At 42.0% G+C, this 288,358-nt stretch overlaps 1 protein-coding gene and 4 long non-coding RNA genes across 11 annotated transcripts in view; 1 reads left to right on the forward strand and 4 right to left on the reverse strand.

Moving 5' to 3' along the window:
- Window positions 1–497, reverse strand: part of LOC147580760 (uncharacterized) — a 12,907-nt gene extending 12,410 nt beyond the window's left edge. Inside the window, exon 1 of the long non-coding RNA XR_015250771.1 lies at window positions 348–497. This is a non-coding gene — a long non-coding RNA (uncharacterized LOC147580760). The remainder of the gene's footprint in view (window positions 1–347) is intronic.
- Window positions 498–14,336: 13,839 nt separating this feature from the next.
- Window positions 14,337–164,509, reverse strand: HIVEP1 (HIVEP zinc finger 1). Of its 7 annotated transcripts, none has more exons than XM_086706283.1 (9): window positions 164,358–164,509; window positions 157,298–157,440; window positions 86,208–86,261; window positions 48,870–54,823; window positions 45,446–45,579; window positions 44,555–44,730; window positions 39,845–39,946; window positions 17,389–17,900; window positions 14,337–16,135 (listed from the first exon to the last, which is right to left on the reverse strand). In XM_086706283.1, the coding sequence occupies exons 2-9, from the start codon at window positions 157,335–157,337 to the stop codon at window positions 14,957–14,959; spliced, it is 8,151 nt and encodes a 2,716-aa protein (XP_086562409.1). In that variant the 5' UTR covers window positions 157,338–157,440; window positions 164,358–164,509; the 3' UTR covers window positions 14,337–14,956. The 7 variants fall into 7 exon arrangements, with proteins under 7 accessions (XP_086562409.1, XP_086562403.1, XP_086562405.1 ...); XM_086706277.1 differs by having other exon boundaries at window positions 14,337–16,195; XM_086706279.1 differs by lacking the exon at window positions 164,358–164,509 and adding an exon at window positions 161,117–161,248 and having other exon boundaries at window positions 14,337–16,195.
- LOC147580761 (uncharacterized) lies at window positions 26,129–31,620 on the reverse strand. Its single transcript, XR_015251063.1, has 2 exons — window positions 27,526–31,620; window positions 26,129–27,279 (listed from the first exon to the last, which is right to left on the reverse strand). It is a non-coding gene; the product is annotated as an uncharacterized LOC147580761 (long non-coding RNA).
- On the forward strand, window positions 71,815–87,878 carry LOC147580762 (uncharacterized). Its single transcript, XR_015251062.1, has 3 exons — window positions 71,815–72,030; window positions 84,922–85,086; window positions 87,753–87,878. It is a non-coding gene; the product is annotated as an uncharacterized LOC147580762 (long non-coding RNA).
- Window positions 164,510–204,482: 39,973 nt separating the features above from the next.
- On the reverse strand, window positions 204,483–224,228 carry LOC147580763 (uncharacterized). Its single transcript, XR_015250772.1, has 3 exons — window positions 224,162–224,228; window positions 205,430–205,568; window positions 204,483–205,110 (listed from the first exon to the last, which is right to left on the reverse strand). It is a non-coding gene; the product is annotated as an uncharacterized LOC147580763 (long non-coding RNA).
- Window positions 224,229–288,358: the final 64,130 nt, after the last annotated feature.

The following is a 288,358-nucleotide window of genomic DNA, read 5'->3' on the forward strand; positions in this document are numbered from 1 at the left end:
TCAGATGCTTAACCAACTGAGACACCCAGGCGCCCCTATTGAGCTTTCTGTTTTGTCTTTAATCTTAATTTTTATTCTATTACATAACTTGTACAAAAATATTTTTTCCTTGGAAGTATTAAAACATTACTTGTACGTGACCACTGTTCTGAGAAAAAGCTAACATCCTTTCTAAATTTCTATTTAAATTTTGGTTTTGTTCACTTGTGTTGCAAGAATACATTTCCTCTTTCTAAAGCATTAAAACATTGCTTGTTAGCAACGCTGTTAAGGGAGGCACTCATTCATCACCATGGTGGGACAAGAATAACAGTAACATTAAAAGCAGCAACAAGAGTAATGCTGACCTGGCTGCCCCATCCTTTCCAGACTTACTCCTCCAGAGGATGTGAAAGAAAGGTGTGTTACCTACGTGGTGGGGACAGCATTGGTCCACATTTTTAAGTCAAGTGGAGCCCGTCTCTTAAAAGGTTATGAGATTGAGGAACCGGTCTTTTAACTCCCTTCTCTGGCTCTGACCATTATGAGGTTATGAAGAACTGAACTGTCTTGCAGAATGTCCCCAAGGCTTGGACTGAAAGGGAGAGGGGACATGCAGGGGGTAAATGTGATGGGAGCAAGACCTCAGCAAGCCTGTTTGCTTGTGGACCTAAGCCATCGGCTCCGTTATAGCCTTCATCCATCATAAAACTGACATTTTTGTCCCTGTCTACATATTAATCTGTTCTTGACTTGCTGGGCCCATAAAACCCGATGAATGCCCACCCCCCAATGCCTTTGCCATGATCCCCAGCTCTTCGGCTATGAGTTGTATCTTTCCATGACTTTTCCTGTGCTTCTACGTAAAGACATATGACTCCAGGGGTGCCTGGGTGGCTCAGTGGGTTAAGTGTCTGACTTCAGCTCAGGTCATGATCTCATGGTTTATGAGTTCAAGCCCCACGTCACGCTCTGTGCAGACAGCTCAGAGCCTGGAGGCTGCTTCAGATTCTGTGTCTCCCCCTCTCTCTGCCTCTCCCTCTCTCTCTCTCTCAAAAATAAACAGACAATTTTTTTTTTTTTTAAAGACATGTGACTCCAAACAGCTGTACTCCGTTTGGTTATATCTTTTTATATTTTACATATAAACTGTACCTATTATATGAGTTTTCCTGCTACTGGTTACTTTTATCTCAAGCTAGGCCCTGGAGATCTATCCCTCTGTTTAATACTTTCCTTTTTAATCATGCTTAGCATTTCAGAGAAGGAATATGCCCTGGTTTATTCAGCATTATTCCATCGAAGGAGAGTTAGGTTTTTTATAATTTTTCAACATAGAAAAAAACCCCAAAACAATCACACATTATTTTGGTTCCCGTTTGTCTATGTGTTTCTGTCTGTGTTCCTGCATATTGAGCATTGGTACAGAGAAGGAGGGACACAGACTGCATTTTGGGTTTTGGTGAAAACTGCTAAATTGTTCTTCTCAATGGCTGCATCAACTCAGACCTCGCCAGCCATGTCTAAAAACAGCTATGGCCTGTCTCCATAGCCCTAGCCACACTCGATGCCATTAGGCTTTTAATATCTACGTACCTAGGGGGAAAAAAATCTCATTTTAATTTTCCTTTTCTCATTTTTGTTGAAGGTGGACATTTGTAATATATGCGTTGGCCATTTGTATTTTTTCTGTGAGTTTCTTAGTCTTACCTTTTGAACATTTTCCTACTAGGTCTTTTGACTTTTTTTCCTTACTGGCTTATAAAATATTTTAAATATGTTTTCAGTGAGTATCTTTTGTGAGATATCTAAGGCAAATCCGTTCCCCAGCTGAGTTGTCTTTCTTAACATTTTAATGTTTTTATGTTGAACCAAAGTTTGGCATTTTGATGAACTTGAATTTTTAGTTCTTGCTTCTTACCTAAAAAAAAGGCTTTTTCTACCTCAGTGTCATAAAGATAATACCTTATATTTTTTCCTAGTAAATTTACAATTTTCCTTTTTATAGTAATACTTTGAAATGCCATCTTAAGCATTTGAAGTCCCCAAAACATAAACTCAAAGAATTAAATTCTTTCAAACACTGTTTATAAAATAATCAAATTCTTTAAAAACATTCCAAGCATAACTTTTATAACCTAATCCTCTCAGGTACTCTGAATACTGCGCTGGGAGGCAAAAACAAAAACAAATAACCCTGAGTATAAAAATTCTCCTTATCATTTAGCCAGCTCATTAGAGGTCAAGAGTGAAGATCAGAGCATAAAGCAATGTTTGACTGTCAGCCCATTGTCTTCTGGTTTCTTTCCAACTTAGTAAAACCAACTAAAGTAAAACCAACAGGTATAATTGTAATATAAGAATGAGGCAACCTTGATTGAATACTTATTATAGGCTAGGCAGGTTCATTACTAAATAGCCTAATGAGATGTCATTAGATCTTCCTGCCAATTTCTGAGTTTTGGATTATTTTTATCCCCATTTTTAGATCAGGAACTTGAAGTACAGGGAGGGTCAATGACCTATTCGGGAAAGCTTGTAAGCAGAGGAGGAAGGAAGTAATCTCAGGAACTGTCCTGTGCGCCTGCGCCTGCGTTGGTAGCCAGTGGCCACTTTGTATCTTTCCTTTATTTTTTTTAAGTTTATTTATTTTGAGAGAGACAGAGAGAGGGAGAATCTCAAGCAGGCTCTACACTGTCAGCCCAGAGCCCGATGCAGGGCTGGGCTTGAACTCACGGAACTGTGAGATCATGATGTGAGCCGAAATCAAGAGCTGGACACTCTAATGACTGGGCCTCCCGCGTGCCGCCACCCCCCCCCCCCCCCGACTTTTTATCTCCCTAAAAGGATGTAGAGTATTTACCCTCTTGGGACATCATTTTCCTCATCGATTAAATGAGAAGATTGGAGGAGCTTTTTATATCTAAATTCAGTGATTCTTAAAAGCACACCCAAGACTCAAAATAATAAAGTGACCTAGAATCAAACCAGATCAACTATTTCCAATCACCGCTTCAACTGTGTAATTTGGATGTCCTCCTGTCCAATTGGGTGTGACCTTGAAGTTGCCAGGCAGTGAGAGCAGCCCCAGTTCGGGCACAACAACTCGGAGATGCTGAGAGGCACCAGCCTAATTCTGCTGGGTGGGGCTTCTCTCAGCAACCTGAGGTTTAGTGGTTCTCTAACACCGATCTCTGGGCAGACCTGGGCTCTGTGGAGATTCCAGCTGTGATCTTTCCTGAAGAAAACTCTCTGTGCCTCACTTCCTGCTAGATTCCACCAAGAAAAAAGGCAAGCACGGAACAGCCTCAGAAATCTGTACCTTTCCTTGAGTGGTGTACTTTTCATTTGCAAATATCACACAGCTCTTTTTGCCAGCCAGCCGACAGCCCATCTTCCTGGGGATGAACAAGAACAACTTCACTTTTTCAAACTTGGAGACAGAAGAGTTCCCGTAAGCTGTCAGCAATAACCTGTTCGGCTTATTCATTTTCCTTCTGCCTTGTCGGTTTTCCTGCAAAGCAACAACATTAGAAAACATTGTAAACATGGGACGGCATTTACGAAGGGGCGCGGGTGGGTTTTGGCGGAGTCGCAAAGATCTGACCGTGGTCTTGCGCAGGGAAGGTGCTTGTAAGTATTTGCTGGATGACTGTTGGCATCTGCCCTGTTGCAAAGCATCCCAACTCACTTAAAAACTCGAGTCATCAGTGCTAACATTTATTCAGATGTTTCTATGCACCAGGAATTGTTAATTTCTGCGTACTTGCTATATTTTTAACTGAGATATAACTGACAAATAACATTGTGTACGTTTAAGGTGTGCGCTGGGTTAACTTGATACGTTTGCATATTGTGATGCGATTGCCGTTTTAGCATGAGCTGACACTTCTATCACGTCATGTGATCAGCGTTTCTTTTTTGTGGTGAGAACAATTAAGATTTAGTCTCTTAGCAACTTTGGAGTTTATAATACAGGATTGCTGACTGTAATCACTATACTGTGCATTAGGTCTCCAGGACTTACCCATCAACTAGTCGCAAGTTCATACCCTTAAACAACATCTGCCCAACCGTCCATTCTACTGTGGCTCCATTCTACTGTTTTTTCCAGTTCTGCTTTTTTAGATTCCACATGTAAGTGAGATAATACAGTATTTGTCTTTCTCTGTCTGACTTATCTCAGCATAAGGCCCTCAAGGTCTATCCATGTGGTCATAAATGGTAGGGTTTCCTTCTTTCTCATGGCTGGACCGTACTCCACTATATATATCTATATTTATATATAATGATAAAACAATAATGGTTATTATTATATATAAAGATCACATTTTCTTCATCCATTCCTCCTTTGATGGACACTTAAGTTGTTGCCATAAATCTTGGCTGTTGAGAATAATGGTGCAGTAAGAGGCATGGGAGCACTTACCGTTGCCCTAAGTGACAGATGAGAAAATTGAGGAACAGAAAATAATTTGATAATTAGCCGGGAAATTGTGGAGTTGGGATGTGAATTTAAGCATTCTGTTCTTAAGATTACTCGTTTCCATACGCAAGATGTTACATGCCTCTACCCGTAGTACCGAAAAGAACTAAGACTGAAGCTTCTGTTTTGATTTGACAAACAGGTAAACTCTAGAACATATAACACCTACGCTAATAATAATCTATGGGCCTGGAGACACTCTTTGCACATTCACTCTTTCTTGTTCATATTCCATACGGTCATACATTTGTGGGACGATTTACAGCAGTTAGGAATGCAATCATTGGCCACTGGAATAAGTCCTGAGCAGAGACTGAACTGAAGTTCAATCACACTCCAGCCAACAGATCTAAGTGGCCCCTAACACCGGGCTAAATTTTAATGAAATGTGCAGGTTTTACACATCAGTTACACCATATTACAAGTCATTTACAAACACACTCAGAATGTATGCCATATGCTGACGAGGAAGTTATTGAAGTAGCAAGAGTAAAAACAGCAATGAAAGCTTTAAGTGCTTGTAAGGGACAATAACGAAAGTATGTTGTGAAATATTGGCTCTAGTTCAGCTGAAACGCTAAGGAACATAGGACTCTCCCTATAGAAGAAACTTTAAATGTTTTGACGCCTCAACCTGTTTTGTCTTCCAAATCCCTCTTTTTTTTGAAGGATTTAGAAAAACGACAACAAAGAGTTCACAGGAATTTGTTTAGTTACAAAACAAAACAAACACAACATTTTCTAGGATAGGCCCCTGGGGTCCCTGTGTCAGTTCTGATCTTTATCTCTATTTAAAGAACCTTCGTGGGCATTGACCTGAAGGCATTCAGGGTTGCTTAAGCATCAAAGAGGATTGATGTACCATGTACTAAACATTTTACAACTATTTCCAACAGAGGCTGAAACAAAGAAAAATATCTTTTATCGAGCATTTAACTTCGCGGTCATTCACCAAAGGAAGTCATTAGTGATTTGGGTCTGAAATTAATTTTTAAAAAGGTGAGTTTTAAAAGTTATTTTTTCTCCCATAGATTACTTCCTGAGGTTCAGTTTCTTACAGTCAACATTATGAGTTCAAAAAGTTGCAGCCCCTTGTAGACTATGAAATGGTGCAAGTTATTTTATCAGAATAGTTAACATACTTTCGATGAAGGCTGGATCTTTCAATAATTATTATAATGGTACATGGTACATTGGTTGGTTATGAATAAGCAGACTCTGCCTGAAAGCTTAAACTACTTTTGGTGGGCTACTTCTAGGGAATACGAGTGTGGAAGTAACAGAAAAGGTCTCAAGGTATAATGTATAAAGATATTCCAAAATAACAAAAATCAAAGCTATCAAAGGATGCGATTGCTGAATCAAAACCAGTCTTAACATTTGACCCCACGGGGCCAAACTAAGCCTTGCTATTAGCAAAGAAAACTAAGCATGCCTGGCTAATTGACTGATCTCAAAGCTGGCTTTTCTTTCCATGATTGACCTCCAGGAATGTAAACTCCTGTTGTCTTTCACCTAACATGGTTTCCTTAGACCCCATTTGGCAACATTCATAGGTAAATAACCGAACGTAAGGTCTTTCAAGTAACTGGAAATGACTGAATGAAAGGTGTCCTGTCTCCAGCAAAACCAACCACATAACAAATGTCTATTGGTCTTTATAACGTTATAAAACGTACAAATACGTGGACTTTATGAAATTATTCACTTCTATGACTCAGACACCGAAAGTACAAACTGGCAAGTCGGCAAGGGTTAGTTCTATAGAGTGACCTCCACTGGTGTACTCTGAGATATGGAATCACTTGATGAGGAGCTCAATTATTTCTTTTTCACTTTTACTGCTTCTGTAAAAGGAATTTATTAATGTCTTCATTTCCTTCTGAATTCCTATCTTTGCTTTCTTGACATTATATTTAAATGGCACAATTTAAGATATTTTTTAAAAGTACAATTTGATGCTCCCTTTTGCCCGAGAAATACATTTAAATAATTTTCTCCTCTATCAAAAATCATAGAAAATTGCTCTATTTCTTCTTAAAAATATTTCCAAAAGGATCAAATTCAGAGACTTTATGATATAATGTTACACTGTGTTCAAACCATGTTTGTGTCCAAAACAATGTGGATCTATGTTCAACTTTCCCTTTTCGCTTGACTTTAACTACCATAAGATAGGTAACAAAGACATCTTTCTGAATGATGATTAATAATTGACACCTCATATACTTTGGAAATTTGCATGTTTTATGCTTGATTAGAATTGTCACTTTACATGCTATTTTATCTCCTGTTTAAATATTTCTTCACTAATATTTCTATGGCTCCTGTTATCTCAATGATGAGAAAAGGCATATAGAAAGGTTATAAAATCTAATATCTATACAAATACGCATGGCGCTGGACCTATTCATTTCATTTGGAAATTTACATGGGATGTTTTATGAATACTAAGTAGACTTTCACCTAGAAATGAATACAATACAACACAATTACTGTGTAAATCATTACTGAAAAGCAGCACGGTGGGGGGGGGGGGCGGCGGACACGGAGCTAGTTTTCAATCCTAGTTTCACTCACTACTTTGTAACCCTTAGATATATTCTCAACCATAAAATGGGATTAGCATCATATCATATTGCAATTATCAAAATTAGAAATACCGCATTATATATAACATGACTTGTTCAGAAAATACTCTGTTGCACCCGTGGGTGATCTCAAAACATATCTGCATGGATACCTTACTAGTTTAAGTCAGAAAATTGACCTAATTCTGAAAATGAACGTATCATAACTTTTCAAGCCAGGAAATTTTCACATGTGATTTGGAGTTTCATAACAACAACCTAAGTCAGCTACTTCTTTTCAGAATGGGGGATGGCCTGGGTGGTGGGGAAATAAAATGTAAAGCTTTCCATCATTATCCCAACAAGCAGCCTCACCTCTACCAGAATCCAGAGCCTCAAAAGAATAACTCTTCATTGTGCCGAACTAAACCCTTCATTTCCAACGGAACCTCAGGCATTAGGGAACGAGGCAGCCCTAACTTCTCCGAGCACAAAAGCATAGTGATGAGACTTTTGTTATAGGGGCACCTGGGTGGCTCAGTTGGTTAAGCAGCCGACTTCGGCTCAGGTCACGATCTCACAGTTCGTGAGTTCAAGTGCCCTATTGGGTGCCGAGCCTGCTTCCAATTCTCTGTCTCCCCCTCTCTCTCTGCTCCTGCTCTGCTTGGGCTCTCTTTCTCTCTCTCTCTCTCTCTCTCTCTCTCTCTCTCAAATAAATGAACATTAAAAAAATAAAATAAAACTTTTGTTATATGTTGTGGGGACTTTTTATTTTAAAAAGGGCCCCGACTACAAAATAAGCAAAATTTGATCCGTGACTTTGAGAGAAACACCTGCCTGGCCCTTCTTCCTGGTGTTAGAATGTGGCTGGGTCACCGATCCTCGTTTCTGGGGCTCTTCTTTGCTGCACCTGCACATTGCCAGAGCAGAGAGGTCCTAAGCACCCAAGCTCGCAGAAGTGGTATTCTTTTAGAACTTGGCCTCAGCATGCAGAGGCAGGGAGAAGAGTCAAGCATGCCCTCCCCTGGCTTGTCCTGATAGATCTTAATGGATTGGTGTGAGTAATACTGGAATTTTTAATATCCTGGTCTTCCCTGAAGATATATTCCTCTATGTCTGGTTATTATGCAAATGTGAGTTTTCCTTTGTGAGCCATGAATTCCCGCCAGCTGCTTGCTGGGAGGCTAATCCTGTTTTACGTAAAAGTTAATGGAGACAAGGCATTTCCCTCACAATGGCCCACTCTCCTTTATTCATACGCCCCAAACTCACTCTCTCATTCTCTCTCTCTCTCTCTTCTCCTGGAAAGACGTTACGGCTATTCTTTATTTATTATTATTATTTTTCATTATGATGCCTACTTATTCTTGCTGCTGCTGTGACCTTCCTGAAGGCTGAAGTGCTTTCTTGGCTGCATGACGGACCATCCAGGCTGTCCCGCCTCTGGCCCTCTCACAAAGGCCCTTCTCTAGGCTTGGTTTCCAGAGCTTGATGGCCTCAAAACGTGCGCGTTTCTTTCTGTATTGTTCGGGCTTGGGATCCAAGCTTGGGATCCAGAAGTCACAGTTACAAAAAAGACTTCCATGATGTTCTCTGTTCGTGAGGGAAGAGAGCGTGGCTATTTTTTTAATATGGCTCTAACTAATGTATTTCTAATATCCCAAGACGATGTTGTTTTTTTTGGGGGGGGCAGGGGGGTTTAAGAATGGCACACACTGAACTTTATATAAGTGAATCTGCTAAATTTTTATTTTTATATTTTTTAAATGTTTATTTATTTTTGAGAGAGAGAGAGAGAGAGAGAGAGAGAGAGAGAGAGAGTGAGTGGGGGAGGGGGGAGACAGGGGGACAGAGGATCCCAAGCAGGCTCTGTGGTGACAGCCGAGAGCCCAAAGTCGATCTCAAACCTGTGAACCCTGAGATCATGACCTGAGCCGAAGTCAGAGGCCACCCAGGCACCCCCAAACCGCCACATTTAAAAAAAATTTGTTTTAATGTTTATTTTTGACAGAGAAAGAGAGAGAGAGAGAGAGAGAGAGAGAGACAGAGCATGAGCAGGGGAGGAGCAGAGAGAGAGGGAGACACAGAATCCGAAGCGGGCTCCAGGTTCTGAGCTGTCAGCACAAGCCCGACGCGGGGCTCGAACTCACAGACCGCGAGATCATGACCTGAGCCAAAGTCGGACACCCAACTGACTAAGCCACTCGGCGCCCCCCAAACTGCCACCTTTTTAAATGCAGTTTCATTTTTTCCTGTTAAATTTTGTCTTACATCCAGCCCCTCACTCCAGTTGGCCCAATCTTCTTGGACATTGATCCTCATCTATCTGAATTGTCAACAAATGTCTTCTGTAATTTTATTGAGTCTTCCAATTAAAAAGAACTGTGGTCAGCTTGGTAACGGGTACTGTGTGTCTACCTTCCTGCTCCCGGCGTTACTTCCTTTCCCTCTCACTTTTCTGTCCTGTTATTGCCAGTTCCTGAGCTGAATTATTAGCACATTAAAGAAAGGACTCTGACCCACCGGGTGCCCTTTCCACTTGAAGAGCCCACACACTTCTTTTTAATCTTTTAAGTTGATTTATTTTGAGAGAGAGCTGAGGAGGGACAGAGAGAGAGAAGAGAGAGAATCTCAGAAAGAATCCCGATGTGGGGCTTGAACTCATGAACTGGGAGATTATGACTTGAGCCCAGACCAAGAGCTGGACGCTTAACCCACTGAGCCACCCAGGTGCCCCGAGCCCACACACTTTTAATCATCTTCAATTCTGTCCCTTGTTCTTCACAATATTACCACGGCGTTGCTGGGTTCTTGCTAGACCACTGAAACACTGTCGGCTCCCTTCGTCTTGATTCTTCACGCTTCCTGCACCATTGCTTACGTGCAATGCTGTTGTCACGCAAACTTTTTAAATACCACTCCTGCACCAGCATGATGAAGATGCAAAACAATGAGAGACGCAGCCTTCTTGTCTATAAAATGGGAGAATAATACTTGCCTTGGTTAAAATGAGGTTACATTTTTTTAATGCTTATTTATTTTTGAGACAGAGAGACAGTATGTGAGTGGGGGAGGGGCAGAGACAGAGGGAGACACAGAATCGGAAGCAGGCTCCAGGCTCTGAGCTGTCAGCCCACAGCGGGGCTGGAACTCAGGAACCGAGAGATCATGACCTGAGCCGAGGTTGGCTTAACTGACCGAGCCACCCCGGTGCCCCTAAATGAGATTATAAACAGGACATAGTAGGGATAAATCTTAACCACATCCTCTCTGTCGGTGATGTCCTTCCCTTCTATTGTTTCGGCTTAGTGAAGTCCCTTCGAGGCCACGCTGGAATGTCACATGCTCCATAAAGTGCTCCCTGATCAATTTAACCAGGAGCTCTTCCTTATTTGTACTAATGCTCTTGGTTATACATATGCCCTTATCAGTGGACGCCTGAAACCACAGAGTAGTACTGACCTCTATTTACGATGTTTTTTTTCCAATACATTCATGCCTGTGAAAAAGTGTAACTTATCAATGAGGCACATTAGAAGATCAACAGGAACTAATGATAAAATAGAACCATTGTAGTATACCAAAATGGAGATCAGGTGCGTGGTCGCTTTCTCTCAAAAGATCTTCCTGTACCATACGCACCCCCTTGGGATGATGAGAGGGGATGGAGGGAGGTGAAAGACACAGGCACCACTACTGACCTGCTGGGGATGGGCCAGAGGGAGACCACCTGCTTCTGGGCCGAGGTAGGCTGCGGTAACCGAACCCGTGAACCCGCGGAAGGTGAAGCTCCTTCGCCTCTTGAGATCCTCTGTGCCTTGTGCTTGTTCTACTAGGACGTAAGCTCCTACAGAATAGATGCTATTTAGTTTGCGTTTAATTCCGATCTCCAAAGTGCCCTCTACATTCTCGGTGCTAAATATTTGTGGAAAGCCCGAGCGAAGCCTCTTTTCCACTTAGGTTGGTTCCCAGACACAATTTTATTTATTTTAAAGTTTATTTATTTTGAGAGAGAGAGAGAGAGTGCAGGAGAGTGAGCAGGCAGCAGGAGAGAGAGAATCCCAAGCAGGCTCCGAGCTGTCAGCAGACCAGGCACGATCTTAACTCACAGAGTCATCTCAGCTATTTTTATTGTACTGCGTAGCATTATCTCTAGAGCCCCAAATCCCATCCCTTCTTCAAAATACAGCAGTCCCTAACATAGACAAATCGCTAATTACTGCATATAAAAACTTTCTTAACTCTCAAAATGTTTACAGTCTGTGGTTTCTAAGATACGCGTGGTCTAGTATTATTCTCTAGTTTATATGGCCTAAGTCTTAAGCAAGCATGCTCCTTTGGGGTAGAAAGCGTGCTTTCTAATTTCTTTTGTATCTTGCATAGTATTGGAGTTTGTTGGTACTTACTACAAGTGCTGGGTTTTGGATGCCTAAATCTGCTTCGGACCCGAGCCTGGTTCAGAGGAGAGGCAACACCAAGGAGTGGGTTATATCTCTGCTTTAACTCTTATGTCTACAGTGCCTGCACACTGTATGTATTCAAGGTTCTGGATGAACCCGATATACGTAAAAGCCTCATGACTTTCAGATTACATAATTTGTAGAAAAAAAAATGTTTTACCAGTTTTGCTTTAAATTTCTTTTTGTGATGACGGCAGAGAGTCAGGGTCATTAAAAGATAAATATATAAATAATAACCTTCATTGACGGTTAAAGAGATAACTCCAAGTCATGGGAAATCAGTTCGGCAGAAGATTCTTGTCTTAGATTTAATATCCCGTGTTTAGAATGGATAGGTAGTTTTGAGACAAAACTACTTTAATAAAAGTCACCTTTTGGTGTGGCTGAAACTTGATCTCAAAGTGTAAGCTTAAAAACAGAAAAGTAAAGAAGCTCATTGATGTTATATTTTGACCTGAGCACACATCAAGAAATATCAACAGTCTTCCAACAAAAATAATGAACATCATCATAATCCTTGTTAAGCCCTATCATTTAAAATTCAGATTAGAGATTAAAAGTATTATTTATACTGTTTCTGTGAAGTGAAATGAAAGTCACAGCTGTATTATTAAAAAAAATGAGAAATAAAACCTCTACATGAAATATTATCAGTTAATTATCATTCTGAAAACATTAAGTATCATTATAGCCTAAAGTTGAGGGAATGAAAACAAGTTACTTGAATGTCACTGACGTCCATTAACTCAACATTTTCATAAAATGGATCTAGCAACTTTTGAAAACTAGAAAGATGAACTTTTTTTTTTAGAAGTTTTATTAGGTGAGATTTATTTATTTTCTTTAATCTCTACCCCCACCATGGGGTTCGAACTCATGACCCTGAGATCAGGAGTCACATGCCGTACCAACTGAGCCAGCCAGGCACCCCAGACCTTTGGCTCTTTAGCTACAACACTTCTGAGAGTGACATTGCTGTGGGTTTATAAAAGAAGATACTGAAATTGACTCACATTATGCTTTTCATAAACGCATAACTGTTTTGCTAATAACATCATCGGGATTCGCTATGGTCATTGTGCTCTCGGTCTCTAGTGACCTGTCTCTTTCATGACAGTACAAGAGAATAAAAGTCACGTGTAGTCTCACTAGCTGTCTGGATTGCATCATTTGAAAGTCACGCATGTTTAAGAATAACAATGCTCCTTAGGAAAAGATGACTTTGCAGAAAGTGTTCAACATTATTTCCTTGTATTTTGTTTACATAACTATTTCAAAATATAATGGCTCACACTTAGGTTATAATGGCTCAGACTTAGGTAATGTTTCTTACTTAGCTGTATATTTCAAATGCCAGCAAAATATTTGCAAGCCACATTAGAGTACTCAAGTCACTAATATTAAAGATATGTGTATAATGTAATGAATCTTAAAAAGTCAAGCCTGCAAAAGAAGCTTAAGATACATGGCAGCATTAGATAAAATTCTCAAGGGGGCATCCAATTATATCACAACATTTGGTATTTGGTTAAATGTAGGAAAATTAAGAAAATTCTCCCTCTACAAACTAAAAAGAAAAACCCAATCCTGAAATTTTGAGCATTACTTTTGAATTTAGAGAAGTTATACATACCTAAAATGTGATTACACAATAAAAATGTTACACTGCTTTAAAATCTTTGGCCAAGTACAACAAAAAGTGTAATAGAAAGCATGACATGAAGTTAAGACAGTAATTTTGAGGTATTTGATGGATAATGGACTTCATTTTCAACAACCGTATTGATAGATGGATATAATAGAAGTTTCTAGGATTCTTTTCAAATCTATCTTGAAATATAAAGTTTGTTTTTTTATATTTTTGAGAGAATTTTGGTACTTAATCTGTCGGTAAGAGTAAATAAAAATTTAAGCATGCGTCCAAAGCATCACAGACCCATCAGAGCCTGCTGCGGCCAGACTGCCTTCTAGAGATAATTTAGGTTTAGGGCATGCAGACCGAGATGGCAGGTGCCTTTCCCAAAGTCACAGGAAGCGGGGGCTCACCAATAGCAGGTCTCCAAACTCCTTAGAATACTTCCCCCAAGGAGTCTGTGGTCTCAACGGCTTCAGAGCCCTGGTATCCCCACAAAGGAAGCCGCCTTTAAAAAATGTGAATGCATTGCCTTCACGATGTGCGACATACTCAATTCCAACGTTAAAACACGTTCTCACAGATCCAGCATCTGTAACGCCTAGGTCATGATGCCAATCGCTGCCAAGGTAACTGAATTTTTTTCTGAATGAGTAAGGGCAGTTAAGCCTCCCAGGACAGGAAAGCATCATTTCTAAAGAGAATCACGTAAATAATTCAAAGTCTGAATTTGGTTCTTCTGTAAATCTTGGGCCCTCTGTGGTTCGGTACTGGTCAGAGAGCTCTCGGAGCGTAAAAGAGCAGGACTTATTATGAGGGAAAGAAAGAGTCTGCGACTACTGGACAGACCTGGGGGTGGAACACGGGCCTCAGCCAAGTTCTCAGGACAACTGTTTTTGTAACTTATTTTCTGCTTACCAGAAATGGTCCCACCTGCACTGAGGAGGTTTGCCCATTCCAGGCTCTGTGCCATATGCATTTACAAAAAGAGTTCTAAGTAGCGAACCTTCTAGGAGTTCATGGCTATGAAGTTACTCCTCACAGTTGGGTGGGTTTCACGGAGTTTCGCACGGCAGTAACACCAGTAAAGCCCCCGTTTCTCAAAACTAAGGGTGAGCTGAGCGTAGACAGAATGTGACCTACGGCTATTTTCGGAACACAGATTACTGATCGCCAAATATATAAAGAAGGCACAAGTGAAGCAAAGGTAAAGTCAGTAAACAATATTTTACTGAAACATTTCATGACACAGAAAATCTGTCTAAAGTGTAAAGTTACTGTCTTACACAGGAAGGACAGACCCATTTTCAAAGACTAATATGAATACAATAAATATGGAGTTTACATACTAATTTATACACAGAAACTCTGCCCCACAGCCATAAAAATTTAATTTAACAGTGCAACATATAATTTAATCATTTGATTTATTTGACAGGGTTTTTTTTTTCTTTCTAAACACAAATAACTACCTGGTTTTCATATACATATATAATATATATTTTATGTATATAGATATTCAACAATCTGTACAGCTTCTAAACATAAACTCCTAAAAGGCACAAGTGTCTATACAACATGTACAAAAATGGCTGGAGCGGACACAAAACAACAATTATTGGTCAAAAGTTCATGATTGCACAAAGATTAGTCATGAGTTTATGTCAGAAAAATGTGCTTTAAGGAAAGGAGGGTTTTCAAAGAAACCTTTAAGTGTTATATAAAAAAAAACAAAAACAAAAAAAAACAAAAAAACACAAAAAAACCCCAAACCAACCCCACCAAAAGCCCAGACCAAACCAACCCCCCCCCCCCAAGTCGAGGCCCACTAGGTGGCGATCACGAGCCTGTCCTCGTCGTCGTCACTACTCACGTCACTGAACTGCGCGGTGGCCTGCCTTCGGGGTGGCCCTGCGGGCCCGGGCACCTGCCCCTCGGGGGAGCGAGTCCGCAGGCCGCAAGGCTCCAGGGAAGCTTCGGGACGCACCTGCAGCAGAGGCTCGGCCGAGGCGGCTGGTTTGCCCTGCAGGGGGGCGAGCTCGTGCGTGGGCTTCACATGATTCACAGCGGCGGCCTTGCCCGCGTCGGCTTTCCTTGAGCCGTCGGGCCGGCCGGGGTCTCTCGCGGGGGCAGACGCATCTAGAACGTGTGTTGCATTTTCCCGCCGGACTTGGGGGGACCCCTGAGGAGACGAGGCCCCGCCGCCCTGATCTGCGCCGGCTCCCGAAGTCGGCCTGGGGGGCGCCTCCCGCGCCCTGGGTTGGGAAGGGGGCGTCTCGGGAACCCCCGGCGGGTCGGCGGGCACTTGACCCACAGAGGGGATTAAAGTGGGCAAGGCAATGTTCAGGATCTGGAGGCCTGGAATGTGCGCCTGAGGGGTGGGGCTGCTCTGCGGGGAGGGGTTTGCGGTGAGAACCTGCAGGCCCACGGCACTGAGCGCCAGCCCCGGCGGGTGCACCTGCGGGGCCACGTTGGTGTTGGCCAGGCCCAGGATGTTGACGGTCTCCACGCCCAGTGACGGCAGCGGCTGCAAGGCCTGCGCGCTGAGGTTCTGAAGGCCTGGCATGCGGATTTGGCCAATGGGTATACACGGCACCACGCCGCTCAATTCGGCCACTCCCGCGGGGCTGGGAGCGCCGGAAACTTCTGCGACCGAATCCCCGGGCGGGCCCACAGTTCTGTGAATCACATTGACGGCGGGGATCGTGAGCTGCATTGGCCCCGCCTGGATGGGCACGAACGTGGAGTACGTGAGGCCCGCGGGGACCACGTGGATTCCCCCGACTGGAACCATGTTGTAAGGTGTCCTGGACTGCTGTTGAGAATGCAGAGGGAGGTGGCTGAACAGATGAGTCTGGGGAGAGGGCAGGCCCGGAGGCGGCTGGAGGGTCACTTGCTGCTTCTGCTCTTGGGCGTCAGGCTGAGGCGAGGCCCCTGAGAGAGCCCCCACTGCTGTGTGCGGGCCGCGCTCAGCCGCAGGAGGGGGTCGGCGCACGCAAGCGGTGCCCTGAAAGACAACAGACAAAACCCCTTTCCAGCGAAACTGCCAGCGTAAAATCTCCTCTTCCTAACGAGGAGAAAGCATGTATATTCACATAAAAATGACAGGCCTGCTAAAAAATGATGTCTTCATTATAAAAAAGAAATTCCCAACTAAAAAATCTATTATGTCTTTAATCTCTAGGGCAAGGAACAGCAACGCATTTCATGGAATACTTTGCAGTTTTGCAAATTTCCTCCTTCCCTTTCCCTTTCCCTTCCTCCCCTACCCTCTTTTCCTACCTTCGCCTCTTCCCTCTCTCCCTCCCTTGCTTCCTATGTTTGTGAAAGGTCTACTGAAGATCAGATTTCCAGGCACTGGCAGGTACGTAAGTGATCTGGGACAGAGAAGCTGAGAACACAGGTGACCAGTCTGGAAGTAATTTAAATATCAAGTATAATTTAAATATTAATGCAATTATGTTAAATTATATCAATTTAGAATAGCCTATAGAAATCTGAGCTTTCACAGACTTTTTCGTTTTCTCCAGTGTTACCTAGCAAACCAAGATCTGCCACATTTAGAAATAAACCCTATGGCCATCGTCAATACATACAAGACATAAGAGAAGGTAAGAGACGTTAAGAGGTCAGTGGGATGCATATATTCGGCATAGAATTAAACACTCCTCATGAGCCACCAGGGGTAAAAAGCACCTGGAGGGTGGCTTTCTGCAGGCCCGTGTCTGGCCCCGAGCTGGTTCTCCGGCAGGAAGCTTTCCCAAGCTGGTCACAGCAATTTCATCATTCAAGCAAAGTGAACTTCTTGATACATTTTTGGGGGCCACATTACCTTTGCCACAGACACTGGTCGCTGTCATGTCGACAGGGGCAAAGTGCAAAATGTTTGGATAATTTAGCACAGATCCATCACATCAATCGATGCCACTGGAAAAACAATTCAGGGCAAGCGAGGGGGATAAATAGGTCCCAAAAGTCAGGTTCCCAATTGGAACATACATATTTTTAAAAAGGAGTGTAGTTTTAGAGAACCATTTGGTTCTTTCACAGATTTATGTGAAGTCACATGTGACCTCTGATTAAAATACCTAGCAAGAATCCAGGGGGCATAAATAAAGTCCTTTGCCTTTAAATACAACCAAAACTTGCTCTTGAACCCACTGACTTAGCCATAAATTAAAAAAAAAAACAACTTAAGTACATTATTTTCTTGAGCCATGAGGATCCCCCTGTGGGGAAACCCTACAACAAGACATTTACCTGGGTTAAAGTAGTGTTCTTTCCGGCCACAGAACTTCCCAGAATTTCTTCTGATTCAGGGTAGTCTACAGACATCTGGTGACACGGGGACCTGGGCGCAGCCTCAGGTGACCTGGAAGAGTCGACGGGAGTAGCCGTTTCTTCTCCGTCTTTTGCGGCGCGTGGCCCGGTCTTCACTGGAGACTCCGTCTTCCGGCTGTGGTCTGACTGCACCGTGCTAAGTACGGTCATCTTGGTGGGCAAGGCTCTGGGTAGAACGTCCATCGGGTCCGTGTGCGCCCCAGAAAAGCAGTCGGCGATCCTGACGTCCTCCTCTGCGCTCCCAGGATCCTGGAGGCCACCTCTGGACGGAAGATGCTGCGGGCTGGCCGTAACGGAGGGAGCCGCTGACAAGACAGATTCGGCCTGACTGTCTTCATCGTCATCTTCATTTTCGTTATCGTCCTCATCCGGGCCATCCGACTCTTCAAGGTCATACCCAGACCGCTCGAAACCGAATCTTTGCTTCTCATCTAATAAAAACAACCGAGGGGCGATGTTATAGCATGTTTCGCATGTGGACAGGTGCAGCCTTTTATTTTCTTTTAGTTTTTGTAAGCTTGGCAATGCTGTGAGGACCATAACAGAGAAGGGCCCTACTCACAGAAAGTCTCCAGTTTAGCCGAGGAGGGGTGGCAGGGGGAAGAATAAGTCAGTTGGGCCAGGAATCGGACAAGCGGGGCGCTGACAGAGAGTGGCATGGCCAGTACACTTGTCAGGGACGCAGAATGCGAAATGGGCCTCGGGAGGTTAGGCAGGTGAGGATAATATACCAAGAAAATCAGAAATAAAGGCCTCAACTATTTTTTTTTTAATTTTTTTAACGTTTATTTATTTTTTTGAGTGACAGAGAGAGACAGAGCGCGAGCAGGGAAGGTGCAGAGAGAGAGACACACACACAATCGGAAGCAGGCTCCAGGCTCTGAGCTGTCAGCACAGAGCCCGTAAAGGACTCAACCGTTAAAGAAGACGGGAAGATATAAAAAATTTGACAGAGTTCAACACAACTCTTCCTGAGCTCTAGCTACTTCTCTGCCTCTCTTTTGAACAAACTGAAACAAAAAGCAAAACAAACTGATGGCATTTGGATTTGTGAGCCCAATAATTTTATTTGATAATTCTATGAAATGTGTGAACTGATATTTGGATAGTATTTTAGAGAGGTTTCCATTGTGCTCTGGGTAGTAATACTCTCTAGGACTTAAGACTTCTACCTTTTTCTTTTCTTTTCGCTAAGAGAGGTGCTAAATTTTCCTGTCATTTTTTCCCTATGGTAATCCAACTCGCTCCTCACAGGAAGAGGAACCATAACTAATAAGAGTCATTAGTATCAGCCTCATAACGTCACACGGGACCGTGTTTAACAAAGAAGATTCAGGAAGGTCCAGGGAATAGTTTCTTAATTCTCGTAAGATCATGTGGAAACTGGATTTAAATTTTTATCTGTTCAGAATCCCACAAAATTAGAGGTTCTTTCCCTTAGAAAGCTAATAAACTTTTAAAAAGTTAAATGGTGGATGAATGAAACACCTCTACCCCAAATCTCTGGCGCTGAGCTATAATAAAGAAGGTATCAGAATGTATTCAGCTTAGCTGCGAACCGTTCTGTCATTTACGCGTACTTTGAACATTCTGCATTTATGTATACTTTCTGAGCAGGAAAAATAATAGGGAAATAAGCAACACGTTTGCTTCCTGCATATCCCAAATGGTCTGCGTATTAATTGATTTTACTATTCCTTCTATATTACCAAGTTCTTAGAGAAAAGTCTCAAAGGATCGACACCAAACCATTGGAGGCTGATTATTTCAAGAGGATGGAATGGACTAGAACTTTTCTGCTGTTGATCTCAAGCACGTTACTTTTACAATTAAAACATTCAAGAACAAAACACATTCATTTAGGTTACCTTAACACATGATTTCATATGCTTTTTGCTTTGAGGGTTCTGCTGGTTTTGCTATGAAATAATGCTAACATCCTGAATCCCACCAGGCGCCCGTGCTACAGATGGAATGGGTGATTTCTGGGTAAATGGCCTGCCCCCTGCCTCACAGATAGCTCTCCTGACCCCTATCAGATGGTTGAAATTCTAAAATTGGAGTCACTCCCAATTTGTTTTGAATTTGCTCCAACAGTGCCGAGTCAGACATATTTTGAGAGACTGAGGGGAAAGTGGGCAAGAAAATCCAAAGACATGAGATGACCAAGGAACAGGTTACCAGACAGGGGGGCTGACTTCACCAGAGGCGAGCCCGGCTCCAAAGTCCAACTAGGGTGAGATGTGCTTTCACTTAAAAATTATTACTCTATCTTAAACAAACAAACAAACAAACAAACAAACAAACAAACAAACAGGCCTGTCTTCATATTGATGACTTTTTCAATATTCCCTATAAAGCTGAGGTCCCCGTCAATCAAACACTCCTAACTGTAAACAGAGACGGTGTCTGTGGGAAGAGAGCAGACATAAGCCAGCATCATCTGGGGTGTGTGCGATGGGACACTGGCCGGGAGGTTGCTGTTCAACAGATGACAGGCTGGTCAGAGCCAAGTATGGGCTGCCCGCGTTGTGTGAATCCTCTGAAGCTACTCTTTCCTGCAGGCTCTATGCCAGGAACCCCATTCAAGTCCTCACAGGAAAGAGTGTGAAGTATCCCCTGTTGTCCAGATCTGGGGGACAGGCGCCGTAGCCAGAGAGAAGGAACAAGACATTCCACCTGGATCCACTTCCTCTCGCTCCTTTAGGGAAAAACACTGTGGAGGGAAGGGCACAAGCACTGCTGCTCTTAGGAACCTAGTGAAAACTTACTGCAGTGGGGAGAGGGGGTGAACAGGAGAAAAAACACAGCTCTACTCCTTGAGGAAGGACAAGATTACCAGCTGAGTCCCCCACAACAGCTGAGGGAGTGGTGGGAGAACACAAGCGCCATGGCCCAGAAACCTAAAAGCATGGCGCATGTGGGAGTCTGAGGCTGAATCGGAACCCGAGGGCATCCTGTCCTCCTCCTCACCCCTAAATGCCAAGCTAAGACCTTTACGTAATGGGTAACAGCCGAAAACTTTTGGGAGAGGGATAGGAGACGAACGGGAATGTGTAGACTGACACTCACTGAGACACCTAAAACTGGGACTGAAATGGGCATTGCCCTCCTCATCAACCCCTCCTCCCCCAAAGACAAGTTAAGTCTCTAGACGAATCTGAAGCCTCTGATGCTGGAAGCCTGCCGTATATATAATGTATCACGCACCTGCAGCCCCACTTCTAACTCCAAAAACTCTTGATGCCCACACTAAAGGCCCGGCAGGAGAGGCACACCTGTCAAGAGGCAGGAAGCCTATTTACGTAGTCTCCACTGTCTTACACAAGATGTCTGGCTCTCATAACAAAAATTACGAGACATACAAAAAGGCAGGAAAAGAAAACGTATGCAGAAGAGAAAAAGCAATCAGAACCAGTCGGATAGGACACAGATGTCAGAAGCATCAGAGAATTCAAAATAATTGATGGGTTAAAGGCTTGTGGGCCACCCACAGGGTCCAGTGGGAATTTCAGCTGAGGGCTGGACACAGGTGACGGAGAAGGCAGTGAGATGCTACAAACGAAAAACAAAGTAACAATGACAACAAGAGAATGGCCAAACCCAGAGTTCTATGCTCAACGGAAACAGTGTTCAAAGACGAAGGAGAAATGCAGACTTTCTTAGAAAAATACAAACGGAGGGGATTCACTGCCAGTAGGACTTACCTGACAGTAAATGTTCAAGGAAACTCTTTGGGCAGAGAGGATACGGGCTCAGAAGGGAATGTGGATCGACACAAAAAGCCGAGGAGTATCAGAAGCAGAATAAGGATTCTTTCTGTAAAGTTCTAATTGCTTGCTCTAAAAGACAACTGAACATCTGCGGCAGACATAATGGAGCGGGTGTTTACGGCACCGGTAAACGTAGACAGTATGAACACAACAGCACAAGTAACGGAAAGGAGGTACTGTGAATACAAAGTCTCTAAGCTGCATGTGAAGTAATGCAGCATTATGTGAAGGAAGACAACTAAATTTTCTAAAGAGGGGTAAATAACAAAGTCAAGGAGGAGATAAAACAGAGTCATAAAAAAAATGCGCAATTAAGTCATAAAAAGAAAAAAAATTAAATAAAAAAAACACACCCAGGTGGCAAGGTGGTAGGTTTTATTCTGCTACATGAAAAATAACATTAAAAGGAATTCAAGTCTAACACCTTAATTAAAAGAGAGAAATTGCTAGACTGGATTAAGCAAGCAAGTGCCAAGTATATATACTATATACCAAAAAACCCATTTTAAACAGAAAGACATAAACAGATTGAAAATAAAGTTTGGAGAAAAGTATACCTTACAACATTGACGAAATCACAGCTGGAAAAACTGTAGCAGTACCAGGCAAAGTAGATTTCAGAACAAAGAATACTATCAAGAATGAACAGGAACATTACATCATGATAAAAGACATATAATCCTAAATGTATATCAACTAATAAACCAGAGCCTCAAAATAAATGGGGCTAAAACTGAAAAAAGTAATAAACTGATCCATAATTAGAGTTGAAGATTTTAACATCCCACTCTTAGTAAGTGACGGAACAAGCGTACAGAAAATGAGTGACAACACAGAAGGAAGACCTGAAAATCACTACCAATTAACTAGTCCCAGCTGACAGTTATAGAACATTCCAAGCAATAACACACTCTGCTTTCCTTGTAAGTATACATGGAATGTTCACCAATCCCTGCCATATTCAGAGCTACGAAGCAAACCTCAACACATTTAAGTTAATAAAAGTCACAGAGTAAGTATTCAGATGAAAACAGAATCAAACTAGAAATCAATAATTGGAAGATACCTGAACATCTTCCAATATTCCAGACTTACGAAACATATTCCTAAATAATCTGTGGGTCAAAGAGCAAGTCTCAAAGAAAGGTTAGAAATACTTTGAGGTAGATGAATTTATATTTTTAAAATGTTTATTTATTTTTGAGAGAGAGAGAGAGAAAGAGCATGGGGGAGGGGTAGAGAGCGAGGGAGACAGAGGATCTGAAGCGGGCTCTGTGCTGAGAGCAGAAAGATGGATGTGGGGCTTGAACTCATGAACTATGAGATCATGACCTAACTGACTGAACCATCCAGGCGCTCCTGAGCTAGATGAATATTAAAATATAACACTCAAATTGTGGCATGCAGCTAAAGAAGTGGTGATTGAGAAACTTACTGTATCAAACACTTCTGTTAGAAGAGAGGTCTCAAATAAATAATCTAAGCTCTCCCCTTTAAAATTTTTTTTTTTTCAACGTTTATTTATTTTTGGGACAGAGAGAGACAGAGCATGAACGGGGGAGGGACAGAGAGAGAGGGAGACACAGAATCGGAAACAGGCTCCAGGCTCTGAGCCATCAGCCCAGAGCCCGACGCGGGGCTCGAACTCCCGGACTGCGAGATCGTGACCTGGCTGAAGTCGGACGCTTAACCGACTGCGCCACCCAGGCGCCCCTAAGCTCTCCCCTTTAGAAATGAAAAAGAGAAAACCAAAACTAAACCCAAAGCAGGGAGCAGAAAGGAAATAACAGAGATGAGAACAGAAATAAAGAAATTGAAAAAAGAAAAGCAGGAATCCAATAAAACCAGAAGCTGGGTCTTTGGGGAAAGAAATGAAAAAAAAAAAAAAAATTGACAAACATCTAGTAATACTGGCCAAGGGGACAGAAAAGATACAAATCACCAGCAATAGGAAAGAAAAAGGGGATATTACTACAAACCCATAGATATTAAAAGGATAATAAATCTATTAAAAACTCTATTGCCCACCAATGAACAACCAGAATTCAAAATTAAAGATACAATACTATTTGGGGCTCCTGGGTGGCTCAATCGGTTAAGCGTCTGACTTCAGCTCAGGTCACGATCTTGTGGTTTGTGAGTTCGAGCCCCGCGTCGGGCTCTGTGCTGACAGCTCGGGGCCTGGAGCCTGCTTCGGATTCTGTGTCTCCCTCTCTACCCCTCCCCCATGTGTGCACGGGCACACAGGTGTATGTGCACGTGCACTCTCCCGCTCTCAAAAATAAATAAACATTAAAAAAAAACCCACAATGCTATTTAAAATAGCACCGAAAGAATAAAATTTAAAAATGTGCAGGATTTGTAGGTTGAAAACTACAAAATACTAGTTAAAGAAACCAAAGACAGAAGTAAATGAAGACATCTAGTATATTCATAGAAAGACTAGAAGTTTCAATATTGTTAAGGTAGCCTTTCTCCCAAATTCAATCTATAGATGCAATACAATTGCAATAAAAATCTCACAAAAAAGCTCAGTCAGTTAAGCATCTGACTCCTGATTTTGGCACAGGTCATGATTTCACAGTTTGTGAGTTGAAGCCTCGCTTCAGGCTCTGTGCTCACAGTATGGAGCCTGCTTGCGATTCTCTCTCCCTCCCTCCCTCTCTTTCTGCCCCTCCCCAGCTCACACTCTCTGTCTCAAAAGTGAATAAATTAAACAAAACAAAACAAAACAAAACAAAACAAAACAAGGTAGCTCCATGGGGAAAGGACAGTCTTCTCAATAAATATCACTGAAACGAATGGACATCCACATAGGAAAAACATGACACGTACTTTATATCTTCCACAATCACTCAAAACCGATCATATATCTAAATGTAAAATACACGACTGTAAAACTTCTCAAAGAAAACTGTAGAAAATCTGTAACCTTAGGGTAGACAAAGGTTTCTTACGTAGGACACCAAAAGCACAATTAAAAAAAAAATTGATAAACTAGGCAACCTGAACATTCATTTTTTTTTTTTCCTCTGAGAAAGACATTGCAAAAATGAACAAAAAGACAGACATAGATGGCGAGAAAACTTCTGCAAATTACATTTCTGACAAAATATTTCCAGGATATATTTTTAAAAATATTAAGATTCAACAATAAATACATGTCCCACTTGAAAAATGGGCAAAATTTCTGAATACTTCACCAATACTTTTCCAGACATCTGAAAAACAAATAGCATATGAAAATATGCTCCATATCATCAACTGAAGAAATGCAAATTAAAACTGCAACAAAATACCACTGTAAACCTGTTAGAATAGTTTTTTTAAACTGTGCTGGGAAGGGCACAGAATAACTCGACTCCCATGCATTGCTGGTGAGACTGTAAAATGGTGCAGGCACTTTGAAAAGCAGTCTGGACAGTCTGTTATAATGCTAAACCCATACCAGCCATATGACCCAGAGATTCCTACCCCTAGTATGAAACCATGCAGAAATGGAAATTTAAATTCATATAAAAACCTATACGCGAATGTCTTTTAAAAAAATTTTTTTTAGCGTTTATTCATTTTGGAGAGAGAGAGACAGAGTGCAAGCAGGGAGGGGGAGAGAGGGAGACACAGAATCTGATGCAGGCTCCAGGCTCTGGGCTGTCAGCACAGAGCTCGATGTGGGTTCGAACTCGTGAACTGCGAGATCATGACCGAAGACGAAGTCGGATGCTTCACGGACTGAGCTACCCAGGAGCCCCATGAATGTCTTATAGCAAGTTTATTCATATTTGCCAAATACTAGCGGCACTCCAAATCTTTTGGCTGGTCTGTGGATAACAAATCATGGCACATCAATACAATGGAATACTACTTAATAATAAAAAGAAATTAACTATGGATAACTCTTACTTGCCTTATGCTGAGTGAAAGAAGCCAGACCCGAAAAGCTACTTACTCTATTTTCCCTTTTATATGCACTCTGGAAAAGAGATCAGTGGTGCTAGGGGTTGCTGGGTAAGAGAAGCAGTTGTCTATGAAGGAATGGCACTAGGGGAGTTTTTGGGGTGACGGAACTGTGGGGGTAGACACACCATTCTCTGCATTTGTCAAAGACTGCCATAGAGTGAGCTGTAAACCATGAAGTGAACTTTATGGGATGTAAATAGAAGCATCATCAGCCAGGATGTGGGAAGAATCCAAGATAAATGCAGGCTGAGATAGATGACCTAACTGAAGTACAAGTGAACCACACATCCGCTCAGTCGGGATGGGAAGAAAGGTCCCACCCTAGGTGACCTTCGCAAAGAGGGCTCTGACCAGGTGAGGTGAAGGCTAAAGACAAAAAGAACTGCACACAAACACTGCACTGTAACTTAAATCTGTCCTTCTCGGGTGGGTTAGGATTTCGGGAACTGGCTCACCGATTAACACTGGAGTTGAACAAATACGTAAACGCATTGTAGATGAGGACCGGGTTCCTCGCTGTGGGTGAAAGAAAAAGAAGGAAATAGAAAATGCTAGAATCAACTTTGTGGTGCTGGCCTGGAATTGGAAACATGTATGGACTCGTGTTTCATTCATGTATATGGCATAACATGTATGTGCGCGTGCACGCGCGTGTGTGTGTATTCACACACACAGATACAGAAATAGTGTGTAAGTAGGAGTTAGCACATGTGCATATACTTCCTAGCGCTATCCAGTGAGAGGGCTCAGAAGCAGTGACAGGTCAGTAGCAATGAACACACCATCCAGCGAGATCTTGGTTTCTAAATACCATTCTCCGGTAAAGAGAACCAGAGGCCTTGAAGAAATGGTTGATTTTGGGGTTGAAACATCTTGGGGTGCTAGAAAATCAGGAACTTCTTAAAGAAAAAAAAACAAAACATGGGGCAGGTTGAAAGGGCACAGGAAGAGACCTCAAAGAGCTCTCGATGGCCCGTTTTATTGAGCTGTACACAAGAAAACACCGTAAAAGATTATAACGCAAAGAATATAATACATATCTTTGAGTCCATAGTGATATAACTGAATAAAAGGCTGAGGGGACAAAAGGAGACATGGTAACTTCTCCCTGCAGAAAAATTCTAATTAATAAATTAGAACGCTCTAGTAATCCCCTCGGCAAGATCCACCAATGTAGAAATAGGACATCTACATATTCTCAAAGCATCTCCGATAAACGTTTAACAACGACAACAGGCAGTAAGTTAACAGTAGAGAGTCCTGGTTAACATGACCAACAATACCTACTGACGTAATGTACCTCCCGATATCAAACACTAACAAAAGTACAGTCACCCTATGGCACCTTCCTAATACTGCCAACCCCAATCCCATCGTGAGCGTACATCAGAAAACCCTGAACTGAGGACGTTCTACAAAATAACCGATCAGTATTCCCTACAAACATCTAGGTCACGGAAGACAACAGCGACAGGGGAACACATTGGCAGAGTCTAAAGAGGCATGGGCCACGAAGGGCAGTGTGGGATTCTGAAGGAGACCCCGGGGCAGGAAAAGGACAATGGTGGCAAAACTGGTGAAATTCAAGTCAGTTCTGTCCTTTAGTCAGTAACGCGGAGCTGGAGTTAGTCTCTTAGGGTTGGCAAATGTCCTGCGGTATGTAGACGCCGACACAAGGAGAGGCTGGGTGAGGAGCTCACGGGAACTCTCTACACTCGTTTGCGGCAGCTTTTCTATGAGACTAAAATAATCTTTTGGAAAACTGCGTGAAACAAACAATTTGTCAGTGCTCCAGGGTCTTGTCCTTACTCTATCGACACGAATATTCCATCTCATTCAGACAGGCTTGCAGGAAATGCAGCCCCTGCTGTTCTTACAGTCATAAAGACTTCTCTTTCTGCGAAGCAATTTTTTTCTTTCCTATTGTTTAATAAGAAACTATGAGTTCTTGAGACCAAAGCCAACACTTCTCTTGGTCAATTGAAAAGCACAGGAGATTTCTCCAAAATATACCAGGATCTACATACACCTGTTAAATTTTTACCACCTGAACCTGTTCCTACCTTGTATCTTGCACCTATTTTTATTTTTTTTTTTTAAATTTTTTTTTTTTAACGTTTATTTATTTTTGGGACAGAGAGAGACAGAGCGTGAACGGGGGAGGGGCAGAGAGAGAGGGAGACACAGAATCGGAAACAGGCTCCAGGCTCTGAGCCATCAGCCCAGAGCCTGATGCGGGGCTCAAACTCACGGACCGCGAGATCGTGACCTGGCTGAAGTCGGACGCTTAACCGACTGCGCCACCCAGGCGCCCCTCTTGCACCTATTTTTACATCTCTTGGTTCGTTGTGCATAAGGGGACTGAATGGCTCTACTCTGGGTCTGGCCACCGGGACTCTAGTAGAATCTAGCTTAGCACATCACATAGCTCAATCCTATTTGATCATAACTAAAACAAGGACTAGTTAAGGACGTGACCGTTCCTCAGATAATAATTTTAAAAACTGTGAAATGCAGTTAATTATTTTCAAGTGTCAAGCCCACAGCTCACAAGTGTCGGGGCTGAGATTCAAACCCAGGTTATGTTTGGCTCCTGAGTCTGTGCTAAACATCCCCCATTCCAATGTCATATTTTAAAAATCTAACTACAGGGTGATACGAAAGGTCAACAATAAATTACAGAAATGCAGCTAGCTTATGAATACGCATGAGTTGAAATGTTTACAGGTACACACATTAGAATCTTTGATTATGAATAGGAGAACATACAAAATGCAATCCCCAAGAAGAATGTAAACTAGTAACTTAACCTTTTATATTTCACCACAAATACACTGCAATTTATATATAGGTACAGATTTTCAGTGTATGCAATTTATGTGAGAGATTTAAAAAACAAAACAACAAAAACCATACACTGTTTAAGGAGAAGGGGGTAAAACTATTTGGCTCCATTTTAATCTGATTTCGCCTCGATCACGCCGAGTTTCAGACCAAAGTTGGAGGTATGATGGGTAGGAAGACACACAGGGTGGTTTTACGGGACCTTCCTTTCTCCCTGGCCAGAGCCACAGGCCTACAGCTTGGGAGGACTTAACAAGGACTGGGATTCCTTTCTGCAGATTTCCTTCGCCAAGACAAGGAGAGAGTAATGTTTACCTCCCTGCATGCACTGTGTCTTCAAACTCCTGAAGGGGGAGACCACTGTCCCTGTTTGGAAACCTGAAAATGAATTCTGGATCATTACATACTTGTTAAACAGGGTTGATACTCTAGGGTGACAGAGAAAAGATAGACCGGAGAGCTTAAATGAATGGAAGACGATGGCATCCTTTTAAATATCCGTAGCACCGACGCAGAGCCCACCCACTCACATGAACACGAATTTGTTTCTGTGTGCTAATAAAAGTCCTTTCATGTAACCCCGTGGTCCCCTTAGCCCCGCTCCTACCCCCAAAGACGATGATTGCTACTGCCCCAGAAATTAGGCTGACAGAAGACAAAGCGGGGAAAAGTGACTCGTCTGTGATCACAAGCCAGCGGGGACGAGAACACAGACTTGTTAACCACTCCCCAAACTTAACCATTTAGGACTCTGCGGTATCGCTCGTTTTGCTGCAGCAGGTTACACAGTGTAGTAACTACTACGCCAGACCACGCCGAGCACCTGTTACATCAGAAGCCGGTAAACTACGGCTGCTGGGCTGGCCGCGTGCGGCTTGCTGCCTGTTCGGGTCAGTCAAGTTTCACCGATGCACAGCAGGCCTGCTGGTTTACAAACCGCCTCAGGCAGCTTTTGGCCACAACCACAAGCGTCAGTAGTCACGGCAGGGACCGTATGACCCACAGAACCTAAAAATATTCACTATCCGGCCCTTTCCAGAAAAAAATTTGCCCACGTCTATATTCTGCTGTCAGGCTTAAATCTAACAAGCACCTCATAGCAGCACCGATCATCAAATTCATCCTAGTTCAGCGATTTCTATACGGCTCAGGCGCATCAGAGTGGAAATCTGGAACCAGGTTTCCATGTATCTAGGAGTCCTGTCGTTACGCCAATAAGATATACTGACTTCGCACTATTCTTGCGACCGTTCCCTTCATGGTGTGGACAATACAGAGTGTAATATTCCAGGAGCGTCAAGGCTGGAGCGTCTGACCCCTCTGCATCACCCAGGGAGCCCGGAACAGATACAAAAAAAAAAAAAATACTTGTTCCCAAACTCATAAATGCGTGGCCCTTAAGACTTCTATTACTTCCTATTTTTCCAATACTCAGTAAAATTTTATGCAAGTGTAAAATTAACTTTATTTTCTGTGAATTTAAATTCACAAGGGAAAGAAGAGGTATTCGGTGCAGCGACCTTGCTCTTCAAGAGTAAATGTTTCGAACAATTTCCCTAGACATGGATTTCAAAACCCAGCGCGAGCTGGATGAAGGGTACCCCGCCCTCCCATCCTTGCCAGACAGTGACACCTGCTGGAAGGTGCTCAGACTCACGAGAGGTCAGCACCACCCCGTCCGGGATCCACACTCTCCTGCTCTCATCTGTCTTTGTTCTTCTCACATGTTTAGAAATATTACTTGGAGACCCAGACAAACAGCCGCAAAAACTGGGGAAATTTTCCCTGAAAGCCCGCAACTACTGCGGTAACAAACTTTTGTGTTATTTTTGGATGTTTTTAAAGATGAAAACATCACTAAGCATGTAATGGGCCAGAGTTTAACGTTTTACTTTAGGAAGTACACCGAAAGACCCTTATCTGTGTCGTTTGTTAATGACATTAAGACTTATTTATCTTAAATATAAATCTTAAGAGCTCTTACGGTTTCACATCGTACACGGAAATTTTTCTTAGGAGTACTAATGTTTTCCAACAAAATCCCAGTGACAAAAACATACTGTGCAGGTTTCATGTAGACAGGATTTCATTTAGAGAAACACGCTTCAATTTATTTTAAGGGTAAATGTGCTACAGGTTTTAAATCCTGCGAGCTAACATCGTTTTCTTACACACATTATCCTCTACCTCACCCCCAGCGAGAATCACTTTTGCAGCTGCATTTTGCCACGCTGAATGGCTCTCCCAGTTTGGCAGCTGAGGGCACATATTAACATTCCTAGCACTGAGGTCCGGCATTCTGTTGACAAAAACATTCTTTGGATCAAGGCATGAAAGCAAATAGCCAGCAGCGCGTTTTTTGACATAAAAGGTGAAAACGAAAAAGTATTCGCTAATACCCCAAGAACACAGGGACCAAATTCCTGAGACAGTGTAATTTTGCACGACAAGACAAATAGGAGGGCCATGTGCAGCTGGCTGGAGGGGTGAGACTTTTCGTGAGCACATACTATAATTACAGCTCGAGTTGCTGGTTTTAAGCTAAACAGAAACTTCTTCACAATGCCAAATGCCCGTATTTTATTTCCTTTCAATTAAAAAAAATCTACTTTTTTAAATATTTATTTTTGAAAGAGAGAGAGAGAGAGAGAGAGAGAGAGAGAGAGAGAGAGGGAGATGCAGAATCGTGAAGCAGGCTCCAGGCTCTCAGTTGTCAGCACAGAGCCGGATGAGGGGCTCGAACTCAGGAACCATGAGATCATGACCTGAGCTGAAATCAGAGGCTTAACTGCCTGAGCCACCCAGGCACCCCTTGGCAAATGTCCTTATTTTAATGGTAGGCTTAGAACAATTTGTAATTCCTCCTGCTTCATTCAAAGTAAATGTTTCCAAGCATCTGTCCATTTACTCCACTTGGACATCAGCACAAGAATTACAGGCTAAAATGGGCAGCCATGCAGCCTGCTGTTACTAAGAGTAGTAAGGAATTTAAACTATCCAGGGTCTTCAGTCCTTCGTCCACTATCCTTTTCACATTGATCCTCAGTAAGTGCTCTTTATCACCCAGCGAGCATGCACGTGACCCCAATGAAGGACATTCCCAGTATCATGTTGGTGGGCACAGAAGAGAACAGGTTTAGGATCAAAAAAAAAAAAAAAAAAAAAAGATTGACGATAATACCAGGAAAAGAAACACCGAGGTTAAGGAGAAATAAACCCAGAGGAAACCTTTGGTGAAACTAGACAAAACGAGGCAGACATCCAGAAATAACTATACATATAGCATAGGAAGCCTTGGACTTTTCCCAGAAGGCCCTAAGCTGGCCAAGACATTACCAAATGGTAATAATGGTTAAGAAATAAATACTCGGGGGCGCCTGGGTGGCTCAATCGGTTGAGCGTCCGACTTCAGCTCAGGTCATGATCTCACGGTTCGTGAGTTCGAGCCCCACATTGGGCTCACTTCTGTCAGCGCACAGCCTGCTTTGGATCCTCTGTCCCTGCGTCCCTATCCCCCTCCCCTGCCTGTTCTCGCTCTCTCTCTCTAAAAACAAAACAAAACAAAACAAAACCAAAAAACCCCACAAAAAACAAACAAAAAGAAAGAAATATTCTGGTGACATACTCTAGTAATTCCTGCCTTTCTGAGCCTTTGCTACATTTTGTTGAACAAATAGAAGCTCAGAGAGGATAGTTCTTGGTGGCAATCACATGTGTGCTACAGAAAAGATCTATTTAAATGGCCAAACCCCTAAATTTTTCCTGTAAACCTAAACACACTGTTCTCAGGATAGGGTTTTGGGTGCTATTCTGGCAAGGTCTGGCATTTAGAATCCGGTCTCCCTAATAACATCGTTGTGGGTTACTTTCTCCTTTAAAAAGATTGACCCCCATCTCTCAGAGGGCTGAGGTGATCAAGGTTTAAAGATATGCTGTACGTTATTACATGTCCTGTTAGCATGGGCAGTCTGTCTGCGATGGTCGTGAAGGTAAGCCCCCTTCCTACGGCACCGTAGGACCCCACTGCCCATGCTGCTCCTACACTGTTAAACCAGGAAATCTGTCACGCGGCTATCAAAACTCCGTAGGAATTTAAACCAGTACCCGGAGAAGACAACGTCACAAATTTTCATGCTGATCGAGCCTTGACATTTTAGAGGAATGGGTTCGGTTCCCAAAAGACAAGGGGCTCCTGAATCTCACTTAGTTTTCTTGAATCATTATTCTCTTTAGTAGGCATCTACAACCTGTCAGCGTAATTAGTGACCAATGTCAACTGCGTTTAGGAAGAGCCAGGTGCTGCTAAGGGACAGTTAACTGGTTGAGTTTACTTAGCTATTCCTGACTTCCACTTTTCACCTGGCTGGACTAGCTGGCTCCCGACAACCTGAGGCTGTGTCGGCATGAAAGGCATCTGCGAAGCCACCGTAACCACTACCTTTCTGAAATATAGGTGAGAAAGCTAACCGTGCTAAGAGCCGTGCACCTCGCTGCCGGCCAAGCCCTTCGCACTTTCCTGAATGTTTACTGTGGACACGCGGCAGCTGGAATCCCAGTGTGGTTCCTGACAGTGCGCGTGCACAGGCTTAATACTGGATTTATGTTAGATTACAAATATGAGAAACGATATCAAGACCCCAGGATGCCACAGAAGCATTTGAGAAAGCTGTTCACCACTGAAGAACAAAGACAGCACGTTTGCTCGTTTTCATCGGTGGGGCCATGAAGATGGAGAATATGCTCTCAGGCAGGAATGTCGAGATGGGCAGGGGATCCTAGGTGGCAGCTAAAGTCGCAGAAGGAACCACTGCCATGCATCTGATCCCTACGAGGGGGAGGCTGCCCTTGTGGCCAGGGTGATGGGCAACCCCAGCGGGTAAGGAGGGTGCAGAGAAGCGAACCTCGAATGGAAGATCACTCGACACCGACCAGCCTCAGAGCCCCAAGCTCCGGTCTACCAGCAGATGTACGCTTCAAAATTTAAAACTGCACTACCTGAAAGCATTGACTCTCCTTCCTAAGTTTTTAAAAGGCAGCCACTTCATCTCCTACAAATGTATGCCTGGTAATTTGTATGTTTCCTCGGGAAGGGAAATTGACGGTAAAAGTGAAACACTTCATAACAAGCTGCTAGGCCTTATCACATCCTTATGGAGTCGATAAGGGCAGGGTTTCCAAATATACACAGAAACCTTAAAAGCGGGAACAAATCAGGCCCTTACCTTTTAGGACAGTCTATTCTATGGGGACAATTCTATACCAGAGTGATGCTGGGTCAGAGTAGAAATTAATTCCAGGGGAAACAGTGCTCCCTAATTTAATAAATGAAGAACGAGATTTCTAAGTTAGTCGTTACACATGTATACATGCAATTGGATGTCACGAGAGAGAAACCACGCCAGACTTTCCACCCAAACTTGTAAACTCCATCTACAGGGGAATAAGGGACACAGAAGAACTGAGGCACTTTCTCTATAGAAACAGCCTTCCAGAAAGAGGCTTTTGCTCTATGTTACGGTTTTATTGTTGCTGCTGAACGGGACCATCCACTTAATGAAATCATGCTTCTTTTAGTCACTATGGTCTAATTTCTCACTACAAAATCAAATCACATCATCGGTGGGGGCGGGGGGGAGAACAAAAATAAAACCAAAGCAAAACAAAAAAAGAGCTCAGCAATGAAAATTCCAGAGTCACGGATTAAAAGCCCCATTATCTTTTCTTTTGTTTCAAAAACATTTGAAAAAATAATCCAGATTGAAAGACAGGTGTATGTGGGTCTAAGGAGGCAATGGCTTTAAATGACTGTAGGTGACATTAAAAAAATTAAACTTTTTAAGTCTTGGGAACACTTTACATATTATGGAATGTTTAAAAGAATAAAAATATGGGGGTACCTGGGTGTCACAGTTGGTTAAGTGTCTGACTTGGGCTCAGGTCATGATCTCACAGTTTGTGAGTTCAAGCCTTGCGTTGGGCTTTGTGCTGACAGCTCGGTTTTGGATTCTGGAGCCTGTTTTGGATTCTGTGTCTCCCTCTGTGTCCCTTCCCCATTCGCACTCTGTCTCTCTCTCTCTCAAAAATAAATTAAAAAACAGAAGAGTGAAAGTACTAGAAAAATCATAGCAAAGAAATAATGGTTTTCGAGTGTCACAACATCAAGACATCTGTATCAACTGCCACAGCAGAGACTCTGATTCTATCTAAGGATAAGTGAGCATAGTTTGCACCTGCAGCGAGTGCTCCCTTGCATAGTCGGACCCGTCCCTCAGCACTGGTCAGCTATGTGTCCTGTCCAACTCTCTCACATCTTGTCCCAGTTACATGCTCATCAGCACCCTACTTCGCTCTCCTAACCTCAGGGCTTTTGCCCAAATGACTCCCTCGGTCCAGAATGCTGCCCCCCGTCAGCTGCAGGTACGTCGCCGATAAAGCAACGTATGGATAGATAAGCCCCTTCCCCTACTTCCGGGACACCCTCGGTCATCTTTCTACAACCAACGAGGCATCTCTGCTCCTTCCCCAACCCCAGCCTTGGGGAGCGAGCCCTGCTGAGTCTGTGCCTCCTGAGGGCAGTGACTGTGCATGTAACAGCTGCTCAAGTGCTAAGTACATAAATGGATGTGTCAGTGAGAGAATTAACTTTTCTTCTCTGGAACTACTGAAGAACAGAACAGATCTTCACCCATCTGGAATGGTGGAATCATAGGAGAACTTGAACTAACTTCTAGTCTTCTGATCCAATGACCAATAAATAACAAATTAACACATGCCGTCATCCCCTCAATGTCACCTGTGTCTGCCTAGGCCATGTCACGTAAACACTGCTTATAGTAAAGGCATTAAATACTATATTAGGGCTACCACCGGATTTGAGTGAAGGGATTTCATAGAAACTAACATGTCAAATTCTAAACATAATAATATGGAACAATTTTCTGAGAGCTAATAGGTCATTTTCCCCTCCAGTCCTTCATTAAATCAGCAACTATTTACTACCTGTCACTTGCCAGCCACCATCCTAAGAAGCTGGAGATATGGCAGTGGGCATATTACAATCCGTGTCCTTATGATTTACTTCCTAGTTGAAAGGAACAGATAATGACACTGACACAGACACACACACACCCGGGAAGGGGTAAGTGCCATAAGAGACAAAGCAGAACAGAGAGGAGCAGGAATTGCTGGCAGGAAGACAGTGAGGGTGCTTTTGGCCCAGGGGGGTCAGGAAGCCTTCCTTGACAGGGCGGCACTGGAAGAGAGCGCCGAAGGGGGTGATGAGCGAAGTCCTGCGGGATCTGGGGGAGGGCACTCCGGAGAGAGGATATGAGCGCAGGCCCCGAGATGGGGCCTGCTGGGCTGTCTAATGAAGAGCAGGGAGGTGCGTGTGGGTGTAGCTGACTGAGCCAGGGCAGAAGACGCGGGAAACGAGCTTGGGAGAGACAGTGTGAGGAAGGTGAGTGGGCTGGAGAGCCCTGAAGCACACAGCAGAGCAGAGCTCTGAATGAGACGGGAAAACTTTTGCGGGTTTTAAGCAAAATGGTGACGTAATGAAAACAAAACACTTTGACAGTCGTGTTGAAAGAGTCCGTAGAGAGGCTGGAGTTGGACACAGAGACCAGTCAGGGTCTCCTCCAAGCGATTTCATAGAGGCGGTGGTAGCTGTGACCAGGGTTGGGCGGTAGAGGTAATGGGATCCTGAACACCTTTTGAAAAAAGGAAAAAAAAGCCAAAGGTTCTAGGGGTAAATTGGAGACGGAGGGTCTCAAGGATGACTTCAAGACTTTTGGTTTAGTAGCTGGAGGATGGGAGAAGACGAGAGGGGAGGCGTGCTTCTTGGAGGTAAGGGGGGAAATCGGAAGTCTGGGGCTCGTCCGACTTGAGATGCCCATCCAATTCGCGAGTGGGGGTGGCCAGCAGCCAGATGGATGTGCCAGTTTGGAGTGAGTGCTGGAATCGGCAGCAGATAGATGGTATTTACGGTCAGAAAACGGAATGAGATTAACCCGGTGAGTGGGTAGAGACAGAAAAGAAAAGAGATTAGCCAGCCCAGCCCCAGGGTGGGGAGGTGAGGCTGGGGAGGTGAGGAGGGGCAGCCAAGGAAATGGAAAGAGAAGAGCCAGCTGGTGCATTCTGGGGCTGTGTGCGATCAGAAAACAGGACAGCCTGCAGACAGGCAGCACCCCACTGCAGGCTTCTGGGCTTTCTCCCTTAAAAGCACAGACACCTGAGGAACTGTTAAGCAAGATCCCCTGGCTAACTATCATTGATTTAATAGAGCGGAACTTCTTTCCAAAGAATAATAAGACACAACCACCTTAGGAGAGTAATGAAGAAAACACAAACAAAGATGGCAGACTATCACTCATCTAATCGGCCGAAATGTAAATTCCTGCAACGTAAGTATGGTTAAGGCTGTGCACAGGAAGAAATGGCTCCGGAAACCCATTCAAAGTTATCAAGCAAAATTCATTTTCTTGGCATCGACATACAAGGTGATAGATATCGTTCATGCAAATTTAAAACACGAGCCAACCAACCACATACTATTCACAGATGTGGAAATAAATGTATGTCACACGAACTGAAAAGAGAACCCCTCAGCTCAGTTGGCGTCCGCCTCTGGGAGGGAGAGCGACCGGGAAAGTTGACCTGATGTGTAATGACTTGTTTCGCTGTTTTTGTTTTCCAAAAACACACTGAATTTATGAAAAAGACTTGAAGCAAATAAGAGAAAATATAATAATCAACTCTGGCGTGAATACATGAATACAGGTAATAAAACTCTTTGTAATCTTTTTGTATTTAGAAAAAATCAAAATATTGTTTTTTGAAAGCACGATAGAGTGAAAGGAAAGCAACACCACTGGTTTCAAACAACAAATTTGTACTACATTTACACCTACATTCCAAGCCCATAATAAAGCGAAGGAAGAAGAGATTTGTTGGCATATTCATTAGGAACCGTTAGGTCTCCAGAATGGCACGACACTTGGCAAAATCCACCTATGTGCCAATATTGAATCTACTATTCAATAAAAACGGTGAAAAAACAAAATATACTACCCATAATCACAGTAATTAAAAAAATGTAGCCAAGGGGCGCCTGGGTGGCGCAGTCGGTTAAGCGTCCGACTTCAGCCAGGTCACGATCTCGCGGTCCGTGAGTTCGAGCCCCGCGTCAGGCTCTGGGCTGATGGCTCAGAGCCTGGAGCCTGTTTCCGATTCTGTGTCTCCCTCTCTCTCCGCCCCTCCCCCGTTCATGCTCTGTCTCTCTCTGTCCCAAAAATAAATAAACGTTGAAAAAAAAATTAAAAAAAATAAAAATAAAAAAATGTAGCCAAGAGAAAAACAAGTAAAATACCTAGCTTTAGCAGAGGGTCTCCTCTGAATATGCAATTAGAATATCAAGTTTGAGTTATAACCTGAACCCTGCTTCATGTGCTTTTGGAACAAGCTGCGGAATAGAAAAATGAATGAATAGATGTGTAAGTCGGTCTGTCAGCCAGTCTAAACAATACATGATAATTCATGGAAACCACACTTGACTGTCCTATGCAAATTCAGAACATAAACACTCCCTTCCTTTAACTGTAGAGGCTCTTTCACTTACTTTTTATAAGACAGAGAGATCTTCCTCAAGAAGTAAAACCTGTAAATGAGCACATATTGTGATAATACTTCCTGTGTGTCCGTGTTTTTCAGACAGTAGTATTTCCCATTTCTGCCTCATACCTTTCCTAGTCAGTGGGTAATAATAAACTTGCTGAAACTCTTATTCATTCTTCCCAGTTTTCTACTTCTGAATGACTCGGTAGAATAGCAATACAGCAAATAATAGCAAAGCAAATCGATAATAAAGCAAATAAAAAAATTTATTCCCTTCATGATGGTAGTTCCCTCACTGCATGATTACTAACAGCAGAAAACAAACCAACTGTCTATATTAGAAGTGAATTATAATTAATTCTATCAACTGTGTCAGTGTCTGTTTCAAGACACGGACGTAGAATTCAATTTCTGGCAATTCAACAATCGGCTTTTAACAAATAAGTTCCTTTTTTTTTTTTTTTTTTTTCAACGTTTATTTATTTTTGGGACAGAGAGAGACAGAGCATGAACAGGGGAGGGGCAGAGAGAGGGAGACATAGAAACGGAAACAGGCTCCAGGCTCTGAGCCATCAGCCCAGAGCCTGACGCGGGGCTCGAACTCACGGACCGCGAGATCGTGACCTGGCTGAAGTCGGACACTTAACCGACTGCGCCACCCAGGCGCCCCGACAAATAAGTTCCTAAGAAAAGTGACATGTACATTAATGTGATATGCACTTTTAAATCCTGATCTGGCCACCCCTAACATGCATCAAAGCAACAAGGGTGTCTAAAACACTTAAAAAACTCCTTATTGTCCTAAATTTGTTACGATTATCTTTTTTCTTCTATCAAGAATGCATCAGTTTATTCCCCAAAAGGAGTTAAAGGCAATCCTCTCCATGTGCTTAAAATACTGAATCATATCAGCTGTACCACTTAAGACGTGAGTCACTTCCTCTGCATATTTAGAAATAAGTTCAGGCTCATTCATTTAGTGTGCTACCGGTTGTTAGGTGGAATTAAAAGCGTTTGACTTTTTACCTATATTTACCATGGTGTGCTCACCATTTACTCTTTGGAAATATTCTACGTATCAAACTAATGCATGTTAACTAAGACATGGCAAGCAGGTAAATGTCTAATTTAGGGCACTTTTCAAAAACAGAAAGTTTCTTTTTTAAAGAAAACTTATCTCTTTGATAAATTCTTGACCTATGTAAAAAGTCTCACGAAAGAAGAATTCTACTTTCTAATTAGAACAGAAGAATGGGTTTATTTTCCCTCAAAATTGGTCAGAGATAAACACTTAGATTTGTTAACACCGTTATGAAAACCCCCAGCCAACGTTTTCAAAATGACAAACATTTTGGGGAAGCACACAAGTGTTTTACTGCACAAACATTCCCAGAGCGGCTGCTACATGCAAGGCCCTGCATTAAGGGCTGCGGGTGCAGCTAGGATCACTCCGTCATCAGTTCTGCTCATGATCTGCTTAAGAATCTCCGTGAGGAGGAAAGGTCGGCATGTAAATAATCCAAAAATGAGGCAGAAAGAGATTCAATGCTTTCAGAGAGCAAACTCGGAAATACTACAGGAGCTGAGAGAAGAGAAAAATGGTTTCCCACAGTGTGGGAAGGGAAAATCAGAGAAGGCTTCATGGCAGCGGTGGATCTGAGGTAGACCTTGAAGGAAAGTACGATTTTGTCCGATGCGCACTGGGAGCCACGTTTTGCGTGGGGATTGAGGGCGGGGTTTTGAGGGAGGGCTGTATAGGCAGAGAGCCAGATCAATGTCACGTAAGCAGGAAATTTAAGCATTAGGGTAGGTGAAAGAAAGAAAGGAGAAAGAAGGGTGATAAGGCAGGCGGACACCAGATCATAAAGGATTCGGGGGATGCGAGCTCATCATTTATTCAGTTGGCAAATGGAAACCAATGGAAGACTTGCAACAGAGTAGTACGACCAGACACAGGCTTCACGAAGATTAATTTAACATCCGTGGGAATGGATGGACGGGAAGGAAGACAAATTAATGATGGGGAAACTGAGCAGGAGTCTGTTGTACAGTGTAAATAAACAGTAACGAAAATAAGAACTAAGCAGTATCAGTGGGAATGGAAAGAAGAACATGGACGCAAAAAAAAAAAAAAAAAAGAATAGTACATCGTAAATAGCATTTATGAAAAATATGGAATAAAGCCTTACCTGATTCTTCTGTATCTTGTTCATCTATTAAACCTACTGAGACGCCTAAATCCACACATTTCTTGCTATGTGTCTTGGACTTCATGTGTTTTGTCAGATTTCCTTAAGGGAAAAGAATGTTTACTAAGCTTACGCAGTAGTATTTTGCTGCTGCATTTGTCAACACTGGCAAATTCCATTCCTACTTCAAATGAAAGCACAGACTGTGGTTATACAGTTCCAAGACTCAAATTTGGACAAAAGAAAATACTGGTATCTGTATGTTGTAATAACCTCGTTATTTACTACTAACAACTTCTCTTTTCAATTCTGCCTCTTCTACTTGGATAATGTCTACTTTTGCCTTTGGTCTCTATTCTGTCGTCCTTATTTATTTTTTTTAAAACATTTTAAACATCCTCAATTTAAAGTCCCTTTTGGATCGCACTAAGATGTGTAGTTCCTGGCGTCCAAATTCTCCACCACTGTGCCTGCCGGATCTCCCTCATGGTACTTTGTTTCCCTGCATGCCTTTTAGTTTTTATCCTAAGCTTATCTTTAGCAAGACTGTTTTCCACGGAGCCTTACATACCCTGAGTTGCAGAAACATCTCTGTGGGTCAGTTTTCCAACTGCTTCTACTCGGGGCTGAAGGTTTCAGACCTCTGATTCTAGACCAGTTCTTTCTTTCTTTTTGCATGGCATAGGTATGGGATTTTGCTCTTCAGCAGAAATGTTTTTCCCACATGGTCCAAAGTCACTGGACAGGAGGGCCAGGCTTATTTCAGAGGCCTCGGACTCTATTCCAGTATTAACATTAAAATCCTTGAGCTGTGGGCATATACCTGGCTTTGCTGTGCCCATGAATTCTTGTATTTTAAATTTTATTTATTATTATTATTATTATTATTATTATTATTATTATTATTATTTTAAGTGTCTATTCACTATACTAGCATGGAGTTTCTTTTTTATTTCTGTTACCTGGGAATTTGCCTTTTTTAAATTTCAAGCTTGACTATCTATTAAACACTACATTTGTTATATCATAAACAGCATTTCTGTTATTTGGAACAGGAGAGAATTTCCTGTGTTAATTTCACTTCACCATATTGACTAGACGTCTCATAACAGTATCTCTAAAGACGTGTTTCCTTTGGCGGTTAATGTAGCTAAGTATTATCAGGTTAACTGGGACCCACTGGGAACGTCCATCCCAAGTGATCACGAATGCATGGGAAGAGCTCAGATTCTAAGGATGCCAAGCAGTCTGAGTGCAGAACGCCACACACACAAAACATCGCCAACAAGGGAAGGTCCTCTCTTTTGAGAAAACAAAATCCAGATACTTAGCTTGGTGAGCAGGGGCGAATCAGTATTTGAGAATAAGCCTGGAGGTAAAGATGTCTGAATCCTTGGTCTTAACTTTGGGCTTGCAGTAGCTGAAGGGCCTGTGAAACTGCTGTATTTATAGAGCCTCAGTACCACTAAAACTTCCCTAAGTACTTGGAACTGGTCACACTGTTCAAGCCACTTCTTGCACTTCACAGCGTGCAGCACCTCAGAGCTTAGTGCTTAAAGGGCTCAAGGGTGACAGGGTTACCTGGACTAGATGATATCTAAGACCCAGCAAACCCTGACTTCTGTAATTCCGGAGATGACACCCGGCTTAAATGGCTTGGCCATGTCTGATAGTTACTTGAAATACACTTAAAACAAACAAACAAACAAACGACACATGAGGTAAACATGGCAAAATGTTAACAATTAGTAAAAGGCAGATTGGTTGGTAGACTGGTGTTCATGATACAAATCTCTACTTTCCCGTAAGCTTCAAAATGTTCATATTAAAAACTTGTAAAAAAAGATGCTTTGGCCATCTCAATATGGCTTAAATTTCCATTTACAAGCCAAAGCACTTCCTAATACAATAACAATATTACAAACCAAATTACTTTACCGAAAGTGCTTTCGTTCCCTACATGAACAGTCACGGAAGGTTATTTGCTTCTTAGAGACGTTAATGGATAATTGTAACCAGACAAATTTGGGACTATAAGCTTTTAATAAGCATATCTTCTCATAATTCGAGCTATTACTTACTACTAACCTACTTCTTAAATAAGTTAAAATAAACACGACAATTTGCATTTTAACATGCAAAATAGATGCATATATCCCTTAGCAATGCCATAAACTCTGTGCATCAACGTAATAAGTACATTTTTTAACAGACTTAAGAAACATTAGTCTAAATCCTCTGGAAAGCATGTGAGGTTTTGTTTCTGGGCTCCTACAGCTACACAGAGAGTCTAGCTTTCTGTGATATAAATGGTAGTAAATCCTGCAGGGGTGCAAGCTCACTGTGTCTTTTCTGCTGACTGACCTTTAAAGCAAAACAGTGAAAACAAATCAATTACAATTCTTTTGGAAGTGTACTCATCAGATAAATTAAGGGGACAAATGACAAAGTAGAGATTTATAGGCACGAGGCATCAGAAGCATCAATTTCTAGCACTGCAGACTGTTTAGCTGGCCGCAGCGTGCTCTTTCTCGGTACCCATATTTATGTGGCATGCCATTACATCACTGTTTTTCTGTTCCTATCCAGACACATCCAGTGGGGAGTAGAGTTGCGCTGGCTAGGACGACAGAGTAAATCAAGGAGGACAACCTCTGCAGCCTAACCTAAAAACGAGTCGACTAGTATTCAGCTGCATTTAAAAGATACTATGGAATCTGTTTTACAGATATTCACAAAAGGCAGACTTCTACGAGGAAGCTGACCCATAAAATAAAGAACTATCACCCTCAGAAGAGGGAAATACTGAATTTCTAATATTTTCTTCACCGGTCTCCTTAGCTAGGGTCGCTTTCCTCAAATACGTATTTATCGCATAATTGCAATGGATTTTCTGACAAAACAAAACATCTAACGTAAATTCAGATCGGCAGCATATCCGAGAAGTTGGAAGATGTGAAAACTGCAAAGATCTAATGCTCACTCTTCAGGGGTCATTATGCTCTGTCCGCCTCTTGGGAAACATTTATCTAAACCTTTACGTGACGCTGTTTGGAGTTATTTCACTAAGATTACTTACTTGGTGATTCAGAGTATTTTTCTTGGCCAAGAAGGTTCATTTGGTTTTCCACACCTAAGTTTCCCTCCCTTTCTTGCCCTCATTTTATGAATATCATTTAAGTATACTGATTCCTTCTCTTCTTTCTATTGAGAAATACACATTTCACATTATACCTTGATCCTCTTTTATTTAGCAACATCATTCTGTACTTGCTAATCTTTTATGAGTTATATTGGCCCATTTCTGGTCTCCTGGCTGTGTACTGGAAATTCGCAGATGTTGCGTAATCACAGGATCAAAACCAGTGAAAGGGCAATAAATTGGGTTAAGAAATCATAGTACCTTCTCCTATCAAAGCCTGCACACAAGACCAGGAAAAGCATCCTGAAACCCACCCTCCATTTCCAGAAGGTGAATCCACATCACAACCAGAGGACTACAGACAGTGAACCTCTCAACTACTCATGATGTCTCAAAGCTATTCAGAAATATTCAAGACTAGCTGAAGAACAATTCTGTTGTTGTTATTTCTATTATTCTTGCTTCGGATACTCCCGGCATCTAAGGAGAGCTAATGTGAATGTTTAGTTGCTATGTATCATAACTCTCCTTAAACGCCAAAAAATTCTAGCCAAATAACGTAGTAAATTTTGCTGATGAGTTGATCAATCTCTAAAACAAAAACCCTGAAGGCAGCCAATATAATCAGAAAAAAGTGAGTGTTCACTCAAAGGGAATAAAAATAAAGTTTCTGTAAAAAAATCGTCAATTAAATATTTTTTACAGATACCACACTTTCAGACAGAGAATTTTAGGATGACATTGTTTTCTTTTAGAGAGGTTCTTCTTTTTAAAAGGTAGGTAGGAAACTGAAGTCTCAAGTAACAAATTTTTATGTAATGATTCGTGAGCAAGGAGCCTAATGGAGAAAGTGGGCATTATTTTTTAAGTAGTGTTCTCGTTATATGTAGCAGGGAATCTGGAGAGGGTAAAATTACCTTAACTATAATAAAGACTTGCAATTTAAATAAAAACATATAAAGCATACAGAAAGAGTACTAAATATAATTTTAATGACTAGTTCTGAGTTCTATGCACATTAAATAGGACAACAGAAGTTTTCTGAAGCTGAAATTCAATAGAATTTGGGTAAAAAACAAAAAGCATCATGGAAAAAAAATGGCCTTTCATGCCTAAAATTAGATAATAAGACATGAACGCAGTCATTGTAAGTTTACTATAGTTATTATTTAAACTTTCACTTCAATCCTGTAGCACAGAAAGGAGTTTCCTTATCATCATGAAAATTTTTTTCTTCTTCAGCTCCAAAGTATTTTTGAAATGTATTAGTCATCATGTTATGCAACTCTAATCTGGGGAGGGAAATAAAAAAGGGTAGTTGCTCCTTTTAAAATGTTATATTTATTATCTATATTGTGAAAGTATATAATTAAAAAAAAAAACCTTTTTCTTCCTTTCCCTGAGAGGTCTAGAGACATATAAAGAGACAAGGCTACCGTGTTGACAAGATGTTATTTCTATCAGTCTATTCAAGTTACTGCATCCTTGGTCACAGAGTGTCAAGGTGGATCTTGGCTCTACTAACTCAATGCATATCAAAAGGACCACCGAACAATGCCATTTCATACCTTTCGTCTTAAAGGAGAAGTTACAGTAAGTGCAGTGGTAGGGGCGGACATCTGTATGGGTCCGTATGTGTTTCTTTAACATACTAGGTTTCTTACAACGTATTCCACATTCTTCACAAATGTACTTTCCTCTTCCCCTGCCTCGGACATATACATACTCTTCATTTGATTTATATCTAATTTAAAGAAAAAAAATAGGGACATTGGATACTAGGTCTTTGAGAAAATACTGATGATTAGAATTCAGCTTACAAAATACAAGAAGTCACAATTTTTACACTCAATCAATACAAATTTTATGCACATGTAAGTAACAATATTCCAGCTTTTCGCATCAACATTTAATATGCAAATAGCCAATTCTGATCAAACCACCTTACTCGATACCAGGTTTAATTTTAGAACAGAACTCCCTCTTTCTCAGCCACTGGCTCCAAAGTTTTCTTTATTATTAAATTCAATTACAGCAACTCTAAAAGTACTGAAACTTCTCTTGGCTTCACTAGAGCTACAATCAGCTTTTACAATGTGTTTTTCTCATAACTGAAAACACAGCGACATCCAATAGGCAGTGAATTTGTCTCTCTTCGAGCAGATTTCCCACGGAGCTCCTTATTGTAAATCAACGTGAAACCCAGAGTTTACTCTGAAAATAGTTCTTAGCTGCCTCCTAGGACCTATGATGTTTCCTAAATATTTTCTTGATCAAAATGGATTTATTTAACATGACATCTAACATATATTTTGCCATGAAGATTCTGTTAATAAGCTGAGAAACCTTGTAACATTTATATAAAATTGGCACTGGTTAAGTCTTCATTCACATGAAAGCAAATGTACATTTAAAAAGTAAGTTTAAATGTACATTTAGAAAGTAAAATTTGTACTTGCCCTCCATCAAATATTTTAATTCTTCTTGGTTCACTTTTGATTAAGGAATTTTCTTTATCTTGCTCACTGTTAATTTCAGAGGCATCTTTATTGCTGAATTCAACTACTGTGGACTTTTGATTACCTAATGCTCTCTGAAAGGAAAAAAAAAAAAAGAGAAACTAATTTAATAAAACTGAAAACACAAACATGCTAACGTTTCACTTGGAAATTAAAACATGGCAGAGTACCGTACGCGTAGTTAACTTAATGGAATGCATTTCAAGGAAATAACATGTTTAAAGGTCATTTGCTCTCTCCCCTCCCCTATCTTTAACCTATCTGTCTGCACCACTGCGAACTGATAAATTCTATGTTGTTTTAAGATCCCACCACAGTCTCCTGACCAATCATTCACACTACACTGTATTTCTGAAACGAGCTTTATTCTTCCAAGATGGGAAAGTGCCAGTTACCCCGTTTGGTATAATAATGTCTCATACTCCTAAGAACGTGACCAATTCCCTGTAACGTCGGTGGACTGTAACTGTGCACTTCGGTTCAAGCAAAAGTCCGTTTGCCAACATTCTCCCCTTCTCCTATCATTTTAAACCATAATTATGTTTCCCTGCTGTATCTTCTCAAAAGTTCCTGAATACCGATAACTGTGACATACAGGCAGGTCACAAGTCAGGCTGTGGACTGATAATAATTAAATGTCTGGAAAACAGTAACACACATCAACATGGCGAGTGTTGGGTGCTTCTCCTCTGGAAACACTACCGTGACACCACCTGAGGATTTCACAAGCGTCCCCCTCCTCAGTCCCTACCATTCTCACATATCCTGCGGTGCCAGCAGCACAGGATCCAGTGTGGAAGGACACTCTCAGGGTGAAGTCACTTGTCCAAGGTCAAGCTTAACAGCAAAGGCTCAAACTCCAGTCCTGTGGCCAAATCCAAAGTGAGGCACAACTTTTCTGATCAAGGGGCCTCTTTGTCACAAAACCTTAAAAACCACATCCCCAAGCAGATGGCTCTGCACTGAGATGACCTGATTCTAGCAAATGAGAGAGTGTGCGCCATGGTCAGAGGGCCCGCGCAGCCTCAGAAGGTGCACCCTGGGGAGCTCAGGAAGGCAGTGCGAGGAGGTAATGACACTGACCCTAGCAGACAGGAAGGCATCGGTCTCCTCTTGTCCTAGCAAACACACCAGGTGTCCCCACAATCTGGAATGCATACGCACACTACCCCTTGACTTTATACCGTTAACGCTAATCCTGCTTTTTACCTTCTTTTCAACACCAAATTCCCATTTCTCTTTGCCTCACTTTCCTACCATCGAATCTGGCTTCTGTTCACCAATTACCAACGAGCCAAATGCCCAAATCCTTATCCCTTCCTTAGTCTTTATGTGCTTGGCCACCTGTGCAGTTTATGTTGTTGACACCTTGCTTCTCTTAGAGACCCTTCCATTTCAGCACCTTTCTTTTCCATTCTCCATTATAAGTACATTAACATCTGGGTTGTGAGTCAACCCAGTACCCAGGCCTCCACAGCCACCTGCCCATGTCCCCAACACTCCAGCGATATTGGGACCGCTCGGTCCAGGAACCACGTTAGTCTCCATCTTTATGTGACCTTTATTTGACCTCTCTGTCTGAGTATCTTTCCATGAAATTTCCTCCTTGATCTATGTGATACCGCTTTCTCCTGGTCCTCTTCTTTCCTTGATGAACAACCTCTCTCAGTTTCCCGTATGGACTTCATCCATTCAACCCTTTAAGTAGTGGTGAATCCCGAACCCATTCTGAGATCATCTGTCCCTCCTCCCGCTCTGAGCAAGCTCATTAACTACCCCCATGCACCAAGGAATCCTGACACCTTCCACCAGGAGTCCTCGCCTAGCTCCAAATCTAAGTACACATTTCCAGAGGCATTTCTACCAAGGCACTTGATACTGAAGGAGAACCACTTTTCCAGAGGCGCTTTGGGAATATTCCAGAAGCTCTGTCTAAATTCTCATGATCAGGTCTCATCTTCCAAGATTCTGATTTTAGTAGGTCTGGAGTAAAGCCGGGTCATTTAAAAATTAAATTCTGAATGGTTGCCTGCACCCTCCTTTGTTGAAAACGTATCAATGGCTCTCCACCAGTGTGCATATTTTTTTGGTTTTTATCTATATTTCCAACTTGGAAGCATGTCAGTGTTTCAAACTTACACCTTCTAGCCACCCATGGCAGACTCCTCAGGATTCTTTAAAATGAACTAAGTTCTTTATCATGTCCATGTCATGTCAGCAGACTATTAAAATTTCTCACCCTTTTTACCTGAAACAAAAATCCCTACATTTTTTTTTTAAGACTCAGCTAAAATATCACCACTTTGGGAATTTCGTCCCTGTATCCATACCTCTTTAACCTACCGGCAAATTTAGAGACTTCCTTCTTGGTAAGTATGTGTGTGTGTGTGTGTGTGTGTGTGTGTGTGTGTGTGTCTATATATATATATATATATATATATATATATATATATGTATATATATGTGTATGTACGTATATGTATGTGTGTCTATATATATATGTATGTATATATGTATATATACAGACACGTTATATATATACACGTTATATATATATATATACATACATGTGTATATATATAGACACACATATCATGTCTATGAACCTATACTGTATGCTCATGAACCTGTAGAGGTCACGGACTTAATCTATAATTCTTAATGTCAGGAGTCCACCATGATCCCCTTACCTATTTATTTATTCTCACTTAAATGATTTTTCCCATTTTATAAAGCCAACAACTCTAGTAAGACTGATTACACAAATAACTCCAAATTACAGTTTTATGACCCTATTCTATACATCTTGACCAAATCCAACTTAATTATATCAAGTGTATAAGTCAGCTATTCTGTGAGTCTTCTCTCTAGCACTAAGATGATTCTAACACCGGGTGGGAGTTGGGACTAGCATGGCCAGGGGAGGCTAGTCAGGTGTACAAAGACAAGTATGAATGTCTCTGCTTAGATTTCGAAATGAAATGTAACAGTCTTTGATTACTCACACCTCTATTCCCCCGCACCAGCAGGGACAAAACACAAACATAATCTCTTTTCACTTAATACAAGAGAAAGATGAAAGTTAAACCGTGATGATCTGTATGTACCATTACGTAAGGACTTAAACATTCAGCTCAGGGCAAGTTATTTCCAAAATATCTCAAGACAGAATCACCGAAGGATTCCATGTAACCCTTATCAGTCTAACTCGCGGGGTAAACTTCTCATCCTTTTGTCTGGGTGACTTTATACTTACACAGCACAATTTGTCATTCAAAATTAAGATACACTTTCCAATTAAAACATTTAAAGGCATCAAGACATCGCACAAACTATTTGTGAAGATAAATGATATGTCAGGTACCTTGCTTAAGTTGCTTTTCCACTTGCTTGAATAGACCAATAAATCTGATTTGGAATGGGTAGTTATTGCTTGACAATATAATGATTTTCCAGTCTTCTGTTTTGAATTAAGGAGAGAAAGGGCAACTTTTGTAGGCAAACCAAGTGGGTTTGGATTACTGGCACTAACTGTCCAATCAGTATAGGCTGAAGTTTTCTGGTCATTCTGAGGCAAATGCAATGCCTTCTGCTTTAATAGGTAACACCATGTAAAGTTGGTTGAGGTCTTCAGGCTGGGGAAAGGCAGCTGCTGTGCACCTCCCGCATCAGACACTAAAAGTGTGGCTTGACTTTGGTCTTGGATGCTCTCTTTGTCACGTTGAGTTCTAACCCCTGGAGACTTCCTTTCTTGGTTACCGTCTACACGTTCCAAAGGAGAAAGGTGAATGTCTTCTGCAGGGACAGGTGAATTTCTCACTGTAAGAGTGAGCGACGTGGAGGACTTGATGTTTTCAAACTCCTGTAGTTCGACTATAGGTTCTGTAACTACAGACTTAGAGTGTTCGGATGACAAATCATCAGCTGGTAGGACATCTGTCAAACTAACAGCCTCGCTACTAATTTCAGGTTGAGAAAAAACATCCTGTTCCGCCAGCACACCATCAAGAGGCTCCGTAGTACAAACCTGCCTCACTAAAATAGGTTTCTTCTGTTTATTAACTTCACTAGGTCTTGAACTCCCTGGTTCAAAGGGTCTGATCTCTGTTGTACAAATAGCCCCATTTTCATCTTTAGCACGCTTTTGGTGCTTTTCCATGGCAATGTCTAAACTGTTTGCTGGGGAAAGCATCCTTTTACTTGAAGCTGAAGATTCTTGCTGGGGGGAAAGCCTACCAACAGACGTTTTCTGGGTTACGGGCAAAGGTTCTGATGGAGGGAGAGTCTGACCCATCTCTGAAAAAACATGTTCACAGACAGGTTCTGCCTCTGGGTTTGACAGAGCATTCTGGTGATCTGTCTGCAATTTTGGCACGGAATTTTGTTCCTCGCTGATTGGCACCGTGCTACAATTAGCCTGGCAAATTGGCTGGTTGGACAGGTCTTGGGTCACCAGGATTTGTGGCAGAGGAGTGACTGTGGCAAAACAGTACGCTGGAACGTTACTCTGCAGATGGACGGGCAATGCAAACGACGTCGGCACGTTCTGCGCCTGCCCACCTAGCTTCAGTGGTGGTGGAACACATGAACCGGACATGGCATCTATCAATTTGGTTGGTAATGCTAACGAAGTCCCGCGATGGTCAGCAGCCCCAGCTGGATCCGAGAGAACTTGCTTTGGCAAAGAAAGCACAGGATTGGAAGCGCAAGACTGGCTTGAAGTGAAAACCTGACAATGAAGTTGGTACTTGGGAGCAAAGCAACCTTTACTTTTAGAAGCTACACATAAACTGGGATTTGCATCCGGCTGAACACTCTGCATAGACACTTGCAGAGACGTCTGTGTGTTTGGGTGGCTGTGGGGGGTGTGGACTGGACTTAACACGTTGATACCGAAAAGCTGTTGAACGGGGAAGATGTTAGTAGAGCTGGAACTGGAGGTTTCTGTTCGCTGATCCTTAACTTGAGTCTGGGAGCGCAGAGCGTTTGCAGGAAACTCGGCTAAAGACGCATTCGTGAGCTGAGGGCCCGGAAACGGTGCTGTGTTCACGCTCGCAAGAGCGATTGTTTGGAAAGATGGTGGGTTCCCGGGAGACACACGACTATCTGGGGCTAGGTTTAAAGATATCTGCCGCATCAGCGGGCCCCTCCTTCTTTCTAAGAGAGGCACGTGCCCGGTGACCCCCATGCCCGAAGGGGACGTCAGGGGCTGCGATTCAACAGGTGGTGTTGTCTGGGGTGGAGTTATGCTTCCACAGTCAAACGATTTACTTCTGAAATCGGAGACCTCCATCGACGTTTGCACGCAGCTAATGTGTTCTGAAGCGGTGCGCCTCATTTCTCGGTGAGTTCCAGGAACGTTCAGTGTATTCGAGCCAGCTGGAATCATGAGAAACTCTGCTCTGTTTAGAAAATCCATTTTGGGGGAAGCCTCCGTTTTAGAAACCTCCTCAACGTCCAATGAAGCTGAGAAACTCGAAGTGTGAGATAAACTACTCTCCCTACTTAGGCTCCTGGACAGAGTGGAGTCGAAACTCGATTCTGTGGACGAGTGCTCCATCTCGGCAAGACGGAGCCTCTTCTTTTTGGGTGGCAGCTTCTCGGTTGGCAACTTTGACAAGGTTTCACTACGCTGAGGCCAACTGAACTTCTCTGACTTTTCCTGATCATAGCCTTGGGCTTCGAGGTCCCGATCTGGCTCTTCGGTGACCAGAATTTCTGGGACTTGGATGTTGTGCTGCCGAACGAGTCGGGAGGGCTGTCCCAACACATGTCGTTCACTTGGACTCTTCCTGGGACCGTCCTGAAGTTCTGCTCTCAGAGCATCTGATGACAGCGCAGGCTGGTGAGGGTGAGACGTGTTCTGGGGAGGGCGCCCTTCTTCTGGGGAAATTCCCATCACTTTCAGAGACCCGGGCTTCACTGTCCTGTTCAGCTCCTGGAAGGAGACTGGGGAACCTCTTTCAAAAGACTCAAGCTTGTCGAATGAATTGGGTCTGCTCAGTGAGTTTGTATGCTGAATGACAGAGATTCCAGTTCCGTGCCTCTTCAGCTCCATCTTGTCCTGGGCAGCTGAACTTATGTGTTGCTCCATGATGGTAGACAGCTTGGGATCCATGGTCTGGTCGGGACCTCTGGCCGCCAGCTGGATTTGGGAGGCCTGCAGCTGTATCTTTCTGTGCTGGTCACTTGTTATTGCAACGTTATGCTTAGACAAAGTGGAAGCAGGGCCCAGAGAATTCTGGAACTGGAGGCCTTCGGAGCTTTTCGGGGACGCCCCCCTTTCATTTTGCTGAAGTTCATCGTCATCTCCAACACTCTTCATCTTCCTCCGTTTTCTGATCTGAGGTGTCTGCTCCCACACCCCTGCAGGGCCCGCAACTCGGTAGTGCAGAATCTGAGGCTGTGTACTACCAGCAGGCACGGGGCTGTGTTCAGGTTCCCTCACGGCCACCTTTGTTTTTGGTCCATGTAACTCTGAACAGTAAAATTTCTTATGGTTTTCAAAATTCTCCAGTTTTCTATACCTGTTTCTGCAGGTTTCACACTCAAACATTGTCCCTCGCCCTTGATGGGACTTCTTTTTCTCCAAATGTGAGCCTGGGGCCAAAGACTTGCCCCTGGCCGGCCCAGTGTCACTGGCCGCACCGCATCCTGGATAGCTCTCGTCCAGGGACTGTCCAGCACCGAGAAGGTGGTTTTCATTTGCTGAAGAGTCTTCTACTGCTGACTGTCTGACAAGGGTCCGCGGATGTGCACTCTGGGGCATGGCAGTGTTAGGGCCTGACACAAAGACGTCATCGTAGAAAGCGCCAATTTTGTCATCAAATGACTGACTTCCTCTCAGGGGGTGAGGGGGCGGGATGACGCTCGCAGGTACTGCTGAATAACCTGTGGTAGGCATGGAGTTACTTCTCGTAATGGGCAAGCAGTCAAGGGAAGGTACAGACAGAAGGAAGACTTGCTTCGATTTCTCGGTAGGGGTGAAAGGGGACTTTGGTATATCCGAGCTGGAGCTTGTTCTCCGTCCCATTGGTTTCAAATCGAACTGGAAAGAATCTTTAAATATGTATGACTTGGGAGAGTCAATACTTCCTCGCCTCGAGAGAGAGGTTCTCCGTGGCTTTACGCTATCCAGCTGCTTATCGTCAACCAAGGCTTCGTTGTCTGAGATCAGCTTTGATATCCGCTCCTCAAGTGTTTTCGTCGCCAAGGGTGGGCGCATCTGACCCGGTAGGAGCAATGCTTTTTCACTTGTTGACAGAGCAGAAGGTGCTGGTGTACTGATCCGAGGTGCAGAGGGCCCATTATTCTTACTTAAGTCTTGGTCCGTGGTGGGCAACGTTTTGGCAAAGGGAGTCGGCGGACTCGCAGTCTGGTCGGCACTTTCCGAACGTGAAAAGTACCCAGAATCCGTACTTCCTAAACTCCGAGGACTCAGAAGTTTTCCTTGCTGCTCTTGGGAGCAATCGGTAGCCTGCTGCCTTTGCAGCTGGGCATGTCCTGTCCCCACGTGAGGTTCCTGTTTCCCTTCTGGCTGACTCCCGTCCCCTTTCTGACGGGACTTCTCGTCAGTCTCGAGGGAGGATGTCCAGGCTGAGTGGGACAGGACATTGGTTCCCTGAAGGTCCTTCGGTGTCTGTGCACTAGACAGTTCAGGTTTGGAATCCGGGAGCTTTGGGCTGTCGACTCTTAAAGGGGACACACCGACAGGGTGGACCACGACTTTTGGTAACTCTGGCACAGCCTGTGATTCTGAAGATTTGTCCTGTAGTGGAAAGTCACCTACCACATGGTCTGGATTGCTTGGAATGGAACTTGATTTTGGTAACGCTTCAGAATGGGACATCATTTTCATTATCTGCACAGGCTGCGGGTCCATGGAGACCGGGTCGTTCTGTCTTTCCTCAGCAGCCCCCTCCTCATCGCTCTCCCCACTGTCTTCTACGTCCGATTGGATGCTAAGTGCTTTGGGGGACTCCTGTGACAAGAACAAACCACCAGCATCTGGTTGCAAGACAAGACCCAGTTTGATAGTATGTGCATGGGATTTTTTGTGCTTGTACAGATTGCTTTTAGTCTTAAATGAAAATCCACAGGTCACACAGGGATAGGGTCGCTCTCCAGTATGGGAGCGGATGTGCTTCAAAAGCACGCTAGGCTTTGCACAAGCTCTATTGCAATACTCACAAATGTATTTTCCTTGTTTTTTTGGCTTCTGATCTTTCAGAAGAAGATTGCACATTTGCTCCACGCTGTGGTTAACGACAGAGGCGACAGGAGCTGAATTATAAATTGGCGTGGGGGCTGATGGTGTCGAATGGGCTGGACTCACGGACATCGGTGAAGCAGAATCCATTTGCTGGTTTTGAGGAGTAACCTGAGTTCTACTGGAAGGCGGAGTCAGACCCACAGATGACGTCGCTGCCATATGATAAACCTGTTCAAGTTTGGCATTCTCTTGATTTTGCAGATTCACCAGGGACCTTGGGAAACCTGAACGTGCTGGAAGCGGCTGATTTTGTTGGTGAGGCTGAGAAACGAAGTGTTCGTGTTGGTTACACGGGTGAGACACTGACTGAACTGTGGCTGGCTCACTCTTCTGAGTTGCAGACACGTGCACTGTGTACGAGGGACAAGGAGAAGGCTGCGATTCAGAAACAGATTCTTGGGAAGTCTGAGTTGGGGCGTCCGGTGAGCTGCTGTTTAACTGAGAAGGGGGTTGTACAGTTTTATTTGGTCTCAGTTTTTCTACCTTAACTGCACAAGATGAGCCCTTTTGCGACAAGGTGCTCAGCTCTGGCTCCATTGCCTTCAGTAAGACATCAAATGCGGTGTTTGTGTAAGAGGAAGCGGGACTACGAGTGGAGGAGATACATTCACTGCGGTCAGTCCTGGTTTTACTCGACAAAGATCGAGAGTCACATTTTGCATCCGGGAAGCCCGACCTGCTGGGGTCAGAGCCTGCCGATCCCCATCGGCGCAGTTCAGATGGGTGCTGCAGAAACACGGGCTTCTTTGGGGACACAGAATCTTCGGATTTGGAGGCCTCAGCGACTACCCCAGGTGTTTCTCCATTGTGTTTGGCAAACTGCTTCCCATTTTTCACGGGGCTAGGATTCTGCTTCTTGTGAGACTCCGGCGCGCTCTGAAGAACAGCAAAAGCAGGCTCGTCTGTATTTTGTTTATGTTTTGCCTGAAGGGGACTCCTCAGGGGGGATTTTGGTATTTTTTTCAGGTGGTTCTCAGCTACAATCTTTTTTCGTTTCACACCTTTAAGTGATTCTGAAGTTGCTTTAATACCAGCCTCTAAGATTTCTGTTAAAAAAAAAAAAAAAAAGTTAAAAAGTCAATTGGTAAGACGGTAGACATGCCAACCACGCGTATATGTTTTTTTTAAAATGAGGATTACAATCACGAGGGCGTTATGACAACTAAAGAAGGTAGTTTAAGGAAAGCCCACTGTGGATAAAACTGTATTTTGATATCTTGGCATTTGTAAGAATGGTGGCAATCAAAAGCTATTGGAACAATCGTGCAGAGACCTTCGTGTCCATTTCCAGAATGCTTTGTTCCTCCCTGGACCCCCAGCTCACCAGCATCCTAGAACCTGACCTTTCAAAACTACATTATTCTCCCTCTTCACAGTGACAGCTGAGGACTCAGTCTATCCAACAGTCTGAGATACCTGCTGCACAAAGAAGAAAACTCAACCTTTTAATGCGGGGTATTTGACGGTCTTGTCGCAATTTAGTATCTTTTATTTTTATTTATTTTTTATTAGACGGAGAGGCAGAGTGAGCAAGGGAGGGGAGGAGGGAGAGGGAGAGAATCCCAAGCAGGCTCCACGCTTAGCACGGAGCCCAATGCAGGGCTCGATTCTACAACGCTGGGATCATGATCTGAGCTGAAATCAAGAGTTGGATGCTCAACAGACTGAGCCACCCAGGCGCCCCACATTTAGTACCTTCTCGAGAAAACTTCTCAGCAAGTTTTAAAGTAAGAGGATTCCAAAATAGGCAATAGTGCCATTTTTGTGAGGAAAAAAAAAGGCTAGTATACAATAATTTTTGGAGCAAACATATCTCAGATGCTTATGAGATATTAAGGTTGGTAGAATCATAAAGAACTACTATTGCAGTAATTGTATCAGTGAACAAAAACTATGAAAGTAAAAACATCTCCCTTATTTGTGGTTCTCCACCAACACAATTTAAAAAGTCATAATGTTGTAATGGCCCTTAGTTTAAAAAAAAAAAAAAAATCCCCATTTTAACGGAACAAAACATCCAATGGCTAGGTTTCTTTGTCATTAATGACAGGTAGATGGAAGGCAGGTGGACAGGTAGGTAGAGCTAACTGTGGGAGACAAGACAGGAAGCTACCTTCATTTCTGGCTGTGTTGGAAGGAAATCCGTGTTTAACTGGCCTCAGCCCCCCACAACCTCCGTCAACTATGACGTCTGTGAGCAGTAAATACCTGCCATAATTTCATTTGTTTCCATTTGTTGGATTCTTGGGCACAGAGACAAAAACTCATTCAAGCTCCTCTTATTTATTTGTAGAAAAGTCAAATACTCAAATTCCTGGTTATTTTCAAATAGCCGTTGCAACGGACGTATTTGAAATTCATATCAGACCAAATGCCTATGCCATAATAACCACTGGAGATAAAAAATTTACATAAAATAAAAAAAAAAATACCCTAGTCCTCTTGTGATGATCGGTTTATGTGCTGTGATAGATTAAGTTAATGAAAAAACACAGGACTAACACGCTAATGATACGTTTATCCACCATAATCAGAAGAGCAAAAATTTAAAAAAGGGGAGGGTCCCTCATGACTAAAATGCTTGAGCTACGAAAAACAGAAAAACAAGTATCAGGTTTGTTGATACAAAATGATGTTGAGCAAATCTTTTTTATGTTTCGATCTACTCATTTACAGAATGCTTCCCACTGTTTTTCCCTTTTCAAGATAAACGCAATAAACTGAATGTCATATGTTGTGCCTACTGGGCTAATGGACACCATGAAAAACACGAATCATCATCTAGGATGAGTAGTTTCCCAGGTCACTTCCAAAAGGCTTGGAGTGGGTTGTAGGAAAGGTCAGAGCCACCAGGCTGTCAAAATACGTATAAAGACACAGAGCGGGGCGCCTGGGTGGCTTAGTCGGTTAAGCCTCTGATTCCATTTCAGCTCAGGTCATGATCTCATGGTTCTGGGGTGGATCCCCATGTCAGAATCCCTGCTTGGGATTCTCTCTCTCTACCCCTCCTCTGCTCTCCCTCTCTTTCAAAAATAAACGTTAAAAAAGACTGTATGTATGTGTATATACACACACACACACACACCCACCCAACCACCCACCCATGCCAAGCCCCTCCCAGAACCTATGGAACCAGTGGCTTAGTTGGGTAGATAGGCTTATTTTGTTATGTTTTACGTGGTTTTTGGAATAAGCTTTTATGTTTAGACAGTTATTTGTAAAAAAAAAAAAAAAAAATTAAATGTCTTACACTTCAAAAAAAAAAAAAAAAAAAAAAGCAAAAATTCAACCCACGAGCAGAAACACCCGGAAATACCACATTAAGTTGTAAAGGGATTCTATAAGCCATCCTATGTATGTTTTAAACAGAAAGGGTAAAATTTAACTTTGTACTTAAAATGAAGCTGAGTGAAAATAAAGGAAAAACCGCCCTTAAATCTGTATTTCTTTATGGAGACACCACTTTCCTAAAAATTCTTCTGAAGTTAAGAATTTGGACAACTGTATTTTAAATAGATATTCTGAACTGCAGGCTTCAATTTTAGAGGATTCAGCTCCCTTTTGTCAGTGTCTAACATTTACATTCTATTTGCATAGTTGTTGACTCTTGGTCTCTCTGAATTTTAACACTTACTTGGTGCTAATGCATCAATTCTTTCTTTCAAAATGTTGCAATCTCTTTTGCTTTGTGGCAGGAGCCTGGAGCCAGCCTGGCTGATGGCCTCCCCTCCTTGGCATGACTTGCCTTTTTTCTGTTTGTCTATCTGCAAAATTCTTTTACTTCTGAAATCTGTTAACTGCCAGTCAGCTCAGAGTTTGTTACTACACAAACTTTAAGTCTTTCCCCCTAGAACACAGTGTCCTTCTCCATGAGGAGACGCGTTTTGTTTCTTCCAGAAAACTTTTCTTTTTTTTTGCATCTTCAAGTAGATCTATCTTCTGGCCAATGTTTTCTTTGGGATGGGCTCCTTTATGGACACTAATTATCTTTATGCTGCACCATCTTTACAAGGATTTAAATTGCTTCCACCTTTTTGGGGTTTTCTTGCCTTTCGCTTTCTCTAGAACTATCTAACGCTTTTCCCTATGTCAGTCACTCAATTTTCAGGCTATTAAATTCCTTACTGTTTCAAATGTCTTTATTTGTTTTGGACGAAGATTGTTTCATTGTCATCTTGTTCCCTTAGCTCCATATTTCCCGTTTCATCTCATTTTATTGTCTCATATCATGTTTGAGTTGTCACTTAAGTTTATGATCTTGGGGCACCTGGGTGGCTCTGTTGGTTAAGCGTCCGAGTCTTGATTTCGGCTCAGGTCATGATCTCACAGTGCGTGGGTTGGAGCCCAGCATCGGGCTGTGCTCTACCAGCGCAGAGCCTGCCTGGGAGTCTCCCTCTCCCTCTCTGTCCCTCCCCCGGTCACGCTCTCTCAAAATAAATAAACATTAAAAAAAAATTATAACCTTATTAAGTTCAATGCTTAGAACACACTTCTGTTTCTGAGGGAATATTTTAAGGCTGAGCGTTTAGTCTGTCTTTTCATGTTCTGTGTGCTTTTCTAAGACTGCCTGAGATCATGGGGGAGGGGAAGGGGATGGCGTTCACTGGAGAATACGGTCCTAATCGCTTTTGTTCTGAGCTGCAGTCACACCTCTAAGATTTTGTCATGTCTCCTTTAACAGAGTTCACACTCCTTGCTCAAGGGATAAAGCCCATTCCATCATGGGTGGCTGGATGGGGATGACTTTGCATGTTGGATCAGTGTCTAAATCCAAGGACTTTGTGGTCATTGTGGTTGTGAATGGAGAGGGCAGCGGACGGGATCGGAGAGAATGCAAACACAGGGAGGGGACCGGGCACATCTGAGATGAGCACCACACTATCATCCCAGAGCTGGGACTGAAACAAGTTGTGTGCTTCACTGCTGACCGTTACCTTGGTTCTCAAGATCGGGGCAGGCGTGCACAGAGTGGATGGCTAAGGTGTGCACAGAGTGATTCGGGCTACGAATCACAGACAGAAGCCTCCTTCTGGGAACCAAGGCCTGGAGTAGGAGGACGTGGCCGACCCTGGGGCCCTGGAGAACGAAGCACCCGGCACACTTTTTAATCCCGATCAATCTCCAGTGTATCCACCAGAGAGTCACGGAAGTTGCTTTCACCTGCCCTCTTATCTACAGGAAAGGGCACGATCCTCACACTCCTCACACGCTGTGGCTGCATCTACCATGTCGGGTATACAGTTGCCAGAGGCCAGAGTTAAGAGGATGCACAGACCAGAATGCCTCAAGGCAGAAACAGGGTGGGGATGAGGGCTGGGAGGGGCTGCTGTTCCCATCAGGGCCTGCGCTCACTTTAAAGGGGATCTGGTATTACGGCGTACCGAACGGAAAACTAACTAGAGGATCTGAGAGACCACAGGGTAAGTGGCAGAAGGCAGCGTAAAGGACGGTGGCTTTCCGATACGCCCACTCCCCACTGGCCAGCGCGCGGGCCTACCTTCTGCTCGCAGTATGGGCGCCACTTTGTATTTCTACCACAGGGTTCCAGGGCTGCTGGGGTTTTACTGACACTGGGGTTGGAAACACTTGGGGCGCGTGCTCTGTTTGTGTGAACGATGAGATACCACCCGCTTTCCTTACGCAGTGCTGATGTGCAGTCAGAGTGGGCAAGGGTGGGACAGGCCCCAAAACGGGAGTCAGCCAACTGCTGAACCCTGCGTTCTGGGGGCGGGGGGGGGGGGGGGGGGGCGGGGTTAGGCGTGCTCCTGGAAAGGGCCGGCGGCCAGGCAGAGGCTCTGAGGCATCAACGGGTCGGAACCCCAAAGAGCAATTCATTTAACAAGTACCAGTCACACTGAGGGGAGGGACCGCAGCGGGCAGCGTGACGCTGTCGGAAGCTTCGATCTGCAGGGCTTCGTCAGAAAGCCATTCCTCCACTGGGGAGGAGGCCGGAACAGCTCGGAAAGATCACAAAGGCCACTTGACGGGGGAGAGGGTTGCAGTTAGAGAAACAGAAGCTAAAGCTCCCACCTTCTCTGAAAGGAAGGCACTGGCACCTCGTGTGCCAAGGACAAGCCTAGTGAACGTGAGGCCTCCTCTAGCTTTTGGAGAGGAGCACCAAGGAGCGTAAAACGGCACCATCCGCGGGTTTCCAGGATTACTTTAGAGAGTAACAGAATGAAAACAAACACGTTTCCTGAGACAGAGCATCTGAGTTGCCAGTTAAATGCGGCAAAAAATACTCCCGAGGCTGGTAGTAGGTATCGGGAACTACAACCCGACGGTGTGTTTAAAGAAAAAAAAATTATTTTAATGTTTATTTTAGAGGGAGACAGCGCGTGAGTGGGGGAGGGGCAGACAGAGAGGGAGACACAGAATCCAAAGCAGGCTCCAGGCTCCAAGCCATCAGCACAGAGCCCGACGTGGGGCTCGAACCCATGAACCGTCACATCGTGACCTGAGCTGAAGTCAAATGCTTAACTGACTGAGCCACCCAGGTGCCTCTAAACAGTGGCTTTAAAAGCCCGCCTTGCTGGAAGGTGAATCACTTTTCCGGATTTACTCAGAGACGCATCAGTGTGAAAAACTTTAGGGTCTTCTGGGTCTTGGAAACACAAGGACTACTTGTCCTCTAACAATGCAGAGCATGTTGTATCAGAAAGTAAAGAGACCAGGAGTGCCTGGGTAGCTCAGTCGGTTAAGCATCTGACTTCAGCTCAGGTCATGATCTCACAGATCATGGGTTCAAGCCCCGTGTCGGGCTCTGTGCTAACAGGTCAAAGTATGCAGGCTGCTTCAGATTCTGTGTTTCCCTCTCTCTGCCCTTCCCCACTTGCGCTCTGTCACTCTTTAAAAAAAAAAAATTAAAGAAACGAAAAAAGAAAGTAAAGAGACCGGAGACATGGACAGCACACAGAAGGCCCTTCCGGAGTTCACGTGAAAGTGAAAACGCTACCTTGAATCCAGGTAGTTGACAGAGGGGCCTCTCAGCTGATTCAAAGCAAGAAAGCCTAAAAAAGATTTGCCAAAGATTCTGCTCAGTTCCTGTCTTTATCCGTGAGGCCCAAGCCAGTTTGGGAGGGGTAAAAAAAAAAAAAAAAAAAAAAAAAAAAATCAATTCACTTTCCATCCCACCAAAGCTCAAACTCAATATACATGTGGAGAATTCTAAAGTGTAGCTGCAAATCCAGGGCTAGAAATTTTCAACAGAGAAATGCTTAGGCTAATTACAGCACAGGCACTTAACAGAACATTACACATCCATTTAAAATAATTACAAAGATTACATAGCAATACGAAAATTACGATCTATTAAATATAGATGCATATTCTTTTCTTTCCCTAGAGAGAAGTCTGGGCTACGGGCATAGATCTGGAAGTACCCGATGAGAGCTGTTTTTTGTAGAAGTACACCAATGATAAGGCAGAGAGAATATGCCCGGTAAAGAGAAAAGTGTGACATCAGCAGAGAAAAGTCTGACATCGTGGGTTATCCCTCGATTTAGGGTGAACTAGAAAAGAAACTGGGTAATAAAAAAGAAAAAACAAAACTTGTGACAGTGAGGTGTCCAGGAAGTCAGAGGTTAGAGACTTAAAAAAAAAAAAAGTTTATTTTTGAGAGAGAGAGAGAGAGAGATAGAGAGAGAGAGAGAGAGAGAGAGGTAGTGGGGGGGGGGTTTGGGGCTAGAACATGAGTGGGAGAGGGGCAGACAGAAAGAGACAGAATCCCAAGCAGGCTCTGCACTCTCAGTGCAGCGCCCGATGCAGGGCTCGAACCCATAAACCGTAAGATCATGACCTGAGCCAAAATCAGGAGTCAGACACATTGAGCCACCCAGGCACCCTAGGGTTTGGAGACTACCAAGGAAGATGTGGCCAAGAGTGTATTTTTAAATACTCCATTTGGATCCAGAAGCATAAACAAGAGGGTGCTCGGTTTGGTGGCCACTGGGATTAGGACACTGTGATGGCAAAAACCAGTTCACAGAAGGGGAAGGCGGGAGAGTGGGCAAGGTGAAGTGCAGGCCAGCAAGCATGGAACACTTTCTGAGAAGTGGCTGCGAAGGCACTGAGAAGGGGGGGGGGGGGGTGGGGGGTATCCGGGGAAGAAAAGGACAGGAGAAGGTGTTGTTAGGACAAGGCGGGTGGGGGCTGAGTGTGCTTATGAAGAGGAAGGAAAAGGCAGCACTCAGAGACTGAAAATGTAAGCCAGGTAACGAATAAGCTAATGTGAGATAAACAAGGACACAAGAGGTACACAGGCACACCTCGCTTTATTGTGCTCTGCACTGCGCAGAGAGTGCTTTTGTTTTGTTTTTTTCCCCCACAAATTGAAGGTCTGTGGCAACCCTGCACCAAGCAAGTCGATCGGTGCCATTTATCCAGCAGCGTCTGCCCACTTAGTGTTTCTGCGTCACAGGTTGGTAATTCTTGCAATACTTCAAACGTTTTTATTATTACTATATCTGTTATGGTAGCTGTGATCGGTGGTCATCACTCACTGAAAACTCACAAGATGGCTGGCATTTCTTAACAACAAAGTCTTATTTTTTTTTATTATTTTTAAATTTCCTTTTATTACATTTATCTTTGAGAGACAGAGTGAGACAGAGCATGAGCGGGGGAGGGGCAGAGAGAGAGAGGGAGACACGGAATCTGAAAAAGGATCCAGGCTCCAAGCTGTCAGCACAGAGCCCGACGTGGGGCTCGAACCCACGAACCAGGAGATCGTGACCTGAGCCGAAGTCAGACACTTAACCGACTGAGCCACCCAGGCACCCCCAACAAAGTCTTTTTAAAAACTGTATCTTGGGGGCGCCTGGGTGGCGCAGTCGGTTAAGCGTCCGACTTCAGCCAGGTCACGATCTCGCGGTCCGTGAGTTCGAGCCCCGCGTCGGGCTCTGGGCTGATGGCTCAGAGCCTGGAGCCTGTTTCCGATTCTGTGTCTCCCTCTCTCTCTGCCCCTCCCCCGTTCATGCTCTGTCTCTCTCTGTCCCAAAAAAAAATAAATAAACGTTGAAAAAAAAAAAAAATTAAAAAAAAAAAAAAAAAAAAACTGTATCTTGAAGGGGCACCTGGGTGACTCAGTAGGTTAAGCGTCTGGCTTCGGCTCAGGTCACAGTCTCGCGGTTCGGGAGTTTGAGCCCCGTGTCGGCCTCGCTGCTGTCACTGCAGAGCCCACTTCGGATCCTCTGTCCCCCTCTCTTTGCCCCTTCCTCACTCTCTCTCTCTCTCAAAAGTAAACATTAAAAAATAATAATAATAAATGTTCAAAATTGTGTCTTTAACTTTTGCTTAGGAATAATGCTATTGCACAGTTGAGAGACTACAGCATAGTATAAACATAACTTTTATTCACACTGGGAAGCCAAAGACTTCATTTGACACACTTCACTGAGATACTCGCTTCACCGCAGCAGCCTGGAACCCACCATGCCTCTGGGGTGTGTCCGTAATCCGGAAGCTACTGCATCGACATGGGAACAACTACGAGCAACAGGAGCCACGTTCGTCACCACGTTCTTCCCCTTCCTCATGTAATTCAAACGTGGAACGCGGCTGGAAGATGGCACGGCCATCTGGCTCTGATGACCTCTGCGACCTCCCTTCGTAACATTTCCCCCGTCCTCACTGTTTCGGCCACGTCGGTGAAGTTCTGATCTTCCACCAGGGCCCATCTCCTTCCTACCTTTGGGGATCTGTACTCGCCAGCTCCTGAAAAGCCCTCCCCGCTCTCAACTCTTTTAAGTGACTGGATCCCTTCTGACCTTTAGATCCTAACACCAGTGTCATCTATCACCAGCTGGTCTTGTCCACCCACCTAAACTAGTTGCCCCCACCGCCCACCCACCCTGTTCATTTCCTTCCTAACTATGATCACAATCTAAAATGTCCTATTTATCGGGGCACCTAGGTGGCTCAGTCGCTTGGGCGCCCCACTTTGGAATCAGGTCACGATCTCGCGGTCCGTGAGCTCGAGCCCACGTCGGGTCCTGCACTGACAGTTCAGGGCCTAAAGCCTGCTTCAGATTCTGTGTCTCCTTCTCTCTCTCTGTTCCTCCCTGCTCATGCTCTGGCTCTCTCTGTCTCCCCAAAATGATTAAACTTAAAAAAAAACAACACTTTTTAAATGCCCTATTTATTTACATGTTGTTTTTGTCTACCTTCTGATTACAGTGCAAATCTGTAAGACTCCGTCTTTATTATCCATCCCTCTAAACCCAGTCCGTAATAGATATCAAAGAAAGATTTGCTAATGAAAAAATTCTTCAAGTGAGAGAAGATAAGGGATGAATTTAGTATGAGGTAACCTACTTGTACGATGCATCATGTCAGGAAGAATAACTTAGAAATTCACATGGCCATTTTCAATAAGGGTGAATGCTATTTAATAAAATTCAATATCCATTCCTGATTTTAAAAAATAAAGCTAGATGAGTCTGCTTTTGGATGTAGACGCTTGAAAGGAATGCTGCTCCCACCACAATGGCACAAAACAGCCAGAGATAGCACAAAAGTCCTAACTTCTTTTGAGCCCATCACACAGTTGGGGTCACAGAGCAACCGAAGCCTGAACTCCACGGAGGGATGCAGGAAACGGCTCACCTGGGGTCAAGCAGGGAAGATGTGGAGGACACGAAAGCCATGCAAACAAGCAAAATATCATCTAAAACTACAGCAAACTATGAAGGGCTGCGCATGGGCTGGATTCGCCTGGCCTCGGACCTGGGGGAGTCCATACGCACACCCAGGCTCTTTCCCGTGGGCCCCCAGCAGATGCTGACACAGGGGCCGGGGCGGGGGACCAGAGAGAGCACCCACCGTGGGAGGCACCAAGCAGGGGGTGCAGCTGTGGAAAACACACAAAGCCCGAGGCCCCGACAGCTTCTCTCATGTGGAGCAAAAGCCTTCAACTTTTAAGCTGCTGGGAAAAGGACTGCAGGCACATCACCCACAGGGCACAGGTAAATGCCACAGTGGCCTGGGAAAGGGCAGAAGAAGAAACCTTTTATCCCAGGGGAAGTAGGAAACTGTCCCGGGACCAGAATCCCATACCGATAAAATGAGAGGTCTGCTACCATGGGAGAGGCTCATGTCTGAGACTGAGGGTGGAACAGGACAGGAGAGCAATCCTCACCAACCCCCACTACCAGCCCGGCAATGAGGAAGAAGTAACAGCGGTCTACCGCTAGGAGAGGCAAAGGGGTAGAGACTTCCACTCCCACAAGGATATAGGCGGCTTAGCTCAGTATGGAGCACCAAACTGAGAAAAGCCATCCAGGCCCCCGGCTCCTCTGCATTCACAGGGAAATGGCAGATCGTCACTGGAATACCTGGAGGCCAGTGTGGCACACGGAAGACAAACACAACAATACCAAAATCTGAACCCAGCCCAGCTCCTGAACAGACAGCCTCAATTCCCCTCCTGATGACCTCACAAAAGAAAAACAGTGCCCATTTCTAGCCATTAAAAGCTCATGACCCCAGTAACTACTGTTATGCACACAATATCCGAACCTCAATAGAGTGTTAAAATACAGGCATGACTGACCCGCTGTCAAGAGACAAAATAGTCAAGAGAACCAGACTCGGGGATGATATAGGTGCCCGAACGCTCAAGACAGGGGATTTAAAATGACTATAATCAACGTGTCAAAAGGGCCAGAGGAAAAAGTTGACAACATGGGAATTTAAACTCAGTGAGATGGTCAAATGAAAATGTTAGAAATAAAAGAAAAAGTAATAGAAACAAAGAAAGCCGTTTATACACTCATTAGCAGATTTGACAAAACTAAGGAATCAGTGAACTTACAGATTAACCAAAAAAAAAAATCACACAAAGAAGAAAAACAGCATGGAGGGGTCCCTGGGTGGCTCAGTCAGTTAAGAGTCAGACTCTTGATTTGGGCTCAGGTCATGATCTCAAGGCCTGAGATGGGCTCTGCATTGAGCATGGAGACTGCTTAAGATTCTCTTTTCCTCTTCCTCTGAACTGCTCATGCTTGCTCACTTTCTTGGTCTCTCTCTCTCTCTCTCTCTCTCTCAAAAATAACTTAAAAATGTAGGGGTGCCTGGGTGGCTCAGTCGGTTAAGCTGCTGACTTCAGCTCAGGTCATGATCTCGTGGTTCGTGGGTTCGAGCCCCATGCCGGGCTGTGTGCCGACAGCTCAGAGCCTGGAACCTGCTTCAGATTCTGTGTCTCCCTCTTTCTCTGCCCCCCCCCCCACTCACACTCTGTCTCTCCAAAGTAAATAAACAATAATTTTTTTTTTAAAAGGAAAGAAAACCAGTATGGAAACAAAACAAAAGAATAGCGCATCCAAGACCCATAGGACAATGTCAAATGGTCTAATGTAGAATTAGAATCACAAAAGGGGGGACACCTGGGTGGCTCAGTTGGTTAGGTGACCGACTTTGGCTCAGGTCATGATCTCACAGTTTGTGAGTTCGAGCCCCACGTCAGGCTCTGTGCTGACAGCTGCTGAACCTCTGCTTCAGATTCTGTGTCTCCCCCTCTCTGTCCCCTCCCCTGCTCACACTCTGTGCCTACCTCTCTGTCTCTCAATGATAAATAAACGTTAAAAGAAATTAAAAAAAAAAAAAGAATCACAAAAGGGAAAAAGAACAAATAGGGTAGTAGAAATAAGTGAAGAGATAGCAGCAAGTATTTTCCAAAAATAAACAAACCATAGATCAAAAAAGCTTAGAGAACTTCAACTGGATGAGTAAAAATAAGGAAAGATGAGAAGAAAAACCAAAAACTAAAAGTAAGAAAAAGAAAGAAAGGAGGTAAAAACACATAGCTAAGTTATATTCAATGTGCTGAAAACCAAAGAAAAAAGAAAATTCAAAACTTCGAAGGTACCCAGAAGTTAGAAAAATGTATTACAAAGAGAAAAATTAAAGCAGATTTCTCAACAGAAACTCTGCAGTGATATTTTCACACTACTGAAAGAAAAAAATAAATGGCCCACTCAGAATTCTCTATCAAAGGATAACAGTTTGCAAAAATGCAGGCAAAACAAAGACTTTTACAGGAAAACAAAAACAGAGCATATTGCCGCCTGGCCTGTGCTGAAATGTTACAACTTTAATTTGGATCTCCACATATAAATAAAGAGCTCCGAAAATAACAATAAAAGGAAATTTAGAAAAGAATTTTTAAAATTGCATCACTTTAAAATATAATGCAGTGAGGGGCACCTGGGTGGCTCAGTCGGGTAAGCCTCCGACTTCAGCTCAGGTCATGATCTCGTGGTTTGTGGGCTCGAGCCCCGTGTCGGGCTCTGTGCTGACGCTCAGAGCCTGGAGCCCGCTTCGGATTCGGTGCCCCTCCCTCCCTTTCTGCCCGCCGCCTACTCACACTCTCTCTCCCTCTCTCAAAAGTAAATAAACGCTTAAAAAACCTTAAATATAATGCAGTAGGATGCCACATTGTCCTACATGGTAGTGTGGCAGACAAAATAATGGCCCTGCAAAACGTCCACACCCTAATCCCCAGAACGGGCGACTAGGTTCCTTGACACGTGCAAAGGGGACCTTGTCGATGTGATAAAGTCACGGACGTTAAAATGTGGAGCCTACCCTGGATTATCGTAGGCTCTCTTCAAAGTGAATACACGGACAGAAGATGTGAGAGAGAGAGAAAGGAAAGGGAGAGAGAGAAAAAGAGAGATCTGAAGTGTGACGACCCCGAACAGCTACTGCAGCCAGGATCCAAGGAAAGCAGGTGACGTGAGAAGCTGGGAAGGCCAGCATGGCCACGAGGAATTCAGGCTGACAGACACAGGAGTTTAATTCTGCCCAAATCTGAACGAGCAAGGAACCGGATTCTCCCCCAGAGCCTCCAGAAAGGTGGCCCTGCTGACAGACAGCCTGGTTACAGCCTGGTGAGACCACTTCAGGCTCTGACCTAAAAACTGTAAGATAATAAGTATTTTTTAAACTGCTAAGTTCACAGTAAATTGTTCTGCAGCCCCGGGAAACTAACACAGGTAGCCGCTGGGCACAGGTGACTTTAAATTTAAAACCAAGGTCTGTTGCTCCAAAAGGTTACAAGGACACAAAAGGTATGGTCTCTGTGACCACAACAAAATCAAATGAGAAATAAGAAGCAGAATGGCATGTGGAAAGCCCCCAAATATTTGGAAATGAAACAACATATTTCTAAGCAGCCTAGGGGTCAGAGAGGAAGTCACAGGGAAATCAGAAAAATCTAAACAAAACTCTAGAGAACTAGGAAAACACCATAAAGAATATTTACCTTGCCCACGATATGCAACACTGAAAATCAGACACTAGAGAAATCTCTTTTGAACCATGGGACGACAAAGAGATTTTTGCCATAATTGCTATGATTTAAAAAAAAAAAAATTTTTTTAATGTTTATTTTTGACAGAGAGAGAGAGAGAGAGAGAGAGAGAGAGAGAGAGAATGAGCGAGGGAGGGGCAGAGAGAGAGGGAGACACAGAATCAATCCAAAGCAGGCTCTGGGCTCTGAGCTGTCAGCCCAACGCAGGGCTGGAACTCACAGACCACGAGATCACGACCTGAGGTGAAGTTGGACACAATCGACTGAGCCACCCTGATGCCCCGAATCCCTATGATTTTTAATCAGAAGGTAGGTGTCTACCAATAGCATAAAAATATCAATCTTGTCATTTGCACCAAAAACAACTAGTTAGAAAATACAAGGAAAAAATATTCTATCTGTAACAGCAATAACAGAAAAATGTCTAGGAATAAATTTGGCACAAAATATTCAAAACGTACAAGAAATTAAGCGATTTTCTGCTATTTTTTTTTTTTAAAAGACTTACAAAACAAAGAAACACACCATGCTCCTGGAAAGAATATTTTGAAGATACTGATTCAGTTCTTTTCAAATTTCTAAACTTCACACAATTTCAAACAATAAAAAAAGTTATTTTTTTATATTTTTATTTTGAGAGAGAGAGAGAGAGAGGGCTCAAGTGAGCGAAGGGCAAAGAGAGAAAGAGAGAAAGAGAGAAAGAGAGAGAGAGAGAGAATTCCACAAGGGGCAGAGAGAGAGAGAAGCTGGGCTCACCCAATGCAGGCCTCAAACTCACAAACCAAAAGATCATGACCTGAGCCAAAGTCAGATGCGTAACCAACTGAGCCATCAAGGCACCCCAAAAAAGTTGTTCTTTTTAAATTCTTTTCATTATTTTTTTTATAAATCTAATTTTTAAATATTTATTTATTTTTGAGAGAGAGACAGACCACGAGCAAGGGAGGGGCAGAGAGAGAGGAAAACACTGAATCTGAAGCAGGCTCCAGGCTCTGAGCTGTCAGCATAGAGCTCAAACCTACACAGGGCTCAAACCCACAAACCACAAGATCATGACCTGAGACGAACTCGGACACCTAACTAAGCCACCCAGGCACCCCAAAAGTTGTTCTTTTTTTTAATTTTACGTGACTCTAATCTTCACTTGGGGAAATAAATATTCTAAATTATACTATAAAATTCTGAAAAAGAATGTTATAAGGTCACCGACATGGAGAGGCATTTAATGATTAAACAGTAAAGTACTTTTCCAAAATCAGATTAATAGTTAAACTGAAAACTCAAAGAAAGATCCCATCATATGTGTATTCAGTACACGAAAAATATTTCAAAACCTTGGGGAAAGGATGATCTAATTTTTAAACACATGGAACAAAGGGAAGGTAAACAGTAAGCAAACACCACATTCCACACTAAGCTCATTCACATTCAATGTAAGCAATAAAACCACAGAGAAGTGAACTCTCTGGAAGAAATCTGGGTGTGTATAAAAAACTCTTTGATATGCAAAAAGGCAAATGACAAAGAGAAACATACTGCAATACGTAACGCAGATAATGAGTTGATATTCTGAAAATAGAAAGAACTGTACAGTGATGGAGAATTAAGTAATTTAAGCAATTCAAATGATATTCCTTGGAAGATGACAGAATAGCTAAATAAAATATAAATATTATCAGCTTGAAGGCAGTGAAACAGTAGGAAGGTAGTGGAAAGTTAGTGGGCCAAGATCCAGGGGAGGGTACAGGTCCAAAATGGTGAAGTCAGCATGTAGGGCTCCTTTTGCTCAGGGAAGGTTTGTCCAGAAGGAGCAGGTAAATGGCTGGGGCAGTTCTCACGACAATCTAAAGGAGCTGAGTAGATACGTGACAGAATCCAGGGCACGCCAGGCGTGGAGTCCCTATGAATATCTACGTATTCCCTGTTGGGAGACTGAATGGCTTTATGCTAGAAATGAGAGAACTGGATGTAGACCAAGCAAGCTTCATATGAACTGCCAACTTGCATCCAGTGCCCTGGAAAATCACAAACCCCCAAATTGGATTAAGTGGATACCGGATCGTTAGCTCTCCTGGGAGCCTCACTGAAGTGAATTCAAATCTTCTCTGGTGGAAGATGTCAACCAGGACTTCAAACCATTCTGATAATTTTTACTTGTTCTTTTTTTTTTTTTTAATGTTTATTTTTGAGAGAGAGACAGAGTGCGAGCGGGGGGGGGGGGGGGCAGACACACACACACACACAAACACGCACACACACACACAATCCACAGCAGGCTCCAGGCTCCAAGCTGTCAGCACAGAGCCCAATGAGGGGCTCAAACCCACAAACCACAAGATCATGACCTCAGCTGAAGTTGGTGCTTAACTGACTGAGCTACCCTGGAGGCCTGATAGTTTTAAAAATAGAATGTCTAACTATTCAAAGACAACAAGGCACCTAAGAAAAGAAAGAACCAACATCACTAACAGATCAACAAGGGTCCAATATATTGGAACTGACATACAGAGACTTTAAAATAAATGTACTTACTTTGTTTATATTGAAATCTTATTGAAAATTCCAGAGGGATAACTGGAAAGTATAAAAAGAGATAGTAGTAGAGGGGCTCCTGGGTGGCTTAGTCAGTTAAGGGTCCGACTTCGGCTCAGGTCATGATCTCATGGTTTGTGAGTTCGAGCCCCGCATCCGGCTCTGTGCTGACAGGTCAGAGACTGGAGCCTGCTTCCGATTCTGTGTCTCCCTCTCCCTCTGCCCCTCCCATGCTAATGCTCTGTCTGTCTCTCTCTCAAAAATAAACAAACATTAAAAAAAAAATTAAAGAGAGATAGTATAGTTGAAAAGCCAAATATAAATGACAGAACTGAAAAACACTTGCAAATTTAGAACTCACTGGATTGATTTAAGTCCAGATTATGACAGGGAACTGGGAGAGGAGTCAAAAAGAAACAACAGAGAATAAAGTACTAGAGACAAAAGGCAAACAAAATGGAGAGGTTTTGAAACAAAGGATGAGTCGAAAAGACTGGAAGTGGAATCTCGGAAGATGAGGACATAAATGATTGGGCACGACTGAAACATGTGACTGTACAAATCCAAGAGTGCTGTAAAGCACACGCATGGTAAATACAGAGAAATCACACCTATTCGCCTCACTCTGTAACTGCAAGGCAGGGGCGAGGCCAAACTCTTAATTAAAAGTCTCAGGAAGACACGTTAAAATGAAAAGACAGGTTACCTTCCAATGAGCAATAATCAGACTCACAAGTGACAATCTCAATAGCAACAACGTGCTCAAGGAGATGAACTGCCATGCCGGAAGTCTCTGGTTTTATACTCAGTGAAAGTATTTTTCGAGAATGAAAATGAAACAGACATTTTCTAATAAATGATACTTGAAGTGATTTGTCACAACAGACCTGCGCTAATGGAAAACTGAAGACTGTTCTTGAAGTAAAATAAAATTATCCCAGATGGGAAACTAGAGATGTAAGACGAAGTGAAAGAGCGAAAGTGTGATGAATATCGTGGCTAAGTCAAAATGAGCAGCGACTGTATGAAAAAGAACGAAGCCTACGGAATTCAAACACACGGTAACAGACGGCATGGGAGTCAAAGGCGGGGCGGGGGGGGGGGGGGGTACGAGCTCCTAAGAGAAAAGAACTTCAAGCTGTGTGACAGAGTTCTAGAAGCCTGGGGTGAGTACGGACACAGCAGCGACTTCTGAGAGCATCAGGAAGCCTCATGAAGGGCATCTCTCCAGAAGATTAGAGCAATTAGTTCTTGCGGCATTCAGGGACATGTGAGTTGAGTTTTACCAACCAAAGTCAGTTCAGAGGCTTGTTAATATTCCTAACGGAGGAATACACTGAAAAGCAATCAGAAGACAGCAGCATTCCTGAACAAGAACCTCAGCCCTGAAAAGAAAAGCAAGGATAGAATGTAAGTGGAATTTGAGGTCAGCTCCCATCCCGAGTAAGACCAAGAATCATCTGGCTAAAGGTTTAAACAGTGCAAGAGACAACATTACTAAACTTCTGTAACATAATAGATGGGCAACAACGTACATTAAAAAACTGTTCAAAAGAAAAAGAACAGTAATTATGGGGGAGGGTCTGAATTCACTAGCCAGCTATGGCAGATGTAGTAAAAAGTCGCTTTGGAAACAAACTTTGTATTTCTCGGTCCTCTTAAATTTATTGATAAATCGTTCCACGGCCTAAGTTAGGACCTATCTTGGAGAATGCTCCACGCACACCAAAGAACATATGTGCTCTGCTGCTGTTGGGTGGAATGTTCTAGGTCCAGTGAGTTTACTGTGCTGTTCAAGTCTTCGAGGCTGACCTTTTGCCTAGCTGTCCCACCCATTCTGGAAAGTGGGGCACTGAAGTCTCTGACCACACTGCTGAATTGTTTACTTGGTCCTTCATTTCTGTCCATTTGCTTCGTGTATTTTGGGACTGTGTTGTGAGGTACATATAAGTTTATGACTGCTATGTCTTCCCAAAGGATTCATTCTTTTGTCATTAGAAAATACCCCTCTATTTTAAGTCTCTAATATAACTACTCGGCTTTTTCATGCTGGCTGTTTACATGATAAATCTTTTTCTAACCGTTTAGTTTCCATCTAGTTGCGACTTTGAATCTAAAGTGTATCTCCGTGTAGGCAGCACATAGTTGGATCTTGTTTTTTTAACCTGTCCGACAATCTCTGCCCCTGATGGGATTATTCAACCAATTCCTGTGTGATGTTTTGGTTGACACTGCCGGGTTCCTGTCTGCCAGTTTACTTTTCGTTTTCTATTCATCTTGTGTCTTTCTTGGTCTTCCACTTCTCCTTTACTGCTTTATTCTATATTAAGATGGTATTTTCTAATACAACATTTTAATTTCTTTAATGATCTCTTTTCAGAACTTTTTTGAGTGGTTCTCTTTGTAGTGATCTAGAACTGACCTTGCATTCTAACTTATCGGAAGCTAATGCAGATTCTAATACAATATGGAAACCTTACGACTATACAGCTCTGTTCTCTTTTGCCGTATTACGGTTGGTTGTGCGTATCACTTTCACAAATATTACACGTCCACAAAACACTGTAGCCATTACTCCTTCACATAACTTACGTCTTTGAAGATGCCACTGAAAGAGGAAACCAAGTATATACTTCCAGATTTGTTCTATTAACCTTATTTATCATTCCGATAAGTACTTCTCCTTACTTCTAAAGAGCACCTCAGAAAAACTGGACTTCTGTGGCTATGCTATAGCCAGGTTAGCTAAGGTAGAAAAGTTAACAACAACTGAGAGGAGGCGTTATGAGTAAGTACGTTTTCCATTTTTATAAGTTGTTCTAATGTCTTATGACAGGGCTTGTGCAAAAATAGTGAGCTGGAGAGGCAGGAGATAAAAATCTGACTGTTGTTAACAAGAGAGCTGACACGGAGAATAAAATCAGATACCCGGATGTACTTCTGCAGGTTTAAGAAGGTCACCTGGTAGGAGGCTGACTCAGCCTTCAATACAAATAAGAACTTTTTTAAAGACAGTCAGATTTCCTTGTCCTGAAGGTCATTCAGGTTTGTATCCTGTTGCACTTTCATAAGAAAGATTCCAAAAACTCTGGCAATTTTTCTAAGAAAGTCCTAAACGCAGGACTGGGGCCCGTTTTGTTCTGAGTCTTACTCTCCCTACACTTGAAACCACAAGAAAAATACTGCATGATGATAATTTCTTTGAGCAGTATGTGCTCAAGACAGCTCTATTAAATATTCAGGAATTCTGGATTGCCCACACAACCCTGGGCAGCTTTAAAGTCAAGTCTTGGCGGGAGTATTTTCAGGGGCAATTGTCCCTTCCCTAACCCAGGGACCAGCACATGACTGGCCCTCAATCGAAAAGAAAAGAAAAAGAAAGAAAGCTTAAATTGAGGCTAACGCTAACCAAGACAAGAAAGTATGAAATCCATTTGATAAACATTTCTACCATGAAGGCTCTAGGGGTTATAGCGTTAAACCTTCAGAAAGGTGAAATCCTCAAATCTTTATTCAGAACATCACAACCTCTCACCAGGTTAACGAAGATATTGTTATCTTACCAAAGTATCCAAGAATAGTTTTAATCTTAGTGCTCAAATAAAATCATAAGAAAGGATTCATTTGCAGTGGCTGTCCGCAGTCTCTATTAAAGGTTAGAGAAGAGCTTTAATTTTTGCTCGATATACTTAAGTGAGTTCTGTGGTTCACCGCGGAGACATACAATTAAATTATACAGACAATTTAATATAATGAAAAACTTACTTCAGATACGCAATCTAGGTTATACCAGAAGAAATAAAAAATATCTGTGTAACCACACGCAAAAAATAGGAAGAAAGTAATAGTACGTATTGTTTAAAACTCCTGCCTGTAATGCGAAGGAGGTCACTCTCTTCTCTCCCTCATGCACGTACCCACCCACCTTCACCTATTCAGTGACTGTCTGCCAAGTGCCTACTACTCTATGCACTAGGAACTGGGGCAAGTACTGGTGGTGGGGCAGTGGGCAAAAATTAACTGGAGGAATCCCAGCACTCATAGGAGGCAGAGGTGAGTGGGTGAGGGGCAGGGCTCAGCGAGCCGAGGTCTCTCTCATTCGCCGTGTTTTGGAGACTGTCTTCAGGCTAAGAGCCACAGACAGCCATTAAAGGGTTTCATTAAACAGTTTCTGAGTGGCTAACCCCATGCTCGGTGGTGGGCCTCCAGAAATAAACACCCCACAGCAACCCCCTCCTTCCCTGCTCCTGCGCAGTTAGCGCGCTGCACCCCCAATACGATCTGTTCTGCGGTCTGGTGGAGTCTACTTCCCACTAACTAACCATCGGACGACGTGTCGATGCCACTACCTACATTTGTTCTCACTTAAACATTCTTCAGTCCTCTCTGTACCCTTCCTCCCTCGTCCACAGAATCTCATTTGCTGCTTCCGAATCTCTTCTTAAAGGAAACAGTTAATTTTGTGCTTGGTGCTCAGGGCAAAACTCTTAAGGCACCGCCACTCACAATTTTATACTCCTCCCATAGGCGGTCCAATCCAGTAAAACACACTCCGAGTTGTGAAACTGACAAAAGGATACCATGTTTGGGTGAAATGGTACTTTGCTATTTCCACAACAGTGTTTAATTTTTTTTTTCTTCTTAATTTAGTTTCCAGAGTTTCTCTCAGTTGTTTAATCCATTTTCAATTTATTCTGCCTCCGCTCGCTTTTATTTTCTATTCTTCCTTTCCTGGGATTCTATTCCTTGGTTTCATGCCCACACTGTCTAGTGCCTTCTCTCATCTGTGTTAACAGAAAAGAACAAGTCTCTCTGTAGGCAATAAGTATCTGAGCTTGCTTCCCTCTTTTTCCTTTTGCCCCACACGTAGATTACAGCAGCCAAGTGGAGAAATGTCTAAATAGATCAGCAGTAACACAGATTATCCTGTTAAGTCACTGTGCGACATTATTTACGTAGAAAATACTGAGGCATGTGCATGGGGTGGGTTACACAAGAAGCAAAGAGTGTAAGTTGAACATAACCTGTTCCCCCCGCCCCACATCATTCTTCCATGAGTCCCCAAGTGAACCAACAGAAAAAGATCCATTCCTTTGTTCTTCACAGTCCTCCAGGATGCGGTCCCCAAAGCCGCTCAAATCCACACGTCGTCATCTGAACCACTTCATCTCTCATACCAAAAAATGAAGCGGTGGATGTAAATATGTACTCTGTGGACTCTCAAGCAAACACGCTTTGAAATTTTAATCTCCCTGAAATCAGGATTCATTTTCTACTCAATTATAAGAGCACTGTGTCACGATTCAACCGGCAGTGACTTTCCCTTTCTAAATGGTGCATGAAATCAGTGCGCATCTCACCATCAATAGCATCTTGAAGTCAATGGAATATGCCATAAAAATGCAAGAGAATGCAAATCGATGATATCGTGAATCCCGTAAAATAAAAATCCTGTTAGCTACTGAAGTTTCTAATTTAATGAATGATTACTCAACAGATAAGTAATCAGTCACAGAATTTGCATTCTGCTAAGACAGTAGGAAGGATTTTTGCCTGTCGTATTCTACGGGCAACAAAGTGTTGGGTGTTTTTGCATTTAAACACCATGGGTACGGAACGTTGAGAGACATTTATTTTACACTGGTGTACTAAAAAATGCTTCGATTTACCGTTGTGCAAATCATCTTCTATGTGGCTGGCACAGTCTATCTGAACAACAATGATCTCTTAGCACCTGGTGTTTTTAAATCTACAAATATTGACAGGATTGACCTATGGTGCCTTTAGGCCAGACACACTGCCCATATCATTAAAACAATTCTAATCCTTCCGTGGTTCAAATCAGCATGGTTCGTTACACTAGGAGAAAACTTCATGAAACCTGAATGTTTAAATCTAAAATTCCAAGTAATAAAATACTAAAAGAAGAGGGCTTCTTTTCCCTAAAAATCAGAAAATCTGTTGCCGTTCTCCCAAGGGAAATTTGTTAGGCATCACTGCCAGGCTACATAAAACCTCATGAATTTTGATTCTACCAATTCAGATTTCAGGATAATTTGGCCAAGAGCGGAGCTAAGGTGATGGGTTCTTTTGAGGGTTAGACTTTTTCTTTCCTATCTACTCCCCAGGGCTACAAAGAATGTCTGAAGCACAATACAAATTTATTGAAAAAAGAATGAACTAACAACCTTATAGGAAAAACATGATGCATTTTTAGGGCATTTATTAAGAACACCGAATTTATAAGTGTTTTTATTGAAAATAAATATCCATTAACAAGCTCGTTTAAACACATTATTTCCTAGCAATTAATTTATAAACTCAAGGACCACAACTTGTCAAGAATATATACTTGACGAGTGTTACTATATACTAAAGTAACAAAACTGCATTCCTTTAAAATGCTCTGAAGTTCAGACATCTCAATGAAAAGTACACCAGCCTTTCCTCTGGCTGGGAACTTGCATTTAGTAAATTGTTAATGCCCTTCTAGATTTATTACATTTTGATAAAGCCAACCAGGTTTTGTTTTATTGCACAAACTTTCTCCCAAACTATTTTAAAACCTTTTTATCTTACTTTTATGGCATTAACATTATTCATTTTAATGAAATGAGTCCAAATTTTCCATAATGCACCTCAATTTTAGTCTCAAGAAGGACTTCACTGTCCCTAACCTAAGAACAAGCCCTTATATTTTCTTAAATATGCTTAGCAGAATTCTTAAGGAAGAGAATGTCATTAGCATTAAAGCACATTATTAATATATAATATTATTCCAAATCAGCCTCATTTTTTAAAGTAGCATATGCTGTACTTAAAAAAAAATGGGAGTATTTTTTGTACTTCTCGCAAACTTACTCATCTTATAAGAAGCTTAAAAAAATTAGGTAAGTAGGTGAGCAAAGTCTAGGTTTCTTATGTACACACTAATTAGAATTCCACAACCTAGTTTTCTGCTCATTACTCTGTTAGTCTCACTTCAGAATTACTCTGTCTAGTTTTTCACAGAAACCTAACTTCCCTCAAGCTTCCCCGGATAGCAGGAGGGTAATTCCAGGGCATAAATTATGCCTATGTTAACAAAAATCCTACTTGTCAAGTGATTCCTCGGAGCAAATCTGAAATCACAAAGTTACTTGAGCAGTCAGTATGGATTCCTTACACTGTCTCTTAAACCATATAAACCATATATATATATATGCATGCTTAGGACCTCCTTACTCTCAGATCCATGGTAAAATGGATGATTAACAGAAACTATTTTGTACATACAAAACTTTCTGGTGGCTGGAGTATAAAACTTCAGAGTGATATACCCCAGGTGCTGGAAGGAGATGGCTGGCGTTATGACGGCAATGTCAGGATTTTGCTGTTTGAGACAGAATTAATGTGAAAAATTCCAGTGCAAGCTGACCTACGATCTCTACCTTCTTCAGTACCCACTGTCTGAATCCTATTTTTTCCTGCATTATCACAACATTTTTAAAGGAGGTGACTTACACACTATCATAATCTCATCACTCAAAGGGTCATTTAGAATAGGACTCATAGATTCAGCTCTCATCCAGTTAGGACACGAAATAATGTTAGAACAGCACAGTCCAAGACAAGGACTCGAAGCCTCCTCATTTCACTTCCTGCTTGCATTCTCCTGGGGGTAATGTTATTTGACATCTTTCAACTTCAGCTATTTAATCTTTGTAACCCTGAAGTTTATAAGGCGCTGAATTCTAAATTTCTAGCTTAAAATCCAGGAGCGTTTTTGTAGAACATTTCCCGAAAATCTTGAGTTCACAGTGTTCAGATACAGAGAGCAAATTATTTTAGAAATACAAACTGGTTTTAAAAAAAACAATTAATTATAACCATGCAATTAAGTGACAAATCACTAACAAAAACATAAAATCCCCAAAAATGTGAGGAAAAAAATTGTCAAGAGGGTAAAAGAAGAAAACAGCATAGACATTAATGAAAGCAGTAAATATGAAATCGTGTACAATTTAACTAAAGCAATAACTTAGAAGGTAATTAATACCCTGAAGTGATTTGAATTAAAAAAAAAACAAATGCTTAAAATAAATTAGCCCAGATTCCAACCTAAGAAATTTGATAACAGAGTGAACCCAAAGAAAAAGAGGAAAAAATATAATAAAAAAGCAAAACTTACTGATAACTTAAAAGGACGCTACAAAAGAGTATGAAGAAAATCAGAAGTTGGTATAATTGGAAGTGAAGCAGATAAGCCTTTTGTAAGACTAATCAAGAAAGAGAGAAAAAGCACAAATGAACAAAATTAACAATGAAAAAATCCAGCAGCAATGAAAGAGTAAGAGAACACCACAAATGACTTTTTACCAATAAATGTGAAGACTTAACAGAATGTATAAATTATAACAATATAACGTACTCTCTGATAGAAGAGAAAAAAGAAAACTTGAGTAGATCCATACTATTAAATATACTGATTTGACACTTAAAAATCTACCCTCAACTCCTCTTGAAAGTCAAAATAGGGGCACCTGGTCGGCTCAGTCGGTTAAGGGTCCAACTTCGGCTCAGGTCATGATCTCATGGCTCATGAGTTCGAGACCCATGTCGGGCTCTGTGCTGACAGCTCAGAGCCTGGAGCCTGCTTCAGATTCTGTGTCTCCCTCTCTCTCTCTCTCTCTCTCTCTCTCTCTTTCTCTCTGCCCCTCCCCTGCTTGCATGCTCTCTCTCTCTCTCTCTTAAAAATAAACATAAAAAAAAAAATGTTTTTAAAACAAAGTCAAAATATATCCTACAACCTTCCTATAAAGCTATCATTCCAGTATTAAACAAATACGTCCATAGGAAACAGGAGGATAGTTCTCAGATCACCTCTACTGAGCTACTATAATTTTGAAATAAGTCAGGCATGGATAATTAAAAGAAACTAAAACTACAGACCAATATCTTCAATTTGAACCTGGATATAGAATACTTCAACATATATATATTTTTCAAATTTTATTTATTTATTTTGGAGACAATCTTAAGCAGGCTCTGCACTATCAGCGTGGAGCCCAATGCAGGGCTTAGTACCGTGAAACTTGAGATCACGACCTGAGCTGAGACCAAGAGTCCGAAGCTCAATTGACTAAGCCACCCAGGTGCCCCAGAATTCTTCATCAAATATTAACAAATTAAATCTAGCAGTGTATTTAAAAAGATAAAAATCGAGACTAAATTCATTGTATTAAGAAGATGCAGGGGCGCCTGGGTGGCGCAGTCGGTTAAGCGTCCGACTTCAGCCAGGTCACGATCTCGTGCTCCATGAGTTCGAGCCCCGCGTCGGGCTCTGGGCTGATGGCTCAGAGCCTGGAGCCTGTTTCCAATTCTGTGTCTCCCTCTCTCTCTGCCCCTCCCCCGTTCATGCTGTGTCTCTCTCTGTCCCAAAAATAAATAAACGTTGAAAAAAAAAAAATTAAAAAAAAAAAAGAAGATGCAAGAGAAGTTTAAACACTAGAATGAGAGAAGGGAGACTATAAGATTAAGCTCTACATATGAAGAAAAACCATTTGATGAAAAAAAGATCCACTTATGATTCTTTTAAAAATCTCAGTAGATCAAAAAGATAACCTCCTTATGCTACTTAAACAAGCGCACACATGGACGTGCACACACACACACAAAACAAAACAAAAAAAAACCCTGACCCTCCCTTCCCCTAAAAAGACTTTAAACATTTCCATGAAATATTAGAAGCATTCCCTTTACAATCAAGAACAAGTCAAGGACACCAATACTACCATTCTTTTGATTTTACCAGAGCCTACTGGGTAAAACAAGAAAACTAAATAAAGGAACAATAATTTAAAAAGGTGGAAACAAAACTTTCATTACTGCTAGCATCAGACTGTTTACAAGAAAATCTCAAGCACCTGCAAACAAATTTTTGGAATGAATGATTCAGCCAAGTGGCTGGATACAAGATGAATATACAAAAAATATACTGCATTTCTATTTGCCAACAAGAGCTAAAAAACAATTTCACATGTATACACACACAATCAATGTAATCAGTAAAAAAATAAAGCTTCAAGAAATAAATTCAATAAAATAAGTACAAGATCCATATGGAAGAAATTATAAGACAAAGAAAACACAAGTATCAAAAATATACTATTTTTGGAGATAGAAAGCCTGAAAATTGTGACAATTGTCAGTTTGCCCCAAATTCAATGCAATCCCAAACAAAGTCCCAACAAGTTATTTTAAAAGCTGATTCTAAAATTTAAATGTATGAGCAAAAAACTAGAAACAGTCAAAACACTTTAGGAATTTTCCCTGCTGTGCACTGAAACATGTAGTGATAGTAATTAACACATTGTAATATTAACTCACAGATTAACAGAAGAGAACAGAGAGCCAAGAAACAAACCCATACCTATCAGGAAAATTAAGATGAAAAAGAGTAAAAGGAGAATGAACGTAATAAATACTCTGGGACAAATAGTTATCCATTTGGGGTAAAAAAAAAAAAAAAAAAAAAAGAGAAAGAAAGTGGAACCCAAACTCACACTGTATTTTTTTTTTTTAAATAAACTCCAGATGTATTTTTTTATCTGAACGTGAAAGTTTTTTTTGTTTTTTTGTTTTGTTTGTTTTGTTTAGAATAAAACAGAGAAAAAACATGTAAGACCTTGTGGGAGGGAAGAATTTAAGGCAAGCAAATATATTTAAAAAACTCCAGAAAAACAACAAAAAAATACTAATCATAAATGAAAAAGCTTAATAGTTTGATATTAAAACCAAGAACTTCTGTGTACAAAAGGTACTTTATTTATTTATTCATTTTTAAAAATTTTTAAATGCTTATTTATTTTTGAGAGAGAGAGAGAGAGAGAGAGAGAGAGAGCACAAGCAGGAGAGGGGCAGAAAGAGGCAGACCCAGAATCTGAAGCAGGCTCCAGGCTCTGAGCCGTCAGTACAGAGCCCGACGCGGGGCACGAACCCACGGACCGCGAGATCATGACCCGAGCCGAAGTCGGACGCCCAACCGACTGAGCCACCCAGGCGCCCCTCAAAAAGTACTTTAAAGAAAGTAAAAAAGTAAGCCCAGAACTAAAGCACATAACATGAATAAGGAGCTGTTATCCAAAATATATTTAAAAAAAAAAAGATGTTTAAAATGCATAAAAGATACAAGTAAGCATTTCAAGAAAGTGGTATACAAGTGAAGACATGTTTAACATTATTACTAATTGGGGAAAAATAAATCCAGAGCAGAACAAAAGACTATTTTTTACCCATCCAACTGGAAAAAGTAAGAACAATGACAATACCAAGTACTGGATAGCACAAAATGAATTCTTAGACACTGATGGGGGAAATGTAAAATTTCCAAAAAACTCTGGAAAAGCATTTCGCATCATCTTATGAAGCTGAACATCTACGCTCCCTGTGTATGTCCTGGAAAACTCACACATGTGCACTAGGCTATGAGAGTATTCGGAGCTGCACTGTTTGTGACAGCAAAAAGGGAGAAATAACTGAAATCCATCAACAAGAGAATGGAGGTACATATTGCGTCATGTAATAAAATATTGTTACAGCAATGGGAAGAAATAGCTACTTTCAACAACATGCATACATTTTAGAAACAAGGTTGAGTGAAAAAGCTGTTAAAATTAGGGAACATAATTTTATTTTTAAAGCTCAAACTCAAGCAAAGCTAAAAAGTATACTGTTTGAGAATATGTAATTATTTTTATGAAGCATTAACACGATGAACATAAAGTTGAGGACGGTAAATACCTCTAAAGAGCAGACAGAGGGAAATAATGACGAGCATGCAGGTTGATGCGATGGTATTGACGATGCGCCAGTTTTCACACTGGGTGGTGGAATGAAAGATCACCATGGTGTTTTTATGCTTTATAACACATTACATACAGGGGCACCTGGGTGGCTCAGTCGGTTAAGCGTCTGACTTTGGCTCAGGTCATGATCTCATGGTTCATTAGTTCGAGCCCCGTGTCGGGCTCTGTGCTGACAGCTCAGAGCCTGGAGCTTGCTTTGGATTCTGTGTCTCCCTCACTCTCTGCCCCTCCCCCTCTCGTGCTCTGTGTGTCTCTCTCTCTCAAAAATAAACGTTAAAAGACAAATATTTGTAATACATTACATATATTAACTTACATATGTCAAATATTGTATGGTAAAAATTTAAAACAAAGTATTAAAATTAAAGCTTATACAAAAGATAGACTATGAAAGCTCTCCTGAAAAACCGATCTATTTATTTCTTCCTAGTTTATACATTTTCCATTCCCACATCTGTGACATTCACTATTTTATTTAAATCCCATGTGGGGCGCCTGGGTGGCTCAGTCGGTTGAGCGTCCGACTTCAGCTCAGGTCATGATCTCACAGTCCGTGCTGGCAGTCAGAGCCTGGAGCCTGTTTCAGATTCTGTGTCTCCCTCTCTCTGACCCTCCCCTGTTCATGCTCTGTCTCTCCCTGTCTCAAAAATAAATAAAACGTTAAAAAAAAAAAATAAATCCCATGCAATAATTTTAAGAGTAGTGTCAAATATGATGGATGTTAAGAACAAGTAAAGAGCACTGTAAAGAAGAATATAATGATGTTATGGAGAATTATGTGAATGTTACATGTTACGTTTATCCCCAAACTGATTAAAATTAAAATAAATCAAAGTCATCTAATTTTCATTCATGTATTCTTTCTCTCTAGAAAGAGTAAAAGAAACACATTAACATAATTTAGTGCCCTTCTTTATTTTATTGGTGCATAATGGGCAAAGTCACTTTCTTTGCCACCCTATTACACTAAACAGATTAATCTTTTCTTAAAATGTTAGAAAACAATAAAGATCTATCAATGACCGAGGTGTTTTTTCTTTTTTTGTGGGTTTTTTAAGGGCTTGCCATTAATGCTAGATTCAAATTAGTTACTTGTACTAATGGTTAAAAAAAAAAAAAAAAAAAAAGGAAAGGAGGAGAAAGAACAATAAATAAATTGAACAATTACAGTATCTTCAGTGGAGGAAAAAACCTTAGAACAACAGCATTGTAGAAAAATAGCCATATATAGAAGACAAAAGTCAAACTTTCAGGGGGAAAAAGCAAAGGCCTGTTGAAAAAATAGTGAAATTAAAATAAAATTAAAAAAAAAAAAAAAAAAAGGGGCGCCTGGGTGGCTCAGTCGGTTAAGCGTCCGACTTCAGTCAGGTCACGATCTCACGGTCCGTGAGTTCAAGCCCCGCGTCGGGCTCTGGGCTGATGGCTCAGAGCCTGGAGCCTGCTTCCGATTCTGTGTCTCCCTCTCTCTCTGCCCCTCCCCCGTTCATGCTCTGTCTTGGTCTGTCTCAAAAATAAATAAAAACATTAAAAAAAATTTAAAAAAAAGAAAAAAAGAAAAAATAGTGAAAAAGTGATCTGCCCTAGATGAATCATCCTAATAAAAATAACAACAAATTTCTACAGCATATTATCCAAAGGAAGAAATGAATTTCCTTTAATCAGCAGCTTGGCCAGCAAAGATTTGAGAAATCTCAATACTTTTATTACTGAAAGATTTTTATCTCATATTGTTAAAGACAAAATGATATTATTCCTTAATTATATTTGAGAGAAAAACTATTTCATTAAAAAAAATTTTTTTTTTAAATGTTTACTTACTTGCGGTGGGGGGAGGTGTGAGCAGGGGAGGGGCAGAGAAAGGGAGACACAGAATCCGAAGCAGGATCCAGGCTCTGAGCTGTCAGCACAGAGCCCAATGCAGGGCTCGAACTCACAGACCGTGAGATCATGACAAGGGCTGAATTTGGATGCCTAACCGACTGAGACACCCAGGCGCCCCAAAAACTATTTCATTTTTAATTTGCCCCGAATGTGTGCGTAAAACTGAAAGCCAAGTAGTAATTCTAGGCAGCGAACCGCACAGAACAATGCTCACTTGGTATTCATCCTCGGTCTTAAATAAGTGTAGCCTGCCAAGTGTAGCCCACTGGATTATTCTGAAACTCATTATCCAATTTCTTTTTCTAGAACCTTTGTTCGCTTCCTCCTTCCTATATAGGCATTTAGTTCACTGTTCTTAAAATTCTTTGCCACGGGAGTAAGAAAGAAGGAAATGCAAAACAAGCACACATTTATTTTTCTCCTTGCAGCAGCTCTAAACCATTACTGGATGTAAAGCATCTCTTACAGCCTGTGTGTCTTAACATGCTTTATGTCTACAGCAATGAGGGAAGGGACCTTTAGTCAACCTTGGAAAGGGACAGCATGGCTATAGTGATTTCTCTGTTCTTTCTAGGCTTTTCTGCAAGAATATCATTAAAGGATCCTGTTTGTTATGGACCTTCCAGATTGCATGGAAGAAGGGGGTGTGAGAAGAAGAAAACGGAGAGACACTTCAAGGTTGCTGCACATCACAACATAACTATTCAGACCAACGCCACAACATCTTGGAGGTTCGCAGGTTGGTCCAAGGGACGGAAAACCTGAATAGCCAGAAATATTTCTACTAAAGATACTTAGCTAGGAACCTAAATCGATTAAAAAAAAAAAAAAAGAAAAAAGACTTTCCACTGGATTCATATATAGCTAAATTACTGTCAAAATATTCCACTATAATTAGAAAATATAATAAGGACAAAGAAATAATAAGTCATGAAATATAAATGCTATAATGGGAGCTTTAATTATATCCTTTTAATCGATTTTACTCATTAACATACAGTGTTGGGAGACGATCCACCTGTCTTCCCCTCTCCACAGACTATTTAATATTGAATGCATTTTTCATATTATCTGGAAAAACGAACACTAGGTTTTCTACCATGAAAACCAATTTTTGCCTTTAAATTTTTTATACAAAATTACAACCATTGTAATTAATAAAAACCATAAAGCCATATAAAGGAAAGTTAAGCTTCCTCAAACCCTTCCTTCCACCTCTGTAAACATATTTGTGTGAAATGTGTATAAATATGTAGGCGTGTATGCCTTTGAAATTTGATTAAACTTATAAACTGAGATATTTTACAAGCTACCGTGCAATTTCGTTTTCCTCATTCATCAATAAACCACCACTGTCAATTGAAAGAATTAACGTTTCTTGAAAAGGTGCATAATATATCCCAAAATACAATGTATTAAACTGATTCAACCATTCTTCCCCCTGACTAGCATTCATATAATTTTATCTATTTTGGGCTTTCGTCATTACAAAAAAATACTGCATCACAAGAACATACAGAGATAGGCACATACATGTTGAAACACAGGCATCAATCACATTGGTACTTTTATTGCTATGGGACAGTCTCATAAATAGGACTTTCGCAAGAGCTGCAACGATCTCTCATAATCCTACCAGCAATGTCTTAATTTGTAGAAACAGTTACAGAATAGCTACAGAAGTAGCTAAAGCACTTCAGGAAGTAAAGTCCATATACTTTCAGGTATCAATCAGTCTAAGGTGGTTTCTAATTCCGTGATATGTTTTCACTGATAGATTTAGTAAGGCTGCAATTATAGGGATCTGAATAGGAATCTCTGTTAAGAATACAGAATACATTGGGGTTGACTTTAATTTACCTTTTTTTGACACTTCTGCCCCATTAAGTTCTTTTTGTGCTTCTTCAATTTTATCTAAGAAAAACAAAGAGATTTTACAAATCAATGCATCATACACAAATAAGAATGCAGTAAGACAAACACGCTACTTATACAAGGAGCCTCATACGTAGTAATCAATATTTATTGAATTATTTATGAAATAAATATGTGTAAACTGTTAAAGTAATGACATATTCCCTTATTTTAAAACTGAATATACAATTTCAATCACGTCTTTGTCACAAGGACCAGTTGCAATCAATGAATGTTCCCATAATGCAAATAATTAGTGCGTTTTAAATACTGAACGATGATTAACACATGTTTAGGCGCCTAATAAATCCCTAAAAACAAAGCTTTGCTTATAAAGACAACATTAATGCCCAGCAGTGATTTTATCAGAGAGATGTAACAAATGGCTGCTAGCTTAGAAACGAGTCTAAACGAAGTCCGTGGATGGCCTAAAACCTATGCCAAACATGGAAGAAGGAAAAGGAAGAACCGGGCAAGAAATGAAAGGAGAAGCAGAAGAACGGTGGAAGACCCGTCCCTCTTGCCAACGCTTGGTACCAGGATGGTTGCGTGTGAAGTGTGTGGGTAGCCGACTGCAACAGAGAGCCACTCTATCAGAGTAATGACTCTAGAACTGTTACACGTGAGCCAGTTCTGAACGATCAGGTGTAGCCCACAAGTGATAAAGGTGTGACCCACAAGTAATAATTACCAAGGCGCGGGGAGGGCTGCCCCAGGAGCGGACAGGAGAGGGTGATGAGCGTGGGCCCAGAGCCTGCAGTTGTTAGAGCTGAGGCTCGGAGCACAAGTGGATTTTGTAAAAAAGCGTGTGTTCTCCTTCGGTTAACAATTAATGTGAGGGCGCCTGGGTGGCTCAGTCGGTTAAGCGTCAGACTTCGGCTCAGATCGGAGTTCAAGAGTCAAGCCCCATTTCCAGTTCAGCGCTGACAGCGCAAAGCTCGCTTGGCATTTTTCTCTCTCCCTCTCCCTCTGCCCCTCTCCCACATGCGTGCGTTCCCTCTCTCTCAAAAGTAAACATTAAAAAAAAAACAATAATTACTTTAAATTGTATAAGGATGTACTTATTTGATGATGAAGACAATAATTCCAGCTTTAATACGGGGGCCTAAGTACTCGTTATAATGGTAGAAGTTACAAAATTCCCAGGTACTTTCTTGTACTGAAAAGAATACAGTACCAATAATTACATAATATGTTAGTTAATGCATGGAAGTATCATTTAACAATTTTCAAAATATTGGTACTTCAGCCATTTACGCCCTCTGGCGTCCACCACCAGTTCCCAAAATGGTCTCCAGCGCTAGGCCTACCGCCACCGGCCACGCAAGATCAACTTCCAAAATGTTGATCCTTTTCCAAACAAATAAAAGACATGGATCCCCACCACAGGGGCCCTCTGAACCACCTGCTTCTTCTCCCATTAACCTTGAGGAAGAAGCCAGAAAATTCAGAGAACCTTCCATTTTCTGATCAAACTTCTTTTAATCGCAGGTTGATTCACCCGGTCGGCAAAATAAAAGCGGAGTGAGAGCAGCAGGAAAAACGGAGTCGAGCTAGCTTGAAGTATTAGACACTGTCAGCACTGGTCAAAAATAAACTTTCATCCTGATAAGGGTATCCCCACAGCAATGTCCTATTTGTTTGCTAATTATCAGATCCAGCATGAGATCTACAAGTAGAGGTAACCTAGAGAAATATTACAATTTTTCTTATTCACAAATTTTAGTTATATCTCATGAAATGACAAGCGAACTGGAAACGGTCCTAAAAAAAGAAAAGAAAACAAAACAAAACAAAAAGCAAAACACCTCTTATTAAATGTAGAAAGTGGACCCTGCATCAGCAGTAACTTTATTTCAAAAAGAAAACTACCAAATGCATGGATGAAATCTGTGTTAACATAAGTAACAAAAGGACAAGGGCCGCTTTTTAAAAAAGTAAAATATATGAAGTATGCTGTATACCTTTAAAATGTAAAGAAACAAACCATGAATTTAAATACACAGTCCTTGAGAAACATAAAAAGGAAAAAAACACTCTCATTTCTGTGCCAGCAGTCCCTCCAAACTTAAGAACCATAAATATATACATACATATTATATATATTCTGGTAGTAATGACTGTGTTTAAGAGTTTATGCACACATAATTTGGCATTATATAATAAAACACCTTTTTTTATTAACAGAAGCGATTGTGGCTCAAAGCAACAAAAACTCATGATTTAACACATATTTAAGAATAACTGCTATTCAGTACACTGAGGTTTGGCCACCTTCTGCTTGCACTGGTAACATAACAAATTCTTGGAAAAATGACCTCAATTTACATGTGATCACAAAATACTGGTCTTTGTTGTTGAATTTTCAATTAAGTTGCCTTTTTCTCTTGATAATAACTATGCATAAATCAGCAGATTTAGGACATCTACTTTGGTAGGTATAAGTATCTACTTAAATTCTTTTACCGAAAGCCCCAGTTCAATAGGTAAATACAATTTTCATTTAGAGAGCTCGTAATAGTCAGTATTAAAAGCCTTTGCTTCAATTTTTAGAGAAAGTCCTGTTCATATTTAACCTATGCTTTAGGATTTTTCAGGTCAAATATGTTTCAGAGACACTCCAAAATCACAGAGAAAGGACTCATACATTGTCTGCTCTTAATTGGTTCATACAAGGCAACTTACTGATTTTTAAAGCACTATTTATCATTTTTTCACTATGACTCAGAGCAATAAATGTGTTTTTACATTTCAACCAATTACACATGTGTACACAGAATTCAGAAACAAACTTACCCACACTCCATCTTCCATCTTTTCCTATTAAAAATGAATAATGCTCCCTTGCCCAGCCAGCTATATTGATTTTACAACCCACTGCTGGATTCAGAACCTGATATAAAAAGAAGTTCCCTACGCATCTTTTTTCCCCTTTTCCCTTTACCAAGGGTAACACTTCCCAGCAGTAATACACGATCTCACTTGTAAGCCTTGATTTGGGGGCTTGGGGGTGTTACTTAGAATGGGATCTCAGATTCGGAGACACCTTCCATCATGCCCTCCATGGCACTGTTATCTGAGGTAACAATCTCACAAAGAACTACACATCGAGAAATAAACTGTAGTTTCTCTGTTGCTGTTGTTTAAGAATAAAAATAGATATGTAAGCAAAATGGACATTCACACCATGTTGGTCGGTCTAAAGTGAGTAATGCATTCTTACTGTAATGAGTTTTTAGCGTACTTAAGATGTAATTGTAATTAGTTCAATTTTTACTAAATGTATTTGGAGGAGCTGTCACCTGGTAAAGACTCCAGCAACATGAATGGATCCATAATCTTTTCTACAAGCCAGAGGGGCCCATGGCTGAGCAAGTAACAGGCCAGGAGAAGGGAGAAGCTACTAATCATGTAAGTCGTATTTTGGTTCTGCCACTGTTGAAAATTTACAACTTCTTACAGATTTCCTTCCCCAATAAGGCATAGAAATTGTGAATGGTAAAGATTATGAACAATTTTGTACAATGCCTCACATATTTAAAAGCTTTTGTACATGCAAACCATGTAAAAACATTTTATTTCCATCATCCATAAATAATTAAAGGGAAAACATCTCTTTATTTGTGAAAGATAATCTGAAACCATGGAGCAAAAAAAAAAAAAAAACAAAAACAAAACAAAAAAAAAAAACACCCCAAAACAAAAAACAAAACCAAAACCAAGTCCCAGAGCCCTTAAGAAACAACTTTTCGGGGCACCTGGGTGGCGCAGTCGGTTAAGCGTCCGACTTCAGCCAGGTCACGATCTCGCGGTCCGTGAGTTGGAGCCCCGCGTCGGGCTCTGGGCTGATGGCTCAGAGCCTGGAGCCTGTTTCCGATTCTGTGTCTCCCTCTCTCTCTGCCCCTCCCCCGTTCATGCTCTGTCTCTCTCTGTCCCAAAAATAAATAAACGTTGAAAAAAAAAAATTAAAAAAAAAAAAAAAAAAGAAACAACTTTTCTTGGGGCGCCTGGGTGGCTCAGTTGGTTACGCGTCCCACTTTGGCTCAGGTCATGATCTCACAGTTTGTGAGTTTGAGCCCCATGTTGGGTTCTGTGCTTACAGCTCAGAGCCTGAAGCCTGCTTCAGACTCTATGTCTCCCTCTCTGCACTCCTCCACTGTTCACACTCTGTCTCTCTCAAAAATAAATTAGCATTAAAAAAAAAGTTAAAAAAGAAAGAAACAACCTTTCTTGGGGTGCCTGGGTGACTCAGTCAGTGGAGCATCCAACTCTTGATTTTGGCTCAGGTCATGATCTCACAGTTCATGGGACTGAGCCCTGTGTCATAGCACAGAGACTGCTTAGGATTCTCGCTCTCTCTCTCTCTCTTTCTCTGCCCCTCCTCTGCTCACTCTCTCTCTCTCTCAAAATAAATAAATAAACTTTAGGGAAAAAAAAGAAAATAACCTTTCTTTTACGGCTCTGGGGAGAAGACTGAATAATTGAAACAAATCACAACAGTAAAGCAATCCTCCTGGTAGGTTTCTGCTCTTGACCATTTCCACCCCGTGGTGAAGTGGGGTGGGGGTGGGGCTCCCTGAACACCACCCCTCAAGAGCCTCAGGATGCAGGGCATCCCAGCTTTGGGGACCAACACACAAAGTCGTTAGGATTTGATTCCACAAAAGCTGTGTTTTCACTGTGGTGAACATCCACCCCGTGTCAGGAGCAACAGCAGGGGCTGAAGATGGGAGAACAAGCCAAACCAAACAGACAGGCTTTCCTGGAGGGGCTTACAGATGATCACACCCTTTAAACAATCCCTTGACTCTCAATATGAAGGTAAATATAAAGCCCGGGTTCCGCTGTGTGGCCAACTCACAAGGTCCTCCTCCGCCTCACCCCCAGCCCCACTGCTGTTTTCTTTCCAGCTTCAGCCGCCCCCTCGGGGCAGGCCCCCGTCAGCTCCCATCCCATCCCTTCTCTTAACACCCTCATTCACAGTCTGTCACTCCCTGCTCTGTGCCACCACCAGACCTTGCACACGGAACCCTGTCTCTCTGCGGTGACCTGTCTCATGATCATTAGTAATCATGACGATACGACGGCCCTGCGTGGTTTACTGATTGGAGAAATGCTGGCCAATAACCTGCCAGGCTGCAGAGAAGCGCTGGTGCATTCTGAGAAAGAGAAAAAGGGATCCAGGCACACAAACTTACAACCGGCCTTGGGTGGTTTCACTGAAGAACCCAGCATCATATCCTCTTTAACGCTACAGATGATTTCGACATTTGGGAAGCTGTATGCCTACCGTGAAAAACACTTGAGTAAACTCTTTCTTACTCCATGCGATCAAGAACAAATGATTTCTACCTTCATTTCACTAGCTCATCCTTCTCTGCCACTTTTCGGATCTGTACCTAATAACCCCGGCTCTAACACCACAGACCCTCCCTCTTCCCTTGGCCCTAAAAGCACAAAGCAGAAAAGCTAATAGTAGAATCGTATGAAGTAGATCCTAATGAACTGTAAAAGGCACCTCTATTTACTTAAAGAGAAGCCATCTGATTGAAAAAGGATCACCATATGCGACTGTACTATTTTTACTACTAAATAAGCATAACTCCTACGTCCCCTCGTTACCCGTCAGCACAAGCTCCCTTACTCTTACTGTTAACTGCTACAGCTATTTCAGTAAGACTAAATATAGACAATGATGTAATGTTAAAAATGCATCTAATACCCATACATGCTTTTAATTTTTTTTAATGTTTATTTATTTTGAGAGAGATAGAGAGAGAGAGAGAGAGAGAGAGAGAGAGAGAGAACGAGTACCAGGGAAGGGCAGAGAGACAGGGACAGAGAATCCCAAGCAGGCTCTGTGCTGTCAGTGCAGAGCCTGATGCTGGGCTCGATCTCATGACCTGAGCTGAAATCAGGAGTCTGACTGAGCCACCCAGGTGTCCCCAATACATGCTCTTTTAAATGATACTTGTCCCGGGGCGCCTGGGTGGCGCAGTCGGTTGAGCGTCCGACTTCAGCCAGGTCACGATCTCGCGGTCCGTGAGTTCGAGCCCCGCGTCGGGCTCTGGGCTGATGGCTCAGAGCCTGGAGCCTGTTTCCGATTCTGTGTCTCCCTCTCTCTCTGCCCCTCCCCCGTTCATGCTCTGTCTCTCTCTGTCCCAAAAATAAATAAAACGTTGAAAAAAAAAAAAAAAATTTAAATGATACTTGTCCCTGGTGTTCACTGCTAAATCAGCTAAGTAAGCCCACATTTGTAAGTCACACACTTTAACCTGTAGTTACACATCTTTGTGCCTCTGGACCTGTGTCTTTCAGGAAGAGGACACTGTGCAATAATGCTGAAAATGATTATCCAAACCAGTAATATTTCAAATTGGAAAATACCGCCTGAAGTATACAGGGAAAAAAATACAAGACTCAACTCTGTGCTAATGAATTTGAAAATTGTGATTGATTAGTAAAAGGTTCCAGAGAGCATGAAATTACTCAACTTGATCCAGGAATAACCACGGATGAAACGAAGAAAGTTACCAGAGGATGACAAAGAACTACCTTGTTTAAAGGTTCCAGGCCCAGATGCTTTTGTTATCAAATTCTTTCCAATTCTGAAAAGTAAAGCATTTCCTCAAAAGTTTCAGAGCACAGGATAACACAAAAGCTGTTCTAAGTCATTTTATAAAGCTGATATGGCCCTGACATCAATGTGACCAAAGGGGAAGAAAAATCAGCACCACAGACAAGTTCCATATATGAATATGGATTTAACAATCTATATCAAGGGGTTCCTGGGTGGCTCAGTCAGTTAAGCATCCGACTTCAGCTCAGGTCATGATCTTATAGTCCATGAGTTTGAGCCCCACATCAGGCTCTATGCTGACAGTTCAGAGCCTGGAGCCTGCTTCATATTCTACGTCTCCCTCTCTCTCTGTCCCTCCCCTACTTGTGCTCTGTCAAAATAATAAAAACACATTTTAAAAAAATAATCCTTGGAACAGAACAGAGAACCAGAAATGGACCCACAGATGTATGGCCGGCTAATCTTTGACAAAGCAGGAAAGAATATCCAATGGAATAAAGACAGTCTCTTCAGCAAACGGTGTTGGGAAAACTGGACAGCGACACGCAGAAGAATGAACCTGGGCCACTTTCTTACGCCAGACACAAAAATAAACTCAAAATGGATAACAGAACTAAATGTAAGACAGGAAGCCATCAAAATTCTAGAGGAGAAAGCAAGTAATAACCACTTTGACCTCGGCCGCAGCAATTTCTTACTCGACGCATCTCTGGAGGCAAGGGAAACGAAAGCAGAAAGTACTCCTGGGACCTCGTCAAGATAAAAAGCTTCTGCACAGCGAAGGAGACGATCGGCAAAACTAAAAGGCAACCAGCAGAATGGGAGAAGATATTTACAAATGATATATCAGATAAAGGGGCAGTATCCAAAATCTTTGAAGAACTTATCAAACTCAACAGCCAAAAAAACAAATAATCCAGTGAAGAAATGGGCAAAAGACACGAATAGGCTCTCTTCTAAAGAAGACATCCAGATGGCTAACACACGAAAAAATGCTCAACATCACTCATCATCAGGAAAATACAAGTCAAAACCCCACTGAGGTACCACCTCACACCACTGAGAATAGCTAAAAGTAACAACTCAGGCAACAACAGATGTTGGCGAGGATGCGGAGAAAGAGGATCTCTTTTGCACCGCTGGTAGGAATGCAAGCTGGTGCAGCCACTCTGGAAAACAGTATGGAGGCTCATCAAAAAATTAAAAACAGAACTACCCTACGACCCCGCAACTGCTCTACAAGGCATTTATCCAAGGGATCCAGGTGTGCTGTTTCAAAGGGACACATGCACCCCCATGTTTAGAACAGCGCTATCGACAATAGCCAAAGTATGGAAAGAGCCCAAATGTCCATCGATGGATGAATGAAGAAGATGTGGTGTGTATATATATATATATATATATATATATATATATATATATATACACACACACACATACACACAACGGAGTATTACTTGGCGATCAAAAAGAATGAAATCTTGCCATGTGCAACTCTATGGATGGAACTAGACGGTATTATACTAAGCAAAACTAGTCTGTCAGAGAAAGACAAAGATCATATGACTTCACTCATATGTCAAATTTAAGATACAAAACAGATGAATATATGGGAAGGGAAGCAAAAGCAATATAAAAACAGGGAGGGGACAAAATATAAGAGACTCTTAAATACAGAGAACAAACTGAAGGTTGCTGGAGGGGTAGTGGGTGGGGGGATGGGCTAAATGGACAAGGGGCTTAAGAAGGACACTTGTTGGGATGAGCCCTGGGTGTTACACAAAGGGGATGAATCATTGGATTCTACTCCTGAAATCATTGTTGTGCTGTATGCTAACTAACTTGGATGTAAATGAAAAAATAAAAATAATTAATAATTTAAAAAATAACAATCTATACCAAGAAGTACAGGGGCGCCTGGCTGGCTCAGTGGAGCATATGATTCTTGATCTTGGGGTCGTGAGTTTGAGCCCCACGCTGGGGCATAGAGATCACTTAAGAAAACTTAAAAAAAAATAATTTTTTTAAAAGAAGCATATTCAAAGTTTGGAAAGCCACACCCAAGTAGGGTGTGAAATAAGCATGCAAAGATATTTCAGTATTAGGAAGGATATTGTTGTAACATAACTGCAGCAGGACAATGGAGGAGGAAAAAGGTAACAATGTCCAGAACGGACTTGACTAAATCACATCTATCATTAGTATAAAAACAAAAAAACTACAAACAAACAAACAAAAACCCGCCAACAATAAATAGAAAAGGACAGACTTCACCATATAAACCAAGTATTATTCTAATAAACACGCTAAAACAAAGAAACTGACCACTAATCATGTTCTCATTTCCTTGAGGAAGTCTTCCCCAACCCAGTCTCCTTCCACTGGTCTGCACCCCCAGCACTGTGCTCTCACCCCCAGAGCAGTGTTCACCACCGCCAGATCTTCTGGGATGATTTCTACAACGTTAACACACAGGATTTATTCAATTCAGAATATATTAGCTCCCGTGTGCTAGCCTAAAGATACACAAAGATGAGCAATTCTACGTGCAGGAACTTACAGAAGGAAACAAGCCATCTCTCTACACGCGTAACAGTGTGACTCTATCCACAGGGTGCTAAGGGAACACAGAACGGGGAGATGTGGCTGTCTTGGCAATGGGAAGAGTCCTGAAACAGCTTCATGGATGAAATACACAGGCTGAAAATAAACAGAAGATGAGTGGTCTCACCATGGAGAGTGGATGAGGGCATTCAGGTAGGGGATCAGGAGGAGGTTGCAAAGGCAAAGAAGAAGACAAGAAAGTGTGTCAGGAACTCAGAGCAGTTTGGAAACAAACCTGGAGAGAGCAGGTCTAAAGACACAGGATTTGGAAACTGCCGTCTTACACATCTAGTAGTTAAAACTATACCACAGAGTTGGTGGAAGCGAAAATACGACTTACTCTATAAACTGATCTGGCCATAGGTAGTAAAGATCTTTGAAAACCCACTCGTCCTTAAAATTGTGACTGAACTGCTGGAAATCTAGACTGAGACCATGAAAGGAGTGGAGCAAAGGCCATTCATCACGGTGCTTCTTCTACTATGAAAAACTAAATCATCCACAGCGCCTGGGATAAAGTAGGTGTTCAATAAGTATCTGTTGAGTGAATACTTGAGAAATGGTCAAGTAAATATGGTACCCCCATATGACAGAATATTAGAAAACTATTATACTATAGGTTTCTGGAAGGAGGACCTACTGAGCCAATAACTACGGTAATGGTGGCCCCAGATTATATAAATTTTAAAAGATTTGACAAAGGATTTTAACGGGCCACCTACTCTCCAGTTAAGAACTGTGGCACACTGAGAGGCAGCTCCAACTGTTCAGGAGTAGGTAGAAGAAAGGGAAACCCAAGAAAGAGACAAAAACAAAACACAACAAAAGGAACGCATGAAAAAATTAGAACCAGAAATAATTTTAGTCACAGAGATCAAGAGAACAGTGTTTCATTGTCAAATCAGTAGATGAGGCAATCCAGAAAGACTGAAAAAGCTTCCACTGGGTTGAGCAATTAGGAGGTCCTGGCGATGCTTTGCAAAAGCAGGAGGTGAGACGAGGAGGCTGGGGGGCCGAGGGCGGAGGCAGTGATGGGATGGGAGGCAGAGAAGAGACCGGGGCAGAACTGTATTTCAAAACATTCAGTGGAGAAGAAGAGAGTGAACTGGGGAGCCACTGAGAAACACAGGGTTAAGAGAAAGACGTTTGGTATGGTTTTCAAAGACGTTTATAGGCACAAGGTGGGGAGCCCATAAAACGAGAGCAAAAATAAAGGGAAGAAGAGGACATATGCAGGGGCAAGACCCTTAAGGAAGCAGAATAGAGCATCCAGAGTCTAGGAGAAGGGCTGGTTTTGAACGGGGGAGAGTCAGGGCCATCCTCTGAGGTCACAGGGAAGGAGAGGAGAAGGTACGTCAGATGAAAAATCTACTGATGGGAAGGATGAGTTTGACGGAGCGCAGATCCAATGGACTGGATTTTACTGAGAGAAGAGGCATAGCGTAGCTGGCTACAAAGAAAACGGAGCTCAGCGTTTCTGGGACAGGTCTTCCAGACTGGCTAAGGTGAGCCAAATTATTGACGCGAATGGAAGAGCTGACCGGTTTTAAGGCCCTTTTATTTAAGGACAAATAAAAGCTCTTGATGAACAACAACTAGGGAATCTGTGAAGTAGAAACCCACATGTATCTGACGGCGCCAATGTGCACAGCAGTGCTGTTTATCCTAACAAAGTCTGGCAACCTGCATGAAGAATTGGAGAAGGAATGCCAAATTTGGACTTTTCCAGGAGGAAGGACGAAAAGAATTCCGCCAGATGAAGGCGCTAGAGGATGGTTCCTGCAAGCAGCCAAATACACAAGATGGGGTAGTGGCTCGGTGGGTGGTGGCTCAGGAGGAGCCGAGGAAGGAAAAGATGGAAAAGTGAAGGCAGGGGACAGGGAGCAGGACCAAAATGTACCACAAAATTACAACTGTGAAATGCCTAGCCTTGCTGTACTTCCACGCATATGGAAAAGTATACCTTTATGTATTTTGCAGAATTGTCCATTTATCTTTAGGAAAGCATATTTCCATTGTGACACTGAGAAAAAATTAAAGTTGTTCAAAGAGAAAAGTTAAAAGCTTCACCATGCTTTTAAAATTATGGATCAAGGGTGCCTGGGTGGCTCAGTCGGTTAAGCATCTGACTTGGGCTCAGGTCATGATCTCCCTGTCTGTGGGTCCGAGCCCTGCGTCAGGCTCCGGGCTGACAGCTTGCAGCCTGGAGCCTGAAGTCTGCTTCAGATTCTGTCTCTGTCTCTTTGCCTCTCCCCTGCTCACGCTCTGTCTCTCTCTTGCAAATATAAACAAACATTAAAAGAAATCTTTTAATAAATAGATAAAACTGTGGGTCTACGAAATGCAACGTCGTCATCTTGATAGCAAATCTAACTATGGGATAATAACACACTGTGAATATGTTACCACTAAACCATCTCAGGCTTTTGAATTATTTTTTGCCTCTTAATAACATATACCTGGTTTCACTTTGCAGACAGTTCCTTAGCCTTGATGAGCAGAGCTAAGTATTAGGCCACTGTATGCTAACTACTTATAATAGTGGGGTAACTATACCTTTCCACCCCTAGAGGGAGCTGGGAAAACCACTGGTTTTTAGAGCTGAGCACACGTTTCCTAAGGAGTCAAAAACTAAGCAAACTCCCAGAGTGTCCCTCCTGAAACTTCACCCAGGTTCAGAACCCACGAGAAGTTCCATCGAGGAGGCTAAGTCTGATGCAAGCTCCTTCCTCAGACGGCTGCCAAAGCAAGGTCGGGTCCCTCAGGGCCACCCTTCTGGCTCCTGGCTTCTGCTCTTTCATGCATCACCTAGAACAGCAGAACTCAAGCTCTGCTCCCTTAGTACTGGAGTCATTTTAAAAGTCTTCATATGAAGGCTGCACCCCACATCAATCAAATCAGCATTAGAAGTTTCCCAGGTGAGGGGCGCCTGGGTGGCGCAGTCGGTTAAGCGTCCGACTTCAGCCAGGTCACGATCTCGCGGTCCGTGAGTTCGAGCCCCGCGTCAGGCTCTGGGCTGATGGCTCAGAGCCTGGAGCCTGTTTCCGATTCTGTGTCTCCCTCTCTCTCTGCCCCTCCCCCGTTCATGCTCTGTCTCTCTCTGTCCCAAAAATAAATAAACGTTGAAAAAAAAAAATTTTTTTTTAAATAAAAAAAAAAAAAAAAGAAGTTTCCCAGGTGATTCTAATATGCAGCCAAACCTGAAAAATCAATGTTCTGTAAATTACAGATATTATCAGGTCAAGATTCAAAGTTGTACAAAACGCAAGCAGTTAGGGAAAAAAACGTCTTATCAGCTGGCTCCTTGAAGCAACTTTTTATCAAGCCACAGGGACGGGGAGCAGGCAGCGTCTGCCTTATCAAGGGAGCTGCGGATGTTGGGAGAGACCAGGGAAGATAAGGAAGGTCAAATTCCATGTGTAGTTCATGGCTAAGGGGGTGCAAGCAAAGTATACAGCTAAGGTGCAAACCCAAAGCATACATTCCTAATAAGCATTATATCACAGATAGATCCATTTATTACCAAGATGAAAATCGATCTCCACCTGAAAAAATGTATGTTTGGAAACACAGAAACTATTTAAATGTAATAAGCTACCGCACAAAGATGCTAAAATTGACATGGAATAATACAGTTTTCCAATAATCACATTAAAACGCGTGGCCTATTTTGGTTCAGATATTATTATTGTGAGAGTATGGCAACACTGGTATCCTCATCCCATTTGATGCTTTCTGATGTCGTGGATGGGAGGAGGTAGTCATGGTAACTATGATGGGGAGAGAAAGGAATATGAAGACAGAGCGTTCTTATCCTGAGACGTTAAATGCCAGGTTCCACTGAAGTTGAGTTACTAACCAGTAACAGATTCACACACACACACACACACACACACACACACACACACACACACACACACCCCAAATTCAGGGGTAAGCATGTAAATATAGAGATGGCTGAGAGACACCCAAGAGGTATGGATCTCAAAGTCTGAAAAGAACTCTTCTGCTTTTCAGGCTGGCTATCTGCCTCATCCTTAGTCAGCAAATAACACATCTATTTTCCCTTTAATTTTTTAAAAGCCTCTTATTGAAAGAAAGAGAAGGGGTGGGGGAAGGAGCGAGGAAGGAAAGGAGGAAGAGAGGGAAGGGAAGGGAAGGGAAGGGAAGGGAAGGGAAGGGAAGGGAAGGGAAGGGAGAAGGGAAGGGAAGGGAAGGGAAGGGAAGGGAAGGGAAGGGAAGGGAAGGGAAGGGAAGGGAAGGGAGGATTTAAATACAAAATGAAGGACTGAAACACAATTAATAGCAACACAACTGCTATTACAGGGCAAAAGCACAGAAACTAAGCACAACGAGCCACACACCTCCTATGTGCCTGGGGACCCTTCCTGGGATAGCCTCCCCACCTCTCACCGGAAGCCCCTCACCAGGAAAGGGTCAACACTCACAGCATGCCCAGGACCTTGGCAAGTATAATACGGGCTGGGGTCAAGAAGTTTGCTATTTCAGAGTTCTGGTTCCACTGGTTCCACGTTGTGATCTCCAGTTACTTCAGATACAAATGAATCTATATGCTCTAAGAAGTGGGAAAAAAGGTTGGGGTGGGAGGCGGGTGATGAAGACTAGAAATGTGAGGGAAGAAGGAAAGCAATACTGGAAATAACCGCCCGTATTCCCTTCGGGTAGAAGAAAAGTATTTAGAGACTCACAAGACTGGACACGGAAGTACGACTACATTTCCTCTAGAATTCTAATTGGATGAAATGTCAGTCTGGCCTAAGGAATACTTGCATATCTGGGTTTCCCGCTGTACATCTGGCAAAGAGCTATGACTTACGGGCTCCTTCTGGGCCCGTGGATGTGCCCGCTCCACCCCCTCCCCTCATGAGTCTAGACGTTATGTTGCAGTGGTTCAAGCCCTGGCCTGCTGGTCCATACACAGCATCCCTTCGGCAAGATTCAATGCTATGGAAAGACAAACTCCAAGACATCTATGCCACAGTGAAGAGACCCTGGAAAGGCCTCCCTCTAATGACATTGAGCAGTTAACTGCATTCTAATGAAAAAGGAAACAAGATTTTTGTTTTGTTTTGTTTTGCTTGTACCCCTACCACAAATTTAGCAGATACAATACACTTATCATGTAATGCATGGGTATGGCCACCTCTCAGGATTGTATTTAAAGTGATTTTATCTGGGGTGCCTGGGTGGCTCAGTCAGTTAGGCGTCTGACTTTGGCTCGGGTCATGATCTCAACGCTCCCGAGTTCGAGCCCCACGTCGGGCTCTGTGCTGACAGCTCAGAGCCTGGAGCCTGCTTCGGATTCTGTGTCTCCCTCTCTCTCTGCCCTTCCTTCCCCTACTCATGCTCTGTCTGTCTGTCTCTCTCTCTCTCAAAAATAAACATTAAACAAACTTTTTAAAATAATTTTATCTGATTTTGTCTTTTATTTCCTTGTGAATTTTTATTTCAAAGAATATTCCATATTTCAAATCTAGAAACATGCATTTAACTAGTAACTCAAACAAAATAAAGCCATAAATGCCATAACTGGACAATTATGTTTTTATTTTTTATTTCTTTAACTAACGAGAGAGAAAAAGAGTGAGTGCACAAGCAGGGGAGAGGGAGAGAGAGTCTTAAATAGGTTCCACACCCAACATGGAGCCCAGCGTGGGGCTTGATCTCACAACCCTGAGATCATGACCCGAGCTGAAATCAAGAGTCGCACACTCAACCGACTGAGCCAACCAGGTGCCCCAGTTAAAACAGTTTTTATTTTTTTTTTATTTTTTATTTTTTTCAACATTTATTTATTTTTGGGACAGAGAGAGACAGAGCATGAGCGGGGGCGGGGCAGAGAGAGAGGGAGACACAGAATCGGAAACAGGCTCCAGGCTCTGAGCCATCAGCCCAGAGCCCGACGCAGGGCTCGAACTCACGGACCGCGAGATCGTGACCTGGCTGAAGTCGGACGCTTAACCGACTGCGCCACCCAGGCGCCCCTAAAACGGTTTTTAAAGAAACCTATTTATGTATTCGACCATTTACAAACAGAACCACTGGTAGGAAAAGTCTAACAGAACAGAGAAACTAGTTTCTCTGACAAATGTGCAAAGAATAAAAGAATTAGGAAGGGTACCAATACATCAAAAGAACATAAAAGACATATCAAACTATAAAATACGTGGACCTTATTATTAATGCCCTGATTCTAACAAAATGTTTTCAAAAATTATAATACTGTGGAGAACTGGAAATTTAAACACTGTGGACATTTGATCACATTAAGGAATTACTATTTGTTGTTGTTTCTTTATAAAGATGTTGTGATTATGTGAAAAAAAATATTACTTAACTTTTGGAGTTTATATAAAAAAGCATATCAATGAAATGGTACATCTGAGGTCCGCTTGAAAACATTATGGGGTGGGGGCAGGGAGAGTGCTCACAGAGTAAATGAAACCTGACAGGCTATCAGCTGTTAACCGCCAAAGGTAGATGATAGACAAGAAGAGGTTTATTATACCATTCTATTTTGTAAGCATTTTAAAACTTCCGTGTTCAAAAGTTTCTAAAAGATGCGCAATTTAAAAGAACTGAAAGAGTACCGAAGTATTATTAATGTGTTGTTATGGCATCATAGTTCAAATAATAACCATAAGCAAGAAATGAGATACAACAGGGTTAAGTAAATGAAACAAAGCATCCATGGGCTCAGCACGCAGGGGTCATTCAATGAAGGTCACTGCCCCCACGAATAATCAGAAGCGATTATTCTGATCAAATAATTGAGGAAATCGATAATTTCAGAGGAAATCAAATAATTTCTGAACTACCACTAGGAGTCAGTTTTGTACACACCAAAGCTGAAAGGGGTATCCAAAAGAAGAGAAAATGATTTCTAGAAATTTGATATCCAGTGTTCTTAATTCCTTTGGGTGTGGCAGGGGAAGGATAAGAATTTGAAGATTGGCAAGTTTTCTTTTTTTTTTTTTTTTTAATTTTTTTTTTTAACGTTTATTTATTTTTTTGGGACAGAGAGAGACCGAGCATGAACGGGGGAGGGGCAGAGAGAGAGGGAGACACAGAATCAGAAACAGGCTCCAGGCTCTGAGCCATCAGCCCAGAGCCCGACGTGGGGCTCGAACTCACAGACCGCGAGATCGTGACCTGGCTGAAGTCGGACGCTTAACCGACTGCGCCACCCAGGCGCCCCAGATTGGCAAGTTTTCTAAGATACAAAATTAATGTACATAGTATTCTTCCAGTTGTGTCAAAACCAAATGAGTGTGTGTGTGTGTGTGTGTGTGTGTGTGTGTGTGTGTGTGTTATGGAAGGATACAGAAGTCACTTCTGCTGGTATTCAGAGCCACCCCTGAGGAAAGGGGTCCAGATAAGAAAGATATATTTCATTGTATTTTTAAAAGTCTTTTCTGTTTGAATCTGTTAACATTGTGAGATTTACTTAAGTTCTGAAACTTAAACAAAAATATACGGTATGAGAATAAAACAATATTTCAACTACATAAATTGACCACTGTTAGTATACTGGCACATCAGATTCCAGGTTGTTTTGGGTGTGTATACACACACACACACACACACACACGCACGCATGCGTGCACGTGAAGTGAACACATACTTTTTAAAATGAATTGATGCAAGAAATAAACACGACACCTTTTTTAAGATTGGAATATCTTCATCCTACTCCAATACTGATCCATTACTTTTTATAATTTTTTTAAAAAGCTACTTAAAAACAATAAAGTAAAATTTCAAAACGTCTCTATTAAAAAATCCTATGACCATCGTGTACCCTCTGCTAGACAGTGACACACACACACACACACACACACACACTTCCATATGATCTCAGGGACTGCAGCAATCTACAGAGACCCTAAACCCAGGTTAGGAACTTCTGACGCGGACCTGATCTACACTATTACTACTCTTTTGTATTCTAAGTGAGGAAAAAAGGTAAATTTTCACAGTGATACTAAACATGTTTTCATTTTTTCAATTGTTAAATTTCTCCCCAAATAATGTAACAATATAGCTCTTACTAGTACAAACTTTTTTTATGTGGCCACATGAAAAAAAAGGGGGGGGGGAAGAGTAGGTGATTGTAATAAATCTGTTCTTTTTCTTAATTTCCCAGTCCTGTTATATTTAACAACTCTTTACAGAGCAGAGGAGAGTAGACAGAAAAGAAGAAAAAAATCACTGTTCTCAGGACATCAGGCATTGTGCTTGGCACAGTACATTTCATGTCATCCTTAGAACCTACCCTATGCAAAGATCTGATCTAGATACAGTATCTTCCTTGTGGAGCCCAAGCTCTAGTGCAGATGAAAATATATGAACCGAGGAAAATACATGACTGTAGTAGTACCTATAGCATATGGTAAAAAATGGTACCCTCACAAGAGGAAGAGGAAAAAAGGACACGAAGCAAAGCTCTCCTAGTACATGCTCACCCCATGATCCATCTGCTTTTGCTTACAATGGTGTGCGACGGAGAATGCTGTATGGTAACATCTTCCTCCACCTCACCTACAACCAGCTGCCAGTCAACCTGGGACACCAAACTCACAAACCAAAAGGATTAGAGGATGGTCTTATTCCTCCACCATGCCAATCGGGAGGCTTCCCAGAGTCTCTTAAGTCTTTAGATAATCATCTTACTAATATTATAAGACTCTTCCACTGACAGCAAGAATTTATTACCTACCTATTTAGGATTTCTCGCTTCTGGAAATGGCAGAACGGCTTACACGGGACTAACTCTCTCGTCAATACAATAAAAGTGTGTACAAAATATTAAACAAACAACACAAAGAAAGGTACTGGAGAGTGACCAAGAGCAGGCAGAAACCGGATGGGACCTGACCTTGGAAGGGTAAGCAGCAAACAAGGGAAGGTCCACATTTCATTGGCCGTTTCCCCAGGGGCAGCCACCAGTGCCTGAAGAGCCGTGGCTGGAGCAGACAGCAGCAGTTACCCTGGGCTGAGGAGACAGAGCTGCAAGTTGGGACTGCCGCAGGAGCTGGGCACTGAGGGCAGAGGGAAATCCCAGGAGAGAGGGAGCCCCGGAGAAGAGCCTAGAATCTGTGAACAAGCCCCTCAAATCCTTGGCAGAGTCTTCAACTACTTGCGTGAAGGGTAAGGCTTTGAGGAACCTAACGGAAAGCAACCCAAGGGTGGGCTGAAAGAGCCGAGCAGAGTAACAGCAGCACCTACCGGTGTCAATATGGAGGACACCAGATTTGGAACTCAAATCTTGCCACATTAGAGGACCCACATTAGAATACAAGGCAAACACCTTGTGCTTCCAAAGAAGTCCCAGTAGGCCACGCCTTGGGATTAACATCACATCCTAGCCTGAAACAGACCTACTCTGGGGGCACCTGGGTGGCTGTGTCGGTTGAGAACCTGACCCTAGATTTCAGCTCAGGTCACAATCTCACGGTTTGTGGGTTCAAGCCCTGTGTCAGGATCTGTGCTGATGGTGCCCTCTCTCTCTGTCCTTCCGGCATGTGTACTCTCTCTCTCTCTCTCTCTCTCCCAAAATAAATAAATAAACTTAAAACATTAAAAAAGAAAGAAAGAAACCTACCTACTCTGAAAGCCTCCACAAATTTCGGAAGATCTGATAGTACTTTTACTGTCTGCTAGTACAAAATTCAACAACCCTCAGATGATGATAAGGGAATCCGGACCTCTAGAATGTATCCACACATCATTCTGTATACAACAAAAAATCAGGACGCATGTGAATCATGAAATTGTTACACTTTAGAGAAGGCAGGAAAAAGGATCAGACCTACAGATGACAAAGATGTTGTAATCAGCAGACAAGGAATTTAAACTAACTCTAATATATGCCCAAAAAGCTAGAGGCAAAAAAAAAAAAAAAAGAGAGGCAAATCTTGTAAAGAATGAATAGTAGGAGAATTTCAGAACACATATAAAAACTCTAAAAACGGCAGAAATAATATCAAGAAAAATGCCGTATCGGGGGGGGGGGGGAATTCACTGGACGGTATTAAGAGCAGATGAAACGCTACAGAAGAAAAAATTAGTGAACTTGAAGACAAGTCAAAAGAAATCATCCAGGGGCACCTGGGTGGCTCAGTTGGTTAAGGTAAGACTTTGGCTCAGGTCACGATCTCACTGTTCCTGAGTTTGAACCCCATGTTGGGCTCTGTGCTGACAGCTCGGGGCCTGGAGCCTGCTTTGGATTCTGTGTCTCCTTCTCCCTCTGCCCCTCCCCCCGTCAAAAATAAATAAACATTAAAAACATTTTTTGAATTATCCAAACTGAAGCAGAGAGAGGGAAAAAAACAGAAAAATAACATAGTTTCAACACTCCATGGAACAGTACCAAATAATCTAACATATATGTAACTAAAATCCCAGAAGGAAAGGAGAGAGCAAAATGGGAAGAAAGAATAGCTGAAGAAATAAAGGCTGAACTGTTCCCAAATATGACTAAAAACATCAACCTACAGATCCAAGAAGCTCAGTGAGCCCCAAGGAGGATGAACAGACAGAACGATACACAGGCATGTCCTAGTGCACCTGCAGGATTGGGGGGGGGGGGGGAGCGGCAATAGATTTTAAAATGCAGAAGAGAAAAAAAAAATGTCAAGCTAGGATACTATGTTTAGCAAAATTATCCAGCAAACATGAAAGCAAAAGAAGGCATTTTCAGCTGTTAAAGGTTGAGAAAACCCGTTACTAATATTATAAGCAATGCTAAAAGTGGTGATTTAGACCAAAGGGAAATGGTAACAGATAAAAATATGTATTTATAGTAGGGGCCAGCAAACTGTGGCTCCTAAGTCAAAGCTAGACCACATCCAGTTTTCGTAAGGCCTGTGCAGGACTTTGAATGTTAAAAAAAAAAGTGGGGGAGGACAAGATGAATATGTGATGGGGAATATATGAAGCCACAAAGCCTAAAATGTTTACTATCTGGTCCTTTCCCAAACAAATTTGCAAGCCCCTGATTTATAAGAAGAAAGAAGGCGGGGAGACTTTGGGAGGGTGAGAAGAAGAGAGACAGGACAAATAAAAAGACTACGGTTCTCTTTCCTTCAATTCTCTAGGACAATTGGCCATTAAAGCAAAAATAGAAACTGTGTATTAAAGGGTTTATAACATACACAGAAGTAAAATATATGACAAAAACATTTACTCATCTAAAAATGTCCTCAAGCCCAAGGCCATCCCTAAATAATGAACTCATCCAATTCTGAATCTTAGTACCTCAAGCTATTTTGTAGTATTTCAATAAGTTTTAAAATAGTAGATTGAAACGATTATTTTTTTAACTTTTTAAAGTTTATTTATTTATTTTGAGAGACAGAGAAAGTGTGCAGAGAGAGAGAGAGAGAGAGAGAGAGAGAGAGAATACCAAGCAGGCTCCGGACTGTCAGCACAGAGCCTGATGCGGGGTGCAAACTCACAAACCGCGAGATCATGACCTGAGCCAAAACCAAGAGTTGGACACTCAACCGACTGAGCCACTCAGGCGCCCCTGAAATGATTATTTTTTAAAAAACACAAACCTGAAATAGATGGTGTGTTCCCAACCTAATTTCTAGTACACATTACAAATAGCGAGTACGTTATCAGCTATGGCAATCTTTCGAGAAACTGAAAGCATCCTCTCTTTTTCAAGTGCTTTTTAAATAAATTACAAATTATTTCATCCTATTAAAATCTACTGGCAAAGCATGAGCTCATGTAAATCCTGGGGGACGTGAAAAAGCTTCTGGGAGGCAAGAGCATGAAGAAAGCAGGAATAAGCATGGAGCATGTGGGGCACGGAGAGCAGTAGGTGGTGGGGTGGGGCAGAAAGCAAGTCTGCAGGGTGCAAGGAGAATGTGGTGAGAAGTTAACGTATCAGGAAAGTCATCAGAGCGTCTCAAATGACATGGAAGGTTTAGGTTTGCTGGCGGGGTGACTGATGGTGCCACTCTGCGCGTCACAGAGGCAAATGACCTGCTTTCCCCCACGTCCGTCCAACACCTGAAAACGCGCACATATGACAGAGCAAACATCCTACTAAGATTTAGGCATCCGCCAGTCAATTACCAAATGAACAAACGAATAAAGAACCAACCATGGTTTATTGGGGATGGGAAGCAGTCCATATGCAGACATGATAATGAGCCTGGAACAGGAGTCCGAGGGGATAATGGCTTATTCCAGGAGAGATACTTGAAGGGAAGCTGAATAGAACACTACAGACGGTTGAGGCTGGATATAGAGATTTGGAATTAAGAGTCTAGACTCACTTCATGTTTATTTTTAATAGATTCTGGTCTGTGTTTTAGCATGTTTCATCAGACAATTGGAAGTACTTTCTCTCTCACACTATTTCAAATATATATTCTGTAAATAATACTATTATGAATGAGGAAACTTTAAAGATCAGCAATAAACTGACAAAGACAGTGACCAGATGGGAATAAATGAGAACCTAAAATCCTGCAGGAGGTTTGCGGGAAGCCAAATTTGATCAGTCATCAGCTCAAGAGGAGATGTTTTCCTGCCGGTACGGCTTTTGCTTTCAATTTCAGTTTATAACTGCGGGGATTTGGGTGATGACTTCTTGGAGTATGAGAATCCCAAATTTAAAAAGCATCAGAGGTTCAGACCAGCATATATGATGTAATTCAGCTCTTTTTTTTTCTTTTAATGATGTTGCCATGTCTACAGAAACATTTCTGAAAAAGCGACAAAGAAATTAGTATGAGTGGCTACCTCTCGGTGTGACAGGTTCTTTATCAGAACAGGGGCAGGAGAAGGGAGGAATGATATATATATTTTTTATTATACATGCCTCTGTACTAGTTGATTTAAAAAAACAAGTGTATGTATTATTCATATTGAAGATGTATTACTTACTCATTTAAATATATATGCAAGTAGGAAGCTATATGTATGAACATGTATAAGCACGGGTAGCCAAATCAAAAACAAAACATGAATGCCTCAATCCCCTAAGTGTATGTAAGTGCTTACTTACATGCTTAAGAAATACATATACTACATATATGTGTATTATCCGTATATTATACACACACACACACATATATTAAATAGATATTCATGCTTTCATATTTTGTGTCAGTATTCTCACCTAAACTCTACGTTATTCCATGTTTTCAAAGTATTTGATGTCAGTTTTCTCTTTGCAAATTGGGATACTTGAACATTTGCCAAAGGGCAAAAATAACGTCACACATTGCAACACACTATCCTTTACGCTTCCCTTTAACTCGTTCAATTCAACATGCTAGTCAAAATATTCAGAGGTCACATAACAAATCTGTTTTTCCACCTCAAAGCGGTCCAATTTGCATCCGTTCCAAAGGGTAATTCCCTCAGCAGCAAGAATCAGAAGGTAAACGGATCTGAAAAAGTTGAAGTAGGCGGTAGAGGGAAGGGAAAGGAAGGTGAAAACAGACAAAGCCTACCAATTTTAGTCATCAACTACAGATACAATCTGGAAGGGGGCAATCAGAGTTGAAATAAACCAAAACACCCCAACATTTTGTAGTTCACCAGGACCAAGTTAGGGGCCACCGACAAGTATGGACTCCTGTAACACCTAACCCCTCCGCTGTCCCTGCCACAGCAGTCAGCTCATTTGACTGTGAGCAACGGCCTGCTAGGGGGTCCGCATCCTCACTGGCCCACAGGTGGGTGCTAACCGCCCCCGAGTCCCAAGCACAGCGCTGGACACACAGCAGGTCAATTGCCCAATAATCTGGACCCTGGCACCTGACAAATGCCATAACTCCTGACCATTCGACACTGTATAAAGCTACTCAAAAGCAGGGAAGAACTCAAATGCGATAACCCCAAGAAAAATAACCTTACAACAGGTCCACAGTTAAGACTGGCTACCTGTTTTAAACAATCCTTATTGTCTTTCCTGTGCTGTAAGTGACTAAATGATCTAGAGTGAAATAACTTTCCAGTCAAGAAGTCCTAGGAGAAAAACTCCCCAACTTTTCACAGTTTCACAGAGATAGATGAAAATATATAAAATACAACTACTTCCAGTTACTAATATTCTATGCCATACTTTTTTTTTTAATTTTTTTTAACGTTTTATTTATTTTTGAGACAGGGAGAGACAGAGCATGAACGGGGGAGGGTCAGAGAGAGAGGGAGACACAGAATCAGAAACAGGCTCCAGGCTCCGAGCTGTCAGCACAGAGCCCGACGCGGGGCTCGAACTCACGGACCGCGAGATCGTGACCTGAGCCGAAGTCGGACGCTTAACCGACTGAGCCACCCAGGCGCCCCTATGCCATACTTTTTAATGTGAAAGGTATTAACTTCTGAGTGATCTAGGTTACTACAAATACAAAATGGTGGAGAAACACAGAAATGTACAGGTGGTCCACCGGTGATCCGCAGAACTGACCATGAGGTCAATTGTGAACTTAAGAGTTAGCTTTTGGGACGCCTGGGTGGCTCAGTCAGTTGAACGCCCGACTTCGGCTCAGGTCGTGATCTCGCAGTTCTTGAGTTCAAGCCCCACGTCGGGCTCTGTGCTGACAGCTCGGGGCCTGGAGCCTGGAGCCTGCTTCAGATTCTATGTCTCCCAATCTCTGCCCCTCCCCCACTCGTGCTTGGTCTCTCTCTCTCTCTCTCTCTCTCTCTCTCTCTCTCTCAAAAATAAACAAACATTTAAAAAATTTAAAAAAAGCGGGGCGCCTGGGTGGCTCGGTCGGTTAAGCGTCCGACTTCGGCTCAGGTCACGATCTCATGGTCCGTGGGTTCGAACCCCGCGTCGGGCTCTGTGCTGACCGCTCAGAGCCTGGAGCCTGCTTCAGATTCTGTGTCTCCCTCTCTCTCTGCCCCTCCCCTGTTCATGCTCTGTTCTCTCTCTGTCTCAACAGTAAATAAATATTAAAAAAAAAAAAAAAATTAAAAAATTAAAAAATGAGTTAGCTTTTTATTACTGGCCAACGCACTCAGAAAGCAGTTCCCTAAATTGATTTTTAAATAAATAGCACTTACAAAATGTATCACCAAATCCTCTGATTACATTCAATTATATTTTAGGAAAATAAACTCAAATTATTGTTTGAGGCTATTAGCCTGAACAGTCAAATCACAGTTTATATAATTTTAGATGCTTCTGTATGTAGTTGTGTATAATGGATGATGTATGTGTTTGTATTATATGCGTGTTGGGTATATACATATTACCTTATTTGAAATATACCCACCATGCCATTTTAGGTGTATATACATATATATGTCTTCCATTTATTAGCCTTCATTGTTATCGAGTAATAACACATAAGATAATGATAGCACTGGGCCCTTAGTACATTTAAGTGATTCTGAATAAGTATTCATGATGAATTTTACAATGCATCAAATTCTCAATCTAAATCTTTACAATTCAATCACACACACACACACACACACACACACACACACACACACACAACTCATGCTGTAAGCAATCATCACAATTGAAACAATGAACAAATGTCATTTTTTTCCACAGAGGAAGTACTTGGCTACCTCCCACACTTGCAAGGACTCGGGCCAAAAATAACAGTAATTAGGCTTGTAACTTCATATGTATGGATCTGATCTAGTTGAGCCAAAAATAGTTTTTCAGTCATTTGTCAACTGTTGTCATTTGCTTTAGAGGCTACTGTATTATTACAGACCGAGTTAAGCAAATCATGGTGAAAACACACTAGAATATAGCTAACCTCGAGAAAATGTACAGCTCTTTTTCAATTATAATATTGTAAACCCTGAGAGATCCCCGTGATGTAATTACTTCGGACAGCTAATAAAGCTAACTTTTTTGCAACTCCCTAAAACATTAGGTAAATAAACTAGCAAAACAGGACTGGCACACATACACATTTCTTAAAACTGATGGAGAGATCACAAGTTATCTGTTCCAAGCCACCTCTAGGAAACCTTCCTCTTGAATGAGTGCCCCTGCCTTTTGCGGATACCCACAACATCGGCCTGCCTTTCCCCACCTCTGTTTCGAACTCACGGTGTTCCTTCTGCTGCTCCCCTCACACCTTCCTGGAAGCCTCCAGCCTCCTTCAGACCCTACCGGGGAAAGAGCTCTCAGGAAGAGCTAAAATGGATGTGTTCACTGGGTGCTGGGCACTGCTGGAGGAATTCATGTGCACCAACCGATTCAATCCTCAGGAAAAAAAAAAACCTAGCTGGTGGCTGCTTTCCAGAGGAGCAAGCCGTGGGGGCACACAGAAGCCGACGTCACAGAGCTAATGAGAAGTGCCAGGTCTGAATCCCGGCGCACGGCCTTCTAGAACGTGAACTGCACCCTACGCCTCTCTCACGGCTATACCGCTTCTGCATGACTAGACCGCCACACCACTTCTCCGCGTATCTGTGCGCCTCGAAATGGTGTTGTGCCTGTGCCTGGGCTGGCAATGCCCTGTCCTCTTTCATGTCTGAACTGGGAATACCACATGCTCTTGCGGCCCTTTCCGGAGCCCCTACGGGGGGCACCCTACTGTGCACCAATGCTACCCTGGCTCCTCCTGCATGAAATACGTGTGTGTGTGTGTGTGTGTGTGTGTGTGTGTGTGTGTGTGTGTGGTGGCTGCCCTCATGCTTGTATCAAATCATGCTCAAGTCATCAACTCCAAGGCAAAGGTCCACCATGGTCACTCTATCGCCCAGGCCCCCAGTATTGACTCAGACCTCACCCACGTTTCATGTCCAAGCTTAAAACTCAACTCTCGGAAACTTCTAACAGATCCAGAAAAGAGGGTTTCTTACCTTCCTCTACATCCCACAGAACTCGATTTATTCCGTGCTCCTGTCTGTAATGAAGCACCTCTTCCCTGGTATCGAACTGTATCCCGTTTGTCCCTTATCAGTGGTCTCATTTATTCCTTAAATTCTCTATTACGTGGAAGTCTCTTTTCCATCCCTGTGATTGTTAGGCTGCCTGAAGATAGGAAACGCGATCCCCACGGCACACTGCAACCCCAGAAACACATGGTGTGTCCAAACGTCGTTGAATTCACGTCTGGCAGAGCGAATGAATGGGCTAAGGCCCACGGGGGAGATGACTCAGGGTGGGAAATCGAATTCAAAAAGTCCTTCTGCCAGAGGGAAATAAAGCAACCAATAGCTGATCTAGCTAATCAATAGACCTGGAGTGAGGATGTGGAGGAGGGGAGGGGGAACCAAGAAATGAGAACTCCATGCAGCTATCGGGAAAGGTGGCTTCGTCTTCTCTTTCCTGTCTGTCTTCCCTCAGGCCAGACCTACGAACTGAAGAGCCTCAGTTCTGGTGCAAAAAGGAATTTCTCCTTTACTATTGTAGAAATCACTGACAGACACGCTCGGCTACACACAGTTTCGGCAACATACTTTTGGTGGTGGTGGGGAGGGGGGTGCTTTTTATCATCACTGCTGAGGTAATGGGCACGACAATCGTGTAATCCTAGCATTTAAAGCATAATCAAAACTCTTAGTGATTTTACCTACGAGTATTAACAAAAGATCATTAGGTTACGCTCCTATGATCTTACTTTTACTAAAACGGCCTCAGAAAACAGCCTGTTGAGGTTATCTGCTGCATAAAGAAAGAAAGGCCACCAGGTTTCCCTGAACGCTGTGCCCCAGAAAGGGTCGGGGATGTTGTGTCCCGACCGTCTGTCCCACAAATGGTACACACTTGTGCCCACCATAGAAACGCGCTGCTTTAAGCAACCTGTGAATTTCAAAATTGTGACTCAAAAGCAAGATAATCACTTGACATCCAAAAACTCATCTACCAGCGGATGGTTGGGGAGAAAGCTCCGGGGCCCAGGACAGAAACCTGGGTAGGGTGGGGCAGGGGCAGGGGCCCAGGAAGAAGCAGCAGTGTGTGTGGAGGCCACTGGCTAAAACGGGAGGTCTCCCGTCTCTCAAGATCTCACAGAACCTGGGAAACCAGGCAAATCCTTCCGGTTTTAAACACGCGCTCAGCTAGGAGTCCCAGACGTAAGACTCGTGGTTGCCAATATTCACAAAGGTCTAGGACATTCATTCATTTCTGACTTTGCTGAGACCCAAGTGAATCCCAGGCACGGCCGAGCTGACGCACAGAGGGTTCACGCGGCGGGTGAGGGAGTCTTGCAGCCTGGCCAGCGTCCACTTCTCAGACCCTCATCGTTCCTTACTCTTCGTTGGCAACAAACCCCAGACCCTCCGAGTCTCTCTGCAGGCACCTCTCCCAGCTGTCCACCTCCAGCGACTGGTCCAGGCCCTCACCTCTCACTGAGACCTCTACCACAGCCTCTGTGCTGGCCTCCGTGTCTTTGCCTGCCCTTCCCTGCTGGCCAACACACACTCCACGTGCAGCCACACTCGCCACCACGGCCAGCCTTGTCCCTCACATTACTCTTGCTTAGAGCATCCTGGTCTTTTCCACCAGAGTTCTTGGCACCCTCTGTAATTATATTATGCTTACTTACTTGGTTAACCCCTGTATATCCCTGGTGGTTTTTAGCCAGGGATGATGTGGTCCCTCAGAGGTCACCTGACAATGTCTGGACACATTTTTGGTAGTCACAACTGAGGGGGAAGGAATGCAGCTGGCCTCCAGTGGGTAGAGACCAGAGATGCTGCTAAACACCCCGCTGACACACAGGACGGCCTCCACAGCCAGGAATGATCCAGCCCCAAATGTCCTTCGTGCCAAGGCTGAGAAATCCTGCTGTGGAAACTGATCCATATTTGAAAGGCTATCTGAAAACTGGTTCCATATTACTTTAATCATATCCTTTACTCCTCTTTTATTCTGTTGTTTCCAAGCAGAACAATAAAATAGAATTTTGATTACTATCCTATATTTTAACATGATGAATAATAATACAAGTTAGTTAGCAAATAACTCCTACCATGGGGGTGGGGGGGAAAGCCTCCACGTTAGCACTAAAATCAAATATTCACATGGATTCCACTACTAAGTACCTACCAAAAAACTTAGGCATGAAAAGGTCTAACTTCCGCTGTGTCACTTGGCTAAGATGTGCAAAGCTGGGATTCCATCCCAGGACGGCTGAACACAAAGCTTTTCTTTTCTCTCTATGCCAGACTGTAGTTTTCATAGGCAAGAAACAATAGTGTGCTGGTTAAGAACTTTCATAGGTTCAAATCCTGGTCCACCCCTTCTTAGCTCTAAGATATTGGACAAGTTACTTTACCCTCTAAATCTCAGTTTCCTCATCTGTAAAATGGGTAAGAAAACAGCATTCGCCCCCCCCTTACAAAGTTGCATGAGATTTCTGAGAAAAGACAAGGGTAAGTGTTTAGAGTAATACTTAGCTTGTAGTTGATACTCATTAAAAATTACTTATCATTTTTTAAGACATTTTTTCTTTTAATTTTTTTTTAATGTTTAATTTTTGAGAGAGAGAGATAGAGACAGAGAGAAAGAGGCATCGAGTGTACGTGGGGGAGGGGCAGAGAGAGAGGGAGACACAGAATCCCAAGCGGGCTCCAGGCTCCGAGCTGTCAGCACAGAGCCTGATGCAGGGTTCGAACTCACAGACCTTGAGATCATGACCTGAGCCGAAGTTGGACACTTAACCGACTGAACCACCCAGGACCCCCAAAATTACTTATTATTATCTAACAAATAAGCCAACATTTTACACTTCACAGCCCTTTGACTTGCATAAGTGATTTTGGTTTTCTTTGTTGAACTGGCATACCTTGGAATTCATTTAAAAATTAAGAAAAATAATGAAAATGTCAAATTCATCAATATCTGTACCTAATAACTCCTAAACTTCTGTCTTTAAATATTATATGTAAAAACTAAAGAAATTTATCCTTAATATACAGTATTCCCGAAACAAAAGAAATAGAAATTTTTAGTAAGCCAAATAAGGTTATCATTTAAGGAACAGTTTTATATATATAATCTCCAATAAATATTTATGGAACACTTTCCAAAGTACCCTAACTTGAAGTAATATTTTCCAAGTAAATTCTGCAATACATCTGTACATTTCACAAATCTTTTCAGAAGCACTGTGTCACCACTCTGTGTGACACTGTGTATACATTTTAATAATGCTACCTTACAAAAAAAATAAAAAGACTTGGTTTGGCATTTCTCTCAAGGACCAAATCAGGCAATTAGTTATCATTCTTTAACTAACAATATGCATTAAGCAGTCAAAGATGGTAACAAGCCCCAATGTATTCTTCACCATTTGACTCAACTACTCTCAAACAATATTAATACTCAGCTCTCATTCAGATTTCATCGGAAAACTGAGAAGTCGAGTAAGTTTCTTTAAATTTGGTAAATTGAACACAGTATATGATTTCCTCAGGAGTAACATACATTTGCTTAGAAATACTCTCAACAGTGGTTCTAGTTAAAATTACCAATCACAATTGTCCTTAAACAAAGGCATTATCCACAATGATATCCATGAGAAAACAAAAGACTACTATATCATCAGATTCAATTTACCAGTTACGTGAAGAAAACAAAAAAAGAAAGTCCTAAAATGATCATACTACGCAGTCAGTAACAACCATTCTCTATTTGATCTAAAACTGTTCCCGATAAAATACACTAAGTGATGACAACATCCCTAAAATTCGGCTCTTAAGATCAAGCAGATTCATCTACAAAACACGCAATTGATTTTCTTCTACCTGTTAATGGAGAAGAATCCTGACAACTTTTCTTGTTGTCATTTTTCCTGTATTATCTAGCTACACACGGCTCTCTAGCCTCTGGAAATTAACGACTCCAGGTTAGTAACACATTCATTGCCGGATGCAGTTTGAGCTACCATATTAGATTTCTCTGAGTGTGTTATTCCCATCAGAATTTATTTGACTTCCTGTTGATGTCATTTATCTATATGCAAACATGCCAACCGAAGTTAGTTTCTTATTAGAATGAGGGTGTACCTTTGGGTCAACATGTGTGAACTCTTCTCATCAAATCTCGAGTGTAAGAAATCACATGAAGGGTGGAAATACATACAACATCACAATCCTTCCACTTCACACTGAGAATCCACAGGCACGTCCACAAACATGTCTGTCACACCCAGGGGTATGTGCACGGTCACGTTACCAGCCATGACAGGTCAGCCAGCCCCCATTATCTGTGCACACCTGAGCTCCCTGCCCCTCCACGTCACGTTCTGGAGCAGCTCTAAGACTGAATCGCTCTCCCGGGCTGGGTCCTGGGAGTCCTCCCCCACTACCTCTCCATGGCAACCGCAGCTACAGAGAAGCCAGTCCACCTCTTACGCAAATGAAAAGAGGCCACAAATGTCAGCAGTCACAACATCCCCCTGTTCCCTCCCGGCTTAATTTCCTTCTTAAAGTAACAGCGGTGCATTCCTCTTATGTTGCATTTTAGAGCACCTTCCACCGTTTAACGGATAGGCAAGCAACTTAGGGGAAATCAGCGTTAAAAATCCATCTGCATGACCACTTACATAACATGACTGAGAACCCAGAGAGGCTTCTGATTTGCTGAGTTTCATTTACCAAGCCAGCCTCTCAGCAAGTCCCCTTTGTAGCTGGGCATCCCAGTATTTGAGGTAAGCATCCTTTAAGATATTAACCATCCTATAATTTGGCTTTCCTAGAGAAAGACAGAGAGAGAGAGGCCACGCATTATGATTACTCAGTACTCAATATGCATTGTTTCTTCCGTAAGTTCATATTTATACACAAAAGTCAGGGCTTTTTTTTTCCTTTAGTTTCTGAACCAAATGGCCAATTATCTAAATCACTGGCAAAAAGGACACTGGCAAATGCTCCCTGATCAAAGTGCCTTACAAGACAGCAGCGTCTTGGCTTTAAAAATGATCTTCTTTCTGGAATCCACGTTTACAGCCTTATGGATTCTACATAAAAAGGAAAGCAACACACCCAGCCCTCCCAAAGACTCTGAGACATTTTTTAAAACAGACACGACAGTTATCAGAAAAAAAATCTGATTATCTAGATCCCTGCCTTCCCCCACTAAGGAGACATGGACTCCATGTGCTGGCTTTGGGGATTTCTCAAGTTTACACCTAACATCCTGCACATCCTACAATTGCTGAATAATGATTATTAATTCTCAGGAAGGATTCTGAAGAAATATCAACCCCACCCCCCCGCCCGCCCTCCAAAGAATAATTACGTTTTACATTCACCATGCTAATCCGTTTAGGTTAAAGTCGTAATATTAAATGTTCAAGATTAAATAGTTAGGAAAGAAGCATCTTAAACACCCCTGAGCATACCAGAAAACAGTATTAACTCAAATGTCCCAGAGCACTAATGTGCAATTGATAGTAAAGCTTTACAGTGAGTTATTTCATGAGACTATAATGCAATCATCAGATTTTTGAGTCTTAGATAACAGAAAATAAAAGGTCTGAAAGCTCCTCTCATGTCTGGCACTGTAGGGTGTGCAGATTAAGGTCACGATCCTCTTCTAGATAATGGACTCCTCTGCGAAACTACCAGAATGAGAGCAAGGAGGAGCATAAGATTTGTTTTTAAGTGTCCAGATTATGAATTGCCAACCACTTCAAGGCTGAGCACCTCTTTTTAACCAAGAATTCTGTGGTCCTCCTTCCTCCCGGTGATAGGAGCCATACTTTTACTATCTGTTGACGTAACGAGCATATTAGTGATAAAAATATGGAAGAACAACACTTCTAAATGGATCTGCATTTCATTAGTCACAGCAGCATCCACATCCACTGACCTACTTAAAATATAGTAGCACCAAAACATGTTAAATGGATAAAAGACCATCGCCCATTAGGATTTATCTCAGGAATGTAAGGGCAGGCTTGACATCAGAAAAATCTATTACTACCATTCACCACATAGGTGTATTAAGGGAAAATGTAACTATAGAAACCAACTTCAGGTGAGAATAATTCCATACTCGTTCCTAGCAAAATACCGAAAAAGTTATGATTAGAGGATAATCTCTAAAACTACATGAAGAATATCCACCAGAAGGTAACTGCAATCATTGTATTCAACTGTGGGCTGTAGGAAGCATTCCCAGTAGAGTCGGAATTTTATCAGATACTATGTAATACTTCACTAGAGGTTCTGGATAATTCAATAAAATAAGAAAAAAATTTAGGACTTTTGAAAATTGTAAAGGAAGAAACAGAATTGTTTCTTCGTAGCTGATAGGACAGTCTAATTAGATAAATGCAAGAAAATCAACTGAACTGGTAAGAGTGAATAATAAAAATTCAGTCAAGGGGCCATATACAAAGTCAACTTACAAAAACCAATAGTTTTAATGTGCTTTCAAATATGCCACAAACAAAACCAAAAAGAGTACACAGAGAGGGAGAGGTGGCAGATGTGACAAGATGTAAACAGCTGTGAATTTAAGTGACGGACACATGGGTATTAATTATATTAACTTTATCATGGGGGGGGGAGTGGGGAATGCACACATGTGCACACAAGCAGGGGAGGAGCAGAGGGAGAGGGAGAGAGAGAACCCCAAGCAGGTTCCACGTCCAGCATGGAGCCTGACACAGGGCTCGATCTCACAACCCTGGGATCATGACCTGAGCTGACATCAAGAGTTGGCTGCTCAACCGACTGAGCCACCCACGCTCCCTTTAACATTATTTTTAAGAGTATCACACTCCCCCAGTCTACGACTCCATACAACATGCTAATAAACTCAAGACATCTTCCTCTTCAAGTCCTCTCATCCTGCCCAGTTACCTATTCTCACTTTATAGATCCTACTTTACCTCCAAATAAATCCAAGGACATTCAAGTTGATTTTCAGTTCTGTATTCTTCTGTTTCTTCATTAGCTAATCACTTTGTAAATCTCAGCTTTTCTCCCAACTTTGGCATCAGATCAAGATTGAATCTAACCTGGACCCCAGATCAACTGCCTACAGGCTTTCTAATCCCATATGTGACTTCTGCTAACTAAACTGCTGAGCCATCAAATGTCTAAGAACCACATATTAGCTCGGCCCTTCCCATGAATATTCCATCGAGTACAGTCCTCCTAAATGATGCACAGTATGCTCCCACGTCTCACTATACTGACTTCATCAACGGCACTGGCTTACTAGGACCCTTGTCGTGGGCACATGTCGATCTATATCATTTTGCTTATTTTGTGCCTAACTCGCTTTGTGATCGGGCCACTGCGTTTTAATCGTGGTGATGAAATCTCATGCTTCAAAACCACAATGCTGGCTAGAAAAATTCAACTTATACCCTGAAATTTGCTAGCTCAGAAGAAATTCCAGCTCAGAAGTCAAATACTCAACTGAAAGGATTAATAGTTTCTTCTCCTCCAGACTGGGTATTTGGTGGGAGCAAAACACATAAATAAAGGTTGGTGGCGGCTCCTCAGAGGAAGCACAGAAGCGTTCTGTTTTAAATGCAAGGCACAGAGGACAATAAAACTAACAAGAATACTTTTAATTGAAGAATTGTCTTTTTCTTTCCAGTTTCGATTCCTCAAGTATATGTTCTAGTGCCACACTGTAACTTTTGGTATGGAACAGGTATTACAGGTGTGATTCTAGAATTTGATTATTTAATTGTTTACTATAATAATTAATTATATTTTTGCTAGAATAATTAATAATTTATTTAATATAACTATTGGGTAATTATTTAAGATAATTCTTCCCAACCAGGCAGTCCGTTCTAGGAGAACAGGAACCTCGTCCATCCTGGCTGGCCCTGCAGTCTGACCACCTAGCACAATGACCTTCAATCTATAGTTCATGGAAGTATGAATGAACGTAGATCAAAGTGAAGCTAACAAAGACAGCTTTTTAAAACAGGTGTTTAGAACAAGGATTTTTTTTTTTCTTAAAATGAATGCAGGGTAAATGCAAAACTGGAATACCGCCGTCCCGAACGAGGTTCTCAAACGTTCTTTAATGAACAAGAAGTCATTTTTGATCAAATAACAGGTTATGCCATCAAATCAGCACGCTAATGATGAAAGTGAAAAAAGAGGTTCCAGGATAACCATCAGATAAAATGGAAACAAACCAATCAGACGCCAGGGAAGAGAATGTTGAATGTGGCAAATTCCTACGATGCAAAAATCATGGAGTCATTTGAAACTGATGTCTTTAAGGAATTTTAATGACATTGAGATACTCTAGTGACAGAGATAATCAAAGGGGAGCACCACAGAATACCTCCTATATTATCCCAGCCGTGTTTTAAAATTTATACATATGCGATTATACGTTCAAACTGTTAGTAGTTGTTACTGGATGGTACAATTAATTACGAGTGTAGTATTTTGTGAGTACGTGGATCGTTCCGATTTGCCACAGAAAACATCCTAACGATATATTTTTTTTTTTGATAAATGCACGTAAGGAGGGGGAGAGAAGATGGACCATATTCTGTTCTTCATATCGTAACTTCCGCAGCACAAACACCGCCATCAATCCAATTATTCACACTCTCATCAGTCAAATGAGTCAACGAAGCATTATACTCTAAATATAATACTCCAAGTACCTCGGACTGGCATTACAATGGACAGAATAAAGGACTGAATGCAGAGTAGATGCTTTCTAGACGTTGCCGAGGGCCAGGAGCTGTGAGGGCCAATAGCGCTCAAGCACCACACACTCGACTCGAAACACAGACGAGAAAGATACCTCAGTTTTTCCAATACCCACAAGTTGTAGGCGCTATCTCTGCACGGAGAATGATGAAAATGTATATTCCTTTTCTGTTATCCTACTTGTGGAATCCTTCGTCGAAACAAAACAAGACAAAACAAAACACTCTTAAACGCAGAACAAGCACTCTGCATCAAGATGTTCAACATGACAGTATTTATTCTGGAAAAGACCTGGAAGCCACGGCACAGCAGAGCTTCTGTGTTTATGCCTTGTGCTCGTATGCTGCCTCTTGTTTTGCTTGGGGCTTGATAAGGTTGGAAAGGAAAACTCGGTGTTCTCTTTTCTCTGCAAACGCATCCTGGCTGAATCAGTACATAACCTCCATACGCATTTCCAACCACCGCCACCTGGGTTTCAGTCAAGGCAGGGAGTCAATTCTGCCCTTACTTAGGGCTGCGCAGTCTGATAACGCCCCACACCATCTCCCCAAGGTCTTAGAATATTTCCTTTGGTCTCTTGTCCCTAAGACCTGTGGGTATCTTTTTAGGTTCCTCTGTTACGTCCCAACATTTGGGTTAGTTATGATTAAAAATGTTTTCCTATGATAGTCCTTTGTCCCCCATAGTTTATAACACACTTCCATGCTGTTTCTCTTAGGTTTACCCTTGATCTTCTAACGACCAGAAGAAGAAAACCCCAGGCTTCTTTTTAAGCAAACCATAAACTGACAGGACAGCTTAATGTTTGAAGAGTAACAAGCAAAACTAGACATCCCTGAGAACATATCGACACACAAAAGAACTAGCCATTAGGAAATATTTACAAAAACTGTGTATCTGGTCTCCAAATCTTTGTTCTGAAACACCACTCATGGTGCAGACGCATGTCCTTTCAGATTTTACATCCCGGAACAGCGATGTAAATTAAAGCAGCTGCACAGAAAGTCTTCCAATTTAGGGAAAAAGTATCCTGTGAAGTATAACAGGCACACGAGTCCAGTTACAAGGAAGTGTACGGCTTTTCCAATAATGAAAATAAACTCCTTTAAACTGTGCCAATGAGAATGTTCACCCCCACTCCAGAAATTAAGTGCCTGAGCATTTGTGAAGTCTTCAAAAGGCAACACTTCCTAACACTTTTGGCATGCATTTTTCGATCACAGGCACAGAGGAAGGTTACGTCAACTAAAATTTCTAGCTTACAAGCAGCTCCCTAGTTTTAATCTGGTGAAATGCCAACCCTGGGTTTCATTTTTGGATAAGGAAGTATATCGAGAGAACATGGTGCACTGGGAACAGCATGGGAACAGCATGGGTTTTGTTTCCAGGGAAAAGGAGGCTCAATTCTGGGTTCTGCCACTTACTAGCTACGTGACAACAGGTATGGGTTCTGGCTCTCCACACCTCAGCTTTATCAACAACAATAACAAAAACAAACAAAAACTAATTTGCCTCACAAGATGGCTTTAATTCCTGAAACTGATATAGAGGAGATATTCAATATATGCTGGTTCTCTCCCCCCTCTTCACAGATACAAATAATTAGAACTTACCAAACAATTTCACACAGGTAAGGGTCAGACATTATTGTTAACGGCCTCACGTACTACGGACGGTATATTTAGAACACTAGTTTCTGTTTTCGTTTTTGTGTTAAATAAAGTTTAGTGAAGTTAACATGTAGGAACACAAATCCTCAAATATTCCATCATGCTGCACAAAGCTATCTCTAGGGAGCCCCTTAGGTATGGATTTGCCTCCTTTGGGTGCTTCTGGTAAGATACGTTTCACGATTTCGGCTTGTGCCTTTGCTAGGCAAAACATAATATAGAGGGAAAGAATAAATGCATTCATTACCTGAATAGGTGTACCATGCTTTGCCATAGAAGACATTTCTTTATGCATCTAAAGCTGTGTACCAATGGAAGTCAGAGTTTCCAAATACTGCTTTTGACCCAAAGGCATGCTTCACAAGTTAGCAACAGCTGTTACAGTCCCTTAGATTTGTATTGGCTAACCACGCACCCTGGCATGCTTTGTTCATTTGGAAAGTCCCCACACACTGCTTAAACTCATTTTGAAACTAGAAAGGACAGTTCCTCCTATAACTCATCTGGGCAAGTTTATATAAAAGAACAATGTTTCAGAAAGCCACAGAATTTCTCTCCTAAGACTGCTCAAGCATAATTATGAGCAAGTGTAATTATGGAAAAAGAAGCTAACCCAAGGCACAGAAAAATAGAGCATAGTGAATAAGAGTTATAGGAAAAAAAAATAAAGACGATAAAAACTTTAATCCCTCTATTGAAACCCACTCATGTACCTTCCTCCCCCATAACCTCCCCTCCCCACAGGGAAAAACAAAACAAAACAAAACAGTTAGTCTGTATGTTAACTGGAAAAGTATAACCAGGGAAGTTTCCTTTCCTTTGGAAATATAAAGCACAGATCAATATACACATACAGACATGTGTATGGTTTTTGTGTTTATGAGTTATATAATATATACATATATATATATATATACACACACGCATACACAATAAAGATAAAAAGGGAAGAATAAACTAATTTTTTAGACACCTACCACATTTTTTAATTGAGATATGCTAAATATATATTACAAAGTAATGATTTCAAATATATATATATAGTGAAATCATTAACATAATAATACTATGGTAATATTCATCACCACCATAAATTTTTTTGTGATGAGAAGGGTTATTTAATTTTTTTAACGTTTATTTATTTTTGAGAGAGAGCGAGGGATACAAAGCGTGAGCAGGGAGGGGCAGAGAGAGAGGGAGACACAGAATCCGAAGCAGGCTCCAGGCTCCGAGCTGTCAGGAGACAAGTGGGGGTGCCTGGGTGGCTCACTGGGTTAAGTGTTCAACTTCGGCTCAAGTCACAACCTCACAGTTCGTGGGTTTGAAGCCCGCATCGGGCTCTGTGCTTACAGCTCCTATCATTTGATAACCTAAGCCCCATAATAAGTATTTTGGTTATAAATGGTTTGGGAGATTCACCCTCCTGACATGCATACCTTTTTCTGTATTCTCGCCTCTGCTATTCTCCTATGGATAACCAAGGGTTGACTCTACGCTAGAACCCCAAATCTTATGGTGCACAATGAATCCCTACTTTCACGGTTTCTTATACTGACATTCTTTTTAAAAGGCAGCAGGCAGCCAGTGTGTTAGGTAGATATTGCATAAACACTCTTGAGGTTTGATTTTGGTTTGAACGGAGCAGACTAGTGGTGAGAAAAATACTACAGAAGTGTTCCCAGGCAGAAAGAACAGCCTCATCGGTTTGCTCAAAGGCAAGCCAGTACCTGGGTAGAAAGCATCACGAAACAAGCATGTGTGCAGTTTCACAGAGGCTGAGGGTATGTTTATTTAAATAATATCTAAGAACAGAAAAAATCTGTTTTTAACTTCTAGGGTTCTTCAACTCAACTGGAAAGATCTTTTGAAAAACAGGCATTCTATTTTGGACTTTTATATTGAATTATCCAACACAGAGTATATTCAGGTCCCATTAACAATAGACTGTGTAACACAAGTAACATCTTGATTAAAACACACACACACACACACACACACACACACACACACACACACACAGGTAAGAATTTTGGGAAGGATGGTGGATTATTTTCGGTTCGAAGACAAAGAGACATTTGTAGAGACACAGCATATTGAAAACATAAGGTGTCTCTCCCAAATGCGACATGATCATCTAATGTCCGGGTGACAAAGTTCAAAAGATACTGTCATTCTTTACTCGAGCAAATTTTCATTCCCTTATCTAACAATGTGGAAGAATGTGGACTCACAGGGCCCTCTAATATGCTGTTTTCGGGAACGGCGTTGAGATGCCTTCCCATGGCCAGTCATATGCTCTGCACCGCTCACCGGCTCTCACCACCGGGGCCTAGGGTACCTAGAATTCATGACTCTACATGAGGATACCTGCTTAACAGAGAGCCTGGAAAGAGCTTAAAACGTCCGTGGGCATAAAAGTCCAAGTCTCCAATACAGGGGGTGCCAGGTGCATCATAATCACTGAATTAGGAACGGCAAGAGTCAAGCGCAGAATTCACTTATATACTCAGACGGTCTCTAGCCACATCCCTAAATGATGCAAACTGCTCACGCACTCAGATTTTAAAAAGCGCGGAGAGTGCTGTTCACAATAGAAGAGCGCAATGAAGCCCGAACGGAGGCCTGAGACTCTCCTGGTAGGCATACTGAGAAGACAGAGTTTTCCACAACTGAAGGTAACACGTCTTACAATGGAGAGAGCAGTAAATTAAAATGCTCCCTGCGTGGTATATCAGTAAGACTGAGGTGGCCTGGCCTGCATGGAATGGCCTAGAATGTCACATTGTTACTGATGAAAACAAAAGGAAGCACCACCCTAAGAAGTCACCACCACAAAGGCAGAGATGAGGGGAAGGCCAAAACCTTACACAGCGATCAGCCCTGTGATGCAGTGGGAAGACATGTCTGTGGGCAGATGATCAGCGTGGGCAACAATTTTCCCCGGGTGGCTGAGGGTCGTGGGACAATCTACCCCAGTTGCCTAGGGCTGTGAGGAACGTGCCTCCCCCAGTGCTGGGCGCATTACGAGCTGACAACACACAGGACCAGCACAGCGCGTGGCACAGGGGGAGCACTAGACATAACCCGTCCCCTCGCCTTTATCCCGAGGACTCCTTCCAGAAACACTATGTCAGCCGCCGGCCAGCTGTACAACTTCCTGGTTCTTCTGACAAGGATCCTGGCAGAGTGCCTCTAATCATTTAACACAGTCTCTCTGTGCACAGCCTCTCGGTGTCCTGGTACATCGCTGTACAAGGCTGTCCTTACACTCACGCATCCCCAGACTCTTAAGACCTACGCACATCTGAAAGGCATGCAGAATTATGTTACTATTAAGTCATTTACAAATTATGGTGAAATGTACTTGAGTATTGAGTAGCATTTCACGCACTTAGAAGCGGTGGGACAGTGAGTGGAGGTGTAAGGCTCCGGGTAAGACAGAGCAGAATTCTACTTCTAGGGGCGCCTGGGTGGCTCAGTCGGTTGAGTGCCTGACTTCAGCTTGGGTCATGATCTCACAGTCCATGGGTTTGAGCCCCGCGTCAGGCTCTGTGCTGACAGCTCAGAGCCTGGAGCCTGCTTCCAATTCTGTGTCCCCCTCTCTCTCTGACCCTCCCCTGTTCATGCTGTCTCTATCTCAAAAATAAATAAACATTAAAAAAAAATTTTTTTAAAAAAAGAATTCTACTTCTAGTCTCCCACTCAATTCCTGTGGCTTCTTGGTCCTTTATGCCTCAGTTTTCCCCCTTCTGAAACAGGGACAACACACTGACAATGTGCTGCAAGATATTTTTTTGAGGATTAAATGAGGTAATGAGATTAGGACAAGCCCAGAGACACAGGAAGAACTCAATCAATGCTGATGACCATTATCCTTAAAAGTATATTGCAAATAGTATCACCATGGGGATAATTTTTAAACTTCTCATCGACGTTACAATACCAAAGTGTTTCAAATACATAAGGCTTTTGAACACAATCTTAAAATCTATAAAATCTCCCAAGGTAGTCCACATGGTCAGGACACCCAAGGTGAAATGTTTCTAGTTTCTGTTTTGCTAAAACTATTTAAAAAACCCTTCCCTGGTGAATTCTGGGTAACTTTAATCGTGTATTTCACCTCCTCACTCAGTGTTTCTATCAAAAGCTACCTAACGTTCTTGAAAATCACATTCATTTATTAAAAAAAAAAAAAACCCTTTAAGCATTAAAAATATAAATTACTGGATTTCAAATTGGTAGAGTGTAAAGCATGGCTTCCCGGTGCTTACAAATGTTATAATCAAAATTTTATTAGGCATGTTTGCACCACTACGCAATAGAGAAAGCATTTGCTAAGCACGCGCTGTTGAAATGATAATGTGTTTTTCCACCGGTTAATAAACGAGGTTTGAGATGTGTCGTGAAAAGGTGTTTACACGCTGCGAACACCACGACCACACCCTCCAAGGCCTGCGTGGGTCAAGAGCCAGCATCCACCTCCTGCATAGAGGGGTAAGCTTCCCTGGAGAGAATTAACTCCAGATGAGTTTACGGGTAAAAGTCAGGGGACAGGGCAAGGCTGTGCGTAATGCACAATCCGAGGGGACGCGACTCCCACGGTCTCCTGCAGTGGTCAGCACCGTGGCCCTGGGCCACCTTCCCACCCTTGACGGCAACATGAAATATGCGCCCAACTCCTGACATATTAAAGGAAATCAACAAAGCAAACACATTCTCGATGGAGATGTCAGAGTCAACACATCCCCCCTTGCCTTCAACGGATCCAACGCGTCAGTGGCCAGTGCTGACACGGAGCAGAACTGCCCTCTTCCTCCATCTACCTACCCGCGGAGCCTCCGAGGACCCCGGGGCCACTGCGAGTCTGCGACGGCCGGTGGATCTGATGGCTCCACGTGCACGCTGGCCCGACCTAATCGTACACACACCGTTGGGACCCATGGCATGGATGAAAACGCGCAGCTGCTGCCCAGGGCGAGGAACAGAGCTGGAAAACTGGAAGCCAAGGCCCGCAGCGGGCTTCGGCCCGCAGGCGATCCCACTAGGCTGGTGTTCCTGATCACTCAGCTCTAACCAGAAATAAGGGGGGGGACCTCCTCACGAAGCACATTCACCCGAGATCTGCAGGTGACGACAGCTCAGCCTGACAGTGGAGGCTCCAGAATGGCTGTAAAGAAGGGGCGCGAGGCCAGTCTGCTCGGGGGAGGTAGGACGAGGCTGCTGAGACCCGGAACCGGCAAGGGCGCTCGCAGAGCAAGGCCTCGGCTGTAGTCGGAGGCCGTGTGGCTGGAGGGGGAGCTGACGGGGTGAGACCGGCAGCTCTAGAGCGCCCTGAGGTACACTCGGGTGCCCCCACTCAGTCCCTAATTAAAAAGCTGCAGTTTTCGAGTTCAACTGAAAACCCTTTTGTTCAGAAAACGGAATATGTTTTCCCTAAGCAAAAAATTATACATGTTGGCGTGCTGACCAGCTCATAAAGAAGTCCGTAAGTTTGCCTTCAAAGTAACAAAATATTAACAGAGATCCCAATTTTTCATTATCACGATGTTCTGTGGGGACAGCAAATTCATTTAGAATTCTTACTGAGGAAGCCAGAAACCCATCTTCCCTGGCTTCCATTCATGGCTTTAAAACAGTGGTCTCAGGGGCACCTGGGTGGCTCAGTCGGTTAAGGGTCAGACTTCAGCTCAGGACATGATCTCATGGTTCGTGAGTTCTAGCTTTGGGTCACGCACTCTGCTGTCAGCACAGAGCCTGTTTTGGATCCTCTGTCCCCTTCCCTCTGCTCCTTCCCCACTTGGGTGCTCGCTCTCTCTCTCTCTCTCTCAAAAGTGAATAAATATTTAAAAATAAATAAAAACACAACAGTGGTCTCAACAGGGGCAGTCACCCCGCAGAATGCATCATTTACATGTATGGGACATTAAACACACACACACACGCAAACTCTTTATCATGGAAAATTCCAAACGTATAAAAAATTGATAAAATGCTATAACCCCAATCCTCTCACTCTTGCCTATCTTCAGCGATTATCCAGACTCTCCCGCCACGCCCAAGGTCCACCTGTCAGTTTATTCTGAAGCAAAGTTCTGGGAATTTTTGTTTGTCATACTGACTGAAGTGCCCCTGGCATTCAGAAGACAGACATCAGAGGTTGTTAGAAATTCCACAAAGTGTAGGACCGTCTCTTAAGTTTTATTAACTTCTGGAGGTACCACTAATAATCCAGCAAGGAAACACTGGGAAACACCGATTCACTGGGACCCTCTCTTGCCCCAGATACAGAAGTATCTAACGCCTCCTGAGGTACAGCCAAACCCAGGAAAATCGGAGACGCTGTCTCATGAGCACTCCCGATCATGCAGATAACATACGAAATGCCTGCCCACCTAACCAAAACTTTAAGGAAAAAGAACGGTTAAGAGCAGACACTTTGGAATTGAAAAGTGGGGTATTTAAAGCAAACGTTAACAACTGTTACTGTTAAAAACACAGTGAAGACAAACCTACCTTTTTGGAATTTAAAACCCACTAAAAGCCATTGCCACCAAAATGGTATGGTATTAGCACAGGAATAAATAAGTTGGTAAACCAGGCCAGGAGGCCAATTCTATATGGGAAATCACGGCAATTCTGTGAGAAAAGGATTCTTCATTTAATAAACCATCCTGACACACTGGCTTTATTTTGGGGGGCGGGGGGAGTAGACTCCCTACCTCACAATGTACAGAAAAAACAACCCCAAATAAAGATCTAAACACAAGAAATATCACGTTCTAGTGAATTCAAAGCATCGGTCTTTACACAAACTGTTGTTTCATATGCCACCTAAAGAAAAATGCACCACCAGTTAAACCATGACCCGCTATTAAAACAACTTTGGAGATGTGAAAGCATAAACAAAACACACACACACACACATCTGTGCATCTTAGAATAAAATATGGTATTTCTGTTAAAAATGGTACAAGACACTTCAGAAGAATTACTTGTGTGACTGCAGGTTAGAAGAGAAAAATGTTGATGGATTGGAGTATATAAAAGCTTTAAAATTCTGTATAATTAAAAGGTGCCATGGGCAGAACTACAATACAGGCCGAGAGAAACATAGGACAACTCATATGACTGACAAAGTGTTAGGGCTCCCAACAGAAAGAAGGAACACTCCGTCAAAGTGATGGGTGAAAAGTCAACTAAGACGAAGTGAGTTAAGGGCAAGAAGACTCAACAGGGAAGATCAAAGGGAAGTAACAAACATGTTGTGTTTGTTTAAACAAGAAAATGAGTAGCACGCACATACCAAGGATATTTACAGCATTAGTTTGTATCGGCAAAGGGAACAACAAAAACAAACAAAAAAGCAACACCCAAACCAATTAATTTGTTCTATCAAAGAAATTATTGAAAAAACTAGGCAAATTGATATTTTAGATTACTAATTATTTTAGATTAAACTAATCAAACTGTGAATTAAGATCTATGTATGATGAGCGGAAGGCTGTCCCTATCAAACTATCAAGTTAAAAACAAGGAAATGTTAGAGTGTAACATATATAGCATCCCATCACTTGGGGCAAAAAATTGAAAATTAGCAAAACTCTGTGTATTTATTTCTAAAGACAAAACAATGTAGAAAGAGATACAGTAAGCCGCTAACAGCTTAGAGGGGTAAAAAACAAGCAGAGAGAGGCCAGTTCAATCTACAGATCCACACTGCCCATCACTTAGATCCTTCCTCTGAATAAATCCAATCAGAATCCCTGCCGTGCCTCTAAGCCAGCGCATGTAGGTACGAGATGCAACTCTGCTTCAGACGGTTCCATGTGCTCTGAGTCTTTGGCCAGACCTGCGTTTCTTACACACAGAATGACAAAACCGGACAAAGTGGATCCATTCCCAACATGCTACTCCTCTCTTTTTGCAAAACTGCCAAGGAAAGCATTGTAAACTTTAAATTGTCTACTTGACTTATTCTCCAGCAAAACACAATCTTTATGACAAAATAGACAACACAATTCTGCTTTATTTCTCCTTCTAAACACAAGTCCAAAGAGAGTACAAGGTAAATGGGAGATGTGGGGGCGCCTGAGTGGCTCAGTCGGTTAAGCGTCCGACTTCGGCTTATCGCGTGATCTCACGGTTCGTGGGTTCGAGCCCCACACTGGGCTCTGTGTTGACAGTTTTGGAGCCTGGAGCCTGCTTCAGATTCTGTCTCTCTCTCTCTCTGCCCTTCCCCTGCTCGTGCTCTGTGTCCCTCTCTCTCTCTCAAAAATAAATAAACATTAAAAAAAAATAAAAAAAAAAGAAATAAGAGAATTCACTCACATCTCACCTGAGAAAATGTCTCCAAAAATTACATTGTGTGGGTCCACACTGGTTTGGGAGGCAGGGAGTCCAAGACCCTCGATACCCTCTGGACTCAAGGAAGATCAATAAGGTATAATTGAAAAGCACATTTAATTTCCAGTCCTTAAAACAAATGCACCATATAAGCAACTGACTTGCAATGCCCCTAGAATCAGAGCACAGCCATTCGTTTGCATCATAGACATGCCACCGATAAAGAAATGTTTTAAGGACAATATACCCTAGATCATGCTTTTTCCACAGGGGCAGCAGTGCCTCAAATGAGGAAAAAACTACTTCTTGGGGGGCAAAAACATCTTGGTTACTACCATGGTTTGCGGCCATTCGAAACCCACCCTACCCAACAAGATCTTCTTAATATTTAATATTCTTCATTAGGTGGAAACTTAAAGTTAATTAATGGTCAATTTTTCTCTCTAATGAGATAACAAAAAAAAAGTGAGAAACACTGACCCAGATCATACCTACAGAGCAGAGTTACAAGTGCTATCAAAAAAGATCATATTTAGGAAGTTTTCACCTGAACTCTAGACACAGAGGATGGACCTTGAGGATATCTAGTGGGCTTGGAATATTTTAAATGTTGTTAGGTATAAATTAGGTGCACCTGGGTGGCGCAGTTGGTTAAGCATCTGACTTCGGCTCAGGTCACGATCTTGTAGTTCGTGGGTTTGAGGCCGGTGTCAGGCTCTGTGCTGACAGCTCAGAGCCTGGAGCCTGCTCTGGATTCTGTCTCTCCCTCTTCTCTCTGCCCCTACCCCACTCATGCTCTGTCTCCGTCTCTCAAAAATGAATAAACGTTAAAAAAAAATAAATTTAAGAAAAACCTGTTACTAACCATTGGTATACACATCCGAACTATTAAATAATCAAATTCAAATGTTAAACTACCTTTGAATTATTAAAAATTAATCTTAGCAATGTGTATTTTAAGCAACTCTGTTAATGGTATGTGTGTATAATATTTAAATTTAGTGTGTTCAAAGAGTTTTCTCCAAAATATTCAAAACATGTTAAAACTGAAACAGTCCCAAGTTTCTAAGACAACTGTAAACATATTCAAACACAAAATTCATTCTTGTCTTCATCCTAGCAATGAAATATTTATACTTGGCTTACAAAGATCCTACACTATGTTATTTCTACCTCTCACAGATGAAAAATGTTGTTGAGGGACCTGTTCCATTCAGCGGCCTACCTTCCTGTTTTGATTACGATCCCACTTGTCATTTGGGTCACATTACGAGACAGTTAAAATATCCGACATGTTTGCCACAATGCACTTTCATCTTCAAAAACTGAAATCATTCAAGTATCAAGCAAAAAGTTATAAAACTGAATGAAACAATCAGCATACTGAATAGATGACCACTTTCTCCCTAGTGTTCTTTCTCTCTAGAAAGAGCAAAACGAAATAGCGTGGTACAGTCTCAAAAATCTACGGCTAGTTTACGTCAATAGTCGGTGTTTTGTAAATTATATAAATCCACCTATTTCTTTATGAAAGACAGAAAGAAGGCGAGAATCGGATGAATGATCCTTCGTTGCTGTGTGCTAGAACTAAACTCTTAAGAGAGAAAATGATTTAATTTTAAATTTTCCTTCTCTTTTAAGAGGATTAACTTCTGTGATCATAAAAGATTTGCACCACCTGGTGGAAAAGCAAAGATTCAAACGCAGTTAAATCTCTTTATTATACAGCATTTCTTAGTTCCTCTGGGATCAAAGGCCCTTTTAGGCCCCTGATGAAAGCCACGGGTCCCCCTCCTCTCCCAAAGCAGGCATGTGTATGCATACTCGCAGCAGGTGCACACTCGAACACACAAATAATAAGCACTTGCAACGTCTCCTGGATCCAGCAGTAGAAAACATTCATTTTTCTTTTTGTTTGTATTTTCTCTGGGCTGCCCAGCATCTGAATCTATGCCCCGGGGCCGGGGAATCCACCACTGGGTAAGTCCTGGTGGGCGGCCAGGCCCTCCATGCTCTCCTTTGCCACGATCTCCCGTGTTCTGGACGCACACACAGCCTCCTCCCTGACTTGTAACCACAGATATATCCACTGTGTTGGCAGTTACGTGGACTAATCCATACGCTTCCAATGAACCCCTTCTCCGAGTTTCGATTCTTTGCCATCGCAAACCCTGACCGGATGCGCGTACTTTAAGTGTCTGCCAACCGCCCGGCCGCGCATCCGCCATCCACCAATCAATCCAACCATCTTGGATCGATCAAATGGGGCTTAAGAGGCTACTGGCGGGGAAGATTAGGGAGAGTGGGCTGCCAGTCACAACGTGCGGAAATACCACTTTCAGAACTGAAGCGGGATTCCCGCCAGCCAACCCCAAAGAGAGGCCTGTTTACCAGGACGGCTTCCGTACGGCTCTAGCCGGTACCTGAGACACGGGGCTTGGTTTCCGCCAAAGGTGACGGGCGGGCATTTAATGAGAGAAAACTGGTAAAGAGAAGCTGGTACAGAAACAAAAGACCAAAAATGTCCATATGTGCCTGCTTTAAATCAACAAGGTAAAGGTCTCCGCCTGCTTCCCTGTGGGGGTGCCACAGGAGGACGAGGCCATCGGTGCTCCTCAGCACGGCTGAATTAGTCCCCCAATTTGCAGAAGGCAATCCTGATTTTTGGAATCATCTCCGGTTTCCTGTTTAGTTGAAACAGAAACCGCCAGGTCTGAATCCTTTTAGTTCAGATGAACACACAAGACCAAGAAATGAGAGCTCCTTTGCCCAAGGACACACGGCTAGCTTCTGGGAAGAGGGCCGAGCGGTAACAACATCGTCCTACTTGCAGGTTACCCCGCCGGGTATGTTAACTAGAGCATCTATTTTAATCCTCATCACGAACCTGGGCTAGACGGATCATACTCATTTTACAATGGAGAGCGAATCTCGGAAGTTAAATGCCTCAGCCCCAGAGCTCTTAAGAGGCACAGGAGAGATTCACAGAGTAGAGATCTGTTCATTTCGAAAGGTCGTCCTGGTCCCTTCCCCTCCTGGCTTTGGGGCTTGGGGGACGGGGCGGGAATGAGAGGGTTCGCACCTTTCCGTGTGCCGTATACAACATCTTTGCACTTGAGTAAAAGCTGTGGATCTCTTCTCGGAATGCTGTTTTCATTTTTTTTTCACGGTGAGTTCTACCTAGTTTTATTTTTAATTGAAGTACAATTCACAAACTGTAATATTTGTTTCAGGTGACAACACAGTGACTCAACAGTTCTATCCGTGCTCGGTGCTCACCGCCATGTGTGTCCTCTTAATCCCCATCACCTATTCCACCCATCCCCCACCCACCTCCCCTCTGGTTACCATCTGTTCGCTATCGTTGTCCGTTTCTTGTTTCTTTTTTTTTTCTTTGTTTGTTGGTTTGTTTTGTACCCAAATTCCACATATGAGTGAAATCATATGGTATCTGACTTATCTCACGTAGCAATACACCCTCTAGATCCATCCACGTTGTTGCAAATGGCAGGATTTCATTCTTTTTTGTGGCTGAGTAATATTCCACTGTATATCTATACTACATCTTATTTAGCCATTCATCAGTTGATGGACACTTGGGTTGCTTCCATATGCCTTTAAGTGCATCGAACATATAGGATAAAAAAAGGAAACCAATTACACCAAAATACAGTCCTCAAATATTACAAAACACATTTCAAAATTATAATACCTGTGCTTCTTTATGAGAGCATTAAATAAGATCTAATAGACCACCTAATAACTACTGTTATTTGCTTTCAATCGAAAGGACATCAATAGATCAAAACATTTAAATGTAAACAATTTGCATGATATTAATGTCCTAAGAAATGTATCATGCTCCTTAATTTTTCACCAAACATACTTAAAATAAAAAAAGACAAAGAGAAACAATAAATGGCAAAATTTATCATTTAGACTTTATAATGAAGAATTAAAAAAACACACAGCAAAATACTGCTACTCCTTGTGTACACAACATGCTTTCCCATAATATTCAATAAAACTTATTTCCCAACCAAATAAAACTGCATTATCCACAAACATGTTCATATTCAGCTATAACCTGCAGCCATAAACTGCAAAAGGAAATACAGTTTCGTGGATCAGGAGTCAGAAAGTTCCATTTTTGCCACCAGTTCACGTACAGTCTCAAGAAAATCATCGTAGATCAATGGATGACCACAACAGTGAATGCACAAAGAAACTGACACAAATGAGTACCTGTTTCAATTCTCTGCACCTCACCTGTGTTTCCTGTACAGCCAGGCAGCCAAAAATGTCCAATTATGCAGAGGCTGGAGCGGGAGAAGCAAAACGAAGAGTGTGTACAACACTCTCGAAGAAGAAAAAGCTGCATGAGGTGAAGACACGAGTCCTTTGCCATCCTTAGTAACGTGCACACCCTCCATGACCTGTTCCTCACCACCCACTCGGTGCCCTCTACACCACTCATCACTGTCCCGTTCACCCTGGAAATAAGACGGTCCTTGTAAAGACACACATCCCCCAGGATTCACACTTCACGCCTTCGTTTGCACAGCCACCGCTCCTCAGATCACTTCCTCCCAGATGATTCGGCCAACTCCTGTACATTCTCCAAGACTCGGCTCACAAGTAACCTCCTCTGGAAAGCCACTCTTTCAAACCGTAGTGTCAGCTGTGTAAGTGTCCATCCGCACGACCATACAAAACCACCCGAGGAGCGCTGCCTCCCCACGGTCCAGAGCAGTGCCCGGAAGACAGGCTGACAAATGAAACGGAGCCACGGGCCAAACACTCAATGTCTGCAGTGGTTTAAAATTCTCATGTTGCATTTCCACAAAGGCCATATAATTGCACGTTCTACACTACACATGCATTTTCACATACAGCAAGCATTTTTCCTATTGCCACTGGATCTGAAACTACCATTTCAATCGGGAGATTTTTGAAACAGAAGCTCGGGGCGCCTGGGTGGCGCAGTCGATTAAGCGTCCGACTTCAGCCAGGTCACGATCTCGCGGTCTGTGAGTTCGAGCCCCGCGTCAGGCTCTGGGCTGATGGCTCAGAGCCTGGAGCCTGTTTCCAATTCTGTGTCTCCCTCTCTCTCTGCCCCTCCCCCGTTCATGCTCTGTCTCTCTCTATCCCAAAAATAAATAAACATTGAAAAAAAAAATTAAAAAAAAAAAAAAAAAAGAAACAGAAGCTCAATCTCCTATTCTACATTAAAGGGCATTCAAGTCCCTTCCACTATTTTGCTATTAAAGGTAACAGTAAAACGAGTATCTCTAGGGAAATATCTTTTTTGCCCCTGACAAATTATTTCCTTGGGATAAGTTTCAAGAAGTAGAACACCTGGGTAAAGGAGTTTATGCTGAGTACAAACGGAGCGTGTGCGGAGAAGCGCCTTTAAAGCTCCACCACCAAGGATTATAAAAAAAAAAAAAAAAAAAAAGAAAAAAAAAAAAATAAAGCTCCACCACGTCATTAACAACAAATGATTACACCTGTTCCACCAACATCAGGCACCCTCAGCGCTTTTTTAAAAAAATATATCAAATGCCGGGGCACCTGGGTGGCTCAGTCGGTTAAGCATCTGACTTTGGCTCAGAGCATGATCTCCAAGTTCGTGAGGTCGAGCCCCACGGCGGGCTTCTGCCATCAGCAGAGACCACTTTGGATCCTCAGCCTCCCTCTCGTTTGGCCCCTCCCCTGCTCACTGTCTCTCTCTCTCTCTCAAAAATAAACACTAACGAAAAAGTTTTTTAATCAAATGCATTGGCAAATAAAAATTACCTCCAGTTTCTAGTTTTCACTTTTTATTACCAAGAGTAATGTTTCCACGTATTACTTTGACCATTTCGAACTTCCTTTGTCCACTCACCTATTACGTTTTCTTTTTTTTTTTTTTTTTTTCAATGTTTATTTATTTTTGGGACAGAGAGAGACAGAGCATGAACGGGGGAGGGGCAGAGAGAGAGGGAGACACAGAATCTGAAACAGGCTCCAGGCTCTGAGCCATCAGCCCAGAGCCTGACGCTGGGCTCAAACTCCCGGACCGCAAGATCGTGACCTGGCCGAAGTCGGACGCTTAACCGACTGCGCCACCCAGGCGCCCCTATTACGTTTTCTTATACATAAGAGCAAACACCTTTTTAATCTTGACTTTATCATCTCTGAAATAAATACTTTATATTTTTGTATCTGCCGTGCTTTTTATTTCTGGATTGTAATTCCCTACACCTGAGAAATGTAACCCCTCCAGACGTCTGGGATGTTCTTCCACATTTTCAATATTTTCCTGTATCTTAATTTTCTGTATGTCACTCTTTAAAACGTCTATTGATTTCTGGGGTGAAGTTTCAGTACCTTGCCCCCAACAAACACCTACTCATCGATGTCAACATCTTTCCTTGTTTTGGGGTGTTCAAGCATGTAGAAGACGATTCCGAAATTACAAATGTTAGAAAATAAGATTCACTTTAGAAATAGATTTTGGAAACAAGCAACTTGGCTGATCTGCACGGAAGTCCACAGAGCAAGGCATACATGAAAAGTAAAATGAACTCTGTGCCACCCTTCCATGCAGACTTATCTGGACTCGCCTGGCAACGAGTCCTCAAAGCCACCTCTCTGCACTGTCCTTGTTACATCATTTTAAAAAAACAAAACCATGATTGTGATTCTTTCCTTAAAACAATAATGCCCATAAATTTGAAAAGGGTAACAAATTATTTAAACGCTACCTTGTTTTCATTTTGAGTAAGTCCTATCAGCAGAATTCTGTAGAACAAATATGGATGCTTTGGGAGAGATTAAGCTGTTACTCAACAGACATACTCCAACTTTATTTTATTTTTCAAACAACTTGGGAATATACTGAACAGTTGTCATTGTCACAGATTAAACTCACAGATCGGTTTGAGCCAAGACCGTACTTGTGTACGTCCTCGTACTCAGATTAGACTCTGCGACATATGCACACACGCTTTATGCGACTAAAAATAATAATATCCACATCCATGAGGTGTCAGTAGTTCTTCATGCATTTGGTACCAACAGCTTGATTCACACAAACGGTATTTCTCCCAAATCCATCTAGCATGTGTCCAGCCCCTGAGCTTACGCGAGTTATTTTTCCAGGATCTTTTCGCTGAGTGAGATCCTGCACTTGCAAGGCTTTTCCAGGGACATGTCCGGTCAGACGCCACACACAGCCTGGCACAACCCTCAAGTGGAGAAGCCACACCAAGCGTCCAAGCGACGCTCCTTAGCCAAGTCTCTCACCAATGAAGCCCTCTGGTCTCTCCTTCAGGCCACCATGGTGAAGGGCAATCAGAAATGTACGTGCAAGTCTTGCGCACTCAAACGGGGACTCGGAGAATTGGTCTGGGAGGGGCAGGGAAACTAAAAAGGATTCTGGGGGACGGGGGACGGCTTTCCCACAAAACCAGAGAGCGCTCCTTCCTTTCCCAGGCTCCCCTGGCAGCTCTACTCCCCCCACGGCACTTCCCACCTCGTACCTGTTACCGTTTGGGGCTTGTCTTACGGCTCCTATTGAACCGCAGGGCCCTGGAGGCTGGATGCCGGAGTCACTTTCGTACCCTCCACAGCGCCCAGACGGCCCGGCGCTTTGCATGGTTTATTTATCAGACGTTCGCTGAGCGCCCAAGAAAAAACATCCACTCGACACAGAATATAAAGTCTAAACCTTCATTTCATTTAACAAGACTGTTACACGTTTTGGTCATAAATTACTGGTTTGATTTTTAAAGCCTGAGAGAACAAAAGTAATTTTTGTAAACCTGTTACAGACCTGTCTCAAGACCTGCATTTGTGTCAGTGTTTAATAGAAGCAGCACGCACATACAACTTCACACTTCATTCCTGCAACAAATGCGGGTGCCAAACGACCATTTAATGTTGACAAATCCATGATTTAGCTGCAGAACTTTGACTGCATCATGTAGGTTACAGGCCTGTATGAGTTGTTAGATCAGATCTCATTCTGGAGAACACACAGCTACAACCACAAGTGCAGGGTGACTGCCTATAAAACACCTGCGTCACCCTGGCCCCTGCGCACCCGACTTCCTGATTTCATTTTACAAGGAGAGAGCTCTACATCCCGATTTCCTGCATGTGTAAATTCTGCAATGTCAATATTGTGAAATTTATAACTTAAGTACTTTATTTTCAAGAATTACTCGTGATAAACACCCTGTCCACAACACGCACATTCTTCAGGAGAAAATTAAACCTTCCAAGAAGAGGCAGTGTCTAGAAATTTAATTTTTGAAAATTTAATAAAAAGCATTTACAAGCTATTCCAGTCCAAGATGCTCTGAGGGTTAAGTAAAATGTTACGTAAGAGGAACTGTCAACTTCTCAGTTCTGAGAATCATAGGAAAGGACGGCTGTTCATAAAAGGATCTGGATTTGCCTTCGTCCAATCATATCCCCTCCAAAACCAAAAATGACATTACAACTAATGATGCAACGGAAGCCACTGCCTCCTCCGTATGCACTTAAATATCTGAGAACAGAGACTCCGAGTTGAACGGAGTGAGCTTTGGTCCAGCAAGGTTCAAGAAAATTTCTCTGTAAAAGTCTTTGATCATCTCTACTAGAGACCTTGTTTTGCCCCTTCCAATCATGTCCTGAGAACATCTAGATAATGATGCACTTTCTTTCATTTTACAGACCTCCTCATTTTACAGCACTGGGTTCACTGGGTGAGCTCGTTCACCATAAAGTGGCCATACAGAGTTTCACTGCCACTTACAATCACATAAAATTTGGATGTTACAAAGGAAATCACTATGAAATATCAGGAACACTTGGATTTCTAGAAAGAGAGTTCAACCAACATGTACTCCAAGGAAAACACACTATATGCTTCAGTTACTTTATAAAGTACCAAAATTATTCCATAAAAGGAAAAGGAATCTTAGGAAGCAAAGCTAGGTAAAGTAAGAAGCAGATAATTTGAAGAAGGAAAAGTTACCAAACCTGCATTCCCAACCACAAACTAACATTTACTGAATACATGCTATGTTCCAGATGTTTCCTCGATGTTACATTTAATCTCCAGAATAACTCATCAGGTAGGTATTATCATTCACAATTTAAGGTGAGGAAACACAGACTCGGAGAGATCAAAAAGCACTCTGTAAATCACAGACCTGGTAAATCACAGAATCAGGCTTCAATCCCAATTCCACAACTCCAAAACCCCAAAGCCTCTGCAATTTTTTTTTCCAACTAAACCACACAGTTGATAGATGCTTAGACGAAAAAGTTATCAGTGGACTAGTGTTTGTATGATTAGTATGAATGTAAAATACCAGTAATAGTTACACTAGTATGCTAAGGGCACAATCATTTCACTTTTTCTATCTTTTCAAAAGCAACCAGATTTTCAGCCAACTAGATGGGTCTCTGTGAGCAGTCCTGGGTAGAAAGCTTGTTAAAACATGTCATGAAACTGATGTTCTGAGGACCCAGGATGGAGCTCAGAAGACCTTCGGAGAAAAGGCAGTGATGACAGAATGAACGAGGTGGACAAATCTTCCCCCAAAACACAACTCATAAAGCCACACAAAACTCAAAAACAACAAGCTCAGCGTTCTGGAAACCAAGCAAAGCCAATCACAAACTGGAAAGTATTTAAAGTACTGAAGTTCAGGTAGGACCAGCATAGCACCAGCCTATGTCATTTCTGCTGGTGGCCGTTCCCACCCCCTCACCCCCAGATCCACTGGTGCCACAGCTCAGCAGTGAGAGTGGGTGGAGAAAACCAGTGGCTTCACTGCCACCGCCAGTCCCAGCCCACCGGACAGGGAGCAGAGCACTGTCAGATCAGGTGGCAATCCCATCAGCAAGAGAACACAAAGGCCCGAGCTCTGCTGGCCGGAGGCTAAGGTCCCATGCAGGGTGAGCAAGAGATCAGCAGACTAGCCAAGATGGAAAAGGGAATTCTGGGAGGTAAGGCAACCAGAGTGCACTTGATAAACTCTCTACGGACGTCCCAGGTTGACCAGAGATTCTGTATGTGCACTGCAGACACCAGACTGGGCTCATGGCACCCACACACCCCTTGCTGACAGATCCCCCACCTACACACCCCATGAAGATGTAAGGGGGTCCAGCCGAAATTAGAATCAGGGGAGACATGAGGACTGCCTGAAATCTGAATGTGCCTCTCAGCCTACACACAGACCCGTCAGCCGAGGGAAAGCTCTACTGAGTTGAGGTCAACCACTCATCCATCTTTGGCTGAACACAAAACTAGGAGCCAGGCGGGTGACCCTAAGGGAAGCCAGGCTTACAAGTAACAACGAGAAAACAAACAAACAACAAACCTGGGCAGACAGCAGCAGCCACACGGTATGGGAGAGACAGCCTTCGCAGATGTATTCCAGGCAAGTTACTAAAGAAATAAACAGAACATCGAAAGCAACAACAAAATACACAAGCGACAAGAATCAGAGTAAGAGCTGCTACAACCTGTTACCTGAAGCATAAAAATTTGACAAAAGACTTGGGAGACAGGAAGAGAAACAGGAAAGTGTGACCTGTATGCAGGAAAAGGTAGTCAATACGAGCTGTCTCAAGTGTCCCCAAATGTGGGATTTAAAAGATTAAGACTTCAAAGCAGCCATTATATGAATATACACATTTGAAGGAAAAAAACATAAAGAACTAAAGGAAACCATGCTTAAAGAATTAAAATAGGGGCACCTGGGTGGCTCAGTTGGTTGACTGTCCAGCTTCGGCTCAGGTCACGATCTCCCAGTTTGTGAGTTCGAGCCCCGTTCAGGCTCTGTGCTGACAGCTCGGAGCCTGGAGCCTGTTTCGGTTTCTGTGTCTCCCTCTCTCCCTGCTCCTCCCCTGCTCATGCTCTGTCTCTCTCTCTCAAAAATAAATAAATAAACATTAAAATAATTTTTTGTAAAAGAATTAAAATAAAATATGATAACTCAACAAATAGAGAATCTCAATAAAGAGATATCAATTATAAAAAAGGGAACCAAATGGAAAATTCTGGAGTTGAAAAGTAAAACACATGAAATAAAAAATTTACTAGAGGGGTTCAATGGCAAATTTGAGCTGGCACAAAAAAAAAAAAAATCAGTAGAGTTGATGAGGGCACTATGGAAATTAACCAATCTGAGAAGAAAGAAAACAGATGAAAGACAAATGAAAGGAACCTCATGGCATGTGAAAAGACCCCAGGCTTACCAACATATGTGTGATGGGAAAAGAGAAAGAGGTAAAAAATATGTTTTTAGAAAAATGGCCTGAAACTCCCCACATTAAAAACAAAACAAAACACTAACGTCCATATCCAACAGGTTCAACTCAAAATAGGATAAACATAAAGAGATCCACACCTAAACACACAGCACTCAAACTGCTAACAAAGAAATAATTGAAAGCAGCAAGCAAAAAATCCCATCGTGCAGAGAGGAAAAAACAAAAAAAACCAACATGAAAAACAGCTGACTTCTCATGAGAAACAATGGAGACCAGAAGGCAGTGGAAGGTCCAGAGTGATAAAAGAGGAAAAACTCCATCAGCTAGGAATTCTATAGACAGAAAACTACTTTCCAAAACTGAAAACGGAGGGGGGAAAAAAACCATTCCATGATTTTTTTAAAAGATCATTTGCCACTAGAAGACCTGCCTTATAAACAATGCTATATGAAGTCGTTCAGGTAGAACAGAGGTGGCACAGAGGATTACTCCAACACATGTGAAGAAATAAGGAGTGCCAGAAAAGGTAAATAAATATGTGGGTGGATACAAGACTCTTACTTTTTCTCATTTCTTGTCTTAAACGCTTTAAAAAAACGTTACGATTGTGTAAAGCCATAATTTAACACAGTAGGGCCAGGTTTATAACACAAAGGGATTTAACACATCTGACAATAATAGCATAAAGGGGAAAAGAAAAAGAAACTGGGACAAAGTTACTATGTCTTCCCAGGTTCAAGCAGATAGGGAGACATGAAGGTGCACATTATGATGTCTAGGAAAATTAGTCAAAAGTATAGTCAACACAACAAATGCAACACAGAAATAAAAACTGCAGACTAAAAAATACTGATGAGTGAACACAGAAATCATACTCAATTTACATATGTAAGAAGGCAGTGAAATAAAAATTGTACACTAAAAAATATTTAATACAAAAGAAGGCAGTAACATACAGAAGGACAAAATTATGAGGCAATAGAAAAGAAATAACAGGGGCACCTGGGTGGCTCAATCGGTTGAGTGTCCAACTCTTGGTTTCAGCACAGGTCATGACCTCGTGGTTCTGTGCTGACAGCATGGAGCCTGCTTGGGATTCTCTCTTTCCCTCTCTCTCTGCCCCTCCCCTGCTCATGTTCTCTCTCTCTCTCTCTCTCTCTCTCAAAATAAATAAGTTAAATTAAAAAAAAATTAGAAAAGAAATAACAAAATGGCAGACATATTTCCAACAATAAGTACATTAATGTGAATGGAACAACCCCCCGCCCCCACACCCAACCAAAGACAAACTGTCAGATGAATGAAAGAACAATTCCAACAACACACTGTCCACACAAAAAAAACAGCCCTTAGGTTCAAAGAATCCAAAGGTTCAAAGTAAAAGGGTAGGGAAAGATATACCATGCAAACAGCAAACCGATTCCTGAGGGGGTTGGAATCGCTATACTTACGTCAGGTAAAACTGATGTTAACAACCAAACTTGATGTAAATGACATTCTAGAACACTCCGGCTCATTGCAGACTTGGGCATGGCTGCTTACCATGTTATTCATAATAGGCAAAAACTGAAAACAACCCAAATGCCCATCAACTGGTGGACGGATAAAACAAGGGTGATATTATATATCATGCAGGGATTTAGGGAGGCAATGAACTCCAGTCTGGAGACTGAAAAAAGGCACTCTTTCCGCGAGAACTTAACCAAACTCTGGCTTCACTCAGATGTTACTGTAAATGCAAAGCGCGGTGGCATTAATTCCACCAAATAGAACAGATCAACCTGAACTATCAACAGACAGAAGGCCAAATAACGCACTTAACCCCTCTGCCATGCAGTTACGCATCTGCTCATATATGTAAATTGAATATTATTTCTATGTTCACTCATCAAACGTTTGCACAGCTGCCTGGACGGTCACGTGGCAACCACTGTGGTCTCTAACTCTTCAACTACAAATGTCCTGAAAGCCAGGGGCAGAGCTGTTGAAGTCCACAACGTGTCCAATCCATCCCAGCAGAGCCTACAGAGGTCCAGGCCGAGGCTTCCAGAGCGGCCCCGTGTTCTCACTTCACTTCATGTCCACTACAGGTTCTGCCTTCCACTTGAGAAAGGGGACAGGTTAACTTACCGAATGTCATACCACTTCTGAGCCACATGCTAACACTGGCTGGTTCCAAAATAACAAGGCTGGGGGCGCCTGGGTGGTTCAGTTGGCTGGGCGTCCGACTTCGGCTCAGGTCATCATCTCACGGTCCGTCAGTTCGAGCCCCGCGTCGGGCTCTGTGCTGACAGCTCAGAGCCTGGAGCCTGCTTCTGATTCTGTGTCCCCCTCTCTCTCTGACCTTCCCCCATTCATGCTGTCTCTCTCTGTCTCAAAAATGAATAAACGTTAAAAAAAATTTTTAAAAAATAAATAAATAACAAGGCTGACGCTCCAACGTGTCTGTGGAGAAGCAGCATTGCCATCAAAAGTGTTTCTCAAACTCTTCCAACAGCCGTTACGAGCTCGACCAAGACTCGCCTTCATGCAGAGTATTTAATCGTAAGCAAAATAAAGGACGGCAAAACCCGAACGTAAGACGTATCTCCTCTCATTTCACTGCCCCCAACACCACCAGAGAATAAAGCACTGCTCGGAGATTAAAGATCATGGTGCGGGCTAATATTGAGAATTCGGACACTCCGAAATGTAATCGTGTTCTCTGAAACCCGAAGTTCCAATCGCAGAGCCTGATGCGTGAACAGTAGGTATCACAGGCATCGTGCAGATAACGGGTCCCGTTCTTAGCGCACGACTCTCAAGTGGCGGGCCTGCCTCTCACCGGCCACTCTTCTGAAGGCACTCCTCTCAAAGCCAGCTCTTTGGCTCTATTTTCCTGAAGAACGATCCTTCACAAAATGCGTGGGGGTACTGCCCTGGGAATCGTGCCTAACTGTATTTTTCTACCACCGTGAGTTAAATACAGAGGTGACTGATGGACACTGTACAATTAGACAGAGGACACTCCGACAGAACGGCTCCCAGGCCTTCTGAGTGGAGACCCATGATCCTGGCATCAGAACATGGAGACTAATTAAATCCTCTGTCAAGACCAACTCAACCTCTGAGGCCCTCCCACTTCCCCTTAGAACCAAATGAATAGAAATTCCCTTACCATGCTTGGCGGGCAGCGGACCCTAACATGCTAAAGCAGCCCCTCTAAATTCCCCTGGAAATGCATTCCTACAGTCCTCCAAAGAAAGATGGAACATTCTAACTTATTTCCAACCATAAAGGGGTTTATAAATAAATAATCCAATTCCCCTCTATTCCAGAGACAGGGGTCAGCAAACTGTTCATGTCAAAGGTTACATAGCCAATATTCTAGGCTTTCTGAGCCATTTGCAATTACCGGACTCTATGGCCACAGCAGGAAAGCAGGTACAAACATAAGTAAATGAATGGGCGTGGCTGAGTTCCACTAAAACTGTATTTACAAACACAGGTGGAAGACTGGCTTCGACCATTCGACTGTGGTTTGCTGAACCCCTGCCCTAGAATAACCGCTGTAGAAAGCTAAAAAGAAAATTCCAGATCGACATCACCCACCCCCAACTCCTGCCCACTCCCATGCCTTATTCTCAAGGAAAAAACTAAATTCAAGTGATTTGCTCCAGGTTCTATATTACTCTTTGGCTAGTTTGTTCATACGTAGCAAGATAATTTTCTGAAATAGAGACAGACAGAGAGACAGAGCCTGCCTCATTCATTTAACCTAACATCCTTTTCCTGGATGTCACCAAATTATACCGACCCTAGGTGGAGGTGGGTTTTTTTTTTTTTTAATCTACTTTATTTCTTAAAGCAGTTTTAGGTTCGTAACAGAGATTTCTCATACACTCCCTTCCTCCACACATGCACAGCCTCTCTTACAATCAACATCTCCTACCAGAGCAATAAACTGCTTACAAATGATGAGCCTGCATGGACACATCATCACTCAGAGTCCACAGTTTACATGAATATTCACTCTTGGGGTTGTACATTCTACAGATGTGAACAAACGTCGAATGACCTGTATCCACCATTACAGTACCATACAGAGTAGTTTCACTGCTCTAGAAGTCTTCTGGAAGGAGGTTGTTTTTAAATTTCAAAGTATTATAAGAGAGTCTCTAGCCTCTGACATAACCTTTTACAAATATTCAACCTAGCAGAAAAGAACCTCAACTTGGTGATCTTATAATTATCGTAAATACAAACTGCACATGTCAAACCTAAAGGGCTTCCTTTATTCTTCCCTAAAGTTTCAAGTTCATCGAGAAATCCACTCCAATCAAGCAAAGTAGACCAACAACCACTTCTCTGTGATTTTCTCCCCCTGTCCCTTTGTTCTTGCCGACAAAGTCTCAAAAGAACTTATTTTCCTTACCAACCTATCCTTCCTTTCTTCAAAAGTCCATCTCAGAACTCTACTTAGTGAAAACTCTGTTTTCACTAAGAAAAAAGTTCACTCCTCCAAGAAGTACTTTCTGATTGCTTTCTCTCACCCAGATGGTTCTTCCTTCATGTTCCCTTTGAGATGCCTATACTGCACGTTCCATATTAATCTTTTTTTTAAATTTTTTTTAACGTTTATTTATTTTTGAGACAGAAAGAGACAGAGCACAAATGGGGGAGGGGCAGAGAGAGAGGGAGACACAGAATCTGAAACGGCTCCAGGCTCTGCGCTCGACGCGGGGCTCAAACCCACGAACCGCGAGATCATGACCTGATCCGCAGTCGGACACTTAACCGACTGAGCCACCCAGGTGCCCCTCCATATTAATCTTAAATTATGTATTTGTCGCTTATATTGCCCTGAGATCTTTTTCATATGTTTGGAGACCCATTATATTAAAAACCCTTAAAAGGCACGTGTGACATTTTATTTCTAACAATAGCATACTTACTGCACATTCATGGTCAGAGGAATTACACGGAAGGCTAAGAGAATCCCCTAACCCGGATCCCTTACAAGTGGTTCTTTTATTTGCCCTACATCTATACCACAATCTAGAGGAGTCCGAACATAACTGAAATAGTACATTTTCTATATTCTTCTGTACCTACTTCATGAAACACAAAATGTTTTCATCTATATTTTACTTAGAATTTTACTGCTTTCACGTTAGTTTTCTCAGGTATAGTTTTTAAGCATTTATGTCTGAAATTTCAGCTATTAGGTGGAGACTTGCATTGAAAAGATGCCATTCTTCTTAAAAATAGACATACTAGGGGTGCCCGGGTGGCTCAGTCAGTTAAGTGTCCAGCTCTTGATTTTGGCTCAAGATCTCATGGTTCATGAGACAGAGCCCCACACTTGGGATTCTCTCTCCCCCCCCCCCCCCGCCGCCCTACTCTCTCTGTCCCTCCCCGACTTGTGCTATCTCTGTCTCTCTCAAAATAAATAAATAAATAAATAAATAACTTAAAAAACAACAACAACAGAGATACTATCCAATAATTCTACTACTGGTATTTACCCAAAAGAAACGAAAACACTAATTCAAAAAGATACACGCACCCCTATGCTTTATAACAGTCAAGATATGAAAGCAACCAAAGTGTCCACCGATAGAAGAATAAAAAAGATATACGGTACACATAGACAATGGAATATTACTCAGCCATAAAAAAGAATGAAACCTTGCCATTTGTAACAACCCGGACGAATGGAGAAGGGGATGGAGAAGGTATTATGCTAAGTAAAACTAGGCAGAGAAAGACAAATACCATACGATTTCACTTATATAGGAATCTAAAAACAAAACAAGCAAACAAACAAAAACCAGGAATAGATCCATAAATACAGAGAACAAATTGGTGGAGAGGAGATACAGATCGGGGGGATGGGCAAAACAGGTAAAGAGGGCTAAGAGGTACAAACTTACAGTTATCAAAAAGTAAGTCACAGAGATGAAAAATACGTACATACAAAATGTATTCCAATACATAAGGAATACAGTCAATAATATTGTAACAATGTTGGATGGTGACAGACAGTGACCACACTTATCATGGTGAATGCTGAGTAGTGTAGAGAATTGTCACATCGCTATGCTGAACAGCTGAAACTAATATAATATTGTATGTCAACTATATTTCAATCAAAAAATGTTTAAATAATAATTATCAAAAATAAATAAATACTGCCGCTTTCGCTTTTAAGCAAGATAGCTCTACTTTCAATATATATTACTCAGTAAATACGTAAGCCAACATCTTTGATGGAACAACTACTCTTTCTCTCTTGAAGAGCCTGGAAATTCCTTTCCTTCTAATAGCAAATCCAGCGGGGGGTAATATATACATAACCAACTCTGAAATGAATTTCAACAATTAAAGACTCAGAGAGCGAAAATCAGCGTCCTTGGAATCCTGACCTTCTGAGTAACCTTGGCCCCAGGCGCTGTGCTTGACAAGCTTTATTTTGCAATTAGGAGGGGGAGGCATTTGCCAGCTCTTACTAAGCCGGAAAACTCTACCACCAGCAATAGCAAGTATAAGCGTGACAGACAGTCAAGAGCAAAGGCCGTGGAGACTCCCAGCTGCGGGACCCTCAGCAACCAGCAACCTCTCTGCTTCATCCCCCTGTCTACGTAACAGGGGCATGAATGGCACCTGTCTCGCTTGGGTGTAAGGATGACATGAGCAAAGATCGTAAAAGCATGTTGCAAAGAGCCTAGCATCCAGACCTGTGGACAGGTTCGCGCTTTCGATCATAAAAATGACATAACACAACGTCCCTCTTGCCATGAGTCCATAACAAACCGTAACTATGGGAAGTGGTATGATTTAAAAAAAAAAGAAAGAAAAGAAAAAAAACACAAATTCCTCAAGACCACTCCGCGAAGAAGCTGCTTGAAGCCAACTCACTTCAACTTCTCTGGTTGGACTTTCTCATCCATAAAATGAGGGAGATGAACCAAATGACCTCCAAGGTCTGTCCTTCCCAGTTGTAAAATCTGTATGGCTCTCTTGGAGAGGCAAATGAGAAACCAGCCTGACACCCCTCTGGCACTATCCAACCACCTTCTGGGTCCCTGGGCTATCTATCTTCTCAGTTCATTTTCATTTCTTCTTAAACTGTCAAACATGGCCCCAACTGAATGCTTAATTTAGTTCTATTTGAATAGTGCAATATTAAGCAGTTATATGCTGATCTGGTCCTGTTTTTCACAGATGAATCTTTGTAATTGGAAGATAAGCATATATAAGGATACTACTACCGATGCAAAACATAAGTATGTTTAAGAAAATACATACTCTACCCATATGGGCACACAGAAATACTACACACGCACAAATACCCAAGTACCATAAAAATCAAGCTTTGCCATCGGTTAGGCAGGAACAACTCTTAGACTACCCGGGTTCCCCTTCACCGGATTGTGATTCTAATTAATGATGTACAACCAACTAGTTTATGATCACTATAGTTTTTAAAATACTTTTGCATGGCAGCACAGCCTTAGAATATTTTCTAGAACAAATTCATCACCGAAAATTTCTTAAGAATCTTACGTTATTTTAAAAAGTCAAAATTAATGCAATGCTACCCCAAATAAAAGCCCTAAGCCGAATAGTCAAGAACTTCCTTCTGAAGAATGACTGGAGTATTGAGAAGAAAGGACACTATTTGGTGATAAGTTTCTGCTCTGCTCTTACAAATATCAACAGTGGGGTTGCCTGGATGGCTCAGTCGGTTAAGCATCTGACGCTTGATTTTGGCTCAGGTCATGATCTCACAGTTCAGGAGATCGAGCCCTGTTATTGGGCTCTGCACTGACAGCGTGGATCCTCTTGGGATTCTCTCTCTCCCCCCCCCTCTGCTGCTCCCCACCACCTCTCTCAAAATAAATAAATAAACTTAAAAAAAAAAATAAAAACTTAAAAAAAATCAAGTGATTTATAAGAATACCTAAGCACCATTTGAAATTTTGGCATATTATTAATATGCAAAAGAGGACTGTTAAAGTGTTTTAAAATAATACATATAGGAATGAAAAAATAAGGCATTCAATTTACTCACAAAATATTTGTTCAGATAACACAAGAACCAACTTTGTCCCAGACTTGTTCAAATTACATGGCATTCTAAATGTAGGGCTTAAAAATGTACGCATATAATGGAAGACTTTTATACACATTATGTATTTTCCTATTCTATGGTAAGATAAAATTACACCTCATCAGAACATACTTTGTGCAAAGACGTTCTAAAATAAAATCATTACCCTGATTAATCTTATTATTACATTTTGTATTTGCTTTTAAAAAGAAAAAAGCATTTGGTGAATGTTAAGCATTCAAAAAGCACCAAATAAGCTCTCAATATGAGCTGAAAAGTAATTATCTGAAAACAAATGGGAGGCTTGCTATACTAAATCTAGTCTTTTTATCCTCGTCAAAGTAACAGCTACCTATACGGTAGCTGCTAATAACTTCACTACTTTTCTTACCTTTAGCACCAAAACCTATAGGTGAAATTATTTATTTATTTCCTTTCTAGCTGCAGTCATATATAGAATTTTTTTTTCAATAAGCCATGGGGTGTTTACCCTACAAGATTTCTGACTTCTCAAATCTTAAGGTTGTCAACATAGAACTGCTGACTTAACATTTAAATATATATGTTAAAAAAAATGTAGAAACGGCTGGAACTCCATGTCAAAATCATCAGAATTAAATTTATTCTACTTATAAGCCCAATAAGACCATCCCTACATCACAGGAAAACAAAAGACAGATGATTTACCCAACAGGTGTTTTCTAACCCTGACTTCCGATCTTAAAGTAGATCAGTCTTTGAAACCCTAGGCACCAAACCAGTGGAGTGGTGATCCAACAAACACTCCACACGCTGACAACAAATGAAAATAACCACATTCATCAGATTATTCCTGAATACACCTACAGGGTTTCCGAGGGCCCACACAGGAGGGGAGCACAGGGGACAGAGGGAGTGGTGCCATCTCTCAACCTAAACACAAGTGAGGGCTTCTGTCCTACAGGGTCATGAATGTCGCCCCTTTTAAATGCAGTTATAACACAACAGAAGACTTCACAATCAGTTTCCTGACAACTACATTCAACACATGAGGTGAGGTTTGAATGGGTACAGACTGAGAAGGCAGTAAGAGTTTTCCTTCCCATATTCTTTCCGACAGTGATGTCTCTCCCCCACGTCCCAAGCCCTAGACAAGTCAGGACAGTAAGACCTATGGGTAATTAACGCAGACCCTTAGAAGCAGCATCACACCATGCTTCTGGGCTTCCTCTGTTTGCAAAGCAAATGCAACCCAGGAGTTTGGCATAAACCGGTTCTTTATAGTAAGCCACAACTCTGCATTGTATACCTGGAGTCAGGCCTGGTGCTAAATGCTGCCCTATTATCTAATCTTCATGCATTATCCAATGCTTGCAGCTTGCCCAAGGCCACACAGCTAGCCCGTGATAACACGAGGCCAAACTCTTTACCATTATATTAATTAAACGTGCCAAAGAGATAAACTCTGGGAATCCTAAGGCAAAAACTCACGTAGAACAGAAGTTAGTAATAACCACTTGGTTCGGGCGATTAAAATTTTATATTCTAACGGGTTTCTTCATCTGAGGCTACCAAATATCAGAAGAAGCATTTGCTAACCAAGGTCCAAAAGCATAAACAAATTTCCAGAGTGTAAATCATCTTTAACCTTCTACCTCGCTAATAAGCTAGCGCAGATACACTCTTGTTGAACACAGAGGGACGACCAGAACAGTCTATCTTGACACGTAAGTTATATCCGGCTAAGACAACAGGTCTGCAGGCGAATAAATAAGATGCAACATCAGAAGTACGGTCAGGTACCTGTAGACACCAGCAACGGAGGCCTACTGTATTCTGGGGAGTGAGATGGCAGGGGAGGAGGGAGGAGAAGGGAAGAAAGCTCAAAGGTGAAGAGAAAAACCTTCAGCAGAGACGTCTCCTACATGAAGAAAGGAAACAGTAGAAATGAGAGAGGAAAAGAAATACTTTCCAGAAAGAAGAGCAAGCACAGAAACGCTGGGCCTATGTGCTGAGCTCCTGAAATGGCAGATTACCCGTCAGACACAGGAGAACGAGAAGGCCAAACCGGGTCGGAGCCAAACTCAGGACTTTGGGCCTCATCTGACAAGCTGATGGGCTTCCGCGGACCCCACGTGTGTGGACCTCACCCTCTGCTTGTCACGTCAAAATAAAGCAGTGCGTTCAGAGCCAAGTGCGCTCAACCATAAAAATGAAAAACAGCCACACCGAGAGTCCCCAAATATGTTTTGCAAAAGGTTAAACAAAATTCACCTTTTTGCAAAAGGTTAACACTTGGTGTTTTCTAACGCTGACTTCCGATCTTAAAGTAGATCAGTCTTTGAAACCCTAGGCCCAAATTCAACGATAATAGGTTAACACCGATTTTCTTTCTTCCCCGGAGTTTTGCAACACATTCACAATGATGCCCGGCGCAGCAGAAAAACAGCCCTTTCTCTTAGGAGGACTGACATGGAACCCCAGCAAGTCTCCGGCTCCTCCATCCGGGTTACCTGAGTCCAAGTAAAGACCTGGGAGGGCAGGGGAGACGGGGGATCAGAAGGGAGTGATGGTGGGCAGAGGTGGCACATTCACCAAGACCACACATGGGAGCTCCAGCCCGGGAGTCCGCCATATAGTGGCCAAGAGCCCTTCTCCGGGGAACCTAGGACAACACACGGCCTTTCTTCTGAACACCCAAGTGTTTCCCTCATGCTCTTCAGAAATTCTAATTCAACCTCGCAAAGGACACGTCCGTGTTAAACTCTACCCATCTGCTTCGTGCAGACAGGCACTGGAGACGAAGGTTCTATGTGGTTTATAGGGCCAAGGACAGAGAATTCAACAACCCTCCCTCCTACAACCTGTACAGATTCCCCATCAGTTCTAACTCTGTTTCCGTTTTGCCCCAAATTCTTGTCTTGCCCTTCACATGTCAGTTCTTTTCATACCTGTCCACTAAAGAACCTTGATATCGGAGAAGTGTAAACTCCACCTCTCGCAGGACTGAAGTGTGGACGTGCCTAATTTCAATCCATATAAATTTTGTATCCTCTATGATAGATTATACTTGCGTAATATTTTTGTACATGAACGCACGCACACACACGTGTGTATAGTTTCCCCCAAATAAAATTTACATTCCAGAAAGCTGTAATATGTTTACCCTCCAGCTTTGTACATCCACTGGACCATACCAACACCAGTTGAACCGAGAATAAATCAAAGAAAAATTGTATTTTAAGAATTAAAACTGCCACGAAAGCATAATAAACATATAATCCGAGTTTGAGCAGAAATGTTTTTATTGTTGACTTAATTACCAAACACAAGACAACTACTTTGCAGACTATTTTCCAAGGAGGCCTAAAAAGAAGAAATGCACTTAAAGCAGTGTGAGCAGTCCAAACTGGGCTGTGACTCGCTTTCTGGTCTTCTGATTTCCTCTCTCCCTATTTCAGAGCTAACTGACATAACAAGTCTTCTGTCAGTCAAAGCAGTGGGTGACAGGTAAAGCAAAACAAACAGGATATTTCAACTGTCACAGTGAGATACAACATAAATGCTAAAAAATTCATCCCTAATGTTTACCAGCTTGCTTACTTTTTTTTTTTTTTTTTTTTTTTTTTTTAACCAGCAAAATGGACTTATTCAGGAATAGCAGAGGAATTACAATTCAGGACATACCTGCTTACTCTAACCCCCAAACTGTGCCTGGGGATACAGTCATCAAATACGTTTTTTGGAAGGGAAGTAGAAACTCTGAAAGTGTTACATCTTAGAACTTTCCTGCCTCTGTGCCTTTGTTTGCTTGGGTTTCCCCACCCAGAACAGCCTCACCCTCATCCTTCTCGGCTGACTAAGCTCACTGGCTGGGATACACCTCTTCCATGCTGTGCTGTCCACACCCCCAGTCAATCCACCCCCCTGCCCCTGCCCACCCCCCCACCCCCCCACCCCCCCCCCCCAGCCACTCGGCAGGTCCCACCACCTTGGCTAATCTACTTTGATCTGCTCTTCGGTGCCTGAGAGCTCATTACTACCTTAACCAAACAACTTTCGGGACTCACTGATGGGCCAGACCCCAATTTAGTTCAAGTTCTCTTGGAGAGGGAGCTGGGTGGCTCAGTCAGGTCGTGAGTTCGAGCCGAGCCCCGCATCGGGCTATCTGCTGCCAGAGCAGAGCCCGCTTCGGATCCTCTGGCCCCCCTCCCTCAGCCCCGCCCCAGCTTGAGCGCGCGTACACGCCCTCTCTCTCAAAGACAAACGTTTAAAAAATAGTTAATTATTTAATTAAGGCTCAGACGGGGTGGACCCTCAGGATCTGATTTCTAATTCTCCCCTTCCAATCTCCTACCCTCTCCCACTCCTTTGGCCCCTGAAGAGAACCTACTTCAATAAATTTTTTTTTTTTCAACATTTATTTATTTTTGGGACAGAGAGAGACAGAGCATGAACGGGGGAGGGGCAGAGAGAGAGGGAGACACAGAATCAGAAACAGGCTCCAGGCTCCGAGCCATCAGCCCAGAGCCCGACGCGGGGCTCGAACTCCCGGACCGTGAGATAGTGACCTGGCTGAAGTCGGACGCTTAACCGACTGCGCCACCCAGGCGCCCCAAGAGAACCTACTTCAGATGGTACCCTGCCCCATGCCAAACTCCCCCTGCCCCCACATCAGGGCATAGTAGGACGCCCGGCCTCTGTGGAGGCTTCATACCTCTGCTCTCCCCTCACCACGCTGGCGCAGGTATGCGTTCACCCATCTCCCCTCCTCAACCCCACGCTCCTTTCAGGGTCCACATTTGAGTATCACTTTGCCCCTACCTCCTAGAACAGTGGCACCTGAAGGCATCCAACAACTACCTGCCAGGTTGTACATCGGGGGCAGGAGGGAAAACAGTCTGTGGCCTGACATCTGCATTTCTCTGGATAGCCATGGGATCTAGAACATTATAAAGGACAAGCACGCCTCATTTTATTGGGCTCCATTTTACTGCACTCTGCAGATGCTGTCTTTTACAAACTGAAGGTTTGTGGCGACGCCGTGTTTAACAAGATCAGCAGCGTTTGCTCACTTTGTGTCTCTGTGTCATGTTTTGGTAATTCTCATGACATTTCAAGCTTTTTCGTTATCATTATTATATTTGTTATGGCGATCTGTGATCCAGGATCACAACTTGCTGAAAGCCCAGATGAGAACAAGCATTTTTTGCAATGAAGTATGTTTGGAGTACGTACGCTTTTTAAGACAGTGCTATTGCAAAATCCATCGACCACAGCAGAGTATAAACATAACTTTTACGCTAACTGGGAAACCAGAAAATTCATTTGACTCGCTTTACCGCGATATTCGCCTTATTGCAGTCATCTGGAACAGAACCCACAATGACTCCAAGGAATGCCTGTGTATATGAAATACGAAAAATGTTTACTATTTATGACCTCATGAATAATACTTTAAGACCAATCAGGCATTCCTGACAACGAATATCTGGGCTCCTATTAGTTGCCAGGACCTGTGCGGGCCTGGGGCGCCTACAACCCCCAAAGCTGCCTTTGTGCACGCTGGAACAGGGCACCCTCTTCAGACAGATGAATTATAAAAGCTGGGCCCAAGACTCTAAACGCCCACCTCAGCTGGCACCCAGGAGCGTGAAGACTCTGCCTACAGTAGTAAATGAGACAAAGTGCCTACTTTTCGGGAGCTCAGACGCTAGCGAGGAGGACGGGCAAATACACGGTCAATTTTCAGCATTTTCTAGTAACTCTGAAAACTCAGACTTCGACGCACAAGACTTAACGGTCTCCATCTAAATCCTCACCTCATTAAACACTGGTGCAATAATCATCAATTTGAACTTGGTCTGAGGCAGCCACCTCTGCCAGCAGAAAGTCCCAGTACTCTTTTCGGCAGGAAACCAGCACTGTTCCAGATTCAAGTAGGCCACAAGACTGACCACATTTCCAATTACCACCTCACAGTGACTGGCTAAATTGATTTCACAAAGAAACATTCCAAATTAATTGGTTTGGTCTTAATTTTTTACCTTGCGTGTACCTGAGAATGCCTTTTTTTTTTTTTTTTTTTCCTGTAATGGTAAATATTTCGCTAAGCTACTTTACTCAGTTGGGAATTATTTGCTGTAACCGTTCTTTGCTTAGCCCTGCTAGACCCTTACCTGCTGAAACTGAATATAAAAGATAATTGTCCCTCCCAGTTGCTGTAACACACTAACCAATATACTATTTGAAAACCATAAGCTAAAATAAACTCACCTTCCTAAAATTAAAATCTCTCTTCACAGCTAAGGGGAAACGCGCATGTTTTCACCTTTGTACGAAATATATACAATGTATGTAATTTGGAACACTGCTTCCTCATGGAAACATAGGTCATTTTGCCTCTGAGTTCTGCAAATGATGGTCTGAGTTAATGTCCACCGCAACCCTCTTCACTTCTTGCCAATCTAATGTATAGACCAGCACAAAGACAAATCTCAAAAGCAGTGTGGGGGAGGGGCACAAAAATTCCCATTAATCCGGTTGGCAGAGGATATCCCACTATTCATTTCAGACTCCGAGAAGCAAACACGGTCCCTGTTAAGAGAAAGCAAATCTCTCATTTTCATACCCACACTGCTGGTTGGGAAGACACGGTCATTTCGTCAAATTGGATTGATTCATTCCACAAATATTGACGAAGCATTTCCTGAGAGACGGGCATCACACGGGAAAAATGGCAGTAAACAAGACAAATGGCACATTCCTGGCACTCACCATGGGGCAGGGTTGCCATCCAGTGAGCTGCCGTTTCCGGTACCCAAGAAATACTTCATCATACGATTTATTGTGAACCATCCCTCTACTTAATGCCGAATCTTACCTCTTAGATTTCTAGGATGAATCTGTTTGGTGCGAGGCATCTTTTTTGATTCAGGGGCTCCTTTTTCTTCTCAGAAACTGTGGGAAGTGCAGGTCACAAAAAGGTAGCTCCATAAACTCAACATCCATCAATTAATCCATGTGCTAAAAATGAAAAAAAAAAAAAAAAAGAAAAGAAAAGAAAAATCACACTTTACTACCTTCAAAGGAAAAAGATATTTCGAAAGCATGGCTTCGTTCGGCACTAACCTAATCTCCACAAAAGATAACCAAGCTAGAAACACCTGCAGAAGATCACTTACTAACTTTTAATTAACCATAGGACATCTCATTTTGCTACTATCTGGGCTTTCTCCTTAAGAAAACAGAAAAAGAAAATCACCATACCTTTACCAAACAAGAGCAAAAAAGATTCACTCAGCTATGTTTTACACTAACATCACAGGGTACAATTAAAGTATAGCGTTAGGCTATACAAGGGTTATACATATAATATGTATACATATATACACACATATATGTTATACGTGTGTGTGTATATATATATATAATACTTCTGCTTGTCCATAAGCACTTTGGGAACAAGGACCATGTCTCATTTATCTTGTTTTACTGAATTAATTCAGTTAATATATGTGGTTGCTACCGGAGCTGCTCCCCAATTATTCCAGCTTTCTCTTCTAGGCTTGTGGTAGGACTGTACCTTCTGCCTCCCTGCATTTAGCTACAATGTGCGACCAGTTCTGGCTAATGACCTGTGAGTGGAGGAGACACCCACTGCTTCCAGGCTGTACCATTTATTACCAAAGCAAAATCCTCTAGCACTCTCTGTTCCTTCTGCTGTGGGACAGGCACCGTTCCAGACAGTGAGTACTGCAACACAGAGCTGAGGTCATCATCACATAGCATAAACAAGAAAGAGACCTTTTGTTGTCTTAAGTGGCTGAGCTTTGGGAGTTATTTGTTACTGCAGCACAACCTAGTCTGTCCTGACTTCTATCCTTTGAAGACGGTGATCAGAAACGCAATATGCCAAAACGTTAATAATCCCAAACCTGATCGTCCCTCTTCCCACACTGGCCACCTGTGTCTCCTCTGCCACAAGATCCTCAAGGATCCTCCAGCTTAGTTTTAACTTCCCGGAATGAGGCTGATAAGCAAAGCCTAATGCGATGATAAACATGAAATTATGTTTAATCACGAAGCAGACACAAAGAACGGGATAGGAATGCTTTGTTTAAAACTTGTTATATCCAGTACTACAGAAGAAACTGAGAACACTTACTAAGCACCTGCGGGGTGCCTATGTACTTTCTACACATTACCTAATCCGATCTTAATAATAACTGGTAAGATAGCTATCATTTATCTGCTCTACAGAGAAGACGACAAGAGACGAGAGGTTGACTAACCTGCCCGTGGTCAGCGACTAAAAAATATGGCACCGAGTGACTTGGTTACTCTTCAGTGCTTATTCCCTCAGCGGAGGTAATATCTAGTCTGTGGTTTTATTCAACAGGCTGTAGGACACAAGTCAGGACTATATAGTTTGCTGTCAAACCAGATTGGGTTCAAAGCCCGGTTTTTACCCCTTACTGTGTGGCCTTGTTCAAGGCACTTAACCTCTCTGAAGATCAGATTTCCCAACACTAAAAATAAGAAATAGTATCCACCCCATAGGGTGGTTATAAGGTCTAAACTAAACAATGTTGATGCTTTGCCCACTGCCTGGCACACAAAAACACTCAAATATTAATACTCCTTAAGAAAGCCTATATGGGAAAGACTGGATCTAATACTCCTGTATAAGGTTTTGGAAATTTATTATTTCATTATAGCAGTGAAGAATTGGAAGGAGGCTACAATTAACTTCAGTGTTTTACACCTGGTAAGGCCTTGTGTGGGTACTGCACAAAATTATTTGCAATGTTGTTGTTTTTTTTAACTGCATGGGGAAGAATACGAAGTATGATGGCAAAATACCATCACAGGGCTAAATGATCTATAAAAGATACGGTTCCTCAACTCTCTGCATTAAATACATCCACCATCCGATTCACGAAGCTTGATTCAATAGAGAATTCCGAGCCGTTAGAGACAAATTGCGCGAATGCTTAACTAAAAGCTTTTAAATGGTCATGATATCTGGAAGTTTTTAAAGCGTGAACTCCGAATGTAATACAATCACGTGACCCCGAATCAGGAGCCTAAATATAAAATATGCAAATTCCCAATCAGTAACAGCTCTTGGCTACCCGGTTCCCTACCTACCCACTGTCCCTAGCTGTCCATCCCATGTTTAAACCCTTGTGGGGGGGGGGGGGGGGGAGTGAGTATAGGGAAAGACAACGGCACTGGAGCGACTAGGACGAGTAATAAACCGTTCCTTTGCAGGAAAGAAATAAATACTACATGGAGCAAAACCATGACAGGATCAAAAAGCGTAAAGACAGTTGCAAGGAGAAAAAACATGAATGAATGTGGAGGGCGGAGCCTGGGAAAACCCCTCTGCAACGCTGCACTGAACAAAGCGCTTCGCATGCCAGGAGGAGGGGGAATGGAAGTGCCAGCTCAGGAAGGAGCCCGGAGTGGATGCGGAGAGCATGAGGAGGAGGAGGAGGAGGAGGAGGAGGAGGAGGAGGAGGAGGAGGAGGAGGAGGAGGAGGAGGACGGGATGAGGCGAGCGCGGCAGCCCTGAGACTCCTCCTCGCCGCCGGCTCCGCCACCGCCCCCTCCCCTCTCCAGCAACTCCGTCCCCAGCCCGACCCCAAGGCGAGCCAGAGCCGACCCGCGCCCAAACCCACCGCCCACTTCCCAACTGCTGCAGGCGCGTACTCCCAACCCGGAAAGAAACTACCCAGGTGGCTGGGAGTAAACAGGCACTTAGAGCAAAGAACGAAAGGAAAAGAAAGCCACAAAGCCGGGAGGTTGGGAAGCCGAGGCCTGGTCTCCCTCACCCCCCACCCTCTTGCAAAATGCGTCTGAGGCTGGAACGCGGGGTGGGGAAGCGGAGTCACTCCGTACCTGCTCGCCTCCCAGGACCGCAGCTCGGGCCGCTCGCGCGCTGCGAGGGCGCCCAGAAGTGGCAAGTGTCTCCCGCACGCAGCCATCCCCTCTGCAAGGTCGGCGGTTGCACACACACGCACGCACACACACAGACACACACACACACACACGCGCGCCCGCACGCCCCCCGCCCGCGGAGGGGGAAGTGGTCCTGCCCTCCCCCCCCACCCCCCGCCTCCCGCCGCCCTCCCAGCTGCAGCGCCCCCGCCGCGGAGCCCGCGCCGAACCTGCTGCCAGGACGCCCGGCGGAGCCGCTGCCGCTGCAGCCGGCCCTGGAGCTGCGCTGCTGATGGCGGCGGCCGCAGCTCGGAATCTCCGCGACCCCCGCGCGGCGGCGGCGGTGGCGGCAGCGGCGGCGGCGCCCGGGATCCCTCCTTCACTTGACAACCTCAAACACAAACATAGCCTCCTCCCGCCGCTGCTCCCGGCCCCCAGGCTCCGGCCCCCTCCCCGCCGCCGCCGCCGCCGCCGCCCCAGCAGCAGCCACACTAGAGGCCGGCGACTGGCACTCACACCACCCAGCGCTGAAATATTAAACAGGGGAGCCGGCCGGGGGGCGGGGGGGGGAGCGCGGGGCGCGCGGGCGGGGGCCGCAGGCGCCGGGCGGGGGAGGCGGCCGCGCTCGCCGGCGCCCCGGGCCGCGGCATGACCGCCGCCGCCGGGAAGGGGGCAGCGGGGGGCCGGGCGGCGAGGCTGGGCGAGCGGCCCCCGGGTCCGTGGAGCCCGGGGCGCGGAGGGCGGGCGCGGGCTTTACCTCTCCCCGGGGCAGAGTAGGGCACGTTTAGCGTCTTTAGGGGCGACGGGAGGTGCGCGGGCCGGGCGGCGCGGGGGAGGGAGGGCGAAGGTCCGAGGCTTTCCCGCGGGTGGGCGGGGCGGCAGGGGATCCCCGGGGGCGGGAGGCGGGGAGGCCGCGAGCTGAGCCGCGCGGGCGGGGGAGGGGGCGTCCCCCAGCGAGGGCTGAGGCTGGGGCTCGGCGGGGGAGGGGCGAGGGGGGTTCACTACCGGCGCAGAGGCCCGAGTGGACAGGCGCGGCCGGCGGCCCTGCGCAGGCTGGGAATGGGGTGGGTGCCCCGGTCGGGGCTCGCGTGGAGCCCGGAGCCCCGGGTCTCCCCGGCGGGGCGGGCCCGGGACCGCACCTCCCCCCGGTCGCCCGCCCGCGGCTCCGCCCAGCCCGGCCGCCGCGGGGACCAGGTGGGGGTGCCGGAGGAGGCGGCGGCGCGGCCCGAGGGGGGGAGGGGCGGGGTTAGGGACGCGAGGGGCGGGAGCCCGGGGTCGCGCTGGCTCGGGGACTGGCGCCCGGCGGGGGCAGAGGGGCGGGCCCAGCCGGTCACGCGGCCCGGGGAAGGCCTGGCCGGGTCGCGCAGCTGGGGGCGGTTGGTCGGGGAAGAGGGGCGGGGACGGGCGGGGCGGTAGTTTCTCTTTACCGTCTCTTTACTTTCTAAAGCAGGATGTGGGCCGGCCCAGTGACGTCATGGGGTCTCCCAGTCCCGCCCCCCGCCCGGGCCGAATGGGGGAGGGGAAAGGAGAAGGGAGGGCGGGGGGGGGACCCCAAGGGGGTTTCCTCAGCAACGCGTGGAGGGAAGGGGAAAGTCATTGTGAAACTTGAAACTCATTAACTTTGAAAAACAACTTAAAAAAAAAAAAAAACAGGGAGGGGGGCGGGGTGTTGGTTTGGAGGATGGAAGGGGACATATTATTAACCCTGAACTGAAACCACTTCTTGGTGGCGGATGTTCTATTAAAAGATTGAGGGAAGCCAAGGTTATTCCAGAGGCCGCTCCAAAGCCCGCTGGTGGTTCCCAGAGCCCGGGCTGCCAGCGAGGTTAACCCTTACCGGTCCGCCTGACAGCTTGGGTCAGGGAGGGGAGGGGTCTTTGGGGTCAGAAAAGGAGGTTTGGTGCTGGGCAGCCGACTAGGCTCCTAGGACGCTGAGGAGGAGAGGGGGAAGAGGGAGTAATTACCATAAACCAGAGTTTGACCCTTGCTGCTAGAAAGCAGTAGAGGAAGCAAGGAATGGTAATCTATGGAAATAAATCGGGAGGGGCTGGACCAGGGTGTCGAACAAGGTCTTTGGGGTTAGATTACTAAAGAAGGTTAGAAATCTGGGGCTCAGAAATTCCACACGTACACCTAAAGAAGCAGGCAAAAGTGAACTGGTTTTAGGAGCCGCGTTGAACTTGGGAGGAATAAGGCAAAACAAAAATTTTGATGCATAAAATTTTCTCAGATTAAACCAAACTGCTTTCCCCTTTTAAGGAATAAAAATGCTAAACGACCGTACACCCACTATGTGGGCCATCTGTGAAAACTTGAGTTGTTTTGTTCCCTGGGGCTTCCATAAAGACATCTAGGCTTTTCCTGCTAGGGTTGACCCCGAAAATTCCCTGAGGAAATCCTACCTCTAGCTCATTTGTGCTAAAAAAAAAAAAAAAAAAAAAACTTAATGCACCAGAATGGCAATGATTAAAAATGGAATACTCGGTAAAGGCAAGCTTGTAACCAAAAGTCATGTCACCTAAAGGGGGAAATGTATCTGTTAAAAACTAAATTTGGTCATAAGAGCAAAGATCATCCAATAACTGCCTAAATTTGAAATGATGTTTTTCAGCATACTATGTTCTCAACCTTGCAGTGAAATAATGCAATCTTTAAAATTTCCAAGTGATGTAATCATCTCTCTTTTATAAAAGTAGATGCCATCCAATGGATTGCAGTCACAAAAATTAGGTAAAGTCCAACTGGGCATTTGAATAAAAAACAAGCCTTCATTTAAATGTTCAAGTATACCTAATCTGTCCCAAGATAAAGATTAAGGTAACTTGATAATTATTAATTCTGCCTAGTGTCACTTGCTAAATCAAAATGCTAACTGGATGAATATAATTTTAACCCAATAGTTGGTGAATCGATACCAAATACACACTGTGAACACAATGTTTATATGGGATTTGGCACTGTTAGGAGCTTTCTAACAGATTAAATCTGCAATTTGGAGTTACAGACAATTTTGTCATTTCAGCCTGTTAAAGAACTTTTTTTCTTAAATAGACTACTCACAATTTAACTTTCTTGGGCGGCAAATCAATATTAAAACTCTGCTTTGAAATACATGCAATACGGAACAGTTTCGTATTTTCTAGTTTCGAATTTCCTAAATGCAATTTCTCTTCCTAACTCTGCCTGCAGTTCTAACTTCCTAGTTATCAGAACGCAGGCAAAGCCAGCTGAACGGTAAAGTAGCTAGTTTCGGCTTGTTTTGTGGCAAATTAAACACAATTTCTCAAATAGTATCGGAATATGGGGGGGGGGGGGTGTTAACCAGAAAATAAATGTGAAGGGTGAACAGCAGTTTGAACTGTCAAAAATTCTGGAACAATGGGGGAGGTGACCATACTCTGGGGGAGGGGGGGGACAGAGAGAGGGTTCCTACGGCCCCATTTCACTCCGGCTGCAACCCTGCCGGCCGTGTGAACGCTTCTGCAGCCCCCCTCGGGGAGCGGGGTTCAAGTGAGGGCAGTGTCACGGCAGGGCTCTACGCACATTTTCCTCGCTGAGCAGTTTTGGGAGAACACACGGGACCCAGCCGTCCCGCCGCGTCCACCGAGCCCCGCGCCGCCGCCGCCGCCGCCCGCGCCTCCTCCAGCCCCGGTTCCCACGCGGCCGCCCGGCCGGGCCCGGCTCGAGCTCCCCCCTGGCGCGGCCCCGCGGCCCCGGCCCTCCGCCCTGCGCGCGGCCCGGCAGCGCCGCCGCCACGCGGAGATCCCCGAGGTTCCTCCCCGCCGGCCGCCGGGTCACGCCGCCGCCCGTCCCTCCCCTCCGCCCTCCGCCCTCCGCCCTCCGCGCGCGCCGGGCTTTCCCGTCCACCGGCCGAATCCCCTCCTCCTCCTCGGGGCGACCCGGCGACAAAACCTTCCCCGCCCGCTCTGCCAACTCTGCCCCACGCCCAGGCTACTGCCAAGCCAGACGCCAGACAAAAGAACCCAGAGAAAACTTACCCGAACTGCAACGCAAAAAGTCTGATCCAAAGCTTCCTGGGTTTAACTTTTAATTTTAAAAACAACAAAAGCAGAAACCAAAAGCCTCCTAGGTTGGAAGTGGGCGTGAGAGGAAATGCTAGGGGGAGGCGCTTCATTGCCTCGGCTGCTTTGCCCCCCCCCCCCTTTTCTGGCCCCTGCCTGGGGCTTTGATGTTATCTAGTGCACCGCCTACGTTGGTTTATACCGTGGGCTCCGCGCCGAGAATGATATACGGGTATTTGGCACTTTCTGTGCCGGTTTGAAGCGAAGGAAGCAGGTGGTCACGGTAAAGGATTCCCACTTCTTCCCCCATGCAGTGAGAAAGGACCCTTTGCCCAGGCTGTCCTTTGTTACCGGGACCGAAATGAACAATCCACCTACCTAGTGATCCTGGAGAGCTGGACCATGTGGTATTTTCTGTTAGACACACACACACACACACACACACACACACACACACACACACACAGGCCTTCTAAATTAAATTCCTTTCCCCTCCTCTCTTAGCACAACTTTGAATATTGTACGTTTTCTGAGGCTTTGTTTGCTTTGTAGACCTGTTTTGAAAGTAAATATTATTTCTCTTCTGAGATGGACCCCCAGCCTTGCAGAGACAAGTATATACCTCTGAAGAAAATAATCTCCATAATAACATGCCTTTCGTATCTAGTCTGACAGATCAGAATATGCCCTCACCGTCCCCCTCACATTATAGAAAACTTGGAACTGTTGATTTTATCTTCACTGGACACTAGCAGAAACCAGATATATTTTCACATTAGATGAGCAGTCTCAGGGCCATCACTACTAAGGAAGCATTAATGAAGGGTGTTTGTTTTTTGTTTTTTTTTTAACAGATTAGTAATCAACAAGGTTTGCACTGCCTGCCATTCAGTCCTAACTGTTCATCCACTTAATACCAACACCAAGGTGAGTTCAAGCTTTGCCCTCTGGGAGTTTACAAATTAACGGAGACAAGATAAACACATTAAAAAAAAATACCTAGAGGGGAAAAAAAGATACAAGAAGAAGCTTATAAACAAAGCCAATTAAAGTTATACAGACTTATTTACATGACTGCTGAGAGCTTTCTGGATTGGGTAGAGGGCAGGATTATCAGAGAAAGTTCCATCCTGAGACTGAGCTCTGAGTAGGATTTTGAAGGCGAGAAAGTTCATGATTTGGCAATGGTATGAGAGCAACATCCTGGGCAAGGGGAATAGCTTGGAGGGGAGAGCGAGTGAACTATGTGTGAGAGTGTTGCTGGCTAGAACAGAAAATCAGAGCAAATGTGAGACATGCAGAGTGGCCACATAAAGGTAGCCTTCAAACCAGGGAAGCTATTAATAACTCTACCCAGATGAGTTAGAGTAGATTTGTTAGCGGCATATATATTACTATAGTAATGGTAGCAGCATGCTGGTGGTGGTAATTGACAGTTATTGAGAGCGTTTACGACTTGCCAGGCTTTCCTGTGTAAACTTATTTAATCCCCACTGTAAACCCATACTACAGGTGAAGGAAGAGAGGCTTAGGAGTGCCAAATACTCTACCTGCAGCCACAGAGCTAGTAGGTCGTAGATCCATGCTTGGAGCCCAGAGAATATGGAGATGCCTAACAGCTTAATGACGATATTTTGTGAAAACACATTACAAGAGTTCCAGAATTTCTACATCTGTGGAAAAAGAAGAAAAAGAGGGGCGCCTGGGTGGCGCAGTCGGTTGAGCGTCCGACTTCAGCCAGGTCACGATCTCGCGGTCCGTGAGTTTGAGCCCCGCGTCAGGCTCTGGGCTGATGGCTCGGAGCCTGGAGCCTGTTTCCGATTCTGTGTCTCCCTCTCTCTCTGCCCCTCCCCTGTTCATGCTCTGTCTCTCTCTGTCCCAAAAATAAATAAAAACGTTGAAAAAAAAAATTTAAAAAAAAAAAAAAAAAAAGAAAAAGAAATGAAAAAAAAAAAAGTTCCATATTTGCAGGGTTTGCGACTCTGGTAGATTGTGTGATGAAAATGGGGGAGGTCGGGATGATGTGATGGACGAAGGCAAGGAGAGAGAATGACTAATTTTAACCATGTCTAGGTTTAAGAAGAATGAGTTAATTCACATTTATGCCGCTGTTGATACTATTAACCTTACAGGATACATTATTACAAGAAACCTGGTCTCTAACTTCATTTAAAAGCACCTATTTCAATGCCAACGAATAAGAGACTTTATTGAGTATTATTTGGTGCACTCTCTGTTAAAGGGCTGAAAGAAGGCCAGAAATGACCGATGGAAGTGATTCTTGCAGTTCCTAAAACGATGCCTCATAAACTACGTCTGCAAGTGGCTTACTGACGAGCACTGGAAACAGGGATTGGTGGGGTGCCTGGGTGGTTCGGTCGGTTAAGTGTCCAATTTCGGCTCAGGTCACGCTCTCTCGGTTCCTGAGTTGGAGCCCTGAGTCAGGCTCTGTGCTGACGGCTCAGAGCCTGGAACCTGCTTCAGATTCTGTGTCTGCCTCTCTCTCTCTGGCCCTCCCCTGCTCGTGCTCTGCCTCTCTTTCTCTCAAAAATAAGCAAGCATTTAAAAAAAAAAAGAAAAGAAAAGAAAAAAGAAAGCGGCGATGGCATTTCACCTTATCTGTGATCTGAATAATTCAACTTTATCCATGATCTAACGATGTGGAAGCAAGCGAGTGCAATCTGAGACGTTGTATTCGTCGGCTCCGGCTGCTATACCAAAGACTGGGGGACTCCAACAATAGAAGTTTATTTCCTCACAGATCTGGAAGCTGAAATTCCAAGATCAAGGGTCACCTGATGTGGTTTCTGGTGAGACCTCCCTTCGTGGCTTGTAGCCCACGAGCCCCCTCTGCGCTGAGCTTCTTCCGTGTGCACCTAGAGAGAGCCAGTGAGCGCTCGCTCTAGGGTCTCAGAACAACCCTAATCCTACAGAATCAGGGCCCCATACTTATGACTTCATTTAACTCACCTCCCGAAGATCCTATTTCCGGATACAGTCACACTGAGGGGAAGGCTTTACCAGATGAACTTGGAGGTGTGTGTGGGGGGGGGGGGGGGGGCACATTGCAACCGTGAGCAGACACCGGGACTATCTTTACACGAATCCATACAGACCTGGAAAAGAGTCTTGTCAGGGCCTTGAGGATGAAATAAGTAAGGTGGGCTTTGGGTTCCTGCCTGGGCTCCACTCAGAGAGGTCACTGGTGACTGTGGGAAAGGTTGCTCTCATCTCTTTAAGTTCTAGTACCTTCCTCCTAGGGGTGAAGGCAGGATTGAGTGAAATAGTAGAGTCTCCTATTTCCAGTAGAATTACTCCTAAGTACCTCTTAAAACAGTGCTGTGTACTACACTTTTTAACATTTCTAGCAAGACGGTTTCAAACCTCCTGTGGAAAGCTGTTTTTGTATACACATTTACTGTATTAGAAATAAAGGCCATTTTACTGACTGCGAAAGGATCGAAGGGTCTCATCTCGCCCATTGTGTCCACCATCGGAACACATGTAAATTAGGCATTCTCTACCTCTGCCTACCTAAAGTGTGGGGACCCCTTCCCCTACCCCATACTCTCCGTCTTATCACTGCATTCATCTCCTTTATAACATCCAGCATTCTGGAATTATCTTATGGACTCACTTGTCTGTTATCGCTCAACCCTCAAGTAGAATATGAGGGCCACGAGTGAAGGCGGCTTGATTTCTTCCCCACTGAATCCCCAGCACCTGGAACGGTGTCGCAATAAATGTCTGTTGAAGGGCGCTTGCGTGGCTCAGTGGGTTAAGCGACGGACTCTTGGTTTCCACTTAGATCATGATCTCAAGGTCCGCTTTGTGAGTTTGAGCCTCTGCGCGGGGTTCAGCGCTGACAGCGTGGAGCCTGTTTGGGATTTTTCTCTCTCCCTCTCTCTCTGTCCCTCCCCCACTCCCACTGTCTCTGTCTCTCTCAAAATAAACAAACTTAAAATAAATAAATAAGTAAATAAATAAATAACTAAATAAATGTTGTTGCATAGCAACTCCTTTCCACCCGTGTGCAATCCCGCCAGTTACTTTCAGATCCCGCTTTATTGGTGGCAAGACCCACTCTCAAGACGGCCCCAAACTAATAGTTTGTGGTACTGAGTCCTGCTCATCTGTCGGTTTAGTTACCAAGATTTTCATGCCAGCTTCACTGTGTTCTTACTTCTGTATTTTCATTGAAACAACTTGGAATGTTTGAATTTCTGGACCCGATGTCATATAATCCGGTTACAAGGGATCTGCTTATTTTGTAGCTGGGGAATGGAAATACAAAGTGGCCATGTGTACCTACAACATTGTCAAGCTGGTTCCTGGCAGGGCTTGACTGGAGAACCCCAGTCGATCCTTCTTTCTTTCCGCACCCCAATCCTTCTCCTTTTCTATCCTAACCCCGATTCTCACCCCCAGCAACTCCATTGCCTTTGCTGGCTCTCACTCTTCATTCCCAGATTTAAAATAAAAATTTAAAAAAAAAAAAAAGGCTTCTCATTTGGTACAGTTTTGGTTGAGGTTTCGTGGCTTAAGCCTTTTATGTTGAAAGGAAGGAAGGGAAGGAAGGAGAGACAGAAAGAAATAGGTGTGTATGTTTATAAAAGTAAGAAAAATACGGCACAGCAAGGGATCCATAGGGAAAGTTATTCACTGAGGGCTCCTGGCTAATTCAGTCCATATTCCATACCTTTTCTTTCTGGGTTGCTGTAACCGTGGGGTTAAAGAGGGCACAAAATCAGGCACATTCTTAGAAATGGGGGTTGGGAGATAACTTCTTGGTAATAACCCTGCTGCCTTGGACAGAATTCCCCAGTTCCAGAATCTACTCCCAATAACAGCATGTATTAAACATTTACAGAGAAAGGCAATCTGGTGATTAGAAGCCTGGACTGCATCCCAGCTCTGCCAGAAGCACGATCTTGGGCAACTTACTTGAACTTCCTGTGCCTCAGTTTACTCCTCTGTAAAGTGGATGTAATTGGAATCTTCATAGAATTATTGTGAGAATTGGGGGCACCTGGATGGCTCAATCAGTTAAGCATCCGACTCTTAGTTTTGGCTCAGGTCATGATCTCATGATTTCATGGCTTCAGGCCCCGCATCAGGCTCTGTGCTGACAGTGCAGAGCCTGCTTGGGATGCTCTCTCTCCCTCTCTCTCTCCCCTTCCCCCGCTCATGTTGTCTCTGTCTCTCTCAAAATAAATAAATAAAACTTAAAAGAAAGAAAGAATTATTGTGAGCATAGACGAAGGGCACTCGGTTGGCTCAGTTAGAAGAACATGCAACTCTTGATCTCGGGGTCATGAGTTCGAGCCTAACGTTGACTGTTGAGATTACTTAAATAAATAAAGCTTGAGAGAGAGAGAGAGAGAGACAGAGAGTAGAGGAGCTGGTATTTCTAAAGCCCTTAGTGCCTGTCACCCAGTTATAACTGCAGCATATATATATATAAGTGTTGACAAATTCCTTATTGCATCTCCCACACTCTGCTGAGTGTGTTTAACATTTATTATCTTTCCTATGTTTAAATAAGTCTGTGGACATGGGGGAGACATGATAACTAAGTCCAACATGGTGGCTAGGATGGAATCCTGGGATAAAAAGAGGACGTCAGTGGAGAAACTTGGTAGCATCCAAATAAGGTCTGGAGTTAACAGCAATGTACTCTCATTTTTTAAATATTTATTTTATTTTTGAGAGAAAGAGAGAGAGAGATGGAGAGGCAGAAAGAGAGGGAGACAAGAGGATCTGAAACGGGCTCTTCACTGGCAGCGGCCAGCCCGATGCAGGGCTCGAACTCGTGAACCTGACCTGAGCCAAATCATGACCAGAGCCGAAGATGGGCACAATGGACTGAGCCACCCAGGTGCCCCTGTACTCTCATTTTTGACAAACGTATCACGGTCATGTAAGGTGTTAACAACGGAGGACACTGGCTGAGGGTGTATGGGAGCTCTCTATATAATCTTTGCCTATTTTCTTTAAATCTAAAATATTCCGAAGCAAAGTTCATTTAACCAAAACAATAACTCGCTTATTACAAGTACTGTTGTTATCCACATGTTACTGAAAAAAGGAAGTCGGGTTTACAGAGGTTAAGTAACATGTCCAAATACAACCACGGATGGCCTCACGAGGACCCTCACTGCCTGCAGAAAAGATCACATCCTGAACGTCGAGACCTCCCCCGCCACCTCCCTGTCTTCCCTTTGCTCGCTTATCTGCAGCAGCATGGAATCTGGGGACACAGGGGGGGACAGCCACAAAAATATACTTGATATTTTCGTAACTATACTTTGTAATTCAGGCTTAAATATACATATCATATTTACGTATGTATGCTGTATATTATATATAATCTCTAGCAATTTTTCATTTTGATAAGGGTCATGTCTATAATTATGGGATTTCAGCATCGGCACAGAAGTACACTAGGTGTGTAAACCAGGTTACAGGACAGGATTCAACGGCACATTAAGAGAATGTCGCATTTCCCATCTAAATCACTGGTTATACGTAGCCTTTTCTTTCTGTAAATAAACTGCTGACCCCACAACTCCACTCCCAGCTTTATAAGTGCCCTCTTTCTCCAAACACAGCTTCATTCCCAATGTTTACTTCTTACACTAATGTCTCTGTTACCCCAGATCTGACCAGGTCCCAAACTCACCAGCTTCTGGCTTTTTTTTTTTTTTTTATTTTTTTAATGTTTATTTATTTTTGAGACAGAGAGAGACAGAGCATGAACGGGGGGAGGGTCAGAGAGAGGGAGACACAGAATCTGAAACAGGCTCCAGGCTCTGAGCTGTCAGCACAGAGCCCGACGTGGGGCTCGAACTCACGGACTGTGAGATCATGACCTGAGCCAAAGTCGGACGCTGAACCGACCAAGCCACCCAGGCGCCCCACTTCTGGCTTTTTAAATACGTCGTTGGGCTCTAAGAAGTTTTCTCTAGATACCTGTTCACTGAATGAAATTTTGCAATTAAATTGCTTCTAGTAAACAACCCTTAAACCCATGATTTTTTTCCTTCCCTCCACTCAGGGCCATACTATTCTGTACTATTTCATTTAAGTTTCTGTTGGCAAGAGCTTGTGGTTTAATTTATGATTTTGAGGTTATCGGTTATCTCGTTTTCTTGGTGGTTCCTTTTATGCCAAGATGTCTCTGGGCATCAGTGTAAAGGAACCCAAGAATTGAGAGTCAAAGTCCAAATGGGGGCAAACTGGAGAAAGAGCAACAGACAACGAACTTAATAGAAACGAAGGAAAATGAAACTAATATTAAAATACAAGTAAGAGATAAGTAAGTGAATGAAAGATAAGAATAAGCCACGAATAATAGGACAATAACGGCTCACGGTAAACTTTAACATGTTTTGAGTGCCTTGTAAATTGCAACTATTTTCATTTTTGTAAGAGGACACAGAGATTCGTTTACAGTACATAACTGGATATGCAACAAGGATTATAATAAGGCATCTAAATAAGGCTATATATGTGTGTGTGTGTGTGTGCATAGCGAAAATCAGCTAACCAGATGGCTGTCTAACCTAAAGACAGCGTCGATAGTATTTGTGAGATTTTTTTTTTCCGTTAATGGATTTTGCACAGGAGGTTTTGTAATTATAAAAAATATTGATACAAGCAGGAAATCTTGCCTTGGCACAGTCGTGCTGTGTGGTGCTTAGAACAGGAGGAACAGGACACACACATTTATCTTCTGCTTTGCTCCTTGTACAACTGTCGTTCCCAACTGTTGTGGAACCTTCTGGTTGCAAAATTCCAGCCCTCACATAGTAACAAGAGAGTCAAAACAGTCCCTCCCTCCCGAGCTCTAATCACACAACAGTTTCGTAACCATGTTCTCTCAGAAAGTTCCATAGTCCACCCCTCTGGAACAAAATGAAATGATTTCCAGAAAGGTAAATCAGACAGTTCTCTGACGGTAACTCTTCTCTTACTTGTCTTGTTCTAAAAGCATAGTTTCTACTACCCTGCAGTCCAAGTGGGGGAAGGAATGTGGTTAGCTTCGGAATACGCTTCAAAAATATTTTTTAGCAGTCTCAATAACCATTTCTCTTAAGCATATGTTCTAAGCAACTGATGATCTTGTAGCCATTCTGATACCACTAAAACAAATGCACACAATTTTTTTCACTCAGACCTCTAATGAGATTTCTTATCAAGAAATTTTTTATGTCCATATTTAGGAAAAAAAAAAAAGGATTGTCCCAAACGAATGAGTATTCAAAAAAGTTTTCGAACATCAGTTCTTTTATGACGTGACCTGTGATTCATATTCCCAAAAGGCCAAGCTGTTATTCTGCAAAAAAAAAAAAAAAAAATCACCAGAAACTATTTGTGTCTGTTCTCACAAACTCAAAGAAAGCCAGAATAAATTTGGGCAACACTTAAATAAGAAATTCTAGGATGGTGCAGAAATATCAGCAAGTGACTCAATAGTATGGATTTCTTACTACTCCGATTTCCTTGAAGCTTGCCCGATTTTTCTGGTAACGTAAAACATATGACGGTGTTGAGGTACCATGATGGAACACTGACCAGTTGTGTGGCAGATAAGTCCAAGGAAACATTCTTCTGGGTTAAACTAAAGATCCTGCGTGGGGGTGGGGAGGGTGGGGAAAGAAACGATCCTGTTTCTCATCGTGGCCAAATTACACCTCAGATACATTGCTAATTAGCAAGCTGAGATCCATGCGCTAAAATACTAAGGAACAATTTATAGTATCCTCATCTGTAAAATGGGGTGATAGCCATGACATGTTTTCTAGGGATGCTTGACAGAAGAACAATGAGAGCCTGTTAAGTCCTCTGCATGTATCTACTTCTATAAAACTACCGAAGTAGCTCTTTCTCTTATCCTTTCACTATGTGCAATGTCCCCTTTATGCTGTCCCTCGGTATCTCCTCATTATACTTCCTCTCCGTCTTCACTTCCACTGTGACCGGATCCTTTTAAGCAAAGATTTATTTCCATACTGGTAACTATTTTCCATTCTGCTGCTCTATTTTCTTTCTCTTCTTTGCTTCTGAATTTGAAGGTGAATGGTTTGTTCTTAAACCCAGAACAGTATTATTTTTAGGTGCTATGAAGTCCGTGAATTGGATACCTGTCCTTTTTCTTCTAGTTTGCGCTGCCCTGACACCTGGGTTTTTGACTATAGATTCTCTAATGAAAATCAGATTAGCTCTTTACAACTACCCATAGCCTGCGATTTTGACGTCATTTCCAACCACGTTTTTCCAATTCCCTCATTTTTTTTTTTTTTTTTTTTACCAACAACCCCCTGTTTTCCCAGCACCAACATTTAGAAGACTTGGGATTTCATTAATATTACCCTAAGATGTAGAGGTCAATGTCATAGATCTAAAAATATTTTCCTCACCCTTCTTCAAAAGATTGCTAAAGATGAAAAGCAAGCACGCTCTATATTACATTAAATAAAAAGCTGCTCAGTAGTAGGTTAATCCAGTGGTACTCCACTGTTGCCAATATTAACATTGGAGGGTGTCTGGAGAGAGAACACAGTTGTCCACCAATGCATCAACTTGGAAAAGATAGGGCTACAGTCCAAACATTCCTAGCTTCTCTTAATCAGGCACGCCACCCTAATTATCTCCTAAAAATAATGCTTTGAGTGTGTAACTCTCTTACTGAAGAAAGCAAGCAGCCCACTGCTAACTACAAGATGAAGTCCATATTCCCTAGCCGCTTTCAAATCGCAGTGTGATCCAAGCATACATTTTTCACCGTTACTGTTAGCTGCCTCCCCAAATAAAGTCCTCACGGTCAGCTGAATGGATCCACTCACTGTTTCTGCAAAAAGCGTCCATGTTTCCAATCATTGTCATCACACGGCATGCCTGCCTTCCTCCTCTTTGCTCATCCAAACCCTACCAGTTCTCTAAGATCTAGTTAAATTGTCCCTTTTCTGTGATCATTTCATGAAGCGGTCCAACGGGCTCACAGAAAATTGGCATACTCTCAATCAGATAGGTTATCATGCCTGAAACTTTAAGTGCTATTATTGTTTTACTCTTTCTAGGTCTCTATTTCCTGGTCTAAACTGTTAGGAATAGAAAACTCTATCTTATTATGCTCTATAGCCCTCTCTTTAGTCTTTGTCATTAATCAAAATTAATTAACAGCTAACTCTGGGTGTTATCCATAACATCTTTGCAAGGAAATGAGATCTATAGGCTATTTTACCTGTTTTTTTTTTCCTTTTTGATGAAAAACACAGTTAAGTATACCTTTCATCACTAACACTGACATCTCATTGAATTTTAGTTTCTGTTTGTAAAGTGACTCTGTTGGACTAGCTCACTATAGTCTATTGTAAAGAATCTATGATTTTGTTGGTTCTTCTTCCAAGGCTGGTGAATTTTCTAATCAGGTACATTGTGGTGATGTAAACTTTAATCACGGGCCTCACCTATTTTAGATGTTCTTTGACACGTTCTCATGGGCTCCTTCAGTTTTTTTCATTATGACCTTCAGGTGGCATTGTCCAAATTGCACAGCATTTCCGTATAGACAAACCTTCGACAATCCTCAGTTACAACATTTAGATTATGTATTCCAGGCTCCCTCCAATCCGAGATGACAGGCAAGATGTAGTGGCATTCATGGTACAATATTGATTTGAAAACAAAATTAATCTGTGCATTTGGCCCCTTCCTTCGGTACTATATAATTTTGTTATACCTGTAAGAATTATGTGATCATTTCTACCAATCTTACCGCATTTCAGTAAAAATTAAAATTGAAACAATCTCTTCTCATATTATTTCTCTTAGAGAATATTGAGCTATAGAGACTACCGGTTGGAAAATTTCCTAAAGGTAATACAAACATACAAAAAAAAAAAAATCTTTTCTCTGATTGCTTTGAAGTCCTGGTGAGAAGCAGTAACACACATGCAAGATCTAAATGTTCATTTCATCCCTTGTGAGTTTTCCTCAACTTAAATGTTAAAACATCAAAACTATCTTAGAGGTGATATAATTAAAATGGTAGATTATGGGACACGTGGGTGGCTCACAGATAAGTGTTCAACTGTTGGTTTCAGCTCAGGTCATGATCTCATGGCTTCTTGGGTTTGAGCAACACATCAGGCTCTGTGCTGGTAGCTTGGGATTCTCTCTCCCTCTCGATGCCCTTCCCCACTTGTGCTGTGTCTGTCTCTCTCAAAAATAAATAAATAAATAAATAAATAAATAAATAAATAAATAAATAAATAAATAATAAAAACTTTAAAAAAATTTCCCAGCGCTTCTATAAGGTGCTAATATTATGTGTATATTTTAAAAAGACAGATTAAATGCTGTGGGTCCCCTAAAACTGTACAACACGAGTAAGGGAACACTCGTGTAAACTATGGAATTTAATTAATAATAACATATCAACATTGGTCCATTAATTGTAACACAGGTACCATACCAAGGCAAGGAGGAGAAGTAGTGCTCTGGTAAAACTAAAACTACTCTTAAAAAATAAAATCTATTAGGGATGCCTGGGTGGCTCAGTCGGTTGAGCCTCTGACTTCGGCTCGGGTCATGATCTCGCATTTGACAAGTTCGAGCCCTGCGGCGGGCTCTATGCTGACCGCTCAGAGCCTGGAGACTGCTTCGGATTCTGTGTCTCCCTCTCTCTCTACCTCTCCCCCACTCATGTTCCGTCTTTCTCTGTCTCAAAAATAAATAAACATGAAAAGAGTTAAAAAAAAAAAAATCTATTAGGGATGCCTAGGTGGCTTAGTGGGTTGAGCATCTGACTTTAGCTCAGGTCATCATGGTCTGTGAGTTCAAGCCCTGTGTCCGGCTCTGTGCTGACAGCTCAGAGCCTGGATCCTGCTGCAGATTCTGTTCTCCCTCTCTCTGCCCCTCCCCCCCCATGCTCTGTCTTTCTCTCAAAAATAAATACACATAAAGATTGTTAAAAAATAATGAAATCTATTAATTTCTTTAAAAGCTATGGGTTCTAGTTAATGTCATATATAATAAACCTCTGATGAAGCTGTCCCTTTTATCCTCTTGTCATTTATCCTGTGATATCTTTAAAGATAGGGTAGTCTAGGGGCGCCTGGGTGGCTCAGTCGGTTGAGCGGCCGACTTCGGCTCAGATCATGATCTCGGGGTCCGTGAGTTCGAGCCCCATGTCGGGCTCTGTGCTGACCGCTCAGAGCCTGGAGCCTGTTTCAGATTCTGTGTCTCCCTCCCTCTGACCCTCCCCTGTTCATGCTCTGTCTCTCCCTGTCTCAAAAATAAATAAAACGTTAAAAAAAAAAAAGAAAAGATAGGGTAGTCTACTTTTTTCTGTCTTATTATCTTATCCAGTGCTTTACTTTTTGCTCTCACTTGAGATCCTGAAAGGCCTCTTCTCCAGAGATAATTTCTCTCTCTCTCTTCTTTTTTTTGCAAATCTTTTGAAACTTAAGCATTTTACTGTAAACTCATCTTCCTTTAATTTGATGATAGTATTTTAATTAAGAATAAGTTAACATTAAGCACCCCTGCTTTCAAATATCTCCTAGCAAGAGATGATTAACTATGGAAGCACTGGAAAGTAGGAAAGATAGCAGTAAGATTCTTGGACAACCATAAAATTCTAACTTCAGTATATTTAATACCTAATTAGTATTAGATGATCTGTTTAAAAATTTCTCTTCCCACCCAATTGTTAGGAAGTTGTGCTTGTGCACCATAAGCACATGCATTGTATAATACCAACCCAAACGATATCTTGGATAGTATCTTGGGCAATATCTTGACTTTATCTCTGACTTGTGAAGCTTCAACTTTCTTGCTGACCAAGGAACTATTCAAGAAAAAACGCCTATTTCATAACTTCAAGAGAATGATTTCCTCCCACCAGTGAGCAAATATGATTGAAATTTTTATAATAGGAGACAAAAACCTACTTGCCCCGTCATTTGGGCAAGTTATTTCTTTCTCACCTTCAGTGTTCTTATTCTGTGATATGGTGATTGCGTATGAAGACCAATGAGATCAGGGCGCCTGGGGGCCTGAGGCAGCTGAGTGCCCTTGAGTCTTGGTTTTGGCTCAGGTCATGATCTCAGAGTTATGGGATCAAGACCCAAGTTGGGCTCTGCACTGAACATGGAGCCTGCTGAAGATTCTTCCTTTCTCACCCTCTGCCCCCTCCTCCACTCGAGCTATAAATAAATAAATAAATAAATAAATAAATAAATAAATAAAGACTAGTGAGATCATGTTTTTATTTTTATTTACTTATTTTTAAAACCAGAGCTTTTTTATCTTTAAAAAAAAATTCCTAATGTTTATTTTTGAGAGAGAGAGAGAGACCTCGTGTCAGCGGGGGAGGGGCAGAGAGAGAGGGAGACACAGAATCCGAAGAAGGATCCAGGCTCTGAGCTGTCAGCACAGAGCCCACGACACAGGGCTTGAACTCAACAAACCCTGAGATCATGACCTGAGCCGAAGTCGGATGTTTAACTAACTGAGCCACCCAGGCACCCCTGTTTTGTTTTTTGTTTTTGTTTTTGTTGTTTCTGTTTTTGTTTGAGAGAGAGAGAGAGAGAGTACAAGCAGAGACAGGGCAGAGAGAGAAGGGGACACAGGATCTGAAGTGGGCTCTGTGCTGATAGCAGAGAGCCCAACTCGGGGCTTGAACCCACGAACCATGAAATCATGACCTGAGCCAAAGTCAGACATTTAACCTACTGAGCCACCCAGGCACCCCTGAGATCATATTAAAAAAAGAAAAAAAAAAAAAAAGAAAAACACACAACTGTTCCAAAAACATACTATGTTGAATAAACCGTAGCTGCAATATATTAATATTTTGCTTTGGTCTCAGCGAGCTCGTGTATATTTACACTTGATGGTCCTTCTCATAGTTGGGTCTCTATCTCTGCCCTTTTGACCGGAAACCTGTCTGCTACTTTCAAACTCCTAACTCCTCCCCCGACCCACCGACTTAACCTCGCTTTTAGCAGAAGTCCTTGACTAGCTCCTGGAGAAAGTTAAGGCTATTAAAACAAGACATCCTTACCCCTGTTGCCACAATTTCTTTGCTACTGCACCTCTGCCCTTCCACTCCCCTCTTCTTGAGGAAGTGGAATCTATTCACTTAAAGGCAATGTGCTTCCCCGATACCAACTGGGCCACCCAGGCGCCCCCAGAGATGATGTAGGTTAAATACACCTATTACTTGTCTAGCTCTTCATAGTTTACACAGTGCTGTCTTCGAATCTTGTGAATCATAATGGATTTGTAGCTTTGTTCTCAGCTGTGTTTCGTGTCCCCAGTCTTTTGGGTTTTTCTTCTTTTATCCTGTTTATGCTGCCTTCGTGCATTTACATATCCTTGAAAGGTATCTGGTGGGGCGCCTGGGTGGCTCGGTCGGTTAAGCATCCGACTTCGGCTCAGGTCATGATCTCACGGTCCGTGAGTTCGAGCCCCGCGTCGGGCTCTGTGCTGACCGCTCAGAGCCTGGAGCCTGTTGCAGATTCTGTGTCTCCCTCTCTCTCTGACCCTCCCCTGTTCATGCTCTGTCTCTCTCTGTCTCAAAAATAAATAAACGTTAAAAAAAAAATTAAAAAAAAAAAAAGAGGTATCTGGTACCCTTTAGACAACAGGTAAAGGATTATTTTTAATTCCTAATTTTCCTAATAAAGAAACTGTTATTCATTACAGACTTGTTCCCATGACTTCTCACACTCATTAAATGATAGAGAACAGGATTTAAAGTCAGATTTCCTGACCCCAAACTTGGTATATTTCTACAAAATCACGGCTAGCTTTCACAATAACTAACTGCTCTGTGTTTCTTCCTTTCTACGTTAGTGGCCAATGGATATCACTCAGACCTTTATTTTTCATTTCTTGCTGCCTAAATTGGCATCTCTCATATTTCCAATCTATCCCGAATTCAGCCATCAAAATTACAACCACGATAATCCTCTCCTCAAATATTTTATTACAGTCTAAACTCTAAGCGCCTTAAATGGCATCACAGCCGTCTGTTAACAGCTCCTAACTTAGCTTTCCAATCTTTGCCCAAACAGGGCAAATGTTTTTGAGTATCTATTATGTGCCAGGCAATGTTCTAGATTGTTGAGGCCAAAATGGCAAGTAAGGCACCCAAGATCCCTGCTGTCCTGGAATTAACATCGTCATTCCTTGTCCTGCATTATGTGGAATGATTTGAACCCTCCAAGCTTACTGAAACATTTCCTTTATTCACGATTTTGCTCACGTTAGTACTAGTTACCTTATCTACCTCTTCCTTTGATACTCAATTCAGTTTGTTCCATCCGACAGGCAAATCCCTATCCCATTTCTTTTATATTGTAATATGTAGTTCCTTTGCCTCCATATCCGTCATCTATTCATGTAAACGTGTAAAAACGTGTTTCACGTACCTTTCTTATTTGTTTGCCAACAACATGAGGAAGAAAATCACACTGTAGTCTTCCTGTTTACTTTTTCCATGGTGTCTTACATGATATCTTGCACGGGTAGTCATTTAATACAATGTCCATGCACAGCTTTACTATATGGATGAATCAAGAAATGGACAGCCACCTGGGTGGCTCAGTCAGTTGAGCGTCCTACTCTTGATTTTGGCTCGGGTCATGATCTCAGGGTCCTGGGATCGAGCCCTGCGTCAGGCCAGGCTCCATGCTGAGCGTGGAGCCTGCTTGTGATTCTCTCCTTCTCTCTCTCCCTCTGCCCCTCTCCCCCCACTTGAGCTCTATCTCTCTTTAAAAAAAAAAAAAAACACTTTAAAGAAGACAGGTTTGATCTTTGTGAGATAAGTTATCCACCTTAGTCATATCTCCTGAAATGATTTATTCAAAGCTTTTAAGAGTACATGTTGTAACCTGAAACTAGTTCAAGTTTCGTTTTTAAAAAATTAATGTCCAATTTTTCATGGAAGTTTAATTCTTTTTTTTTTCAACGTTTATTTATTTTTGGGACAGAGAGAGACAGAGCATGAACGGGGGAGGGGCAGAGAGAGTGGGAGACACAGAATCGGAAACAGGATCCAGGCTCTGAGCCATCAGCCCAGAGCCCGACGCGGGGCTCGAACTCACGGACCGCGAGATCGTGACCTGGCTGAAGTCGGACGCTTAACCGACTGTGCCACCCAGGCGCCCCCGGAAGTTTAAAGAGTCGGGCGGTTTTAATGCCTGCTATGAACGAAAGCTGTTTCCTACCATCTCCATTTTTCCCACGCCCTAGACACAAATATTTTCAGTTCAATGCTTTAATATTTACATTTGTAAACACATATAACATAATCATGTTGCCAATTTTTGACTTTTCAATTTAGACACTATCTATTGACTTCTAACTCTGAAACAAGTGGCTTTGTGTCTTTCCCATCCCCACGCCATCTATCCTGAAGTGACAAAAGTTACAAGGCCATCCCCCTAGGTGCCCCATGTAGGTTATAGTTTTGCTTGGCTTAACAGTGTTTATGTGTATATTATCACCTTGACCACATGTATTACTATGAACACTATTCATAGCTAAACCATATAATGCTTTTTCTTCATTTCTCTGGTGAAAGTAACTGACTGATTTTTATATTTGCTTGGCTCTCCACGTACTTATTAAGTCAGTCAAGAATGGGTAAATGCCATCTTAATACATTCAGACTCACTCAGTATCGTATTGGTTTGCTCTCTCCTGGAGCGGTTAGACTTGCATTCTGAAGAGTAACCCCTTAGGCTTGACATATCACTGTTTCCATGGGGATCTCTTTCCCACCATTCTGGGGATTGCAGTCTCCTGTTTCTCAGGTGGGACACCATTTCCTGTACCCCATGCTTTCCTCTTGATTTCCTCCCATATTTTGGTGGCGCTTCATCCTCCAGAGGCTTCCTAAGAAAGAGTTCATGGAAAACAAAACAAAACAAAAGCCTTGAGACTCGAAACACTCGAGAATGTCTTTATTTTACCTTCACACTTGATTTATACTTTGTCTAGATAAGAATTCTAAGATGGAATTAACATTTTTCCTCAGAATTTTGAAGGCGTTAGTTTATTGTCTCCTAGCTTCCAGCACTACTATTGAGATATTTCATGCCATTCTTCTTATGAAGTCTCTTCCTTCTAGAAAGCTCGTAGTATATTCTCTTTCTTTCCAGGGTTCTGAAATTCCATAGTGATGGATCCTAGTGTAGATTTACCATTATCTCTGGTGCTGGGTTTATTTTGATCTGAAGATTTATGTCTTTCTGTTTGGGAAAGTACTGAGTTCTTCCTTTAGTGATTTTCTGTTGTCCATTTTCTCAGTTCTCTCTTTATGGAACTCCTATCATATGGATGTTGGACTTCCAGAACGTGTCCTCTGTTTTTCTTATCTTTTTCCATTTGCCTTTACTTAGGGACCCCTGGGTTATTATTTTCAGATCTTTTCTTTTCTTTTCTTTTTAATTTTTTTTAACGTTTTATTTATTTTTGAGACAGAGACAGAGCATGAACGGGGGAGGGGCAGAGAGAGAGGGAGACACAGAATCGGAAGCAGGCTCCAGGCTCTGAGCCATCAGCCCAGAGCCCGATGCGGGACTCGAACTCACAGACGGCAAGATGGTGACCTGAGCTGAAGTCGGACGCCCAACCGACTGAGCCACCCAGGCACCCCATAGATCTTTTCTTTTAAGCTGGTCAAATTCCATAAAGACTTCCCGTTACTGGCTAGGATGTGTGGGGTGTGTGTGTGTGTGTGTGTGTGTGTGTGTGTGTGTGTGTACCAGTGTTCTTGAATGGAAAGGGCAAAAAATACTGGGAATCTTAGCATTCATTATGTAGGCTCAACCCTTCTGTGCATCTGTCTACAGGAAATGAGTCTCTTCAGTCATCTGCTGGGGTATGTAGTTGGCCTGTTGTGTGGAGTAGGGGAAGGTATCTGGAGGTCTAGCTCTTTTTTAAATGACCCCACTTGTTAAAAATGTTTATTTATTAATTTTGAGAGAGAGAGAATCCCAAGCAGGTTCTATGCTGTCAGTGCAGAGCCCGAAGTGGAACTCAAACTCACAAACCGTGAGATCATGACACAAACCTAAATCAAGAGTTGGATGCTTAACTGACTGAGCCACCCAGGCACCCCATAAACAACCCCACTTTCAACAGAACTTCCAGAGGTACCGATGATGCCCATTTCTGGATCATTATTTGAAAATGATCCCAAAGTTCAGGCTACTGCTCAGCTTTCCCTGCAGCAGGCTTAGAATTTAGCTTTCCCAAGCCTGCTTCAATTTTCCAAATTTTTGTTACTGTTATCATCACTTTCATTTATCTTGTCTTTGTTGGTTTGCACCTTTTGAAAAAAAAAAAAAAACACATGATTTTCTTTTGAGTGGAGGAAATGAGTTAAATGCCAGTGGTGAATCTCCCACCTTTAATGAAATGTCCTAGGGTATCTATTCACGATGGAAAAAGATCCAGATTATTGTTTAATAACAAACTATTTTTGGTACATGAGCTTCCATAAAAACAGAACTTGAAGTGTTGTTATTCTTATAATTCGTATTTCCTCAAGGAGGCGGTGGGGGGGGGGCGGTGAGGTGGGTAGTGGGACCTGCTAGGCAGTTACCATAAATGAGTACATTAAAAAAAAATCCCCCCAAATTTGAGAACTTTTTTTTTAAAAAGCCAAGAACAATTTTTTTTTAAATCTTCAAGTGTCGCCATTAATAGTTTAACAATATGCCCTGATTCTTATTTTCGTTAATCTGTTCCCTGTTTAACTGGGCCTTCCGAGCTTATGGCCTTTCAGCTGGCTGGCATCGCTATTCTAAAATATACCTGTGCCTCTGAGGTTCCCGCAGGTTAGTTTTTGCTGCTGAGGAAACTGCCATTACTCGTGCTGAATTTCAATGACTTCCTGCAGGCAAACACCTGGAGGCAATTACCTGTTCTTGTCTGCCAGCAGACACAAATATGCTTTGGGATAGGAAAACTATATGTCTGATTTTCTTAAAAAAAAAAAAAAATGAGTCCAGCTCCTTTGCGTAACGTTTTACTTGTGTCTGAATGAGATGCTGGGTTATCCAGCCTCAGAACTTACCCTCTGACCTAGTACGTGTTGAGCAACCCATTTCTTTAGCATAGAATTTCCGAATATGGGAGATTTCCTACTACCCTTCTCCTCCATCTAATGTCAGAACTCGTTTTTGCTCTTCCAGGATATGGGTCAGGGACAATGAGTGAAGAAGAAAAATGAGTAGCCTAGATATTATGAAGAAATGGCAAGACATTAACTTGAGATTCCTTACGAATAGACTCCCCAGTCTGTTACCAGAAGGGAGAATTCCAGGAAGGAGTCAGAGAACATGTGACACTGTATTCACTCTCTATGTATTTTCAGTTTATCTATCTATCTATCTATCTATCTATCTATTTATTTATTTTGAGAGCGCGTGTGAGTGTGTGTGTGTGTGTGTGCGCGCGCGCGCGCGCGCGCGCGCGCGCATGAGTGTAGGAGGGGCAGAAAGAAAGTCCCAAGCTGACAGCGCAGAGCCCCACGTGGGGCTCAAACTCATGAACGGTGAGATCATGACCTGAGCCGAAATCAAGAGTTGGATGCTTCACCAACTGAGCCACCCAGGCGCCCTTCACCCTTTATTTTAATATACACATGAACTTAGTAATATCTTATGTATCTAGAGATGATCTCCAACGATAATCTTGGTGACCACCACTACTTTAACTAAACCATGTAAGTTTTGCCCTTGAATATAAATGTAGATTTCAACTATAGGTGTTAGAAATACCTTCAAAATAGGTTTTAGAGTATTTGAATATATGTTTATGGTTTTGTAGACTGCTACAGTGAGAGTAGACGCTTAAATCATTATGTATGCAAATGGGTCTCCGTGTTTATTCAGTGTAACTTCTAAAGTTTCACTTCTTTCTGAGTTTTTTCTTATTCAGGCAAAACGAAAGATGATTAACGAACTCTGAACTTCCTTTTTTAGCATGACCAAATTTCAAGAAAAATTTCATTCCTTTTTCTCATTCTTCATTCTGTAATCTGTCATTTTTTACACTTAAAGTATTTATTATTATTATTATTATTATTATTATTATTATTCTTTGCTGTTTAGAGGCACAGCTTCCTACAGCCTTTACTCCTTATTTCATAGATATAGTTAATAACAGTTCAGGTCCAAAATACATTTTCTAAATTTTTACCGTACACATTACTAATGCATAGAGTTGCTGTTTTGTTTATCACAGGGCCTTCCTAGAGCTCCTGTGAAGATATATTGTTGGAAGGCAAACCATATTTTCCCATAGTCTTAGTGTTCTAATTAGCTATTGCATTCCCAAACAAGGACTTGACGTTAAATAAATCAAGAATGGGACCACCAATAGGCTGTATGACTGAAACTATGAGCACAACTCTCTTAAATGATTTAAAATACTGCAGTGTTTTTTTGTTCCAAGCCTGGCAGGATTTTAGAACCAGCAGAGATCTTAGAGATCATTGACTTTCACAGGTGAATTTCACAGGTGAAAACGTGGACACCAAGACTTCGGCATTCCCTGGTAATACAACTAGCTAGTTATCCACTGTCAGCTTGGTGTTCTCAAACTCCTTGTTGCCTCCTAAATAGAAGATCGGTTGATTCTGACATAAGGTTCCCTCTTCAGTGTCCGGGCTGATGTCCCAATTCTGAGATAGACTCCATTTTCTTCCCACCTCTCACTGGAGTCACTTGTGATGCAAATTCTGTTTTCCCTTAGAGATCAGATGACGCTCCTTGGATGAAGCATTGACTGATCCTGCTTGCGGATGGCATCCGTCACTTGTGAGGGTGTATTACCAAGATTAAAATACTTGCCTCACTCCCTCCTAGTCGACTTATTTCCTGAGGAAAGATCCTATATCTGAGTTATTTTGGTTATTTTTACATCCAACTCTTGATTTGGGCTCAGGTCACGACCTCACGGTTTGCGGATCTGAGCCCCACGTTGGGCTCTGTGCTGACAGTGAGGAGACTGCTTGGGATTCTCTCCCTCTCTCTCTGCCCCTCCCCTGCTTGCTCTCTCTCTCTCTCTCTCAAAATAAATAAATAGACATTTTTTAAAAAGGTGAAAAAAAGAAAAAAAAAAAAAGCTACTTTTCTCGTGGGATGTCCCCCAGGCCACCTCCTGTCCAAATGAGAACCCAACACTGGCCATTTCTCTTGCTGTTGGCTTGAACAATTCTTTAAACTTCTGTGGTCTCATTTGATCTCTCAGATCACTGACAAGGTATAGCCTCTGCTGGTTCCTTGGTCCAGTTTTATCTCCATACGTACCTTCCTGGGACTTCACGCTATGGGTATTTACAGAGGGCTGGGGGCTTTCTCTGATCGTAGCACAGTGGCCACAACAGTGTAAAAACAGCCCACTGGCTCTTGGACTTTCTCCTGATTACCACTGTGTTATTGCTAGTTCACACCAAGCCCACCAAGGCTTATTGAGCAGGTAGTACCATGCGGCTTTAGCCAGTTGGTGAAACTCTCCATCCATATGACTATCTTCTCACCTCACCGATTGCTAGACCTTTTCGGCCACCCAAGAAAAACATGAGAAAATCTAAACTTTTTCTTTCTCCTTTCTTCTGAGTCTAAAACTTTTTGATAGGGACTTATGTCGGTTAACTTTTGATGCATAACAAACTACCCTAAAATGTAATAGCTTAACATAATTATTTAGCCCACAATTACACAGGTTGTCAGTTGGGTGGGCTTATGTATGCAGTTCTTCTGGTCTTGGCTGGGTTCACTTGCATGTATGGTCAGCTATGGGATTGGCTGGGAGCCGGGTGATCTAGGATGGCCTCTGCGGGGACGCCTCATCTCCTCACATGGCCTGTATCCTCCAGCAGGCTAGCTGGGTCTTCATTTGGTGGTTCCTCCAAATTCGAGGGAAAGAAAAAATGTGCAAGAATTCATGAGCCGTTGGCTTGGAACTGGGACACGACTGCTTGTCAAAGCAAGTCAAAAGGCCAACCTAAATTGAGGAGTAAGAAAATAGACCTCAAATCTCGACAGGAGAAATTGCAAAGTCGTATGGAAAAAGGATGCACATTCAATGACAGAAATAATTGTTTCCAATTTTTATAATTTATCAAATTATACATCTTATAGGTAACTTACAGTTTACCAGAGCAACTCACAAGGCTTCCAACAAAACTTGTCTAGATCACCAATATCGGAAAAATATATTCCTCCATAGGGAAGAGCTAATAAGGAAGAGTAAAAATCCAAACATAGGAAAAAACTTGGAAGTTCAGAAAAGGGGATGAATTTGAGATAATAAAGTAAATCCCTCTTTCTCACCAACTTCTTTATTTACAGCAAGAAACAAAAGGCCGTTTTTTAAAAATCTCTGGCCTGCATTCTCAGTGTGATCTGAGAATATATCATATCTATTCCAATAAGAGCAGGTAATCATAAAAAGGGAAGTGTCTGAGAATAGGGCAAATTGAATTAAAGTGTTCTAATGTTCTTGCATTGTCCTGAAAGAGAAGACAAGTTATAAGTTAGTATTAGAATTTGATAAGTCAAGAATGCCTGAGCTAATCTCTAGGTTAATTGCTAAAAGAATAATCAAGAAGTGTATTATTTCCAAACTAATAGAGGAAAAGTCAAAGAATAAGAATAATCAACCCAAAGGAAGTATAAAAAAAATGGAGGGTAGAAACCTAAAGTAGATGGGCAGCTAAGAAAGCACTCAATAAGGCAGTGGATTTGAAAGAACCTACTAGTAATTAGATCAAGTAAGACAGACCAAATAATCCAATTAAAAGATAAAGATAGGAGACTGAATAAAAATGGAACTCACAGCTGCTTAGATGAAATACATTTAAGCCATAAGGTTGAAAAAAAAGTTAATAGAGAAAGATACACCACATGAACTGTCAACCCAAACAGCTAGTGTCCCCAGAACAATATCGGTCAAATGAAATTTTAAGGCCACATCTAATCTCTTTACTGGACACGAGTGGCACACTTTAATGGTCACATTCCAACAAACAAGGAGGATCTAAAAAATTTAAATTTACATGTACCTGATACTGCCCCAAAATATGTAAAGCAAAATTGGCAGAACTAGAAGAAAAACAAACAAACCAACAGATCTCTTATCGTCCTCAGAGATTTTAACATGTCTCTCAATATCTGATAGAACTGGTTAAAAGCCAACAAGAATATAGAAAATTTGAGCAATACAACCGAAAAATTTCATCTGACGAACACATATGAAACACAGGATCCGACTGCAGTTGGCCCATTTATTTCGATTACATGTGGAACATCTGCAAAACTTGACAATCAGGTGGGCCATAAGGTAAGACTTGAGATATTTGGCTTGAAATTGTGCAATGAAAATTTTCTCTGACTCCGTTCCATTAAATGTAACCACCCCAAAAGATAAACAGAAAGTTTTCGCGTGTTTGGAAAACTAAAAAATTGAGAATGTGAAGCTACATGACACCTCGATCAACAGAGACATCGCACTGAGGATTATAAAATCAAAATAAAATACTATGTATCAAACTTGGGGGATGCAGTTAAAGCTATAATTAGAAAGATCTTGATGGCTTGAAATAAGTTAATTAGAAATAAGATGGGCTGAAATCAGTAAGCTAAACATCCCCTACAGAAGTTAGACTAATGGGGACGCCTGGGCGGCTCAGTCGGTTAAGCATCCGACCTCGGCATAGGTCATGATCTCACATCTGTGAGTTGGAGCCCTGAGTCAGGCCCTGTGCTGACAGCTAGGAGCCTGGAGCCTGCTTTGGATTCTGTGTCTCCCTTTCTCTCTGCTCCTCCCCTGCTTGCACTCTGTCTCTGTCTCTCTCTCTCTCCCCAGAATAAATAAACATTAAAAAAAAAAAAAAAAAAAAGAAGTTAGACTAATGAATAGTAAGCTAAACAAACAAACAATAATAATAATAATAATAAAAGGGGGGTGTAGTTGGGCAGTGATAAAGTCATAGAGGTCATGAAGAAGATTTTTTGGTACTTGTGCAAACACAAAGACAGGATCGACTTCTAACCTTCTTTTTTTCTCCAGTGAAGAGGACAGTCAGTGCCCACTTTAGGGTTGGAAGGTCTGCTACTTAAAAATCTTTCCTTGGGAAGACTGGGTGGCTCAGTCGGTTAAGTGTCCGACTTCAGCTCAGGTCATGATCTCACAGTTTGTGAGTTCGAGCCCCATGTCGGGCTCTGTGCTGACAGCTCAGAGCCTGGAGCCTGCTTCCCATTCTGTGTCTCCCTCTCTTTCTCTACCCCTCCCCCGCTCATGCTCTGTCTCTCTCTGTCTCTCGAAAATAAATAAACATTAAAAAAATTTTTTTTCTTAAAGAATCTTTCCTGGAGCAAGCCTGTTTTGCTTAACCTTCGGGGGAAGGACAAGAATCTACTTTTATGGAAGTAGATAAAATATGCCTAGGCTACCCCAAACTCTGTCGATTTCCCCTACTCTGCCCCTTTGTGAATGAATGACGAGGAAAGGTAAATCTTCCTTCCACAAACAGATTTGGGTTGGGACTTGTCACAAGGGTAAATAAAAGCCCTTGGATCCCACTCTGTCTTTTGTAACACTGGATCAGTCATCATTCCTCGCCTTCAGGATTTCATAATGGTTCCCTAATAGCCCAGACCCTAAAGGTTATGGCAGAAGTCCAAAGTTTCAAATTGCTAGATAGTGGCCTGCCTTCCCATGAGCCTCTCCAAATGGAGATAGACTGCAAAGGAGGACTCACAGCAAGCTGGCCTGATCTGGGGGGAGGGAGAGTGAGAGAGGGGGAAATACATAGCAAGCAGCCCATCCCTTGGTCCCATGTCCCTACAGGCTCCATGGTATTCCTTTGAAGGTGTCCTTGTCCCTTCCTGTCCTTACTTTCTCACTGTCACTCTTGAACCCCATTCCAAGACCCTTTCCCTGGAGTTTCCAGTATAATTGCTTTTAAAAAAATGCATTGTTTATCTCTAATGTCATTGGGCCTTTATTTTCAGGTATTTTTTTATATTGAATTTAACCTTTTGCTAAAAATAAAATTAGAGTGAAATAACAAAAGAAAACGCAGAGCAGATATTAATGATAGAATACAAACATGCTATAAAGAAAATCAGCAAAACTAAATATCCTTTGATTAGGAATAAAGGAGAGAGGGCAGATTTAACCAAGGTCAAGAGCAGAAGAAAAAAAAAAGGGTAAAATAGTTTAATCCTGAAACATGACAATGACCATGAGACCATTAAGAAAAGCATTACCCCAACCCTTTTGAAAATGTAGAGGAGGGGCGCCTGGGTGGCGCAGTCGGTTAAGCGTCCGACTTCAGCCAGGTCACGATCTCGCGGTCCGTGAGTTCGAGCCCCGCGTCAGGCTCTGGGCTGATGGCTCAGAGCCTGGAGCCTGTTTCCGATTCTGTGTCTCCCTCTCTCTCTGCCCCTCCCCCGTTCATGCTCTGTCTCTCTCTGTCCCAAAAATAAATAAACGTTGAAAAAAAAAATTAAAAAAAAAAAAAAAAGAAAATGTAGAGGAAATGGACAAATTCTTACAGAAAACAGGAAATATACACAAGGAGAAGTAAAACATCTGTGTAGTCCTTTTTCTATTAAAGAAATCAAACTCATAGTCAAAAGCCTTCCCACAAGGAAAACTCTCAAAAACTTAGAAACAAAATGACACTGGTTTTTACCAAACTTTTAGAATAGAGAAAGAAGGAATATTCATGATTTTATGGGACCAAAAGAACCTCAATTAAAAAAACAAATACCCCCTCCCCCCAGAAAAAGAGCAAAACATTACAGGCCAATCTTATGCATGTAGAAAAATACAAATTCATTTTTAAGGAAATTTCTTGTAAAACTGAAGTAAGTTACGTACTTTCCAAATGTTTAGCAGGGAAAAAAAATCACAAAGAAAAGTTGTTCAACAAAAAAATTCTAAGAAAAAAATCAGTAAATATCAGATGCAAAGCAGAAAGCATAGAAGAAGATGGCAGGAACAAGTGAATATTTATGAATGTCAAGATAAAAATGTGAATGGATTAACCTAATTTGTTAAAAAGAGAAAAAAAGCAAAGATTCTCACATTGGGTAAAAGCTAAAACGTAATCTTTTATTGTTTGCAAGATATCTGGAACACAGTGACTCATTAAAGGTGAAAATAAAGAAATGGGTCAGTATATTCTAGGCAAAGATCAATTTAAAGAATACTTGTTGTCAGGCACCTGAGTGGCTCAGTCAGTTAAACTTCGGACTTTGGCTCAGGTCATGATCTCATGGTTCAGAGTTTGCATTTGAGCCCCGCATCAGGCTCTCTGCTGTCAGCACAGAGCCCCCTTCAGATCATCTGTCCCTCTTTTCTCTTTGCTCCTCCCCCGCCCACAGTGTGTGTGTGTGTGTGTGTGTGTGTGTGTGTGTGTGTGTGTGTGTCTCTGTCTCTCAGAAATAAACATTAAAAAAAGGAAGAGTACTATTTTTCAATAAAAAGGCACAAAGTACGATAAATGCTACAGTATGGTTAAACTTAAAAACCATTGTGCTCAGTGAAAGAAGTCATACATATTGTAAGATTCCATTTATATGAAATGTCTAAAAAAAGAAAAAAGACAAATAATTAGAGACAGAAACTGCATTAGTTGTTGCTTAAAACTGGGGGTGGAAATAGGAATTCTTAGCATGAAGTTTCTTTTCAGTACAATGAAAATATTTTAAAGCCAAATGTTGGTGATGGCTAAAAAACTTGGTAAATACACTAAAATTCACTAAATCGTACACTTAGATGAATTTTATGATATGTAATTATGTCTCAATAAAACTGTTAAAAATATCAATTTAAGACAATAAGCATAGGATGAGATCCAAATAGATTATTTTATGCTGATACAATAAAACTTTCAAAGTCATAGCCCAGTGCTGAGCCCAAAGCGAGGCTCGATCTCATAACCGTGAGATCATGACCGTGAGATAATGACCTGAGTCAAAATCAAGTCAGGCATTTAACTGCCTGAACCCCCCAGGACAGCCAGTCATAAACTTTTAATTGTAAATAGTGTTGCATAGAATGTACGCATAAAAAATACCAGAAAAATTTGTCTTCAAAGCAAATTGTGGAATTAATATCTATAGCATATTCCCATGGAAAAAAACACTCAATATTCATTCGTACAGATTTGTTGAAAGAGAAACATGTGGAAGAACATAAGAATATACCCTGAACTTCTGACATTGAGTTCATACTTCAGGAGGAGACAACTGAAGGGGCCGAAGTAAAGACGTTTACGTTTTCTATTATCTCTTATGTACCTTTGACAATGAGCTTTATTACTGTTCTAATTAAAATAACATTTTCAGCTTGGTCTTTGAGTTGAGGCAAGCAATACCATCAAGCAGGCAATAATGCTGAGTATGAATATGAAGGATGTAATAATATAATTAGTAATGATTTAATAAATATAAATAAAACTTCGTTCCTTAGAAACAATATCCCTACTTTAATAGTCCTTGAAGAATGGCAGAGCATTTATATCAGTCATGGTGAAGCTGGTCCAAGCGGTCTGCTACGATCCAAGTGGTCTGCTAAGAAAGAAACATTGGGCTTGTTCAGTCAACACGCGAAGCTCTTTCTCCCAGGTTGGATGTTAGGCAAGGAAGGACTTCAGCTACTCCACCCTGATGGCACAAAATAGACCAAATAAATAATGAAATAAAAGTTACTTTTGTAATTAATTCACAGCATTTTTGAGCAGGTGTTTTTGGAGAGTTTGTATTTTTATTTCCCTTAGCAAAGCTGTTTTTGAGAATATTCGTGCCCTGTGTAGGCTGCATTGTGGATGTACCTACCACCTCCCAGGTCACTCTGTCCCTGATCACTGCTGGAGAGGCACGATCCACAGGTGGGTGAGACAATGAATTGGTACCATCACTTCTGTGATACTGGTCACCAATATTTTAGCCCATTCCCCCACTCTCCACTGACTCTGCAGAAAACAAACCTGGCCTGGTAGGCACAGGGAAGATGTCTGTACTGCTGCTCTTGTTTTGTTTTGTTTTGTTTTGTTTTGTTTTGTTTTGTTTTGTTTTTAACTAGTGACGATTCCAAGGAAATCAGGGGCTGTCTCGTCCTATTCTAAGAAGCAGAGGAGCCCATGCCATCGCTGATTATGTTTTCATGAGTTTCGTCCTTTGGGAATGCAAGTTTTCTTTGAGAAGGATCTCAATAAATTATACAGCAACTAATTTCCATTTTGGCCATGGAACTTTTTTTGTTAAGAATCGTGCCACTCCTAGACCTAGTGAGAAAGAACTACAGATTAAATCCCAGATTCAGAACCCATGACAACCTTTTCCCCAATCAATAACTGAGAACAGTTTTAAACTCTCCAAAGCGGAAGTGATGTAGGTAGACTTCGTGATGACAGTGCTAAATGTGTAACTGAGGGTTTACAATTGGAAAAAGAAAAAACCCAAACCTTTCTTCCACTAAACCCAACTACGTGAGAATATTAAACCACCTTTCTTTTTTTTAAAATTTTTCAAACGTTTATTTATTTTTGGGACAGAGAGAGACAGAGCATGAACGGGGGAGGGGCAGAGAGAGAGGGAGACACAGAATCGGAAACAGGCTCCAGGCTCCGAGCCATCCGCCCAGAGCCCGACGCGGGGCTCGAACTCACGGACCGCGAGATCGTGACCTGGCTGAAGTCGGACGCTCAACCGACTGCGCCACCCAGGCGCCCCTAAACCACCTTTCTAAGTGGCATTTCAGTAAAAGAAAGAAAGAAAGAAGGAAAGAATGAAATCAAATATGCACTTACAGATTTAAACATTATTAATTTATTTAGACATTGACCATAATGAAACATTTATCATCAGGACAATGGAAGCTATACTCTGAGAAGAAAAAGTCGTCTTTAATGCTTCCCACTCCAGCCTTATTAAGATATCATTGACCAACAAGCATTCTATAATTCTTTTTTTTTTTTTTTTATAAATTTTTTTTTTTCAACATTTATTTATTTTTGGGACAGAGAGAGACAGAGCATGAACGCGCGAGGGGCAGAGAGAGAGGGAGACACAGAATCGGAAACAGGCTCCAGGCTCTGAGCCATCAGCCCAGAGCCCGACGCGGGGCTCGAACTCAAGGACCGCGAGATCGTGACCTGGCTGAAGTCGGACGCCCAACCGACTGCGCCACCCAGGCGCCCCGCATTCTATAATTCTTAAGGTCTATATTCTATAATAGTTAAGGTCTACAATGTGCTGACTTGATATACATATACAGTGTGAAATGATTACTCAATCAAACTAATTAATACATCCATCACCGTATGTACATATCGTGCGTGTGTGCGTGTGTGTGTGTGTGTGTGTGCGGCAAGGACACTTATGATCTGCTCTCTTAGGATTTCAAGTATGGAGTACAGGATTATTAACTATAGTCACCATACTAAACATTAGATCCCCAGAATTTATTCATTTTATAACTGAAATCTTAACTGCTTTTTAAATCACTAAACCACAAAGACTATAACAACAAACACATAAATATTTAACTCTAGAAGCTAATAGCACAACAAAATCAACCCAGGAAAACGAACAGAAATAATTATTAAATGTAAAAGTGTAATAATAATAGGGCAGAAGAACAAAAAACTGACCAATACAACAGATTATTTCTTTTTTTTTTTTTAATTTTTTTTTTCAACGTTTATTTATTTTTGGGACAGAGAGAGACAGAGCATGAACGGGGGAGGGGCAGAGAGAGAGGGAGACACAGAATCGGAAACAGGCTCCAGGCTCCGAGCCATCAGCCCAGAGCCCGACGCGGGGCTCGAACTCACGGACCCCGAGATCGTGACCTGGCTGAAGTCGGACGCTTAACCGACTGCGCCACCCAGGCGCCCCGACAACAGATTATTTCTTAAATAGTCCAACCAAATGGATAAGTATCTGACAAGATCAACTGAGAAAAATATGAACAGAAGTACAAATACCTAAAATTAGTAACAATAAAGAACGTTCTACTTCTGAAATCAAGATTGGCCTGTTTGTGAACTAAAAAAAAAAAAAAAAAAAAAATGATGCTAGATGGGGGATGGGTATTAAGGAGGGCACTTGCGATGAGAACTGGGTGTTGTATGTAAGTGATGAATCACTAAATTCTACTGAAAACAATATTGCACTGTAGGTTAAGTAAGTAAAATTTAAGTAGGTAGATAGATAGATAACTATTTAACCACAGATGAAAAGAGAATGCTCTGCTCTGTGAGTTTAAAGCGATGTGGATGCATCCAAAGAAATGCATCTAGAGTGGTCGGCAAATAAAATAATGGAAAACCTACTTTTATGTTTTTTATCTAAAGTTTTGAGAGTAAACTTTCCTAACACCGAAGCTTGTAGTTTACAGCAGCCCCTCACTTAATCTGATGTCAGACCTGGGTCCCCCCCCCCCCCGGCAGGTTAGAGGAGGTCACCGTGTTACCATGCTGAGGTGTGGACACGGATGGCTTTTCTTTGCTTTCAGTGCGTGGGCACATATTTGGTTAGCATATTCTTAGCTAAATTGTAGTCAGACTAAATTATTTAAAATAATACAATCTTGGGGCGCCTGGGTGGCGCAGTCGGTTAAGCGTCGGACTTCAGCCAGGTCACGATCTCGCAGTCCGTGAGTTCGAGCCCCGCGTCAGGCTTTGGGCTGATGGCTCAGAGCCTGGAGCCTGTTTCCGATTCTGTGTCTCCCTCTCTCTCTGCCCCTTCCCCGTTCATGCTCTGTCTCTCTCTGTCCCAAAAATAAATAAACGTTGAAAAAAAAATTTTTTTTAAATTAAAAAAAATAAAAATAAAAATAAAATAATACAATCTTGGGGCGCCTGGGTGGCTCAGTCGGTTGAGCATCCGACTTCAGCTCAGGTCATGATCTCACAGTCTGTGAGTTCGAGCCCCGCGTCGGGCTCTGTGCTGACAGCTCAGAGCCTGGAGCTTGTTTCAGATTCTGTGTCTCCCCCTCTCTGCCCCTTCCCTGCCATGCTCTGTCTCTGTCTCTCAAATATGAATAAACGTTAAAGAAATTTAAAAAAAAAATAAAATAATACAATCTTTACAATTCTTGGAAATGTGCTGAGGAGTTCTTAGGAATGTATTTTGTTTTCCACAGAGAATCCCCCCAGTTGCCTTTTGGCAAAGTATTTAAAAGAACCTTTTTCTTTTTTTAAACCAAGAGTCTTCACTCTGGGCTAAGCAGAGGCTTTTTAAAGGGGATACAATGTGACTAGTTTAAAGGACACAATATACAGAGGACAACTTTGTTATATTCTCTACCCTGGTGTAATGTAGGTTTCTCTTTTCTTGTCTCCCCTTTCAAAATAGCCTTGTCCCACTTTACAAAAGACAGTTGAATTGGTCAGGATGGTCTGGGAAACTTCAGAATCTCAGTGGCTTAGAAACAGATGTCTGTTTCTCACTGATGCTGTACCTTCAACCAGGGAAGGTCTGGGTCTTTGTATCGCGTTGTCCTCGCTCTGGGACCCAGGTAGCCAATGGACGAAGGGTTGCTAACCATTATGACCAAAAGAAAAGAGACTTCAGGAAGGTCTTGTAGTGGAACTGAACGCTCCTGTTTGCAAAGGACATACATCATTTTCCTTTATGATGCAGTGGCCAAAACTAGTCTATTGGTCTGAGTCTACCATGAGCATGGAAAGTAGAAAGCCTGGACAAATCCAGGGAACAGCATTACGACTACCCTGAAAGATTTACCCCCCTGGCAGTGCATGGCCCCTAGTCACGAGGCGCTTCCAGGACATCAAACAAAGGGACTTCTGGAAATATTGTCTTCCGGGAAGTCTCCTTTTATGATGAGTCTACAAATCAATAAGTCTACAGGATTTCTAGTCTTTTCCTCTCTCATACATACTTCTTTAAAAAAAAAAAAGTACAGCCAATGTATCAGAAACAAGATTCTTTTGCACTTGGGAGATTGTTTTGAAATCTGACCTTTCAGGGAGAAGAGAGTGATGGATATTGGCTTCTAAAGTCTCCCTTCTCACTTCTAACAAAGATACTCAGAAAGTGCATTGCTCTCTGAGAGGGAAGATTAGAGCGGGGAAAGCAAAGGGGATATTGGTTAAGCCCTATTGTTGCTAACATGACTCTTTTTGCTTTCATTTGTGTAAATAACGTAAACAATTTTCTCCAGCTTTTCTCAACCCTCATCCCTAGGACTCGCTAGCTAGAAAGTAATGCATATATGCAAAGAACAAGTGTGCATTGGCAACACTCTTTGCTTTAGAAGTAACTGGGGTCCTTGGGGCACCTGGGTGGCTCAGTCGGTTAAGTGTCCAACTTCGGCTCAGGTCATGATCTCGTGGTTCGTGGGTTCGAGCCCCGCATCAGGCTCTGTGCTGACAGCTCAGAGCCTGGAGCCTGTTTCCGATTCTGTGTCTCCCTCTCTCTCTGCCCCTCCCCCGTTCATGCTGTCTCTCCCTATCTCAAAAATAAATAAACGTTAAAAAAAAATTAAAAAAAAAAAAAAGAAGTAACTGGGGTCCAAATTTTTTCTGTGACACTAATTTTTTTTTTCATTTTGGGTTGGGTATCTATTACTCAATTATTGGTTGGGGCTTGTTATGTCAAGTCATATCTTAAAAATCATTATTTCGTCTTCCAGATTTTTTTTACTTCATTAAAATTTCAAAGTCCTAAGATAGCTCCTAAAAGAATGGATTTTTTAGCAGTATATAAAACCTTGTTCCATAAGATGTGGAAATGCTTGTTTATAACGTGAACAAAATTAACGAAGCTGTTTTTGGATCTTTACACATGATTTTTCGTTAATGATTCTAGAAGCCAAATGTCGATGGCCAAACACATTCATATACGCTCCATTTAATAGACACCATGATTTTACTGTATTTCTCCTTTCATAACAACATCATTTTAGCTATATACCACGCTGTATCGTTAGAAATTAAGATATTAAAAAGTGTATAGACTTATTTTTATTTTTAACTCATAAAGTAGATACATTTTTCATATTGAATCTACACAATTTTAATCTTAATCACATTTAGTAAACTATATTCCAAAAGACAATCCATAATTTACTCTGCAGTGTTTTTTAAAAATAACATTGAAGCAAATAATAATATTTTTATTTGAATGGAAAAATGCAGTGAGTATTGTTCTGATGCAAAATAAATCTAAATCTGATTTACTTGGTAGATCTGAAAACAAGGAATAGCTTTGCTAAGGAAGTTTCATAGCAGACTTCTCCACAAGTTAAATGCCCTCAATCTATAGTTCTAGAGTTATTCATAAAACACACCTTTAAAGGCTGTGATATGGTAAAGATAAATTATACAATTTAAAAATACAATACAATTAAATATATAAATAATACAATTATAAAAATTTTGTATTGAAAAAGGTTCTGAAATGAAAAAGAATTTTTCTCGGGGCACCTGGGTGGCTCAGTCAGTTAAGCATCTGACTTTGGCTCAGGTCATGATCTCACAGGTCATGGGTTCAAGCCCTGCATTGGGATCTGTGCTAACAGCTCAGAGCCTGGAGCCTGCTTCGGATTCTGTGTCTCCGTCTCTCTCTGTCCATTCCCCACTCATGCTCTGTCTTTGTCTCTCAAAAATAAATAAATGTTAAAAAAAATTTTTAATAAGAAAAGAAAAAGATTCTTTCTCAACTCCTCATTCAAAAATAAACTCTTATTTAAAGTATAACACACTTACAGAAAAAGTGCACAGATCATGAGTGTGCATTTTAATGAATTATCACCAGTTAAACCCACCTGTCTATTTTTTTACCACCCGGATGAAAAATAGAGCATTACCAGCGTCTCAGAAGCCTCCCTATGCCTTTCTTAACCTATTAACCCTTTTCAAATTGTTTTGAACCTGATGCTACTAAGCAAAAACCGAATCCTAAACAAAAACAAACAACAAAAGAATAGGCATGGTAGATTACATCGGTCAGGAAGTATTCACTCCTCTACTTGATATATCATCCATGACAAGACTATTCATCCCACCGCAATGAAACTGGGCTTGGTCATTGGACTATCTTTGGCCAATGGAATGTGGGCAGAGGGGCAGTGTTCTAACTCCGAGCTTAGGCTTTAAGATGTGCACATATCGTGTTCACTGACACGAGAAGACATGCCCACTGTGCCTTCATTCTGGACCCCCGAAGGCGACACATGGAATGGACCAGAATTGCCCCAGGTGACCTACATACTTGCCAGGGACAGAAATAACCACTTTTTGTTATATGCCACTGAGATTTCGTTGGTTACACAGCAAAGGCTGACTCACATAATAATCATTTGGTAGATCTCAATAAAGCCCAAGTGAATGAACTCTAATGACCGGGTAACACATCCATTCGTTGCTTTCAACAAAATGGAAGACTGAATTAGAATTGTCAAAAGATAGACTATTAAAAGTAATTTCATCAGTGGGTAGCTTTTTGGCATATGATCCAGAAGTGGTTAAACAAATTGAACAGCCTTGCTAAAATAAAACTTCCATTCCTATCTATTTATATGAACAAGGTTTCACAGGGCTTATATCTAGAAACATGAAACATATAAATAGAATTGTGAGCCCTGTCTCTTTCAAGGCATAAGCCATATTTATCTTTAATATGCGAAAATAACCCAAGTTTATTCATGTAATTAAGAACTTTTTTCCCAATCATTAAAAAAAATTGTTTAATGATTATTTATGGAAATTTGTAATATAGTTAAGTTGTTTTGACCAATTATATACTACTAACAATTGTAGTGATAGCTTTACCCAAGAGGCAATTAACAGCCTTATGTTCATTCACAGGTAATTATAAAATTAAACATTCAATTTATGTGCATATTTTTATTATAGAAAATAATGGTGATAAACATAGATTTCAAAAATAAACATATATTAAAACAAATCCTCTGGGGGAGGAAATAGTGGAAGCAGGAGACAAATATAGATCCAAAGAGAAAAGGGATGAAGTACAATTTCCCGCTGTTAAATAAAATCTGATTCATATATTTTAAAAAATGGATAGCAGTAGGGATCAAATTGTTACGGCATTGGGTTGCCACTGGGTATAATGGGATTTGTTTCATTTTTAAAATGTCAGTAGTTACCAAATTCCATAATCATATCTTTGCAAATCTATACGCTTTTGATGAAAATGAGGAGCTCAAAACTAATGCGGTACCTGAGATTTCCTGTCTACCGAGAGGGTACCTCAAAATTTGGGAACAACCAGTTTAAGCTATTGAGTTACGCACGTTTCCTTTATAAAGATGAGTATTCTAATTCTTGACGATTTCTGTGAAGGTAACTGTCAGTCAGTTGTATCCACTCAGAAGACACTGTATTAACACAATCTACCATTTAAAAGGAAAGATGAAGGGCACCTGGGTGGCTCAGTCCGTTGAGCGTCTGACTTGGGTTCAGGGCATGATCTTGCATTTGTGGGTTCGAGCCCTGCATCAGGCTCTGTGCTGACAGCTCAGAGCATGGAGCCTGCTTCAGATTCTGTGTCTTCCTCTCTCTCTGGCCCTCCCCTGCTTATGCCCTATCCCTCGCTGTCTCTCAAAAAATAAAATAAAACGTTTAAAAAAAAAAAGTAAAGATGATATTTTTACAAGAACTAGAAAGTGACTGCTTTTTACAGAAACTTCTACAATGGAGATAGTATTTTGAGGATCAGTTTGGAAAACATTTCTGTCATTATATGATTTTGTTGCTGAAAACGGTTGCGTCACTTAAAAACTCATATCTGCACACTCTGAAAACCTAGATGCAAAATGACCTCATCTACTTTTAAAATATTAAAAATATGCAGTCTCCATGGTTTTTAAAATTCATTTGTTAAAAATACAAAAACTTGGGGCTCCTGAGTGGCTCCAGTGGTTAAGCGTCAGACTCTTGATTTTGGCTCAGGTCATGATCTTGAGGTTTGTGAGATCGAGCTCTGTGCTGACAGCATGGAGCCTGCTTGGGATTCTTTCTCTCCCAGCGCTCCCCACTCACACTCTCTCTCAAAATAAATACATAAAGATGTTAAAAGATATATACTTGTAAAACCTGACAAGTTCTGATTATTTTAAAAGACCAAACTAAAAAAAAGAAAAAAACCAAACCGATTGGCTTCAGGATGGCCATTTCTTTTTTTTTTTTTCCAATGCTTATTTATTTATTTTTGAGAGAGAACAGGGGAAAGGCAGAAAGAGAGAGAGAGAGAGAGAGAGAGAGAGAGAATCCCAAGCAGGCTCTGTGTTGTCAGCATAGAACCTGACACAGGGCTCAAACTCACAAACCGTGAGATCATGACCTGAGCTGAAACCAAGAGTCAGACGCTTAACCCCCTGAGCCACCCAGGCGCCCTGGGGAAGCCATTTCTTAATACTTCCAGAAATATCTATATAACTGACAAGTGAAACTAAAAAAAAAAAAAAAAAATGAATATGATGATTTAATAAGCCTGCCATGATTTGTTTATTTTTTCTCAGTTTGAACCTATGTGTATTTGCAAGGTTATTTTTATAACTGAGACAGCTTTTTAAAACTATCAAGATAAGTTGAATTTTGAAAAAGTTCTTTGATCTCTGGATCACAATGTATTATATGAAGATTAAAGTATAATAATAAAGACTGTTTAATGACATGACTCTTCCTAAAATATTAAGATTGTTTCATGCCAGGAGGTAGGAGACATGGAGAGATGTAAGGTCAAAGAGTATAAATTTCCAGTTATAAGATAAATGATTTCTGGGGGTCCAGGGTACAGCATGGTGCTTACAGATAATATGGTATTATATACTTGTACGTTACTAGTGAGTAGATCTTAAATGTTCTCACTACAAAAAAAAAATGGCAATTTTGTGATGTGATGAGGGTGTTAGCTTATCATTTTGCAATGTGTGAGTGTGTAAAACAAATCAGCACATGGAACAGAAACTTACACAATGTTCTATGTCGGTTATATCTCAATAAAGGTGGAAAAAACAGACTGTTTTAGAGGAGCCAAAATGTTGTTTTTACTACAGAAGCTTTTTTTATTGGGTGACAAAAGGAGAAAATTACTTTTAAAATGTTTATTTCATCTTTATTTTATCCTTAAATTTTTTCTATTATCAAATTTGTTGTATAAGTAATATAATCCATCAATATAGCAGAAAAATATGTGAAATTATTAAATCAGTATATTGGGGTGTTTACTCTGATATTTCTACTTGATGGGTTGCAAGGATAAACCATTGGGAGACACTTCTCTATAAAATTTGATGCAACTGAGTTAGAATATCATAAAGAAATAGATTGTCAGCATGGAATATATAAATAACCAAAATTGGCTCAATATGTTGAGGACCCATCATGAATAAAATTGAAAAAGATAATTATCCCCCCAAATTTGCCAAAACCAGATGATTTTATGGATGTTATTTTAAACTCTGAAATTATAGAGTTCTTTGCAATTTAAAATGTCCCAGAGCATAAAGAAAGATGGAAATCTTCCCAGTTTATTTTAACCTTATACCAAAACCTGATAAAATTATCACAATGAAAGAAAACTACAGCTAAATTTCACTTATGATTATAGAGGGGAAAAACTGCTAAATAAAATATCATCCATGTAGATGTATTAAAAGAACAACAAATTACTACTATAGTAGGGTTTATTCTTGGAATCAAGCATCATTTAGCAAGAAATCTATTAATGTAAGAGGTACAAATGATACAATATATCAAATCAATAGATGCCCTCCAAAAATATCCAGTGTAGTTCAACATCCATGTTTGATAACATATTTAAGGAAACTAGAAAGAATATTCCTTCAGTGTTTCATATAGACATGTATTCTTTCACACATACACAAATACAAATACAAATAAATATGTAGATATGGATACGTAGATGGGTCCTTCTGTGTCTCCTTCCCTCCCTCCTTCCCTCTCTCTCACCCTCTTTCAGAGGCATTTCTATATAGTCACAAATACTGATGTAAACAGTTAACGGCTATTTTGTGATGTTGGAATCTTAGCCAATATAATGAGAAATGCTAAATAGGCTAGAAAATACTCAGATGAAAGAAAGTATCAAGTGGGTAACAGTTTGCAGTTGAAAAATTACTAAAATAAATAAGAAAGTTTAGTAAAATGGCCATTTACAAAACACGCAACACAGACATATTAACTGCAAAACAGTTTTCCAATAATAACCAATGATAACCAAGCAGAGAACCCTTCACAACGCCAACAGCAAGTGTGAATTACCTAGACATATACTCAATTAGAAATGCAGAGGGTCCGTAGGAAAACATTTACAACATTTTCCAAAGGCAACAGCAAAAAAAAAGTGATGTTGCCAGATCAGAAGACTCAATAATGTTATCGGTTTTTGCCAAATTACATACAAATTTATCAGAATTCTAGTGGGCTTCTTTTTATAATACATGGCTGAGTGATATCAAAGTTCAACAACAAAAATAAACAAATTACAATAACCATGAACATTTTGGAAATTAAGCATAAGAAGAAATTTTTCTTTCATGGTTTTCAAAACATATTATCAAAATATAATAAATTAAAAGTGGAACTGAAATAGATAGAACAATAAAACAGGATAAAAATCCTAGGATTCCAAGCATACTGAAACATTTAATATATGCGGAAGTAATCTTTATTAACAATAGGAACACAATACGTATTTTTTCAAAATTGGTGTTAAAGCAATTGGCTAACCATTTTGGGGCACGGGAGGCAAATTTCTCACCTCATCCCATAATCTAAAATAAGTTTCAGATAGATTAAAGGTTTTGAATACAAAAGATAAATTGTTTCTAGTCAAAAAGAATTCTCTAAACATGGATCCAGGAATTGGACCTAGGTTTTGTGGGATCCAATCAATTTTAGAGTTTTCATTAAACTAAATAATATAAAAATGTGAATGCAAAATTAGAAATAATGGATTAAAATTATTTATAATTATTGATTAAAAAATACATGTTAACGTTTGGTTGCTCTTAAAATTTTAAATTATTTTGCTAATTTGCATTAGTTTTTCCCAGCTCTACTGAGGTATAATTGACAAATAAAAGTGTAAGATGCTTAAAGTGTATACATGATAATTTGATATACATATACATTATGAAAGGATGCCCCCTAATCGAGATAATTAACATATCATTACCTCACATGTTTACTGTTTTCTTTACACAGTGCATTATTTTTTTTTCTTTTCTTCTAATTTTTTTTAAAAAATTTACATCCAAATTAGTTAGCATACAGTGCAACAATGATTTCAAGAGTAGATTCCTTGGTGCCCCTGACCCATTTAGCCCACCCCCCCCACAACCCCTCCAACAACCCTCTGTTTGTTCTCTGTTTTTAAGAGTCTCTTGTGTTTTGTCCCCCTCCCTGTTTTTATATTATTTTTGCTTCCCTTCCCTTATGTTCATCTGCTTTGTCTCTTAAAGTCCTCCTATGAGTGAAGTCACAGGATATTTGTCTTTCTCGGACTAATTTCGCTTAGCATAATAGCCTCCAGTTCCATCCACGTCGTCGCAAATGGCAAGATTTCATTCTTTTTGATCGCCGAGTAATACTCCGTTGTATATAACAAGTGCATTATTTCTCAAGCAGCATGCATAAAGTATTAAACTCTGCCAAAATGATGTTTGAACTCATTATTCAAAAACGATGTATAGTTAATATGGAGTTTCCCAATTACTCAATTTGAAATAAAGAAAGCCAATTAGCATAGGCAATAACACTTCCAAAGAGAAGAGGAAATTGACAAAGTCACAGAGAGTGGATGAGGGAAAATGCAATTCAGGGGACATGCAGAAAAAGACCATTGGAGACTAGGAAATTGGAGGAAGAGGAACATGTGTGCAGCAACCAACCTGATTACTTGGCCAAGACAGGTGTGTCTGACAGTGGGGGTGGGGGGGGTGGGGGAGACAAGCCTAACCAGAGTTGTCCTATGATATGTATAAGAAAGAACTTCATACAAAAAAAAAAAAAACAAAGGAGAGGGGGCAATTTTGGAAAAAGTAGGACCAGCTAGAGTAAATGGTTGCATAAAGATAATTCTATTTTTCCCCCATCGATACTTAAGTTATTTCTTTTCTTGAAATTTGCTTTGTGTAAATCCCTGATACATTAAAACCTTGGATTGCGAGGAACATGTTCTGTGAGCGCTCCACAAGACGAGCAAACATTTCTAAGGAATTTGAATTTGATAAACGAGCGACGTCTTGCAATGCGAGTAGTGCATGATGCCGAACATCCCATGATCACCTTGAGCCAATGGTTCTTGAAATTCGCTTAGATATACAGGTGCTTTGGATTGCAAGCATGTTTCTGGGATGAATTATGGCCGCAAACCAAGGTTTTACTGTACTTCCTCAGGGTTTCTCTTTTTCCTACACGTCATTTGATGTTGCATACAGTACAAATGCTGGAATTTAGGGAGCTGAAGTAGGACTTCTTTGATAGTTCATTGTCCACCATGTCTGGTCTGATGATATTGATAATATTGCTTCACCCCACAGGGGCTGAAATGCTTGAAGAAAGAAAAACATCAGGCAACACATCCTTCTTTGATCCAATTAGTTCCATCCCATTCCACAGACGTTTCCTGAATCTAAGACGTGTCAGGTCCTTTGCGAGTTTCTGGGGATAAATAAGAGCCAGTCCATGTGGTGACCACAGCCGATGACCACAATGCTGTATGCTAGGAACGATAATGGAGGTATCTGACCACTGATACGACAACTGAGGTGAGGGAACTGAGAATACTTTCCAAAGGGCCAAAATGACAAAGGGATAAGATATCACGCGTCCCCTGAGGAGGGAGAGAGGCATACGGGAAGCAGAAAAGTGGGGAGAACACCGAGAAATGGATGGTCATGCTACACTCAGGGCATGATCTGGTGTGGATGAAACAAAAAACAACAGCAACAACAACAAAACAACATGGGGCTAGTCTTACTGTCATCTGGAGCGGTCATCCTCTGGGACTCCTGCAGAAACCGTGGGCTCAGTGAAGCTTCCTCCAAGAAACATTGAGGCCAGCTAGAGCACAGTGTTTCGATCTCGGGGTAAAATCTCTTAAGTTAGCTTCTTCTATCCTGGGGCAGAGGAGCAAGAGAGAGAAGGAGACTGTCATTTCCTATCCCCAACCTTCTAGGGGTTTTCTTTGCCTTCAGAACACAGTCTTCTGAACACATCATCCAAATCCTTTCATAATAGGAAGCAAGTGCAAGGTTTATTTGCTATTTTTTTTTTTTTTTTCAGATTTGTTATGGCAGGAAAACCATCATTTCCAGAACCACTTGGCGGGAACTGAGGTAAAAACAAACAAACAAACAAAACCCTTTTCCATTTGAACAGGCTTGTCTTTAGCCTGTTTTTCAGAAGTCAAGACACTTGGCAACTTCAGACTTCTGAAGTGACTGAAGTTGGAAATGCTCAGGACAAAACTGCCCAGCCTGCTCTCAGAGGGGGGCAAGCAGGCAGCCGCTGGGCACTCTCGACTCCAGATACGAGAGCGCTGTGGCTGCAACAGGTCCCACGGAGCGCTGTGGTTGGTGGTGAACTCGAGGAAAGAACAGAACTAGTATCTGTTCCTGTGTTAGTTTGGAGGCCAAGAAACAATAAAGATTTGGCAAGGAACCGGTCAAGAAAAAAAAAAAAATTATAACTCCTTGGAGATCCTAAGAGGTAAATGGTTGTTGCTTTAGTCCTCACAGGAACGTAAAGGTGGTCAGAGAAGCAGTAAATAGATGGTCTTCTGACCACAGAGGAGAGGACAATGTTCCATGAAGACAGCTGCCTTATGCTCTCAGGGGACCGACAGCTACCTGTGCCGAAGTCCAGACACAGCAGCCTTTGGACGGAAGTAATGGGGGAACGTGTGTGTGTGTGTGTGTGTGTGTGTGTGTGTGTGTGGGTGCGCGCGCGTTTGTGTGTGTGGTATACGAAAGATTTCATTTTCATTTTATAACAACAAGCCAAATGCCAAAAATGCACGCTACCATCAATGACTTTTTTTAATATGTCAGTTTTAGGGACATTTTAAGGCGATATATTCCACACCATCTTCATAACCATTGACATCAACTCATAAATGAACTCATCACCATTTGCTTAATCTTTGCTTCTGGTGGGATATTCCTATTCCCATCTCTCAAATGGCTACATGGTAACTTGGGCCAGAAATCCAGGAGTCATTCTAGATCCTTCTCTCAAGCGGACTTTGACTCTGACCTCCAGAATATTTAACTTCCTTTCCCTCTCTCTCTCTCTCTTTATTTATATACCACTTCCTGTAGAAAAAATTGATAGTATGTCTCCCCATTGGAGTGTAAGCTCACTGAGGAAAAGCCTAATTCCCATTTTTGTTCTTCCAATGCTTAATGCATTGCCTTCAACACAAAGCAATAGATGCCATAAACACTCAAACAGTTTCACATTATGTTTTTTATGAAGGTCAAGGATTTAAAATGTCAATACTCAGGGGTGCCTGGGTGGCTCAGCTGGTTGAGTGTCTGACTTTTGATGTGGGCTTAGGTTATGATCCCAGGGTTGTGGGATCAAGACCCATGTTGGATTCTGCTTGAGATTCTCTCTTTCCCTCTGCCCCTCTCCCGCTTACGCGCTGTCTCTCTAAAACAAAACAAAACAAAAAACTAAAATTTCATAAAATGTCAATACTCAAAAGTTGACAAAACTGGCCTTCTATATATGAAGGTTTGTTCCCTAGTGGCTGTCCAGAGTCAAGTTCTACAGGACTCCTTCTCTGCTATCCCAGCAGGCTTCGTTCACTGGCCGGTGATCCCTCACAATGTTGTCCCAACCCACGGAAGGTGCCCTCCCAAACTGGGATGTGTTCAGAGTATCCACATTCTCATGTACATTCAGTCCAATAATTACTCAGCACTGCACATTAGAGGGTCAAATTAATCAATAACTCTTCAAATTAGTGCAAAGAAAATCATTCCCAGATTTATACACCAAATTTCACTGTGTTTCATGTAAGTAAACCACAATCCTTCTGCTCAATAATCTTCTATCTTAAATATAGATAAGGCTGACACACCTAGAGATAGATAAAACTGTGGCTAAACAAAACGAGTTCTTCTGACTTCATTCCAAAGGAAACATCTCAAACTAAATTAAGAAACGCCTAACTTTCCTCCTTCTCAGAGCTTTGTTTTTTTGTTTCGTTGTTGTTTATGTGATTATTATCATGGAAGGCAGAGAGTCATTCATTTTGACTTTGCCTTTTAATTAATCCTATTCTTCTTTCACAGTTCTTTTTCTTCAATTATTGTCATGGTAGGAGGAGATTTGGGGAAATTTCTCAGTGCAAATGATGCTGTGGTAATTTTCCATCTAATTTTGACTTAAAAAAACACTTATGTTATCACTTGGAACCATCCCATATTTTAGTTGTCTTTGTTTCATTGTTCACATGTTCCCCTTGAAACCAACTTATTTTGAGAAAATGAAAGCACTAAATTTCATTCTGGAATCGCTTTATTGTTATTTGGTTTGGGTAGTTGTTATTCATTTGTGAGTTTCTTGAGCCAAATTTCATGTGTTTGGACTTCCTGAACCATGAAAGCGCCTTCTTTCTCATGCTATGTGAAGGTTTGGATGCCAGGTTTCTGTAGGGTGAATTGCATATAACGGCAGGGTATTTGCTTGATTGTTTAAGATTGATTAACTTCCGATTAGTCACTTAGACTAGAAGCAGCTTCTCAGGACTGTGACAAAATAATGTTTTCATCCTTTCCTAATGAGTTCAATGTGCTTATTTCCCTTTCTGATGGAGTGAAATGTTTCTTTAATAAAATCAATTTGTACCATGCATTTACTGTTTTATTTTCCCTTGAATGCTTGGTCTAGCTCACTAGTAGTGTTCATGGGAAATACACGGAGACCCATTGTATAACCACTTATGGTGCGCTTAGTACCAAAGAACACAGACCCACAGGTGGCTTACTCAGACAGAGAGGAAATGATTTGCCTTTTAGATTTGCTCAGCTTGCATTTCGTTTATTCTGCAAAGAGCCAACAATGACACATACACTTTAGTTCCAATTTACTTTGCGCTGTTTGTCGTTTAAAATGATACAGTGTCTGTGCTGTTTACCAGGGGCCGTTGTGCAAGGCTGACCAGTTCCTTCTGAATTCCGCACTTCCACGCTCTGGTGAACTAGCCCAGTCGTATTTGCCCAACAGTCCCCTGGTCAATGCCGCGCATCCCTCGCTACTCCAGCGAACAACTGGTCTGAGGACGCAATTCTGTTGCAAATGACAGCAAAAGCAACCAACTGGGCAGTAGCCGGCATTGTAATTCCACTTTCATGTTTGCTAAATGTCTTCCTTTGGGTTCCCTAGCACACCCCAGAGAAGAACTTGGGAGTCATTTACTGAGTCATCCCAGGAGGTGCAAATGAGGGCACGGGGAGAAGCAGAAATGTAGCAGGAAGGAATGGGGGAGGAGTAACGCCTAGGGGAGCTAGGGCATTGCATCCCCTTACTGTCATCCCTGTTGGTCGGGCATTGCCCCAGGGGTGTTACATCCCCAGGGTTCCCAGCTGCCCTGCGCGCTTGTTGGACAAGCTCACAGGGTTTGGGCGACCAAAAACCAAAAACACTCAGAGCAACTAAGAGAAGCTGTCAGGAGCCTAGAAACTATCCGTTGCAGATAGGAACGAGGTCGGGTGCATGGAGGATATGGCGTGTACCTGCCGCACTAATTGCATCAAGCTTCCTTGAAAAATCTGGGGAAACCTTGTCTTAAGATGACTGCTTTAAAGATACTGCCAATGGGGCGCCTGGGTGGCGCAGTCGGTTAAGCGTCCGACTTCAGCCAGGTCACGATCTCGCGGTCCGTGAGTTCGAGCCCTGCGTCAGGCTCTGGGCTGATGGCTCAGAGCCTGGAGCCTGCTTCCGATTCTGTGACTCCCTCTCTCTCTGCCCCTCCCCCCTTCATGCTCTGTCTCTCTCTGTCCCAAAAATAAATAAACGTTGAAAAAAAAAAAAAAAGATACTGCCAAATTGGATGTTGGCATAACAAGGGTACTGGAAAAACATCTATCTATCTTGTCCCCAAGAGATGAAATGGAGATTTGGAAGAGAAGATCATTGCATCTCTGGCAAATTACAGACATTATTGCGGAGCAGTGTGGTCTAGTGGTTGAGTGCAGGTGGAAGGGTCTGACCAGCTGGCTGTGGATGCCAATGATAACACCTGCTACCTGTGTGATGTTGGGTCAGTTACTCAGCCTTTCTGGTTTTACAGCCCTGTGTCCTCATCTGTAACATGGAGGCAGTCGTCGTATCTGTCTCTAAGGGCTGTTATCTCTAAGGACCAACCGAGATCCCGAATGTAAAACTATTAGCACGTTGAACACCCCTGAAGTATATGTTCACTATTGCCATAATGACAAAATAACGTCCTCTGTTGCTTCTTAACAGAAGGAACTGGTGTTATTATCAAAAGCATATTGTTAGCCAGTCACGAAAAGACAAAGGCTTTATGATTCCACTTATACAAAGTATTGAAAGTAGCCAAACTCATTGAAGTATGAATGTAGGATGGAGGTTGCCAGAGGGTGAGGGGAGGGGAAAAATGGAGGGGGGTCATTCAATGGATACCGAGTTTCAGATTTACAAGCTAAACAAAGCTCTAGAGATCCCTTGTGCACAAATGTGAATACATTTAACACCCCTGAACCGTATAATTACCGTTTTTTTTACCACAATTAAAAATAAGATATTTTTAAAAAGCATGGTGTTGACAAGCTCCGTCACTTATCTCTATGAAATAGAATCCATAGCCTGTCCTCAGCCTTCCTCTTCTGTTGTAGTCATCGACATCAACATTGAAATCTGGAAGACATTTTGGATCACTCGTCTGTTTAGAATGCATGTCCCCCAAAATGCTGCTTAAATTATTCATCATGGGCACCCCAGGGGAAGACCGTAGCCAGTAAGAGAGCTTCGTTCCCCTCCAGAGATATCAAAGCAGTTGTTTCTAATAGAAACACTGCCTCTAAACAGCAGGCTTCCAATAAGTTCAGGAGGATACAAGAAAAACATAATTCAAAGGTTTTGCCGATCGACACAGATCACTCTGCCTTCAGCTCCATGGGGATAGATTCAATTTTCTGATTGCACATTCCAGGATGTGGAAAGCGAATTCGTTAAGAAGAAAGACCATTGTGCAAAAGAAGACTTTGTATGAATCACCTGGCGTAACGTCCAAAAGTTGCATTATACCTGCAGGTCCCAGAGTGAGAAGTCTCAAGGTATTCCAGAACACTACAGTGGCCAAGAAGGAAGTAAATTTCAGTCACGGCCCACTATTATTTTTTTTATAAAATTTTTTAATGTTTCTTTCTTTATTTTTTTTTTCAACGTTTATTTATTTTTGGGACAGAGAGAGACAGAGCATGAACAGGGGAGGGGCAGAGAGAGGGAGACATAGAATCGGAAACAGGCTCCAGGCTCCGAGCCATCAGCCCAGAGCCTGACGCGGGGCTCGAACTCACGGACTGCGAGATCGTGACCTGGCTGAAGCCGGACGCTTAACCGACTGCGCCACCCAGGCGCCCCTGTGTTTCTTTATTTTTGAGAGAGAGACAGACTATCTGTTTTTACTGGCAGTAGTAGATGAACGCCAACAAATTCTTGATCTCTATTAGAATACCCTGTTGTTAAGCTCCAGTCAGATTATCTTCTCTCTTAACACCTTTGTCTAGATGAGGTTTATTGATGAGGCTCCAAAGTTCACAGTTACAATCATATTCTTTCCCTGCTTTCTTCAGATGACTCTGACAGAGGCTTTTTGAGCTTGGAACTTACCCAAATTCTCCAGCCACGTATTTACTGGAAATCTCTTGGCTTATTTCTGCTGATCCCCTCCAGGCCAATCGGTCTACTTTCACTTTTAAAGGGGAACAAGTCCTTAGGATACCTCGCTTAAGATTTTGAGACTACTTACACAATGGAGTACTATGTGGCAATGAGAAAGAACGAAATATGGCCCTTTGTAGCAACGTGGATGGAACTGGAGAGTGTGATGCTAAGTGAAATAAGCCATACAGAGAAAGACAGATGCCATATGTGTTCACTCTTATGTGGATCCTGAGAAACTTAACAGAAACCCATGGGGGAGGGGAAGGAAAAAAAAAAGAGGTTAGAGGGGGAGAGAGCCAAAGCATGAGACTCTTATGAGAGTCTGAGAACAAACTGAGGGTTGATGGGGGGTGGGAGGGAGGGGGGAGGGTGGGTGATGGGTATTGAGGAGGGCATCTTTCGGGATGAGCACTGGGTGTTGTATGGAAACCAATTTGACAATACGTTTCATATATTAAAGAAAAAAAGATTTTGAGACTATTTAGAGACCATTCTGAAGTTTGCAAAGGCTTTCCCCTAGAGCAGGAACCGCAAGGCGTAGTCGTGAAATAAGAGAACTGTTTTGCGGTCTATGGCATTTCTGGCATTGGCACAGTGTCTGAAGCACATTCAGTATGCCCGGGCATTCAGTACGGGCATTCAGTACGCCCGATATGTCTTTACTGCTGTTACCACATTCATACAGCTCACAAAAATCCCCATTCCCCATGCGTGCAACTCTATGATGAGCTCGCACTAGACCATGGATGACAGAGCCAAGAGAAGAAGAGCTCAATAGCACTGTGTAGAGTCCCTGGTCTGTAATAGGTGGTCCAGAAATCGTCATCGAAGAATGGAGTATAATCATCATGGACTCGGTGGTGCCTCTGTGAAGGGAGGAGCCATCAGGCAGCAGCATGGCCGGGTGCCGCCAGTGGAGGTCACTTAGTCCGAATCCTAACTCTGTTGTTTTACTACGCGTATAATCCGAGAGGAGTCATTTATCCAATCTGAGTGGCGTCCATTTCTGCATGTGTCAAATGGAGCTGGTAGTACCTGATCTCACAGGGCAGTTGAGAAGAAAACACATGCGCAAAACCCACGCGATGATACTTGGTAGAACGGAAAAACTCCGTAGTCACAGGTTCCTCACCCTGACGGTCCCGTGGTACCCGGTGTGTTCAGCTTTGCCATCCACTTGTTGTCAGACCCTGATATGCCAATTCAGTAGCTCTTAGCGTCGGATCCCAATTTGGCATGCCACCCCCCCAACCCCCACCCCATTCTCATTCCTCCTGCTTGTTGGCCTAATCCAGCCCTGGCCTCTCTTAGCCACTCAGAGAGATTTTGAAGTCCTATAGCCAATCTTCTCATGGTGTTTCCTGCTTACGTTCTACCTTCCCCTTCTGAGCATCTCGCTGATATTGGCTGTAGCAACTTCCTTGCTATGTCATTACCACAGCTCAGCACTAGTAACTGCTGAACCCACAGTCTAGAGGCTTCTCCGCTGGGTCCTGTTGTAGGACAGCCCAGCAGGATCAGAAAAATCCTTAATTTTATAATTTTGGGATTACATAAATCTCTCATTTTAGGATTTTATGAATATCTAAAGATCTATTTCTAGATATAGAACCTGAAGAATTTCTAGGTCGTTTCAAAACATCAGATATTCAAGGTAAAGAAGATAAATTGAATTTAGAACATCCAGTGTCACCCTTTTGGGCTGTCACATCAATGCTGTTGGTGTTAATTCCTCTCCAAGCAAGGAAGAAATGAACCTAGTTCAAATACCCAGATTGGAGCTCCGGGCCTCACATGGCTACTGCGTATTTGCAGCGCTTTCCTTCCGGGAAAGTAAGGCTTGACCAGTCCCAACAACCTCCCCCACTCCCAAACCCATTGTGCCGTGTGCAGACTGGGATTCAGAGTTTAATGAACATTAGTCTGGCTCTGAGGTGGGGAAAGGAGAAGAAGGGTAGTTAGTGGCAAGGAGCTAGATTGGTCCTTGTGTGGAATCGAGGATAAGTCAAGGAGTAGCAGCATCGATGTGAGAAACCAAAGCCCACACATGTCAAATGTCCATCTCGGGTAACAGTCAGAGCAGCAACGTAGAAGGGGGAGGGTTGACTAAGGAAAGAAGACCACAGTGACTGAGGGCTTGGAGTAGAAGATAAAGGTGGAATCTGCCTTTCTCAGAGGCTACAGGAACATTCTGTAGCTCCTCTCCATAGGCTACCTGTCTTGTCTGGATGGGCATTTTTTTTTTTAAGTTTATTTACCTATTTTGAGAGAGAGAGAGAGAGAGAGAGAGAGAGAGAAGCAGAGAGAGAATACCAAGCAGGCTCTATACTCTCAGCACAGAGCCTGATGTGGGGCTCGAACTCACGAACCAAGAGATCGTGACCTGAGCCAAAATCAAGAGTTGGTCGCTCAACCAACTGAGCCACCCAGGCACCCCGGATGGATATTCTAAAACCCATTTGCCAAGGACCTGCCGCTACTGGCCCATGACATTTCCACTTGTCTGCTGTTAACATGTAACAGATTATCACAAATTTAGGGTTTTAAAACAATACCCACTTATTAGCTCACTAATCTGTAGGTCAAAAGTATGGCACGACACAGCTGGGTTCTCTGCTCAGAGACTCATGAAGCTAAAATCAATCAGCCAGACTGAGCTCCCGTCTGGAGGCCCTGGGTAAACATCTGCTTCCAAGTTCATACTTGTTGTTGGCGGAATTCATTTCTTATGGTTGTAGGACTGAGGTCCCCAATTCCTTCCTGGCTGTCAGCTGGGGCTCACGCGTAGGTTCTAGGAGCTGCCTGCTGTTCTGAGACGTGGCTCCCTCCATCTTCAAGCCAGCAACAGCCTGTCCATGGAGTCTTTCTTGTGTTTTAAACCTCTGAATTATTTCAATACCAACTAGAGAAATCCATTTTCATAGCTCCAGAGATTATGCGGGGTGCAAACATTTAGGAAGGAGTGGGAAATGTGAGGGGCCATCTTAGAATTCTACCTACCACAGCATCCTATAGATTTGTTTCATCAATAGGGTCCTTTCAGCTGTTATTGATTTATGAGCCTGGGCTACAGTATAGTAAACAATTACATATATGTTATCAGTGGTAATTCACTTTGCTGTTTTGAATTTGTTTTCATGGCAAAATCCCAGTTGTCACTGAATGTATCTACTCCCTTCTTGATGGGTGATAAACAATATCCAGGCTAGTGCATTAGCCAAGTGAGTCAAATCAGGGACTCGGTTTCAAAGAGCTGGAAATAGGTTATGCAGCTCAAGCCAGCCAGGAGCTAAGGGGGGGCGGGGGGTGAGTCCTAGCCAAAGTTAGTAGGAAGTATTAGAATCCTACCAGGAACCAGAATGCAATGCCAATTCCCAAGGCCCAGAAAAAGGGCCAAAGTCTGAGATAAAGACAAAGCAGGAGCTTGGTGGTATGGAATGGGTAGAAGTAGGTTAGAAGCCAAACACAGACAGGGTCCCGGATGATTGCTTCAAATACCACTGGGGCGTCTATCTGTCTGGGGGGGGGGGGAAGGGGGTTGACGTGGAAATATATATGCCCCTCGCCTTTTCATGAAGGAAATGGTCACCTACGGAACTGATGTCTCTCCACGTTAACAAAGGAACATTTGAAGTTACCAAGGGACAAGATTCACAACAACATTTTCTTCTGCCTGCTCTGGCCCTGTAGAGGCAGCCAGCCTTTCTTCAGTGTCACAGGGAGCACGTCAAGGGTTACAGATGGCACATTTCTGCATGTTGTTACTGCCTTTCTCCGTAGCTGAACTAGCCAAGCTCCTATGTGAAGACAACCCTTCCTCTCCACTAAATCCCACTTGCTGTGACCTGCCCCAGCAATTTTCTCCTCTCTCTCTCTTTCATCAGCATTCCCCCTGCTACTGGGTTCTTCTGCTGGAATTCCTCCTAAGGAAAGACTTCTCTGGTCCCTATGTACGGTCCCATTTATTTGATCCCCTTGCAGCAAAAGTCTTTGAGTTATTGTTACTCACTGTTTCCCACTACTCTCCTCCGGTCCCCTCTCTAAACCATCCAACCAAACTTTCATCCCGCACCCCTGCTGAAACTCCTCTTGTCGAGGTCACCAGGGGTGGCCACACTCCTGTCCAGGCCCCAGGTCTCGGCTCATCTGACTTGTTGTCCCAGCAGCATTGGACACTGTGGATCACTCCATCCTGATATAGTTTCCTCACTTGCTTTCCGGGATCCCACACTCACTTGTTTCTTCCTTCCACCTCCTGATTGTTCCTTCTTCATTTCCTTTGGTGGGTCCTACTCTTCTCCAGAGTGCTTCCTGCCAGGATGCTCCCAGGATCAGCCTTCGACTCTGTCCTCTATTCAACTCTCACTCCCTTACTGATTTCATCCCATCTCGTAGCTTCACTCTCCACATGCTGACGGCTCCCACAAGCAGAGATTTATTATGACAAATGCCTACTTGACGTCATTACTTGGATGTCTAATAAAGACTTTTAGATCAACATGTCCAAAAATGCACTCCCAATCTGTACCACAAAACCAGCTCCCCCTTCAGCCTTCCCCATCTTAGTGGGTAGCAGATCCCTTTCTTTTTTTCACTCCTCACATCTGATTATTCAGAAAATATATTTGGTTTTATTTGTAGAAAGTATCCAAATTCTGACCGCTTTCCACCACCTTCATGGCCATCACCAAAGTCGTGCTATCACCCTTTCTTTCCTGAATTGCTCATTAGCTTCCAGACTGATCTCACTGCTTCTGCCTTTGCTCCCCTTATAGTTTTTCCCAACCTGGCAGCTGAAATGATCCTTTAAACAGGATCTAATAGTAGATTAACACGTATTTTACATGTTTGTATTATATACTGTTATATATTGTATCCTTACAACAAAGTAAGCTGGAGAAAAGCAAACGTTCTTAAGAAAATCATAAGGAAGAGAAAACACACCTATAGGACTTACTATATTTATTGAAAAAAAATCTATGTCTAACTAGACCCACGTAGTTCAAATCCATGTTGTTCATTGGTCAACTGTACATCTATATATCTCTCCATCTCTCTCTCTGACTCCCTCTTTATCTTGTTGGTTCTGTTTCTCTGATAAACTCCGACTGATGGGCTTGTGTATAATGAAGTTGTGGCCAATGGTTCAATTTGAAAGCACCTTCAAGGACAAGGCTTATGGTTTGTTCAGACACGAAATTCCACCTCTTTCTTGGAAACTTGAATAGAAGTAGCTGACATTGAGGGTTAGATTCTGAGGAGGTCTGGTTAACAATTGATGGCTCGAGGGATAATACGACTCAGATGTTTGAGGCTCATAGACTTTGTGAGAATGTTTTGGTCATTCATCCTTGGGCAATGCCTCTCCTTCATCCTCTGCTTTGAAGTGGGACGTTCTGGATCAAGTTGGGTCTAAGGGAGGCCAGTAAAAGTGTAGCACCATAGACTCATCCAACATCTAGTTATCTCAATGGGTGGCTAAGCACAATTGTTTCTTACCTTGGGTCTACATTTCCTTTAGATATGCAATCATGTATTCACCCATTCGGTCATTCAACATATTTCTTCAGTCCCTGTTATTTTGGGGGTTTTATTCTAGGTCTACACCAGTCTAAGTGAATGAGAGAGAGATTCTCTATCCTCACAAAGCTTCATTCTAGTGATGATAGGTGGGGGTGATAGCTAAAATACAGGTAAATGGAAAAGATAAACAAAATGATTGTACGTTGTGGTAAGTGCTGTAATGACACCAAAACCAGGCTGGGACGGGAATATTTCAAAAGGAGGATTAGAGAAGTTGTCTTAAATATGCAAGCAAAAATCTAAAAAACAGGAAGGAGTTGTCCATGTGAAGGATTGAGGAACAATTTTAGGCAAATAAAACAGGAAAAGCAAGTTTTCAGGAAAGAAAACAACTTATTACAGTGAAGAGTCTTGTGGAAATAAATGAAGACCAACCAAAAGAGAATAAGCAAAGGTCATTTATTCCAAGCTTGCCATAGCAAGGGAGTTAGCCATTGCCACTTATGTTCTGGCAGGGACTCAAAGGCTATCAGTTATTAATAAGTCCTGGCCATTTTGGTCCAATTGTTGAGGGGTTATTGTTTGGTTTCTTGGATCAGTTGTTAGAGATAGTGGCCTGACTTCCTACAAGTCTGACTCATAAGAAGCAGGCTGGTTTCCTTGGCTGGTTACTGTAGATAATGAGTTTGTTTCCTGGGCTGGTTGTTGCAGGCTGTGGGTCAGAGTTCTATTTTTACATATGGTCTGGCCATTGTCCATTTGTGTACTCAGTCTGTCAATCTGAAAGCACACCAGTGTATTGGGACATCTAGAGGGTTGGGGAGAGGGGCATCTGATGAGATTGGAAACGTGGCAAGGCACAGAACACACGGAGCTAACATGAATAGGGAGCTGGATTTCCTTCTAAAGTAAAAAGAACAATGGAAGGGTTTTAAATAGAGAGAGGTGATTGGATGGATGTTTTTAAAGAAGCACTTTGCTGCTATCTGCTTAATAGATAAGTGTAGAGAACAGTTGGGAGGCTGCTGTAAGGATCCAGGAGTAAGATAAGGGCGACTTAGTCTAAAATGATAGTACTTCAGCTGCGTAAGTAATTTGTGCCCAGGAATCTTTTCTGAGCTGTGGTTATCATTTGCATATAATTTAGCTATCTATCTCTCTCCTATAGGGAGTTATTTAGCTAAACAAAGATTGAGGATCAGGTTGACTTGACAGTTGTATTTTTTATTATAGATTAATGGGTCGGCATTGTAACGTACACATAGAACTGTCATAGGTTTATTCAGTATGAGTCAGTCATAAATCACCATGGGTTCACTGACAAAATTATTCTAGATCCAATAAGTGAAGGGCACACATGATGGCCATGTTGACTTCCCAACACACTGTGTGTCTGGGAAGCCATTTGACATCCCTAGAGGGCCCTTTATCTATCCTTATATTATCATTTCTATCTTTAAATCACATGACTACTAGCTATTCCTATTAATCTTTACCTTGTTAGGCACTTCTGTCCTATTAAAGTATTTCTGGACATGATGATGCTGGGTTTACCTATTCATTTACTGAACACTTACCGCATACCAAGTACTGAGAATATAGAGGAGAACAAGATAGACATAGTCCTTTCCCTCTTTGAATCTATACAGTAGGGGAGAGGATGTACATGAAACAGGCATACACTAAAATTAATATGTAATAACACATTTCTGTACATACTATGGAAGAAAAGGTCTGAGACCAAAATGGTTGATGTGAGGGCTGCTTTAGATCTTGTAGTCAGGGAAGCATCTATTGGTAAATATCATTTCAGTTGAGACTTGAATGATGAGAATGGCTCCATCAAGCAAGAACTTGGGGGAAAAGAGTATGATGGACCTGAGAAGGAACACAGGGAGAGAAAGGAAGCAAGACTGGCTTAGTGAACAAGGAGAGTGAAGATAGAGAGAGAGGTGGAGTAGGGAAGGCATAGCAAGTGTCATGTCTTGAAGGTCACCACAGGGCAGGCCTGGAAAGTAGGGACTCATTAAACAGAATAGGACAGGACTATTTAAGTTTTTAAGAGATCACCCTGGTTGTTATATGAATGAGTTGGAAGGACAAGAGGGCGGACTGAACGAAGGGTTAGGAGTTCACTGTGGTTGTTCTGGGAAGATGAGACAGTGGTGACACCAGAGTGGAGGCATGGGAGGTAGAATGCAGTGGCAAGGTTTGAAAGATACTTTGGCAGTTGGATGGATGGAGCCATTTTTCTTGTGATGATGGAGTGGATGTAGAGGTGAGGGAAGGGAAATATAAACAATGACCTCCAGTTCCTGGTTTGAACAATGGGTGGATAGCTGGGAAATTATGCATTTCAATATTTCCTCCATCAGTTGACTCACATTATCAGAACTCAAATACGTGTTTTCAAATGGTGTGACTCATAGTTTTAGCTTTTGTTCACTGCTTCTCGAATATCCCCTCTAGCTTTACCTTGGCTCTGTACTCTTGCTCTCTAGTTTCCATGTTACCTAGCGGTTTCTCTACACCTGGCTTTGTAGACCTTACATCTGCTTTTCTTCTTTAGCTCAACATTTATTTCCATTAAGCATAGGAATTGTATTCAAATTCATTTGGACAAATTCATTTTTCTGTTTCTTTTCTAATTGAGTGGACGCTAGGAGTCAGGCTATACTGTTCCCCAACACACACTGTAAAAATAACTAGGTTATTAGCCATAGCTGGGTAAACTCTAAGCCCTCTCTCCATGTTGTACCCTTCAAAATAAAGATGCAATTTACTTGATCTATAGTTCCATGAGTTGTGTTTAGAATGAAATCATTCACATTTTCAAGCTTTACCAAGAAAATCTATTGCCTGGTTTAATCTATGGAATACATATTTTTGGTTCCACGTTCTACTTTTAGCCCATTTTTTCCTTGTAAGTGTGACCTTAAAAGTTGGACAAAATAACTATATTTACATAGAGTTGCTCTAAATCATAAGGAATCTTATTTTTTCACTTTACATTTTTAGCTACATGTGTCATGAATGAATCGATTCTCAATGTAAAAATTCAAACCAAGAATTAGATGAAACAAATACAGAGTAAAATATGTAAGTTCTCTACCATCTACTTACATGTCTGCATATACATTATATATAAATAAAAGCATATTGCCTCAATTGATTATGCAACTTGCTTGTCGTCAAATTTCTTGATCTTTCCATATTTATATGTAAACACTGCCTCATTCTTTTTTAATAATTGGAAAGTACTTTGATGTCTGCATATTTTATACATTTTTTTGCCCATTCCCCTTTTAAGGAATATTGAGGTTTTCCTAATATTTTGTTGTTGCAAACAATTCAAATGGTCTTTTCCATACATGCTTCCTATGTACACATTTGAGTATTTTTGATGGATTCATAGTAATTAAATTACCAAATCAAAAGATATGTGTGTTTCATTACGTGGACGGCTTACTTCACATCTATCTAACCATCAACATTGGACATTAATAATCTTCAAAAATTTTCATCAGTTTGGCAAAAGTATGAAATTATTATTTCATTTTGTACTTATTTTTTATTATGGAATTGAGCATATAATATTTGCCATTATCCTTTTTTAGCATGTACAAATTGCCAGTTCATATTCTTTTCCTGTTTTTCTGTTGTCTCTGTATTTATAGGATCTCTTTCTATATATGTAAATCATCTTTATATACATTTAAATGTTTTTCAGCCTGTCCCATGTCTTTTAGCTTGTTCATGGTACCTTTGATCATGCAAAAAATTTAAATTTTATGAAATTAAAAATTTCCATTTTTCCCTTATAGCATATAGATTTTCTATCCTGTGTAGAAAGGTCTTCCCCAACCCAAAATTATAAAAAATATTTTTCTGTATTTTATCTTACCATTTTTACAGATTAAAGCTTACAGGATGCGTGGGTGGCTCAGTCAATTAAGCATTTGACTCTTGATTTCAGTTCAGGTCATGATCTCATGGCTCATGAGTTTGAGCCCTGCATCAGGCTCTGTACTGACATTGAGGTGCCTGCTTGGGATTCTCTCTCTCTGTTCCTCCCCTGTTTGTGCTCATGCTCTCTCTCTCTCTCTCTCTCTCTCAAAAATAAACAAATAAACTTAAAAAAAGACCTACTTAGCTTATTACATTGGAAATCTGCTTTTTGTATATAGAGTTGGTTGGACATAATTCCTATTTCTAAAACATGCAGGCATTTAGAAAACAATAAGGAAACACAGCCTTAGGTGACACATTAAACCACAAGGACTTAATAGGTATACACAGAAAATTCGATCCAAAGCAGTAGAAGCCATTTTTCTGAAGTTCATATGGAACAGTCTCCAGGATAGAACACATGTTAGATCACAAAATAAATCTCAATAATTTAAAAAGATTGAAATCATAAGCATCTTTTCCAACCACAATGAAACTAGAAATCAATTACAAGAAGAATACTGGAAAAACCACAAAAATGTGGAGATTAAGCAAGATGCTACTGAACAACAGTTGGATCATTAAAGAAATTAAGGAAAAATAAAAAAAATTCATAGAGACAAATGAAAACAGAAATATGACAAAATCTATCAGATACAGCAAAAGTGGTTCTAAGATGAAAGTAAATAACAATAAAGGCCTCCTTCATGAAACAACAAAATTATCAAATAAACAGTCTAATTTTACATCTAAAGAAACTAGAAAAAAAGGACAAATGAAACCCAAAGTTAGTAGAAGGAAGGGAATAATAAAGATCAGAGAAGAAGTAAATGAAATAGAGACTAAAAGACATAGAAAGATCAATGAGACTAAGAGCTGTTTTTTGTTTTGTTTTGTTTTGTTTTGTTTTGTTTTTTACTGTTTATTTATTTATTTTGAGTGGGGTCAGGGGCAGAGAGAGTGGGAGAGAGAGAATCCCAAGCAGGCTCCACATGGAGCCTGAAGTGGGGCTTGATCTTACCACCATGAAAACACAACCTGAGCTGATATCAAGAGTTGGATGCTTAACCTACTGAGATACCCAGGTGCCCCAAGAGTTGGCTTGTTGAAAAGATAAACAAAATTAACAAACCATTAACTAGACTCACCAAAAAAAAGGGGGGGGGCAGGAATAGGGCTCAAATAAATAAAATCAGAAATAAAAGAGAATTTATAACATACCACCAGAAATAAAATGGATCATAAAAGACTAATATTAACAATTAGACACCAACAAATTGGACAACCTAGAAAAATCAGTTAATTCCTGGAAACATGAAGAAATCAAGGAGAAATAAAAAATTCCTAGAGACAAATGAAAAAAGAAATATGACATACCCAAATCTTTGGTTCTTCCAAGATTGAATCATGAAGAAATAGATAATCTAAACAGACCAATTAGTAGTAAAGAGATTGAATAAATAATCAAAAACCTTTTAACAAGCACAAGTCCAGGACCAGGCAGCTACTGGTGAATCCTATCAAACACTCAAATAAAAATTAATACCTATCTTTCTCAAACGTTTTCAAAGATATTGAAGAGTAAGAAAGACTTTCAAACTCATTTTACAAGGCCATCGTTACCTTGATACCAAAACCAGACAAGGATACCACAAAAAAAGAGAAAATTACAGACCAATATCCCTGATAAACATATATGCAAAAATTCTTAACAAAACATCAACAAACCAAATTGAACAATACCTGAAAAGGATCATATGCCCTAATCAAGTGGGATTTATTCCAGGGAAGCAAGGATGGTTCAACATCTGCTAACCAATCAACATAAATACCTCATGCTAACAAAAGATAACAATTGTAATATTATCTCCACAGATGCAGAGATAGCATTTGACAAAATTCAACATCCATTTATGATAAAAACTCTCAATAAAATAGGTATAGAGGAACATACCTAACCATAATAAAGGCCATATATGACAAAACCAAACCTAATATCATACTAAATGGTGAAAAGCTGAAAGCTTTTCCTCCAAGGTCAGGAACAAAGACAAGGATGCTCACTTTCCCATTTTTATTAAACCTAGTATTGGAAGTCCTACTTGTAGCAATTGGGGAAAATAAAGGAAATAGAAACCATCCAAACTGGTAAGGAAAAGGTAAAACTCACTATTTGCAGATGACATAATATTATATATAGAAAACCCTAAAGACCCCACCAAAAAAATTGTTAGAACTAATAAATAACTTCAGTAAAGTTGCAGGACATAAAGTAAGTCTACCAAAATCTGTTGCATTTCTGTGCACTAATAACAAGATACCAGAAAGAGAAACCAAGAAACCAATCCCATTTACAATTGCATCAAAAACAATGAAATACCTAGGAATACCTAGGAATCAATTTAACCAAGGAGGCGAAGACTCATACACTGAAAACTATAAGACATTGATGAAAGAGTTTGAGAAGACACAAATAAATGGCAAGATACTTCATGCTCATGGATTGGAAAAATTAATATTGCTAAAATATCCATACTACCCAAGCAATCTAGACATTGAATGCAATTCCTATCAAAATTCCAATGGCATTTTTCACAGAACAAATAGTTCTGAAATTTGCGTGGAATCACAAAGACCCCAAATAGCCAAAACAAATTTGAGAAAAAACGAAGCCGAAGGTATCACACTCCCTGATTTCAAACTATACTATAGTCAAAACACTATGGCACTGGCATAAAAAGAGACACATAGATCAGTGGAACAGAACAGAGAGCCCGGAAATAAACCCATGCTTCTATGGTCGATTAATTTATGATGAAGGAGGTAAGAATATACACTGGGGAATGTACAGTCTCTTCAATAAATGGTGTTGGGTAAACTGAACAGCTACATGCAAAAGAATGACACTGGACCACCATCTTACAAAAAAATGACTCAAATAGATTACAGAACCTAGGACTTGAAACCATGACACTCCTACAAGAAAGCCCCCTGACATTGGTCTTAGTGATGTTTTTTGGATCTGACTCTAAAGGCAGGGGCAACGAAAGCAAAAAAGAAACAAACATGACCTCATCAAACTGAAAAGCTTCTGCCAGTGAAGGAGACCGTCCACACAATGAAAAGACAAACTATTGAATGGGAGGAGATATTTGCAAATCATACATCTGACGCTTAGGTGTCTGTTAGCCTGGTGCTTGGCACGGAAAAGTCATTCCATAAGTATTTGTTAAATGAATGTCAGTATATGTAAAATCTGTAAGTTGTTACAACCATATTATTTGCCTGGATTTAAGACTTGGAATGATTTCAGACTTACAGAAAAGTTGCAAAGAAGTCCTCTATACGTCCACCCAGCTTCTGGAAATAGCTTACCCAAGCAGAGCACAATCACCGAAAGGAGGAAAGCAACACAATGCAATACTGATGCAATACAATGAACTATGTCACCATCCTCGTTCAAATGTCATCAGTTTTTTTTTCACTTGGGTCTATTTTTGGTCCAGGATTCAATCTGTAAACGCCTATGTTATTTAATTGTCGTGCCTCCTTAGTCTCCTTCACTCTGATAATTTCTCAACGTTTTTCTCTTTCTCACGACCTTGACACTTTTGGAGGGTACTGGCCAGTCATTATTTAGAAAACCCCTCGATTTACATTTACCTAGTATTTTCACTGGATTAGATTGACATTATGCATTTTTGGTGAGAAGGCAGAAGTGATGTTGTGCCCTTCCCAGGGCATCATATCAGGGGATACATCATGTCAGTATATCTTATGACCGATGATGTTGACTTTGACCAATTGGTTAAGGTGGAATCTGCTGATTTCTCCATTTAAAATTAGGATCTCTCCCATTTTAATTAGTATTTATCTTGTTAGGAGACGCTTTCAGGCTATGCAAATATTCATCTCAGTTTCTATCGTGACCGTGCCCACTGATTTTAGCATTTGTCCATGGTTCTTATGTTTGCCTAAATGGTCATTTTCTCTTTTCCTCACATCTTTCATATTTATTACTTGGAATTCTATTGTAAAGAAGCATAGTCTCTTCTCCTCTACTGATTGATTGATTGACTGATTGATTGATTGACTGATACGAATATGGACTAGTGGGTATTTATTCTATTCTACAGGTTATAATCCAATACTAGAGTTTGTTTTTTCACTCAAATTATTCCAGGTTTGGCATTTTGGAAGCACTTCCAAATTGGTCCCTGTGTTCTTTTGATATAGCCCCATCATTTGCAAACAGGTCTTTACTTTCTGGCACCAAAAGATGTTCTGGGCTTATCTTGTATGTTCCCTCTCAACAGTCCTGAAGTCAGAACTTTCTCCAAGGAGCCTTGGCTCCTTTTATTAGAGAACAGCATTTAGAACTGATATCTGGGCTCCGAGCGTGCTAATTGCTTCTAGGTCCTCTCAGTAGACAAAGCAGGAAATATATATCTCTATACGAACCCATGTAGATATCTGTATTTTGTGTCTATCAATATGTATATGTATTAAAAACCATGAATTCATACTGACAACCTTTAGTTTTAATCCAATGCCAGAACTTATTCTATTGTCCCCCTTTCCTCATGTATAACTTTTTCCCCCCAGAAATGAGAACCCAGCTCTCAATACCCACAATATCTTTATGCATTTGTGCAATCCTAGTATAAATATAAGCAGTACTATGAACTTTCTCAGAAAACTTTTGGATATTACCTGGTATATAATTCCCTCGTTTTACAAGTGAGAAAATCCAGGCCCCTAGAGATTAACTTGCCAAAAGGAAGAAGCACATTAGTAGAAGAAAAAAATTATAAATGTCAGAAATTTAAAATTTTAACCTTGTGTTTATTTCACAGGAGGGTGTAGAAAGGACAGGAAATGCAATGTCAGGTAACTGCTAAGAAGCATGAATTCACTTTTGTTTCACCATTGCTGTATGAATGATTGCATTCTGGCTTAAAGAAATGGGACATTTGGTCAGCGTGGCTTCTGTATATAATATGGCCCAAAGCCAGAAAAATTAGGCACACTACTCATGTGGTGTTAAGAAGGCCTCCGGAAAATAGAAGAACCAAGTGTTCTGTTACTGTGTCTAATTTCTACAATTATGGACACAGTGAAATCCTCGGAGGTCATTAAAGTTTATAGGTCTTCTTATACGAAGTAGACATAAAGGATTTTATTCCTTCTTTCTCTCATAAATATATTCAACCTCTTGTCATTTTGTGACTGAATTTCAGTCACAGAGGCTGATATTTCCAAAGCTGAGATGAAGAGAATATTAAGTATCCTGGAAAATCACTTATTTTTTGAGCCTGAAAATTCACTGTTATATAATACCATATGTTTAGACCCGTATCGTTACACCCCTTCTGTGTTTAGTCTGTCCTCTGTGATACAGAGATTTGGGAATCTCTGTTTTAATGATGTCTTGGGTTCTTCTCTCCTAGTGGCCCAGCGCTAGACTGAAAAAACGGAGCATTTTGTTATTGTTGTCAAGATGGCAATGGGAAAGATATGCTCACAGCATCTGGGAACTGAAATTTCTTTTGGAGCTTCTTCCTCAGTGAACAATGTCATATGCTATGGTCAAGGTCTAAAGTTTGTTAGCGATACAATGTATGTATGTCTTGGGTTAAAGTCTAAATTCCACATACAGTAAAACCTTGGTTTGCAAGCATAATTCGTTCCAGAAGCATACTTGTAACCCAAAGCACTTGTATATCAAAGTGAACTTCCCCATAAGAAATAATGGAAACTCAGGTGATCTGTTCCACAGCCCAAAAATATTCATATAAAAATGATAACAATACAGTGATAGGATATAAAATGATAAAGAAAATATAAAATATAAGGAAAAATAAAAAAATTAACCTGCATTTACTCTGGAAAACCTTCGTGGCTGGTGTGAGGGAGACAATAGAGAAGAGGGCTATTGTGTAGGACAACTTTCACTATCACTAGTGGAATCACTGCTATCTGTTGGCTCGAGGAATCTTTTCCTTTTCTTGCAACTTTAACAAGGAACCTATCCAATGACCTAGAATGCAGCAATTCATTCCTAAGCTTCCTCTTGTATAGAAAAGCAAAGGACTGCCCATAAGTGTTTTGAAGTGACAAAAAAATACACTAGTATTTCGAGGGTATCTCAATGTTCTAAAAAATCACTGATTTCTGCCAAACACCATGGCCTGAAACCGAGCATCTGAGCACGGGAGAAGACCACCCACAATCCCACAGAGAGAGAGAGAGAGAGAGAGAGAGAGAGAGAGAGAGAGAAAATGAGAAGAACCTTTGGCTTTTGTGCATTTGTGATCAAGTGACGTGCCACATCATGTACTACTCATATTAAAAGACATCACTTGTCTATCAAGTTAAAATTTATCGGAAATGTTTGCTCATCTTGTGGAATGCTCGCAGAACAAGTTACTTGCAATCCAAGGTTTTACTGGATGATGTTAATTCTGTGGGAAATATTTCCAAGCAATCAACTTGGAACTTACCTCATGGGCTAGTGACATTCTGTTGAGTTCCTGTGTCTATAATAGGATGATACAGCTGAGAACTAGAATTTGTTAGTTCCTAAGTCTTTATTCGGACTCCCCAGACATTTCATTCTTGCCTTGGCTCGAACAAGCACTAGGAAATGGCAGATCAGGTCACTGCCTTGGGCTTTAAAATGGAAGCTCAACAAAGCTGCCCAGTAAGTTCTGATTCTTCTTCTCTGAGAGAAGCATAGGGGCCCAAGTGAAGTTAGAGACGTCATACATTTATAGTAATCTCACAGATCATCCTTATTTTCTTCAAAATGACCACTTATCCCCAGTTTCACAATTTCCTAGTTCTGAAAATTCCCTCCTGAAAAATTTCTCCTTCCATTTCCACTCAATATACATTAACGTCATGTCTTTCATAATCAAATATTTAAATGGAGATAACTATTTAGAATAATTGTAACCAATACCACAGTCTAGGGACATGAGTTGGTCACAAATCTTTATCCAAATTCAATACATATTTGGACATTAAATTAGAGATTTGGGAAATATACTCTTGTCTTGTGTGATTTAAGGAACTGGAAATTATTTCTGAGTTGTTTGATTGGAAACAGAATCCATAAAATTGCCTTCTTATGAAATGTTGAAGGATTTATTGTTTAAATAATTAGGAAATAAAAATTTTTACCACTGAATGAGCAGTGGCCTCCATAAAGAAAATCTTCATATTGCCAAAGACATTGCAATAAATCTTCTTCAGAAAATATAGTAATTTTTTGTATTTGGAATTCTACTGAACACTTTTTTCTTATTTATAGAGGACAAACAGTATTTCTCAAAGGACTTCTTTTCTTTCCAAAAAATGTTGGAAAATGTTGCCAAAATGTTTATAACAAGAGAAATAAGCCTGATACAAAAAACAGATATGTTATTTTGAGGAATCAACCAAGAATTGTGATGGATCGGTAAAAAAATTGATTCAAACCCATACATTTGCAATAAGAGTAAAATGAACAGAAAAATTGTCCTCCAAATAGATTACATTTTGTCTTTTCCATATCTGTTGAGATGAGAAAGTTTCTCTTTAAATTTACAGGGATCCCAACTGAGTGAACTGTTCCCATAACTAGCATTAACATCAATGGGCCTCATGGTGAGAAAAGAAAAGTCCCCAGAATATGTCTAAATGACATTCTGAAATGGATCCTATAAATTTGCTGCATGACTAATCTTCTCATTTTGACCCATTTCATATTTGAAACAAGGAATTAAGTTATGGTAAAAAAAAAAAAAAAAAAAAAAAAAAAAAAAACCTCTAAAATCAGCCTACCTGTCACTGAAAAGCATAGAACCTTAAAAGACTTAGAGCTGCTAGGCCACAATCAATTGAAAATATTCAGGAGGGTAAGGTAAATACAATTTCAAGTTCTGAAAGGAAAAAGAAAAATGGATGCAAGAATTAAAACCATGGGGATGAGAAGTCAAATGAACAATCTAACCTTTTTATTATATGGTCTTATTTAAAATATTTCGTAGAAAATTGTTCTCTGAAATAGACCTAAGTGACTGAGCCTTATCCAGTATCTATCGAAAAGGACTTGCCAAGATTCTAGCATATCTCAAATTAAATTTAACTCACAATCATAATTTTCTCCATATTTTAAAATGGCGCTTTCTTGGGGCTCCTGGGTGGCTCAGTCGGTTAAGCGTCCGACTTTGGTTCAGGTCATGATCTCGTGGTTTGTCAATTTGAGCCCTGCGTTGGGCTCTGTGCTGACAGCTCCGACCCTGGAACCTGCTTCCAATTCTGTGTCTCCCTCTTTCTGCCCCTCCCCTGCTCACGCTCTGTCTCTTCCAAAAATGAATAAACGTTTAAGAAAATTTTAAGAAATAAAATGGCGTGCTCTGAAAATATGTATAAACACACAGGGTTAAAATGATCTATGAGAAATCATTCCTTAATCTGTGGATATTTTCTTGGGGGTTCAAAAGTTGTTTTGTTTTGTTTTGTTTTGTTTATTTATAAGCATCACATTTTTATGTGTGTTTATTTAACTGATACTGGAAAAAGTGACTATTCAATTACATTTGGATGACTTTTTTTTATAACTAAATATCCTATGTTAACACAGTGTTTCTGTTTATAGTTAGGATCACATTAGAGCCAAGTAGTTCTTCTTTGATCATTAAAAGCAACTGAATAGAGGCAGTAGATGATGTATTCAAGGCATGTGAAGTCCAAGTTGTACATGAGGAGGTTTCCTGAGATCCGGAGCCTGGACTGAGTCATCACTGATCCACGGCAAGATAGGCATGCAACAATCAAAAGAATCTTGCATTTTCTGAAGTTGGTGGGCAGAACATACCTGAAAGCCCATTAAGATGGCAGTAATGGAGTTTAGATAAAGCATAGGCCTCAACCTTTAACAATAGAGAACAACACTTAAGGGACAACATTCGAGTTAAGTTTTCTCAACAAACCTCAGAAAATTTGATGAGGAATGTTGACTGATGATGGAAATCAAGAGCAAGTATCGCCTAAAATGCATGCAGGTTTTGGCATGAAGAAGGCTGAGAGCAAAATATAAGGTGGGTGATCGGCCATCCCAGTTTGTTTAGGACTGTTTTGGTTTTATGGCCCCAAATCCCATGTCCCAGGAAACCCTTCAGTCTCAGGCAAACTGGGGTGGCTTGTCAACCTAGCTGAAAGTGTAGGGTATTATAACTGAAGTTAATATATAGATGGATATATAGATGGACCTGTTTCCTGTTTCCTCCCTCCACAATTGTGCCTTTAAAACAAGAGAAAAGAGGGGCGCCTGGGTGGCGCAGTCGGTTAAGCGTCCGACTTCAGCCAGGTCACGATCTCGCGGTCCGGGAGTTCGAGCCCCGCGTCAGGCTCTGGGCTGATGGCTCGGAGCCTGGAGCCTGTTTCCGATTCTGTGTCTCCCTCTCTCTCTGCCCTTCCCCCGTTCATGCTCTGTCTCTCTCTGTCCCAAAAATAAATAAACGTTGAAAAAACAAGAGAAAAGAAATACACAAAATTTGGCTGATCCCTGTGTATTAGACGTTTGGGTAATTTTCATTGGTTTTATGCCTTTCGGTATTTTATAATTAAAGGAAACTGATTATAAGATATAATTGTTATAATATAAACTATACTTGTGCTTATATAGTAAAATAAATACGTTTGGTTACATACATTTTTTATCATCTATGCAATACATATTTTTACAGTAAATGTAATGAAATTACTTATGAATATGTAATCGTGATTATATATGATTCGATATAATAATATCAAAATGTTCAGAATCGAGCAAAAAGGCAATCTTGTGCCATAGCAGTTAGTCATACAGTCGTGTTACAAGCGACAATTAACCTAACAGTGTGCTACCTCACAAAAGTATTCCAATTTTAATTTTATGGATGTTGTATTTTTTGTGTGTATGTAATTACTTTCTCTTTCTGGCTTCATAGATGAATTCAAGATATAAACCTTAGGGCTTTATATGTGCTTTTATGTCTAATGATTAATAGACATTTATAGACATTTATAGACTGTTACACACCAGAACAGTACATTTGCTAACTCCCAACCGTGGTTGGATTAAACTGTGGGTCACAAAAACACCATTCTTTTTTTTTTTTAAGTTTATTTATTTATTTGCGTGTGTGCATGTGTGTGTGAGAGAGAGAGAGAGAGAAAGAGAGAGCGTGCACACGAGCGGGAGAGAGGGAGAGAGAGAATCCCAAGCAGGCTCCACGCTGTCCACACAGAGCCTGACACGGGGCTCGATCCCCCAGTTTGTGAGATCGTGACCTGAACCGAAACCAAGAGTCAGACGTTTAACCAACGGAGCCATCCAGCTGCCCTGCAATGACACCATTCTTTAGGAAATAAGCTACCTTTGGAGGGTCTTAGTTTCTATTATGAGATGTAAGGTAATCAATCACAAAATGCACCCAAGAGACAACACAAGAGTGAGACAGTCAGAGGCTACACCTAACGAACATCGACATTCCATAGTTCATGTTGGTTTAAGAAACTGACTGTCAACGAGAGATTGCAAGTGTATACATCTTCTTAATAGGAGCTTTCCTAGACATCCTCAACAGACCTCCAGCCTGGAAAACCAAGCAGTCTACAGTGTGTTACATTTTGGTCCACGTCCTTAGAGTAGATCTAATTGAGACAAATTCGTCTAGGGGGCTGGCAGCTTAAAATAGTGTGATTTTGACTTCTAGGTACCATTTAATATTCATACATTCATTTTTTCGCAAACTTGAAACGATTCTCAGCAAACTAAGACTCACCTAGGTACAGAAACAAAATTCCGGGAAGGAATTTTATAACCTGCTATCGACTGAATGGCGTCCCCATAAAATTCATACATTGCAGCCCAAATCCTTAATCCCCCAGTGTGACTGTCTTTGAAGATAGGCCTTCTAGGAGGCAGTTAAAGTTAAATAAGGTCACAAGGATGGGGTCCTAATCCGATTGGACTGGTGGCCTTATAAGAAGAGGAAGAGAGAGATTGGGAAAGCATTACAGTCATGTGAAGGTGGCTGTCTCAGCAAGAAGGTTGCTCTCTGCAAGCCAGAAGGCTCTCACCAGAAACTAAATTGGATGGAAATTTGATCTTGGACTGCTGGCCTCCAGAGTTGTAAGAAGTAGATACCTGTTGCTTAAGCCACCCAGTCTGTGGTATTTTTATATCGCAGCCCGAATATGCTGGCACACCTTCGTTAGCCATATTTTCAATGAGTGTTCTGAACCGGATGTGACTTCTGATAGATCTGACCCTGTCTCTACATTTCTGTGCAAGTCACAGCTGACACTGTAGGGCCCAAACTGTGATGCAGGCCGAGTTGGATTTTGGAACAATGAAACTCCAAGTTCTTTGACCTTTTGCCTCCGCCGTGAAACATGTAGAGTTCCCCATGAAAACATGTAGAGTTCTGCTACCAACAATTTCCACCCGAGTACAAGTAGCCTCACAATGTTGTTTTCATTTTACATCTCTTAACTCCAAATCTATCATGGAATACTTGTGCCAAGTATCATCCTAGGTCAACAAAATGGTAGATGGTGGATTGGTGGATGTTCTTTTTTTTTTTTTTTAACAAATCTGGGTAGTTTTCCCATTTGTTATTACTGAAATACCACTCTTACTTACAGGAGCAACTTAAGGTTAATCCATAAGATGTTTTAGAGTGATGGGGGCCTGGGAGGGGGGCAGTCAGAAGAAACGGTGCACAGTTCCATATGCAGCTCTGCCTTTGCTCTCCCTGGGAGAATAACTTTGGATCTGGTCCAGATGGATTAATTCAGAGTCTATTAGCAGAAGTGACTGGACTATGGAGGTATTGCTCAATGTTTCATCTGTTTGGTTTTTTCCTGATTCCAGCCTCAGGATTCAGAGACTTCCTTACCTTGTAAAAGTCTTCCTGCCCTGCCAGACTTTTTAAAATCTTTTTTCCCGGGGCGCCTGGGTGGCGTAGTCGGTTAAGCGGTGACTTCAGCCAGGTCACGATCTCGCGGTCCGTGAGTTCGAGCCCCGCGTCAGGCTCTGGGCTGATGGCTCGGAGCCTGGAGCCTGTTTCCGATTCCGTGTCTCCCTCTCTCTCTGCCCCTCCCCCATTCATGCTCTGTCTCTCTCTGTCCCAAAAATAAATAAAAAACGTTGAAAAAAAAATTAAAAAAAAATAAAATCTTTTTTCCCAAGCATAGGACCAGCAACCTCCTTTTACGTTCATTTCTTTTTCTTTTTCTTTTTCAAAACAAGTTTTAAAAAGCTTATTTATGTTGAGACAGAAAACGCTGTGTGCGTGCACGTAAGTGGGGGAGGGGCAGAGAGAGGGAGAGAGAGAATCTCAAGCAGGATCTGTGCCGTTAACACAGAGCTGGACGCAGGGCTCAGTCCCACAAACCATATTATGACCTGAGCCAGGATCAAGAGTCTGACGCTTAACCGACTGAGCCACTCGGGCACACCTTCTGTTCTTTTCTTCCCAGACTCAACCTCCACCCATTAAAAATCCAGTATTTTATTTTCTATTCTTTCTTCCTTTTTCCTCTTTACAGGATAGAGTTATTGCTGCAATTATTACAATTTTTCAGGAATCAGATCATCCATTGCCTCAAGCCTGGACATAACAAGGACACTGGAAAACAGTTCTGCCTGGATGATGCTAACTTATAATTTTTTTAAAATTTCTTTTAGTGTTTATTTATTTTTGACAGAGAGAGAGAGAGACAGAGCATAAGCAAGGGAGGGGCAGAGAGAGAGGGAGACACAGAATTCGAAGCAGGCTCCGGGCTCTGAGCTGTCAGCCCAGAGCCCGACGCAGGGCTCGAACCCACAGACCGCGAGATCGTGACCTGAGCCGAAGTCAGACGTTCAACCGACTGAGCCACCCAGGGGCCCCATAACCTATAATGTTTTTAAGGAAGAAGCCTAAGCGTTACTGATTTTTCTAGATCAAGAGATATGGTGCATGGCTTGTAGGAAATATTTGTTGACTGACTAGTGGAATGACTGATGACTGAATTAAAGTAAGTGGGTTGGAAACAGACAGATGCTAACCAAAGATCCCCAGCAAGGAGGTGGAAATTGGACAAACAAAAATAAGCTGAATAAATATGAGGAAACGTAAGATCGAACAGCTCTGGAACATAGGGTATTGTGGATGAACGGGATTTTTTGATAGCTATAGAATTATGTAGGACATCAGATTTTTCCAGGAGTGTGGCTATGCATGGATGTGTCCATACACCTTCTTATGGATTGTACTGTATACAACAAGAAAGTAATGAGTATGCAAAAGTAATTAACCCTATCAAAATGAGAAGAGAGAAACTGTAAATGTCGCTTAGGTGAGTTAAGCGTTATAGTGATAATAGCTACTTAAGTCTCTCGTAGTCTTGAAGCATACTATTTACGGAAAGAGGTGATTTTATTGTAACTGAAAGAACACTAAATTAAGTACAAGAATGTGTGATTTTATCATGTATCGTGCAGATAGCATAATTCCGTACCATACTAAAAAAATTTTATGTATAAGACTACTGATAAAATTTGCCTCACGCACAGTAGGTCTTCTTAATTATTTACTGGTGAGTGACGTTGTAGGCAATTATGCAGAACTCAACTGTGAAATTACAGTGTCAATGAACTAATTGTATGCTCCCTTATACCCCTAACAAATCACTTGGAAAACATTTACATTAGAATTGGTACATTTTCTAATATGATTTTTATTTTTATGTTCTTATCTGTGACAAATCCATTTATACACACATTTGTATGTATACATTTTTTTAAAACGGACAAAGCCTGGGACACGTGGGTGGCTCAGTTTGTTAAGCACTTGACTTTTGATATTGGTTCCGGTCATGATTTCTTGGTCATGGGATCAAGCCCCACATTGGGCTCTATGCTGGGCATGGAACCTGCTTAGGATTCTCCTTCTGCCCCTCCCCCGTTCACAGTCTCTCTCAATGGTAAAATAGAAAAAAAAAAAAAAGAAAGGGACAAACTCTGATGATCATCATAAAGCAGGAGTTTGTTTTGATGATCACCAACGGTGATCCAAAGAGGGTGTGTGTTTTAAAAATACGCAAGTGTGTTACTGCAGTGTGAGAAATCTTTGTCGTTCTTTTCAATTTAAATCAGAGAACAAATGTTACCAAAAGTCTGCTAAGTGGAAGGTGAATATAAATGAATTCCTGTGCTCAAGCCTGAGAAAAGAGCACTGAAGCATATGAAAAATGAACAATAGGTAATTGTTAAATGCGAAGGGTTGAAGGTTCATGTTGAAGGTCGCGTCTGAACCCGAGCAGTGGAAGTCAAGTCCATGCCAGGACAGTAGGAGTATTGTAACTGACACAAATGGATCGACGGACCCAGACAGCAGGAAGTCTACTTTACAGGCATAGTACTGAGTCACAGAATTTAAAATCCTCACCACTTCCTGCTTTCTCTTAACAGATGACCTTCCTTGTATTCTACTCCACAGAGGACAGATCCTATAGGAGATCCTTCAGTGCCCTGTCTATTGAAATCATGTTGTGTTCCAAACAAAATGACTGAAAAAAAAAAAGACAGATACCATGATAAAAATTTTAAATTTCACAGATAAAGAAAACAAATTCTATAACCATGGAAATGGAAAAAACAAATTCTAGGTAACTTGCTGTATTAGCCAGGGTTCTCCAGAGAAACAGAATCTCTCTCTCTATCTCCACCTATCTCTATATCTATCATATCTATATCCATCATCTCTATATCCTTCCATCTATATCCATCCATCTATATCCATCATCTATATCCATCATCTATATCCATCTATATCCATCTATATCCATCATCTCTATATCTATCTATCTATCTATCTATCTATCTATCATCATCTATCTATCTATCAAGGAAAACTCATAAGGAAGTGGCTTAGCATGATTATGAAGGTGACGGAAAGCTGATGTTCCATTTTGAAGGCAGTCAGACAGAATTCTCTCTCTTTCGGGAGAAAGCCAGCCTCTTGTGTTATTCAGACCTTCAACCGACTGGATGGGGCTCACCCACAGCAGCGTGGGCAATCTGCTTTCCTCAGTTTACCAATTCAAATGTTAATCTCATCAAAATACCCTCCTAGAAATGCCCAGAGTAACGTTGGTTTGACCAAATATCTGGGGGTATCCCGTGGCCCAGTCAAACTGACGTAAAATTAACCATCACACGTGCATATTCTTCTCCACTACACTATCAGAAGACACTGTGGATTTGTGAGGGAAAACTTGTGGCCCAAGAATTCTACATCCTGGCAAGATGTCATTCACATGTGACGGCAGCAGAAAGGATAATTTAGTTACACAAGGGCTCGGAAAGAACCCCTGTACGTGTCCTGAAAAAACTTACTCAAAGATGTATCATAGTCAGCAAAGATGCAAAAGTCAAGAGCCCAGAAATGCGAAACATAGGGTAAAAAATGACCGTATGAGTAAATATACTGGGTAAATAGTTAATATCTTCATGGCGCAGAAAAGACTTTGACCGTCACCAAGGATCGCACTAAATCCTCCAAATGAGGGGCGCCTGGGTGGCGCAGTCGGTTAAGCGTCCGACTTCAGCCAGGTCACGATCTCGCGGTTCGTGGGTTCGAGCCCCGCGTCGGGCTCTGGGCTGATGGCTCAGAGCCTGGAGCCTGTTTCCGATTCTGTGTCTCCCTCTCTCTCTGCCCCTCCCCCGTTCATGCTCTGTCTCTCTCTGTCCCAAAAATAAATAAAAAAACGTTGAAAAAAAAATAAATCCTCCAAATGAAACAAACTGTCCATAAGACATAAAGTGATTATAAATAATCAGAGAAAGGCAGATTCAACCAAAAAGCCATTGTTACCTGTCAAATGGGAAAAATTAAACTATTGATAATTCCTCACATTGTGAAGCAAGACCCCTCATTCACTACTCACAGGCACATCCTTTTTGGGAAAACAGCTTTGCAATATGAATTAAAAGCCATAAAAAATGTTCCAATCTTTTTATTCAACATTTCCAATTTTAGCAATTTTTCTTATGATTTAATTTAAGGTATGCAGAGAAATATGCACAAATGGGCATGTAAAGATGAAAGATTAACACCAACCAAGCTCCCAATACAGGAAGGGAGATTTAGAACGGCTCGCTCACGTAAGGGAAAAGTCACACCTGCAGTTTTTGCAAGCCATGTTTTGAAGCCTAATGATCTGATAGCCCACTTGCTCTTATATGAAAAAGACAAAATAGAAGTCCAAGTGCAATAAGGTCTCAATTTTCTTAAATACATTTAGAAAGAGAGAGAGTTTAAGAACTAGAAGGATATGGGGCGCCTGGGTGGCTCAGGAGGTTGAGCGGCTGACTTTGGCCCAGGTCATGATCTCACAGTTCGTGGGTTCCAGCCCCGTGTCGGGCTCTGTGCTGACAGCTCAGAGCCTGGAGCCTGCTTCGGATTCTGTGTCTCCCTCTCTCTCTGCCCCTCTCCCATTCATGCTCTGTCTCTCTCTTTCTGTCAAAAATAAACATTAAAAAATAATAATTAAACAAAGATTATTTATCAAAGATTATTTATGAAAATGTCTATTACAATTTTACTTTTTTACAAAACCAGCGGAGATGATAAAAGCAGATAGTTTGTCCTACCGATCAATCTACAGAGAAACCGAGAACATTTTACATTGTTACTGGAGCAAAGGAAGAGGGCATAAATTAGCAAAATTTTTGTGGAAATCAATTTAAAAGCATGTAAGGGGTGCCTGGGTGGCTCAGTTGGTTCAGTGTCTGACTCCCGATTTCAGGTTGGGTCATGATCTCATGGTTTGTGAATTCAAGCCTGGCATTGGGCTGACAGTGTGGAGCCTGCTTGGATTCTCTCTCTCTGTCTCTCTCTCTGCCCCTCCCTCCCCAAGAATAATTAAAAATAACACTTAAAAAAAATAAAAGTGTGTAAAAGATAGCTTGCAAAGAATTTATTTTGACTCAGCAACTTAATTTATTGGACTGTTATCTTAAAGGCATAGAAATGCAGTGAAAAGATTTATTAGTATGGATGTCAACTGCAAAGTTTTGGGAAAAACCCAACTGTTAACAGTACATGAGTGGTTGAATAAAACATAGTGGATTCATTTGCTGTGATATTGGTCACTCTTTAGAGATCATATTGTCAAAAGTTATTTAACGACGCCGGAAGATAATCACAGAATACTACTCAGTTAAAAATAATGGCTACAAAATCGAAATAAAATACAAATTTTATGCATGTGTAAATAGTGGAAGGCAACACCTCAGAGTATAGTTAGTAGTCTTTCTGGAGAGCGAAATTGTAGATAATTTTTTAAAAGACTTCTGTTTATTTTTTTATTTTTATTTTTTTTTTAATTTTTTTTTTCAACGTTTATTTATTTTTGGGACAGGGAGAGACAGAGCATGAACGGGGGAGGGTCAGAGAGAGAGGGAGACAGAGAATCGGAAACAGGCTCCAGGCTCTGAGCCATCAGCCCAGAGCCCGACGCGGGGCTCGAACTCACGGACCGCGAGATCGTGACCTGGCTGAAGTCGGACGCTTAACCGACTGCGCCACCCAGGCGCCCCTGTTTATTTTTTAAAGTACATATATAAACATAAAAGCGAAACCTAAATATTTTAAACACTCTCAATGGCTTGAAAGATATCTTCAAATTCCATAACATGTTACATAGATTTGTTGCCAAATGCTCCAAACAACGTCTAGACGCATTCGCTAACATTGACCAATGGTGCTTGGTACTATATGCGGGCACACTCGTCTCTGAGAAACTTGGGTTCCCCTTTTGCACGCCTTTGTGCTAAATTGTTTTGCTACCAAGACGAGTCTCACTCTTTTTCAACCCGTTCGAGTTAGAGGTTAAATCAGCACATCAACATCAGATTAAGTGCCACCTTCTAGGGAAGCTTTCTAGATCCTTTCTGAGAGGTAAAATGCTCTTTCGTACTCTTGGCTCTGATGTTACAGTCTACGTTATAACTCTTGTCGCACTGTATTGAGATTGTTTTTGGTCTACTTTCACTAATATGTAAAAGCTTTGAGTAAGTAGGGTAAGGATCTTCCATATACCCTACAGCAGTTTATGGATACTGTAGGTACCCGGTTGTAGGACCTCAATTAAGTAGTTATGAATTAATGGATTACTGGTTGCACACACTTTAAGTTCCTGAAAACATAACCACCCATCCAGCCAATCACCAACAAAAACAATTCACAATTATTCCTTATTCTATTAGACATTTTTACCATATGAACTACAATTTACCCTTGAACAACACAGAGGTTGGGGTGCCAATCCCACCCGAAGTTGAAAATCTGTATATGACTTTTGATGTCCCTGAAATTTAACTACTAATAGCCTACCATTGACCAGAAGCCTTACAGATAACATACCAATTTACACATATTTTGTATATGTAATATATACTGTGTTCTTAACAATGAAGCGGGTCAGAGAAAAGAAAATGTTATTAAGAAAATTAAAAGGAAGTGGGGTGCCTGGGTGGCTCAGTCAGTTAAGCATTGGACTTCAGCTCAGGTCGTGATCTCGCGGTCTGTGAGTTCGAGCCCCGCGTCGGGCTCTGTGTTGACAGCTCAGAGCCCGGAGCCTGTTTCAGATTCTGTGTCTCCCTCTCTCTCTGACCCTCCCCCATTCATGCTCTGTCTCTCTCGGCCTCAAAAATAGATAAACGTTAAAAAAAATTAAAAAAATATAAAGAAATTTAAAAGGAAGAGAAAATTCATTTATAGTGCTGTATTGTATTTATTGAAAAAGATCTGCCGGTAAGTGGACCTGTGCAGTTCAAACCTGAGAGGTTCAGGATTCAACTATATATTTACCAGCCCGTGCCATATTTTGTAATGTCACTGAGCTATTAACATGAACAGGACTAACTTATTGAACCAGAAGGACTAAATAGGATCCAGGAAATAAGAAACTTTACTTTTCCTCACTACCGCTTCTGCAAACCTTGCTCTGTGGATCTGTCTTCTTGCTCTTTGGAAAGATACCGGCATGCCCCAGAGCTTTTACCTTCTGGAGTGATGGTGACGAACCCTCTCTCAGATGGTAGGAAGTCCAGCCACTGTGATGTCAAAATGCCAAGTTCTCAATTCGTTTCAAACTTTTCCTTCTTCCCTAATTCAGGTCTGGTTACTCAACCAATTTGAGCTGAGATCTAATTTAGTCGGAGTCGTGCGGTGTAGACGAAAGTCTCTCCGCGGTCTTCCTTCTGCCTCTCTCCTCCTGCTGCTTTTTGAGCTCCTCCAGAGGAAGGAGCATGAAGGAGTACTCTTATCATCTGTTAGAGAGTTCTGGGTCTAATAGCTTCCAAATGCTGATTCTTCCACTTAGGGGTTGTTCATTGAGATTGATTAAAGATCTCCTCACCTCCCACATCTGTCTGTTTCTGAGAATCACTCCCCAGTCCCTAGCCTGCGTGATAGCTTTTCCAACGGACTTCATGCTTCTTCCCTTAGCTTCGGCATCTCACGATTTGCTTACAGCCTCGTTTGTGCCATGATCATCTTGTTCCCGGAAGGATGTGCTCTTAGGCAGAGTCCTTTCAATATAAGCCATGGCTTGAGCTTCTGCAGGTTCCACATCTATCTAAGGGACACACACACACACACACACACAGCCTTCAATCTGTACGTAAACCCTCCTACGGCAGTCGTCTACTCTGTCAGGCCAGGGCTTCTCTCTTTAACCATAGGCTCTTTCCTTTGTATGTTTTAGGGCATGGGTCAGATGTTAGTCTCTGACTTTACCAAACTCCAGGGGAACATGCTCTTCGCTCAGTTCTCTTTAAGGCCCCCTTACTTGGCTTGTGGTAAAGGGAAGCATTTTCTTCTTCTCCTTGAAGAGGGAAACACATGACACACCAAACACTGTCTCCAGGGAAAACCACCATGTTGGCCTCTTCAACCAGGCAATGAATTCTTGGCGTCTTTACATAGCCTGAAGGTGCTAGAAGCAGCAGTTTCAGGGCCCTTAATATACCTTCACGTGTCTAGCACCTTGTCTTAGCACACGGATGTTTGGCAACGATTGCGTTTCGCTCTGCCTTTGGAGTCTTTCTCTAAACTCTACCTAGAAAAAGTTACATTTAATATCTTGCTACCGACGCCTATCCTTCGAGTTACATGTCGGTGTTTTTGGTGACAACCACCCTCGGGGATGATTTCACAATCAGGAATCAGAGGGGGAGCAGATGTGACAAATACACCTTATAGCCCAAACCCATACCACCAAAGTGGGCAGGAAGGAGAAGCAGTGAGCAGATTTTAATGTCCTGCTTTTGTCTGCGTCTCCATCGCTCAGGACGATCGCAAGAGCCCTTTGCAACGGTTATGGTTGAGGATATATGAGCGTTTCCTGGTTGGTAGGTAGTGAACCCACGTGGACAGAAATAGATCCCCTTTACTCCGGGCAAAATCAGGACAGAAATTCAGAGATAACAGTTTATTTCTGAAATAGGAGAGAATGTGATGTTGTAGAAATAGCAATTCTTACTGGAGATGGCACGCGCTTCTCTGCGCTCTCCAGCCTCACCTGCTGCTGGATTTTGGCTACGTGACAAGTGCTGGCAAATGGGCTGGAGGCAATTAAGAGTGGTGGGAGTTGTCCCCGTGCTTTCTTCCCCTTGTGCAGCTCCAGGTTGAAATGGCAGCCTCGGAAGATAGTGGAAGGCTCTTACTGATACCTGAATAAATCTGTGGAACAGGGTAGTTCCCCTGGTGATGCCACACGAACAGGCAATAAATCTTTGGTGTGCTAAGTTATTGGAATTTGGGGGATTACATGTAACCGTGGCTACCTTATCCTGTCTTGACTAATCAAGTAGAACTAATGAATTAGTCTTCACTCCAAGAGTAATTTGCTAGAATTTGTCTTGCCTGTGTTCACTCTGTTTCCTCCCTTTTGAGATTGCACTGGCTCATCTTCTTCTCCTCCATGATTTTCTTGGTCTCAGAACTCTAATCATCAAAATGTATAAAAATTCGTATGAACCATTCCAACTGTACCCCACTATCCAGGCTCACTGTTTACCATCTTTTTTAAAAAAAATCATAATCCCTAGACATTCCTAGATCATATCTAGATATTCCTCATCGTTCCATTGCCTTGTTTATCTTGTGTATTGTACCGTGCAACTTTGATTATTTGCTTAGAAACCTATCACTCGTGAATGTAGCGTGAACTCTTCTCAGGGTGACGTTCAAGGTCTTTTGTGGCAGTTTCCAGTGCTCTTTGCGGCTATAACTATTGTTATTTCCCAGCATGCCCCTGCGACTTCAAATCAGGCTGATCCGCCTCCCTGGTGCTACATCATGTTATGCCTTTGCTCCCATCAGATGCTCTCTGGTCAGCCTACACTGGCCACCCTTCAAGCCCAGCTTGGGTAGTACATCCTTCCAGAAGGCGCCACTTGCTAGGTCTTGGTGGTCTCTCCTTCTGAATTCCTCTAATGTACAACGTAAAGCACTTGTTTGATTGCTCACCTGTGTGCTCCTTTTTCAAAACCTGCCAAGGAAATTGTAGCTTCGTCTCCAATATATTCTTATGGATGTCTGCATTCAGACTCTAAGGAATAATCATTTCATCAATCCTCGGCTTTAATAACAGACTCAAGAAATAACGTATGTAGATCAAATCTAATTTTCTCATCTGAAGCATCAATCAATGACTTTGAAAAGGTGGAGCCTGAACAATGATACTGAATTGTAAATGCTCATTATAAAATTCTATTTATTATTTTAGTTATGAGTGCAGTTTTTCTTTTAATTGCTCTATAAGATACCTAAAATTTCAGTCTGGTCAAGAGAATTCATGAGTTGATCTTTCTGATTAACGCCAAGGCCTATGAGCTTATTTAAAATTCACTTGTATCATTGACAATTTAGTAAGTGAAGTGTGTTCTCTAAGTAACCAAGAGTTGCAGGTTGAATTGTGTACCCCAAAAAGATTTGTTGAAGCCCTAAACCTGCAGTCCCTCAGAATGTGACCTCACTTGTAAATAGAGTCACTGCAAATGTAATTAGTTACGGTGAACTCATATAGGAAGGAGTAAGGTGGGCCATTAATCCAACATGATCAGTCTCCTTAGAAGACAGAGACCTACAGAGGAAAGATGGCGGTGTGAAAACAGAGGCAGAGATTGGGGTGACGCATCTACAAGCCGAGGAATGCCAAGCACTGTCAGCAGCAATCACAATCTGAGAGAGAGGCATGGAACACATTGTCTCTCAGAACCTACACGAGGACCCAACCCTGCCAACATCTTGATCTTGGCTTCTGGCTTCCAGAACTATGAGAGAATAAATATCTGTTGTTTTAAGCCACACAGTTTGTGGTACTTTGTTAAGATAGCCCTAGGAAACTCATACACCAGGTAGTCAACATAAATACATTTAACAGTAGGTAGCATATTACAGGGCCCAGCAAACTATGGCCAGCGTACCAAATCCTGTTTATTACCTGATTTTATAAATAATACTATTGGAATACAGCCATACTCTTTACAAAGCATCTGCCATATACGCCTATGGCAGAGTAAAGAGACTATCTGGCCTTAAATATTTACTGTCTGGTCCTTTCCAGAAAAAGTTGGCCAATTCTTGCTATATCCTACTAAGCTTTTCCTTAGAAGTTTGAAAATGTGTAACAGTCTTACTACAGATTTTCATTTAGCTCTCAGGACCCAAATCCATTATTATCTATATGAGTCAAAAGGGGCTATGCTGCAGTGACACACATCTCCCAAATCCCGGCACTTTAACATGGAAAACATTTATTTTTCACTCGCCTAATGTCCCGTGTGGGTCTGGAGATCTCGCTACACAGCGATTTGCATTGTGGGTTACTTCAGTGGGCATCATTGCACACTTTTCTGCAAACTCCGTAGATTTACAGATAGTGGAGAATTGCCAAAGGTCTTTCCATGGCTCTAGCTGGAGGTGACATACTACATTTCCTCTTACATCCATTGTGTGGCTCTAACTGGGAAAAGTAGGAGAACAAATAGGGTATTTATGAGTCCTACTATGTCTATCACATACTCAGACAGTGTTAGTCTCCTAGGATTCACATTTAGTGACTCCTGGAACAAAAAGCAACATAGACTCTCATCGTCAATATTGTTGAAGATTCACAGATGGGTACCACTTACAACAGGGAATTCTTTAGGAATCTCTAGTATCCATTCATAAACTTGCGATCTTTCTAAATGGTGGGACCTTGTGTGAAACACCTTGTGTGATTTTGTGCACATTATAATGAATAACCCTAATAAAAAAAAAACCATAAAAATCTCAATATATACACCCTGGTACCAGGTTATATGCACATGCAAGCATTATTATTAATCTCTGCCTTCTTCATACATATAAAAGGACCCGGCTCCAGAAGTCACACAATTTACTCATATCTGCAGACAAAGAAATTATGTAGGTAGGCTTTCCCATGTGGGTGCCTAGGCTTTTTTTTTTTTGCTGGAAACAGGCAAGTAAATTAAAGAAAATAAAATACCACACAAAAGTCAGTCTTTTCCATCCCAGCTGTTATTCCCTAGCTGGAAGAGAATCAAGGAGTGAAGTGAAGGGTCAGTAGTGTATTGGTCCGTCTACCCTCTGCCCTGTAGAGAGAGTCATCAGAAAAAAAGGTCAGGGGATGCTTGAGAAGGAAAGGTCCTCAGACAGGGTTTATGGCCCATGACGACTGCTGTTTCTGCTCCCGCTTTGGCAACAAGGCCTGGTCAGATGGTCTGAGGCCATCTTCAAGGCCATCTTGAAGACAATTCTTTATTCTCTTGCCTTCCCGCCATTAGCACTCTCAAACCCTTTACACCCTGTTCCCGTCCAATTGCTCATGGATTCTTTGTTCTTTCTGCCAGCATGGCGGACGGGGGAAGAAAGCATGGTTCTCTCACTGCCATTACCAGTGCTGCTCTGCTTAGGACACCCACGGGAATGGATGAGCCTCTTTGCGATCTTTGCCTTTACTTAAAAGGTTTGTTGTTGTATGTCTACCCAGGCTGATTATTTCTTTCCAGTCACCTCGGTGACATCTAAGCCTTGAGGTTTGTCTGAAGTGTGATTGTTGCCGATCGATCGCTTCTAGAGAAGCTGACGTAGCCATCCGAAAAGTTCAGAATCAGGTGTTTGTGTTTTGTTTTGTATCCAGGATGGCAAACCAGGTAACTTGAAAACATAACTCTATACACCAATTTTCCTCAACAAATCGTGGTGTGGTCACTTGAACTATTGACCGACACAAATATGTTTACCCAGACGAAATGGAAATAAAGTCAAGAAAATGATAATCTGGAGAAAGAAGTGGAACTTCATCACACATACAACAACCTGTGTGATGAGAAATACCATCAAGTCTATAGATAAGACACTGCGAATTCACCCTTCTCACAGAAAGAGCTTTTAAAATATAAAATCAAGTTCTGTAATAAGTATCGCGATACGGATTTCTTTGTGCCACCAGACTCAACAGGTTTTCAAAAAGGGGACACATTTATGAAGCAAGAGAATATTAAGTGGATTTCAGCAGCGGGTGAAGTAGCTTTACATGAATTTGACTAATTGTACACAATATGTTACGAAAAATCAATCACTTCCCAACTGACAAATAAACTGATGTCAATGTTGGGATCTATAGGACCAAAATGGTGTCTTTCTGTAGTTTGTAAAGTCTGTCTGCACGCATAATGCCATCTATTTGCACGGATCCCTACAATAATCCCATGAGGTAGGTAGTATGATCTTTATTTTGAGGCTTGAGAAACTGAAGCTTCATCGAGTGAATGACCACCTGTTAGGTAGTCTGTTAGGCGGCATTTGGTTCACAGAACAGGAAGCGATCTTGGGGTCCAGGTCTCTGACTCCATGTACGTGTTTAAGAGGCTCAAAGAAACAGGGAAAACAATGCCACTGTCAGTTCTTAATTAGTAACCAGAGCTCTGAGTTCATTGAAACGTTTCGATGTTTTTCTCACTGGAGTCTACATAAACGTCTCTGTTCACTGCTTGCTGAAAATTCTGCAAATCTCATGTCTGTATTTACTCTTGGGGCCAGTCTGCCTGACTATACCAGGCATTTTCGTCTTGTTCTGAGGTATGTTTTTTTGGTAGAAGGTTGGGGAAGGCTTTTGATTTATTTTAGACACATTTCGTGCGTAAAGTTTATAAAGTGATCATTTCTTTTTTATTTAAAAAAAAATTTTTTAAGGTTTATTTGTTTTTGAGACAGAGAGAGACAGAGCATGAATGGGGGAGGGTCAGAGAGAGAGGGGGAGACACAGAATCTGAAGCAGGCTCCAGGTTCCGAGCTGCCAGCACAGAGCTCGACACGGGGCTCGAACTCACGGACTGTGAGATCATGACCTCGAGCCGAAGTCGGCTGCTCAACTGACTGAGCCACCCACGCGCCCCAGTAATTTGATCATTTCTAAATGAGAAGGGCTAAGGAAGTTTCATTTGGGAAAACGTTAGCTTTTATTTTTGTCATAAGATTATTTGATGGCTTCCACTTTTCTACAAGTACCCAGTGGGTGCAAAAATAAAAAAAAAAAAGTAATTTTTCTGTGGGATCATTGTTAATTATCTCAAGAAAACATGGAGGTATTATTGGAAAATCCCTGAAATGTAATTAAATAATAACAAAATATTTATTAGTAGCTGAGATGTATTAAAACCCAGGACCCAACATCTCTGAATCCATAATCCCCATTTCTGATGTACATTGAGCTTCCTGATAGCCAGAGTAAAAGAGAAATTTGCCAACGTACAGATTTCCCATCTCGTAACAGAGGAGCCACCTCGACAGAGTTTTGTTGAATGGAATATTCCTTCATTGATTGATGCCTAACTAGGAAAATAATAAAGTGTAAGACCTAACTACACTTTTAAAAATAAAGCTTAAGAGAAAACAATAGTAGATGCTAAAAATCTGGGAAAAGATGTAATTAACCCTAGAGTGATTTTGAGAGAGACAGAACCTGTGGTCTTCATGCTGTCACCGCCTCACAGTGACTGCGGGATTCAGCAGCTGTGGAGTGCAGACCACGCTGTGGTGTTCCAGGGTCCCACTCCCTGGAAAGGTTGTTTATGAAATAGACCTGATGTAGTGGAAGGCATCTAATATCTTCCCTTTCCTCAGCAAGCCAAGGAAAAAGGAACTGTACAGCTCATTAAGCATTCTGCAACCCTGCAGCCCATCTTCCGCAAGGTCCGTACGAGGTAAATAGGTTTTTTTTTTTTTTTCCTTTCTTTTCCCATCTTATCTTGAGAGTGAGGAAGGTGAAGGTAAAGACAGAGAAGAGCTTTGCAGAGGCACTCTACAGATTTGGCTAAAATGAATTCCTCCTCCCTCTGCTCGTTTACCAACGTTGCCCGAGGTACAAAAAAACACGCTCTTTGCCACACGCATTTCAACTTGTGAATGTGTTGCAAAGCACGAGGAAGACTTGCTAGAGAGGTCTCGCCTTGTGCAATAAAATTAAGTGAAGGTTGAAGGTACTCAGGCAACCAAAAATGGTCCCGAAAGATCACTTTTACTCTGTTCGCCCTCTCTCCCAAATCTCACTCGTCGTTTGCTGACATGAAAACGGTCAGCATGGGGGCGCCTGGGTGGCTCGGTCGGTTAAGCGTCCGACTTCAGCTCAGGTCACGATCGCGCGGTCCGTGAGTTCGAGCCCCGCGATGGGCTCTGGGCTGATGGCTCAGAGCCTGGAGCCTGCTTCCGATTCTGTGTCTCCCTCTCTCTCTGCCCCTCGCCCGTTCATGCTCTGTCTCTCTCTGTCCCAAAAATAAATAAACGTTGAAAAAAAAGAAAAAAAAATAGAAAACGGTCAGCATGTGAACGGTGTAAATGTTCACAGGGCTTTGGGCGAGAAAGGTATCCCAGGAAAGAGATATCGCGGCAAATCCCTCTTTGAAAGAAACTTGGAATTGAGGACGACTGGAAAGATGGGAGAGTTCATCCCTGGGTGTAACTTAAAACTGTTTTGCATAGAAGCTTCACTGACTCTAATGTGAGGCACTAAAAGCCAAGAAAAGATGTATAAAGGCTCTAACCATGTGGCTTTTTTCTGGGGGTGTTTCGTATGATGTGCCCCACCGTGGGTGATGGTAAATAACCAGGCCTAGAGCATTCTTCCTCTGCCTTCTGCTTCCCCCTGACTGAACCAACATGCAGACACAAGGTTTCCTTCTCCAAACAGACTGTGTAGCTGAAAAGCCTTCAGATCTGATCTTTCCCGTGTCCACTTTACTGCTTTATTTATACCGTCTTTCCGGGTCTTTTGTACGTGATCCCTCTTTCTGGATTTTGACGTTCTTTCTGGTTATGTTTCCTGAGGATCTTCATCAGAGCTGGACTACTGGGCGCCCGTCAAGTCTGCTTTGAGGCTCAGGGCTTAGGGCTTGCTGTCTGCAAAATCATGGTGGGGAAGTGATGGTTCAACCCCAGGACCCTCACTCCTGGAACTTTCCTCTTCTTGCTCTGATACTTCCTTCCCCACTTTACCTCTCCTTTCTCTTCTCCATCAGTCACCATTCCAAACCCAAATACTCCCCGCAAAGCTCTAGGGCACCTGGCTCACCTCTCCTCTTGGGCTCCTGTGTGCTCAGTCATCCCATCCAGGTCTGGCCTCACAGGTAGATGTCAGGTGCTGCCCCAGCCAAGCGTTTCCTTCTGTCTCAAGGCACGTGTTGACTGCTTGGTGCCCCTGTGAAGAGGCGACGTACGTCAGGCCCTCCTTTCTTTTCTGGGCGACCTGCACCCTAATCACAGTGGCCTCCTGGAGACTATCGAGGATCATGGAGGGAGCTTGTCAAAGAGGACAAACATACTCCCCTCAGTTCCCTGCTATTGATTCCTTAGGTCGAGACTGGAGCCCGGAAACTTGGTATTTAAAACAAATTCCAGGGGCGCCTGGGTGGCTCAGTCGGTTAAGCGTCCAACTTCGGCTCAGGTCACGATCTCACGGTCCGTGAGTTCGAGCCCCGTGTCGGGCTCTGTGCTGACAGCACAGAGCCTGTAGCCTGCTTCAGATTCTGTGTCTCCCTCTCTCTCTGACCCTCCCCCGTTCATGCTCTGTCTCTCTCTGTCTCAAAAATAAATAAGCGTTAAAAAAAATTTAAAACAAATTCCAGGGGCGCCTGGGTGGCTCAGTCGGTTAAGCTTCCAACTTCAGCCCAGGTCATGATCTCACGGTTCGCGAGTTCGAGCCCCACATCAGGCTCTGTGCCGACAGCTCAGAGCCTGCAGCCTGCTTCGGATTCTAGGTCTCCCTCTTTCTCTGCCCCTCCCCCGCTCGTTTTCTCTCTCTCTCTCTCTCTGTCTCTCTCTCAAAAATGAATAAACATTAAACAAAATTAAAAACAAATAAATAAAACAAATTCCAGGTAATTCTTACGCAGTCGTAACAAATATGTAGTTTGGATGGCTGCTTTGATTCCCAGGAGAGTTCAAGCAGGATGAGTTTTAGATGGGCAGGCAGGAAGGTGGAAACCTGTTAGAGGCATTTATTTAAACTGCTAAAGTTTCAAGGAGGCCCAGGACCCAGGGCAGTCTTTTCCAAGAATACTATGTTGTGGGACCCCAAGGGGCGACAGAGGATGTTAAAGATAAGGTGGGGTGCAAGGCAGTCCAGGTGCAGTCTGCCGATAGCCCATCCAGAGGCTTCTAAGTGGAAAACTCCCCTCGGAGTCACGAACATATCTTTGGAAACATTGTTGTGTGCAAAGAGTCAGAGTCAGATGCTTAACCCACCAAGCCACCTAGGCTCCCCGCCTCGATTCCTTTTTTAATCCCAGAAGGTGCCATCTTTTTGAAATAAAATGTTGCCTGGCAAGAATAAACATGAGACCAATTCAATTTATAAAGATTATTTAAGATACATTTGCAAAAGAAGACTTCCTATGCAGCTTCGACACCATTTTGAAACACGGTTGCGAGCAAAGATTTTTAGGGGCGAATACTCACAAGCTGACAGTTAGGTACCCACCCATTTGCCTAGTTCAGCCCTCTTCAAACCTTTTGGTCTCAGGAAACCTCTGCTCTTAACATGACCGAGGACCCCCAAGAGCTTTTTATTTATTTATTTATTTTATTTAAAAAATTTTTTTTTAACGTTTATTTATTTTTGAGACAGAGAGAGACAGAACATGAACAGGGGAGGGTCAGAGAGAGAGGGAGACACAGAATCTGAAACAGGCTCCAGGCTCTGAGCAGTCAGCACAGAGCCTGACGCGGGGCTCGAACTCATGGACCGCGAGATGATGACCTGAGCCGAAGTCGGACACTAAACCGACTGAGCCACCCAGGCGCCTCCCCCCCCCCAAGAGCTTTTTAATTGTAAGTCGTATCTGTCAATATTTCCTATACATGAAATGAAAACAGAAATATTTTTTAATATTTACTTACAGATGCGTTAAAAATAACAATAGGGAACCACTACACCAACATGAGTCACATATGTTTATGAAAAATAACTGTATTTTCCGAGACAAAAATGTAGAGGGAAAATCATAGCCTTGTTTTCCGTATTTACAAATCTCTTTAAGGTCTGGCTTAAGAGTCCAAAGTTGGGATTCTCATGCCTGCTTCTGCCTTCAGTCAAATGAGTAGGTTGCAACTATCACAGGTCATGTAGCCTTTAGGAGATATCACTGTCACACGAGGGACAATGAAATTGACAAAGGTGAACACCACATGGGTCCTCTTATCGGAACAGTTTTGACTTGGTGGCTCCTCTGAGAGGTTGTGGGGATCCTTGGCACACACTTTGAGAACTGTCCTTCTCCATCTTGTTTCTTGATTCTCATACGGACAGGATTTTATGTAGAGATATATTGAAATAATTTTCTTTGCTAACAAAACTTACCAATAGTGGTTCTTAATACCTCTCTTATGAATGTTCAAGAAGAAAATGGAGTTGAAGCTGCATAGGAAGTCTTCTTTTGCAAATGTATATTAAATAATCTTTACAAATTAAATTTGATCTCATGTTTATTCTTGCCGGGCAACATTTTATTTCAAAAAGATGGCACCTTTCTGGGATTAAAAAAGAAATCGAGGTGGGGAGCCTGGATGGCTTGGTCGGTTAAGCGTCTGACTCTGGATTTCGGCTCAGGCCATGATCTCATGGTGCATGAGTTCGAACCCCATGTCAGGCTCTGCACTGACAGAGCAGAGCCTGCTCGGGATTCTCTCTCTCCCCTCTCTCTGCCCCTACTGCGCTTGTTCTCTCTCTCAAAATAAATAAATTGAAAAAAAAAAAAAAAGGAATCTAGGAATTGGTACAAGTGGTAATAGCATGCATGACACATGTCATGTGTCCGTGACCTGGGGACACGGTTCACTTGGGGAAATGGGCAGTTTTGATTAACCATTGGGGACGGGGGGTCACGGAACAGCAGTTGGATTTAGCTTGTTAAATAAGTGTCAGATATGGACGAACATCTTTTATGGAGAATGCACTGAAGATTAAGTATAGAATGGTTAAAGACGTCTGTGGTTGACCTTGTGGGTAATATAAGATAGTGCGAGTACACAGTGTGTGCATGAATGGCGTGTGTGTGTGTGTGTGCGCGTGTGTGCTGGGGATAATGATACAGTGGTACACAGTATTGTGACACCTACACAGACACGACCTTGCAATGTGGGACACACAGATTACATCGCTGTGGATGTCACTGTTGGCAACTATGTCTGCCCCACTCATACGTGTCTGCAGAGTATTAAACAACCTAAATTCTGGGCTTCAGTCCAGAAGAGTGTAGTGGGTGGACCAGAAGAGAGAGAGAGAGAGAGAGAAGAGAAAACCAGGATCCTCAGAAGATGATGGGGGGTCAAGATGACAAGGGGGAAATGAGGACATAGTTAGGACTCAGCTGGAGACTCAGTCATTCTGGGGTAAGGATTTTGCCCATGGCATAGCACAATACACTTTTTAATTTAACAATCTGTCCTAAATGTGGGTTGTTGATCGTTGCTTAGTTTATTGAGTATTCACTTCGTCTGCCACACAATGCATTAGACATGGCGGGGGGGGGGGGGGGCAAAGGTACATCAGAGGTCACTGCTGCCATCAGGGAGTGCAGGCCCATCAGAGGGGACACACTATCACAGTGTGATGCAGCACAGGGACACTCACAAGGGCCAGGAAATGAAGGAGACACCTCATTCAGCTTGGAAGTTAGGCTGATGGACAGACGAGGAGGCCTCGGGTGGGGGTTGGCCAGACGGAGGGCAGTGACAATGGTCAGGGAGGGTGTGGGCAGCCTGTAAGCAAGCTCATGCTGCCGATGTCTGGGGTATGAAGCAGGAGAAGTGGAGGGTGGTTGGGGCAAAATTAGCCGCATGACCGAGACAGGTGGCTGGGGGGGGGGGCAGGTGTGGCTGGGGGGGGGGGGGCAGGTGGCAAGATGGCCGGCCTACGGGACTGGGGATTCCAGCTGGTGTACCCATGAACACTGATGACGCGACAGGTTGAGGCAGGGAGAGAGGAGGACAGGGGCGTGTGATCATTATTTTGGTATATTTATTAACATCTGTGATAAAACAACCCTTTGGGGAACAGGTAGGTAGCATATTCCTTACATAAAGGTTACAGAAAAACCAGATCTGAAAATTAAATGTGATAAAGTCAAATCACAGGCTCTTGTGTTAGTAGGGAAATATCATTCCCAAAGAATTAAACTGAAAAAAAAAAAAAAAAACCTTAATACTACTTACCTTCGAGATATGCTCCTTGATGAAATTCTTTTTTTCCCCCTCCTTCATGATTCAATATCATCAACGTTAAATCTAGTGAATGAAAAAAATCATATTTGTGGTTTAGAAATCTTCATCCCTATTATATCAAGCATATGAGAATTAATTTATGTATCACTATCAATTGTGTTTCTTTCTCCCTTCCTTTCTCCCTTCCTCCCTCCCTTCCTTCCCCGTTTCTCCTCTTCCTCCCTTTCTTCCTCCCTTCCTTCCCCTCTTCCTCCCTTCCTTTCTCCCTCCCTCCCTTCCTCACTTCCTTCTCCCTTTCCTTCCCTCTCCCTCCCTTCCTTCCATCCCTCTCCCTCCCTTCCTTCCCCCCTTCCCCCCTTCCTTCCCCCCTCCTCCCTCCCTCCCTCCCTCCCTTCCTTGCTTCCTTCTTTCTTATTCTTTCAATTATTTGCAGTAGGGAGACCACTTCTTACATTCTTTCTTCTAAACACTGCTATGCTCTGGTATTCTTTGTCCAAAAAAGGAATTATATATTACAGATATATATGTATATAGATACAGGTGACCTACCCCGTGTACTTGATCTCATTTCCCTCCTTTTTCCCCCGGATGTAAGGAGTTCATGCTTTTGTTTCCCTTGTACATTTTTACACTTCAACGACAAGTCTGTGTGCACACTCAATACTATTTTTGCTTTATATAAATGCTCTTAGTTGGGCTTACCGTCTGTAGCTTGCTTTTCTTCCTCAAATGTTCTGTTTCTGATATCAACCTATATTAATCCAGGTAATTTATTCCTATTAACTGCTGTATAATATTCCATTAAATGAATACACTGAAATGTTTTCATACCTCTAATCTCAGTACCTATTGGAACATTACAAAATGAGCTTTAACGAGCATTCTGGCACATATCTCTTTGCACACAGCGAGGCTGGAGTTTCTCCAGAAGCATTTAGCTAGGAGTAATATTGCTGGGTCCTAGGATATGAGCATCCTCAACCTGACTCAGGACTGCCACATTATCTTTTTTTATGTTTGTTTATTTATTTTGAGAGGGAGAGAGAGAGCTTGAGCAGAGGAGCGACCGAGAGAGAGAGAGAGAGAGAGAGAGAGAAAGACAGAATCCTGAGCAGGCTTCGTGATGTCAGTGCAGAGCCCAACTGCGGGCCTCGATCTCACTGACCGTGAGATCATGACCTGAGCCGAAATCAAGAGTCAGATGCTTAAACGACTAAGCCACCCAAGTGCCCCATGTCACATTATCTTTAACTCACTTGATCTGGTTACACTCCCACCAGAAATGTATGTGGGTCCTCTTTAACTTAGATGGTTAACCTATGAGCATGATAGCAGTCTGATGGTCATGAAGGCTTTTGGATTCTTCCACTCTTCTTCATTGTTCCTTCAGGCAGCTTTCATCCATTCAGAAGGGTTTTCTTGCATCTGAAAAAAACACACCCAGGGCAAACAAAAGCAGGCTAGTATGTTTGCAAAACTGATACACTCTTTCTCTTAGAGCTAAATGCAAAGTTCATTTTAGTGTCCAAATGCTATATAGTGCATTCATTTTGTGACCAATTATTGAAACAATGTATCTTTGGGGCGCCTGGGTGGCTCAGTTGGTTAAGCGGCCGACTTCGGCTCAGGTCACGACCTCGTGGTCCGTGAGTTCGAGCCCCGCATCGGGCTCTGTGCTGACTGCTCAGAGCCTGGAGCCTGTTTCAGATTCTGTGTCTCCCTCTCTCTGACCCTCCCCCGCTCATGCTGTCTCTCTCTGTCTCAAAAAATAAATAAGCGTTAAAAAAAAAAAACAAAAAAACAATATATCTTTGAGTATGCAAAGAGTTACCTTGCAGTGAGGCTTTTGCATGTTTCCAAAAGATGGGAAGGTGTATTCTGTAAGCCCTGCCTTCAGTTAAATATAAGTATAAGCCTTTCTGTGAAACATCATTTACTGCAACTAATTTAAGTTAGGATACATTGTGCAAACCTGGAGGACAATAGGATATCCAGGAATCTGTTATATAGCAAGTTGAATAACTATAAGATGAGTTTTGAAAACCCCATGGCCTCAAGCCACAAGCGGCTACTGAATAATAACCAAACCAACTTGGCGTAGTAGCTACACTCAGAGAAAGAACAAATACATCAGCAACATAGCAAGTAAAAGGATACTATTCCTAAAAGAAGAGGGGGCTAGGGGCGCCTGGGTGGCGCAGTCGGTTAAGCGTCCGACTTCAGCCAGGTCACGATCTCGCGGTCCGTGAGTTCGAGCCCCGCGTCAGGCTCTGGGCTGATGGCTCAGAGCCTGGAGCCTGTTTCCGATTCTGTGTCTCCCTCTCTCTCTGCCCCTCCCCCGTTCATGCTCTGTCTCTCTCTGTCCCAAAAATAAATAAACGTTGAAAAAAAAAATTAAAAAAAAAAATAATAAATAATAAAAAAAAAAAAAAAAAAAAAAAAAAAAGAAGAGGGGGCTGTTTCCCTAACTCTGGGCTGTAGAAGATCATGTCAGAAAATAAGGAAAAGGGCCTTTTATTAAGGAACTAGTTGCTGTATACGTCCCCCTAGCTAAAGTTGCATCGTGGATAACAATTGGTCAGCAATTTCATATCTGATTCCAAGGGGGAAAAAAAAAATCACAGGCATTAACTGTACCCACATGGAAGATACCTGCATCATTACCTGCACACAAAAAATTAGCCACTTTAAAGCAAAAACAAAAAGTGAAAACCTTAAAATAATGTATGTATAACTACGGGGCATTTAATTAACTGCCTTTTCAAAAGGAAAGGCAGAACTAAAGATTAAACGCTCACATAATTCTATTCCTTGTTAAATATTTCCGTAAGAGAAAACCTTAGGGGTTCTTAACTATAATGATAACTTCTACAATGAAAAAGCAAGACGAGTATTGTGAGGTAGTCACGGCTCTTAACGGGGTAATCACCCCCCGCCCGACCCATTTTAGCACGCAATTTACACACATGCGAATGCACACTCTGATAGACCGGCACGACGGGCACGTCCATGCATGCGCGCGCACACACACACGCTAGTGTAATATCTCTAATATGTTAGAGGCGAAAAGCCAGCAAATGGCTGTGCAAATTCTATCACAAGACTGGTACAGCCAGAATGGTGAGCGAGTTTACTCAGCTACCACTGCGCATCTGTTATTACATCGCACAACTTACTGCAGGGCATTTTTCGAAAATTGCTAAATAGATTTCATTGCTTGACATTTCATCAATTTTCGCTCAGCCCATCTTGTTCTTCACTCCTCTTCCTCCCCCCGTTGCGTGTCTCATCCGTCTCAAATTACTTTTATTTTCTTTTATGCTCACCGTGCTTTCGTAACATTATACTTTTTACTTTCTATCATATTGCATTTTAAGCCCATGTTTTCCCCTACTAATGACAGATTTCAGATTTTCAAGCTCAAACGCATTGCCCGCTGTACTAATGTAAAATCTACACAACGATGCTCAAAAATGCCTTCTTTCAATTAAAAAAGATTAAACCTAGTGTTTTTAAACTCGGAATGAAAAAGCAATGTCTTCTACGGACTTTTCCTATGTGATATTTTAAATATACATACATTTCATCCACAAAGAATTTTTATATATGGTTATGACAGAACAATTTTGTCTAATTTAACTGATTTCCTACTGGGCAATCAAGTTGGTGTAATTAGTTGTGCTTTAGGATAATTTTGTGTAGCATTCAGAAAGATATGAAATATATACATGCACATATGTATTTATATACACTCATCTTTATAAATCTGTTGGCTACAGCCAAAATTAAATGTTTCTATAAGAGTTCCTTATGCAAAAGAAAATTATATTATTCATGTTTCTCTTTTCAGACTTCATAAGATGTAGAAAATAAAGTTACCAAAGTAACCCATGTAATTAAAATAATAATATGGTGTTTTAAAAATAGTTCCAATGTGAAAAAACTTATGCTGTTTTATAAACATTATCAAGATCCATTTTTGCGCGAAATTGAAGAGCTAAAAATCTCACCCCCAGAAGAGAGATAAGAAACCAAACAATAAAAGAAGGAGAGACAGAGCTCCCAAAATACCCAATTGTGTAATCTGAGAGACTGCCGAGAAAGCCTAGTGAAACCAGGGAAATACACAGAGAGGGCTTTAGAAGAGATTGGGGTAAACATCCCAGCAGATTTAAATTGACTGGTGTACTAATACAGCTTAGGCTGGAGAGCCTCTCACGTGGGGGGGTCTCTGAGTTCCAGTAACCCTAGGGTGTTCCTAAACATTGCCTAAATGGGGTCTCCGAGAAAAGGGACTCAAATCTTCAAGTCTCTGGTAATTTGCCATGGTCTCTTTTTTCTCATTCTAGTAAGTATTCACATTTGTTCTTTTTTTAAAAAATTGTTTTTGCTTTTTTTTTTTATGTTAGAGAGAGAGAATGTGCACATGAGTGGGGGAGGGCCAGAGAAACAGGGAGAGAGACTGAGAATCCCAAGCAGGCCCCATGCCCAGCACAGAGCCTGACATGGGGCTCGATCCCATGACCCTGGGATCATGACCTGGGCCAAAATCGAGAGTTGGACACTCAACCGACTGAGCCACCCAGGTGCCCCTTCACATTTCTTAATTCTGTATTCATAATTTTGTGCCCTTTTATTTAGAGTGTTCTCTAAATACGGCTGCCAGATGTATTAGTCTGCTAGCACGGCCATAACCAATACTACAGACTGGGGGACTTAAACAACAAACATTTATTTTCTTACAGTTCTGGAGGCTGTAAGTCCAAGATCAAGCTAGCTTCTTCTGAGGCCTCTCTCCTTGGCTTGTAGACACCTGCCTTCTCCATGTGTCTTCCCGCGGTCTTCTCTCTGTACATATCTGTGTCTAAATTCCCACTTATTGTACGAATACCAGTCTTATTGGCTTGGGGCCCATCAAATGACCCCATTTTAACTCAATTACCTCTTTCAAGGCCCTACCTCCATTAAAGCCACATCCTAAAGTGCTGGGGGCTTAGAATGTCAGCGTTTGAATTTGGAGAGGACACGATTCAGTCCGTAATACCAGATTTAACAAATAAAAATACAGGACTCCCAGTTAAATGTGAACTTCGGGTAAATAGTAAATAATTGTAGAGTATATATATATAGCTCTAACTCATGAACGGCGGGATCATGACCTGAGCTGAAGTCAGAAAGTAGGAGACTTAATTGACTGAGCCACCCAGATGCCCCTGGGTCTGCTTCTCCAAACGTATGTGGAATTTGGCACATCTTCTTTCCCTCCATAATTTTGTTTTTAAAAACATAAGTATGTGGGTTATTGTCTCTCTCTCTCTCTATATATATATATACACGTACATAGACACACATATATAATGTATATATGTATGTGTATATAAATGTATGTGTGTGTGTGTGTGTGTGTGTGTGTGTGTGTGTATACACACACACACAAAAAAACCCTATTCATTGTTTTCCTGATATTCACATTTAACCGGGAATCCTATATTTTACCTGGCAGCCCTCTCCCCAAATTATATTAGCTTCAGGCAGGAAGAACTACTCAGGAGGGAGAAATACTTAACAAGGAACCATTTAAATGATTTCACTTTAGGCCTGAAAGAAACTTCAAGGAACCTGAGGGCACTCCCCTTGCCTAGGACTTGGCCGCCCTGAGGCCTGGGTTGCAGCAGGGCTGGGAGCCCCGAGGCCCCACTGCCCCCCCTCCCCCCCTGGCGAGCCCCCTCCCCCCCCCCCCGCGAGTCCCGCCCCCCCTCCCCCCCCCCCCCCCCGGGCGAGCCCCGCCCCTCCCGGGCGAGCCCCGCCCCCCTCGCAGAGAAAGTTGCTGGCGTCTTCATTTGCGTGCCCCCTCCAGGGCAGTTTCCAGAAGCAAGCCGCGTGAGTCAACAGGGTTGGGCTTGGCTCTCCACCCGTCTGCTCACACAGCCTGACACACCAGAGCACCCAGGGCCCTTGAGGTTACTGGCCGTCCACCCACCCGCCCCCGCCAGCCGGAAGGCACTCGAGGTCTCTCCCCGGGCCCCGGTGAATTCCCGTACTTGAAGCCGGCTGTGCAGGGCTGACTCCGGATTGCTGTCTCCTTCACAACACTTGGTTAATGATTAAGCCCTTGGAGAATCCAATGAAAGCTACCGGTCTTCTGGCCCCAAAGCACACAAATTCACCGGGACAATCTTGCATCCAGTTTCAGGAGACTCAAAGAGCTCGTGACGCCCCGGTTTTTGGACATACAGGTGAAGCGCCCACGCATCATACCGTGTTGGGGCGCCAGTGTCTACGGGGGGGGGGGGGGGGGGGAATGCTGCTTCACCGAAGCCACGTGCACACATAGCCTCACAGTGACGTGTGTGTGTCCTGAGGAGCCCGGGGCACTTCGTTCAGGATGGGGCGTGTCTGGGAACACAGTCCATTCAAGGGGTGAGGAGGCCCTACGAGCCACTTCTGGAGCCGCTAAGTTGCGGTTTTAAATAAAGAGCAATTTTTAAGAAACCAGAGAAGTTCTCCAAGGAGGGCCTTCAGGCAGCCAGGAGGGCTCGGTGGGAAAGCGACGGCAAGTGGGGAAACTCCCCCCCCCCCCCAGCGCACGTCACATCGGGATCCCCCCAACACCGCCTGTGCAGGCTGCTGATGGCGACCATATTCACAGCTGGCATTCAAGGACTTGCGCGACGTCACTCACAGGCACCACCGTGCAAAGTACTTTGCCAATGCCTCTGCCAGGCAGGTAGATACGAGTATGGTATATATATAATTTATTGTCAGATTGGTTTCCAAACAACACCCAGTGCTCATGCCAACAGGTGCCCTCCTCAATGCCCATCACCCATTTCCCCTCTCCCCCACCCCCCACCAACCCTCAGCTTGTTCTCAGTATTTAAGAGTCTCTTATGGTTTGCCTCCCTCCCTCTCTAACTTTTTTTTCCCCTTCCCCTCCCCCCTGGTCTTCTGTTAAGTTTCTCAGGATCCACACAAGAGTGAAAACATGGTATCTGTCTTTCTCTGCCTGACTTATTTCACTTAGCATAACCCTCTCCAGTTCCATCCACGTTGCTACAAAAGGCCACGTTTCGTTCTTTCTCATTGCCACGTCGTATTCCATTGTGTATATAAACCACAACGTCTTTATCCATTCCTCAGATGATGAGTATTTAGGCTCTTTCCATGATTTGGCTATTGTTGAAAGTGCTGCTAGAAACATTGGGGTACAAGTGCCCCTACGCATCAGCACTCCTGTGTCCCTTGGGTGAGTATGGTCCTCTTTATTCAGCTGGGGACGCGAAGGCTGAAGGAGTTTTAGAAACTCGCCCCGAGGGGAGCCGGTTCATTCCCCGGAGGGATGAAGCCCCGTCTGCTGGCTTCCACAAGCAATCCGCAATCGTCCCTTGCAGGTTTACTTGTGGCTGTCCCAGTTTCCAGCTAGCGGGTGGCTGGGTCTGCTTGGCCCACTCGCCATCCTCCTCTCTTGCCCTCTGGGAAAACATCTAGCACCTGGGAAAACTCCAGTGGCCACTTTAGGGCACTCGTTCTCAGAGCATTCTGGAGAGGGTTTAGGGAGCCGCTCCAAGGCCTGTCACAACCGAAGAGTTCAGGTCGCCTTCTTTTTTAATTTCTTTAAATGTTTAGTTTTTTTTTTTTTTTTTTTTTTTTTTTAAAGAGAGAGCACAAGTGGGGAAGGGGCAGGGAGAGAGGGAGACACAGAATCAGAAGCAGGCTCCAGGCTCCGAGCTGTCAGCACAGAGCCCAATGCGGGGCTCAAACTCAGGAATTTCAGGATCATGACCTGAGCCAAAGTCGGACGCTTAACCAACTAAGCCACCCGGATGCCCTGGGTCTGTTTCTTACAAGGTATGTGGAATTGACACAGCTTCGTTTCCTCCATGATTCTATTTTTAAAAAGATAAATATGTGGGTTATTGTCTCAGTGACCGAAGGGAATGATCAAGACCCAGCATTTCAGAGCATTTTTCTGTTTTTGTTTTAAATCACACATGTTCCATTTTTGGATCCAGGGACAGGAACCACTGGTGTAGGTGACAGAAAAGACTAAATTAACTACAACTGGTCCTCTGGACAAGAATGTAATCCAGCAGTAAGGCATTTCCAATCTAGCTCTGTTGAGCCAACCCACTTCTTACCTTTCTCTCTCCTCCCAGCCACTGGCCTCATATATTATGACCTTCTGCCGGACTTCTGCCTCCTGTCAGTGTTCGAAAACCCAACCTCTACTCAGGTTGCTCACAGTTTTAAAAATTTATTGCTTAGTGATTTTTATTTGTTTAAGTTTATTTATTTTGAGAGAGCGAGAAAAAGTACAAATGGGGGAGAGGCAGAGCGAGAAGGAGAGAGAGAGAGAGAGAGAGAGAATCCCAAGCAGGCTCTGCACTGTCAGCACAGAGACCCACATGAACTCATGAACCACGAGATCATGCTTTGAGCTGAAGTCAGGTGCTTAACTACTCGAGCCGCCCAGGCGCTCCCAGGTTCCTTACATTTTTTTTTTTTTTTAATTTTTTTTTTTCAACGTTTATTTATTTTTGGGACAGAGAGAGACAGAGCATGAACGGGGGAGGGGCAGAGAGAGAGGGAGACACAGAATCGGAAACAGGCTCCAGGCTCCGAGCCATCAGCCCAGAGCCCGACGCGGGGCTCGAACTCACGGACCGCGAGATCGTGACCTGGCCGAAGTCGGACGCTTAACCGACTGCGCCACCCAGGCGCCCCTCCTTACATTTTTAAAAGAACAGGTCTTAAATCTCCTCAGTCCTTTGAGGAGTTCTCTGCTCACCCCCCACCTTATGGTTGTTCCCATGTACACTTTTGTGAATTTAAGCCTATTGTACATTTAATGTGGTCTAATGAGCTTTGCTTAGGGAAAGAGTGTTCTTGGGTCACAGAACCACATCCGTGGCTGTCACCAGCCAGCTTTTAATTACATGCTTTTGATTACCAGGGCAACGAGGGGAGAGACCGGGTCCTCTGGGTGACCTCATCGCCACCAATAGAAAAACAAGGAAAAAAACAGGTGTTCCATATGAGATGGAACATTACTTTCATCCAGTAGGACGGCACGTTTGTAGAAGGACTTTATCTTGATCATGCTGCTGGATTGGTAACTGTTTGCTGATGGGAAGTCAGGCCCCTTTTAGACTTTGAGCTTCTTGAGAAAAGAGTCTATATCCTTTTCTTTGGAAATCTTTGCTCTGCCAACAGACACACACACACACACACACACACACACACACACACACGCGCGCATGCGCATGCACAAACTCATTCCGCATTACCTAATACACAACTTGCTGCTGAGTTAGGATTTATTCCTCCTTAAGCCGACTGACATAGAAATGTTCAATGTTTCAGGAAAGGAATGTGCAGCTTAGAAGCTTCGAGGATCAGGTGTAAAGCGAAGGCAGATTTTAATCTCCAGGGAAGCAAGAATTTGCCTGCAACACAGAAATCACAGCTGGCCAATGGGAAGGAACGAGTTTAGACAGCAGAAGCAGTAGAGATCTCTGGATTGGGAGGAAATTTACAAGACCCACTTTGCCAGAAGGTCTGTGATGCCCTTGAGTGAGAGTATCCGGGCCGGGCAGAGGCTGGCGTGGCCGGGCCTCACCTGTATCCTGGTGTCTTTGCCACCTCAGCACACACGAGCTTGACCTCCGTAGGCCAGAGAACCTGCATTTCTTTCTCTGGAGCTTTCTCTGAGTAGCGAAGCCTGCTTTGCCCACCTATGAAACAGGCCAGAAGCTCAGGAAATTAACACCCCCTGGGAATCACTCTCAACCAAAAACCCACTGAGGTTTCATGTATGCATCAGATAACTATGCTTCCTAAGTCAGTGCCCAGCCACTATGTAAAGCAATACCTATCTATCTATCTATCTATCTATCTATCTATCAATCACCTGTTTGTCTGTTTATAGATATATTTGTTATTGCTCATGATTTTGTAGGTAAGAAATTCAGGCAGGGCTCAGTCTGGGCAGTCCTCAGTTCCACATTGGGTCACTCACCAAAGTGCCCTCCACCAGTAGCTAGAGGGCTGTGACGCCAAGATGCCCCCCTTCACGTGTCTAGCACTTGACTACTCCTCAGCGTGGCCTCTGTCTCTCTACACGTGCCTCGCTATCTACTGGATGAGCCTAGATTCTTTACGGGATGGTGGTTAGCTTCCTCAGCAAATGTGAAGGTGGAGGTTTCTGGGTCTCCGACCGGCCCAGGACTTGCCCCGCGTCGCGTTGCTTCTGTCACCTTCTGTGGGTACAAACAAGCCAGCAGCCAGCCCTGAAGAAACACAGACCCTGCCTTCTGTTGTGAGGAAGGGCGGGCCTGTTCCCGCAAGGGACGTCTCCCACAGAGTGTGAATATCTAGCTCTCTCTCCAGTTAGAGAGGCAGGTTGGCAGGTGGGATTACTGGGAGGTGACTGGGCAGTAGAGTAAGGGTGGGAGCTGGCTGGCATCTCCTTTCCTGGCTCAATGCCTCAGTCCCTTGACCGTGGTCCTGGGGTCTCCTCCCCAGTTAGACCCTTGAAATCAACGCCTTTCCTCAGGGTCTGCTTCCGGGGCAGCTCAAATCTAGAATCCCAGGATGGAAGGTATTGAGGGCATAAGTGTGAGGTGTTCCTCTTTCTCATCCATTTTCCTTTTGAAAGCTGGGAGAGGAAATGGGGGGGGGGCAGGTGAGGGACACTTAGAGCAATTTGCTCTTTCCCCCAGCTTCCCTCATTTTTTTTAATGCTCTCAGGATAAACTCAACAGGTAAGGGTGAGGACTTTAAAAGAAACAAAGCTGCCTCTGTGGCATCCCATTGACAGCATCCTGGGAACTAGAACCTCGGCAGCATCGTGGAGAGGATCAGCTTTGGAAACAGGGCACCGTGGGTTGCTCTCCACGAAGGGGCTGTGAAAACGTCACTTCAAATTCTCTTCTCATCTATCTTTGGACCTGTCCAGAGCAAGATGACTAATGACTTAGTTGATGCTGATGACAGGGGCTCGCTTTATTGTTTTAATCCCTGAATTGGAGACGGCAAGTAAAATCCAATGGTACTATGCTTAAGAGACTGTTGTATTTTTCACATTCGAGCAAATTTTATTTTTTTAAAAAAAAATTTTTTTTTTCAACGTTTATTTATTTTTGGGACAGAGAGAGACAGAGCATGAACGGGGGAGGGGCAGAGAGAGAGGGAGACACAGAATCGGAAACAGGCTCCAGGCTCTGAGCCATCAGCCCAGAGCCTGACGCGGGGCTCGAACTCACGGACCGTGAGATCGTGACCTGGCTGAAGTCGGACGCTTAACCGACTGCGCCACCCAGGCGCCCCGAGCAAATTTTATATAAAAATGAACTTCGATCCTGACAAAACTAGCTCTGAGTAGATCGCGGCTTTGTTTCCTTCCCAGCGTGTTCTCAGAGTCAAGAGCCGGGTCCCAGTACGCAGTAGGCACTCAGTAAATATTTGTTAAAGAAATGACTCCCTGTATTTTGAGGGGGGTGATTAATAAGGATAACACCTCCATAGCTCCCTTACCACCCCTCCCCACATCATTTAACCCATAATATAGCAGGAAATAAAAGTATGCTAGGTATAGGAATAATTATTTTCTGGTTTGGAAGGAGGACTCACAGTGTAGAAAAGATTGATACCTACATTATTGAGATGCAGGAAATAAACTGTTAAATAATGTAACAATATTTGGAGGTTAAAAAGAAAAAAAAGAGGACTATTTTCAAAGATGATACACAGCGACTACAAATCTCAAAGGAGGGGCAGCCGGGTGGCTCAGTCGGTTGGCTGTCTGACTTCGGCTCAGGTCATGATCTCACGGTTTGTGGGTTTGAGCCCTGAGCCCCGCTTCGGGCTCTGTGCTGACGGCTCAGAGCCTGGGGTCTGCTTCAGATTCTGTGCCTCCCTCTGTCTGTCCCTCTCCTCAAAATGAATAAACATTAAAAAATTTTATAAAAGGAAAGTCATGTCCCACCATTGTTGAATAGGGGCATATTTTCTTGTGACTTTGACCTTTTGGAATTCTACTCCGTAAAGTTAATTCACGGGGCTTTTTGCAGCGGAGGGATAACTGTTGTGTACAATGATCCTGGCAGGAAAAACTAGAAATAATGTGTGAAGAGAAAGTGACTGGGGTCTTGGAAAGACCAGGATGATCTACATCTCTGTCAAGTAGTTTAAACCGAAGGCAAAATTGTATAGCAGGTTACTGCACTGTGAGATGCTTCTTTCCACCAGATGCTTTTTCTCAACTCCTCCCACTTTGTGAACGTTTCCTCTTTGCCTAGGTTCCCATTCATTCTACAATGACTCACGGAATGTCACTGAGCCCTTACTATGTGCCAGGCGTTGGGCCAGGTACTCTTGGGAGCACCCACTTGGAACTTGTTAACTGGAGGGAAGGGCAGAGAATAAATGGTCACAGCTGTAATAATATACCATATATACCAAAGAAATAGCTACTGGGGCACCTGGATGGCTCAGTCTGTTGAGTGTCCAACTCTTGATTTCCACTCAGGTCATGATCCCAAGGTCGTGGGACTGAGCTGGGTGTTCAGAGCGTGGAGCCTGCTTGAGACTGTCTCTCTCTCTCTCTCTCTCTCTCTCTCTCTCTCTGTGCCCCTCCCCCTTCTCAAAAAAAAAAAAAAAAGCTACAAACTGTGATAAGTGTTGTGCCTGGTCATGAGGTGCTAAAATAATTTGCTTTCAACATTTGAACAACCTTGCATTCTATATGTGCTAAATTACAAATAACACTTTACATATTAAAAAGTGCGTATATATTTTTACAAAACAGTCTTGGCTCTACCTACCTGCCATCGTAGCTCTCCAGCAGGCTTAGCCAGGTAACACCCAACGAGTCGGCCATTATCGTTCAACCTCGTTAAATATCTGTTTTCTATCCCGGTGTCCAGATATTCTATTTTCTGATCTCAGACCTCTTGATGAGTCATTGCTGAGGGATAAATAGTGGTCTGAAAAGAGGGAGCGCGAACTTCCCAAAGGATTTGCTTACGTGATGTCTGAGGGTGATCTCTCCCGCCGTAGTTTCTACACGACGAACCTGCCAAGGCATCTTAGGGGAAGTCTGACTGCCTGACAGAGCTCGGCTGCAAACTTTGCCAGGAACTACAGAATACAGACACATTTCACATTTATTCTTTGGAAATCCCGAGGCAAAAATACTCTTCTTCCTTCCTTGGGGCTCGATGAAACGGTCTATTTGACTTCCTCCCCGGCAAGCTGTCTACCTCACACTTTTCTTTTTTTTTTTTTTTTTTTTTTAAATTTTTTTTTTCAACGTTTTTTATTTTTATTTTTGGGACAGAGAGAGACAGAGCATGAACGGGGGAGGGGCAGAGAGAGAGGGAGACACAGCATCGGAAACAGGCTCCAGGCTCTGAGCCATCAGCCCAGAGCCTGACGCGGGGCTCGAACTCACGGACCGCGAGATCGTGACCTGGCTGAAGTCGGACGCTCAACCGACTGCACCACCCAGGCGCCCCTACTTCACACTTTTCAATTCACGTCTCCCAGTCGTTTCCTCCAGAAAGCGTTTCCTTGGCTAAGATAAACTCTCTTGAGTTGTGTCAAACCACACTCATTACACCAGCGTTGCCCTTTCAGATGTCAGGTAGTATTTCTCTCGCAGAAGTGGCCCGGAGTGCCCAGTGTGATCTGCTTGGAAGTCCTTTCATGCTTGTTTGTTCAATTGCTGCTTGAAATACACATATTCCTATTGCTTTGAATGGTGCGCCTTGTGTGTCGCTACTCTCGATAAATTGCAAATTAATGGTTTTGCTATCAGACGAGATTATTATGCAACTCCCCCATCATCGTCATTGTTATCTCTGAATGGAGGTGTAATCGGGGTACCCTCGCGAATTCCTCCGCCTCATTTGCACTCACGTATAGTTTCTTATCATGTTCTTTGCTTTTTAAATAGCTTTATTGTTTTTGTCAAATTGCTGAATGGTCCTTGTAAAAATTCAAGCAACATGGAAAAGGACAATCCAGAGAGGATGAGTTATCCTAGATTTTATCATCCGGAGAAAATTATTATTAAAATTTCAGTGAACATTCTTCCAGATGTTTTTCTGTTTCATATACACGCATAGATATAAGCTTGCAGCTTTACATAAATGTAGCATAACTATGCTGTTCTATAAACTCTGTGGTCGGTATTGGACATCATTCCATGTCAATATGCTTCTGGATACTGATCATAATTCTTAATATTTTCATAGTGTTGGGGCGCCTGGGTGGCTCAGTCAGTTAAGTGTCAGACTCCCGCTCAGGTCACGATCTCACAGCCTGTGGTTTCGAGCCCCGCGTCGGGCTCTGCGCTGACAGCTCGGAGCCTGGAGCCTGTTTCAGATTCTGTGTCTCCCTCTCTCTCTGCCCCTCCCCCTGCTCATGCTCTGTCTCTCTCTCAAAAATAAATAAACATTTAAAAATTTTATAAAAAAATTGTTCACTGTGTCATTATGCACATGTCCTAGGCGCAACCCTTTGCTATGAGCATTCATGTGGTTTGACGATTTTTCCTAATCTGAACAATGCTATAGGGAAGACTCTTGTGCATATGACGTTTTGCACTGTGGTATCAGTTCCCGGGGAAGTTCCTAGAAGCAGAAATGACTGGGTCAAAAGGTATCTGCAATACGACATCTTGATACCTTTTTTGATACACATGAATAACTGGTTGCAATCACTTCACACCAACAGCACGTGATAATTTTTTATCGTGTCTTTTCTCATAACATGTGCACGGTGCCCAAGAATATTTTGAGGGCGGGGGGCAGGGGGGCTGCTAATTACGAATCTGAGTGAGTAATAAATGAGTAGCAATCTTTAGACATTGTTTTTCTTGTCGGCAGCGTGGAGGTTAGCACCTCCGCTCTCTTGTCACTATTCTGCTCCTCTGTTTTCATCATCTGAACGAGATGATTTCACTGAATTATCAGACACAAGGGCTTTATGACAGTCAATTTATATGAGCACCTGAACCCATTATACAGCATCATTCATATTTGATATAAAGTGACAGTTGCTTGCAGTTCGCATTGACATTCCTTTAGAGATGACAATTGCTCAACAGGAATCGTTCTGAATCAATTAATCGAGCCACAGCTCAGCTGCAATGCTGTGACATTCTGACACCAGGAGAAAAGAGCTACTTGGGCATTCTGTGCCAGATCTTTGCCCACGCAAGTTTTATACCATTGAGCTTGTTAAGGTCATTAGATCCTTGACAGGAATCTTACCTGTCCAACATCTGCAACCTCCTGCAGTGGATTTGATTTTTGTCTGCTGAAGTGGGCTCAGTGAATTAAAAAAAAAAATATATATATATATATATATACATATACACATATATATATTATAATTATATATGTATATACATATTTCTGTGATATGAATATAATTGCATGAGGGTATGCTTATTCATGAAAAATATAAAATCTATTTCTGGTGTGATCATGACCTTGGGAAATTAGGATGTCTTAATGAGCTATCAAATATGCCGTAAGAGTCTCGGAAAATTATATAGAAGCAAGGCGATATTTTGGAGATGATGGTGGGGGTTATAGTGAAGGCGATAGACCAAGGTCTCTAGTTCAATAGATTTTTCTCCTCTTATTTTCAGATCTCATTTCTTTCTTTTTAAAAAAAATTTTTTTAATATCTGTTTTTGAGAGAGAGAGACTGAGCATGAGCAGGGGCAGGACAGAAAGAGAGGGAGATGCAGAATCTGAAGCAGGCTCCAAGCTCTGAGCTGTCAGCACAGAGCCCGATGCGTGGCTCGAACTCATGATCCATGAGATCATGACCTGAGCCGAAGTTGGATGCTTAACTGACTGAGCCACCCAGGCGCCCAGGACCCGATTTCTTCTTAATAGTTAGATTTGCCTCTGCAATCTTGACCATAATCTTTGCTATGGTCCTTGGCTGGCTAACTCATACCTATGGACCATCCATAGTCGCACTACTAACATCTGGGTCCCACCCTCAGAGATTCTGAATACACGCACTGTTCCGGAGTGTGCCCTAGGCACCCAGCATCTTAAAAAGCTGACCTAAAATCAAAATTAACAACAATTGGCTTAGATAAAGAAAGACATTCCAGATGAATAATTAGGTGGAATGTATTTTTGAAATCCCTTCGATGTCATCTGTATCTCACTCAACTTCAACCAGTTAACCACCCCTCCCCATTGTTATCATTACTTACATAACTTTTACATTTCAAGGTAGTTACATTACCGGTAAATTAGGAGAATAGATATCTCACAGTGAGAGAAAATTATCTCACAGGTCATTTTGCTGATGGATAAATCTAGGGGAGGAGTCCTGAGACTTGATTCTGCATATGAATCACCTGGAGAGCTTATTAAAGTTGAGTTTACCAGGCCAAATTCCTAGAGATTAGGATTTCAAGGCCGAGACAGAGCTCAGTCATCTGCTCTAGTCACAGGAACCCCAGGGATTCCAACGCCAAAGGCATCTTGAACCACACGTTGCAAACACTGAACTGTGGGGGGTCTAGACCTGTGGTAAACCTAGTCATGGTCTCCCCCTTCAGCCGCCTTTCTGAAAACTTGGTGAAAACAACTCAAGAAATGTGAAGGCTTCAAGACACATCCCTTTGTTTTCAGCAAACAGGCTCCTACATAAATTCTTAGCTGTTCTTCATAGGTTTCAGGCACCTGCCTAAAGCTCACTAGCAAGGAAGAATTAGAAATAGAGAAAAAAAAGTCAAATACAGCTCAAATTTTGAAAGGGTTAAGTACACGAGAGCGAAGGAAATACTATAAATAAATACAGTACATGTACATTCATTAAAAGAGATACAGGGAAAGAGACAGACAAACTTTTTTATAACAAGAGAGAGAACTTACAATAAATAAAGCTTTCCTGGTCCTCAAACCCCAGAAAATAGAAATTGGCATTTCTGTTGACATTTGGAAGCATGAAATGTGCACAGAATAATGAGAAGTGCTTATGTGTCAAAGAAGAGAGGTTTTTAGAATCCCTGCATACCCCTGCTCCCTCAACCTCCCGGCTTCCAAACCTTTCCGGAGGACGATTCAAAACAATGCATCTTCCTCATTTATTTTCAATGAATCACTTTCAAAAGTGGCCGAAGCCTAAATCAGCCCATTTTTATGGGCTTCTCCATCCACTTTTAACCATCTTTGGGCCCTCTGTCTTCAGCCCATCTGCATCGCTTCTCTTTGGTTTTAAAAATGTCCTCTTGGGGCGCCTGGGTGGCGCAGTCGGTTAAGCGTCCGACTTCAGCCAGGTCACGATCTCGCGGTCCGTGAGTTCGAGCCCCGCGTCGGGCTCTGGGCTGATGGCTCGGAGCCTGGAGCCTGTTTCCGATTCTGTGTCTCCCTCTCTCTCTGCCCCTCCCCCGTTCATGCTCTGTCTCTCTCTGTCCCAAAAATAAAAAAAAAAAAAAAAAAAAGAAAAAAAAGTTAAAAAAAAGAACGATTTGGAGAGACTTACTGAACTATGTAATTGTTTATACCTGCTGATGCATTAAAAGAGAACAAGATAACAGCAAATGAAAGTGATCTAGTGAAACAAAAGGTAGCATCGGGAAGTAAAATGAAACCCAAGGAGATGCCATGCTGTAATAGGTGGGCCAGCTCTACAAGGATTGGCACAATGTTCAGAAGACCATGGATGTGACCCTGAACTTTCTAGCAGCCAACACAGAGAGGAGATGTGATTATTTACCTGAATCATAAAATACTTACAAGGTCAAGACTCAACTTTTTCCGGTTCTAGGTCCCCAAAGAATTTCCTCCCGTGGGTCCTCGGCAAGAAAAGCCTGTGTGTGACACAGTGGATGTGGGCCTTGGTTAGATCAAGAAAGTTATGTCTAACACCAAATTGCATAGATTTGCTTCTCACAAGCACATATATGCAGGTGGATGCCATAATCTCAAAAAAGTGTCTATAAAAAGCAGTTCTATGATGCTAAATGAGAAGAGGGAGAGCAACGAAGTTCAGCCTTCTGATGGTTTGTCTTAATCCCGGAGAAGGTCCCTCTTGGACGGGAGGAATGGCATATTCTTCAGGCAAACCCCGGTAAAAATTACTGCTCTTCCTGAACTTTTGATACATTGGGTAGCAGTGATTTCGAGGTCAGCTCTGTTGTTAACTCCCCATAAAAGTCCTGGAATATCTTGCTTTTTAAATATAGGCAATGAACTTTAAAAGATCGCCTAGTTGGGGGTTGGATTGATATCGTTTATGAACTATCAGAAGTCCATTGAAAAGCTGACTACTTAGATTCAGTCTACTTCTGTGAGCCCAAATAGCCCTTGGCAAATATTTTGAAGGTGAACTTTTTTCTTATTGAAATGAGCTTTTTTGACAAACTTAAAATAAGTTTTTCTTATGTAATTCATGAACTTTAAATTCAGTCTGCAAATCTTATTTTATTTATAAGTCTAGCAAATTTTATCAGCAACTTTGCAGGGAGTTTTGAATTCACTTTGGTTATGTTTACAGATTTATATACAATGTTTAAACATTCAAACATTTCCCATTGCAGTTATAAATTTGACACGTCTGATTTTGTTTTAAAGTATATGTATTTCCTTTGCCCTGACAGCAACCACAAAATCTTTCTGAGCACTTAACTCTTACACATCATAAAATTTCCAATCCTAAACTAAACTTAGTGAGATTTTAGTTTAAAATCAGAAGTCTTCCTTAGTTACTTAGCTACATATTTTAAAAAAAATTTTTTTTTAATGTTTTATTTATTTTTGAGACAGAGAGAGACAGAGCATGAATGGGGGAGGGTCAGAGAGAGAGGGAGACGCAGAATCTGAAACAGGCTCCAGGCTCGGAGCTGTCAGCACAGAGCCCGACGCGGGGCTCGAACTCACGGACCGTGAGATCATGACCTGAGCCGAAGTCGGACGCTCACCCGACTGAGCCAGCCAGGCGCCCCTACTTAGCTACATATTTTAAATTCGAATTGCAAGGTTGTCATTAGGTCAAACTCTCTTAGACATTACACCAATGTGAAATACAAAATACGACACCATATTTCTCAATCTGGAAATACTAACACTATAATTGTATTGTTTAAAAACTTTATATGCTTTTTTCCAAGCTTAAAAGATCCATATACCCTAAAGAAGACAACTATAATTCTGGCTAACTGAAATTATTTTGGCTAAAAGTTCTGACCAGATGTTTACCTCTAAACTACCCCTACTCTCATTTTTCTTCTCAACATATTAAAAAGATTTTCAAACACAATGCAGAATTAAAAGACTTGTACAGCGAGCATCCATATAGCCACCAGGATTCTACTATCAGTATTTCACTAGACTTGTTTATCCCATATTTATCTTTTAACCATTTCTCTCTCCATCAATCAATCCATTTTTGTCTTGGTAAATTTTAAGGCAAATTATAAACATCAATGGACTTCCCCTAAATGTTTCAGCGGGTGTAACATTAATTAGAATTTCCAGGTTTTGGCTATTATGAATAAAGTTGTTGCAAACATCCTTTTATGACTCATTTCATTGATTATTGAGTGCTTTTTAAGATGTACTGTGTTGTGGGATGCAGAGCTTGAAAAGATATTGGTCTTCTAAACACGTATTACGTGATACCTGTGAACTCAGAGAAGCCAGCAACTTCTACCCAGGTTGACTAGTTTTTGCATTTCCTTAACTTCTATGATAAGTTTATATAGTTGCCTTTAACTGTAAAGATACCTGAACTTGATGGAAAACTACTTTAACTAAAATGTAATTTGTGTCTGATTTAAGGGGATCTCAAATTCTTTCATATTCTGAAAATATTACAACTCATAAGGATATTCAAACTGGAATCCAATGGCTTTATGTGAACTGGGCGTCATGCCCAATAAAACATTAATGAAAATACATAGACTTCTGGGAAAAGAAATATTCTATTTTTAAATTTTTTTTTTTTTTTTTCAACGTTTATTTATTTTTGGGACAGAGAGAGACAGAGCGTGAACGGGGGAGGGGCAGAGAGAGAGGGAGACACAGAATCTGAAACAGGCTCCAGGCTCTGAGCTGTCAGCACAGAGCCCGACGCGGGGCTCGAACTCACGGACCGTGAGATCATGACCTGAGCTGAAGTCGGACGCTTAACCGACCAAGCCACCCAGGCGCCCCCTATTTTTAAAAGGGTTAAATGCTACTTACTTTCCCTTGATAGTAGAGGGATTTCACATTAAAGATTGCTGTTGGGGCACCTGGGTAGCTCAGTTGGTTGAGCATCCGACTCTTGATTTCAGCTCAGGCCATGATCTTGTGGGCATGCGATCCAGCCCTGTGTCAAGTTCTGTGCTGGGTGCAGAGTCTGCTTAAGATTCTCTCCCTCTCCCTCTTGCCCCTGCCCTGCGTGCTGTGCTCTCTCTCTCCCTCAAAAAAAAAAAAAAAAAAAAAATGCAGTTAAACTGTCAGTATCTGTTTTTCTTTTGTTTCTCAAGGATACAACTGATTTTTAGCTGACCCAGGGCCACCCAGAATACAAACTACATTTCCCAGTCTTTTTATATCTAGGTGCTTTGACGTGATTACATTTCGATCAGTAGGATACAAGCTGAAATGTTGTGTGCAGGTGTGTGCAACTCCAGGGAAGAGAGAGCAAACCCAAACAGAGCCAGCTAGCCAAAGGGGAGGAGCTAGCCGAGTGGAGGAGGCAGAAATCAGTGTTCCAGAAAGCTGATGTGGCCGTGGTTTGTGAATCAGAATACCGAAGAGGGAGCTGCACACAGAAAGAGTTCCAGAGTTCCACAGAGCATGGCACTTGAGTCATTTGCTGAGTTCTGTCCTACATATGGATTCTGTGTCTCCCTCTCTCTCTCTCTGCCCCTTTCCCTGCTCGTGCCCTGTCTCTCTCTCTTTCAAAAATAAACAAACATTGAAAAATTAAAAAAAAAAAAAGAAATAACACAAAATGTAGGATTCAAAAATGTACAAATCCAAAACACCTAACATTCAACCACAATTTACGAGGCAGGCAACAAAACAGGAAAATATGACCCATAGCCAGGAACAAAAGTTGATCAGTGAAAGCATGCCAAGAAATGACAGAGATGATGGACTTATCAGATAAGTACTTTAAAACAGGTGTAATAAATAATTAAATATTATAAACATTCTCAAAGATGTAAAGAAAAGCATGAAAACAATGAGAAGAGAAAAGGAATAAAGCAACAAAGGCCCAAATGGAACTTCTAGATATAAAGAATACTTATCTGAAAATAAAACACACTAATTTTATGAAAGTCACGATCAAAAATACACTGGATGGGATTAATTAAACTATGCCTTCCCCCTGAAAAAAAATTCAGTGGGTTTGAGGATATAGCAACAGAAACCATCCACACTGAAGCAGAGAAAGAAAAAAAGATTAAAAAAAAAAATAAACAGAAGCTTAGTGACTTGTGAAAAAACATCAGGAAGTCTCTTATGTGTATATGGGTTCCTGGAGAAGCAGGACCATAGTGGGAAAGGGAGCAAAAAAAATTTTTTTTTTCAACGTTTATTTATTTTTGGGACAGAGAGAGACAGAGCATGAACGGGCGAGGGGCAGAAAGAGAGGGAGACACAGAATCGGAAACAGGCTCCAGGCTCCGAGCCATCAGCCCAGAGCCCGACGCGGGGCTCGAGCTCACCGACCGCGAGATCGTGACCTGGCTGAAGTCGGACGCTTAACCGACTGCGCCACCCAGGCGCCCCGGGAGCAAAATTTTTTAAACAAATAGCTGTGAAAAATGTTACAAATCTGATGAAAAATGGAAATCTATAGATGTAAGACTCAAACAAAAACTGAAGTAGAATAAGCCTAAAAATAATTACATTAAGCACATCGTGCGCATTTATGAAAAAACAGCGATAATGAGAAAAATCATACAAGCAGCCAGAGAAAAACAAAGGCACATAATGTGCAGAGGGATAAAGATCAGAACAACAGCTGAATTTCAGAAACAGTGTCAGCCAGCAGGTAGTGGAACAACATTTGTGAAGAACTGCAAACCCAAAATGAACACCTATCAGAGTAGAAATTTAGAGCCAGTAAAGAGCAAGCTGAGAAGCTACTTCCCCTATCCAGCAACCCACCTGCAAATCAGGGGTGTTACTGCATAGAAACGTGCCTCTGTCTCTGTCTCTAGCTGCAGAGCAGAAACACAGAGGTTTTGCCCAGGGGAGAGTCAGACCATAAGAATAGACAAGCGCTACAGCTCTCATTGAGGGAACTGACTTTATCCAGAACAGAACACAAGGAGACTCAAGCCTAAGGGCGCTGTTGAAATCAACACGGATTTTGGTGGTAAGCAGTTAAGAGGAGGAAGGGAGCCCCATGATAGCAACATCCAGTTAGAAGTTTCACAGAGAGAGGCTGGGGAAAGAAAGACCTAACAAGAACCCTCCTGGGGTTGAACAAGACTCAATGCCTGGGCTTGAATACTCCTGAAAAAAAAAAAAAAAAAGGCCTGAATAAGAACTTGGAAAAGTGTGTGACCCCAAAAGTTGTGGAGAACAATAGAATAATCAGCCAGAAAGTGGTGGAGGCTAACTGCTGTTGTAATGTCAGTAGAGGCAGACAAACCGGAAGCTTAACAGGGAGATCAAGGAAGAGACACCTTCAAAAAAGAGAGCCCTGCTAAACCACTGTCATCCCAAGGTGACTGAACGCATGCCCAAGGCTGCATCCTCTGAGAAATAGCAGAGGCTGCACAGTGTAGAAGAAATACACTCCACTGAAAGGGTCCAGCCAAATCAATAAACAAATAAAGAACTAAATGAAACAACAAAAGTCCTGGGGGTGGTGTGGTAGCCAGAGTTGCCAAGGTATAGTGTCTAATCTGTCCCACGTTCAGTGAAAAATTACAGGAAATGCAAAGAAACAGGAAAACTGTCACCCATACTGAGGGAAGAAAGAAGAAAACAGAAACTGCATTTGAAAGGGTCCAGATGTCAAAAACTTTGGAGCAGTTATTACAAATACGTTCAAAGAACTCAAGAAAACCACACCTAAAGAAGTAAAAGAAAGCATGATAACATCTCAGCATATAGAGAATAAAAATAAGAGGATAGAAATTATTATTATTTTTTTATTTTTACTTTTTTAGAGAGAGAGAGTACAAAGAGGGGAGAGAGGCAGAGGGACAGAGAGAAAGAATTGGAAGCAGGATCCACACTCGGTGTGGAGCCCGACACGGGGTTTGATCCCACAACCCTGGAATTATGACTTGAGCCGACATCAAGAATCGGATGTTCAACCAACTGAGCCACCCAGGTGCCCCATGGAGGATAGAAATTATTAAAAAGAACAGTAGAAATTCTGGAGTTAAAAAATGCAATAGCCATAATGAAAAAAATCCATTAATTATTATTAATGGCAAATGCAGGAAAAGAGGGAATAGAACTTCATAGAAATAACATTTCTATATCTCACTGGAATTATGTTAATAGAAATCTAAAGTCAATTCTAATAAGTTAAGATGTATAAGCCTAGAGTAGTCACTAAGAAAAAAGCTCAAAAAATGTGAAAGATTATGAAAGGAATCAAAATGTTACACTAAAAAATAATGCAAAAGAAAGTAGCAAAAGAGGAATAGACGGGTAAAACCAGAGAAATATAGAAAATGAAAAACAAGATGGCAGATGTAAATAGCAAAATGTAAGTATCGACCATGACATTAAATGTGAATAGGATAAACAATATAAGTAGAGATTTCCAGACTGGATTGAGAAAAAAACAAAACAAAACCAAAAAACAACCCAAGATCCAACTATTTGGTGTATATAGGAGACACATGTTAGATTCAAAGATACAAACAGGCTGAAAGTGAAAGGATAGAAAAAGGGAACATCACACGAATAGTGACCATAAAAGAGCTGGAGAAGCTATATAATTTCAGACAAAATAGACTTTAAAACAACCTATGTACTAGAGATTAAGAGGGACATTAACAATGATAAAAAGGTCAATCTATCATGAAGATACGACAATTACAAAAACATATGCCCCTAACAACAGGGCCACAAAATACGTGAAGCAAAAACTGACAGAATTGAAGGAAGAAAGAGTCAATTCAACAGTAATAGTTGGAGCTTAAATATTCCACTTTCAAAAATGGATAGAACAACTGGGCACATGATCAAGGAAATAGAAGACTTGGAATAATACTGTAAATAAACTAGATCTAATAGACCAACCGACAACAACATAGCATAAATCTTCTAAAGTATGCATGGAACTCCATTGTCGATGGGATTTTAACATGGTGCAGCCACTTTGGAAACAGCCTGGAAATCCCTCAAGAGGTAAAACATGGGGCTACGAGGTTAGCATATGGTCCAGCAATGCCACTCCTATGTAGGTATCCAAAACATATGTCCATACAAAAACTTGCTCATAAATGTTCATAGAAACTTTGTTCATATTAGCTAGAATATGAAAATAATCCAATAGAATATAGTCTATCCATACAATGAAATATTATTTGGCAAACAAACAAACAAACAAATTGAAGTGATGATTTGTGTTACACGATGGATCAACCTTGAACACATTATGCTAAGTGAAAGAAGCCGGTTACAACACAAAAGACCACATGCTGTATGATTTCATTCATACGAAATGTCCAGAATAGGCATATTTATAGAGACAGAAAGTAGCCTACATCTTAGGGAGCTGGGAGGAAATAATGTTTACAGAGTCTTTGGTGTCGTGATGAAAATGTGCTAAAATTGACGGTGATGACGATCACACAATTTTGCGAGTGTACTAAAAACCATTAAATTGCACAAAGTGAGTGAATTATATGGCATTGAGTGATATCTCAATAAAGCTGTGAAGAAATATTTAAAATATCTTATTCTCCTGGACCAGCCTTATGATGAGGTATTGGCTAACGAGGTATAAGGGGTTTCTTGTGAAGGACTTTATTCTCAAATAAAATTATAAAACTCCTTCAGAAGAAATCCCGTTTCCTCTAAGACTTTTTCCCTGCCTTGAATTCTTATGTGATAGCACAAACTGCAGCAGTCACCTTGTAACCATGAGGCAAGAAGCATGACGATGAAAGCCAACCCACTAGAGATAGTGGAGGAAAAGTGTAGAACCTCAATGAGTAGCCTCAATGAGTAACTGGGCCAGAGCCTGATACCTATCTCCATTCTACATCTTGTTATGTGAAACCATCCCGAAGCTGGTTTTCCTGTTAGTGGAAGACCAGTGCATTCCTAGCTGATAAGAGAACAGAAGGTAAAAGGTTTATGTAAGGAAATGGGTAATACCCACTGAATAACTCCATTAACCATATAAATAAGAAACTAACGTTTCCTCAATATGGACTTCCTACCAGGGACTTTTATGTATGCGGAGGTTGTTCTATTTAACCTTTACAACAATCACATGGAGTAGTTATAAATATCTTCCATTTATAGATGAAGAAGCTAAGGTCCATAGGGATAAATAACTTGTAGAAAATCATAGCAAGGAGCAGAGAGGAATTTAAACACTAGTTTGTCTGACTCTAATGGCTATGCTATTTCTATTCTTGTATACTTTTACTTTGTGCTACTGTTAGGCTTTGTTTTGTGCACAAACCAAGGTCTCATCACTACTATGTTCACCTCTCAATATTTATCCGTATTTTCTATCAGGATTTTTTCTTTTTCTTTTCTTTTCTTTTCTTTTCTTTTCTTTTCTTTTCTTTTCTTTTCTTTTCTTTCCTTTCCTTTTTTCTTTCCTTTTCTTTTCTTTCCTTTCCTTTTCTTTCCTTCTCTTCTCTTCTCTTCTCTTCTCTTCCCTCTCCCCTCCCCTCCCCTCCCCTCTTCCTTCCCTTCCCTTCCCTTCCCTTTTCTTTTCTTTCCTTTCCTTCTCTTCTCTTCTCTTCTCTTCTCTTCTCTTCTCTTCTCTTCTCTTCTTTCTGTTTTCTTTTCTTTTGAAAACCCTCTCCAAATTTCTGCCTCATTTTTAGTGTCTTAGCTGAGTCATATAAACTGGTAAGTCAGTACCTTAGCAACCAGCTCTACCACAGAATCAAATATAAGATCACTTATGTTACAGAACTTTGAGTATTAAAAATATTCGCTTCCAGCAGAAAAAAAAATTTAAAATTCACCATCTCCCCTAGAGGAGACTATTTCCAATTAAAATTTAAACGGAAATTGTGGCTTTTGTGACTCAAAATTTGATTTGAAGGCAAATTTTATTTTACTCCAGAAAAAATTAATCTCTTTATTAGACATAAGTAAGATAAACTCCTAGAAGATTTAGAAACTACAAAAAGAGTAGTCTAAAGAAAAGGTTTACTCAAATTTTCACCTCTAACAAATAATGTTTTAAAATATTTTCTTCTCATCTTTTTGCTCTGCCATGCTTAAGTTTGTATAGCTGTGATCCACAGTTTTCTAACATTTGTACAATTTTGCACGCCACTTTATTACTGTTTATTATTTGTCATATCATCGGTATGTTTATATATGGCAAGTTTATACAAGATATCCATTCTTTCTTTTCTTCTTTTAAGCTGCCAAAACACTTCCTAAATATTTAAGAATGAATGGTAGTCTTCAAAATGCTTGTTAAATAGGAATACTTATAAATATTTACTTATTGACCACAGCTGATAAACTCCTCTCTCTGAAGCTTAGATATTTTTAGCCATCCTTTTTGTTTAAATGGCTTTGTATATGTTACAAAGGAGAAAACAGAATGTAAAAAAGGAAAAGGAAAATGAAAATGGACAGTTAACGGAGATTTCTCCTGCGGTAACTTTGAGTACTCCTTCCCACAATTGGACCCCAGGATAATTACAGGAAAATGGTTGAGGCCGTTTTACCTATTGCTAGAATCACATAGAAAGGACAACAGAGGGGCGCCTGGGTGGCGCAGTCGGTTGAGCGTCCGACTTCAGCCAGGTCACGATCTCGCGTCCGTGAGTTCGAGCCCCGCGTCGGGCTCTGTGCTGATGGCTCGGAGCCTGGAGCCTGTTTCTGATTCTGTGTCTCCCTCTCTCTCTGCCCCTCCCCCGTTCATGCTCTGTCTCTCTCTGTCCCAAAAATAAATAAACGTTGAAAAAAAAAAAAAAAGAAAGGACAACAGAAGGTTGAGTCACAAAATAATCCTTCTTTAGAGTATGAATCTTCCTCCATTACCCCAAAGCATGTAGATTATAATTTAGTCATGGTGCATAATGTTGAATAAGGAACATTTATGATTTCCTAACTGGTGTGGCATGACGTTGTGGAAATTTTCAGAATTGTTTTTTCTTTTTTTTTGCAGAGCGAGATGTTTCTAAGCAAACTGGAAAGAGGATTGAATATGGATTGTGTTTGTATATAGGTGTGTACGCATACCTGTGGGCATTCCTGCACGAATTGATTTGAATGCCGTAGGAAGTGGTGACGGAACCCCCTTTCTTCTTTGGCATTCACATGTGGGTTATAATCCGGAGATGAATGTTAATAACATTCTAGAAATTACCCTTTCAGTTAAGAACCTTACATACATACCTGTGCATTTTTCTAGATGTCATTTTTCTAGATATATACACACCTATATATTTAAATATAGATAATTACACACATAATTGTATGTGTATTATATAATATGTGCTACATGTAATTCATGCTATTTCAATTATATCGTACTGAATTTTAAAAGTTAGTCATTGCTACCCTGTCGCAGAATCAAATTAATTAACATGCAGAAATTTGGGGATAGACATGATCTTGACTTACTCATAAACAAGGAAGTACTTGATGGGAGTATGGCAAGTCAGGCTGAAGAAATTGGGTGAGGCAATAAACCCTAAAACAATAGATATTATTTATTAAACTGGTTTTTAAAGATTCATTCCTGTATCTTTATAGTTACCATGGCCAAATAATCTTCTGAATATCTGCAGACTCCGGGCAGATAAAAGGCAAGGGTAAAGAAAGGTTAATAAAGAATAACTTCCGGCTGCTCAGAGAGGAGCAGTTGGCAGAGAGTTTTCATCACATGATTATTATACTCAGAAGGTCCATGTTCCTTGTCAGCATTCCCACTGAAAGGGCTAAACATAAGGCAGGGCATGGGAGGGAGGAAGGAAGTCCTCTGTGCCATACCATCAACCTCCACCCATTTCCCACCTTCCTCCATGATCTCCTCGTGTCTCGTGATGGTGATTCACCTGTTTCTGGTGGGCACTCCCATAGTTTTGCTTCAGTTTTTTTTTCCTATCTTCTACGTATCAACTTTCCCTTAGAGGTCTGTATCTGCTTCTACTTCCAAGGTGGGTAAGTAGTTAATGGAATACACATATCTGCATTGATCTCTTAAGGGGACTCTGATGGCGAGATTGCCTCCTGCCTCTCATCATCTGAATTTGAAACCAGTCCCAACTCCTTTTTCCCTTTTATTATCCTCACCCTTGATCGTTCATCACATCTTTTTAAAATTTCTCTTGACCTTTCCTCTTTCACCATGGCTTGTTTAGAAGTGCGTTGTTTAGCTTAGGGCTCTTACATATTTTGATATCTTGTTTATTGATTTGGGTTGATTCCCTTATGGCTAAAGAACACACCGTGTGTGATTTCATGGTTTAATCACCTCCCATTCATCCCATTGGTGAAGGAGGGACTCCTGCTCTAGGGTTAAGTTGATAGCCAAACTCATGACACTAGACACTGGACGGATGAGAAGGTGAGATTGACAGCAGTTTGTTAATCACATATACTCACAGCCTGGAGGAGGAGGACACTGGGGTTGCATTCAGGAGCAGTGTAAACAACCAGTGGCTGTGGGAGGCAGGCTTTGTAGTATCAAGAAGATGAGGTGCTTCCCACAGAAGAATGTGATTGATTGAAAGTTATTGTTTGAATAATTCCATGGTGGGCAAGGAACTGAAACCTGCCACTCAGGGATATGCAAGAGCTGCAGCTGTTCCCCTTGATAAGAATGGTTGTTTGGCTAGGCGATCTTATCCACAATAACACGGTGGGGAGGGGAACTTGTGGTTAGGCCAGATGAGGCTTTCTTGATTTCACCAGATGTCAAAGCAGAACAGAATATTGGGCCTTAATTTTAGTCCTGACACCACATTTTGATTACATTTGTTGAGGTCTGTTTTATGGCTCAGGACATAGTCTATGTTGGTCCGTGTTCCACAGACACTTGAGATGTGTCTTCCACTGTCATTAGGGGAAGTGTTCTATAGATGTCAATCAGATTCTGTTGGCTGATGGTCCATGGTATTGCTGAGCTCATCAGTATCCATGCTGGTTTCCTGTCTAGTTGCTGTATTCAATGTTGAGATAGAGGTACTGAAACTTCTACCTACAACTGTGGATTTGTTTCTTTCTCTTTTCAATTCTATCAGTTTTTGCTTTACATATTGTGCAGCTCTGCTTTTTGGTGCAGACACATTTAAGATTATTATGTCTTCTTGGGGTGCCTGGGTGGCTCAGTTGGTTAAGCATCTGACTTCAGCTCAGGTCATCATCTCACAGTTTGTGGGTTTGAACCCCGTATTAGGTTCTGTGCTGACAGCTCAGAGCCTGGAGCCTGCTTTGGATTCTGTGTCTCCCTCTGTTTCTGCCGCTCCCCTGCTTGCACTCTCTCTCTCTCTCTCTCTCTCTCTCTCTCTCTCTCACACACACACACACACACACACACACACACACATAAACATTTAAAAAAAGATTATAATGTCTTCTTGGTGGGTTGAAACTCTTATCATTATAAATATCCCTTTCTGTCTCTGGTAAATTTATTTTTTATTTTTTATTTTTTGCTCCCCAGTCTACTTTATATGACATTCATATAGCTACTTCTTCTTTTTAAAAATATTTACATGATAAATCTTTTTTTCCATTATTTTACTTTCAACATGACTAACACTTTTATATTTGAAGTGAGTTTCTTATAGGTAGCATATAGTTGGGTGAAGTCTTTATTCATTCTGCCAGTCTCTGTCTTTTAATTGGTAGACCTTGACCATTTACATTTAATGTGATTGTTGGTAGATTAGGGCTTCAGTTTGGCATTACATTTTTTGTTTTCTGTTTTCTCTCTCTCTTTCATTTCTGTGTACTTTTTTCCAGATTCCTGTGGGAATTGAAACCTTTTTTTGAATTCATTCTATTTATAGTATTTATAGGTATGTCTCTTTGTAAAGTTTTTTTTTTTTCAGTGATTGTTCAAGGTAGAACATTACACATATAAAACACATAACTGGCATCACCATTTTACCAGTTTGAGCGAAGTGTAGAAATCTTTGACATTCCTTTACCCATCCCCATTTATAATATAATTATCATAAATATTTCCTCTACAAGTGAAACTGTGCCATAATTTTTGCTTCAATGCCCAAACATGATTTAGAGGACTTAAGAGAAGAAGTCTATTGTATTTGCCTCTGTTTTTATTTACTGCTTTCTTTCTTCCTCCCTGACATTCCATGATGCCTTTTTTTATTTGCTCTTTGTTTAGACAGTTTCTTTTAGCCATTCTTTTAGGATAGGTCTGCTGACAACAAATTCTCTTAGTTTTTCCTCAGCTGAGACTGTCTTAATTTTCTTTTTATACCTTAAAATATTTTCACTGGAGATAGGATTCTGAGTTGACAGTTCTTTACTTTCAGCACTCACAAAATGTGCCAATTCCTTCTGGCTTCCTTAGTTTATGGTGAAAAATGTACATTCATTCCAATTGTGCTTCCCCTGTAGGTAAGGAGTTGTTTCTCTTCTTTGGAATCTGTAGGTTTATGTCTTTTGCCAAAGTTTGAAAACTTGCAGCCATTATTTCATTGAGTATTTTTTCAGTCCCACCTTATTCTCTTCTCTTTCTAGGATTCCAATGACACACATGTTAGATCTCCTGTAATAGTTCCACAGATCCTTGCTTTGCTCATTTTTTTTCCCCTCAGTGTATTTTAATGCTTAAGATAGGGTAATTTCTTTTTTATATTCAAGTTCACTGACTCTTTCTTATGTCCCTTTCATTCTTCTGTTGAGCCCATTCATTAAGTATTTCTTATTGCAGTTACTATATTTTCTGTTCTAGAATTCTCCATTTTATATCTACTTTATATCTCCTGCTTCTTTGCCGAGACTTTCTATTTCTCTGCTGATACTATTTTTTCATTTGTTTTAAGCATGCACTTAATTGCTGGTTGATAAATTTTTATGATGGCTACTTTAAAAACTCTGTCAAATAATTTTAACATCTCTGCCATTTCAGTGCTGGAATCTATTGATTGTATTTTTTTTTTTAATTCAACATGAGAGCTTTCTGGTTCTTGGTATGATGAGTGAATTTATATTGTAACTGAAAGATTTGAGTATTACGATATTAGGGATCTTTTTTAAACCTTTTATTTTAGCTGGCTCTTTCTGACACCACTTTGGAAGGGAATGGGGGGGGGTGTCCCTTGTTACTCCAGGTGGTATAGAAGTCCAGGTTTTCCACTCAGCCTCTATTGACACCCAAGGGAAGAGACTTCTCATTATTGCTGGGTTGATGGGAGTTCTGGCTTTCCGCTAGTCTTCTACACATACCATTTTGGTTACTAGCTGAGAGGAGAAGGAATGCTTCATTACTGCTCCCCATGAGATTTCCACTGCCACCCTGGATGGGAGTAGTCTCATTAGCGCTGGGTGATAGTAAAATCCTGACTCTTATCTGGGGCTCCCTCTGACACCACCCTATAAAGAAGGAGGAGGAGGGGCGCCTGGGTGGCGCAGTCGGTTAAGCGTCCGACTTCAGCCAGGTCACGATCTCGCGGTCCGTGAGTTCGAGCCCCGCGTCGGGCTCTGGGCTGATGGCTGGGAGCCTGGAGCCTGTTTCCGATTCTGTGTCTCCCTCTCTCTCTGCGTCTCCCCCGTTCATGCTCTGTCTCTCTCTGTCCCAAAAATAAATAAAAAGCGTTGAAAAAAAATTAAAAAACAAGAAGGAGGAGGAGTGCCTTGTTACTACAGGATAGGATTGGAAGTTCAAGTTCTCCATATGGTCTACACTGGCACCTCAAAGAAGGCACTCACTAGTGACCATTGGGGATGAAAGTTCTGGCTCCCTACTAAACCTTCTCTGCTATGACCCTTGTAGGTTGTTGGAGCATTTCACTATAGCTTGACAAAGATGGAAATTTAGGTTCTCAACTTAGCCTTTTCTGGTGGGTATGGGGTGTGGCCACAGTTTTTGTTCCACCCTGTGGTATTTGGCTATAGTAGAGTGGTTTTTTCCTAAAAGTTTTCTATATTGCTAGAGTACCTCTTTTCTGATCCTTTGGAACAAGAGACTAGGATTTTGTTGGGGCTTCAACAATTTTGTTCAATGACAGTCCTGGCTAATTGGCTTTTCTAGTGCCCAGTTTGGGACATGTAGGGCACAAAGAAAACCTAGGGAACTTACCATCATGTCATTTCTCAGGTCCTGATTCCTAGCTAGTCTGCCTCTTCTCTCCACCTTCCAGAGTCTCCTTATGTTTGTTTCATATATAACGCCCAGGGGTTTTAGTTGTATTTAGTGGCAGGAAGAAAGAAAATATGTCTACTCCACCTTTGGGGGGGAAGCATCCCATCAAGTCTTTCTGATTCTACCACCTAATCACAGGAAGTCTTTGATTATCACAAGCATTTGTACGAATTCCCCAGTTCTTGAGTACATAATAATTATAAACACAGCACACTATCAAATATATCTAATATTTTAACATTTGAAGTATTAGGTATTATATATAACATATTTGTATTAGATACAAGACACCATAAAATGTAGTATCTATTCTTTATTGCATATATATATATATAAAATAATACAAAATCCACTATTGTGGAAGTCATGAAAAGGTGTTGCTGAGGTGTTCTGCACCCAGACAACATGATATCTGAGGGACCCCACTGATTCCCTCTGAACCCACTCCCACATTTAAAACCAAGGCCATGTTTCCTGTAGGCTGCTCCCAGACATTGATTGAGCACATGGGGGATACTAACCAATGCAGACCCATTCCTGTGATACTTGGGACTCTCCTGACTGGTGACATTGACTCAAGGAGTCCTTATCAGCCTGGCTGAATTTTTCTTGGAACTTTGTTACACTCTGAGATTCTTCTTACTCGGTTTGCCTTCCTTCCCTCTCGCCTTCTCAGGTGTCATACCTGCACTGTTGGAAGACTCTGCCTGTCCACCCTCGTTCTTTTCCCCTTTCTTGTTCACGGACATTTCCATCATGCATCCTGGCATACTTTTTTTTTTTTTTTTTGAAGGACTCTGATGTTTTATATACCTAGATCTAAATCTATAATCTAGGGGTGCTTGGGTGGCTTAGTTGGCTTCTGACTCTTGATTTAGGCTCAGGTCATGATCTCCCGGTTCGTGAGTTCAAGCCTGGTGTAAGGCTTTGCATTGACAGCATAAAGCCTGATTGGGATTCTCTCTCTTCCTCTCTCTCTGTCCCTCCCCTGCTTGTGCACTCTCTCAAAATAAATAAGTAAACTTAAAAAAAGTCTATAATCTAAATCTAGACATAGGTATAGAAATAGATGATCTCTACATACATAATACGGCATAATACATAATACTGTGTATATATATATATATATATACATGTGTTATGCAGGACAGTTCCATAATCACCAATTATCATTGAGATGACAGTTTTGGAGGGGGCAGCAGGGACCATATAGCTCACCAATAGCCAAGCAACTACTTCTCGTATATCAAACCACAGTATGGTTCAAATTAATGCTCCTACAATACTACAAATTCTTGTGTCATCAACTTCACAGTTAATCATAAAGTTTTGAAACAACAAAGGCCTTCCTAGCTTTGCCCAATAGAAATTCCTGCAAATGTAGATACATCCTTTATCTTCACTGCCCAGTAAGGTAGCCACTAGCTAGGTATGGTTGTTGAACACTTGAAATATGGCTAGTGGGGCTAATGGAATTTTGAGTGTTATTTAATTTTAATTCATTTCAATTTGAATTTAAGTAACCACACATGGCTCATGGCTACCATACTGAGCGGTGAAAGCTGTAGTATTTCACGGATACTTACTCTGCCTCCTTCCCAGTGATCACCGACTGAGGTCAAGGCCTTCATCCACACACGCCTGGACCATTCAACATAGTAGCTTTGTAAATCTTGTCCATGTTTCCCCTCTCCTAATGCCCACTTAGTTGCCAGTAGGGTGTTTGTTCTAAAACACAAAATCACGTCACTTCCTTAATACAAAGCTAGGGATAGCGTGCCTTACTCAATTGCTGCTTTCTCTCCCTTTTTGCTACACCTGGGACTATACACACCCGGCAGCTGTTAGGCCTGATAAATGTCTGTTGGGAGAAGAATGAACATATTTTAACAGCAGGGCATTCTGGAGATAGCTTGCCTTAAATTACCTTAATTTTGGGGACTTGGGGACATGTGGCAAGATAATGAAGGTGTATTTTTAGCAGGTGATCCAAACAGGTGCCTGCCTCCAGTGCCCTTACGCTCACTCTCAAAGGCAGAATCTTTATGTGACTTATTGCATTCTGGGGAGCAAATCATCTTCCCCAGCCTCCCCCAACTGTCATCAACACAACGGTCAGGGGGAAAGACAGGAATTTCTGGACCTCTCCCAAAGTGACCCTCTGTGAAACACCACTGTGGTTAAATGCTAACAAATAAGATCCTCAAGGAGGAAAGATCACACTTGTGAAACATTAGATGCCACTTTTCAACCCAGTGAATCACTGTATTAACAAATCCACTGTTTTTCTTAGTAAAGCTCTTTCCTTTCTTCCCAAGGCAAAACATGACTAGAAGGAAAATCATCACGAGCAAAGCTTATTTAATTCAAAAGTGATCTTTGTCATAAGAAATATTTTGAGTATTGTCAGTATTCCCGCGTCTCAGAGACAAACACACACACCCAACCAGCTTTGAACGTCTGTTTGAACATAGCAGGTCTCAGATGCACACATGCGTTTTTCTCCCCTCCTCTCCTCCCGCAGCCTCCTGTTTTCATGCTATCAGTGGATCTTCCCACCAGACAACACTCCCTCCCTCCGATCACAGTCTTCTCTATGGGAGATGCACTTGGTTTCTCAGCTCAGTGAACTCTCCCTGTTTCGGCAAGGAAGATTTAATTGCAGGGTTTCACATTTTCAGAGAAAATGTTTAGACTGGAAGGGATCAGCCATATTAGAGAAATGTGGTTTGCTCAAAACTAAGTGGCATAAACCCCCTGCCTTTTGCTGGCAGGAAACTCAGGAAGGAACTCTGGCTGTTATTGAAATAATCCGTAGTTGATTACTTTTTTTTTTCCAAACAAGTGCTCGATTCACTTGGAATCTAGTTGTTAGGCTTGATGCATGGTAAAATAAACCTGCGGTTGCATTTGTGGTGCCCATGCATGTGATAAGATAATCCCATAACTTACTTGCTGTAAAGTTGGCCCCTATATATTTTTGCACGCAGCAATAACCTCAAATTATTTCGCGACTTGCCGTTAGGACTCCGACTATTCTGAATCCTTGGCCTTGCGTTACCATCAGTGACAAAGTCGTACTGTTTTAATTCAGCTTAGACATGAAAGATGATCTGATGATGATGACGATGCTTGTCCTTTCCTTGACCAGACGCTAAGGAAGTCACTTGTCTAATAATGTGAACTACCAACTACAG

Source organism: Puma concolor, chromosome B2 (genome assembly GCF_028749965.1).
Source record: "Puma concolor isolate L17-30 chromosome B2, mPumCon1.1.hap2, whole genome shotgun sequence".
NCBI lineage: Eukaryota > Metazoa > Chordata > Mammalia > Carnivora > Felidae > Puma > Puma concolor.

Bases quoted from the DNA above. Each gene is read 5' to 3' on its own strand.
- HIVEP1 (XM_086706277.1), bottom strand. From the start codon at position 157,337: ATGCCTCGCACCAAACAGATTCATCCTAGAAATCTAAGAG. The intron at 86,262-157,297 runs GTAAGATTCGGC...TGTTTTTCTTAG, and splicing joins TCATCCTAGAAATCTAAGAG to ATAAAATTGAAGAAGCACAA. The intron at 45,580-48,869 runs GTACCTGACATA...TTTTCCTTTCAG, and splicing joins GGAAAAGCAACTTAAGCAAG to AGAGCATTAGGTAATCAAAA.